The sequence below is a fragment of the Saimiri boliviensis genome, chromosome 1 (assembly GCF_048565385.1).
Source record: "Saimiri boliviensis isolate mSaiBol1 chromosome 1, mSaiBol1.pri, whole genome shotgun sequence".
NCBI lineage: Eukaryota > Metazoa > Chordata > Mammalia > Primates > Cebidae > Saimiri > Saimiri boliviensis.
Window position 1 is genome coordinate 8,318,472 of NC_133449.1, and position 243,793 is coordinate 8,562,264.

The 243,793-nt window shown below is 44.0% G+C and overlaps 2 protein-coding genes across 15 annotated transcripts; one reads left to right on the plus strand and one right to left on the minus strand.

Annotated features, from left to right (window-relative positions):
* The first annotated feature begins 85,683 nt into the window (after positions 1–85,683).
* ID2 (inhibitor of DNA binding 2) lies at positions 85,684–88,086 on the plus strand. Its single transcript, XM_003927231.3, has 3 exons — positions 85,684–86,153; positions 86,478–86,541; positions 87,320–88,086. Exons 1-2 carry the CDS (start codon positions 85,806–85,808, stop codon positions 86,532–86,534), a joined length of 405 nt encoding a protein of 134 aa, XP_003927280.2. The 5' UTR covers positions 85,684–85,805; the 3' UTR covers positions 86,535–86,541; positions 87,320–88,086.
* A 33,974-nt stretch (positions 88,087–122,060) lies between these two features.
* KIDINS220 (kinase D interacting substrate 220) lies at positions 122,061–236,630 on the minus strand. 14 transcript variants are annotated; one of them, XM_074393683.1, is made up of 33 exons: positions 236,470–236,630; positions 226,218–226,356; positions 219,582–219,680; positions 218,488–218,586; positions 211,622–211,720; positions 210,786–210,887; positions 207,352–207,450; positions 202,215–202,412; positions 199,845–199,943; positions 197,656–197,754; positions 196,193–196,291; positions 193,282–193,459; positions 190,537–190,701; positions 189,355–189,534; positions 188,468–188,633; positions 186,016–186,167; positions 185,549–185,838; positions 180,567–180,707; positions 179,586–179,829; positions 179,352–179,440; positions 177,457–177,601; positions 171,765–171,927; positions 152,377–152,555; positions 151,067–151,290; positions 148,839–148,952; positions 147,945–148,001; positions 141,389–141,421; positions 137,907–138,038; positions 135,692–135,790; positions 134,493–134,729; positions 132,927–133,007; positions 127,845–127,901; positions 122,061–126,557 (listed from the first exon to the last, which is right to left on the minus strand). In XM_074393683.1, exons 2-32 carry the CDS (start codon positions 226,323–226,325, stop codon positions 127,851–127,853), a joined length of 4,221 nt encoding a protein of 1,406 aa, XP_074249784.1. In that variant the 5' UTR covers positions 226,326–226,356; positions 236,470–236,630; the 3' UTR covers positions 122,061–126,557; positions 127,845–127,850. The 14 variants fall into 14 exon arrangements, with proteins under 14 accessions (XP_074249784.1, XP_074249785.1, XP_074249790.1 ...); XM_074393684.1 differs by lacking the exon at positions 132,927–133,007; XM_074393653.1 differs by lacking the exons at positions 122,061–126,557; positions 127,845–127,901 and adding an exon at positions 230,418–230,520 and having other exon boundaries at positions 129,932–133,007.
* Between the last annotated feature and the right edge of the window lie 7,163 nt (positions 236,631–243,793).

Consider the following 243,793-nt stretch of genomic DNA (forward strand, 5'->3'; position numbering starts at 1 on the left):
TCATATGCCTGTAATCCCAGCTACTCAGGAGGCTGAAGCAGGAGAATCACTTGAACCCGGGAGGCAGTGGTCGCAATGAGCAGAGATCGCATCACTGTACTCCAGCCTGGGCAACACAGCAAGCCTCTTTCTCAAAAAAAAAAAAAAAAAAAAAAAAAAAAAGTCCATGGGGATCTGAAGGCCCAAAAAAGTGCATCCTCAGTTGGCAGCTCATCACCCAGACTCTGCTGAAAGAGCAATCAGCAACAATTCCATGAGAGGATCTCCAAAAACATGGGAAATCAGCTCCACGCAAAACCTCACAGGCTGGAGTGGAGGAATTCCAAACCCATGCAGAATCTGAGCTCTATTCAGAATCAGACCACGTGGCTTCCCAGGGTAAGAATCACCCAGAGATGCAGCAGAGGGGATGGAAGAGAGAGCCATAGAACCATCCTGCAGGCGTCTAACTCCGGCCAGGTGCCATGCCCATTCCCACATCTGTGATTCTACTGTAAATTCACAGGTTTACAGGCATTGTTATGGGTCGCATTGTATCTCTGTAAAAGTCCTGTCTTGAAATTCTAACCTCCAGTACCCCCAAATGCGACTGTATTGGGAGATATGAAGTTCAGAGAGGTAAAGCAGGTAAAATGAAGTCGTATGAGGGGGCCCCAATCCAATGTGACTGTTATCCTTATAAGAAGACAAGATTCGGACACAGGCACAGAGCATGTGAGGACACAGGTGAGCATGTGAGGACACGCCCACAAGAGAGCCATCTGCAAGCCAAGAAGAGAGGACTGGGGAGAAACCAACCCTGCAGATACCTTGATCTTGGACTTCTAGACTCCAGGACTGTGAGAAAGTAGATTTGCTGTTTCAGCTCCCCAGTCCTGTGGCGTTTTATTATCACAGTCCTAGAAAACGGATACCATCATTATTTATCCCTTTGGTGTTTTTAATCTTTCTTGTTTTCTGAGCCATTTGTGGTTTTCTTCTCTGTAAGAGTAGATTCCAAGTCCTTAAAAAAGGAAGCCAGAGACTGTGTCTCCCACTCACATGAGAAAACCCATACTTGCAAATATGCACGTGTGCATTCACACACACACGCATGCACGTGCGCGCGCGCACACACACACACACACACACACACCCCATCTTGCCTCTCCATCCAATAATCTCCCAATCAAGAAACGGTCTCCCAACCAAATGAAGCATTAGTTATAGTCCACAGGTAAGTCTTGATTTATGAGCAACCTTAAAATGGAAGAGCCTCTCTCCAACGTGACAACAGGGGCTCATGTGTCGGCTGACCTGTGCGGTTAAACAATCTTGATATGTGTCTCCTTTGCCTCCTCCCTGCCTACTTCTGGCGTGCTTGCCCCGCCCATCCCAGCTGATCCTCCCGCCTCCCCAAGTCATGGCATCTTGCCTGCGGTATCCACAGCCATGCATTTGAGGGAGAGGATAAATCGTTCCCTTCCTCTTCAATAAATAATGATGCAGATATGATTTTAAAAGCACACTCATCCCATCCACCGGAATGAGTCCATAGGGAGCAGGAGGGAGGCGTCTACTTCCTGGCGGCTGCGTGTGTACCACCTGGCCTGTGGTGGCTGAGCAGGGCCTGAGCCTGCTGGGAGCTGTTGAAGGAAGAGTCGCTCAACAACCCCAAAATGCGCTCATTCACTCAGTCTTCCTCGCTGGATGACACGTCAGCCGCCCAGCACTCAGAAGTGTCACCAGGGACGTGGATGCCATTTTAGTTCATTGCTAAAAGCTGGTCTGTTTTGAAGGCAGAGGCTGCCCTGGACCTGAGGATGAGGGCTCGGCCAGCAGGAAATCTACCCACGAAATACAGGGCACCATGGTGGGATGGCGGCTTCTCCCGATCAGCTTTCCAAAAACAGCATTACGTCCAATGCGTAGAAGCTGTAATAGGGGCTTCTCCCTTTCTGTCTCACTCTACCTAATGAAAACTGTTTCTCTATCATGAAAAAATTATTTTTATTTTTATAATATTATTTTATGGAAAAAACCCATGAGATTAAAAGGAGAATCCAAGCCCAAAATCATCAAGTCTATCCCCTAAGAAAAGTTCATGTTTCTCTTTATCTGAATTATTCTCGTCCATTTACAGATGTAGTCTTCACAAAAGTCATTTTTAAATCAAGTAAATAACAAGTAGGTTGTTTTTTCTTTCTGAGCAATGTGATTTCCTTGGAAGGTCACAAGGGTCATAGCATGAAAATGAGTGAAAAGTGCCCAGAGAGTGAGTCATGGGCTGTGATCTGGCAGCCGGGTCCGAGGGAGAAGGCACTGGCCTCCCACACTGTACGCCAGGACCAGACCCAGATAAGGCAGCGAGCACCCTGCCACGGGACAGCGCTTCCCCTTCCAGAAGGTGCTCTGCACACACACACCCCCACGCACACGCGATTCCACACTCGCTCTCAGCCTGTAAGTGTGCTGCCGATGGGAGGAATCCACCTGTTCACATCTGAATGTGTCCCCTCCGGGTGCCCCTCCTCTCCTTATCCCAGTTTGCTACAGATGGGCCCTTCAGCCAGCAAGCCGCCTCAAGAGAGCAAAGGGTTCACTTAATCCCTTCCCAGACAAGTTGTTCCAAAATATTCTTTTCAAACAAATCCTCATCAACGGCAGGAAAATGTCCTAGAAACGGAGTGCCCTCTTCCCTCTTTGCAGCTTGCCCTCTGTGCCCACTGGGGGGTGAGGGGCTGAATTCCCCGTGAGCAGCTTCCCCGAGGGTCCCCACCCTGCCGCTCAGGTCCTCTGCTGTAGTGTAGACGGCAGTGGGCAGCAAGGACGCTGCACAGAACTCACTTCCCGCTCTTCCTGTCCCCCTCAGGCTGGGACAGAGTCCCGACCCACCTCTGGGCTCCTGACTCCTGGGAAGCTCCTCCTCTGTGGCTGCATCCCAGAAGCCAGCTGCAGGCCTCACTTCCATATGCTCATCCTGCCCGTGGGTTGACCAACAGCCACTCATGTCCTCTGCCAGCCGGTCTTCAGCTGGGCCTGTCTCTACCCGATTCCCCCAGGCAGAAGCAGCAGCGCAGGCCCCCTGAGCCGGGGAGGAAGAGCGGAAAGGAGAGGACGGGCTCCCTAACGAGTTCTGTGCCCCTCGGCCAGTGCCAGGGCGCTACGGACCAGGCCAGAGCATGAGGAATGAGCCACCAAAGTAAGAAAGCAGGCACATGGCAGCCCAAAGGCTCGTGGGTTCCAGAGAATTCTCCGGGAACTTTCTCACTCATCCCTCCACACCATCCTCTTTTCAAAATAATGCTGGCACAGGGCCAGACACACAGGTGTGCCACACGCACGCACACATGCTGCACGCACACACTAGACTCCCCACAGGCCCACAGACACACAGCTGCCCACACACTGCGCGTTGTTCTCTGCTGACATCGGAGCGGGGCAGGTTCAAATGCAGCCAGCAGCCACCCACACCCACCCCAGTGGCAGAGGCATCAGCCCTCTCCCCCTTCGCACTTTCAAAGGCCCCTTCGATCACCGACGTGTGGGCCTGTGGCCAGAGCTGCAGTATTCACGCGAGAAAAGGAATCAAATGCTTGGTTTTACCACAGGAGGCGTGGGATGGGCGCTTGCCCAGCGATCAGACACCAAGCCACAGCCACACCTGTTCCGCCCAGCGGACCCTGGCACCCACCCATGTCAGTGTTTTCCATGTGACTGGCATCCTTTTTGCTTCTTTCCTTGTTTTCTTTGCCCACTCAGATGACACAGATGTTCTGGCCACATGGTCATCGGTCTGCTAGGAAGTGACCTGGGTATCTTGAGACCTGGCTGCTGGTGCTAATGGGAGCCTTGGAGCCTGACAGGGCCGGGGCTGTCTAAGAGACCCCCACAGGTTTCCTGTTTCCTGGGCCAATGTGTGACCACAGGAATGCAAGTGTGTGTGAACATGCAGACCGTTTGCATATGTATGCGCTTAGGGGTGTGTGTGTATGTGTGTGTGTGTGAAGGTATGTGTGGTGTGGGGTGTGTGAGTTTGTGTGTGTGATATATGTATGTGGTGTGGGGAGGGTATGTATGAGTGTGGTGGTGTACACAGTGTGTGTGGTGTGGTGTGTATGTGTGGGGTGTGTGTGCTGTGTGTGTGGTAGGTGTATGTAACGTGTGTGGTATGGCGTGTGTATATGTGTGGTGTGTGTGTATATATGTGGCATGTGTGGTGTGATATGTGTGGTGTGTGCATGTGGTAGGTGTATGTAACATATGTGTAGTGTGGTGTGTGTGTATATGTGTGGTGTATGTGTATATATGTGGCATGTGTGGTGTGGTATGTGTGGGGTGTGTGTGGTAGGTGTATGTAACATGTGTGTGGTGTGGTGTGTGTGTATATGTGTGATGTGTGTGTATATATGTGGCATGTGTGGTGTGGTATGTGGGGGGTGTGTGTGGTAGGTGTATTTAAGGTGTATGTAGGTGCGGTGTGGGGTGTGTGAGTGTGTATGTGTGTGTGTGATGTATGTATGTGGTGTGGGGAGGGTATGTACGAGTGTGGTGTACACAGTGTGTGTGGTGTGGTGTGTATGTGTGGGGTGTGTGTGCTGTGTGTGTGGTAGGTGTATGTAACGTGTGTGGTGTGGTGTGTGTATATGTGTGGTGTGTGTGTATATATGTGGCATGTGTGGTGTGATGTGTGTGGTGTGTGCATGTGGTAGGTGTATGTAATGTATGTGTAGTGTGGTGTGTGTGTATATGTGTGGTGTATGTGTATATATGTGGCATGTGTGGTGTGGTATGTGTGGGGTGTGTGTGGTAGGTGTATGTAAGGTGTGTGTGGTGTGGTGTGTGTGTGTATATGTGTGATGTGTGTGCATATACATGGCGTGTGTAGTGTGGTATGTGTGGGTTGTGTGGGGTAGGTGTATGTAACATGTGTGTGGTGTGGTGTGCGTGTATATGTGTGGTGTGTGTGTATATATGTGGCGTGTGTGGTGTGGGATGTGTGGGGTGTGTGTGGTAGGTGTATGTAACGTGTGTGTGGTGTGGTGTGTGTGTATATATGTGGCGTGTGTGGTGTGGGATGTGTGGGGTGTGTGTGGTAGGTGTATGTAACATGTGTGTGGTGTGGTGTGTGTGTATATGTGTGGTGTGTGTGTATATATGTGGCGTGTGTGGTGTGTTATGTGTGGGGTGTGTGTGGTAGGTGTATGTAACGTGTGTGTGGTGTGGTGTGTGTGTATATGTGTGGTGTGTGTGTATATATGTGGCGTGTGTGGTGTGGTATGTGTGGGGTGTGTGTGGTAGGTGTATGTAAGGCGTGTGTGGTGTGGTGTGTGTGTATATGTGTGGTGTGTGTGTATATATGTGGCGTGCGTGGTGTGGTATGTGTGGGGTGTGTGTGGTAGGTGTATGTAACGTGTGTGTGGTGTGGTGTGTGTGTATATGTGCGGTGTGTGTGCACACATGCGCATGTACACAGTGTCTGTGTAAGCATGGTGGCCCTGCATGGCTCTTTGCCTGTGAGTGTGTGCGTGTGTATGAGCATGTGTGTGAAAGGCTGAGGCAGTCGTGGGCATGTGAGTGTGTGAGCTGCTGCCATTGTGTGTGTGAGATGATGAGAAAGTCTGCAGAACGCAGGACTGGGGCGTGGATCCCAAGCCTTGGCGGGCACACAGCAGGACAGAGACCGGGGCACACACCCTGAGCCTGTACCCTCTGGAGCACAGGGGCAGGTTCACAAGAACCAGAAAGGATCTGCCTCCCACCCGCCACCGCCCCAGCCACCTGAGAAAGGAAGAGCTGAAGCGAGGTCAGTTGGGTTAGGGCTGCACAGAAAATCAGGTAAGTCCCGGTGACCACAGTCCAACCAAGGCCGAGAGCAGTTCGCTGATCAGTGAGGGGCGGAGGGCAAATCCAGTTCCACAGCCAAGGACCAGGAATGCAGGACGGTCGGTGGATCCCACAGGGTGGCGCAGGGGCACGGAAACGCCCTGGCTCAGGACACAGAGGAGCCCGGTCAGGGCCCAGCTGGCCTCTCAGGAGCTGTGTGACCCCAGGCTGGTCACCCACCCTCTCTTGGCCTCAGTACACTCACACACTCAGATGCTATTACAAGTGCTCCCTGGACAGCAGCCGGGTCCACAGAGGGGCCCTGCATGCCACAACACACTGCTCAAAGGCTAGCTTCCAAAAAGCACCTGGGGGCTGATCCAAAACGCGGGAATGGCAGGTCCCAGCAGACAGAAAAGCACTTGTAAAGTCGGGACAGTGCGGCTGCCAGGCATCACCAAGAGTCACACGAACTGGGGAGGAGTGACCGACGGAGGAGAGGAAGCTGGGGGACAAGGCCCAGCACAGGAGCCTTAGGAAGAGCTGAAGCGAGGTCAGTTGGGTTAGGGCTGCAGAACTGAAGGGCGCAGTTAAACAGATCAGGAGATGGGACAGTCTGCACTGTGGCGAGACATGGAGGCTGACTTGGAGACAGTGAGACCTGATAGGAGGACATCACTTAGGAGTCCCGCTACATCGACGTGAGGCAGTACAGGAGAAGGATGCCACGTAGGATTAGTGTGCGGGCGCGGTGGCTCACACCTGTAATCCCAGCGCTTTGGGAGGCCAAGGCAGGTGGATCACTTGAGGCCAGGAGTTCGAGACCAGCCTGGCCAACATGGTGAAACCCCATCTCTACCCAAAATACAAAAATTAGCTGGGCATGGTGGTGTACATCTGTAATCCCAGCTACCTGGGAGGCTAAGGCAGGAGAATCGCTTGAACCCAGGAGGCAGAGGTTGCGGTGAACCAAGATCATGCCACTGCACTCTATCCTGAGTGACAGAGCAAGACTTCATCTTAAAAAAAAAAAAAAAAGAAAGAAAAGAAAAAAAAGAGAATACGCAATATACAGTGAGTACACAATATACAATAAGCATGCACCATATGATGAATATGCATGTGAACATATACAATGAGTCTTCAATTATGATGGATGCAACATAAGATAAATATGCTGTAACATGCAAAAATACAATATATGATGAGTCTACAATATACAAGGAATATGCCATATATGATGAATATGCAATAGGTGAGTATACAGCATATGATTAGCATACAATGTAACAACAAACAAAATGCCATGATATACAACACAAAATGTGTATACAACACACAATGAAAATACAACATGCAGTGACTCTACAATATAGAACAAATGTAAAATACATGGCGAATATACAATATACAACCAACTACCATACACGGTGAAAGCCTGAGCCCAGGCGGGGGAAGCGGGAGCGGAGGAGAGGCTGGAGAGGTCACTGGGGACACGCAGCCAGGGCTGGGCTGCAGGAGCATATTGGGCTTAAGTGGCAGTGACTGGAAGCAGGGCTCTCCCGTCTCGAGTTTGGGAGACGGCCAGGGCTGTGGCGCCATCTCCAAGACGAGGAAGATGTGACCTCTAAGAACAATTCAACCCTCTGGAAATGTTTCTACCGCTTCCTGGAAGCCTTTGAGAGCCCCCTCAAGTCTTTCGGCCGCCACTCCGTCACTGGGCTAGAGGAGGGTTTGACGGGCCCCACCTGCACTCAGCTCAGCTGCTTTGTAGGAAACAACTTGCCCGGTCCCCTCTGGAGGATTAACCAGGAAAGGACATGTCTGCTGCCCCTTCGGTGGGCACTGGGTCAGGTTGGCGGGGAGGGTTGGGCTCAGAGGGCAAAAAATGGGCCACAGGTGCTCCCAGAGGCCACCACATGGGAGAAGCCAGACCCAAGTCCACTGGGGCAGGGGGAGGGCCTGGGTACAGACAGACACAACATCAGAAGTCAAAGGCAGGGGCTCAGGGTCCGAGCCCCGGTGAGAAGGCCGAGTGGTCAGAGAGGGAAGGGTCTGGAGCAGGCGACACACACCTGTCCCTCCCCAGGGAGATGCCACCCAGAGGGGCGGGGCTCGCTCTGGTGTCCCAGGTAGAAAGCTGAAGTTAGGGCTGCAGGAATCCCATCGGGGTGCTCCACCTTCATCGCGGCAGCTCCTCGGCCAGCGCTCTCCACAGGGAAGCCCAGGACCGGGCCCTTCCACAGCCGGGTGCAGCCTCAGCCCAGGAGGATGCTGTGCGTCCTGGCAAGGGGGAGCTGCTCCAGGCATTGAATAACTTGCCCAAAAGCCCCTTGCCCACCCACCAAACACATTTCCTGTCAAGGGTCTCCCGGCGGTGCTGGGAGGGCTGGGTCCCACTCTTCTGAGGAATCGGGTGCAAACACCCTCCTGGGCCTCACCTGCCTAAGGCCTGCGTCACTGGAAATGGCTGACAGAACATTCCAGGCCCCTCAAGTGCTCCAACGCAGTGGATTCTTGAAGGTCTTGGAGAGTGGGTCCCCAGAGCCGAGGGCACCGTCTCCGAGGCGGGCCCCACTCATCCCACACTGGGCTTGGAAACCTTCCCTCAGACGGTGCTGCCCAGCCTCGAACCCAGAAAACCAAAGCCATTAGGTGAGAACTGTGGGCCTGGGCCCAGAGTCCACATGGTGAAGTCCACAGAGCCATGGCCGTGGTGATGAGCAGCCACCCAAAGACACCTCAAGGACAGGAGCAGTTACGGGCTGGTTACAACTTGAGGTCTCAAAAAATAAAACTGGGAGATGTCCAGCCCCAGATGGAAAAGCCCCATCTTTTTAAACCTGGAAACTGCCATGCATATTAAACATTTCCCAATTCAGAAGTCACTGAACACCAATCCTCCTAATAGAGCCTCAGATAAATAGTTTGTTTTCTTAAAGATCAATTTTGAACCTTCACTCTCTGGGGAAAAGGACAGGATAAACATGAAATCCACAGAAAGATGAAGAATCATCCTTTAATGTAAACTTAAAAGTTACATCACAGAAGTAAAATCGGAAGTTTTCCGTCCCTTCCCTCAGCCACCACCCACCTGAAATCCTTGCTGAAACACTTCAAAGTGTGTGGGGCTGGAGGCAAGATTCCCAGATGCCAGACCCTCACGCACCATGAAAGGAGTGCAAATTGCTACCGTCCCTTCTAGAGCAACATAGCAATATGTATATTCTCTAAAACTTCTGGCCATTTCACCCCCAGATCCCTCTGCTGGGAACCTAAGGAAGCAATTCAAAAAATCAAAATAGTATGCACAAAATATGTTCACTGTGGTTTTCCCTATCAATTAAAAGTCAAATGCTACAGCCATAAAAAGGAATGAGAGGCGGGGCGTGGTGACTCACACCTGTAATCCCAGCACTTTGAGAGTCCAAGGTGAGCAGATCATGAGATCAAGAGATTGAGATCATCCTGGCCAACATGGGGAGACCCCATCTCTGCTAAAAATACAAAAATTAGCCAGGCGTGGTGGCGCGTGCCCATAGTCCCAGCTACTTGGGAGGCTGAGGCAGGAGAATCACTTGAACCTGGGAGGCGGAGGTTGCAGTGAGTCAAGATTGCGCCACTGCACTCTAGCCTGGTGACAGAGTGAGGCTTCGTCTCAAAAACAAACAAACAAAAAAAGGAACAAGATTATGTCCTCTGCAGGGACATGGGTGAAGCTGGACGCCATCATCCTTAGCAAACTAACACAGGAACAGAAAACCCAACATAGCGTGTTCTCACTCATAACTGGGAGTTGAATAATGAGAACACATGGACACAGGGAGGGGAACAACACACATGAGGGGGTGCCAGGAGTAGGGGGAGAGAGGGCTTTAGGACAAAGAGCTAATGCACATGGGGCTTAAAAGCTAGCTGATGGGTTGACAGGCGTGGCACACCGCCATAGCACGTGTTTTCCTACGTAACAAACCTGCACATTCTGCACTTGTATCCCAGAACTTAAAGCAAAAAATAAATAAATAAATAAAGTCAAATGCAACTTGAGTATTTAGCATCTGGGCATCATAAGTAAATTATCTTCTATCAAATCAATATATTATGGAGTATTTAAAATTGGCATTATAATAACTATAGTTAACAAAGAAAATAGCCTACAGAAAATATCTGAATATTAGCCAAGGTCAAGAAGGCACTCCTCCAAAACGCAAGTCATTTATTTACCTTTGCATCTAACTGTCCTTCACTTTATTCTAGAAAATTCTCAGGGAACCCTTGTACCCTTGCTTTACCAGGATGCTGAGAATGGGGTTTACTCTTTTAAAAACAGTTCTGATGATTTATTCTGAGAAAATTATTATGAGCTCATTGCTGTATTGTTACTATTTTCTAAATGAGAATAGCATAAATGTCCAATAATAAGGGATTTTAAAAATAATAGATATCCAAACAATGGAATATTGTGCTGCCAATCAAAGTTAGGATGTAGGAGAGTAATGACATCAGAAATGTTTCTCATATATCAAATGAATGAAGTAAAGTACAAAATTGATTTTAAAGACAAGTTCCTGTTTTGTAAAAGGTGTATATTTTTCTTTAATTTTAATTCCTTAATATTTTTCTTTTATACAATAAAAATTATTTCAAAATAGAAAAAGTGTTCCCAGAGCTGAGTCTGATAATTTAAGAATAAAAATATCCAAGGGTTAAGAGCTAAAACTATAAAACTTTTGAAAGAAAGAAAACATAGCTGTAAATCTTTATGACCTTGGATTAGGCAACAACAGACATGCGACAACTAAAGAGAAACTAGTAGATAAACTGGACTTCATCAAAATCTAAAACTTTTGTTTGACAGAGGACACCATAAAGAGAAAAGACAACCCACAGAATAGAAAAAAGGTTTTTCAAATCAGATTTCCGATAAGCATCTAATATCAAGAATATATAAAGAACTCTTACAAGTCAACAATAAAAAGACAACAAATCCAATTCAAAAATGGGCAAAGATTTGAAAAGACATGGCTCCAAAGTTGTACGAACGATCAGTAAGTGCATGAATAAATACTCACTATCATTCGTTATTAAAGGAATACAAAGCCAAAACTACAAGGAAATACTCCTTTACAGCCACTAGGACGACTTAACATTTTAAAAAATATGTGTGATCCGTCTTGTTATTGTCTAACAAGTGTTAAGGAAGTTGTGGAGAAACTAGATCCCGCCTGCATTTCTAGTGAGAATGTGAAACGATGCAGCTACTTAGCCAGCCAGTTTGACAGTTCCTCAAAAAGTGAAACATGATGTTATCACTTGACCCAGCAATTCCACTGCTAGGTATGTACACAAGAGAACTGAAAACATATGTCCTCGCAAAAATTTGTACAAGAATGTTTATGACAGCATGATTTCTAATAGTCAAAAAGGGAAACAGGGCTGGGTGCAGTGGCTCACGCTTGTAATCCCAGCACCTTGGGAGGCCAAGTAAGATGGATCACTTGAGGTCAGGGATTCAAGACCAGCCTGGCCAACATAGTGAACCCCCATCTCTACTAAAAATACAAAAATTAGCCGGGCATGGTGGCGGACGCCTGTAATCCCAGATGCTTGGGAGGCTGAGGCAGGAGAATCACTTGAACCTGGGAAGCAGAGGTTGCAGTAAGCCAAGATGGTGCCGCCTCTGCGCTCCAGCCTGGGCGACAGAGTGAGACTCCATCTGAAAAGAAATAATAATAAAAAAAGGAAGAAAGCCAAAAGTCCACTAACTGACAATAAATAAAACATGGCATACCCATATCTATACAATAGAATATTCTTTGCCAACAAAAAGAATAATTAATGCATGCTACAACATAAACAAACCATGGAAACATGCTCAGTGCAAGAAGCCACACACAAAAGGCACGCGTTATATTATTTCATTTATAAGAAATATGGCAAATCCACAAAGACAGACAGTAGACGATTAGCGGTTGCCAGAGGCTGGGGGAAGAGGGCATGGGAAGTGAATGCTAATGGTGCCGGGTTTCTTTCTGAGGTAGTGAAATGTCCTCGAATGAGACAGCGGTGATGACTGCACACCTTTGTGAATATACTAAACACCACTGTGTGGTACTCTTTAAAAGGGGTGATTTTTATGGCGTATGACTCATATCTCAATCATTAAAGTGTGGTAATACGCGTGTCAGCTGAGCACCCCACAGGCAGCTCTCAGGGCCTGCGCTCTCTCTTGAGACAGGCTGAGGCTTGTCCCGCTGTCACTTTGCACACAGGTCCAAGCTTTTTACACGAAGCAGCATGTAGACCAAGCCTGCCTCGAGTTCACATGGACGTCCTTCAGATTCATGAATGCATCATCCCTGGCTAGGCCATGGCTTCGGGGACATTGAGAACAGATGAAACCAGGGAGCAGAGATTAAAAGACGTCAGATTCTAACCTTCATCTCCTGCGTCACTTGGGCCCAGACAGTTGAAGTCTCTGTTGCCCACAAACAAAATACTGACTACTTCCTCCCCAGGATGAGGATGAGAAATACTTTAAGGGAATCCCCGTAAAGCACAAAGCAAACCTATTTTATTTTAAGAGAGAAATTCCTAGCTGGGTGAGTCCAGGTTTTTGAGCCTCACGGTGACAAAGGCGCATGGCACTCGCTTTCCCCACGGTTCCCCTCCCACCTGGCAGATGCTAAGCGTGGGCTCTTCTCTCTCCCCGTTTAGCCCTTCCACGCGTTTCCTGAGGAAGGACCTGCTCGAGCCCCACCTTGCATAGGAGTCTTCTGGAAGGGCTTTGACGAGGGACTCAGGAGGCGATGATGAACAGAGCACAGGGCTGAGCCTCACCTCAGACACCCTCGCGGGGACCGCCAGCAAGTTCCTCTCCCAGGGGACCTCCGTGTCCTCCCCTGTGAAAGGAAAAGGCTGGAGACCGTGATGCCCGAGATCCCATCGGTCCTGATCTCTTCTGCCCAGCTCTGCCTACTGTTTGCGAACCCCTCAACCAGGCCTTTGAAGTGCTGAGTACTTTAAATGGTAAATCATCTTGATGGCTATAAAAAATGGGTTTGGCCGAGATGAAGCTCGTTACTGGTCAATGAGGAATTGCCTGGCCAAAGGAACAGTGATACAGCAGCTTTGTTCATTTAGCAAGATATTCTTTTTCTTTATTTCTTGTAAAGAAAAAAAATGCCATCATAAATTAAACTCCTCTGACTCTGCCAGCCACAAACCACTCATTCCACTGCTCATTGAAACTGCTCATTGAAACTATGGGGTCGTGTAATTCTGGAGGGAAGCTGAGGACATTGCTGGCTACGGATAAGGCCCCACATCTTGTGGGTGTGACCACATGATACCTCATGGCTGAAGGTCTAGGAGCCTGGGACCTCAAGACTGGACTGAGAGTTGTAGCAGGAAGATATCAGGGAGGGCTGACAGCCCAGTGTCGGGGAAACACCAGATATTAAAGCCAGAAGGACCCAGCCTCCAACCTCGATCCTTTGATGGCCAGTAGTGGGCCCTCAGTGTTCAGGGCACAGAAACAGGAACTGCCGCCAGGAGCTCCAGGACAGGCAGGACAGAAGCCACTCCATCCTAGTGTCCTATTTCAAAAGAAATTTTTTTAAAACCCCAAAGCCAGTATCGTGATTGGCTGAAATTAATCACGTCACTCCAAAGGCGTCTTCCACCAACATTCATCCTGTGTCCTGGTCTGAGAGTGGACAGCGGTACAGTGATCAAATGACTCAGGTTGGAAGTTGAGGAAAAGCCCGCTGAGTGAGCAGCGTGGTGCCCAGAGCAGAGGCTGTGCACACTTACCCATCCATCGTTTATCATTTGTTCCTTCAGCCACTACTCGCTGAGAACTTCCTCTGTGCCAGGCATTGGAGGAACTAAAATGAATACAGTGTGGCTTTGGTGGTTGAAACTCACAGATGACTGGAAAACAGAATGTTGGTGCATCTACAAGGAGCCGATCCTGTTGCAGATATTGTTTCATTGAATTTTATCATCTCTTTGAGGTCAGTGTTATAATCTCCATTTCACATCAAGAGGCTGTTGGGAAGCATTTGAGGTTGAACAATTTAAGTCACTCTTAGTCAACCTGGGCTGCCCTCACAAAATATCACAGCCTGGGTGCCCCGAACAGCACAAACTCATTTCCTCTCAGTTCCAGTGCCAGGAAATTCTGTGTCTGGTGAGGGCTCTCTTCCTGGCTTGCAGACGCCCCTTTCTTACCCTGTCCTCATGTGGCAAGAGAAATAGCAAATCTCCCTCTTCTTAGGAAGCCACCAATCCCACTGGATCAGCATCTCTCCCTATGATTTCATTTGACTCCACCTACCTCTCAGAAACCCCGTCTCCAAATTCCATCACATTTGGAGTTCGGACTTCATAGAAATCCAGGGGCAGGGACACAATTCAATCCCTGACAGTCACTCAGTCAGTTTCAGAACAAGATTTAAAACTGGATGCATCTGCTTCCAAAGCTATTGTCCTCTCTACCTTACTCTACTTGCCCACCACCTTCTCCGCCCTTACCCCTTGCAGGTTATAGGCCCCTCGAGAACAATTTGGGGGGATGTTCTTGGCCCCCCGCCTTGTGCTGGGTATCACCAGCTTTTTGGGCGGTGCCAGCATTTCAGGATCAGTGGGCGCCGCCTTCTCACCTGTTGATGAGGCTGATGTCTTACATTCATTTTAATAATTTTTCACATTCATCTCCAATCGTCACCATTTAAGCAAGAGCCCTAAACAGGTGTTTGCAAGGTCATACAAATTTTAGAGTGTCTGTTTCCCTGCCCTTTGTCCTGGGAAGATATCCACCTCTGCGGGGGAAGATCAAAGTACAAATTCCTGACTGCCTCTCCTCATGACAAAAACCACATGCCGAATGCCCTGCTGATAGGACAACTGTGGTATGCAGCTGGAGAGGCGAGTCCGTTGGAAAAGGAGATACCTCTCCTACCGCTTCAAGGCCCAGCCTGAAGCCATAAAGATCTTAGGTACTTTAATAGGATTAAGAAAATTCCAGGCGGAAACCAACAGTTGACTCCTTTGGACTTTCTCTTGGTTAACTCCACGTAAACCGACGTTCTATGCCTCATAGAATTCCAACTCTAGATGTTCTCAATCCATCTACTGTTTCCCATGACAGGAGCAGGTCTGGGTCCTTTGTAAACATTGAAAATAGGCCAAACAGAGCCTTGAACAATTTGGCCTCACGGGGCCGCAGTCCATCTCAGTTTTTAGTGCATGTTTCTCTTCAGCAGATTGTGCATGAATGATTCTACTAATGAGGTAAGGAGGACGCACCTCAATAAAGCCAAATAACCACTCTAGCTTGAAATGCTTGCACAGCCCTCCAATATGGACTAGAAACTAGCATGCTCAGATAAACTGAAGCCCACTCAGCTTCTGTGCTGGGTGTGGAAATCCTCCAGCATACAGCATGGGTGTGCACAGAGACAGACAAAGGGTTTTTTGCAAGAAAATCGTGAGACACGAAGACTGTAAAACAAGCCTAGTTTCTGGGATATGGAAGTACAGACCATCAGTCTGTGCTTATCCTCAGGTCTTTCCTTGTCCTCTTAGAACTGAGGGGCCTTGGACAGGTGATCCACATGAGCCCCCGTCTCATTCAGGATATTCCTCATGTAAAACAGAAGTGACAAGATGGATCTCACAGTACAATGGAGGGAGTAAGAGGAGATGAGGCATGCAACTGTGCTGTGAAATCTGTAAAACCCTACACACATGTTGATTACAGAGATGACCGTGCTAAGCTCAAGAAGAGCTACGTGTGGTATTCCCAATAGGAAATTCCTCTCAATGTCCAGACATGTCCAATTTGACCCAAATCAATGGAGACTCCAGGAAAATGTAACACTAGCTGCTGTGTATTGCACACCTAACTCTGTGCACATAAGACCCTGTTTATCCCTCCCAGCTGCCTCTTGGGTGCCAATATTGCAATTTCGTGGATATAGGACACTCGGAATCTGGAAAGTTCAGCTATCTGCATGAATTAGTCCATTTTCATACTGCTGTGAACACATACTCAAACTGGGTAATTTACAAAGAAAAAGAGGTTTAATGGACTCACAGTTCCACATGGCTGGGGAGGATTCACTGTCACAGCGGAAGGTGAAGCAGAAGCAAAGGCACGTCCTACACGGCAGTGGGCAAGAGAGCATGTGCAGGGGAACCACCCTTTCTAAAACCGTCAGAGTTCCTGAGACTTATTCGCTCTCCCGAGAACAGCATGGAAAAAACCCATCCCCATGATTCCATTACGTTCCCCCAGGTCCCCCTACAACACATGGGAATTAAGGCAGATACAATGAAAGACGAGTTTTGGGTAGAGACACAGCCAAACATGTCTCTGCACAAAGACATGGTGCTGGTTTGAAGACCAGCCTCAAGAAGGAAGGAAAAGGATAAAGCAACTCATCCAAGGCGAGACGATGAGAGGGACTCTTGGTCCCCCTGGGTGCCCTGCCTTTCCTCTTCGTCCACGCCTGTGGAAGGAAACCAGCCAGGTCTAATACAGCTACTGCGTGGCAAAGCAGAAGGCAGAGCTCTGGGGAGAATACCAACCCTGCCGCACCGCTGCCCAATGGAGGATGGGCTGAGGGCCTCTGCTTTGGGCTTGTTTTTGAAGCCCCCACAGCCCTGTGTGACTCTTGGAATCCTGGAAGTCACAGATGGGCTCCTGGCTGGCCATGCAGTGCCAGGTCATAGCCAGCCCACCTTTGTGCCCACAAGAAGAGGGCTGTGCTGTCTTTGCTGACCCTTTCTCATTCCCCGGTAGGTTTATTTGGGCTTTGATCTTTAATCGTGTGTGTATAGAGAAGCACCCACCCTGAAAAGAAAATGCCTTTGTTTGATTTAAAAGCATCAGACACCTCCCTTCCCTCAATGAATGGTTGGGGGCTTCCACCTCGAAACCAAACACACGAGAAAAAAACAAACATTTCTCTGAGGATGTTTTCCACTGAGACCACACTGCTATTGCTTTCAAGCTGAGGAGAAATGTCTCACCTGCCAACAGGGATCATAAAATGTGTCGTCAAATATTGAGAAACATCAGAGCACTGTGGATGCCTGGCCTTGAACGCTGAAAGCCCTCGTGGTGTTGTTGCCTGGGTCACAAAAGCAATATATCTTCCTGGAGTGATGCTTTTATAGGTCACTGTGGAGTTTTCAAGCTGTAAAGGCCCTGGACAAGCTTGTCTGATCACCCCCCAATCATGTTGGTGATAAGAAAACTAAAACCCAGTGAGCGAGGACTCATCCAGGGTCACAGAGCTGCTGGACGCAGTGGCCAGAGCCTCCATTAGGGCCTGTCTGGAGCCGAATTAGGACCTTCAAAATTCGTATGTTGAAGTCTTTCCCCGCAGTACTTCAGAAAGTCACTGCATTTGGAGAAAGATTCATTAAAGAGGAGATTAAGTTAAAATAGGGCCATTAGGATGGGTTCCAATCCAATTTGACTAGTGTCCTTTTAAAAAGAGGAAATTAAGGCCAGGCATGGTGGCTCACATCTGTAATCTCAGCGCTTGAGGCCAAGGCAGGCAGATTGCTTGAGCCTAGGAGTTGAAGACCAACCTGGACAACATGGTTAGACCCTGCCTCTAAAGAAAAAAAATACAAAAGTTAGCCAAGTGTGGCGGCATGCACCTGTAGTCCCAGCTACTCAGGAGGCTGAGGCGGGAGAATCACTTGACCCCGGGAGGTCAAGGCTGCAGTGAGTTGTGATTGTGCCACTGTATGCCAACCTGGGCAACATAGTAAGATCCTGTCTCCAAAATAATAAAAATAAAGAATTAGGATGCAGATACACACAGAGAGACCACCGCGGGAAGACCCGGGGGAAAGGCAGCCACCTCCGTGCCACACCCAGAGACCTCAGAAGCAGCACACCGGCCAACACCTAGATCTCAGACTTCCAGCCTCCAGGCCTCCGAGAAACCAGACCTCTGTTGTTGATGGCCCCAGTCTGCAGCCCTTTGTGAGGGCAGCCCTGAGCAGCAACACTGGCCCCCTCTGCATACCCATGTCACGGCAGCCGCTTGCAGAACAGGGACTTTAAAGGACATCATTTCTGCACGCTTACTCAAAGAGATGTTGGCAAAGGCTTTTTCACGAGTAGACACAGTGTGGGAGAGACCCTTTGACGTTGTTTGCGTTGTGCAGATAGTGACAGAAGGTCATGGCAGTCATTTTCCTGTGTGACCAGAATAGTTGAGGCGTGGAGAGCTCTCTGGAGTGACTCTCTTCCAAGCATGGTGCTTACTTCCAGGGATAAGATCAAGTTACTTTGTTTCAAAAAGTCTAATGAGAATCTCATGGATTTATTTTCTTGCTTCCTGAAATGAACTGAGAAGGAAAAGGTAGGGGGAACTTTTTTTTTTTTTTTTTTTTTTTTTTTTTTTTTGAGACAGAATTTTGCTCTTGTTGCCCAGGCTAGAGTGCCGTGGTGTGATCTCAGCTCACTGCAACCTCTGCCTCCTTGGTTCAATTCCCTGCCTCAGCTTCCCAGGTAGCTGGGTTTACAGGTACCCACCACCATGCCCAGCTAATCTTTTTTTCTTAAGTAGAGACAGAGCTTCGTCATGCTGGCCAGGCTGGTCTTGAACTCCTGACCTCAGGTGATACACTCACTTCAGTCTCCCAAAGTGCTCGGATTACAGGTGTGAGGCACCCCACCCAGCCCATACTGGGGTTTTCTAAGGGAAACATGGATGCAAGTAGGAAGAGGAGAGAGTAAAAGAAAGCTGTAAAATGGAACTGCTCACATGTGTTCCACTGGCCATGAGTGGCCATGCACTCTAGACCAGCATGCTGGGTCGCAGAGACGGAGATGCAGGTGCCATGTGGCTGAGGGCTGTGGTCACAGGTTGTGTAGCACAGCAGTCCCACGTGTGGATTTAGAGCCAACCTGCCTCCCCCACTTGGCTATGTGAGCTTGGGCAAGTTCCTTGATGTCTCTGTGCCTTGGTTCCCCATGATGTTAAATGGAAGCCCCAGCAGTGCCTCTCACAGGGTGACGCTAAGGCTCCAGTGAGTGAAGTCTCAGCATGGTGGAGGCTGCACAGTAAGCCTTTAGCCTCTGTCTGACGGGTGAAGTCAGACAGTCTGAAAAGCAGTAACTAACAATACCAAGAGCATCCTAATGAGGGCACATGAAGGGCTTCGGAAACCCTGCACAGGGAGCCCAAGACTTGGCCTGTGGTGGGTGGGCACAGATGAACCCAGGGGGCCTGGTGAGCCGACTCCGGCAGGCTGATCCGAGCCTGTTCTGGAAGGGAGATCCCCTGTCAGCGAAGGGGGGATGAGGGGAGCCCTGTGAAATACGGCCGGTTTGGGGAAAAGTGAGGAGTTTGCGGCAGCTGCGGAGAAGGCCGTGTTGGGAGCGTGGTGAGAAGAGCGTCTGGAGAGGTTGACAGGGTCCAGTGTGACACTATTCCAAGAGCAAGGAGTTTAGCAGGAGGTGATGTGGCCAGAGCCACGGCGTAGAACGATCGGCTGCTCCTGCAGCTGGGAGGAAGCTACACTGGAAGCACAGAGGCTGCAGGCAGGGAGACTCGTTAGTCCAGTCGGAGAAGATCAGGGCCCTGACAGCAGTACTGTGGAGGCATCAAGTCCCTTCCCCTCCCTGAGCACGTGGGGGAGACCATCTCCAGTCTGCAATTTCCAGCCTCCTTCACAGTCAGCTGAGGGGCTGCAGGAAGGGCACAGAAACGAGATGACCCATTTCAGGCGGGGCCTTAAGATCTCGCAGGACCGTCTTGTCTGCTCTTACCTCCTGCAGGCAGTTCGGAGACACTGGCTCCAGATGGCAGAGCTGCAGCTCGAACAAGACGAGATTCCTGAGGGGTGACCTAGAGGCCAGCACGGCCATCCAGATGCTGTGTTTGGCCACTGATGCTGCAGGGATATTTGTGATCACAGCATGGCCTGGCCCACCTGACTACAGCAGGGGGACTCAGAGCACTTGGAGAATGGGCAGGACTGGGGTCACTTCCTGGATGACCAGGTGAATGGTGACGCCATTACCTGTGGCGGGAGATGCTGAGTGCTAAGTCGGTACTTTTATCTTAGATAAGTGTGTTCGACGAGAGGGCCATCAGCAGGTGCCCCCTGCAACACATGTACGATGCAGCATCGGGGAAAAGGCTGAAGCCAGAGCTGTGGACTTGGGGTTGTCGGCCTCCAGGTGGTTGTTGATGTCTCTGGAAGGAAAGAGAGTGTCTAGGAGTGCCATGGAGTGTGCAGGGCAAAGGACACTAATGGATACAGGAAAGAAGAGGAGAAGGAGCGGTGGAGGAGCCAGAAAGACTCTGCTATTCAGGAAGAGGAAGAACGAGAAGAGGGTGATCAACAGCAAGATGGTGATGGGCAGGCGGGTCTGATGCAGACCAAATGCACACTCTGGATGTGGCTCACAGCAGGCCCCCGAGGGACAGGCAGAGCCAAGCCGGGTCAGGGGACAGAGGTTGGGCACAGGTCTCATGGCATGAGAAGTAAGAGGTGCAGTGGGTGTCCCTGGAGAAACTTGGCCCAGAAAGGAAGGAGGGAGGTGAGGAAGACGCCCGGTTGAGAGAGGCTCGTGCCAGAGAGAGATGGCAAAAAAGCGCAGCGGAGGGGAGGTGGGAGAAGATCTAGCAGAGAGAGGCGGTGCTTGGTGGAGACATCTAACCCCAAGAAGTAGAGGGCATGGTGGGAGATGGAGAAGGGAACGTCCCCCTGCCAAGACCTTCCCAGAGCAGCGGCTCCCCTGTCCCCTCCAAGACTTCCAATCCCCTAAGACAGAGGCCAACTAGAGCTGCCCAGCCTCTCCACTGTGCCAGCTGCTGTTGTCACAAACTGTTCAGCCCCATGGCCCAGAGACCAGGCGCTTGTGCCCTCCCCACATGGCCCTTGTGCAAGGCCCTTGCTGGGCCCCGAAGAAGATAGCCAAGTGTTTATGACAGTCATGACCCTTCAAGAGCTAAAGCGGTCCAGGAGGCAAGATAAGGCAAGTTCAGAAATAACTCATCTGTAGCAGACAGATAGGTGATAAGAGCCAGGGAGAGGCACAGATCATGTGTGAGGGAGCTCACAGGGAGATTCTCATCTGCTGGAAAAGATCAGGCAAGAAACATTTGAGGCAGAGCCTCGGGACTCAGGCCTACCCTATGCATGCCAGTGTCTCTGCCAGGTTCTGGAGTAAACTGTGTCTCTCCTCCTCGCCAGGGCTCCCTTCTCTGTCCCATTAGCTCTGGCTCCTGCTCCCACTGTGGTCAGTGAGCTCTTGCTGGATGACCCTCCTGGTCCTCCGATCACCAGCAGGGTCAGAAATCTGATGTGGGAACAAGAGCAAAGTCACAGGGCTTCACAGACACATCCTGGGATGGGGGCACAGACGGAACTTGAGCGGGACTTTAAAAATGAGCAAGTATGGGCCGGGCGCGGTGGCTCACGCCTGTAATCCCAGCACTTTGGGAGGCTGCGGCGAGCGGATCACAAGGTCAAGAGATCAAGACCATCCTGACCAACATGGTGAAACACAGTCTCTACTAAAAATACAAAAATGAGTGGGGCGTGGTGGCATGTGCCTGTAATCCCAGCTACTCGGGAGGCTGAGGCAGGAGAATTGCTTGAACCCGGGAGGCAGAGGTTGCGGTGAGCCGAAATCGTACCACTGCACTCTAGCCAGGCAACACAGCAAGACTCCATCTCAAAAAAAAAAAAAAAAAAAGCAAATATTGACAGCTTATGGCAGTCGGCAAGCCAGCTGAGACCACCCCTCCTGCTCTGACAAATGCAGACCATCCTCTTTTAGCAAGTCCTTCCTGTTGGATAACAAAAATCCCAAGAGGTAAAGTTTGCTTCTCAGGTCTTCTGAAAAGTCATTGAATTCCAGCCATCCAATAATGTCAAACCCTGAACAGAGGGACGGGAACGAGGCATCTTGTGTACCGCCCAGAGCAAACTGAAAACGCAGATTTATTTCTATAATGTGAATTTTTAAATATCATACTGAAATGGGCACAAAAGTCAACAACCTTATTAAAATGATTTTGCATTTCTTAACTTGATCTTTTCTGACACTACCCTTTGGAGTCACAGATGAGAAAAGCAAGACAGGCTGCCTGTGGCTCTACCTAAGTTTGCAAGATGAGTTGCGGAAAGACAGGCTTGTTCCAGAAACATCATGGTGGGGAGGGGTGTCTGTGGTTCTCAATAGCTCCAGCTGACTCTGGGGAGAGGATACAGGGAGAAGAAAAACTCCTCTCGGGATGGTCATTTTTCTGTGTGTACATGAGCTTCAGAGGGACGGTGATCGTCTCCAAGGTGAAACTTGTGAGACACACACTCAAAAAGGCCTGTGGGCCAGGAGGGGAGGCGCCTGCACACACAGACGTGGAGCTGTGCTTGCTTTAGGTCATGAGGACGCCAGAGCGGCTTCCTATGATTATTCAAGCTGGATGGAATTTCACAGCCGGTGTGAGATGAGGGCAAGGGGCTTAGACCCAGCAGCTTGCGAGAGCTGGAATGCCCGTCTCCAGGAGAGGTGGGAGTGTCTCCTCCAAAATTCAAACCCCCAAACAAGCCCGACTTTCGGCAGACAGAACCTTCGCCATTCAGTAGGGGCCTCTCCCCCAACACCAGACCCGCCCCTCAACTTGAAAATCTTACGTGGCTGCCCTTAATTACCCCAAACACATCGGAGTCACAAGTCACAAAGCCCCTTTCCAAGCCCCCACGCCTGAGTCTCCAGGAACCGCTTCCCTCGCCTCACCTCAGACGCATCATTTGGAAGCAGAATGTGGCTTCGTTTCTTTTTATTTTAGAGTTGATCTGCTAGAAAAAGGTATTTTGCGAGGCGCAACCGAGGTAGGACGTCTTGTCGGCTAGCCACTTCGCAGACATATGGCCTGCTATCCCACCAGTTAGGAAGTGATTATTGGAGCCGCACAAACAGATTTTTTTGTCAAAGTGGAGATGTGATTTTCTCAGGTTCTGTGAGAACACACACACATATTTTTACCAACCCAATCTGTCTTCCAGCAGCCGGGTGGCCGCGGGGCCTGGACGTCCGCTCCGGGGTTTAGGAGCCTGGTCAGGTCCCTGCAGGCTGCAAACCTGCCTGGCGGGAGCCAGAGACCCCAAGTTCACCCTGTGACCACGGACAGCACCTCTGCCCGCCCTTGCCTGTGACAAGAGGGATGGCCACGAAAGCTGCCTCCTCACGCACAGAACCACTCACCAGGGCTCACCCTACTCCACATCCTAGAGCCAGGACTTTTCTTAAACTCACCACTGCCAGTTTAGTTCTAAGATCTCTTTGAAATAAAAATTGAGACACCCAAAACATACTAGGGTGAAGATGGCAGATGGAACACGTTCCTTTACTTCCTTCCATTATCTCTCTAAATCCACCAAAGACAAAACTTTTGTTTTATTTGACTGCAGATTTGTGTTCTCCAATATGGCAGCCTCTAGCTATGCGGGCTACATTTATATTTCATTCAATCAATGCTAAACTTCAGTTTCCAGGTCACGCTAGCCACATCTCAAGTGCTCAGCAGCCTCACAGGGTTGCTGGCTGCCATAGTGAAGAGCACAGATAAAGAATGTTTCCATCATCATCACAGAAAATCCTTCTGAACAGCACTGGGACAGACCCTCAAGAAGCAAAATCTGGGAGAGAGCACAGTGGGAAAATGCTGGAGGCTAGGAAGGGAAGGGTGCACGGGGGCTGGCTGAGCACGCAGGATAAAGATAAGCCCTCCACCAGCACTGAGGGCAGCCAAGAAGCCAACTCACCCTTTGCACTCAAGAGGCCTGAGCAGGAGCAGCAGAAGGAGCCCACGTGCACTCGCTCATAAAAAGAAAAGTCTAAACTAAGGTCATAGACTTTATTTAAAGGTTAAAAATCTGTCCTTCTATTCGCTGCCTTGACAAATACACCTTCTTGGTGATATAAAAGGCCCGTGTATTAGTTTCCTAGGGTGCCATGGCAAAGTGCACGCACTGGGTGGCTGAGGACCACAGACGTTTATTCTCTTACTTCTGGAAACTGCAAGTCCAAGATTAAGGTGTCTGCAGGGTTGGTTCCTTCAGAGGCTGTGGGGGATCTGATCCTGGATTGCCTGTTAGTATCTGGCGATGACCCATACTCACTGGCCGCTCCCCGGCCTAGAGATGCATTTCCGCCTCCATCTTCACATGGCTGTCTTATAAGGATGCCAGTCATTTCAGATTAGGACCTATCCCACCCCAGCATGACTTCATCTTAACTAATTATCTCTCCAGTGAACCTACTGCCAAATAACGTCATGTCCTGAGGAACTGGAGGTTAGGACTGCAATGGATGTTTTTGAGGGGACGCGATCCTTAAGAGCAGGTTCAGATGGATAGTCCTCCTTGGACTTCTCTGTTCTGCACCAGCACACAGCAACATGGGCAGGTCCCTGATCATGGCCTGTTCCCCTCCTTCCTTCCCAGCCCAGCTCCATCCTACACCTGAGGGCTTGCATGACTCCATCCAGACCTCCCACAAGCCCCTGCTCCCAGCCTCTCCTCGGCCTAGGTGGCTCACACTGGCAGCACGGTGCACTCTGGAAGAAGGGCCCCTGGGGCCCTGGAAGCAGGGTCGGGATCCTTTGGACAGGAAATTCCAAGGCCTCATTTCCCTGAAGAAAGTTCTAGAAGGAAGAATGGGGGCGAGCTCTGAGTGGACATGTCCTCCTGGCCCCTAGGAAGGGGCACAGCTAGAAAGGGAGCACGGGACAGTGGCCCGGGTCTAAGGACCTTCCTGCCAAGAAGCAGCCAGGTTTCCCAGCAGAACCCAAAGATGGCTTGGGATTTGGGATGTCTAGAACTTCTGAAAATGAGAAGAAAAGAAAAGCCAAGAACAGAATTACTTGAAAATCCGTTCACAAAGTAGTGAGGTGCACAAATCCCCTTTCCGACCCCAGCAGAACACTAAAGGCTGATTCTCTGGCGAGGGTAGACCAGGTCTCTGGCTGGGGAGATCCGAGGCACAGCTGAAGGCCAGGGGACCACGGAAGAAGGGAAGGTTTGTATACTGAATACTGACCCACCACACCCCTGCTCCAACCCTCTTCTCTCTCTCTCGTCTTTCAGAACATCTAGGTTGTCACTTACAAGAGAGTTAATTAAAGGCCTTTTGTAAGCCAGCCCAAGAGGAAAGACCTAAACACGCCAATGTTGGTAGTTTCCCAGGAAAACAGTCCAACCAGATTCTTTTACAAGGAAGCCCTCAATCAACAATCTCACACATTTAGTGCTTCTAATCAACTTTTCATGTCCCACCCATAAATACAAGCCATTAACTATCTCAGCTGAAGAAAGCCCCTGGCATGAGAAGACATGACCAAAACAAAGAGAAGAATGGTAACTTGGAGGAAACAGAGATTATGTATAGAGAAGAAAGAGTTTCAAACGGGGAGCTATTATCAATATCCTCAGATAGACAATCCGATATGGCATCCAGGCATAATCATGTGTTTGGTTTTTTTTTTTTTTTTTTTTTTCTTAAAAAAAAAAAAAGAATATTTGGAGAACAGAAAGAATTGTTGTAAACTTTAAATGTCCTGTTATAAATGGAAAGTTCATTAGAAAACTTAGAAGATAAAGCAGAGGAAATAGAGAAAATAGAGCAAGAAATGAAAAATTCGTTCAAGAGCTTCAACAGATGAAGATAGAGTTCCAGAGAGAGAGAGAAGCCAAGGAAAAGGCGGGAAAGGAAAGCATCAAGATACAGTTAAGGTTATTTCCGAGAACGGCAAGACATGAATTTCTGGCCTGAAGGACCCAGTGAGCACCCACCTGTATGACAGATGAAAAGATACCCAGTCCAAGCTATCTTCATAAAATTTAAAAATACTAAAAACAAGACCATCCTACAAGCTTTCAGAGAGATAAAAATAGGTCTTCTACAAAGGATCAAGAATCAGAATAATTTTCATTCTCAAGACAAATCTTAGATGCTAGACTACAATGCAGCAAAAATCTGGGGGAAAATGATTTCCAACCCAGAATGCTGTACCAAACACAATTATCAACCCAGTGTGAGGGTAATATGAAGATGGTGTCAGACGTTCAAGGTGTCAAAGTATTTGCCTTCCACATCACAGGAACTATCAGGAAATTTGTTCCACCAAAATAGGAGAAAACCATGTAAAACCGAGCCCTGCGTCCCTTAACTTTCTAGCCACCAGTGAAATGGGGGTCCAAAGCATCTAAAATATTGGGTTTTTATCTTTTTGATTTTTTTGTGGGGGTTGGAAGTTTCTGCCGTATCATCCCTTCATGGTTCACCAGGAAGATGTTACCAGAAAGGGGTCCCGATCCAGACCCCAAAAGAGGGTTCTTGGACCTTGTGCAAGAAAGAAGTCAGGGTAAGTCCATAGAGTAAAGTGAAAGCAAGTTTATTAGGAGAGTAAATGAATAAAAGCTGGCCACCCCTCAGCAGAGCAGCCGGGTCTTATCTCTATTGTGCTTCCTTTCATGAGGATACATCCCACTTTGTCATCTGACTTACTGGTACTTGTGTCATGAGAGAAAATGACCCTATTCCAAGATCTCAATTTTTTTTTTAATCAATGTCAGTTCCAAACTCAGTGCAGGAACTGAGCCAAATGCATTTATACCCCACTTGTTTTCTCTTTATATATCTTCCTTCATGGATCTTGCAAACAGCTTATTTGCCACTTCCATAATTTTTCATTAGCATAGGACGAGCCAGGAGAGCAGAGATAAATGAAATTGCTAAATGATCTCTTCAGACCCTTTCTTTAGCCCAACATTTATCCATGGACTCATCTTCTAGCCAAAGGTATATTTAAGAGTGAAGAAACAAACACGTGAGGGAATCAATGATTTCATCAGTGCTACCAGCAGGCAACAAAACTGACCCCCTTCACCCTCTTCATTCACATTTCCACTGCCAGCTCTTGCAGAATCAGGACAGAAGGGAAATGAGGCAAGGGAACTCAAAGCCTAGGGAGATTAAGGCAGGGCGCAGTGGCTCATGCCTGTAATCCCAGCATTTTGGGAGGCAAAGGCGGGCGGATCACCTGAGGTCAGGAGTTCAAGAGCACCCTGGCCAACGTGGTGAAACCCCATCTCTACTAAAAACCCAAAAATTAGCCAGGTGTGGGAGGCTGGGGCAAGAGAATCACTTCAACCTGGGAGGCGGAGGTTGCAGTGAGCCAAGATGGTGCCACTGTACCCAAGCCTGGATGACAGAGTGAGACTCTGTCTCAAAAAATAAATAAACAAATAAAACAGGCTAGAGAGATGAACCAGGAACGTTCTCATAATCTTTTCATAATTAACCTACAAACCTAAATTCTGTGCAAAATCCCAAAGTGGCGATAAAATTCCTACTTCTTAGGTTCACTTTTCAGCCGTGTTCGCCCCCCCCCCCCATTTCCTTCTCTCCTGCACTAATATGCAATGAAATAAAGACTCAATCCTCAACCTGTGGCCTTCGGCTGGATCCCAGGTCTCCAGGGTCCCTCACTGCTTGTCGAGCCCAGCCTCCCTGCCATATGGACAAGCAAACTGGGAGGCCTAGGAAGATGACCAGCCTCTCCAAAGTCATCGTGGGCCAGAGGTGCAGCTGGGACCGGAGCCTCGCCCTGCTCCTGCCTCCCCCTGCATCGCCTCCAAGGAGAGAAAATCAGCCCCTAAAGGCCCCCGTCGTCTTGCAGCCCACAGGGGGCCCGGCACCTCCAGTGGGTGGTCCCGCCTCCCCAGCCAGCTCTAAGGTGGCCACTGCAGCCCTCTTCACACTCCTCAGAGCTCAGAACCACCGCCTCCCCCAGCTCTCAGCAGAGGGGACCTCCAGCCCTGCCAGCACAGACCCTTGAACCCCAGCCCTGTGCCCAGCCCAGCTCCTCCCCTGTCTCATCCCTGGCCCTTCCCAAGGCCAATCCCTCAGCCCTCAGGCTCTGCACATGAGCTGGTTCCCCTCTGGTCTCTTCCTTCTCTCCCAGCTACTTGCACTGACTTTAAAACATGCTCATGTCCCTCCCTTCTTACACACACACACACACACACACACACACACACACACACACGCACATACAGCCCTCAGTGCTCCCACCTCCTCCCCTCCCACACAGCCTCCACCCACCTCCTTCCTTAAATCCTGGCCGTCTTCTCTTTGCACGTGGCCTCTTCCTGGGCGCGTGTCTCCTCTGTGACTTCGCTTATCATCCACTCACCTACAGCCGAACTCCAGGCTGAGTACCACCTGCTAGATGGCCGCAGGGACCTCAGATGCAGCATTCCGAGAGCCATGCTCCCCAGGCCCCATGGACCCGCAAGCTTTCTCTGCTTCCTGCACAATCTCCCTTCACCTCCCTTTGGAGGGCTCTCCTCGCCCTCCCTTGCCCTGCACCCTCCAGTCTCACTGACGTGACTCTCGTCCCAATTGTCTTGCTCAGGGCTTCACACATGCTATTCTCTCTGTTGGAAACCCTCTTCTACCACTCCCCATTCCCTCCCTACCCCTAACCCTTAAATGACTAAGTCCTAACTCTCAGGTCTCGGATCAGACACCACTTCTTCCAGGGTGGCCTCCTCTGACTCCCCAAGTCGCATCGGGAACCCCTCCCCTGGGCTCATCTCTCTGGACACCCCCTTCAGAGCTGCTGTTGTGGGTCTCATTGCACAAGAACGGCGGCCTGCGTTTACCTTGCACCGCTAACCTCTCAGCTACAGGTACGTGGCTGGCGCTCACTGGGTGTGCCATAGGTCCACATTTGTGGAACTTCACCCGTGTTCTAGTTTTGTGTCCCTGAGTCTGGCACGGAGTGGCCCCTTCCAGAGCGTTCATTGCTTCTGCTGCTGCTGCTGCATGTGAAAGAACCCACTCATGCTCACAGACCGGCGACGAGGAGCAGCTGGTCTGGGGGACAGGGACTGGGGCCACACGAACCCCCAAGCCCCAGGGAAATGAGCTCAAGCTGATGGCCTCAGCCCTGCTCTGCAGGAGAGGCATAGCTCACTGGCTGCAGTGGCATCTGAAGACAGGTAAAGACCTGCCGAGGGTCAACGGGAACTGGGCCTCCTGTCCCAGGACCTGAGCTGCCTGTGACAGGCCACTGGGGAATGCCCGCTGCCTCCCTGGGCACAGGTGAGCTGAGGAGGCCCTGACTGGTCATGTGACTGGACCGCAGCGCTCCTGCCAGCCCTGCAGCTGGGCGGCACCCTGGCCTCCAACTCAGCTGCACAACGCTGCGATGCAACCACCTGGGCAAAGCCAGGGCTCCGAGGCACAGGCACCCGTGATGTCCTGGCCACCAAGGCTGCCCTAGCAGGGACCCATCTTCAGCAAGCTGCCCTAATCTAACCAGTGTCTGAGAACGCAGCAGGCAGCGCCCCTCTGCCCCCCGAGGGACTAGAACAGAGGAAACCCTTGAAAACTGGCCCGGGATGCGTCTCCGGGCCTCTCCCTAGACATCCCAGGGCATCGAGCTGGTGATGTACACAACCCTGGGGATGGCTCCCTGCCTCCAGGGCTCACCTCCTCCTTCCTCCCTTCCCTCTCACTGTGCCTCCCAGGAGAATTAGACAATACTGGTTAGTGCCAGGAGAACGTCCTGCCATTTTCCTGGGGACTAGGCTCTCAAACTTTCCAAATGAGCAAGCAGTGCTGACCAGGAGAAGCCAGGCAGGGGCGACGCCTGGGCCGCTGGAGCAGAGGAGGCTCCACTCCCTCATCTCCAAAATGGGCCACACATGGCACTTCTGCTGCTACGAGATGATCCCTCAAAGCAAACTGCACCTGGGACGTTCGCCTCAGCTGCTTCGCAGCCAGGGTCACACCTGGTCAGCCTGCATGATGCTTTTCTCATCCAGCCTCCAGTAGGGTCCATGCCGCCCGCCTGGCCAGGTCCAGGAGCGTGTCCCACTGCCATCACTCCTGCCCAGGCCCCACTTCTCCCCAAAGGCTGGAGGGGCTGGGGCCACCTCCTGGGGGGTACATCGGGACACACAACAGAAGGTGGGAGCTGCACAGTTCTTCTGCTGAGCGACGGTGCTTTTCCCTCCTCTGTGGATAAATGGGCCAGTTTTTCATTGTCACAGAACAAAGAATGTGGCTGAAAGGTCTGGCGTTGCTGGGCTCATGTCGTGATCTTTTGATAGTTGTATTCTATTTGTCTCGAATGGCATTTCCCTCCCTGCAGCAGACGGTTGGGGAGGGAAGGGTCCCACCCCCAAAAGTGAAGCGAAGGGTCTGGAGATTTCCTCACTAATTCCCTGAACAGATCCTGATTGAGGGTCTACCTTCTAGAAAGAAGAGAGAGATTGTAAATGATAAGCTTGGTACATAAATAAGTTATGTAGTAGGTTAAAGATCACAATACCCAGAAAAAAGAAGACCGGGGAAGGTGGACTGGGCGGTGAGGGAAGCTGGAGGCAGGTTGTACATTAAATAGGTTGGTCAACATGGAGCTCATTGAGAGATGGGATTACAGCCAAAGCCAGGGTCAGCCAAGAGGGACTCCGGGTAAAGACCATTCCCGGTAGAGGGAAGAGCTGGAAGAGGCTCCCAGGGGAGAGTCCTCCCCAGCCCAGACATCTGGTCCACCCCAACCCCAGATTCCGATCTGGGCATCTGCTGGCAACAAGATGGGTGTCAGGCCTTGCCCGCAGGAGTCTGAGCCCGGCCAGGTCTAGCAGCTGAGGCCCTGTGTCCCTGACCTGCCCAGATGCCCACATGTGACCCGCTCCCGCAGAAGTGCTCTGGGATGACCCTCAAAGCAAACTGCACCCGGGACGTCCGCCTTGGCTGCTTCGGACCCTGAGGTCACACCTGGGAAGCCTGCAGGACTGGCCTTTCTCATCCAGCCTCAGCATAGCCCGTGCCACCCACCTGGCCGGGTCCAGTGTGGGTCCCACTGCCATCACTCAGGCCAGGCCCAGCTTCTCCCCAGAAGCTGGAGTTTAGCAGGCCACGCGCTGACCACACTGCCACGTCACTGCAGTCACCACTCAGCCGCCAGGAGCACTGGGTGGGACAGGAGGACACCCTAGAATGTGGGGCTGTCTGGAGGTGAGGAACGCAGGTCAGATGCGGGGACCACAGAGGAGCTGCTGTGAGGACAGAAAGCAGTTGGAGGTGTCCCTGCCAGCGTTCCAAAGAGGGAGGCCCTCTTATCCCTGGAGCATGGTTTCCAGGCCCACACCCCACAGGGACACCCCTCTGTGCCCAGCCTTAAATCCCACTCACACCCCCCCGAAGCGTTAGCTGGGGGCATGCAGGGGGTTTAAATCTACTCAAATGTGCCTTAGACCTGGGTGACGGGGACAGGAATTTCCAGAGGCGTTTTAGACTGTTTCAGATTCTTTTTAGCAATTGAGTCATTTCTTCAAATAAAATGGGGCTCATCGGGAGCCCCAGGAGACAGAGTGGGACATGAAGCAGGTCTGAGGAAGCAGGAGGACCCTCGCTGGAGCACCCATACTCACCCACCCCAGCTTACCTCTCCACCTCCATCCCCTACACACCCCCCCCAGGAGAACACACCCCCAAGAGCAGGGGTAGCTGCGGCTCCTCACAGCTCACGGCTTACAGCGAGCTTCAGGCCCAGCTGAGAGGAGGCGGCAGCGTGGAGTGGATAAGCGGGGTGTGTGTGTGAGTGTAAGTGTGGGCGAGAGTGCATCTGTGAGCGTGTGGGGGGAGTGTGTGTGTGACAGTGTGACTGTGTGTGTGTGGAATGAGAGCGTGTGGGAGTGTGCGTGGGAGTGTGTAAGTGTGGAGTGTGAGAGTGAGTGTGGAGTGTGTGTGTGAGACTGTGTGGGAGTGTCTGCGATAGTGTGTGCAATTGTGTGTGTGTTGAGAAAGTGTGTGAGTGTGCGTGAGAAAGTGTGTGAGTGTGTATGTGGGTAGGTGAGTGTATGGAATGTGAGAGCGTGTGTGGAAGTGTGTGTCTGTGATAGTGTGTGCGATTATGTGTCTGTGGTGTGAGAAAGAGTGCGTGTGTGTGAGAATGTGTGTATGTGGGTCTGTGTGTGTGTGTGTGGAATGTGAAAGTGTGTGTGAGTGTGTGGAATGTGAGAGTGTGTGTGTGGGGAAGTATGTGTCTGTGATAGTGTGATTATGTGTCAGTGCGTGTGTGTGTGGTGTGAGAAATGTGTGAGTGTGTGAGAGAATGTGTGTGTGAGACAGGGTGTATGTGGGTGTGTGTGAGACAGGGAGAAAGGGAGGGGGAGGAATAGAGAGGGGAAAGGCCTGTCAATGTCATTTGCATGTTCAGCTGCACACACAGGCCGTCATCATGGCCACTTCACCAAACACGCATAAAACTAAAAAATCAGTAGGAAACCTCCAGATTCCAGGGCCTTCTCTGAGCAGGGAGTGACTCAACAAAGCGCGACCCGCGCTGAGTTCAGCTTGCAGTGAGTGACAGGTGGCGTGGGCAGACAGAGAGGACCCTGGTCCCGTCCACCCGCCGCCCCAGCAAACCTCCAGGGCTGAGCCCGGGCTCCGGCCGAGGAAACACGCGGCCTCCTGGGAACGCAGGCCCTCTGCGTGAGGGTCCTCGGCTCCCCTGCGTGAGCCTCACGTCAGTGTCACGCGGAACAGGGCCACAGCCCCAGCCCCACAGCGGGAGTGGAGCCCAGGGCTCTGGTGCGAAGCCCCTCAGAACCCTGCCTGCAAGCGAACCCCAGACTGAGGGGAACAGCCTGGCGCAGACGTCATTTCTCCCTCGCAGCCCGTGGACTTCACAGGCAAAAGAAAAGGAGCGTTTCGGCAAGCCGCCCCGACGCCCCCCTAGAAAGCAGGAAGAAGGGATGCGACCCCAGGTTTTACTCTAGGGTCTCCCCTCGGCCACACTCCCCACCTCAATAGAATCTCAAGTGCCAGAATCACCAAGGAACGTTCTGTGTCATTCGACCCTGAGTGTCGGAAATGCCGCTGCAATGGGTACTCACGTCCTCAGTGGCCTCCGCTGATGCAAGGAAGGGTCATTGGGAGGAGGCCGCCCCACAGAGGGTCCCCAGCACAGCGACACGGGGTCCCACCACGCAGGGCATGGGAGGGAGCGGTGGGAGCCGGGGCACAGTCTGCAGAGATCCAAGCAGATCCTGCCCCACCCCGGTTCACCCCCACTTCTCGATGCTTGCCTTCCAAAGACCTGGGGACTTACTCGTCCCCTGCAAGATACATTTACCAGGTCACAGCATCTTCCCAACCCCCACGAACCGCACTCCAGGCTGTGTGCGCCTCAGATCCCTGTGGAAGTGGTGTCTACTATTGAAAACTTTTTTTTTTTTTTTTTTTTTTTGCAAAAAAAGAAACCTCTTTAAGAGACTGTTGCTGGCACTGCAGGCTCCAAGCCCACCCAGAGTCAGACCCAACCAGACCCTTCAGGTGGCCCTCCCAGCCCCGCACTCCCTCTCAGCAGGGCGTCCCCCCACTTCACCCTCATGGGTGCCCCATCCGTCCGATGACAGCCCCTCCTTGGTTCTGGCTACTTCCTCAGCACAAAGGCCTGGGAGGGAGCTTAGGAGGTCAAGAGGAAGGAGCGGCAGGGATGCCCCCAAGGGAGACGCCGGAAGTCACGTGCTAGGGCCTCCCAGGGCTGACTAGGCCAGGCACCTGCTCAACCCTGACCGACATGGAGGGGAGAAGGCATCGGCGGCTCTTGGTGGCCTCCATTCTTCATGCCCTGGGCTCCTCTTACAGTGGGGTCAGCCTCCCTCCCCTGGCTGGCATCGGGCCGGCCTCAGCCCAGGGGCCCCTGTGTCCCTGCCAACTACGTCAGTCAGTCCCCTGTGAGAAGGAGTGACTCAGGCACTTGTAATGCCAGATCATTTGCTTCAAGGCGCAGGAGGCTGAACCTGCCCACCCCACCTGGCCCGGAGCCCCCTTGAAGAAGAGAAAGTGGAGGCGCGTGGGGGTGGGCCCGCAGGCCTCCTGCAAACAGTGTGAGCTGACTTGACCTGCCACAAAACTATCAGATATCTGGGGTAAAAGGATCATGAGTGGTGTCACCCTCTTCTTTTTAAATTCTGGGGCCAATGGTTTTCATGTGATTTGAGAGAAAGAAATGCGCCCTGGCTGGGTACAGTGGTGCACACCTGTGGTCCCAGCTGCTCAGGAGGCTGAAGTGGGGGGATCACTTGAGCCCAGGGAGGTCAAGGCTGCAGTGAGCTGTGACCACACCACTGCACTCCAGTCTGGGCAACAGAGTGAGACCCTGTCCCCCCACCAAAAAAGATAGAAATATTCCCGTTTCTTAAGTAGAGGCAAGACCAGCACCTTCCCTTTGTCTCATGACACTCTTTGTGCCTTTAAGACACCCAGTGGGCACACAGACCCCTGAGAGGTTAGGAAGTATTGTCACCTCCAGATTTTTTTAGGTGTGCAGACATCCAGAAATCAGCATGGTTCTAATTTCTGTTTGACAAGTCCCTGTAGTAGCGAATTTTCAAAGGAAAAATGTGTCCATTTCAGACTTCTCTTTCCTCTCCTTCACACTCCGTGCTGACAGCCCTGGTGCTAGACTCTCGAGTCTCTCTGTAGGGCCAACATCGGGAGTTAGGATGGGACCTTCGCCCCCACCTCACCTGGCAGGCTGTGCCTTCCCAGCCAGTGCCTGGGACAGGAGAGCCACTTGATAGCTGTCCACGGAAGTAACGCCTGCTCTGGCCTGGTCTGAACACACTGCCCAGGACCTCCAGGCCACGAGCCACGTGCAGGAAGAGAGGGTGCAGCCCCTCCCTGCTAACCAGAGAGCAGAGAATCCAGCCCTGGGGACTGCTTAGGGCTGGACTATGGCCCCACCACCCCACCTGCTGTGTGACTCTTGGCAAACTACCCAATTCCCCTGTGCCTCAGTTTCCTCATCCTGTGAATTGGAGAGTTCCAGAAGCCACCAAATAAAGCCCTTGTAAGGCTTAAATGAACAAATGCACGTGAAGCGTGACATGTAGCCGGGTCGCACGGACTGACTCTCCAGCAACTCCGATTCATAGAAAACGTAATGGGAAAGCATTTTGCCACCTATCATAAAATTCTGATTGGATTTATTTTACCCTAAAGTCATTTTACAGAAAATCAGAGGCAGCAGACATCATCATTCACTGAACAATACACATATAATTAGTGAATGGCTCTGTGTGTACATTATACTTTCACCCGAAGTTGATTTTATAGGGCATTGGGCTATCATTATTATGTGTGAATAATCTCACAGGCGGGACATACTCACCTTGAAGAATTCAGGGAACAGTATTTTTACTCATAAAGTCATAGGGGAAGGGCTCATGAATGTGCTTTATAATGGGATATTGTAATTGGTTTCACTGATTTCTCAACTTAACAGTCCTAAAATTTTATTTTCCAAAAACATTCACTTAAAAGTTCCTATTCTGGCTAAACCTATGTATGATTGCCTTTGTCGAAAATGGATTATTCATCATTCTAAAACTTAGAGGTGCTTAGGGGTTCAAGGTAAAGGACATGGAATAAGGTTCCCAAGAACACTCGAAGCTAAAACACACACTTGAAACAGGGTGCGGGGATGGCTGGGGGGGAGTTCTTCGAACCCTTTCATTTGGAAGCAAGTTAAGAGTTTCTCCCACGTGGTGTTTGCCCCTCCGTGGCCACCGCCCCACACGGCTCTGCCCTGGTGGTCACCGTAGGATCCTGACTACCACCTGCCATTGTGGCCCGGGTCTCCCCACCTCCCATAAACACTAACTCACAGTGCTTTTGTGTTTTCCAGCCCCACACAATGCATCCTTCCCAAGACCATGGGGGGATTTCTAAGCCTAGTTAATCCTCCTCAAGAGGCTGATGGAGCTGGGATAAGAAGTTGCCCAGGATTCTCTGTGGCTGAACAAATCCAGGCCGCTCTGTCCCATGCCATGTGTCCCCACAGGCTGAGGGCCGGGGTGCATGGGGGCTGCACTGTGGTGGGACCCAGACTCATGGGCACGTGGCTTCCAGTCTTCTGGGGCAGGGCAGGAGAGCTGGGGTCGAGTCAGCACAGCTCACAGCCCACTGGCCAGAGCACGCCCCTCACCTCACCTGGAGCTGGGGGAACGCAGGAAACCAGGAAGAAAACACCAGCAGGAGCACCAGAAACCTGGGTCAACCTCTCCGGTCATGCCTCTGTACCCACGACCTTTCTCCGAGTCTGAAAAGCACCCCCTGGCCCCTCCTCTTGGCCGCCATAGCACCCTCTGGTCAGGCCCGGCCCCTCCCGCAGCTGGCCCCTGCTCCCAGGCACTCTTCCCCTGCTCCACCTGCTCCTCCCAAGGGCGTTCTCCCCAGCAGGACTTCCCGCTGCCCCAGGCAAAAACAATCTCCCTCTCGAGAGCGCCTCCAGTGCCCTGTGCCCGTGTCCCAGCACTGCCTTGTCTTAGGGTCCCCTGTGCACGCACCTGCCCCAGCTGATAAGAAAGCTCTGGAGGCAGGTGCAAGGCCTCACTCCTCCCTCCGCAGCCTCATGCTCTGCCTGCCGGCAGCTCCAGGCACATTTGTTCAACTCAACAGAGCAGCTTCCGGAGCCCAGACGAAGTCACCTGCACGGTCCCCTCACGGGGCTTAGGAGAAAATGCTCTGAGCCAGGGCACGGCAGGTCAGCTAAAGGATGGGGGTAAAGAAATGTATTTCTCTGACTTGGCACGGATGAGGCATCGCCATGCTGGCAGTTCGAGGAGAAGGTTCCAGAACCTCCTGGCTCCTGCATCCCTCACTTCCTATGGCCTAGTTTCCACCCCTGAACTTGGGTTTCACTGGGCTACTATCAAAGTATAATGTAATAAGCAGGGCTGGTTCCTTCTGGACACTCAGGGACAATCTGTTTCCTTTTCTTTCCTTCCACGTTCAAAGCCAGCCATGGCCAGTCAGTCTCACGTTTCACTGAGCCACTGACGCGCCTGCCTCCCTCGTCCACATTTAAGGACGCTCGGGATTCCACCAAGCCCACCTGGCTAACCCAGGATAATCTCCACATCTCCACAGCCTCCACTTCATCACATCGGCAGTCCCTTCGCCACGCAAAGCACCATATTCATGGGATCCAGGGCTTAGGACGTGGCCAACTCTGGGGGCCATTATTCTGCCCAGCACAGTCCAAGGAAGGTGCTCTCAGCAGGACGCTATGAATATGGAGGCACCCGAGGGTCCAAGGCAGAGCCTGGGAGGAGACAGCAGCCTCCGGGATCCCCGCGTCATCTCTGTAATCAGGGAGCAATACCCACCAGTCACCCAGTGGGCTCATAGCACTAGGGAACAGCCCCCACCCCCAGGATGGGCAGTCACCGAAGGTCCCGTTTGAGCAGGCAGAAGGATGGGGGTGTGTCGTGCTTCTGTAGGATGACTTCCTCGAGGAGGCGGCATTTCTGCTGCTTTGTAAGTCATGGAAGGGAAACAGCTGCAAGGCCTGAGTTTTGAGAATACTCTCAACATCTGGCTACAGCTCCCCACAGGGCCAGCGGCCTGGAGCAGCTCCAGCTAGGGGAATCCTGAGGCGGTGAGGACATCCCAGGGACCCCAGTGAAGGGCCTGAACCAGGGAGATATTCACTGTGAGGTGCACACCTGGAGGAGCCCAGGTCGCGGCCCCTGATACACAAGCGCCTTTGTCAGAGGCGGCACCTCTCATTGCAGACCCCGGAGAGAGGGTGGCAGGGTGAGGCACTGCCAGGCGAGCAGTGGAGCAGCGCAGACCGGAGCCGGAGGCCCTCAGGATCCGTGGGAAAGCAGCCGGGCGGGAGAGCAGCACCCCGAGAGGGAGGAAGCTTGCTGGGCGTGAGACACCGATACCCGACATCCGTCGCGAGGGACTTCCCGACCAGACCCCAGCTTGTTCAACCACAGCCTTTGAGCTTCTCCAGCAGCCAGAGAATCTGCCACCCCGGGGCAGGGCAGCATCCTAAATCATCATCTGCTCTGTCCCGCCTGCCAGAGGAAGGCACAAGTTACACTGTCATCACGGCACAGAGCAGGTAATGGCAGCCTTCCCCAGAAAGTCCCCTGAGCCACAGATGGGATCCGGGCCTCCCATTTCCTGTCCAGGGGTGCCGAGCCTCCTCTCTCGCAGCTTTAGAAGCCTGGAGGAGACCTGCAGCTGTGAGGACTCCGCTGGGGGTGCTGGGGTCACAGGCCATCCCCCTCATTCCTGCCCAGACACCCTTCCAGCTGCAGAGTCTTCTGCCAACCGCTTCACCTCTCTGAGCCTCAGTTTCCCCGGTGGAAAAGAGGAGCTGAGAATTCCCACTCACCAAGGAGCCAAGGACTTCCGTTTGGACCCATCAACCCCCAGTTCCTGCCCTCATCCTGTTCCCTCCTTCCTCCCTCTCCTTACTTAATTCAAGTCCAGCTACACTGATTTTTCTAATCAGCCTCCCTAATCTCCGGTCCTGGCAGCTTCCGCACTGAAAATGCCCTGTCCAGAGCCTGCCGCCTGAGCCTCCTGTGGCCTTCTCGTGTGGACCACCTACCAGCGGGGCAGCTGAGGAGTGGGGTCAGCCCCAGGGAGCCCGCAGCAGCCTGGGCCCCACAGTGATGGCGCAACCGGTTTAATTATTAACTCTTTCTCCGGAGCCAGTCAGCCGCCCACACACATTCACGAGATACTAACCCCTTCATCTGCCTCCGCGTCACTTGGCCGCCCACACGGACCAGAGCACCGGCATGCCTGGGTTCTGAGTCACTCTCCGACACGGTGTTTCACTCCCTTCCAAGGTTATTCATCCTCAGGAACCACGTACGAGTTATATGTCAACAACGCATTCGGCGGCTGGCATCCCTCACTTCCCCCGGGCTGCTGTGCCCTGCTCAGCTGTCTCTCTGTTCCTTCCATCGTTCTGTGCTCACCTTTCTCCAGGTCTCCCCGGGTCACCGGAGCTTCTCAGGCCCCTAGCCCTTTCCTGGACAGCACCCCACTTCACAGGCCCTGGCCAACACAGATCACTTTTCTTTTCGTTTCGTTTTTGTATTTTTTATATACTTTAAGTTGTGGGGCACACGTGCAGAACGCGCAGGCTTGCAGCACAGGCATACGGGTGCCACGGCGGTCCGCTGCATGCTGCACCCATCCACCCGTCATCCACACCAGGCAGTCCCCAGCAGGCCCCAGTGTGCGATGTTCTCCTCCCTGTGTCCATGAATTCCCACGGTCCAACTTCCATCTGTGAGTGAGAACATGCGGTGTTTGGTTTTCTGCTCCTGTGTTAGTTTGCTGAGAATGATGGTTTCCAGCTTCATCCATGTCCCTGCAAAGAACATGAACTCATCCTTTTTTCTGGCTGCATAGGATTCCACGGTGTATCTGTACTACATTTTCTTTATCCAGTCTGTCCGTGATGGGCATTTGGGTTGGTTCCAGGTCTTTGCTATTGTGAGCAGTGCCACAATAAACATACATATACATGTGTCTTTAGAGTGATTTATAATCCTTCGGCTGTATACTCAGTAATGGGATTTCTGCAGCCCAGATCCCTTTCCTTCCCCGACTTCACCTGTAAGCACACCTGTTTCCTAAAGAAACTTGACTTTCTTCCTTCTTCTGGGCCCACAGCTGGTGCAGCAAGGGAAGCCATTTCCTTCCCCACCACCTGCCCGGCGATGGACACAGATCTCCTAAGCATTCTCATCACACGTGCACTTTTGCCTTCTCCTGCACTTCCAAAGCTCCTACTGTGTGGGACCCCAAGCGCCATTCCCCTTCATGGTGTTCAAGACCTTCTGGCATCTGGCTCCAGCAACTGGCTCCATCCTGCAGACCCGATCAGTATCCGAGTTCCAGCCCCTGGTCCTCCCTGCTCACCAGCAAATGGCTAGTGCCTGTCTTCCTCCCTGCCTTTGCTCAGCCACTCCCTCCATCCTTAGTGCCCTGTCCTCCTGCCCCCACCTAACCCATGAGCTCAGGGCCGGCAGCATCTCACCCTCAGCAACCCCACACTACCTAACGCAGCCCTGTTCAAGCACACCATCAAAGCCAGGCCAACACTTCGTGTTTTTTCCCTGGGGCTACCCTCACCAATTACTGACGGCTCCAAACAGCAGAAATTTATTTCTTCACAGTTCTGGTCACCAGAAGTCCAAAATCAAGGTGTGGGCAAGGTCATGCCCCATCTGAGGACCCGCCTGTGCCTCTTCTCAGCTCCGGGCTCACCAGCCATCTCTGCCATTCCTTGGCTTGCAGATGTGCCCCTCCAGTCTCTGCCATCACCCCACGGTGCGCTGTGTACATGCCCAGATCTCTCTCTTAAGGAATCCATCATTACATCTACAAAAATCCTCTTTCCAAATAAGTCACAGTCACCTGGGTCAGGACTTGGACATACCTTATTGGGGATGCAATTCTACTCACAGCATTAGCCACAAACCTCAGTGATGCATCTGCCTGAGTCAAGGTTTCCTTAACTCTAAGACAGGACTCCCATCTCAAGGAAGTTACGAAGATATGAAGTTGGCAGGTAAAGCCCACCCACTTCTTGGCACAGATTTCTCCACCTTTTTCTGTCAAGGCCCACAAGACACCCTTGCAGGCAGAGCTGCGGGCCCAGCAACTGTGACAACAGTATAAACAGATCCTAGACTCTGTGCTAATGTTTTTTAAGAGACAGGGTCTCTTTCTGTCACTCAGGCTGGAGTGCAGCGGCAGGATCACAGCTCACCGTAACCTCCAGCCCTTGGACTCAAGCAATTTTCCTGCCTCAGTCTCCAGGTAGCTGGGACTACAGATAAGTGCCACCACAACTGGCTACTTTTCATTTTTTGTAGAAACAGGGTCTCACTATATCATCCAGGCTGGTCTCAAACTCCCAGCCTCAAGTGATCCTCCCACCTCAGCCTCCCAAAGTGCTAGGATTACAGGCATGAACCACCTCTTCCAACCCCAGCCTGTTTTTTATAATTAAAGAATAACTGGCAAACTCTGCCACCTTAAAATGATTGACATTATTATTTGACATTATTATATGATTATATAATATATAATATAAAATAAATATTTTCTTGAAGTATATCCATTGTTATCCATTGTTCTTAAACAATTAAGAACTAGTGGTTTCAAGCAAAAGAAAAAAAAATTGTTTCTGAAGCCTTTGTCCTCTTCCAGCTCCACAGAGCACAGGGTGGCAGAGCTGGGCTTTGAGCTCAGGCTCTGGGCTTTCACGGGGCCAGGTCCCAGCTCACCATTAACTGTCTACACAACCACAGGTAAGCCGTTTCCGCTCCCTGGGCCTCAGTCTCTCATCTGTGAACGGAGGCATCCACCTCTTGGGCTGCTGTGGGGTGAGATGGAACATACCTGTGAGGCTGAAAAGGCGCGGGTAGACCCCAAGCGCCCAGGGCGGGGTGGCTGCTGTCACCCCGTGCATGCACCCAGGCGGGAGAGCCAGCATGAACGCAGGAGTCAAGGCCAGTGGGAATTCTCTTCCATGGGCTCCACAAGAGGCTATTTGCTGAGCGTGATCAGAGACCTCTCAGGCTCTGCAAAGCCCCTGCTGCCCCAGCCCTCTCTTCTGAGCCCATGAGCAATCAGGGCAGCTTTTGGAGGGCTAATTACTCAGAAGGCCCAAGGAGTACACCCAGCCAACGTGGAGTGACACAAAGAAAGGTTTCCCCACAAGCCCCCACGAGCCCCCACAACTGATGATTCCTATCATCAATTATGTATTTTTAGTCTGAGCTTAACCCTAATCCTAACTCTCCCCTGAAACCTGGCCCCATGCAATGCCCACAAGTTCCAGTCAGGCCACCGACAGCAAACGTACTTCTAAAGAAAGGGAATTTGAGCGGATTCTGTTCTGACAATGTAGCCGGAGGCTCTGAGAGTCTGGAGACCCTGGGCTGTTGGATTCTGTGCTGGGCGCTTCCCACACCCCCTCCCCTCTGGCTCCACCTCACCCTCCTCTCCTGGCCTCTCTCTGCCTCAAGTTTGCTGGAACTGCTCCAGCCCCCAGGCCCCAGAACTCCTCTGCCCAGAATCTCTGTCTCCTAAAGCAGAAAGACATAAAGCTGTGAAAGTCTCTCTTCCCTCCCTGCCTTTTCCTCCCTCGCATTCCTAAGATGCTCTCCTCCCCCTGCCGGCCCAAGTGACGCCCTCTGCTCCTTCTGTTTACGTTGTACAGAGCTGGAGACTTTGCCCCAGACCCGATGGGAGGAAGCACCAGGAGGAAGCACCCAGAGGAAATCGGGGCCAACGTCTTAAAGAGACGGCCACACTTGGCCTGGGTAACGGTCCTGAAGTGCCAGGCGAGCTTCCCAGTTGCTGCCTCCCTGTTATTGGCCGTTCTCCTTCATTACCATCCATCCCACATCATTCGTGTGACAGTTTCTCATGTTTGTTCCTAGTCCACTTTATAGCAATGCGTCCTTTTCCCCCAGGTGAGCATGCTGGGTTTCTTTTGTTGATGAGAGAGGTTTTTTGCTCTTGCTGCTGTTGCTTTTCTTATTGCATAGATGGGGAAAGTGAAAGGGCAAAATAAAGAGATTTCTTGCCAGGAGTGACTCCAGAGCTGTTCAGAGGAATGCTGGCCTGGAGTGGAACCTGGCGGGGGTGTGTGCAGGACCCAGAGGGTCCTCCCAGGAGGGGTGATTGGCACCTCTCTGTGCCTGGGAATATCAGGGCCCGCCCCGCCCCGGGGTCCTCCCAGCTGAAAGCTCTCCCCAGTGAGCAGCTGCCCAATCCTGAAGTCCCCGAATACAGAGACCTCTCCTCCAGGACGTGGGAGCCCCCTAAGTGTGGGTGTGGGGCCTGGCTGGGTGCATGTCCCATGGGTAATGGGACGTCCTCCAGAGGCCACGGCACACTCTGGAAACTGATCACTGAGTGAGTAGCAGAAGATGGCTGGGGCTTCCACTCTCACCCCTCCCACCCGGATTCTCCCTGCCAGGTATGATGGAAATTACATTCATATATAGACAATAATATATATATAATAAGCTTAAAATACACTAGAAAGTGTATATATGAATATACATATAATACATTACATTTATATATGGAGAGAGAGGGATGGAGGAGAGAGACAGAGGAAAGGGAAAGAGACAAATGGAAAGAGAGGGAAGACAGGAAGAGAGGAGACAGTTGGGGGAAGAGAGAGAGGAGCAGAGAGAGAAAGAGGGAGAGAAGGGGCGGGGGGAGAGAGAGCTCTCCTCCACCAGCAAATAAATATTATTATGATGTCAGTCCTGTTGTTTTGAATTGGAGCAGTTGGTGTTTATTCCCATTCGCCTGGACTTAGAATCAAAGACCTGACGAGATCCAGTGCCTTTGAGATCCACCCAGACAACAGCACTGTCAGCCCCTGCTGTCGCACGGACTTACTTTTCTGTAGCCATCCCCCCATCCTACACCCTCTGCCCCCCCAAAGCCATTCATGCTCCTCAACAATATTGACTGTCACAAGACTCAAGCACTCAGTGGGATAACTGTGCTCCCAAACTCCCAGGAGCACCAGGCTGTCTCGCACGGGCACAGACCCGCACATCCAGCCCATACACCCCTTCAGAGGGGAACCCCTGGAAACCATCGTCAGGGAAACAGACTCGGCGGCTCCCTCAAGGAGCACCAAAGGCTCCTTTTTAAAACTCTGCAGAAAACAGAGGAGGTAATTGAACACTCCTTTCTGATAAGCTCCCTCACTGTCTTTTGCCCCAACACAAAGGTCCTCATTAGCTTTCACTAGGGGCTTTGAACTCCACACAAAACCTTCCTTCCCTAACTGCCCACTGGAGCTGGCGCTGGGGCCTCGGCCAGCGTACGTATCAGCATTTCCTTTGTTGTCTATTTTTAAGGTGTTTATAATGGAGCCTTTTTCTGCTCCAAGCTCACCCCCAGTAGGTACAATCTCAGTCTAAGAAGATATTCTTCAACTTTCCAAATACCAGCAGACTCTTTTTGTAAAAGCCTGACAGTAAACTGAGTTACTTTTGAGCACGACCTGTTTCTAGCACTTTGGGTGGGATAGGCCCACTGGGAATGATGCTCACGCCTCTGTGTGTTGACCGGGCGGTTACCTCCCCAGAAATGGTGACGTCCGTTTCTCCCACTGGCCCCAACCTACTTGCAAGCTGTGGTCCAAAAAATTACTGGGCAGTTCAACAACTACAAGGTAAGATGCATTTGCCCCTCAGAAGCAATCCGTTCGGTGTCCTGCAGATCCCAGCCTCGCCCATAGACCCTGACTCGGTCCCTGGAGCTGCTGTCTCCCACACTAACAGCAGTCTCAGAACAGGCCCAGTTCCAGGAGGAAGGAGAGCCAGAGAGGGCGTTCCCTCCTCCTCTGCAGATAAGTGGGCATCGGGGGCCTGCAGGAGGCTGACATCTGTCCCCAGTCAGTGTTCTCCCCTCGCCATCTCTGTGCCCCTGTCTCGGTGGGTGCCAGATCCTGAACCCTGACTCCAAAGCCCACTCAAAACCACCCTATCCTGAGGGGCTGGGGCCAGCCCACCCTCCCTTCCAAGTCCTGCACTCTCAGCCCAGGCTAATCTCTGCTCCCCGGGCCCAAGCCCAGGGCCCTGTCTGCTTAGTGCAGGTGAGGAATCGAGTCCCCTGGCTGGGCACCCTTGCAGAGAGAAAGTCACAGAAACGAAGGCTACGGCTTGCTTTCGGCCTGGTCCTACCACACCGAGCTAGACAACAGCAGACAGGTCACTGTGCCTCCCTGGCCACTGCCTCCTTTAGCAAATGAAGGCATCAGGGCCCTCACCTGTTTCATGAGGTCCCCTGTGCCGGCATGTGCATTGGTTTAAGAACAAGTTTTTTGACTCAAATGAATATCCATCTACCTGAAAGAGTTTCAAGCAGGAACCTAAGGCCTGATGAAACCGCAGGGGCAGTAGAAGCAGCTTCTTTGAGGTCAGGTTCCCCGAGATCATCTCTTCTAAGCTGTCCCTGATTACACAGGGTCTTTCCTTCCCCTACCCCACATATCCTAAAAGTGCCAAGTTTCTCCTGATGGCTCTGTACCAGCAGCTCCTCAACAGACAAAGTGAAATGAGAGTGGCCATTTACAGACCCAAGTGCTGGTGAGGCTGGGACTTCCTGCTCTGGGAGACTCCACATCATTAAGCCCCATGTCTCCACACGGCTAAGGCAGCCTGCATCCCCGTGGCCATCTGCGATGGCGCCTGCCCATATGATCGACACCTCGCATAGGTAAGGACTCCATGAATCTCTGCTCGGCCACTACCCGAAAATGCCCTTGAACTCCTCAGTGTGACATTATCTTGAGTCTCCCGTGGAACTTGTGTGTAAAGTTATCACGATATTTCTACGGGACCTCCAAGCAACCACTGGAATTCTCAGTTTCTCTAGAGTTTGACCTACTGTATTTTAAGTCTGCTCAGGATGGTAAGGAAGATGACGGTCCAGGAAACAAATGTTTTACCTTATAACAGATCTGCTCTAGGTTCACTTTTAATAGAAAGGTATAGACAATGTACGCTCAATACATACACTTATCACCCTCTATCCAGGCAACATTCCCATAATTCACTCTTTCATATAGCAAGGTGTTTCTACAAGCACAATGGAGTATCATTTGAAGAGGAGCACAGGCTCACTTAAAATTCTTGCCAGAGATTAGAACAGGCACCCAATGGGAGTCCCACATTAGCACGTCAGTCGCCTGTGGAGCTAAGCATATGCAAACCTGGAATGCTGTCGACTGCATCAGTATCTAAGACAGAGGCTTTGAGTGTGACCTGCAGGTGATCCTCCAAGCTGTGGACTGCTTTGGCTTCTCACTTTCTTCTGCTGCTGTCCCTCCCCCAGCCCAGCTGCCGCTGGAAGAAAAGGGAGCACACGACAGCATTGGAGTTATGGAGAAAGAGACTGAAACTGGAAGTTGGAATGGACTTGCCCACAGCAGGCTCTCGGTAACTCCCTCCACCGGCGTGTGGTCACCACGTGACTCTGGGCCCAACACCACCAGGCTGGACACTGGGGCGTTAGAATGTTTCAAGTGTGGTTTCCATCACCCTATGGCAGGTAATTGATCTAGTTCAGCGGTTCTCAACCAGGAGCAATTTTGGCCTGCAAGGGATACTTGGCAATGTCTGTAGGAGCGTGGTGGTTCAAGCCTGTAATCTCAGCACTTTGGGAGGCTGAGATGGGTAGATCACCTAAGGACAGGAGTTCAAGACCACCCTGACCAATGAGGTGAAATCTCATCTCTACTAAAAAAAAAAAAATACAAAAATTAGCCAGGCATGGTGGCATGCATCTGTTGTCCCAGCTACTCAGGAGGCTGAGGCACCCAGGAGGCGGAGGTTGCAGTGAGCCGGCAGCGCGCCATTGCACTCCAGCCTAGGGGACAGAGCGACACTCCATCTTACCAAAAAAAAAAAAAAAAGAAGAAGAAGAAAGAACCTCTCCAGCAAATCGGACTCACCTGGAAACCACAGGTACAATGTTACACACCCTGTAATTAGTTGTTGATTCTGAGAGCCATGAAAGCTCAGAGGAAAGGAAGCAGCTCGGGTGGCTGCAGCTACACACCTCATTCCAGGGCCTCAATTTCCCCTTCTTTAAAATAAGAGTATTGAAGGTTGTGCTTATTCACTAGCATGGGTGGGGCTGTTTTTGCCCCTTCCTCTCTTAGACATAAAAATCTCTTTCTACTCTCAAGAGTTTTAAATTAGGAATATTTGGTGGTGTGATCGTGTATGTTTAAAGCCAAACAGAAATTTCCTGTTTCCCAGCACAAAATAAAATTCAAGTTTATAAAAGGGCCTGTAAAATCTCATAATCAAGCCCATTAGCCAAGCAAAATGCTCCACTTTGATTTCGTGGTGTTTAGCTTTCTTTTCTTAGCACCACTTCATTAGCGCGCTTTTAATGGATGTTCTCCAGCCTGCTTCTTGAAATTGCTGAAAAAGAAAACACACGATTCTAAAGCTCAAGATACAAGAGAAATATTCCTTCCCCCTTAAATATGGAGGCTGGGAGACCACAGCGCGCAGGGAGCCGCCACCCGGATCCAGCCCAGCCCGACCCGACCACCAGGTCTTCCAGGCGCGTCGGAATCCTCGGCTGCATTTTCACTCACTGGCCTCATTGCTAGTGGGCTCACTCAGCTCTTTGCTGCTTCAGCAGACCAGATTTTCTTGATTAATAACAAAAGGTTTTGTTGGGATCAGAGCTGTTTCCCACCATCTCTATGCAAACCCGGCAACACAAACTGTGTACATTAACATTTCAAGGCGCTTCCTATTAAGGATGGCAAGAAAAGCCTCTCTTGGTGGGTAAAAGTCCATTTTGTCCTCTCTTGTGACATCTGTTCTAACTTTTAAAGCAGAAAGGAAACGAGCTAATGCCAGCGAGTCCTTTGATTTACAGTACTTGCCCTTCAGACACCACCCTGCTCTCTAAAAGCACGTAACCTTTCTTTTCTGGATGTAGGCAGGCACTGACGTGAGAATCTGCAAATTCCCTTCACACTGAAGAACTCCAGAAGTAATTCAGAACTTGCCTTTCAAACTTTTCATTGTCTTTTTCATGATTTCTTAATTACATTTTCAATTACGTCTAAACCTCACAAAACTGAGTCTTTGAAACTCCAATTTTTAACAGCACAAAATTTTAATGTTTATTGCTACATATGTTATTGTGTTTCATTTCTAATTCCCCTCAAAGCTAATTTTGCTTTAGTAGAATGAGAAATCAAAGCAAATTTTGTTAGGCAACTGAAATATGTACACAAATACAGAGGAAACCCCGCAAGTGATAGAATAAAAAGGAAAAGAACAGAAGCCCAGCGGAGTCCCGTCCCTTCCTACCATCTGCACAGCAAGCTCTGGGGTCCCTTACATTGGTCATCCTGAAACAAAGCTGGAGGCAGATTCCAGCCGGTTTTCCATTCACTATTCATTCAGAGGTCCACCCGCTCCATATGCATTCAGCCAACTGCTGTGTTAAATCAGGGCCTTCTCCCAGAATTGACATGGTAATGAAGTCATGGTGTTCCTCAGTGAAAAGACCGCTGTAGGTATGCACCTCTCTGACAAATCCACCCTTTCACCCCATTGAGGCCTGAAAATTATCTCATAACATCACAACATCTGTGCACAGAGGCCTGCCTTTTGGAGCTGGCCATGTTTATTCCTCGGTTGAGCCTCCTGCACCAGCTCTCTCGGGGTGGGGCAGGCTGCCACTCACTTGGTCGAGCCACTCCTGGGCATTAGCCCAGCAGCCCCAGGCCTCCCTCCTGCTCTTCCCACAGCCTCTGTGCTCCCAAAGCCGGAGACCAGAAATGCTGACGTCTGGATACTGCACGCCAGCAATTTTTGTGTGATCATTTTCAGGTGTAAGAGGTGGCCTACGGAGCTAAACGATTTCAGGGCCACCTGCTGTCAGAAAACCTTATATTTCGTCTGGAAAAGAAAGCTAGACAAAAAGTGTGAGGTTCGGGGGTGGGAGGAGCTGAAAGTCAGGAGAAGGTAGCTAACGAATTTTGGTCAGACTCTAGCAAATGACATTTGCTCAACTAATAAGTGTATATGAACTTTATTTAACTGGCCCAGGTCAATAAAATGCTTCTATGGGGAGCAGCGAGGTTGGGGGAACGTATAGAGAGTCCGCACAGTCTGCAAGCTATATGTGCTCTGCCCTAATACAATGATTCCGTTTCATTTGATTTGACATTTCAGAGCCCTTTTTGGAAGGAAAATGAATATTTCTATATTCTATTTGCTATAACCTCACCTGACTCTGCACATAGCTGAGAATAAATGTCACATTCATTGCCTTGCAAACAGCTATGGGCTATCCTGGAGAGAGGTCACACGGTGTGGCGGGGGTGTGACTGGGCCCCGCGATGAGGACTCACAGGGGGTGTCTAAGGCCCATAAGGGCTCTGGGCGCCCAGGCTTGTTTTGATTTCTTCCCTGTGTCCACATCCGAGCAAGGATTTGGATAAAATGTTCCTGACTGCAGATGAGATGCATTTTTGGCTGACAACCAGGATGCACAGAGCGTCTCTTTCATTCAGGTGTCCAGCAGGGCCTGCTTCCACCACAGGGGAACAGAGAGACATGCCAGGTTGACCTGGGCTTTCCAGCACACCTTTCCCTCTTCCAGCACTTTGCCAAAGCTTGAAGGAAGGTCAAGACTGAGCCATCTTGATCATTTCCTGGTCATAGAACTAGGAAACGCCTCACTAATGGATATTTTCCCTTCAGTTGTCCTTAAAAGAAGTACTCTGTCTGCTGACCTCCAAGAGAAGCAGAAACTCCTCAGGGTCACTCCCAGAAATAATACCTTGCCAGCTACCTGGGCATCCTTTAGCCCAGGCAAGTTGTCATGAAATTAACCATCACATGTTCAGCTAGACTTCTAAAGCGGCACTTCACAGATGTGGCTACACATCCATTACTGACAGGGTCCCACCTCAGTCTAGGGTGCAGCCTGAATCAAGAGTCAGGGTTTGGGGGTGCAGATCTGGTAACTGTGCTGCCGTTTCCAAAGCCCTTCAGAGACTTCCTGCTGTACCACCGCCTACGTACCAGTCCAGTCATCAGGGTCCCAGCTCTCTGGGCTCATCTCCCATCACATCACAACCCTCCCCACCGCCCACCACCTTTAGGGGCCTTTAGGAAAAGGACTCTGTCCTGAGCCCAGAGCTTTCGAGGGCCTCACTTCAGCCAACATCTGGCTGAGCCCTTCCCCACAGGGCTACAGACTGAATCAGTTATGGATTGTTTTCCCCAAAAATGCGTATGTTGATGTCCTGACCCCCAGAATCTCACAGTATGGCCTTATTTGGGGACCAGGAAACCTTTGTGAAAGTAGCAAGTATTTGAATAAATGTCCCTGACCACATATGAGATGCATTTTTGGCTGACAACTGGGATGCACAGAGCGTCTCTGTCATTCAGAATCAAGTGAAAGTGAGGCCATTACGGTGGGCCCTATCCAATATGACAGATGTCCTTAAGGAAAAAGGAAAGTTGGACGCAGACACACATAAAAGGAAGGCAATGTGAAGAGACACAGGGAGAAGACGGCCACCTCCAAGCCCAGGAGACGGCGCTCTGAAAAGCGAACATTGCCAGACTGCAGCCTCCAGAGCTGTGAGGCAAGGCTTCCTGTTGCTGAAGCCACACACACGGTCTGTGTCCTAGCAAATGCAGCCGGGATCTGCAGCGGCGCCCGCAGGGAGCCTGTGCCCAACTTCTACCCCATGCCCTAGGCCCCTGGGAGCCCAGAAATCTCTGACCAAAGGGCCTGGCCCCACTACCAGGACCTGGGCAGGCTCCTTGCCGGAAGCTCAGCCCAGGGGGGCCACACCCCAAGGCCGAGGACCAGCTCTTGGAGGAGGGTGGGGCGGGAGGTTGGATTTGAGAGCTGGGAACTGGCAGGCCCCTCACAGAACCTGCGCCATGGCAGAAAGACAAGACCCAGAGGCGGACAGGGGATGATGGGACAGACCAGGGACCTCGCTGGCCCGGTGCCCTCAGCCCCATGAACACCAGCAGGGCTCCCTCCACCCCGAGCTCCCGGGTGGCCGCGTCATTCCTCCTGACGGCAAGTGAGCGGGGCAGGGAACATCACACTGGCTGCTGCCCCCATCTCGTCCCACGAGGAGGAACAGCCGTGGGTCTAGAATCGCATCTTCACTCCTCGACTTGCCCAAAGCTCTCCCTCTCCAGCTTCACCGCTCATCCCCAACCTGGCTTTCTGCCCCATCGCTGCTGCGCCCTGGGACCACAGCCCCGCCACAAGCACCAACGCTCCACCCCCCACCGAGGCTGTGGGGCGAGCACCACGCGGGTGCTCAGCAGGGTGGGGCGGCGGCCCCTTGACGCCCGGGGCAAAGGAGCCTCAGGCGGGGCCTCCGCAAAGTACGACTGGGGCAGAGGCGCCAGGAAGCCACGCGGGCTAGGGCGGAGAAGGCGCCCGTCCCCAGACCGTACCACCGGAGCGAGGCCACCGAGTCACCACGACCCCCAGGCCCACCTAGCCCACGGGTGACTCCTGGGGGCTGCCCCCGGCCCGCCCGCCTCGGGAGGAACCGAGAGGAGCCCCAGGGGCCACGTGCCAGTTCCCAAACCGCGATCGGCGACTGGCTCCGCGGGGACCTCCTTGGGCCACTGGGCACGGTGACCACCTAGCCTCACCCGGAGCCGCCAGCGGGGCCAGGGCCTCCGAGAGGGCGGCTGCAGAGACACGGTGGCTGAGACTCTGCCACGCACCCTGCTCTGCCCTTGCCCCCCTCGGGAGGCTCAGCGCAGCCGCGGCCCTGCAAGGCCCCAGTGAAGTCCGGAGGCGCCGGCGGCCCGGGTAAATGCTATAGGTTCTTTGAAGGCGCAGCCTTCAAAGGCGCCCAGGTTTCTCCCTGTTCGGGCCACATAGTGATTTTGAAAGAAAAAAACAACAGCCCCCCAACTGTCGAAATAATGTGTTTACGTTTTAGTGAGTCAGGTTAATCTGTGTTCCAAACGGTAAGGGCCTCCTCAAATCATGCCGACTCCTGCGCGTTCCCATTCGTAATTAGGGTTACTGGTAGGTTCTTGGTGACGACAGAGACGACCACACTTCTTTATCCATCGTGTTTTCTGACTGTGACTACGCCAGGACATTTTCACGTTCAGACAAGCGTTGCCTTGTTGGGACCGCCTTCAAAGGCCCCGCTTCCGTCCTGAGTGCAGGTATCTGATAACCGCGGATTCTGCACAGGAGCTGACCTGGTGAACTAACCGCTGGAAGACTGAAATCATCCTCCTTTGACCTTTTGCTTGGCACGTGGTTGATCCTTTGTTTTGTTTTCCGGAATCAAAGGATGCGTTTCGTTTGAGCTGTTTGCAGCTTTTGGCCATTGCGGGGAGTGAACCTGTGATCTTTGACAGCACCTCAGAAGAAACAAAAGACTCCACATGGCTCTGCAAATGGCGCCTCTGACCAGGGCTCCCTACACCGGGAACCCTTACATAGGCCTCTAAGTGAAGAGCGATCATCACCCCTACCCTAAGTGACGTGAGAGGTACCTCTTCAGAGCCGGGATTGATGGCAGCAACAAGCATCTGGTGTGGCACTACCATCACACCAGCCACTGCAGGGAGGGGTAGGGGACAGGTGGACACCCCCCCCCCCACAGCCCTTGGCCCTGGGGGTGGCTGCAATGGGGCCAGGCCCAGTCCCTTTCAGGAGGGGGAGCAGCAGACCAGGGAAGCAGCATGGCCGGGCAGAAAGGGGCCTCAGTGCAGAGCTGAAGCTGCTCTTTGGGGGTCCGGGACAGGAAGTGAAAGTGGCAGCCACTTCTGGGACCCAGCCAGTGGCACAACCACTGTGCCCACACCGACAGGATGCTGGATCCCTGCACTTCAGAAGAAGGTTCTGCATGGGCTGTCCAGGGCTGGGCCCCTGGGGTTTGCCCCGAGTCAGGATAATCGCCAAGCCTGCCACTTCCGATGACCAAGCCCAGGGACCAACATCCATTCCACTTCAGGCCATCCCGGAGCACCAGGGCAATGGGGAGAGTTCATGGTGGTGTTGCCCCTGCACCAGACACTGGCCTGGGGCCCAGCAAGGATCAGGAGCCCCCACCCCAGGCTGCAAGGGTGCACAGCTGGGGCTGCATGCTCCATGGAGCCAGTGGGAGCCAGGAGCAGGCAGCAGCCCCTCCCACACAGGCATGGCTGTAGCCGCCCAAGGCAGACAGTAGACCTGGGCCTCTGTGCTCTTGGAGAGCCAGGAGCAGGCAGGAGCCCTGCCCTCCTACATGCCACCATAGTCACATCAGCCTCAGGCATCTCTGCACTCTTGGGGAACTAGAAAGGCCCCCCTCACCCTTGCAGGCCCAGAAGCGCCTGCTCCTACTGCCTGGATTCTCCCTGCTGTTGATACCTGCTCCAATCCTGGAGCAAAGTCTGGTCCAAGCTGAGGCTCCAGGAACAGCAGCAGGAGGCAGACAGATTCCTGGGTGGAAGGAGGCAGGTCCCTGGTAAGTCCCTATCTTCAGGCCAGGGAGGTCCTGAAGGCTGGGGACCTGGCTGCCAGACCCCTGCACCAGAGCAGGGAAATGTGGTGCCTCTTTTGGGCCCACCCATGGCCGCGCATGAACCAATCGGCATGCACCTCCTGCCCTCTGAGGTCCATAAAAGCCCCAGGCTGAGCCAGAGCAGGACAGAGAACAGAGAGGAAGGAGAGATGACTGGGTGCTGGAGGACCGACTGCAGAGACATCTCCCCTTTCTGCCGAGAGCTGAGAAGTCAGCGGGGACCTGCCTGCAGAAGGAACCACCCTCTCCCGGGCCTCCTCTCTGCTGAGAGCTGAGCACAGGACAAGACCACCTGCCCACAGAGAGGAGCTGCCCCCTGCAGCCTCCTCAGAGGTGCTGTGCCACTCAGTAAAGCTTCTTTGTCTTTCTCTTTGAACTCCGGCAAAGGCGCCACCAGCCACAAAGTTTTCTGGCCAGAAAAGCCACACCCTAAAGGTCCTGCAACACAGTGAGGACCCTGCCTAGACTTCAGAGCCACTGCCTCTTAAGTGGCCTAGAAGCTTCTCAGGGACACATTTCCCTCCAGTGGGTGAGACTCTCTGATACCTGTTCTGGGTCTCTCCTCTCATGGGCCACATGTCTCTCCACCTTTACCCCGTGTATCCTTCCGGCCCCAGGAACCACGTCCTGCAGTCACTCTCGTCCTGCATGGCCAAGGTGGCAGTAGGCTCGTAAGTGAAAGATGGTACACAGCACCCTTGTGCCCCTGTGAGGGGTGTTTGCTGGGGGACATGGCCCCATGCGACTCCACGACTCCCTGGTTCCCCATGAAAAACACAATGTTGACCCTCATCTCAGACCTCCCCTTAGGACCCCAAATTCTCTCCAGTGAAACTGTCAGCCTCTTTCCTCCAGAAATCCCCTTTCCAAAGATCCCCTTTGTGGGCTCAGCTGTGGAAAGTGTAGCTTTTCCCCTGCTCCCATCCCAGGGGAATCCACATACCCTGAATCTGGGCTGGCCTGTGGCTGCTGCAGCTGCTGGAATCGAGCAAAGTGAGGCAGTGGGGTGACGGCAGTCTCCGCCTCTGCCCTCTTCGAAGGCAGGCGTCAGGTACAGAAACCCAGCACGGACTCAGGATGATGAAAGTTCACAGAGAGCGCCCCCTCCGTGGCCCAGCTCCCCATCAGCAGCCTTGAAGCTCCCACAGGCCTCTTGGTCTCAAGCAGGTCCAGTTGTCTGAAATTGCTGACCCACACCCCAGCCCCTGAAGCGGCTCTTGTGCCAGGCTGTTAGGTTTTGGGGGGTGCTCTGCCATACAGTCACAGATAACCCGACCATCTTTAGCAGGCCCCCATCATCTCTTGGATTCTAATTTGCCAGTGTTCGTGTTTTGGTTTTTGCTTTCCACATTTTATGACCTTCCTAAATCATTGCTCACTGCTTCTTGAAGTCCAGCATATAATAGCCAATCTGTGCACTGGAGTCTCAGAATAAAACCCATTTATCTTCCTTAAGCATTCCAGAGCAGTAAAACTAAAAATATTAGCAAGTTACTCTGGCTGGAGTTACCAATAGTCTTCCCATAACATTTAACTTCCTATTTCTTTGACCTGAGTTTAAAGAGAAAAAAAATATATATGTGTGTATATATAAATTTATAGATTTATATAAATTATTTAAAAATTATAATCTGTATATCTACATATCATATATCATATCATATATTTTATATATGATATATTTTTATATGTAACAAACTACAGGTATTGATCGACTTACGACCTATGCAACTGACGACCATTCGACTTTACGACCACAATCACTAGCCACGACTGCTCCGCGTCTGGCAGCACAAACGTTGCCCAGCTGGGTATACGACAGTGCGGACCAGCTTCTGGCAGCACTACCATCTCCGCATGCACCATTTCAACTGTACATGTAGCCTACTCAACTTACGACCAAATCGTGTTATGACCGTTCTGCAGTCCCAACTGTGGTCGTAAGGCGAGCACTGCCTGTATGTTATATATACTATATATCTATGTGTATATATGTGTGTGTATATATATGCATATATAACGTGTGTGTATATAAGCATAGGTATAATATATGTACATATATATGTATATATTATGTATGCATGTGTGTATATATATGAGTATGTTTATATATCTGTGTATATAACATATATGCATGTATGTATAACATGTATGCATGTATTATATATGCATGTGTGTATATATGTATGAGTGTATTACATGTGTATATTATATCTGAGTATACATATATATGTATAATGTGTGTATGTGTATATATATGCATGTGTGTATATATGTATGAGTTTATATGTGTATATTATATGTGTGTATATATGTGTATCTGTATAAATTATGTGTGTATGTTATATATGCATGTGTGTATGAGTATATATGAGTATATGCATAACATATGTGTATATATTATATAGATGCATGTGTATGGGTATATAACATGTATATATATATTAGTATACATGTTATATATAAAATATGTATATATGTGTATGTATGTATGAGTATATTACATGTATATATATTAAATATGTGTATATATTAAATATATGCATGTGTATGAGTATATAATGTGTATATATGTGTGTATATATTAAATGTGTATATATGTGTGTATATATTGTATATACACGTGTGTATGTGTATATAACATGTGTATATGTGTGTCTATATTAAATATGTGTATAAGTGTGTATATATTATATATGTGCATGCACACACACAGAGATCACTCTAAAGATGTACTTTTTAGGGAACTGTCACATAGTCACCACTTTCCTTCTTTCCGTCAAGGTCTCCCCCATCCAGGCACTGGGCGTCTTGAGACGCCGCCCCTCACTCACTCACCCGCCTCGGTGCCCTGCTCCCCGCAGGCCCCAGCTTTCCCTGGCGGTTCCTCCTTCCCGTCCCATGTCACCGCTCGCTTGACAAGAACTCCTTTACCTCCGATTCAGTTAACCCCAGCAACTGGCTACCAATATTTGTTGAATAAGCTCTGCAGGGTGTGGGGAAGCGGGGTGCCCTCCAGGAACCTCCCCTAGCCCCTTCCCCTGCTCCCTGTCCAGCCAAAAGACGTCCTGTTTTGACGTTGGTTTTCCAAATTTCCTGCACTCTCTATTGTAACCTTTCTACTTTCTCTGGCCCCACCATAAGCAGCCAACCAGAGACTGGCAATTGGTGGACCCGTGGGAGGGACTCATGGGAGGGACCCAGGGGAGGGACCCATGGAAGGTCTCAGGATACACAGGAATAGAGGAGAGGACGCACCCACCTGTGGCCAGTTCCTTTTTCCAAACTCATGGTATAATAATACTTAGCAAAACATTTTAAGCCTCCAATAACACTATTTTAATCATTCAATGGATGCCCCTCATGACCAACATACCCACACACACACTAAGAAAATCATACATGGCATAAATAAAGCATGGGACCTTGAAGAGCTCACCTTCTGGTGAGGAAAGTGGCTGCAGATGAGCCGTGAGGAATGGTACCAAGCTGAGCCACTGGGGCTGGGCAGAGGGGCACACAGGTGCAGTGAGAGCATGGGGGGTACTTGGAGGGGCAATTAGAAGGCACGTTTGAGCAGGCCCTTGAAGGAAAAGGGGATCTGCCAGACAGAGACGGGGCAGAGGGGCCAGAGGCTGCAGGACCCAGGGACCCAGAGGCAGGAATCCTTCATCTGGAGGAAAGCGGAAAAGCCAGGAAACGTGTACTAAGGGCGAGCCGTGTGGGTCCCATTTCCCAAGTGAGTCTATCTTTGACTTCAGTGCTGGACCTGCGCTAAGTGATGCTACACTGAAGGCCACAGTGGAGCAGCCGCAGGGCCAGGATCAGGGCGATGACTTGAGAGCAGTGAGGCCTTGAATGCAGAATTTATGAGGTGTCAAAAAAAAACTCAGCGATCAAGAGAAATAATCTTTCAATGCAATATTTCAGAAATCAGAATCATGCAAAAATCCATGGTCAACTATTCACTATAGTAAAGACATGGACTCAACCCAGGTCACCATCAATGGTGGACTGGATAAAGAAAATGTAGTTCAGGTTCACCGTGAAATACAATCACGTCCTTTGCAGGAACGTGAGCGCAGCTGGGGGGCCATAACTCTAAGCAAATTCACATAGGAACAGAAATCCAAATACCACATTCTCTTTAAGTGGGAGCTAATTATTGAGTACATATGGACCCAAAGATGGGAACAGTAAATCCTGGGGATACGAAAAGAGGAGAGGGAGGGGTGACAGGGGTTGAAAAAACTCTCTGTCAGGTACTGTGTTTACTACTTGGGTGATTGCATCATTAGAAGCCCAAGCCTCAGCATCATGCAGTATACCCATGTAACAAACCTGCACAGGGACCCTCTGAATCCAAAGCTTTTAAAAATCATTCATGATGAAGAAAGTACCAGAGCTTTAAATAAAGGCAGGATCATACATATACAGAAACAGAGTAGAGTGGTGGTTACAGTGTAGGGGGGTAGGGAGCTGCACATGAACGGGTTCTAACAAGCCTAGGGAGCCAGTGGACAGCATGAGGACTGTCTTCGCTCATTTCTGTTGCTATAAAGAAACACCTGAGACTGGGTAATTTTTTTTTTTAAGTATATTTGATTCAGGGTTCTGCTGGCTGGAAGATCGGGCATCTGCATGTGATGAGGGCCTCAGGCTGCTTCTCCTCATGGTGGAAAGTGAAGGGGAGCTGGTGTGTGCAGAGACCACATAGTGAGGGAGGAAGCAAGAGAGCAAGAGGGGGCCGGGAGCGGTGGCTCACGCCGGGAATCCCAGCACTTTGGGAGCCTGAGGTGGGCAGATTGCTTGAGCCCAGGAGTTCGAGAACAGCCTGTGTAACATGGGGAGACCCCGTCTCTACAAAAAATACAAAAATTCGCCAGGCATGGTGGCATGCACTTGTTGTCCCAGCTGCTTGGGAGGCTGAGCTGGGAGGATGGCTTGAGCCCAGGAGGCAGAGGTTGCAGTGAGCCAAGAGGGTGCCACTGCATTCCAGTCTGAGCCATAGAGCCAAACCCTGTGTCAAAAATGAAAAATAAAAAAACGAGAGCAAGAGGGGCAGTGCCAGGCTCTTTTCCACAAGCAGCTCTTAAAGGAACTAAGAGAGAAAGAAGCCGTTCACTACTGCAGGATGGCACCAAGCCATTCACGAGGGAGCCATTCCCGTGACCCAGACGCCTTCCACTAGGCTCCTCCTGCAGCGCTGGGGCCAAGTTCAACAGGAAGGTGGTGGTTTCCACCCAAAGCTCATTCACTCCCATCTTGGTCTCCAGCAAACTCTTCTGCCTACACATCCCTTCCACCCTTTGGAAAGCTAAAACATTTTAAACTTAAAACTCTCAAACTTTTAAACTCTTGATGTTCAGCTCAAGAGCTGAAAGCCTGCCTTCTCATCGAGAACTGCTCAACACCCTCTGTCTCTGTTACCTAAGAACGAGCCATGCGTGTGGGCCAGGGTGGGCAGGCCACGGATGCCCATGCAGCCCGCCGGAAGCTCGCGCTGGGCCTCTACGGTGGCCCAACAGTGCTGGCCAGAATAACCTGGATTTATTGAAAGAAGGTGTGTGGGGATGAATCTGATTGTTAATGTCATCAGAGTACGTTTCAAGGGAAAAGGAGGAGGCAAGCTGAGCACTCCCAGGACTTTCTTTTTTTTTATTATTATTATACTTTAAGTTCTGGGATACATGTGCAGATTACGCAGCTTTGTTTCATAGGCATACACGTGCCACGGTGTTTGCTGCATTAGGCACTTCTCTGAATGCTATTTCACCCGAGCCCCCCATCCCCAGACAGGCCCCAGTGTGTGATGTTCCCCTCCCTGTGTCCACGTGTTCTCATTGTTCAACTCCCGCTTCTGAGAACATGCGGTGTTTGGTTTTCTGTTCTTGTGTCAGTTTGCTGAGAATGGGCAATGACTTCAAGACTAAAACACCAAAAGCAAAGGCAACAAAAGCCAAAATAGGCAAATGAGGTCTAATTAAACTTAAGAGCTTCTGCACAGCAAAAGAAACTATCATTACAGTGAACCAGCAACTAACAGAATGGGAAACAATTTCTGCAATCTACGCATCTGACAAACGGCTAACACCCAGGACTTTCTTTAAAGGTGCAGAGCAAAACAAGCCAAGCAGCCACTGGGCAGGTCCGAGCAGTCAAGGCAGCCGGGCCCGGAGCCCAGGTCCCCCTGGAGAACTGCCTGTCATTGACCTGTGAGCAAGGTGCCCTCTCACCCATCGCGACTGACTCCTTCTTCACTTTCCAAGATATCGATGGTTTTGGAGGAAATTTTTTACTCTCGGATCCTAGCCAAGTCGTGAACTTATTTTCAGAGTTTAAGATCTTCAAGCATCTCTAACTTGAAAGGTTCCGATTTCCAGTAATTTTAAACAAAACTCTTGATGAGCAACTAAATATTTAAAACAACGTGTATTTCCATAAAAGCAAATCAGCTCAGTTCTGCAGGCTGAAAATGCAACGAGGAGGATTGCAGAGAGCAGAGGCCACCTCGACCTTGTCTGAGAGACGGGGAGAAAGCGGCCGTCTGCTGTGAACCAGAGACCTCTAGGGACCCCGGCAGCAGCCCCCGTGGCGAGCCACACTTGGGAGCGGATTTGTTTTCAGAACCACCAGCTAAGCCACGTGAGCCAGGAGCCCGGTTATCCATTCAAAGCCCACAAATGCCTACTGAGGCGGAACTTAAAGGGAAAAGTTCAGAGGGAAGGGTTTCCCTCTTCTCTGACCCTGAAAGAGACCCAATTGTAGCCTGAGGGGCTGGATGGAAAGATTTAGACAAAAACCACAAAACGGAGAGGACAAAAGGTCACTCTCAGTTTCTACGCCACGGTAGAATGCCGGCTTGCCTCGGAGTCCGGAAAGCTGCGCTGGAATCCTGCAACATACCTGCTGGAGTTCTGAGGTCTACTCGGAGGCTCAGTGTCTTCATCAGGACAAGGTTGGGGCTCATGGAGGGCCCCGACATGCCCTCCCTTCCAACTTCTGCACACTGATTCTAGTTTCTGACTGTTCCTCCTCCTCCCTCCCAACAAGGTACTCTCCACACAGGCTCAGAATAAATCCTGCCTTGTTCCCACTCACTCCAAATTCACTACCGAGCACCCCCTTCAGGAGCTTACCCCACCAGAAGCACCCCTGCCGAAAGGGTCGGCTCCACGCTCCCCAGTCCTTTGGGACGTGGCGCTGCCCGAGGTCCTGGCCTTAATGCTTAATGCTCACAGCAGCCAGACCAGGTGGGTGCAGCCCTTCAATGCCCCTGCCTGTGCCTGCCTTGCCCTTCCTCTCTGCTTGAACACCCTACATGGGCTCAAACTGCCAAGTCAGAACAACCACTTCCAAAGGCTGTTGTGAGTAAGAAGTGCATAAGGGAAACCATCTGAGGCATTAACCACAGTCCCTGGCATGGCCAGTATTATCTGCTTACCTGTCATCATTGTTAGAATTATTAGAATTGCCCATTGCTGCCAGGCACAGTGGCTCACACCTGTAATCCCAGCACTTTGGAAGGCTGAGAAAGACAGATCACTTGAGCCCAAGAATCAGAGACCAACCTGGACAACATAGCAAGACCCTGTGTCTACAAAAAAATGTAAAAATTAGATGAGTATGGCAGTACATGCCTGTAGCCCCAGCTACTGGGGAGGCTGAGGCAGGAGGACTGCTTTAGCCCAGAAGATCAAGGCTGCAGTGAGTTGTGATCACATCAGTACACTGCAGCCTGGGCAACAGAGTGAGACCCCATCTCAAAACAAAAAAGAGAATGCCCACCACACCTACTACCATTTCCTAAGATTCATCTCCCCAGGAAGTCTTAGCTCATTGACCATTCCCAGTGCTCCCCAGGTTGGGTTAGGCCCAGGCCTGAGGCTGCCCGGCACCCAAGCCTGCCTCTAATCTTAGGACTCACCATATTACATTGCAATGTACATGTGTCATCTGCCTCACTGACAGATTGATATCTTTTATCTTTGTTTCCCATACTATCCCGGTAGCTGTCACTGCACTAATGTCCAAATCGAATGAATGAATAAATGAACACAGCTATCCCATAGTGGGCACACAGATGTTCGTTTACTGTCAAGCCTTTTCTTGAAGATGTTTGGTGATGACATTAACTCAGCAGCCTGTCCCACAGGCTTGGAGGCTCTGATCATCAGAACAGTTACTCTTTATCCAACCTGTGTCCTCTCTGCTACAGCCTGCACTCACACCGTCTGCCTTCAACCTAAAGCAGAGCCCACAGTTGCTGTTACCTGCATCCACGCCACCTGGTTGAGCCGGCTCTCCAGCTCTCCATCCACCCCAGAACACTCACTGACTTGCTGCAGCTTGATCCTAATGATTCCCACCAATTTGTTCTGAAATCAGGAGGGTTTGGTTTTCTCTGCAAATAATGTCTCATGCATATGCTTCAGAAAAGAGGCTGAGATCTGAATTTCCTGGCTGTGGTTCAGCTGTGCCCCTTTGCTTCATCCCTTTGTTTTCTTTCAATCTATTAAGACAGTGGCACGGGCCAAAACTGCCTCAACGCGCTCCTGGAGAGTACCGCCTGCCACTTTGCTTTTCTGGGGTGGACTGATCACTGGAATGGACAGAGTACTGGGGCAGTTTCATGTACAGAAGGACATGAGCAGCCTAACACCATTCCTAACCCTTGATAACCCCTTGAGGATGTTCGTCCATCACCCCGACCTCTCCCTTAATTAACCCTATTTCCTTAATCTTTCTCCAAAAGGATCATTAACTCAGCAAGTGGAAAGAAATGTTCACAGCATTGGAGAAGGCAAAGAAGGGGCTGCCTCCATCTTAAATGGAGGAAAATGCAGCAGGATTTGTGTGTGGGGTTATTTTCTAGGTGGAAGGAGGGGCTAAACATCAAGATTTTCATTTACGTGTAAATTTCAGTGATATATCCCTCCCAGAGAAAATGCTCAACTTCCTGATCAATCATGAAGTAGCACTGAAAACACTGATTTTCATCACATGATACATCAGAAATTTCAGGGCCTCCTAGGAGTGCTCCCCAGGAACAAACTTCTCAAGGAGTGACATTCAAACTCATGAAAAAGAAAATGTGTTTCTCCCTCCCTTTTGAAATGGCAGCAATAACACTGAAAGTTAAGAACAGCCATGATAGGAGATTTCTGAAAGCAACGTACCTTTGGGCGATACAACAGCAAAAGATAATCTATAGGAGCTCAGTCATTCCAACAATTCGCACAGTACCTTCATGCCTCGAAGGTTGTGCTTCTGTCTTGCTTTGGCAAATGAGACACTCAGGAGCCAGAAAGAAAAGCTGACTTCTACACCCAGCAGTCTTTCCAAGCCAATCAACTAAATCAACAAGGGCTAGCCAATGTTTGTACTTCTCTCAAATTGCTTTTTTGGGCGCCACAAATTCAGAGCAGCTGTGTGCTTCTCCCATTCAACCTTTGGCCTATTGGCCAAAGCACACGTAACCAGCAAACCCGGTGGCTGAGATTTTCTCAAGCCCAACTTAGAGGCCTCTAGAGGTAGGAAATGTGTGCCAATTAAATAGGGCTATCGAGGCCAGGCGTGATGGCTCACACATGTAATCCCAGCACTTTGGGAGGCTGAGGTTACAGCCTTGTGAGGTAGGAGGATTGCTTGGGCCCAGGAGTTCAAGACCAGCTTGGACAACATAGTGAGGCACTGTCTCTACAAAAAAGTAGGAAAGTCAGCTGGGTGTCTTGGCACATACCTGTAGTCCCAGCTTCTCTGGAGGTTGAAGCAGGAAGATCGTTTGAGCCTAGGGGTTCAACACTGCAGTGAGCTATGATGATGCCACTGCACTCCAGCCTGGGTGACAGCGAGACCCTGACCCTAAAATAATAATAATAATAAATAAACCAAAAGGTGATGTCAGCCTTCATTCCAGACAAAGAGGCCTTCTGTTTGTCATGATGTCATGGCTACCTATGAATTGCTTAAGTGTCTTTACACATTTTCCTTTCATTTCTGATGAGAGTAAAATAACTTCATTTATTCATTCAAAGAATTTTAACTAGAACTTCTATGTGCTTGTCCCATAGATGCTGGGAAACAATACAGTGAACAAGAGACATCGGGCAGGTGGAGGAAGCAGAAATAGCCACAGAAATAGCCAGACACTCCCGAGTGTTCTTCCTGCCTCAGTGGGAATCTGCATGGGGCAGGGTAGGAAGACGGAGGAGAAAACCGCCTCTTCTAACTGAAGGGCTCAACCACAAAGGCTTGTATAGTGAAGTCTTCAGTGAGAGAACTTCCAGGCTAGACCGGGTCACAGGGCTCCGGGTCTGTGGAAAGGCAATGGCTGTGAGGTGAGGCAGCTCTAGCAGGTTGGAGGATGATGAGCTGGGAGGTCAGGCTGCAGAGGCGAGGGCTGAGCTGGCACTGGAACCGCTATCCTGAAGAGCTGGGGAAAGCATGGAGAGCAGAAGCCCAGATCTGAGTTTCTGAAAACCTGCTCTAGCGGTGGATGAAGAAGACAGGGGCAGGGTTGGGTACGCACTGCTCACTGTTCAGGATGAGCGCCGTGGCGCCAGGCACTGCAGGGAAATGCCGCAGGCAAAACTGCCTCTGAAACCCTCGCGGAGGCAGAGACTATGGTCAGCCCCAGGGACACACTGGACGCTCCAGAGCAGATCATCTCACCCAGAATGAACACATCTATCCCCGATGTGCCCAAGACTCTTCAGGCGCCAGCTCCCGTCCCTGGAAGACCATGGGAGGTGGCACCAGGGAAAGGAAAGGCCCGCCTTCCTTGGAGATAGAGAGGAAGAGGAAATTCAAGCAATTCACAGCTACTCACAAATCAGCTACTCTGTGTGCTCACTGTGGGGAGAAGAGATGAGTAAGAAGCACGTGTGATTCGAAGGCGCTGCTACAGCAGAGCCAGGAGGAGGTGGCTCCATAGAACGCTCTGACATTGACAAAAATGTAGCAGCAATGGAGGGATGGGCTGCACCTGCCTGAGGGCAGCCAGAAGACCTTGGGAAGAGGGGAGTGGACACCCCAAGGAAATCCCAGGGGTGGCAAGTGGAAAGAGGCGGGGGGTGGGGGGGCAGAGCACAGCAGGGCTGTCAGAAAACAGATGGGACCTGCGAGGGGAATCCCTGGCAACCTGGGTGAGAATCCTGCCCTCTGCCGCCAACTGTGGCCCAGAACAGTGGCAGGAGCCCCGTTGACCAAAAGGACATCCCTCTGGCCTCATTTGTGTGGAACAGACTGGCTATGAGGACACCAGAAGCTCCCAAACACCCAACTGTGGCCCTGATGGCACAGCTGACAGCTGCCCCAGTGTCAAAGTGTCTCTTAAGTCCGATTCTGCTTATCCGTAACCGCAGGGCCAGAAGTCACTCTATAAATGGTGCCCCACAGTGGCCAGGCATCAGGCGTGGCTCATACCTTGTATTCCCAGCACTTTGGGAGGCTAACGTGGGGGGATCACTTGAAGCCAGGAATCCGAGGCTACAGTAAGCCATGATCACAACTGCACTCCAGCCTGGGCAACACAGCAAGATCTCCAAAAAGTTTTTTAAATGGCATACACAGTGTTGAGAAAACAGGGCACGGTCAGCTCTATTCACTGATAAGATGGCATTGTATGATATTCACACTTGGTTGGAACACATCAGGAGGAATTCCTCAATTGTGGATTGGGCATGGGGCCACTCACCCATGGGACCTTGCTCCCAGGCTCTCGGAGGGGTGCCAGGCCGGGGGCCCTGCCCAGTTCTGTATCTCTCGGCGTGGCACAGGCCTCAGGGAGAGGACATGGGTGCACACACTTCCCCTTCATCCAAGAACTAAGCAAAAACTGAAGGAACCACATACCCCAAAATTCTAAGAAAGCCTCTAATGATTGCAGGCATTTTCCAACCCTCTTCCCCACTTCCCAATGCCCCCCTCCCCCGTCCACCTGGAAGAAGAGGAAGGGGCAGTTCAACCCTGGGGGCTGTGGTGCTCCTGGGGGCCCTCCTGCCGCAGGGCTGAGAGGGGCTTTGAGGGCACTGCTCCTGGAGACCAGGGCCGCCCCGGGGTGGGGGCGGGGCAGAGCACCACACTCATCAGCAGTCTGTGGCCTTGGCCCGTCCCGTCATCACTCCAGCCCTCTATTTCTCAACTGCCATTTTAAAAACCAGGACACAGTGGCCTAAATAACAATAGGCAATAACATTACAGAGTCTGTGAACATGACAAACTCAATGTCCTGATCTGATAAAACAGCAAGCACCATCCCCCAAATTCTGGGCCACGCCCTCCCCCCAGCCCTGGCCTTCCACCTGTACTCTGGCTGCTCGGCAGGCCTCTGGCATCACCTCCCGACCCAGTCATGTGCGGCCCCAGGCCCCTGAGCCCAGGCAGGATCAGCACCGTTAGCTGAAGCCCCCAACAGACGCACAGTCCCCTCTTCTGCAGGCTGGCCCCAGCCTCATCCCACTGGTTGGTCGACATTGGTTTTAAGCTATGGGTGATGAACTCTATTTCCTCTGAGTGTCCCTTCAGGACACCATGTCACCCTCGTTGAAATCTGAATGCCCAGGGAAGGCTGCCCGAGGGGCTGGACTGGATCTTCGCCCACCTGCCCATCTGCAGAGCTGCCAGGGCTGCTTGGCTTGGGCAGGAGCACAGTCCCTGGAGAGCTGGTGGGAGCAGACCACAGGCTGTCCCCAGAGGCTTGGATTCCACAGCTCAGGCTGGGGCTAGAGAGTACGCACTGCTGACAGGTTCCCCAGTGGTTGCAGACATCCTGGACCACACTCAAGAACCACTGCCCTCAAGCGTCCGGGAGACAGGTGGTTCTGGCTCCTGGGCCCTGCTCCACCTGCCACATCTGAGATAAAAGCCCCATGCTCCAGACCACCACAGTCCTCCTGTTGAAGGAACTCACAGAAAGTGGCCAGCTCAGCCCCTGCAGGCCAGGCTCTAGGGAATAAGCATAGCCAGGGGCATCCAGCCCTGCGGGAGCAGGGACAGTCTCAAAGGAAATGGCTCAAGGACAGAGAAGGGTCAGCCAGGTAGTGAGAGGGAGGATAACGGTGTTCCCAGGAGAAGAACCGGCAGGAGTAAACATCTACCCAGTGGCATCCCGGGAACAGCAGGTGTGTGTGCCTGGAGCATCACGGGAGGGGACCAGGGCATGGACGCTGAGGCTGGACAGTGGGCTGGGCGGACCCTGCGGGCTTCAGGCCAGTCAAGGAGTCTGGACATCAGAATGCAGCTGCTGTTAGCAGAGGGGGCTGGCAGGGCTCACAGGGCCAGGGCTGACATCCAGTCTCAGGCCAGGGCATGAGTGACCGTTTACAGGGACAGTGGGCAGCCCCAGCTATCCGGGATGGAAGGAGGAGGTCAACAGGGCAAGAAAAACAAGAACTCACATTTTTTTTTTTCTGAAACAAACTCAAAAAAGGTACTATCCATTGAAAAGCAAACAACAAAATAAAACTCTGACCCAGTGGGTATCACACTTTTAAAGCAGCAATTGATCACAGATGTTTTCTTGCTCCCTACAGCATCAAATGTTTGGTGTCACTCGTGGTGCTGCAGACCCACCTGTAGGTGGCTCCAGGCTGTGCGCGCCTCTGGGGGTCCGTGTCCACACCACACGCTTCCTCTCTTACTCCTGCTTGGGCTTCCTCGCCCAGCTCGGTTCCAGTGCACTAGGGTACACTCGGACCTCCTCAGTCCCCATGCTCACTGACTTGGGGTGCACTGGAGACACAGATCTCTTATTTTAAAGTGAGAATCAGGGAACAGATGGATGTGGGGATTTTCCGTTCGCCTTGCAGGTGCGTCTTCTGCCTTCATTCCTTCAGTGCTCTGGGCCACGCGCTCTTGCGTTAGGGGAACAGCGTTGCAAAGGGCACACGACGGAGGCCTTTCTTCCAGGGAGCTTATTCTGTGACAGCATTCCAGTGCTCGTCGGTGCCGTACAGAGAACCAGAGCAGGCTGGCAGGGGAGAGCATGACCCAGGAAGGGCACCCACGCCATCCGCCTTCACGGCCAAGCCTGACCCTGAGGTTAGATCTCCACTCACACATCTCCCCCTTTCACTCCTGACTCTCAGACCCTTAAAATAATCAGCACAGAGCCAGGACATTGACCAACAAAATAACAAAAACCCAAACCTTCCAACCTTCAAACTCCATTTTAGGAACTAAAAAGCCGCATCTTCCAAAGCAGAGCAAACGACTTCAGCAGAAAAAAGTCCGGACTCTGAAAGCAGGGAACGCGGTGTGTGTTCTTCATCACGTGGACACCAGCAAACCATCCCAGACGAGGAAGCCGGCCCACACCAGCGGCCTCTAAAGAGGCTGCCCTTTCCCAGAGGATAACCAGGACCCCAGGAACGCAGAGGGAAGAGGGGCTCCCAGCAGCTACATTCCAAAGAGCCAGGCCAGGACGGCCCCACCACAGGATGCCCAGCATTAAAATCCCATCCGTGGAGGCTGCCAGGTGTCAGCCCTGGCCTTTCTCAACTGCCATGCCTCCATGCAGCTGAGAAGCAAAGAGAAGGGGAAAGTCCACCAAACTTAAAATCGTGAATAACCGTGCCGCTGTCTGCAAACACAGAAAGCTGATCCAACCATGGCGGCAAGTACTTCAAACAAGCAAAGCCGCTTCCTTCTTAGCACCCTGTTTCACCTCATTTGTTTGTTTGTTTTTGTCACTCTGTCACTCGGGCTGGAGTGCAGTGGCACAGTCTTGGCTGACTGCAACCTTCACTTCCTGGGCTCAAACCATCCTCCTGCCTCAGCCTCTGGAGTAGCTGGGACAACATCTATTTTATCTTTAGACTGAGAAGAAACGTCCCTTCGCCCCTCAACTACATAGACCCTGGCGTCCTGTGTCTTCTCCGCTCTCTCAGGGACCCCTTCTGAGACCCAGATCCTCACGGCAGCCCCAGGGAGCAAGGGTGGGGGGATGGCTTTGTCAACTTGTTCCCATTCTTGAGCTGATGACCTCTCCATTTGAGTGGGAGGAGATCTGGGCCTTTCTTTTCCCCGGCATGTTTAATTTATAAGTATTGTGCTCAGACAGTGTGAATGTTTACCATGTGTTGGTTGTGTGGCAAAATATTCTGGCTCCCAGAAAAAGTCTGGTTGCTGAGTCACTCACCTAGAGAAGTCCTGGGGGAGGTCATTAGAGGTGGCTGGGACAGGCACGGTGCCTCCCCGCCTCCCAGAGGAGAAGACAGAGCTGGGAGTCAGACCCAGATGGGTGCCCAACTGGCTGGAGCACAGAGGCTCTTACAGAACGGCACAATCGTGTTGGGATTGTATGCACTAGAACTCTGCCTACAGGAGAGAAAAAGCAGAGACCGAGCCAGGGCAGCGAACAGGACCAGGGAAACTCAAGGATGGAAACAGCAACAAAACGCAAAGTAGAACTCACCATCAAAACACAAGGATCGCTTCGATTTCATATTTTTTTAATTGTGCCCTTCATTCTCTCTAATCTATGGTTTCATTCAAAAGTGAAAGAACTTACTCATTTTGATGATGAATCATCATGTTTTTCAATGAAACACGTGACAGGTTAATTCCTGCAGTTCCTTCAATGTTCCCAACAGTTAGGACCTTCCTTCTATCATAAAATGGCCACTTTTCACCACCATATGGCCGTGACTAGCGAAAGCACAAAATGCCAGGAAAACGAAACTGCTGCCGCTGAGTGCCTGGTGAGTGCCTGAAGGACAGTGGCTTGCACATGGCGTGTGCTTAAGAATCAGCTGAGGAATCCTGTCTAAAACGCAGGTCCCAAAGCCACACTTTGACCTGTATTAGGCTGTTCTCACACTTCTGCAAAGAACTGCCCGAGACTGGGTTATTTAGAAAGGAAAGAGGTTTCACTGACTCACAGTTTCACATGGCTGGGCGGCCTCAGGAAACTTACGATCATGGCAGAAGGGGAAGCAAGGCACCCCCTTCGCAGGGTGGCAGGAGGGAGAATGAATGCAGGAGAAAATGCCAAACACATAAAACCATCAGACCTCGTGAGAACTCACTTGCTATCATGAGAAGAGCATGGGGGAACCACCCCCATGATTCAATTACGCCCACCTAGTCTCTCCCTTGACACGTGGGGATGACGGGGCTGATGGGGATTCCAATTCAAGAAGAGATTTGGGGTGGAGACACGGCCAAACCAAATCATCACCTCCATTAAGAAGCTGAGGGTCTGCAGAGTGTTCCTCCAAGCATGATTCGAGGAGTGTTGAGGAATCTTGTGAAAATTGTAAGTTCCTTGGCCTACTCCCCACCTTACCACAGATTCTCATAGGATAGACGGGGTAGGGGGCACCACAAATCTATATTTTCCAGAAGCTTCCAGGTCATTCTAGTGGGGTTTTCCTGGCAGAGGTTTCAAAAACACAAGAGTAAAATCCCATTACCGTCCAGATGACAGTCAATTCTGAGCCCACCTGGAAGGTGGTTTACGGGCTTTTGTTGTCCTGCTCCACATAAGAATAACTTTCCTCACTATTTTCCTCGTACTTGACTGAAAAAGGGGAGCAGGATGGGCGCCATGGCTTTGATCCCTGGTCTCTTGGCGGCTCTGCGGCCTCAGATGTGTTGCTCGCCTCTGCTTCTCAGCCTCTTCCTCACCTCACATGGGACCCGAAATGCAGCTGCTCCCTCGGGGCACACTCAGGGCTCAGTGCACACCTCGCGCCAGCCCAGCCAGCACCTGACACCCTCCTCCTCACTGCTATCAAGTTCTAATCCCCGTGAGCAGAGGCATGAACAGCAAACTCCATGAAGGGGCCTTGGCATCATTACTCGAGGGGAGAGTGAAAAACTACTCACACTGCCGAGAAAACCTCCAGGTTAGCTGATCACCAGCCGTGCGCTGGCAGAGACTTCAAAGACCCAGGAGAGGCTGGCATAATCCCAGCACTTTGGGAGGTCGAGGCAGGAGGATCACTTGAACCAGGGAAGCCAAGGCTGCAGTGAGCTATGATTGCACCACTGCACTCCTGCCTGGGTGACACAGCAAGGTCCTGTCTCAAAAAAAAAAAAAAAAACAAGGCTTAAACGGTAAATTTTATGTTATGTTATACACATATTTAAGCACAAGTTTTTTGAAAAAAAACGCAGATCTGTAAAATGCCACTCCCAGGTCTTGTGGCTTTGTTCACACACTGACGAGTGTGCCAGCTTGTCTTTGCCAGGCAGTTCATCCACCCTCAGGGTTCCCTTGCTTCCAGCAGTGCAGAGGCCCAAGCTGCGTCTCAGACACCAGCTCACAGCTCCCCGAGGCTGACCCAGTTCATGACCCTGGGTGGGCCACACAGGGTAAGGACGACTGGGCTTTCTACCTGAAGCTCTCAAACTGTACTCATGTTCCAGCAAGAACCTCATCTCATCTTCCAACGGGGACGGGATAGTTTCTGCTGGCATTTGGTGCCAGGATCCCAGGTCGACTCCAGTTGTCACAAGTCCAAGGTCTTCTCGACTCTGACGGAGCAGCCCAAGCGAAGGGGTACTCCCAGACACCGCAGAGCCTCTCCCTCCACCCCTCCATTGGTTTTCTTGGATTCTCTGCTTAGAAACCTATGATGTGAAATCCAGGCATGGAAGCTGCCACAAAACAGTTGGTTATTTGGGTCAAATGTATTTCATAATAAACTAGTATACTGTTATACAATCATTTCAGTACAGACTGTATAACACCATGCACGTCCCTGTTCCCCAGCCTGAGAAACAGCACATTCAGCACGTGCCACCAAAGCTCCTGGAGTAAACCTCCAGCCCTGGTCCTCGGCCCCCGCCTGGAGGAGCAAGCATCCGGATTCAGCACTCCCAGCCTCATTGCGCCATACTTTCATACCTGTGTTGGAAACCATGAGTAGTGTTGTGTTGTGTGTGTGAACACTCTGGATACACCAGCATCATACTGTACACACGTTTCTGTGGCCAGGTGTTCTTCTCCCATCCTTCTGTCTTTTATCTTCCTTCCTTTTGACATGTGCAGGTCTCATGCCTTTATTTTTCCTGCTCCCTAGAGCTCCACTGTAGGGCACTCCCACGTTATACCCTCTCCAACAGATGGATACTTAGACGTTTTCATAATTACAAACAAATGCTGCAGTCAACACATATGCACATTCATTCACATGCCCATGGCCGGAACTGTGGGGTCAAGGAGGGGCACATCTTCAACTCGACTCAGAATGCCCCTTTGCGTTCCAGTGTGGTGGAACCGATGCGCATGCCCACAGGCAGTACTGGAGAATTCCCACTGCTCCACATCCTTACTGGATATCCAGATTTGCTGTTGTCAGACTTTTTAATTTTTGCCAATCTTATGGGTGTGTTGCGCCATGGTAAACCAAATCCTAACAAGGGCCAAGAGGCCTTACGCCAACACTATCTGGCTGCCGCAATTCCGCCCCCATGCCACCTCACTGTACACCACTACCTTCCTACATTTATTTCCTATTCCCTTCCTGGGCTCACCATGTTTCTGCCACCCTGGCCTCCCTGATGTTCCGTGTATGCACCAGGAACTCATGCCTCGGAACTTTTGCACTGGCTGTTTCCTCTTCCACAAATGCTGCTCTCAGGTATGGGCATGTCCTCTCCTTGCTTTCTTTCTCTGTGCAAGTGTCACCTACTCAGTGCAACTTACTGGGGCCACCTTATTCACAACTGCACCCGATCCTTGTTCCTGGCACTTCCCTTTATCACCTACACCTTTATCACCTAATAACCTATGTGATCCACTCACCAACTTTGTCTCTTCTCATCAAAATGTAAATGTCCAGGTGGTGAGGGATTGTTGTTGGTTTTGTTTACTGGTATTTCCTAAGTTCTGAGGCGAGTGTTTGGCACATAATAAGTGTTCAGTAAGTATTTACTGAACACACGGATGGATGGATGGATGGATGGATGGATGGATGGATGGATGGAAGGATGGATGGAGAGATGAATGGATGGAAGAATAGATGAAGGGATGAATAGATGAATGGATGGAAGAATAGATGAAGGGATAATGGAACGGATAGATGGATAAAATGATGGTTAAAGGGATGAATGGGTAGATGGATGGATAAAGGGATGGATGGATGGATGGATGGATGAAGGGATGGATGGATAGATGGACAGATGAAGGTGTGAATGGATGGATGGATGAAGGGATGGATGAAGTGATGGATGGATGGATGAAAGGATGGATGAATGGATGAAGGGATGAATGGGTGGATGAAGGGATTGCTGAAGGGATGGATAGATGATGGATGGATGGATGAAGGGACAGATGGGTAGATGGATGGAGTGACGGATGAAGGGATGAATGGATGGATAAGGGGATGAACAGATGGGTGGATGGTTGCCTTCAAGCTCAAAGTCGTTTGTGCTACTACGCACACGGGCTGCAATTTGTGAGCTTGGAAAACCTGTTCTTTTTTTCCAGCCTGAGGTAAGATCTGATTCTTCACAAGGCTGTTCCACTACTGACATGTTTTCATCAGATATGTTTGCATGTTCATTAACTCATGTAAACATTATTAAAAGGACTATGTAAACAGCTTCCTACACATTTCCTCTTGCTTTCGTTCATGTATAATTATATGAAAATACAATGTACCATATATGCCAATGAGCCATCCTCCCTTTCTTGTGCTTCCAAATGACAATTCCCCTCTGCAAACACACTCAGATAGCAGATTTTTACATTTCTCCTTCTACTCCGAATCCATTCTGCCTTTTTAAAACAAAGATCTCAAAGCCCCCCCCCAACAATGATATGGCAGCCAACAATGTCCATTCTCACCCCAATGATCTAGGAACTCATTCTTACCTTTAAAAGTGCTTTGCAAATTGTAAAAGGGTATTCAGAAATGGTTATTTCCTCCTTCACTGTTCCCTTGTCACAACTATTCAAATGGTCATAAACATTCAATGCTGCCAAACATGATGGTGGTTTCCAATCCTCTTCACCCCACCCACATCCAGCATGTCACCCCTCCCATTCTCACTATGTCACCTCACACAGGAAACAGCTCAGAAACAGGCTGCAGAAGAATCAGTATGCTGAAGGTCACTGTGAAAGGGACTGGCCAGCAGCCTCTAAATCAGTTTTCTTTTCTTCCTGGCATACTACTAGTCTAGATCTTCCAGCCTCCCTTGCGGTTAGGTGTGGCCATGTGACCAAGTTCTAACACAGTGGTTCTCAACCAGGACAATTTTGCCTCCCAGGGGACATCTAGCAATGTCTGAAGAGGAGACATACATCTGTGGTTGTCATAACTGGAGGAGAGAAGAGAGTTATATTAGAATCTAGTGAGTCTGCTGAACATTCCACAGTGCACAGGACAGCCCCTCACAACAATAAACATTCACAGCCTTTGTGGCTTTGTTCTAACCCTGATTAGCCTTTGGCCAGCTCAAATGCTCATGGTGCTGAAACCATACACTAACCCTGTACTAATAGTTGAGAAACCTGATTCTAACCAATGGAATGTGAGCTAATGTGTTGAAGTCAATTCCATGCCTGATCCATAAAAACCACCTAAGTGCAGTTCTACAAGCTCTTTCCTCTTCCTTAGTCTTGATGGAGATGATCCCAGTCACCTTGGAAGCCACACCCTGAATACAATGGAACTACTAAAACAAACGGCAAGAGTTTGCATCTCTAAGTCACTGCTTGAATGAGAGCTGTCTGTCAATCAGTAACACAAGTTTCAGACTAAGAAATAAACTAGCAGCTTAGAGATCTGGATTTGTTCAAGATACCAGCTGGCATTAGCTAACTCAGTCACAAATACTTTTGCTTGTTTTCTTGAATAGATTCTCCGATTTATGGAGCTATATACTTGAGCCAACATCACCTGGGGCACATCTGGATTGGCTAGTCCTATTTCAAGTGGGAGAGGGCCTCCAGGGTACATTTCTCTGGAAATGAATTTATAACTGATACAATGAGCTGGCTTATGCTAAGGCACAGGAGGGGTGTGTGGGCCCATTTAAGTCTCTGAGGAACTTCTGAAATTGGGACTCTTCAGATAAGCTCTCTACAGTTCACCCCTGGCCATTCTAGTTCTATAGTACTTCCAATTAGAATTTCTATACTCTACATTCTGCAGGTTTAGTCAAAGATATCTTCTCTTGCCCAGTTATCTTAACCAGTCAGAGCTTAGTAAAAATAAATGCAAGTTCCTATTTCTTTACAGATTTACTATATCTGTCATAAGGAGTTGTTGCAATTGTAGTGATCATTTACTGAGGAGGTTGCTAAATTTAGCAGATAAAATATAAAGACATACTCATACTAAAAAAAATTATTCTATTCATTGTCCAGCCAAAACTTAAATTTAAATAGGTTTCCTGCATTTTATCTGGCAACCGTATTTACTAAGCACTTACATTTTTTCAGGTACTATATCCGAGATACATCAAATGCTCAAAATAACACTGAGGAGGGCACTACTATCATCTCCATTTTCAAACAGGGCAACGCTAGTTCTCTCCCTAGATCATAGCCCAACTCCCATTAGCCGTGCTCGGATCCCAAAGCAAACAATGCCATGGGCTCCTCGCCTGGCCCAATGCTCAGAGGAGTGCCCACAGGCAGGCTGTGCTCAGGGAATGATCCCTACCTCACCACCACTCCTTTCAAATCTACAGAAAGCATAGTCTCTTTTTCCCATAGGCAGTCATCAAAACATAGTAGCTATAAGGGAACCTGAAGATGTGGTGAGGATGTTAAGAATATTCTATTTAAAACTTTCATGTTTTGGAACCACTGTAAAATATCCATAGTAAATATTTCCTTTTTTAAAGCTTGGATTTCTCTCAGAGACAGTTAAATGGATATGATCCAGTTTCAGAAAGTCTTAGGAGGTGACTCTGTGCAAACATCAGGAGCACAGACTTTGAAGTCAGACGGGCATGGGCTTAGATTTTGGTTCCATCATCTCCTGGCTGTTCTGACATGGCAGGTTACCTGGGCATCCTTCACACTGGTAGTTTGCTAGCCTGTAAGATATGAAAGCAGCAGTCTCCATCTGAGGGCTTTGTAAGGGCTTAGTGAAGAAACAGATGAAGAAACGCTACCCATCCTTTACAGATGGGAACCTGGGGCTTACAGTGACTCACCCAAGGACAGACTGCAAACCAGGGGCTCAGGTATTCCCTGAGACAAAAGAGGCAAAAGGGCTGCATAAGAACCAAGAACTCAGGCTCAGGAAGGGACAGACTGGGGGAGCCTTCAGCCTCAACCCCGAGGCCCCAACATGCACCCCACTCCACACTGCAGCAACCAAAGAACTTCATCCCTCCTTTCTGCAAGGATTTTCTTTCCTCTTCTGCATTTCTTTAGTGGTTACTCCCTGGGAATTCAGGGCTCTTGACTTGAACTAGCAGGACTTGATGAACTGTAGCTGCATCCACCCACTCCTGACTGCTTTCTTGGGATCAGAAATGGCCACACTGGGATTGTGTCACTGGGCAATACCCATTCCAGGAGTCCCTGCACATTAAATCAACAAGAAATGGGATAAAGAGCCTGATCCTAACCTGGAAGCATGATCATCACTCCACACTCAAATTCTTTATGTTGCATTTTTAAAATGTTGAAATCACTTTAGAATCTTGATAAAGAGAAGTGATGCCTCTGAGATGTTTCTATGACACTGTTTCTGCAGTGTCTGGAGACACCAGATGCTCTCACTGCCTTTCTGGGAAATCATGCGGTCCACAGGCAGCTACCTCTCACCAGTGTGGTGGCTTTGTTCTCTCCAGGGCCTCTGAGCTGGTAGCCATTCATCAAACTTGGTTTTGTTCAAAACATCTAGTCATCACATAGGGTTATAAATTCTATATCTTGGGGGATAGTTGGTAGGGCTTCTTATCAGTTAAAAAATAATTCTGAGGATATACTAGACACATGTCAAATAAACTGTATTTCTTTTCAAATTAAGGTACTTTTAGGCCGGGTGCAGTAATGCCTGTAATCCCAGAACTTTGAGAGGCTAACACAGGCAGATTACTTGAGCCCATTAGTTAAAGACCAGCCTGGGTAACATGGTGAAAATCCAACTCTACCAAAAAAAAAAAAAAAAAAAAAAAAAAAAAAAAAAAAAAAAAAATTAGCCATATGCAGTGGCTCATACCTGTAATCCCAACACTTTGGGAGGTCAAGGCCGGCAGACTACTGGACCTCAGGAGTTCAAGACCAGCGAAGGCAACATGATGCAGCCCCATCTCTAAAAAAAAAAACAAACAAACAAAAATTAGCCAGGCACAGTGGTGCATGCCTATAGTCCCAGCTACTCTGGGGACTAAGGCACCAGAATTGCTTGAGCCTGGGAGGTAGAGGTTGCAGTGAGCTATTGCACCACTGTACTCCAGCCTGGGTGACAGGAGTACAACCCTGTCTCCCAAAAACAACAACAAAAAAATTAGCTGGGTGCACTGGCACATGCCTGTAGTCCCAGCTACTTGGGAGGCTGAGGTGGGAGGACTGCTTGAGCCCAAAAGGTTGAAGCTGCAGTGAGCTGTGATCATGTCACTGTACTCTAGCCTGGGCAACAGAGTGAGACCTTGTCTCCGGAGGAAAAAAAAAAAAAAAAAAAGGTTGCTTTGTTGTATTTAGGGATATGTTTATTTTATGAACTATAAATCATTTGCTGTTATAAAACTTTTAGAAAAACGCATAAATTTTCATGATTACAATGACAATGAATGCACAAGATTGTACCTAGAAACTCTATACCTCCAGTTTCTCTTTTGGAGGCCACTTTATGAAGCAAATCACCCCAAAACGTATTGGCTTATGACAACAAGTTACTCTACAGTCCCACAGGCTGGGATCCAGTGGGCAGCCTCACTCATGATGTCTTGTGTGCATGGTCAGTTGGTAGTTGGGGCTGAGGTCATCTTACTGGGCTGGACATCCATGGGGTCCTCTTTTACTCCCAGTTGGGTGCTCAGCTGGGATGACTGAGGCTGGCCCCTCCTTCAGCCCTTTCCATGTGGCCTCTTCATGCCACCAGCTTGGACTTCCTCACTGCATGGTGATCTCAGAGACGTCTGGATTTGTTACATGGTGACTGTAAGAGTGAAGCCAAGAAACCAAAACCCTCTGGACCATAACTGTCCCGCTATAAGCAAACACCACAGAAAAGACTGTGGCCCCAACTCTACCCCACCAACGAAGGCCAAGTGGAGAGCTAGATGTCCACCCTCAGCCTGCTGTCAGGAAAGCGCCACCCTGAACAACAGGATGGTATCAGAGAAGGTGCAGTGGGGAGCAGACAGTCATCCCTCCAGGTCAGCAATGAGCCCTCTCACACAGCATCAGCAGAGGCCACCTGGGAACCTGAGCACCTCCTGTCCTATCCACCACCCAGGGGATAATCAGGCAATGCTCTCTCCCAGTTGGGGTTGTCAATGTTGAGTAAGAACTGGGACATTCACCACCTTCCAGTGGTAAGATGCCTCCACCCTACAGTGTCAGTGGAGGCCACATGAGGAGCCCCCCTCCCAAGCCAGGTCACTACAATAGAAGATTTAAATAAGCTCCAGATCATAACATAACCCCCAAAATGCCCAGGTTTCAATTTTTTAAAATTCCTCATTCCAAGAACCAGGAAAAGTTCAACGTGAACAAGAAAAGACAATCAACAGTTGCCAACACTGAGGTGACACAGATATTGGAATTATCTGACAAGGATTCTTCAGGGACCATCAGAAAAATCTTCCAATGAGCAATTATGAACAGACAAAAAAATACGAAAAAATAGAAAACTCAGCAAAGAAGCAGATGTAAAGAAGAATGAAAGGGAAATATTAAAACTAAACAAGACAATAACCAAAGTAAAAACTCATTGAATGGGCTCAAAAGCACAATGGAAAGAGCAGAGGAAACCATCTGTGAACCAGAAGATAGAACAACAGAAATTACCCAACTGAACAACAGAGAGAAAACATATTTTAAAAAAATATATTAACAAAGTCTCAGGGACCTATGGGATTATAATAAAAGAGCTAACATTAGCGTCATTGGAGTTCTGGAAAGGCAGGAGAAAGGTGGCAGGGATGAAAAAGTAAGTGAAGAAATAATGGCTGAAAATTTCCTTGGCTTAACAAAAGAAGCTGAGAGAACCTCAAACAGAATAGACCTAAAGAAATCCATGCCAAGATAGATCACAGGCAAACTTCAAAAATGAAAGACAAAGAAATCAAGGAGAGAGAAACCACACCTTACTTACAGTGGGGAAAAAGCAATTCAAATAGCAGATTTCATATGAGAAACCTTGATGGAAGGAATAAAATACCACAGTATGTCAGGTGCTTCAAGGAGAAAACACTGTCAACCCCAAATTCTATATCCAGCAAAAACATCCTGCAGGACTGAAGATGGGAATAAGACTTCACATGCAGGAAAACTAAGGGAACATGTAACCAACATACGTACCCTAAAAGACCGTCCAAAAAAATGCTCTTGAAACAGAAGGAATTAATCAAAGGAAGAATGGAGTATCAGAAAGGAAAAAGAGAAAATGTGGGTAAGTATAACAGATTTTCCTTCTCTTGACTTCTAAAAGCAAGTGTACACTTCCTTAAAGCAGGGGCCCCCAAATCCCAGGTAGTAGGCTGTTAGGAATTCCATGCAGAGCAGGTGTGCAGTGGGTGAGCATTACTGTCTGAGCTCTGCCTCCTGTCAGATCAGCCACAGCATTAGTCCTCACAGAAGGGCAAACCCTATTGTGAACTGAACATGCTAGGGATCTAGGCTGCGGGCTCCTTAGGAGAATCTAATGCCTGATCGATCTGAGGTGAAAGTTTCATCCCAAAACCATGCCCCTAGTCCCCATCACCCATCCTCCAGCTCCACTCCCTCAACTTCCCAATCCCCCATTGGAAAAATTGTCTTCCACAAAACCTGTTCCTGGTGTCAGAATGGTTGGGGGTCGCTGCCTTAAAGGGTCCAAGTGGCTGATTCTCACCCAGTAGTCTGCCTGCTGCAGGGCGCACTTAAGAGGCCAGTTATTCATCTGAAACTTCTCAAATCGTGGTCCTCTCACCACCTGCATCAGCATCACCATGCTTGCTTAAAATGCTATATTCTGGGCTGCTCACCAAACCTACTGAATCGGAATTTGCACAGGTGGCCCCAGAACTCTGGGTGTAAACAGGGGTTTCTTACATACACTAAGGTTCGAAAAGTCCTTAAATGTCAGTTGACCTTTAGTTCACAAAGGGTCAAGCTCAGTCACTCAGGGTTAACTTTGGAAGAAAGTGGGAACAAACTGTTTTCACAGATTCCTAGCTCTGGGCAATCCAGTTGCCCAGGATGAATGCATTTCAAGGTTAAAAGAGTAATCAATACCCCACCAGGAGTCAAGGTTACACACCCCTGCACGATGGCAGGTTGTCCTAGGAAGTGTGGCCGGAGTCTAGGCCACCACTGAGGAATGTGTCATTCATGGGTGCCAGCACTTTTTCCTCTCTAAAACGGGGCCATCTGCCTTTCCAAACTATTAGGGTCAAGGTGAACAGCAAAAGAGGTGCGCTGTGCACAGGCTTGTAAGAGATTAGCCGTATTGCCCTAACGCGAATGTTTACTCTCTTCTTAAAGAGAGCTGTTGTGTCATCCTTTTTTCTTTGAAATGGAAAGTCTCTATATTCTTCACCCAGAATCCTAGAAAGGCAGGCAAGATGGTTAAAATTAAATGTAGACCTTAATGTACCCAGTCTTTTCTGCGGAGTCCTGAAGCGCAGTCCTAGGATTCAACAGAGGGGGCCCTGGTGTCAGCAGCAGTGGAAAGAGGCGGGAAAGAGCCCAGGACCCCCCGCAGAGCTAACCAGGACGTTTTGCCCTCTGAGAGCTGGAGGCCTTCCCCTGCACGTCGCCTCCGCCCGCGGGGTCTCCAGGATCCCTCCTGGAGATGCGGCCCTAGGTCTTGCCCCTCCCGCGGAATGGTTCGAGGCGACAGGCGCGCCGCTGGGGTCTTGCAGGACCTGTGCACGCACTCCCTCTAACTGGAAAGGAGAAGTCTGCAAACTGTCATGATGAGGAGAGGGTTGAATCTGGGAGTGAAAGCCTTAAAGATACAGCAAGGGAAGGAACTACTGTTCCTTCAGTAGTTCAGGGTTCGAACTACTGAAAAAAACAACTCTGTCCACCAGCCACCTTGCGCTGGTGACGCCTGGGTGCCTCCAGTGCCCGGGCGATGGGCTCGCCTGCCTCCGGGGGACGAGAAAGATTCATGCTCCAAAGCGCCGCAGGCGCAGGACAAGCGTGTCCCGGCCAGGCCCTAGCCTGTCCCAGCGACCGGGACAGGGTGCACGGGGCGCAGCAGGGTGGCTGCCCCAGCTGGGAGCGCACGTGGTGCAGGGCAGGCGGGTTCCTCCTCACTTAAGTCATGGACTTGGCTCGCTGCGGCGGAGCCGGCGCGCGAACGTGGCTTGAGCCAAAAAAGAAAAAGCGCACACAATGTGTTTCTTGTTAGGGACTGCAAGCCGGGGCCTCGGGTTTTGCTTTTGGTGCCGCATTATAATATTAAGATGCAGTTTGATTCCGGACAAGCCCGCCCTTGTCGCTGGCTAGGGCGGATTCCCACGGACGCCTGTGGGCAGAGGGGGGCGGCCTGGGCGCTGCACTCTGCAGGGGGCGGGGAGCGCACAGCGGATGGAGGGGGGTCCCTGCATGACCCGGGCTCCTGCGGTGGCCGGACCCCAAGACGCGCGCCTCCAGGCGGCGCAGACTCGGCGACGCCAGCCCTGCTCCCGCCAGCTCGCGGGCGGCCCAAGATTGTTTTCCAAGACCTTATCTCTTGCTGAAGTTAATTTTCTTTTTTAATTTGCTGACCGGAACAAAAGTCACAGGAAAATCCTTTGTGAAAGCTAAACGCAGCCACAAATCGGGACACTTCACAGCATTTGTAACAAAATACTTGCAGTGCCCGTGGTTAAATCGGCCCCTCCGCCAAACTTCCCAAACTTTGCTTTCTTTGAGCCAAGCTGAAAAATGATCTCCCTAAAAGGGAATCAGAAGGTTGCAAGCAATTGGATGTAGCACGGAGTTCTACCTGGCACTCGCGCTCTGGGCACACAGGACCGCGCGGGAATCCTGGAAGGAATGACGGCCCGGATGGTGGCAGCGAGGGGGAGGAGCCACTGTTAAGCGGTTGTAGTCTGTGAAACGCTTTGTTAATGCCATTTACTAGCTGTGTGCAACAAGAAGTGTAAGAGGTTAGGCAGGTCTTCAAAAAATACCCAAAAAGAGAAAAATAAACATCCCCTTGTTTGCTATTTGTGGCTTTGCTCATTTTCTTCCCCTCGCGTTGTCCCTCATCTAAAGCTGTTTTAAACCCAAAATCGGTTATCTGGTTTCAGGGTAAGGGCTCCCTCTTGCCAAGGTATTAAATAAACAAGTAAAGCAAAAACTTGAATCCTTATGTAATCCAGATGCCGTTTCCTCGAAAACCACAACAAACGTTGCTAAACCAGATAACAGGACTGGGAACATTCGTTTCCCCCCCCCCCCGCCCCCCACTCCACAACGCACAGCCTCCGCCCCCGGCTTTAGGACCAGTAGAGACCATTTATGTCCAGGAACTCCTGTCCGGGACAGACGATAAATAACTGCTACTAACGCTCTCAACTGCAGATGAGCACCCTTGAGGGATCCGGATGCCATAAACTGTCCGGGAATGTTGGCATCTGGTTCTTAAAATGGAACTTTCCCTGGAGATAAAGCCAGGACCCAGGAGGCGTCTGCATTTGCAGGCTGACTTGGAAGTTATTTGCCAAGACGTTCTCAGTCGAAAACGGTGCATTAGAAAGGAGCTTGGTCTGGCCCCCGCTTTGTAGTGGTAATGAGAGCGCGAATCGCGCTAGGCTCTGCGCGGGAGGCTCCATCGAGCTGGAGGACTGGGACTGCACATCCTCCCGGCTCCCCCAGGGCGGAGAAGGGGGCTGTTCTAGAAAAATATCTAATGGTTTGTGAGCAACCTCGAGAGTTTCGAAGAGTTAGGCAGTAGGACGATGAGGGGCGGAGTGGCGGGGGGGGGGGGGGTCTTTCAAAAACATTTTTAGGAGTCCAGGATCAAAGCTATGCGGCGAGAAACCGAAATGATCCAAAGGAATAAATAAATCTCGCCATGCGCTAACACAGTGACCTCCCCATCCACCCTTCCCTCGAGCCAGCCCCACCCCGAACGCCTCGGTTGCAAAAACAAAATAAAGCAAAACCTTTTGCTTTGGCAACCTCTAAGCCACATTATGCCCCCTTTTGCAAAAGGAAGATTTCTTTTCTCCCTCTCCGGCTTTTTTTTCCCGTCATCCTGCCCTCCGCCCCTCGCCCCCCTCCCCACTTTTCTTTTCTTCTTCGTCCTCCTTCCTTCCCCAAATCACTCGAAACTTAAGACGCGCAGAGGCTGCAGGTGCGCGCGGGCCGGCGACTGGGCCGGGGCGAGCCTGGGACTGCCGGGCCTCGCAGGCATTGATCAGCTGGACGCGCGCGCTGAGTGACGGCGCGGTTGCCATGGCAGCCGCCTGAGCGGCGCCGGGAGGACAAGGCTGCCGGGCGGCGTGAATGGGCGGCGTCACGCGCCTGGCGCCAGAGAGTCTGCTCCGGGGCTCCGGCTCCGGCCCCGCCGCGGCCTGGCCCGCGCGCCGCCGCCGCCGCTGCCAATTCATCACCTGTCAGGGATCACTCGCGGGGTCACGGGCGGAATGGACACAGCTGTGAGAACAAAACCGGGGGAAGAAAGGCGAGCGCTCCCCATTGCGCCAGATGTGCAGGGAGGACCTTGAGACGCACCCCCCGCCCCCGCAGGCTCCTCCCGTCCCCCCACCCGCGGCGCATCACGCGGGGGTGACCAAGGCGGCCGGGCCAGTGGCGAGCTCAGGGCCCAGAGCTGCTTCTGATTACCGCAAGGGGCCCGGACGCGGGAGCTGCGGCGGGGCCGGCCCTAGAGGCGGCGTGATCGAGCCTTGGAGCCAGGCTGGGGGACCGGACAGGCAGGTCTGTGGCTGCCACGGGGTGGGGGCGTCCCGGTGGGGAGTCGAGGGGGACCGCACCAACACCCACCAGCGGAAGCTCTGCACACCTTCCCACCGCCCGCGGATCTGGCGCTCCAGCAGCAGCCCTTTGAACTTTGGAGGCCTCAAATGCAAACCCACAAATGGACAGATTTTGACGTGCCTTAAACCCACCCTGAAAATGCTCCACGATTTTCCCCCGCGAAAACAATTTTTAAGCTTATTTCATATTGGGCGTGCTGAAACAGACACGCTAGTAACTGAGGCCTTGTTTAAATCATTAACTTATACAGCTTCGTAATCCCCTTTAAATGATCTTTAAATGAATGTAAAACTGGGTAGCGTGCCAATAGAATCTTCAACACAGCCAGGCAGACTGGACTCTGACATGGCAGCTAAAGAAAGAAACACCAGAAAACTTTCACCATATTTAGCCATTTTTCTACATCAGGGTACAGAAATGATCATCGGAGAAGGCACTGCCTTAATCAACTTTGCAAAGTGTAAAGTGAAACCGCACAATGCTCATTACCGCCCAGCCCAGAGCCTGGCTGTGGGGATAATGAGGCTGGCACGGATGTTAACATACGGTGTCCTTGGAAAAAGCTAGGAATGCGTCAGTATCGAAGAGCTGCAATGTCCAAGAATCATAAGTAATAATTTGAGAATCCCAAAGATGTTTGTTTACATTGGCTATTATTGTAAAATAGTCAAAGTATAACATCATGAACCAAAATAGTGTCAAAACAAAATCTGTTCCACTGTGGCACGTATGTGACAGAAACACATGCACACAAAGTACATCAGAAGGCTCGAACTGTGGGAGGACTCGGATAGTAAATCACTTCCAGACTTAATATCAGAAGAGATGCGGTGCATCCATCGCTGTCAGGGACGGAGTCGCAGGCAGCATCGTGAGCCTTGGGAAGGCCCTAGGCAAATTTCTGGGTGGACAGGAAACCACTCACCTTCTCCAAACTGAGGGGGCTGAAAGTCATGAAGGTGATCTCCTCCACCTCAACGCCACCCACTCTGCCTCCCTGGAGAGGCGTCCTGGGGGGCATGGCTGTCACGTGAAGGTCAGAGGCCGCGGGCCCACCAGCTGAGAAATTAATCATTAATTGAAGGAAGAAACACTGTTTCCCCGTTATTGAGCTTTCCTTTCAGCCTCTAGGGCAGCCCCTTCCTCTTTCTTAAATGCAGAGGAGGTAGAGATTGAGGCAGAAAGTAAGATTTGAATATAGCCTTTCCTGGGGTTGTCTCATTTATTGTTTTTTAGAGAAAATATGATTTTCAAAACACGAAACTGACAGTGTGCTCAAGACAGAATTCTAGATAAGCTAGAATTATGTGAGAATTAACAAGGTATTTAAGTAAATAGCTGCAAACTTTTAAAAAATTTAGACTAAAAGAATGAGTTCTTAAAGATTTTAAGCCAAAAAACAAAAAACAAAAAAAAACCTGAACCTATATTCAGTACTAGTGCTGAAAAGATTCCAAACCTCATACATGACAGAATTTTTTTTTTTTCGTAAATAGTGCGAAGATGTCAATGGCTAGGGCCACCTATCAGTCACAAAGCTTTGGAACGCCTCTAGGTGTTGGAATGTGACACCAGAAATCACAATTCGTACATAATTAATCACATTACTTTGCCATCTACTCTGAAGGGCACAGACCGGCAGCCTTTCAAGGGCAGTGTATGTAAATGTAGTTTCAATATGCAAATTCTCCTAATGGTTTCCGATTAATACGATCATTAGAGTAGCCCTGCCTCCTTTTTGAAAAGGAACCCTGAAAGCGCCCTGCCTGGGAGAGCTCCTTAGCGACCGACCAGCGAGGCTGGGCATGGTTTCCAATAAGTACTCATTCTCCTGAGTTTACAGTAATGCCTCCCGCGCTGCTCGGGGTTGCAAGAGCCCACACTAAACCTGTCGTCGAATGCGTGCGTGGGTGGTTTGTTTGTGTTAACATAACTTTTCCTTATCTGAAGAGACGAACTCACTCTACAAACGTGACTCTTCAGTGGCAACCTAATTTGCGTTTTCACTTTCTTCTGAAATGCTTTCTATCTTTCCTCAACGCTCTCTCCGAGGGGTTGCAGCGAACTGAGGCTTCCCCCCTGCGGTGCTGAACTCGCCCCTGTCGCTGTGATTTTCAGGGCTGCAGACAGCTCCAAGGTGCGCAAGGCTTGGTCTGGCGACACCCCCAGGGCGAAAGTCTTGTCTCTGCCCTTGGAATTAGAATTAAGAATGTACATTTAGGCTCCCTCGGTGTGCCCCCTCCCCCCTCCTCCTCCCCCCTCCCCCCCCTCCCCCTCCTCCCCCCTCCTCCCCCCTCCTCCCCCCTCCTCCCCCCTCCCCTCCCCTCCTCCCCCTCCTCCCCTCCTCCCCCTCCTCCTCCCCCCTCCCCTTCTCCCCCTCCTCCCCCCTCCACCTCCTCCACCTCCTCCTCCCCCTCCTCCTCCCTCCTCCTCCCCACTTCTCCTCCGCCTGTCCCTTTCTCTCCCTCCTCCCTTCCCCCTCCCCTCCCACTCCCTCCTCCCTTCCCCTCCTCCCCTCCCCTCCTCCCCTCCCCTCCTCCCCGCTCCCCGCCCCTCGCCCGCCGCCCGCCGCCCACCGCCCACCCCGCGCTTTCTGTACTGTACTCTATTTACCACCCCAGCTGGGCTCGCGCCCCGCCCACCCCACGGGGATTGGCTGCTAACGCGGAAGAACCGAGCCCTCGCCCCGCGCCCGCGCCCGCCAATGGAAGCGCCCGCTCGGCTTGATGGACACGCCGCCTTCCGCCAATGGGGACGAAGGGAAGCCCGAGCGTGTGGCCCCGGCGAGTGCTGATAAAAGCCGCCCCGCCGGGCTCGGGCTTCATTCTGAGCCGAGCCCGGTGCCCAGCGCAGCTAGCTCAGCAGGCGGCGGCGGCGGCCTGAGCTTCAGGGCAGCCAGCTCCCTCCCGGTCTCGCCTTCCCTTGCGATCAGCATGAAAGCCTTCAGTCCCGTGAGGTCCGTGAGGAAAAGCAGCCTGTCGGACCACAGCCTGGGCATCTCCCGGAGCAAAACCCCGGTGGACGACCCGATGAGCCTGCTGTACAACATGAACGACTGCTACTCCAAGCTCAAGGAGCTGGTGCCCAGCATCCCCCAGAACAAGAAGGTGAGCAAGATGGAAATCCTGCAGCACGTCATCGACTACATCTTGGACCTGCAGATCGCCCTGGACTCGCATCCCACTATTGTCAGCCTGCATCACCAGAGACCCGGGCAGAACCAGGCGTCCCGGACGCCGCTGACCACCCTCAACACGGACATCAGCATCCTGTCCCTGCAGGTAAGCCCTGTCCGGGGCTCCCGCCCCGCCGCCGCCGCACACTCCCGCGGTCGCCTGGGCTGTCACTAGGAGATCGTAGCCCAGACGGTGACTTTCGCATGAGCGATTTAACTTTATTTTCTTAAAACGCTGCTGTAGACTGAGCCGTGCGTGAAATTGCTAGTAAGTTCTGACATGTGAATGCATCTGTCTTTGAATCTGAATTGTTACCATAAACGTGTTTAATGGAATTTGCTGGTCTGTGGACTACTTCCACAGCAACAAAAAAGCCCTTTCTACTTAACATTGTCTTAACCTCGTACCCTTTATCCTCTTTCTCTCCAGGCTTCTGAATTCCCTTCTGAGTTAATGTCAAATGACGGCAAGGCACTGTGTGGCTGAATATGCGGTGAGTGTCTGCCTGTGCCACCCGTGGGCAAACTGCCCCTCCGTGTGTGTGCGTGTGTTCCTTGTGTGAGGGTGCTTGTGTATCCGCGAAATGTCTGACTTGGTAAGTGCATGCTTACTTCTTGGTGTTGTCCGTACTACATTCTCACTAGACGTTAAGGAGCTTGTAGCTCTGGGTACTCGAGATCACAGAACGTTTCCTTTAAAAGGAAATGATGCCAATAACTTACTACGAAGGCGGCCGAGGAACGTGTGTATCGGCTTTGCAGCAAATTCAGTGCCCTGGCTCTTGCTACGATTCCTCTGGTACTATGAGGTACTAACCTCCACTGTAATTAACCTTATCGCCACAAATTCCACAGTGATCCTCCTTCCCTAAAACTAAGAGTCCTCTGGGATTCTCTGGGCTAGCACGGGATTGCCACCCTGTGCCTTAGAGCCTGTGATGTGGGATCCCAGACTTCCCTATCTGTTAACTAAAGGGCTGTTTTCAATCAAATAATTGTTACAAGCAGCAGACTGGCGCCTGTAGCACTGCTGTTGGAGATCCAAATAGGCGATTGAGTTGGGAAGTTTTTCCCTTGAGTCTCTGCTATTTTAATGTTTAATTTGCGCTGTCGAGGCGAGTGTGTGTGTTGCATCTGGACGCCAGGGTTTGCCCAATCTTTGAGTGTTTGGTTAAATGTTCAAACTGTGGCTTCCTCCCGGCGCCAGTCTGCCCGCCTCTGCCCTTAGGTTACATTCTCTTAAACATGCCTTTCTCTCCCAATCTTTTGCAGGTGTTCATGACTTTTTTTTTCCTTTGCACAACAACAACAACAACAAATCCACAGAATCTTTTAAGTGCTGAACTTATTTTTCAACCATTTCGCAAGGAGGACAACTTGAATGGACCTTTTTAAAAAGAAAAAAAAAAAATGGAGGAAAACTAAGAATGATCATCTTCCCAGGGTGTTCTCTGACCTGGACTGTGATATTCGTTATTTATGAAAAAGACTTTTAAATGCCCTTTCTGCAGTTGGAAGGTTTTCTTTATATACTATTCCCACCATGGGAGCGAAAACGTTAAAATCACAAGGAATTGCCCAATCTAAGCAGACTTTGCCTTTTTTCAAAGGTGGAGCGTGAATACCAGAAGGATCCAGTATTCAGTCACTTAAATGAAGTCTTTTGGTCAGAAATTACCTTTTTGACACAAGCCTACTGAATGCTGTGTATATATTTATATATAAATATATCTATTGAGTGAAACCTTGTGAACTCTTTAATTAGAGTTTTCTTGTATAGTGGCAGAGATGTCTATTTCTGCATTAAAAAGTGTAATGATGTACTTATTCATGCTAAACTTTTTATAAAAGTTTAGTTGTAAACTTAACCCTTTTATACAAAATAAATCAAGTGTGTTTATTGAATGGTGATTGCCTGCTTCATTTCAGAGGACCAGTGCTTTGATTTTTATTATGCTATGTTATAACTGAACCCAAATAAATACAAGTTCAAATTTATGTAGACTGTATACGATTATAATAAAACATGTCTGAAGTCAGTACCTGAATTCCGAGTGGTTTTTCAGATCTGTCTGGCTCGCACGCTCTCTCTCTCACACACACACACATACACACACACACACGTTTTCTTTATCGCCTTCTCCCTCATGCCTCCCGCCCACCACCACCCCTGCAGCCTTTGCTTGTGTACAGAGAATCTCCTTATCAGATGTGTGGTGAGGCAGAGGGCTGAGGTGACGGGGACTGGGGAGGCTTTGGGCACAGAAGTGCCTCTGAGTCCTGAAGGGAAAGCTTGGTTCTGTGCTTTAAGGCTGAGTTTAAAGCCAAGAATGAGTTGTGGCTGTGAGTTTGGGAGTGTCGCCGGACTACCTGTCTGAATGGGCGTTAAAACGCTTCTCTGGAGTAAATGAAAGTAAATCGGGAGAAGAGGCTGCACAGAATTCAGAACACCTGAATTTAAGGGTGTTTAGATTTAAGGGAAGGCAGAAACACCTGAGGGTTACTGTTTGCTCAGGGAGCTAAGCTGTCACCTGGCCCCGGCTCCTGACGCCTGCTTGGCTTCGTTTACCTCCGCACCTGGAGCCTCCCAACCCCACTCACCCCCAGGCCTCCCGAGAAAGGGCTGGGCCGGGCGCGCTTTCCCGGACTTCTTAATCGTCCCCAGTCTTGACTGCCACCCTGGACAGGAAGGAAGAGGCAGAGGGCAGAAGCCCGTCCACGCCAGAGACCGCGGGCGGCCACGTGCTCGGGACTGAGCCGCGCTTCTCCGTCCCGGGGCGCGAGGTGGGCTGGGAGGCTCTGGAAGCGGGTCCCAGGTGGACGCGAACCGGGGGAGGAACGGGCCCGGGCCGGGCAGCGGCTCACCTGGGGCTCACCTGGGGCTCACCTGGGGCCGGGCAGGTGAGAAGTCCGCGCGTCCCCCCGCCCTGACCCCGGTCGGTCTGCTCCGGCGCGACGCTGGAGGGCGGGTCCGTGGAGCCGGGATGGCCCAGAGGACCCGCGCGGGGACGGGGCTCTGCGGGGCCAGCGCGGGGCCGTCGCTGTCGTCGGTCATCGCACGCCAAGGACGCTCCGGGGGCCGAGGGGGCGGCTCCCCCTGCGCAGGCTCCCCGCGGACGTGGCTCCGAGGTCCCCGGCCGACCCCGGCCTCGCCTCCCGCAGGGTCGCAGGCACCAGCCGCTCGGTCGCCCCCCAGCCGCGGGGACCGCTCGAAGGCCCTGGGGATCGTCCCCGGACGGAAGCAGTGCGGGCGGGACCGAGGAGCGGGCCGGTCCCTTTCGAGCCCCTGCCGGGCACGTGGGCGACGTGGGCCCCGGGACCCCGGGCAGCCGCCTGCGGGGCGCGGCGGCCCCACTCGGAGGCGACTTCCCGCGGCGCCGGCCGCGCTGCCCGACTGCGGCCGTGGAGCCCGGGCGCCACCTGCTGGCCGGCGCGAGGACGGCGGCTCGCGCGTGGGGCCTGGTGGGCCTGGGGCCTGGGCCCGGCGCTGGGACCCCGAGAGCAATCCGTGGGGTGGAGGGGGTCCCGGAAGAGAACGCCAGGGAGTGCGGCCTTTCCAAGTGAGTGCTGCTCCAGCATGTGTACAGCTGTTCTCCGTGTGGATCTCGTGTCATCTTTACGACTGCATAGCATAGACAGGATCCCCTTTTGCAAAGTAGTACCTGCCACCAACCCATACGCTAGGTGCTGTCCCGTAGATTTTTAAAAAGATCAGACAGCATCCTGGCCTCAAAGAGACTATGCTTGGATTGTGGGGATAAATGAATTGTGAAGTCACATAAAAGCCAGAATGCTTTTCCTTGTCGTTCCTGGAGGTTTTCTTTAATTTTGTTTTAATTTTTTGGAACTCCTTGGTAACTATTAACCCAGACCACCAGTGTTAAGGTAGTGGGAGGTGGGAACTGGCCTCCTTTTCTTATTCCAGATCCTAATGAGAATCAATCACATTCTTTTCCATTGGGTGTGATGTGACTGTAGGCTTCTGTTATAATCGATATTGTTTCTCAATTTTCGGAAGACCCCTTCAATTGCTAGGCTTGTTGGAAGGTGGTGTTTTGAGAATTTTAAATCATAATTTGTGAGTCAACTTGGTAAAATACTTTGACTGCATTTACTGATACTATTTTTCTCTGGTAGAGTACACTGATATTTCTGACGCTGAACTAGCCATGCATTGCTGAAATAGCTCCTACGTGAACATAATGTATTATTACTTTTTATTTCCACTGTGAATTCTGTTAGCCAACATTTTATTTGGAATTTTTGAGAGCGAAATGGAACTGTGATTTATTTTCTTGCATTGTCCTTAGCTGGTTTTTGAATCAAGATCACACTAACCTCAAACAATAAATGTGCAGGTCAGTTTACATTTAATTTTAGCTTTCAAAGCCATGGCTACATCCTTGAAGGTAGGCTAACATGTGGTCTGTGTACTTTAAGGAAACAGGACTCAGAGGTGCTCAGTGAGCTGCCAAAAGCACACAACCAGGCAGTGGGTGGAGGAACTGAGCACAGTGCTTTTTCAGGAACATAACAGGGGCTTCCAATAGAGGGAGAAGATGCAGACTCCAATAGATAATGATATTCTTGTCAATAAGGAGATGCTTTATAGAGCTTTTAAAATCCACAGCTAATAATTTATGTGGCTCTCTGCAGGCAGGTGCAGAGATATCCCAATTCCCTTCAGCTTGACACCCCACACATCCTTCCAATTTTTGATGCATTTTGCTGCTGGAAAATGGGCTTCAGACTTTGAATGTCTCTCTGGATGCTGATTCTAAGTGTTAGATGTTTTTCTATTTCATCGTAAAGATCATTTGAAGGCCCCTGGCCCTCCCTTTAAGAGGCCGAGGTGGGGGTATGGCTTAAGCCCTGAAGTTCAAGACCCGCCTGGGCAACATGGCAAAACCCCATCTCTACTAAAAATACAAAACTTAGTTGGGGGTGGTAGTGCACGCCTGTAGTCCAAACTACTCAGGAGGCTGAGAGGGGAGGATCTCTTGAAACCAGGAGGTCAAGGCTGCAGTGAGCCATGATTGTGCCACTGTACTCCAGCCTGAGTAACAGAGCAAGAACCTGTCTCAGAAAATCAATTAATTAATTAAAGTTAATTTGAGCCAGAGGCAGTGTAAGTTGAGAAGCTCAACAACCTGTTTTGTTTAGTGCTGACTAAAGTAGGCGCTATGATGAGCACCGCCTGAGACCGTCAGGAATGAAGGAGGGAGCTTTCCAGAGGCCCTGCAGGAAGATGCAACAGAAAGACAATGGGAAGAGTGTGCACACATTTGTGGCAGTCCTGAGTAAGGGCACCAATCCCAGTAAACTAGGGCACTGGCCAAACAGGAATTACAGACAGGGTTTTGCAACCCTGTAAAGCAGGGCATCAGAATAGAGACTACCATCCAGAACCATGGAAGGCCTACGATCTCAGTTACAGATTAGAAAAAATAATACTTATTAGCTCAGGAAGATCATAAGGAAGCTTGTGTGTGAGCCTGAGCTCAACAGGGAAATGAAAATCTCCTCTGAAAATTTTTACCCATATATATGCCCTTATGGGCGATGGAGATTCACATATGTACTACCCACTTGGTTTCAGAAATTCTAAGAAATTAACACAAAAATTGGTTTCTAGCTGGTGATACTCCTGGAGTGCTTGGAAATGGCACATGCGAAGCTTCTCTGGAGAGAAATTTTCTCAATACAGATGACAGAATTCTCACATTTTCATGGTTGAGTGAAAGTCGGCTTATAATTCAAAAATTTTAAAAACACTGAAAACAATTTACCATGAGAGAATCAGTAGATAAAGAGAAAGACTAGAAACAAAAGAATTTAAATGGCTATAAAGTAAGGACAACTAAGATGTTTAAAGAAATTAAAAGAATTAAGCAAAAACAAAAATTCACAACATGCAGTACTATACATAAAAGAATAGGCAGATTTGAAAATGAACAACATCAAAGTGCTTATGGTTATTGAAATTGAAAACTAAATGAAAATGTTAAAATGCAGATTCAAAACTACTGAAGAGAGAATCAGTGAGCTGGAAGATGAACCTGAAGAAATTATCTAGAATGAGCACAGAGAGATAAACATAAGATAAATAGGAACTCAAGATAAGAGACAGAAAAGATAGAGAAGCTGCAACACATCCGGCAGACTGTGTAACTGGTTGTGGCAGTGGAAGGAAATATGTCACAGTAAACGTTCAAGCAACTTGAATGTAGACATATCTTGTCTTACAGGATTTTAGCCAAGCTAATATTCTGCACATAAACATGTTTTATTTTGTTTCAGACAGGGTTTTACTCTGTCACCCAAGCTGGAGTGCAGTGGCATTGATCATGGCTCACCATGGCCTCAACCTCCCTGGGCTCAGGCTATCCTCCCAACTCAGCCTCCCAAGTAGCTGGGAATACAGGTGTGCACTACCACACCTGGCTAATTTTTTTTCTTTCTTTCTTTCTCTCTCTCTTTCTTTCTTTCTTTTTCTTTCTTTCTTTCTTTCCTTCCTTCCTCCCTTCTTTCTTTCTTTCTTTTTCTTTCTTTCTTTCTTTTGTAGAGATAGGGTCTCACTATGTTACCCAGGTGGTCTCAAACTCCTGGGCTCAAGCAATCCTCCTGCCTTGGCCTCTCAAAATGCTGGGATTACAGGTATGAGTCACTGCACCCAGCCCATATATACATGTTTTAAAAATTAAGAAGAAAAAATCCAACACAATTAGAAATAGGAAAATAGTAGCAACAGAGTTAACAGATAAAGTAGTCAACAGCCTGTAAGCATACAAATAGATGGTCAGTTTCACTCATAAGACAAGTGCAAATGAAAAACTGTATAACAATTCTCACCCAACAAATGGGCAAAAATCCAAAAGTTTGACAATATACCCTGTTGACAAGGCCATGGGGAAAACGATCTTGTATATTGTTGATAATAAAATACTCTGACCCTGTTCAGAGGAATGTGGTGATATCTAGCAAATTTGCATATGCATTTACTCTTTAACCTAGCTTTCTCATTCCTAGAGATCTATCCCAAAGTTACATTGCAAAAATATGTAATAGTCTATGCACCAGGTTAATAGACCTGGCATTGTCTTTAATAGCAAGTGACTAGAAACAACCCAAATGTTGGGACTGTTTGGAAAAGCTCTAGTATACGAATACATGGTGATGTGCTGTAAAGAGGAGATCTTTATACACTGATACGGGCTTTCCAGGACATAATGTCAAGTCAAGAATGCCTAATGCAGAGCAGTGTATAGGTGTGCTAGCTTTGTATGAGAAGGAAGGTGGAATAGTAACTCATAGATTCATATTTGTTTATATTTTCAGAGAAATAAAATGAACGAAAGTGGCAATTGATGAGAGAGGCTAGAATAGAGGAAAAAATGTTAGAAATGGAGTGCTGTATTGTGTATTTCTGAATGTATACTCCCTGTCAGCCTTTCATTCCACGAGTTTACTCAACTTTGACGATCATTGTCTGATCAACTACTCCTTCAGTGATCACATTACAGTGAATACATTCGTCATTAGAAATTGCAACATGATGGCCAGGCGCAGTGGCTCAGCCTGTAATCCTAACTCTTTGGGAGGCTAAGGCGAGTGATTGCCTGAGCTCAGGAGTTCAAGAGTAGCCTGGACAACACAATGAAACCCTGTCTCTAGTAAAATACAAAAAAAAAAAAAAAAAAAAAAAAAAAAAAAAAATTAGCCAGGCATGGCAGCATGTGCCTGTAATCCCAGCTACTCGGGAGGCTGAACCAGGGAGGTGGAGATTGCAGTGAGCTGAGATCGCACCATTGCACTCCAGCCTGGGAAACAGAGGGAGACTCCATCTCAAAAAAAAAGAAAAAAAAAGAAAAAGAAAGAATGAAAGAAAGAAAAAGAAAGAAAGAAAGAGAGAAAAGAAATTGCAACATGGTGACTTTCTAACTATTTCAATTACGGTTATCTGAAATCAAATTGGCTCATACTGTAAAGTCAGGAAAATGCTTAATTATTTCTCTTTAATTCTCCGTTTTTACAATTATATTGTATTAAATGTCGTATTTCTGAATGCACATTGTCATATGGTTTTGGCTTTGAGATATGTAAAGGCTTTTTACAAATTAAATTTAAAAAAACAATATGTAAGTAGAAAAAATAATGGCAACAAATGGACCTAATTATTTCTCAAGTTGGTTAGTAACATACCCACACAGAGGAAAAATGACTCCGACTGACCTTTGACGGTTTTACTGCACGCTCACAGCAGATCTATTCTAAGGACAAAAAGAACTGAAAGAAATCATAAACTTCATTTAGTAGTCACATGGCTAGTGATAAAATTGGTATTGTTATTTTTGAACTATTATGTGTATATTGTAGAATAAGCAAAGAAGTAATTATACTAATGTCATTAGGAACCAAGATTTTCAATGCAAGAGAAATAAAACATAAGCATAACGTTCAAGAAGGAAAAACTCTAAAGTCTTAATATTTGAACTGAAAATGTCAATTTAAATTTATTTTTCTTCTTTTTAAAAACATTTTTCATAGCTGTGCACTGAAAATGCCAGAAGCAATGACAACCAGGTGATAATAATAAGCACCCGCTTACACCAGTTTGTATGATCCAACACCATTCACCACTGAAAGGAACCAGCGTTTCTTGGAGAAATGGCTGATTCCCGATCTAGGACAGGAAGCAAAACTAAAAATAAAGCAAAAACACTTTGGATACCAATGGAGGTTTCTAGGGCACCAGCACATTCTAAAAATGGAGAATTAAAGAGAAATAATTAAGCATTTTCCTGCCTTTCCAGTATGAGCTGGATTTCAGATAACCACAGCTGAAAGAGTTCGAAAGTCACCATGTTGAATCCCTAATGATGAGGGTCCAGTCACCATTACGCGGTAACTGAAGTAGTAACTGATTTAGCCCATGATCATCAAAGTTTAGCAAACTCATAAAGTGTAAGGTTGATGGGAAGTTTTGTCATGACACAGGCTGTTAATAAAGAAATGATTACCTGAATCCACTGATCAATATCCAAAAACCAGACAGCTGGCCATGAGGTGCCTCCTGACGGGACATTGTTGACATCAGCAGCACTCCCTGTGAAGTATTCTTAGGGAAAAGAAAAGAATAAAAATTCAATCTGGAGTAACATCAATCCCCAAGACTTAACTTCTTGTCTGTGGGAACAAGAGAGGAGTGAAATGGGGTCACAGGAAGCTTTAGACAAACCCGGAATAGGACATCCCTGGACGACCAGCCCAACCTTCCCAGCAAGCTGGTGATGAAGAAGCAGAGACCAAGCACTGAAGAGACTTGGCAATACCATCCCCACATGCAATGAATGGGCCTTGCCTGCATCCTGAAACTCTAAAGGGACTTTTTTTTAGCTTGCTGGGGAAATTTGAGTGAGGGTGGGTATGACATAATATTGAATATTTTGTTTCGTTAGGAGTGAAATTGGTATTTTCAGATGCATACTGAAGTTTGTAAGGAGAAATTACATAATATATAATATTTGCTTTAAAATACTCCAGAAAAAGAAAAAGGGGGTAGGGATGGATGAGATAGATACAGCGAAATGCTGCCCCCGTCACTGCTGAGTGACAGGCACACGGGCATCCTCCGTTCACTCCTTTTGCATATGTTTGGGAATGTTCGTGATTGGTAAGTTAGAAAAGTAACCCAGTCCTCTATCTACTGGAGCCCAGGAATGCCCCCTGCCTACCTCTCTGAAAAGGCCCCAGCCCATGACACACTGCTTGGCACCCTCATTCACTCCCTCAAGACTGACCTTGACTGAGACAGCAATTAGAACTCTCCACCCACACCTACTGAGAAGCTGCATTGCTATGACAGGGGCACCTAGCATGGATCTTAGCATTTGGCAGCAAAGAAAAGGGGCTGAGGCCTAGAAACGCCCTGGCTTCCCTCCCTCTTCTGCCGGCTGCCATTATAAGTAGAACGCCATGTGTATTTCCACATGCGATTATACCACCTCTTGGAATGTGGTCTTAGTTTTAAGTAATTCTCCACCTAGGGACAACGCTGTTTTATTTTACAAACATCATCTTCTCAATAAGCTCCAAATAAGTTTCATCTGCTCTGGGAGAAAGTTCTTAAACACACAATTCTTCAGTATTTGATGTTTCAAAATCTTATGGAGGCAAGTCAGGCAGAGAAAAGGGCAAGGCCATTCTTCATGTTCTAATTTTACCAGAGTCCGCCAAAGCCTACCAGGGGAGTGGAAAAAAAGACTCCTAAAAAATGTCAACTGAAACTTTAATTGCCTAAAGTATTTTAAAGAGTGAAAATTTCAAGTTTAAATTTAATCCAAACCAGTTAAGTTGGTCCAATTTTAAAATGTCCTGACTGGGAAGGAAATTTGTGGGCAAGTTTGTCAAGCCCTGGCTTTGTACCTGACAATGACTTTTAGAGAATCATCCCCAGACAAGTAGACACCCTTGAGTGCTCTCCCTGCAAACTGCGTTTGCGGCAGAACAATTCCGACCCACACAGGCCAAGGGGTAAAAGTAGGACTCTACCTGCTAATGATGTTTGTTCTATAATCTATTGTCTACAGGAACAAAACATTCACCTTAGCAAGCTGCTCCTGCAAAATCCAGGGAATACCTCTTCCCGCGGAACGTCTCTGATGTACCGATGGAGTTTATTAATGTATTCAGCAAACACGTATGGGACTGTGCCAGGCGTGGCTCTAGGTGCTACAGCCACTAGGATGAAACAGCCGGGATCTTGCATCCCAGCCTTGGGAGACAGACCGTGAGCATCTGAAGTATGTCTCATATGCATGCGAAGACGAATCAAGCAGGGAAAGAGGAGAGACCCCCAGGTGGCCAGTTATGAAGGATGTTGTCTCTTCCGACCTCAACCCCCCGGGGACCCTGCGGAGCTCAGCCGACTCCGGGTTAGCATGGCCGGAGTGGGGCGCCAGACGGCAGCCGCAGGGGGCGCGGGAGGACCAGAGCGGCGGCAGCCCGAGGGCTTCCCAGGGCTTCCCACGCACTCGGGGGTCCCAGCAGCCCAACCCAGCACTCCTCCACCCTGGCCTCCCTGTGGCTGCGCCTGAATCCGGACTGCGCCTTTCCCACACTCAAAAGACCAGCCTGGAGGCCGGGCGCGGTGGCTCAAGCCTGTAATCCCAGCACTTTGGGAGGCCGAGGCGGGTGGATCACGAGGTCGAGAGATCGAGACCATCCTGGTCAACATGGTGAAACCCCGTCTCTACTAAAAATACAAAAAATTAGCTGGGCATGGTGGCGCGTGCTTGTAGTCCCAGCTACTCAGGAGGCTGAGGCAGGAGAATTGCTTGAACCCAGGAGGCGGAGGTTGCGGTGAGCCGAGATCGCGCCATTGCACTCCAGCCTGGGTAACAAGAGCGACACTCCGTCTCAAAAAAAAATAAAATAAAATAAAATAAATTAAAAAAAAAAAAGACCAGCCTGATGGTCCTCCCTGAGCCTGCGGCCCCTGCTTCCAGGCGCTGCGTCCCAGGCCCGGGACCCTCCTCCGGCTTCCGGGCTTCAGGAATTCGCGCTTTCCCCGCTGCTCCCCAGCCCTAGGGGGCGTGAGGCCTGCGCGCTGCCCCGCTGACACCTTGAGAGCAAACAGCTCTCCAAAGTAACACAGTCCAGCTGGGGAGCAAGGTTACTCCCTCTGAGAGCTGGGGGGATTCTGCCTCCTGACGGGGTCCGGACGGGTACCCCAGGCTCCATGACAGCACCATGGACAACAGGAGCAGCCGAAAGCACGCAATCTGTTGGACGGGGAATCGGGCAGTGGGTGCGCGGGTGCAAAGGCCCCTCGGCAGCAGCCGGGGAAGTCCCACCTGAGAAGCAGTGGGGGGCGGTGGGCGTGGTGGGGGGGCGGAGGGCGATGGGGGTTGGTGGGGGGTTGGTTGAAGGGAGTGGGGGCCGGTGGAGGTCGGTGGGGGCAGTGGGGGCTGGTGGAGAGTGGGAGAGGGCTGGTAGGTAAGTGGTGGGGGTGATGGAGGGGCCTGGGTGGGCGGTGGGGGGTGGAGGAAGGTCGGGGGGGGGCTGGTGGAGCCACCACGCCTAGCCTGACCACATGTTTCTGTTGTCATCCTAGGGACACAAAAATAATTCATCTTTCTCTTTCTCAAAACTTTTTCGCCGGGCGCGGTGGCTCACGCCTGTAATCCCAGCACTTTGGGAGGCCGAGGCGGGTGGATCACAAGGTCAAGAGATTGAGACCATCCTGGTCAACATGGTGAAAACCCGTCTCTACTGAAAATACAAAAAATTAGTTGGGCGTGGTGGCGCGTGCCTGTAATCCCAGCTACTCGGGAGGCTGAGGCAGGAGAATTGCCTGAACCCAGGAGGCGGAGGTTGCGGTGAGCCGAGATCGCGCCGTTGCACTCCAGCCTGGGTAACAAGAGCGAAACTCCATCTCAAAAAAAAAAAAAAAAACTTTTTCCCCTTTGCAAAATACACATTTTCAGTTTTAAAATCTCTTGCAATAGCACTGTCTTATACATTATTCCACCTTTCTTTAATTACCCCTGAAATAGTCTAATTCTATTATTGTTAAATAAATGCACATTTTTTTCTGTGTATAGTACAAAGAGGTTAACCGGAGCAAGATGTGACTGCAGGAAAACGTTTTAAAAAACTAATAGTGGTCCCTTTGGTGCGACTATGGTTGATTTTAAGTTTGAATCTTAATGTTTACTAAAAGTTCTTGGTCAGGCACAGTGGTTCACACCTATAATCCTAGCACTTTGAGAGGCCAAGGCAGGAGGATCACTTGAACCCAAGAGTTGGAGACCAGCCTGGCCAACAAAATGAGACCACATCTCTAAAAAAAAGAAAGGAAGAAAAAGAAATCTAGGCATGGTGGCATGCCTGTAGTCCCAGCTACATGGGAGGCTGAGATGGGAGAATCACTTGAGCCCTGGGAGGTGAAGGCTGCAGTGAGCCATGATTGTGCCACTGCACTCCAGCCTGTGCGACAAAGTAAAACCCTGTCTCAAAAAAAAAGTTATTTAACTTGTGTTATTTTATAATCTACCAGTGTTTTTTGTACTAAAATTAACCACAAGCACCAATTGACTGCATGAGAAATGAACATTAAGGCAACCCCTACATAACCTGATTCCTGGTCCTCAGAATCTCCACCCCAGGCCTTTTAGTTCCTTCTCATAATTTGTTGTTGTTGTTGTTGTTGTTGTTAGTCAAAAAGTAGCTATCAAGGATTGACGTGCCCCGCCCTATGTCGAGAGAGAGAAAGAGAAAGGGAGAGAGAGAGAGAGAGAGGGAGAGGGAGAGGGAGAGGGAGAGAGGATGTAAGTTCTTGGCCTTGAAACCCATGATTACAAGGCAGGAAGCAAGAATTGCCTCAGTGGAGCCATTGGGAGTGGACAGAATGAAACACACAATGCCAGGTGACTGGGATCAAAACACCAAGCTAGGGGAACGGAGCCCAGGGAGTAGCTCTGGCATCTGGCTGATCATTAGGAGCTGGACAAGGAAAAGGTGGTAACTGCAGGAGCAGAAGCCTGAGGAGGCAACAAAATGATGATAGAAGAGGAGGGAGACCAGCGTGGGCTCGCAGGACGTACAGGAGCAGAGTGACCATGCTGTGCAGGGACAGTGATGTTTAGAAACTTCCTGAATTGGATTCTGGAATACAACCTGAACAGCGAAGCTGCAGAGACCAGTGAGAGAGGAGGTGAGAAAGCAATCATGTGTGGTGGGCAGAAGTATCCTCCCAAAGATGCCCACACCCTCATCTGCAGAACCTCTGAGTGTTTCCCTCACATGACAAAGGGACTTTGCAACCGAGGCTAAGGGTACAGATTTGGGATGGGACGATTCTCTTGGGTTATCAGATAGGCTGAGTCTAATCACAGGAGTCTTTAAAAACAGACGACTTTTTTGTCCATGGTTAGAGGAGGCCACAGAGGAAGGGTGAGAGACTGCAACACCACTGGCTGTGCAGATGGAAGGAGACGGCCTCTAGAAGTCGGAAAAGTCAAGGAAACGTTTTCTCTCCCAGAGCCTCCAGGAGGACCACAGCCCTGCCCACACCCTGCAAGACCTGTGTCAGGCTCCCAGTCTACAGAATTGTAAGACACTCAATTTTTGTCATTTGAAGCTGCTCAGTCTGTGATGATTTATAATGGCAGTGAAAGAAAATTAGTGCAGTCTGTGTTCTTCCTGAGAGCCGATGCAGATGACTGGCCCTGCTTATAGGGAAATACAACCAAACATGCAGAGTCAATCAGTGAGGACTTTGAAAGTGGCTTCTCACTTATGAAGATCTCTGAGTAGCGGGAAAGACCTGGCCTGACATCTATATACAGTGCAGTGTGACTCTTAAATCTTGAATGTTTCTGTAGATTGTGACATTTTGGGGCTTTCATTAGAGGAAGGTGGGCAGTTCCCCATGCCTCAGGCATTGTAGGTTCTGATGTGGGTGGCCCAAGGACCTGCCACTTTTTAAAGTGAGGATCAGGAATGTGATGGGCTAATGGGAGGCTGTCTTCCACTGCCATGAGGAGGAGTAGTATGGAAGCTGGGAGTTCCCTCAACTACAGATGGCATTCCTCTCCCAAATTAAGCCTTCGTAATGAGCATCTTGTCCACTTTATGTTGCTGCAAGAGAATATCACAGATGGCGTAACTTAGAATGAACAGAAGTTTATTTGGCTTATGGTTCTGAAGACTGGGAAGTCCAAGACCATGGCAACTGCACCTGGTGAGGGTGGTGTCCTCCCATGCAGAAGGTGGATAATATGGTTTGGATGTGTGTCCCCACCCAAATCTCATGTTGAATTGTAATCGTCAATGTTGGGGGAGGGGTCAGGTGGGAGGTGATTGGGTCATGGGGGTGGATTTCCTCTTTGCTCTTCTCACAATAGTGAGTTCTCACAAGATCTGGTTATGTAGCAGTGTGTAGCACCTCCCACTTCACTCTCTTCCTCCTGCTCCAGCCATAAAGGACGTGCCAGCTTCCCCTTCCCCTCCTGCCATGATTATAAGCTTCCTGAGGCCTCCCCAGCTGGCTTCCTGTGGAACCATGTGCCCATTAAACATCTTTTCTTTATAAATTACCCAGTCTCAGGTAGTTCTTTATAGCAATGTGAGAATGCACTAATACAGTAGGAGAGCAAGAGAGGGTGAATTCAAGTCAAACTTGCTTGGATAACAAACCCACTCTCCATGAAGCCCCCTCCCACAATAATGACATTAATCCATTCGTGAGGGCAGAGCCCCCATGACCTAATCAGCTCTTAAAAGTCCCATCTCTCAACACTGCTTCACTGGGGATTAAATTTTCAACACATGAGTGCTGGGGGACACAGTTGAGCCACAGCAATGAAGTTCCATGCCTGACTTGGGGTTAACAGGTGACAGCAGTTAACAGGCGACAGCCCAACAGGCTGCTGTATCCAGGGTCTAGCACAGTGCCTGGTAAGGAGGCACCGTGGTGAGCAGGCAACACATATGTCTTACGTGTGGGAATAAATGTGCTGGACTGGATCACACCTTCATGAGCACCAAGTTCCTGCTCTAGACAGGCTCAAGCAGGGGCCATGGGGTCCTGCATCAGGGCTGCTGCAGAGGAAGCTGAAGCTCCAACTCACTCCTCATGGCTCTTCCCATCCCAACTCTAGCTGCAAGGCACACCTGAGATTTTTGCCATGACCTGAGGTGACAGTCAAATGAGCCCTGGAGCCCAGAAAACACTGAGCACCCAGGGTGCAGGTGTAAGATGAGCTTAAGGCGCCCAGGCGCAGGGACAGACGCCACCACAACTGAGCAGCGTGCAAGTCAGCGTGCGTGCACGCAGGAGCAAAGACTGCTGCAAGAATGTGAACTGTGGCAACTCGTCCTGAGTTTGGGTTCGACCTTGCCTCAGGCACGTAACAGTTGGCACCGTGGCTAACTGAGGTTCTCACGTGAGTGTTCTAGGCATTAGAGGTCCAGGGGAATCTGGGCTCAGGCTTTCAAGACTGACCCGTGGCCACAAGCCTGTCCCCAGACCACAATAGAGTTGATTCATGCAGCTTCCTTGAGGAAACATGCCTGGTGTGTGTGTGTGTGTGTGTGTGTGTGTGTGTGCTGTGAAAGCAAAGAGCAAACAATTTTTTTTTAAAGTTCACCCGTCCTTTTTTTTTTTTTTTTTTTTTTTTTTTTTTTTTTTTTTTTGCAACAGGGTCTCACTCTGTCGCCCTTGACAAGACGCAGCGGTGCAGTCTCAGCTCACTGCAGCCTCAGCTCCCCCAGCCCAGTGATCCTCCCACCTCATCTTCCCAGGTAGCTGGTAGCTGGGACTACAGGCATGTACCACCTGTAGTCCCATTTTTGCTTTTTTTTTTTTTTTTTTTTGTAGAGATGGGGTTTCACCACCATGTTGCCAAGGCTGGTGTCAAACTCCTGGGCTCAAGCAATCCACTCACGTCAGCCTCCCAAAGTGCTAGGATTACAGACATGAGCCACCCTGCCCAGCCTCACTCACCCTTAATTGTGAGAATAACTGGACCCAGTGACTTGTGTGATCTCACTGGCCCTGGCTGCAGCGCTATAGGTGGTCTCAGCGGCATTGAAACCTAAGGTTTGGGAAGGCGAAGCAGCTTCCCAGGGTCACGGCAGGAGCAGGTGGAGGAGGCAGGACGCCCCTCTCTCTCCCCTGCTCCACCCCTCGTGGTGTCACCTGTCCCCGCACAGGATGCACTTACGGAAGTTGCCCTAACAGGACATCGGAGGAGGGCGGGACAGGAACTCACAGTCAGCAACCCTGAATTTCACTCCTGACTGGACCGCTGACTAGGGATGAGACTTTGGGCCAATGTCTTATTCCTGCTGTGCCAGTTTTGACATCTGTAAAATGGGTGCCTCCTGCCTTGAGCAGATATTGTAAAAACCAAATACGACAAAGCCAGCAAGGTGCCTGGCTCACCGCGGGGCCAACACAAGGACCTCACGTTGATGCTAAAGCGTGGGTCCTGCCCTTCCCTCCAGACTGGCTGCAGCTGCACCAAGTACCCAAGTATGTGGAGGGGCGGTCGGGCCTCAAGTGCTTCCTGCCTCCCCACGTGGGATCTTTACTCGCCTAACCTCTCCTGCGCATGTGCAGTCCACAGGCTCACTGAGCATCGGACTGAAACTGGAGTCATAGTAGTTGCTGCGTCACGGGTTCCCACACGTGCAGTTGCTCCAAACAACACATGTTTCTCATCTCGCAGAGTTTCTGCAGGTCAGTAATCTAGGAGTAGCTTAGATGGATGGTTCTGCTCTGGGTCTCTCAAGAGGCCAAGGCCATCTCAAGGTTCCCCTCAGCAGGAGAATCTGCCTTCAAGCCTGCTCATGTGGCTGCTAGCAGGGCCTCTGCTCCTGAATGGCCAAGGGCCAAAGGTTTCACATTCCACGATGTATGGGCCTTTCCCTAGGGCTGCTCACATCACAGCAGCTGGCATCCCCCAGAGTGAAGCAGAGAGAGAGAGAAAGTCATTCTCACTCTGTCACAGGCTGGAGTGCAGGGGTGCAATCACCACTCACTACACCCTCGACTTCCAGGTCTCAAGCAATTTTCCTCCTTTCCAGAGGAGCTGGGACCACAGATACATGCCACCAGACCTGGCTCATTTTTCAAATTTTTTTTGTAGAGACAACTTCTCACCATGTTGCCTAGGCTGGTCTTGAATTCCTGGGCTCAAGCGATCCTCCCAACTCAGCCTCCCAAAGTGCTGGGATTACAGGCATGAGCCACTGTGCCCAACCTGTAAATCTTAGAAGTGACCTCACAGAGACGAACCTGGTACATAGGGTGTGGGCTGTGAACAGCAGGAGACAGGGATACCATCTTGGAGGCTGGCCACCACAGGTAATTTTAATTTTTTTTATATATTTCTTTTTTTAAGATGGAGTCTCACTCTATGGCCCAGAGTGATGTGCAGTGGCAAAATCTCTGCTCACTGCAACCTCTGCCTCCTAGGTTCAAGTGATTCTCCTGCCTCAGCCTCACTGGGACTAGTAGCTGGGACTATAGGCGTGCACCACTAAGCCCGGCTAATGTTTTGTATTTTTAGCAGAGAAGACGGGGTTTCACCATGTTAGCCAGGATGATCTCGATCTCCCGATCTGGTGATCCGCCCACCTCGGCCTCCCGAAGTGCTGGGATTTTCCACAGGTATTTCTATGAAAAACTTTGGACAAAGGAGTCGAATGGAATCAGGACCAGGCCAGGTGTCCTGGATTCCTTCTCTGCTGATGGAAATCTGCCTAGACACCCCATAATCATGAGCAAGTGCTATATCCCATAGGTCTCGCAAGTAGGAAATGCCTCTTTAAGAAATGGCTAACTTCCTCCTGCAGACACCATTTTAAAGACTCTGCAGAACATGTGGTGGAAATGGCAGAGATAATTTTGGCCATGCAGCTCCTCCAGCATCTCTTGCTTTGTCACTAAAACTCTCGATTTAGGAATTATCCTGGCATTTCCTCCAGCTGCTGAAATGTCTAGATGTCAATGGCTTCTATGTGTCTTTTTTAGTTATAGCCAAGATATTTCAAAGTTATCTACTAGGTCGCAATTAACTTGGTCTTTTAACCCAAGAAAACAGCGTGTTAAGTGATCACATATTGTGGAGTCTCATAACTCATTACAGCCTTTTACTTCTTCCAAGTATCACCCCCAGCTGATTGAAATACCTACTCATGGGAACTTGAGCTGAAGTAGATAATCATATGATATTTCTGCTTCTACAATGGCAGGGAGAATTTTGGCATGTCTAAAAAATAAGTATTTTTATTCTGTTTATATTATATATAATTTATATTATTAAATGATAAATATTATTTGGTCATATATATCCTTCAGACAGGCTAAAATTTTCCTTGCCATTATAAAATGTATATACATATGTAAATAGAATGTATATATTTCCATGTAGAAAACCATACTATTAAACGTTTTGTGCCAGGCCTGGTGGCTCATGCCTGTATTCCCAGCACTTCAGGAGGCTGAGGTGGGAGGATTGCTTGAGTCAATCCTGGGCGAGTTTGAGAACAGCGCAGAGAACATGGTAAAACCCTGTCTCTACAAAAAAAAAAAAAAAAAAAAAAAAAAATTAGCCAGGCATGGTGGTGTGTGTCTGGAGTCCCCGCTACTCAAGAGGCTGAGGTCGGAGGATCACCTGAGCCCAGGGAGGTTGAGGCTGCAGTGAACCCTGATTGCTCCACTCCTCTCCAGTCTGGCCATGGAGTGAGGACCCTGTCCCACCCAAAACAAAACAAAAAAAACAAAGTTCTGCACTTGAAACAATCATCCTAAGAATACGTGAAATGGGTTTCCAGGTATAACAGCCAAGGATAAAATTCAGGAGTTCTGTACCCCACCCCACCTTACACGTGAAGCTTCTCTGTGGGGAAATCTGTTCATTACTGGACACATACACACAGCTGACAGTTGAAGGTGACACCTTCAAGTCCTACAGCTTGGTCAACAGGGACAAAAGGGCCCACGTTCTAGAAACGTCGAAGATGCCCGCGGGCCACTTCCACACGTTTCAGCCTAGGAAGGTGGTCTTATTTTGGTAACATCTAGATAGAGAAAGCGAGGCACTTGAATTCTAAATCTTATGTTGATACGCAATCCAAAAATAGCATCTATTGAAGATTTTTATACACTTCAACATTTTCCGTGGAAGGCCTTTATATTCTTAGTTATAGGCAAGAGCCCAAGATTTCTGAGATTCCACAGCCAAATCATCAGTGAAATAGAAAAAAAAAAACACTCTTACTGGAAGCCACATGCAAGAGACGGTGACAGTGTCGGGAAAGAACGCCATTTCTATTTTTTACATCTCTTTCACTATAGTAAGGGTGTGAATTTTAACTGACATTTTCCAACTAAGTGAAAATCACTGGGGGCTGGGGGAGGTGAATGGAGGCAATTAGATACCAGAAGAAGCTGCAGGCCTCAGTGTTGAAGGAAAATGCCTGCTTGATTTCAAATATTTTCCACCAAAACCGCTTCCTGCCCTATGCTAACCCCACAGAAGCAACGTTAGACACAAAGCTTGTGGCAGCGGTGGTAGTGATCGTGGCTGTTGGCATCTTACCCCTTTCTCTGCTATTCCCTGTGAAGTGCAATATTTTCCACCAAAACCGTTTCCTGCCCTATGCTAACCCCACAGAAGCAACGTTAGACACAAAGCTTGTGGCAGCGATGGTAGCGATCGCGGCTGTTGGCATCTTACCCCTTTCTCTGCTATTCCCTGTGAGGTGCGAGCGAGCATTTGCGCAACCTGGCGCTCAGTCTTGCTGGAAACAAAAGAAGGGATCCTTTCAGCTCCGTTCCGCGATCTATAGCTCCTTCTCCTGCCCTAGATGAGCAGCTCTTGAAAATCAAGCTGAGACCCATCTAGCAGGGAGCAGGGCTCTTTTCCATTTCATTTTCCACCTCAGTCTGGAGGAGGCATTTGTTTCCCTTCTCCCTGCAGTGATCTGTGGCCGTTTGGTTATCTGTGGCTGCAAAAATATTTCTGGCCCCACATGCTCTTCTAGAACCTTCCCACCACTCCCGCAACAGGACAGAGGCAGCTCTGTCTTCTGCCGCTGAAGCCGAGCTGGAGTCCGTGATTGCCTCAACTAGGACATGCGAACCCAGAACATTGGAGACAGGTGTCAGTTAATTTAGAAAGTTTATTGTGCCCAGGTTGAGGACGGGTGCCCGTCACACAGCCTCAGGAGGTCCTGACGTGTGCCCAAGGTGGTCAGAGCACAGTCTGGTTTTATACATTTTAGGGAGACATGAGACATCAATCAACTTACGTAAGATGAACATTGGTTCCGTCCAGAAACGCAGGATGACTCGAAGCGGGGAGGGGGCTCCCAGGTCTAGGTAGGTAAGAGACAAATGGTTGCACTCTTTTGAGTTTCTGATGAGCCCCTCCAAAGAGGCAATTAGATATGCACTTACCCCGCAAGCAGAGGGGTGATGTTGAGTAGAAAGGGAGGCAGGTTTGCTCAAGGCAGTTTCCAGCTTGAATTTTCCCTTTAGTGATTTTGGGGCCCCAAGATTTATTTTCCTTTCACAGATGCAACGGAAGGAAGTGACTCTCTGTGCCTTCCAAGACTAGGTCACCAAAGGTAACGTGACTTCTGTCTGGTTCTCTTTCTTGGGATGTTCCATAGTTTATTTGGTATATGGCCACCATTTTTTGCTGTAGAGAGAGACCACGTGTCCCTACATTGCCACCAATAGCTGCCATCCCCGCTGACAGCCACTGCCACCCATCAGATGCCTGTGTGAGGAAGCCTTGGAGATTTCCAGCCCTGGCCACCACCTGACACACCTGCCTAAAAGACCTGAGCAAGAACACCCAGCTGAGGCCAGTGACCCCAGAACTGTAGAACTATAAGAAAAAAATACTTATAATAAGTATCTACAATAAAATATGTGCTTGTTTTATGCCATTCTATATTTCTTACACAGCAACTGATAACCTGAACATGATCTGAAAGGTAAAAGATCAAACATTTTTGAATCATACTCTTCAAACATTTTTGTTTATGTCATCCCCTTCCAGAATTTTTTAAACCATCTATCTGCTCACATACTTTTAAGTTTGTTCCAGGACCAAACCAAAGGTCAGGCTGCTTAATCCTGCAACCCAGCAACGAGAGGCAGATAAAATGGGAGAGAAAGGAGTTTTAGTTTTTGTAACCAGTTACAGGGAGCAGGCCTGGAAATTATCACCAGACCAACTCAAAATACGATACAGAGTTTTCCAGAGCTTATATACCTTCTAAGCTCTATGTATACATGTAAGTGTGCATTTTATCCAAAGACAGGAGTGATTAACTTCTTTTAATCTATAGCTAAGGACCTTCCTCTGGAGCCTCAGTAAACTTACTTCATCTGAATCGGTCCAGGTGGTGGGGTGATTACCCTTATCTAGTCTGCTAAATCACGGAGGTTTGGGGAGTTTCTTCAAACCCCCAATAAACTTGTTTGTGGAGGCCTGGGGAGTTTTTTCAGACCTGTAGTAAAACTTGTTTAATCCTAAACAGGTCCTGTTAAGAATTCCTTTGCTATTTTGTCATGCTTCGAGGCCCAGGAAAGGCCTAGGTAAAACCTTGGCGGGCTTTTGTGACATTCCAGCCTTTGTATGAGGGCGCTGGCTCTCTCAGCTTTTAGTGTTTGACTGAATCACTCAGTCAGTGCTGAAGCACTTGCCACGGACACCCGCGTTAGTGAGCCCTGGACTGCCGTAAATTCTCATCTCAAAATTTGGTTACACATTTTAAATGTATGCGAAAGGGAATTTTGTGCAAAATCATTACATTATTGTCTTAAATGCACTAACCATTTAACATCAGCGCCATTTGATAGCTACGATCACCCACATTTAAAATACAAGAACCATTTCTTTTTTAAGAGTCAAATTTCATATTGTATACCTTTCTTTTCAAGGAGTAATCATAAAGAAATGCAACTTGGGAAGCTTTAGATGCATGTGTCTTCATTTTTATTTTTATTTTCATTTCTAAACACGTCACACATGAGCATAATTTAAAAATCCAAAGAACACTAAAGGTGCAGAAAGAAAAACAGCCATCTCTGCACCCATCAGTCTGGCTTCCCAAAGGCAACCAACTTCAGAGCTGTGGCCATTCCCTGGATTTCTCTGCGAGCATCTAAATCAATGGCATCCACTGCTCTTGCTCTACACGTCGCCCTTTCTCGTTCTACACTTACCTCCCACCACAGTGAAGAGCGCTTAGCCCTCCCCATCATCAGACATGTACACATCCCTTCTCTCACCTTCCCAGGGTTATAATCACAGCTGCTGTCAGACATTAGCATTTATCTCATTAAAACTATATTGAACCACGGTGGCAAACCAAGTCCATACCTCTTTTCTTCCATGTACCTTCAGTTTTTCTAATCAGTTTTTCTAAAGCTGATTGTCATAGTTTCTCAATTGTCTTTTTTCCTGTAACCTTTAAAAAAAAAACATTTCCCCAGTTCTCCAATCTATATGTCACCTGTTTTTCAATACATTTCCATGCACTCAGACACGCGAGTTTCCTGTTTTTTCATAAAGATTTCCACCCTCCTGCTTCAGCCTGGATTCCTGGCTGTTGGTATGAGAAGTCCCCTTGCTATAATCTGATGTACTTGACTCTCCTGTCTTTGGGATCCATTTCCTGGGTCATTTGTCCTACTCTTTCTTGGTTTATTCTCCTGTTTTGCTAGCGTGTACCCTTCAGTAGCTTCCTAGGAAAGGGCCACGTAAGGTAACCTATTAAAGTTGTGCACATGAGAAATACCTTTATTCTACCCTTTCACTTGACTGATGCTTTTTCCTGGGTCTGAACCACACTCAATTGTCTCAGAGAACTGATGTTTACTCTCTTTTTAAAATAAACATAGAAACCCATACTCACAGTCAATCACACTTATAATTGACAACTTCCATCCATCTTATCTGAGTTTCTTCCTCAGAAAGCCATCTCTCAGGCCTCCCAGATAGTATCAACGAACTGAAACTCACCAGCTCACCAGCTCACCAGGTCTCCAGACAATGAAAAGCCAGACGCCTATCCTTTTTCTTCGCCTTTCCTCTCCCTAATTCCTATTTAGCTGCTTGTAGTTACATTCTTTTCCTACTATGTGAGCCCTCAATTTTAGTCAGGCAGGCAGATGGCTTTGAGACTGAGCTCGGATCTTCTCAGCAGCAGCACCCAGAGAAAGGCTTCTTCCCTGGCAATACGTGTTTTCTCAGTGATTGGCTTTTTGTGCTGTGGGCAGCAGGACCCAGACCAAACCCCTGGTGTTTTGTTAACAAGCAGAATATTTTAGGTTGAATGGCTCTTTTCCTTTCAAAGTTTAAAGGCTTGTTCTAGTATCTTCCAGCTTCCAGTGTTGCTCAGAGAAGATTCTTATGGTTCCTTTTATTTGTGTGTAAATTATTTCTATGTGATCCATTTTTTTTTCTGGATGCTTTTAGAGTCCTCTCTTTATCCCTGAGATTCTGAAATTTCTTAATCATGTGCATTGGTGTAGCTGTTTTGATTCACCATGTGGGGCATTCAGCAGGCCTTTTCCATATGGAGGCTCACACTCTTCAGTCTGGGGACTTTTTCTTGTAACTTTCCAGAATAAACCTCCTCTTGGTTTACTGTTTCTGGAACTGCAGTTTGTTGGGTGTTGGATCTCCTAGATTGCCTCACTTAAAAAAAAGAGTTTCCTTCCTGTTTGCCTTTTGTGGTTTAATTCTGCATTCTGGGAGATTTTCTGAACATCATCTTTCATCCTTTCTATTAAATTTTAAATTCTGTCTACTTTATTTGATTTCCAAAATTTATTTTTAGTCTCTAATTGTTCCTTTTTTATATATAGTATTCTGTTTTGGGGGTGTAGCATTTTCTCTTAGCCCTGAAAATATTTACTGGAGATTTTTTTTTAAGTTTGCTTCTGCTCCTTGCATTGCCTCTGTTTCCTTCAAGTGTCTTTTCTTTATCTTCCCCTGTTTGTTTGTTTTAGGCATTCCACTTTATATTAGAAGCTTTCCTAGAATTTTTGATGACCCCTGGATATATTCAATCATGTAGCCAAAACACCTCCATAGAAAACACAGCAGTGTTGACAAGATGGACTTGTCAGCTGGTGGGCCTCACTGAGGCCTGGGGAGAAACACCCTGAAACCCAGGCCCATTCTTATCCAGGACTATTCCATTTTCCTTGCATAGATCACTCTAGTCTTCTGCCTGAGGAATGAAGCCTGGCTGTCAGCTTTCTGATGGCAGGGCAGGGGAGCAGGACTCCCACCTAGTCAGTATTGCAGAATTTTACTTTATTCTTTTGTTTTAAAACTCATGCCTCACTAACCAGTCACATTACCAAGTCCTCAGTTCTCCAAAGGATCACCATCCTCACTCCTCCATTCAGTGGGGGCTGAAAGAGATCATAGGACCAACAGTATGGCCACCAGCTATGCAGACAGGAGCAGGGGCTCTCTCTGGTCAGATGAAGACATTCAGTCACCCTCCCTTGTCTCATCCCCATTTTCCTCTCTGCCTCAAGGGGACACCCTTGGGTTCCAGATCCTTTGTAGGCCTTAGAGGGCCTGGACATTCTCTGAAGAACCCTTCTGCAAGCCTCCAAGATGTTGCTGCCTTCTTTGCTGAGACACTAGCCATGCCTCATCTCCTTTCTAGACTGTTGAGCCAGCATTATTGAACCCTCTCGCCTGCTGTCCCCGCCTTTGCTATGCCCTTTGTCCTTGTAGGTTGACACCTATGTCAGCAGAAAGAGGAAAGAGATGCAGGTGATCATTCTCCGGTCCTTACGTGGCAGATGGATATGTATTTAGATTGGCCCAGATGAGTGTCCTATGTTCTGAAGAACCTTGGTGGCTCCTCCTTTAGAATGGATTTAAGCAGTGACAGCACAGTGTTTTGAATGGGCTCAGTGGTGGGTTGGATTTATTGGAATTGCCCAAGGTGTTTGGATGAAGGCCTTCATTAAGCAAAGCCTTTTGCAGGACATTCTATGGAACCCACTCTAAAGAATGCTCAGGGGAATAGGCTCTGGGGTTGAATCTGTTTGCAGAAGACTGCACGCTTTCTCTTCCTGGGGTTTCAGATTTTACAATAAAAGTTTGAATAAATTATGTAACAAAGCAATCTATGTGGTTGGATTTTCTAAAGTCATGAGACCACAATCCAGTTTCTGTTTAAAACACCTGCTAACATCTTCATGAGCTAAGTGATAAATCTGCTAATAGATTTTAGCCAAAAGTAGTTGCTCAGAAACCCTCATCCACCAGCCCCCACCCCCACCATGGGGAGCACGGCAGCTAGCCGGCCATGCTCAGCTGTGTGTAGTGAAGCATCGTTCATGCCCTTCAGGACGTGAGCATGTTAACAGGGATGGACTTTTCTACCTCCTGGATCCAGCAATACACAGATGTCAGAGGAACAAAGCCATGTGCTCTTTATTTGGGATTTTGACACGTGCAGTTCTGGGGATCTTGGTAATGTTGTAATTTTCCAGGGCAAACTTTGACACTTTGTTTCTGGGTCACAGAGAAAACACCACCTTTCATTGCCAATTACTGTTTTCCTCAAACCCAGGCTACTTTTGTCCAGTTTCCTCTGAAAGACTAGAACAAATGCTAGGCCTTATGACCTCTCCACTGTCACTCAGATTCACCGCACAAAACTTAGACAGTCTCACTTTGTGTTCAAGGTGTCCTTCAACACACGCCATGCACTCTCCCAAATTCACCCTTCCGTCCTTCTCCCAGCACTTAGCAATTCGCGGAATTCACAGCTCTTACCTTTTTCAGGATTCTGAAAGTTGACTAACTTTTCACTTGGATTGTCTCTGATCGTTCATACCTTAATTTTAATTTCATGCCACACTCAAGTTTGATGTCATTTTATTCCAAAATCTCTTTTTTATGTATTTAAACTTGACATGAACATTAGACTTCCCATAAACTTGATACTAATTCTTTGCTTCAAGTAATGGTTACTTCCTTTCCAGCCAATGCCTATTAATACATTCTTCTATTTTTTTAGCCTTCTAGAACAAGATTAGTTTAGACAATGTTAAGATTAATGCTGCTGCACATTGAAACAAGTTGTGACTTGCTGGGGAACACTTTGAGCCTAGATTTTTTTAATTTGCAAATTAAGACTGTTGGACTCCATGCTTCTGAATATTACTAAGCTCAAGGGTTCTTCTGCTTCCGTAAGTCACACAAGAACATTCTTCTTAACATCATTCATTACATTTCTCAAAAACTTTGGAGATTCAATTATGTTTTGGCCTATTGCAGCTCTTTCAGGAATAAATTCTGTTAACAAGTTAAGGTTTGCCCCTTGGCCCAGTGACTTGATGACCACAATGGCTGCCTGAATAAACACTTCCTTGAATTGTGGTAAGTTTTTAAGTTTCAAGGGTTACCCCCAAGATAATTGCATTTCAGGGGAAGATGCTGTGTCCAGAGGCACAGCATTTCAGCAAGACAGAATAAATGAGGGGGTGTTCTGGACACAGGAAGGAATGCGGACAAGCTCACAGTGATAAGGACTATCTGTTCCTCGAGTTTCCTGAAGATCTTCCTAATATTCAGGAAAAACTCAGTAAGTGGACAACTCCAGCTGAGAAATGGAGTTTGCGCAGGAGTGAGTTGGGGTCAGAGATCACAGGGCCTTGGCTGTCCACCTGACATCATTAGAATCGGGTTCGGCAAGGGACAGGGAGTCACTGAACACCGCTGGCCTATAAGCGAGCACCACCACGCCCAGCTAATTTTTGTATTTTTAGTAGAGATGGGGTTTCATCATGTTGGCCAGGATGATCTTGATCTCTTGACCTTGTGATCCGCTCACTGGCCTTGGCCTCCCAAAGTGCTGGGATCACCGGCGTGAGCCACTGCGCCCAGCCAGCAATTTTGGTTTCTTTTTTTTTTTTTTTTTTTTTTTTTTTGAGACGGAGTTTCGCTCTTGTTACCCAGCCTGGAGTGCAATGGCGCGATCTCGGCTCACCGCAACCTCCGCCTCCTGGGTTCAGGCAATTCTCCTGTCTCAGCCTCCTGAGTAGCTGGGATTACAGGCACGCGCGACCATGCCCAGCTAGTTTTTTGTATTTTTAGTAGAGACGGGGTTTCACCTTGTTAACCAAGGTTGGTCTCGATCTCTTGACCTTGTGATCCACCCGCCTCGGCCTCCCAAAGTGCTGGGATTACAGGCTTGAGCCACCGCGCCCGGCCCAATTTTGGTTTCTTAACTTTGCTCTGGTTACATGGATGCTGGCTCTATGATTGTGACGTAAGAAAATATAGATTTGGTCCAGCATTTCCAGTCTGCTAGCTGTGGATCATCTTTTGGTCCCTGTTTCAGCCCATCAACCAACCATACTGTGAGAGCCTTTCCAAGTTGCTGAGCTATAGCATCAAATGCAGAAGCTCTGCAAGCCGGACTCACAATGAACTCAGTCTGCTCCGGCCTTAGGCTCCTCCCAGCATCATCTCACACTCTTGCCATCCACACCCATTTCCCAGGTTTCTTGGTTTCTTTCTGTATACATTAGGAAACGCAGGCGTTCTCTGGGAGTGCGGCACACCCCCTCCTGGCTCTCACCATGCCTAACCTTTAGGGACCTGCTGGCACCAGGGTCTAGGTTTAGGTCTAGAAGCAAAGGGGTTGGTAGGAGTGGAAATACAGAAACCTCAGGACCAATTCAGAAGTTTATTCTTAAAGCCCTGTCCTTCAGCCACTCACAGTAGTGAAATCTATATTAAAGTTCTCCACAGAAGTCTCAGTGTCTGCAGCCAGCAAGCTGGGCCCCAGGGGAGCTGATGTGGAGTTCCAGCCAGACTTGAAAGCCTGAGAACCAGGACCCCCTATGGTGTCTCCTCCAGTCTGAAAGCTGGCAGGCTTGAGACCCAAGAAGAGCCAATATTTTAATCCAAGTCCAAAGACCAGAAGAGCCAATATCCCAGCTCAGCAGGCAGGCAGGAGTTCCCTCTTATTCCGCATGTATGCTCCAGTCAGGTCTGCCATCGATTGGATCAGGCCCACCTCTGCAAGGGAAGGCAATCGACTTTAGCCCCTGATTCCAATGTTAACATCCAGAAACCCCTCACAGACACACCCAGCATAATGTCTGAATCAATGTCTGGGCACCCGATGCCCCAGTCAAACTGACATGTAAAATCAACCACCACACTGAGTTGCAAGTCATGTTTATGTTCATGCTCACTGCTGGTAAAGGAGGGGAATAATGGCAGAAATCACTGAAAAGCTGGCCAGGCCCAGTGGCTCATGCCTGTAATCCCAGCACTTTGGGAGGCCAATCTGAGATGATTGCTTGAGTCCAGGAGTTCAAGACCAGCCTGAGTAACAAAGTGAGACCTTGGTCTCTACAAAAATTTAAAAATTAGGTGGGTGTGGTGGCACACACCTGTGGTCTCAGCTACTTGGGAGGGGCTGAGGTAGGAACCCAGGAGTGTGAAGCTGCAGTGAGCTGTGATTGTGCCACCACAATCCAACCTGAGAGACAGAGCAAGATCCTGTTTAAAAAAAAAAAAAAAGGAATCTAAAAGTCATTTATAAATGATTAGAGTTTTGATTTTTTTTAAATTTTTGTGATGAGTATGTAATCTGTTCTAGAATGTCACAATACATTCAAGAAAGCCCCAAGGTAAAATGACACTATGGGGGCCTTCTTGGGCAGAGCTATAAGGTGATTCCTGTATTTCTAACCAACTTTCTACTCTCTCCTTGCTATGATATTCTCTCCTCTCAGTTCAGACTTACGTGAATTTTCTCCCTACCCCAAACCTATTAATTGATTTATTGATTTATTTTGTACTTCTAAAACATAACAGGGGTTATAAAATAATTTCAAAGCAAAAAATATTAAGTACTTCTTTCCACCTGTGCTTTAAAATTGACTCCTGGCTACAGAGAAGAACTTATAAATAACCTGATTTTGTTAAAAATATTTTCATTTAAAGAATGTATTAAAGAAAGCTAGGTGTCCTCTTATGACTGTCTCTCCTGCTTTCTAAAAGGGATTCATTTAGGAATTAACAGATAGGCCACACAGTACTGGCACTTCATCTCACAAAAGGCAGCTCTGCAGATGGGAAGCCTGTAGCCTTATGGAAGGGCTTCTTCAATGGCACAAGAGCCCGGAGATCTTTTCCTTCCTTGCCCATCTCCTATCCTAGGTCCCTTTCTATTCAGTTTTCTTTCTTCCTGAGAGGGTTTGGCTGTGTCCCTACCCAAATCTTATCCTGAATTGTAGTTCCCATAATCCCCATGTGTCATGGGAGGGACTCAGTGGGAGACAATTGAATCACAGGATTGGTTCCCCCAGGGTGTTCTCATAACAGTGAGTGAGTTCTCAGGAGGTCTGATGGTTTTATAAGGGGCTTTCCCCTTCACTGGGCACTCATTCTTCTCTTTCCTGCTGCCTTGTAAAGAAGGACATGTTTGCTTCCCCTTCTGTCATGATGTATGTTTCCTGAGGCCTCCCCAGCCCTGCAGAACTGTGAGTCAATTAAACCTCTTTCCTTTATAAATTACCTGGTCTTGGCTACGTCCTTATAGCAGAGTGAGAACAGACTAATACACTTCTTTTTTAAAATCGTGTATTTCCCTTTTAGGAGGCTGAGTGCAGAGCTTTGCACTTTGGGTGATTAAAAACAATGGAAACATAAATCCTAAATAAAAGTGTTTCAAAGTTTCTGGCAAACGACACTTGTGTAAAATTAGAAGCTAATACAAGAGGGCAGAGTATAATCAAGTGTGAGATTATGTATTAGTGACTTTAATTGCAGCAGAATTTTCTTTTTTATTGCATTTTAGGTTTGGGGGTACATGTGAAGAACATGCAAGATTGTTGCATAGGTACACATGTGGCAGTGTGATTTGCTGCCTTCCTCCCCCTCACCTATATCTGACATTTCTCCCCATGCCATCCCCCCAACTCCTCACTCCCCGCTGTCCCTCCCCTATTTCCCCCCAACAGACCCCAGTGTGTGATGCCCCCCTCCCTGTGTCCATGTGTTCTCGTTGTTCAGCATCCACCTATGAGTGAGAACACGCAGCAGAATTTTTTAAATTAAGTAGTAAAACAGGTTCAAAGTAGCCTGAAAGGGTCTCATGAGGCTGGGTTTGCAGGAAGCCAAGGATTTGGCTTGCTTGGATGGAAGTCATTCTCAGTTTGATGGGAAAGCAGGCTTCTAGAGGCTGCTCCCCTTCTCAGTTGTTGACCTTCATCATTCCCTTTTCTCTTTCTCTCCATTCATCTTTGTGCTTCTCTCTCAGGTTCACTGAGTATCCTAGGATTTACAGCAGAGATGTTTGCCCATGATCCTGGTTTATGGATTGTGCTTTTGGTATCGCAGGTAAAACTTTCCATGAAACCTAAGGTCGTGTAGATTTTCTCTGATGTTTTCTTCTTGGCATTTCATAGTTTTGCATTTTACGTGTACATCTATGATCCCTTTTTGAGTTAATTTTCGTGTAAGGCTTAAGATCTGTGTCTAGGTTATTTGGGGATGGGGGAACATATAAACACCCAATTGTTCTCGCATCATTTATCCATAAAAAGGATAGCGGAAAATGCTATGCTTTATCCATGTAATTGCTTTGTGCTTTTGTCAAAATATATTTGAGGGTTGACATTTTGAATCTCTTTTCTGTTCTGTGGATCTGCGTGTCTACTCTTAAACCAGTCCCACACCATCCTGGGTACTGTCCTTTGATGTTCAGTTTAGCTCAGAAGGACAATGGCCTTCTCACCCTGGTCACTCTCCTGTATTTGCCTATCTCCCTATTTTACGGGTTTATGTGGAACATTTTTCCTCCTCTCCTTCATGTAAAATAAGGCTTGTAAAATTTTCAGTAATACAAAATAAAATAATATTTTAAATCTTTTTAAACAGTTGTGTTGAGGTATGATGTGCACCCCCCAAAGCTCACTCATTTTGTGTTACACTTAAAGGAGTTTTGGGTGTGGACAGTGTTGCTTTCCTCTGACATCTGTGCCCATGTATTCGGTCTCTCTCCCATTGCGATGGATTCCATGTCTGTATTCCTGGGCAATGCCAGCCCTCCACCTGGTCTTTTTGTTTAGTTGAATTATGTCTGCCTTTGTCTCAGAAAACACTAGTACACTTTCCTCATCTATGAATAGATACCGTGAGTATGAATTTTATGTGTCAAATTGACTGGGCAAGGTATGCTCAAACAGCTGGTAAAACAGTATTTCTGGGAATCTCTGCGGGAGTGTTTCCAGAAGAGGTCAGAGTTTTCATGAGTGGACTCGGTGAGGAGGATTCACGTTCGCCAGCGTGGGTGAGTATCACCCAATCTGCTGAGGCTCAAAGAGAACAAAAAGATGGAGGAAAGGCGAATTCTCTCTTCTTGATCTGGGACTGTCATCTCCTGCCCTTAGACCTTGGACTCCTGTGGTTCTCAGGGCTTCAGACTTCAGGACTCACACACCGGCACCCCCCACTCATTTCCTTCACCCTCCATTTCTCAGGGCTACAGACTTGGTATGAGTGACATCACCAGCTTTCCTGGCTCTCCAGCTTGCAGAGAGTAGATTGTGGGACCTCTCAGCTTCCATAATTGCATAAGCCAGTTCTCATAATAAATCTCTTAGGCATCTGTCTGTCTACATTTTATTGTTTCTGTGTCTCTGGAAAACCTTAATACCACTACTAACAAGGTAGATTTTATGAAAAAATATATATATATATATATATATATATATATATATATATGGCAGAACAGCTAAAATAGGATAAATCTTAATCTAACGATTTTTTAATAATAGAAAAATAAACTTAATTATGGTATTTACAACAGTTTTTGTTTTTGTTTGAGACAGAGTCTCACTCTGTCACACCGGCTGAAGTGCAGAGATGTGATCACAGCTCACTGCAGCATCAACTCCTGGTCTCAAGTGACCCTCCCACCTCAGCCTCCCAAGTAGCTGGGACTTCAGGTGTGTGCCACCATGTCCAGCTAATTTTTTTTAAACTTTTTACTTTTTTGTAGAGGCAGAGTCTCACCATGTTGCCCAGGCTGGACCCAAACTCCTGGCCTCAAGCAATCCTCCAACCTTGACCTCCCAAAGTTCTGGAGTTATAGGCCTGAGCTGCCCTCCCAGCCTAGAACAGTGTTTTTAATGACCAACTCCAAGGCTCAAAAAAGAGTTGCCTTTCACACATAATTTCTGAAATTACAATGTTCTAATTCAGTTTGTAACCAAATTTATACTATCCAGAAAAGCTAAACAATTCAGAACCAATGGGTTTGAATTATATTTGAAATATCACCTTGTAACTTCCAGTCAATAAAATCTTTAAAAGAAAATTAATCTCCTAAAAAAAAAGGTTAAAAATAAACTAATTGGAAAATGTTAAAGAAGTACTTCCATAAAACATGGGATACAAATTTCTGACATGCTATTTGTGATAATGTTAATTTGCTAACCCTAGAAACTGTTTATTAATGGAAATATTTCTGCTGAGATATCTGCAATGCAGCTTTGATATCTTGTTAAACTATCAAAAATACAAGATGCAAATGCTATATTCCCAAAGCAACTTAAAATTTTACAACACACACCCATGGTATTTCAAATATTTTGTTATAAGAATGAATTACCTGTGCTCTCAATTTAAAAATGTGTACTTTTAAATGATTTTATACTTTTAGAGATCATCAATTCTTTTTAAGTAATAGAATAGTTTCCCTATGAGAAATGCAAACATTTTTGGAAAATGGGTCAGGGCACTTAGCATTTTTGGCATCCTGGGACTCTTTTTTTTTTTTTTTTTTTTTTTTTTTTGAGGCGGAGTTTCACTCTTGTTACCCAGGCTGGAGTGCAATGGCACGATCTCGGCTCACCTCAACCTCCGCCTCCTGGGTTCAGGCAATTCTCCTGCCTCAGCCTCCTGAGTAGCTTGGATTACAGGCACACGCCACCATGCCCAGCTAATTTTTTTTTTGTATTTTTAGTAGAGACGGGGTTTCACCATGTTGACCAGGATGGTCTCGATCTCTTGACCTCGTGATCCACCTGCCTCAGCCTCCCAAAGTGCTGGGATTACAGGCTTGAGCCACTGCGCCCGGCCCATCCTGGGACTCTTTAGGGAAAAGAATGTGTTCTGAAAAATTGGTATAGTGCCCTTCCAGATACACAGTTAAACTTGATAACTCACATCAAATTTCATAAGAAATGAGGGCTGTGCATGATGACTCCCACCTGTAATCCCAGCACTTTTGGAGTCCAAGGCAGGCAGATCATTTGAGGTCAGAAGTTCGAGACCAGCCTGGCCAACATGGTGAAACGCTGTTTCTACTAAAAATATTAACATTAGCTGGGTGTGGTGGAGCACACCTGTAATCCCAACTACTTGGGAGGCTAAGGCAAGATAATCACTTGAATCTGGGAGACGGAGGTTGCAGTGAGCAGAGATGGTGCCACTGCACTCCAGCCTGGGCAAAAGAGTGAGACTTGTAAAAGAAAATAAATGAAAGAGAAATGAGGTTAGGTGTCTAAACCCAGGGAATATTAGCACCCAAGAAGTCGGATTCTAATGACAAGAAGCTGTATTCTGCTAGCCAGAAGGAGACCCAGAAGAAGCGATCAAACACAGCTAAAAGTGGAATGAAAGCGAACCCTCCTGTGTATCACTTGTAATTATACAACCACTTTATGATTTCCTGATTGGCAAGCATGAGGAAGCTGGATGAAATGACCACAGCATGTTCTCCTCACTCCACATGCTTGTGACTGTCTCTTTAATACCCCCTGGAGCCTGGAAACTGAGTTCACCTACATTGCTGGAGAGGCAGAAGGCACAGCAGAGGTGTGTATCGATTGGTTTTGATATCAGATGTGAGTTCAAATCCCTGTTCTAAGGTGTACCAGCAGAGAGACATTAGGGAAGGTTTTGAAGCCTTAGATTCCTACAGATTAGGGAGCTGATATTTGCAAAGTGACTAGCATCCAATAAGCCAGGGGAGGCAGTACCAATTGTCAAAAGGATAATTCCTTTTTTTTGAGACGGAGTCTTGCTCTGTCACCGAGGCTGGAATGCAATGGCATGATCTCAGCTCACCACAACCTCGAACTTTCTGGTTCAAGCGATTCTCCTGCCTCAGCCTCCCAAGTAACTCAGATTACAGGCACGTGCCACCACGCCCAGCTAATTTTTGTGTTAGTAGAGACGGGGTTTCACCATGTTGGCCAGAATGGTCTCAATCTCCTGACCTTGTAATCTGCCCACCTCAGCCTCCCAAAGTGCTGGGATTACAGGCATGAGCCACTGCACCTGACCCAAAAGGATAATTCTCATTCCTTCATCATTGTTTTTCAAAATACAAACTGAGGCTGAAAATCAATAACCATTTCATAAATTAATAACAGAGCCAGGCCCGTAACTCAAGCCTTGTGACTCAGCTGTTCTTTCAACTTACAATTTATTAACCAAGGAACTAACCAATTCAGTGATAGGTTTGGTCAAATTTTGTGTGCACACACACACACACAGATGCACACAGCACCAGTTTAAATCCATTTCAAATTAGTTATGTTTATATTAAAGGGCAGAGTTCAGTTTACAAGATCCCATCAGTGAAGATGCTGTAGCCAGACAGGAATTTTGAGGGAGATGAGGATTCAAAGATCCAATGAGTTCCTGGTCCAGGATCACCTGCAGATCTGGACTCAGGTCCTGTCTAGCAGTTAGGCTGCTTTGATGAAAAGGAAGAGCCAAGAGGAAGGCGCTGGGGAAGCCTGGGGCTGCCTCGGCTGAGCATGTGTTCAATGCTCTCCGTCAACCTTTTCTACAAGGAAAGATGGAAGCAGATGCCGCACAGGCCTGCACAGCCGAGAGTGGTAGACGCTGCAGGGGGTGCCGGTACCACGGTGTGTGTGAAAAATGCATCAAATCTGGACTTAGACAATTGGAGCTGGTGTTTTGGTTCTGTCACTAGCTGGTGGCCTTGGGGAAGGCAGAAGTCTCCAATTCCTGAATTTTCAGTTTTCTCAAAAATCAAGATAAAAATAATGTCAATGTTTTAGAGGACAGTTATAAAAATCGAATGTGCTATTGTTAAAAAGTTCCACCTTTTCTGCATCTTAGTCTCCTTATTTGTAAACTAGGGAAAGCAACAGCATTCACTGTGTAGGGTTATTAGGATTTAAGGAGTTAATCCATGTGAAACGCTGATAGAGTGTCTGGCTGGGAGGGAGCACTCCAGTCGGTAGGCGGCTGGTTACATAACATGGAAGTGCCACCAGGCCATTTCAACCCACTGTCCACTGCTATTGCTGCGCTTACTGGCTTTTGGCTTTGGTGACTGACTTGTCATTATGGAAGGGAAAAGGGCTCCTGTTTTGCCTATTTTCTTTTCTTTTTTCCTTATGAGACCACAATCATTAAAAAACACTCTACAGCAGTAGTAATTTTTTAAATATGCATATATTACTTATATATTAACATTTATTAAGCATTAATACTGTTTAATAATGAAGTATGAAGAAAAATACATATTGTGGTATTTGGGATTATAATCTTACATGGAATACTGACAAGAGACATAGGAAACGGCAAATATATCTAAGCCAGATGACAACAGGACTGCAAATAAGATTAATATATTCAACACTATGCACAAACTTTAAGGTAGTGGTCTAATCCATGCACAATAACTGGATGGGTGATGTCCATCGATTCCTAGCCTGTTACTGAACATTGTTCCAAAGTCATTAGTGGGAACAAAGATGTCTGATGTTAATAAAACAAGACTATTTTTCTCTATAAATATAATTCACATGACCATAGATAATTTTCAGTTTTATTTTTCTAAAACAGAAACCCTTGAAGACACTCCAAACCCTATTTGAAAACAAGAAAACACAATGATGATGATGATGATGATGATGATGATGATGATGATGATGATACAGCGAATAAAGCTAAACTGAAAATGTGTCCTGGAAAAATGTGAGAATCGGCCCATCTCTCACCGGCAAGGAGAAGTAACAGTAAGTGCCATGTGGAGAGTGGGTGGCATCAGGAGCCACACTGCCGGGCTCTGGAGCCAGACCCTGGCTCTGCCACTCAGTGGCTGTGTGACTTTGGGGAATTCCCTAACATCTCTGTCTCTAACTTTCTCATTTGTGAATTGAGGATAATAATAACTATTTTATGAAGTGATCATGAAGATCAAATTAGGTCTAGAACATTGTCAGATACAGTGTGTTCAAACACAGTAAGCTGTTTTATTATAACAAACACACAATACTTTACGTATTCAAAATGAATACAGGATAAAGAACACTGACAAAATAAATATTCAACACAAAATGTTGAATTTGGGGGGTCAGTTGAATATAAATCATCCCCAGTCCATCAATACTGATAGAGACACAACTCAACATAATGATGCCATCTATTAAAATATCTTTCATTAAACCTAAGCAAGACATCATCAACTACAGGAGTTTTAGGAACCATTAAGTAAAAAAAATGTTGCCATAGATTTTACTGACTGCAAGACATATTCTAATTTCTGACAAGTTAGAAGAAAATGTGCATCTCAGAACCAAAGACATTCTGATATGAGCAAACTGGAAAGTGGTCAACAGAGTCAGACTGCAGGAGAGTGTGTCTATGAACAAACATGCAGACACAACGTCTAGCTTTCCCACTGGCTTCTGAGGTGGAAGGTGTGTTTCTGGGACATGAGCGCTCACTTCAGGACGGTTTAGTGTCTCACTACCTGCCAATCCCTGCTTATACCACAGAGGGTGTGGGCTGGCGTGGGAGCCCCCAGGATCACATCCTGACACATCTGCAAGAACAGGGAGAAGCTCCCAAGAGTTCCTGTTGCCAGTGTTCCGGGAGGGAGAGAAGAACCTAAAGAACTGATAGTAATCCGATGTTTATATTACAAAAACTTATAAGCAAATCTTGAAAATTGAGCTGATTCTGGTTGGGTCTAATGGTCTGAGAGTCCCTTGAATAAAAAGAATTCTAGAAAAGCTGTGAAACTTCACCTTTCCCCTCTTCTTAACCTTACCTGCCTTTGGGAGGCTGAGGCAGGAGGATGACTTACTGCCAGGAGTTCGAGAATGTAGTGAGCTCTGATCACACCACTTGCACTCCAGCCTGGCCAAAACCAAAACAAAAACCTTGCCTGCAAACTGCTCCACACTGGAAATTCATTTGCCTTCTTGGACTATGGAAAGAACTGGCTTACTGAAAACCACCCTTCTCTAAAACCCTTCTTCCAGTTAGGTGTTAAGATTCTAACAGCCTTTCCTACCTGTATAAAACTCGCACACAAAGTAAACATGAGATGTTGACAACTCATCTGTTTGATACAAGATAAGTCTCCATGCTTAATCGGCTGTGGATAATCCTCATCATCATCTAGTGGCAAAGACTCCTGTGTGCTCACCAAAACGCTCCCCTTCCTCCAGTGCACACAGTCACATGGATTTCCCAGGCACCCTTGCAGCTCAGCAGGAGTCCATGACTTAAGAAGGCCAATGGACTATGGGTGAAAGCACCAAATGCGTCACTTCCAGGCCTGGGCGCATGCGTCCTCCAGCCTCTTCCCCTGCGGGTGCAGAAGGTGGGGCAGAGCCCTGGGCCTCTCAGTCTTCACGTGAATTTAGGTAACACTGAACTGTCACGTGAACAAGAAATGAATGTCAAATGTATTCAGTCGATTAGATTTGGTGATGGTTGTTACAGCAGTTACCCTCCCTCAACATCATAAATTTTTCAGTAACACATAATGGATCACTCAAGTATAAAATTCTCAATATGGAATCGCAGGATAAAGTGTTTATTCTAGCTCAAGCTTAATCAGAGTAGTCTATCTGAGGGAGGAAATAGTAGAGGGCAGTGAGGGGTGGTCAGTGAAGATAACTGGCTTTGCTAAAAGAACGGTTGAAGAGTTGAGCTATAGATAGGGTAAACCGACATCCCATTCTGTGATGGTCCCGATATTACCCTAAAGTAAAATGTAGAGTTGAACCATTTTAATTAGATTCTAGAATTCTATTAATTTATGAAATGGGCATCTCCACAAAGGACTAAATGAAATGGGCATCTCCACAAAGGACTAAACAAAGTACGAGAGGATTAAAAATACATCCGTGTGGGAGCACGGCCTCACACCCCAAGACGATGGAGCTTATCAAGACCGGCTGTGGATGTCTATCCCTGGGAGGCTTTCCTCCATTTTTTCCCTTTTTATGAGACAGGCTCTCGCTATGTTGCCCAGGTTGGTCTTGAACTCCTGGGCTCAAGTGATCCCCCTGCCTCAGCTTCCCCAAGTAGCTGGGATTCCAAGTGCATGCCACCATGCCTGGCTTCACTCCCTGGGAGTTTGCAACAAAGCATGTTGTTATGGTTTAAAGATTTCCAAAATCACAAACAGAAAAGCTTACGGGGCCAGGCAGGTAACAGGGTGGGTAGAAAGTGAGAGCGAAGGTGGAGCCTGTAAGGAACTGTGGTGCAGCAGCACAATGTTGAGGGATTTACATTAAGTATTTTGTTTATTATTTATTTTCTTTTGAGACAGTGTCTCACTCTGTCGCCCAGGCTGGAGCGCAGTGGTGCAATCGTGGCTCACTGCAACCTCTGTCCCCCAGGTTAAAGTGATTCTCCTGCCTCAGCCCCCTGAGTAGCTGGGACCACAGGCGCCCGCCACCACACCCAGCTAATTTTTGTATTTTAGTAGAGACAGGGTTTCACCATGTTGGCTAGTTTGGTCTCGAACTCCTGACTTCAGATGATCAGCCCACCTCAAAGACTCCCAGAGTGCTAGGATTACAGGAATGAGTCATCGTGCCTGGCCTAAAGTCAGTGTTTTGAAGGCACTGTGTAGGATTTGTGGGCAGACTCTATCAGAGTTGGCCCCTAGTTTATTCATTCACTTAACAAGTCTTATCTATTTATTTATCATTTATTTATTTGAGACAGGACCTAACACTGTCACCCAGGCTGGAGTGCTGTGTTGTGATCACCACTCACTGCATCCTCAGTCTCCCAGGCTCAGGCAATCCTCCTACCTCAGCCTCCCGAGTAGCTGGAACTACAGGTGCACACCAGCATTCCTGGCTAATTTTTTTATTTTTATTTTTATAGAGCTGGAATCCCACCATGTTGCCTAGGCTGGCAGTGAACTCCTGGCCTCAAGCCAGCTTCCCACCTTGGCCCCCTTCAAGTGCTGGGATTATAGGCATGAGCCACAGCACCTGGCCAACAAGCATTTGTTGAACGTCCACTGGCTTTTCTGAAATCCAGGATTTGATCTAAACAATGTCTTGAGGTTCCTTCCCAATCTACTGCTCTAAGGAATGTTTTACAGTAAAATAGGATGACAACCTGAAAAAGGAAAATACATGATAACGTAAAAAAACTTACAACACAAAACAACTGAAAAGAACTCAGGTAAAAGACAGAAGGAGAAAAACACAAATAACTCAAAATATAAATTAACTTATTTGAAAATAAAAATAGTTTAATTTGCATCAAGTACAACAACATGCAGTGTATAAATTCTTATAAACACAGCTTTAAGAAGTTAAAGTATCAGGGACTATGATAAATTTGAAAATAACAATCTAACTTTTTATTAGACATCTGACCAAGAAGATGCTGTAAGATTTGAAGTGGCAGGTTATATAGAGCTCATTCACATGCTTCTTGCTATACTAAATATATACTAAATGGCTTTTACTTAAAATTTCATAAAAGGAACATTCCACTAAAACCAATTTAAATTCTACAACTACTAAGAACAAATCACACTAGTAGAGGTGAACAAATCTCTCTTCTCCAGTCGACTGGACAGCAGGATTACTGAGTGGTAGGTAGGCCGAGTCTTCTTCACCCCCTTATTATTTGGTGAGGAAGTCAACTGTGAGAAGTGACTCGAACTGTCAGAAGAAATGAGAAAAGTGCTTGGGTCTATGGGCAGGGGACTAGATCTATAGGTCTTGTTGCCTTGAAAGACAATGAGGTAAATATGTACAAAATGTTAAAATTAGAAAATGATCACGGATAATCAAGATGGTCTTATTATTTCAAAAGCTTCTTAATTTGAATAATATGGAGCATGTAATTCTACATTGTTTCTAAAAGAAAAGCTTCATTTACTCAAGTTCTAAGAATTCAGTGTGATATATTATTCCATGTTCTGTTAAATCTCAGAAAAACTATGAAAGGGTTCCTGGCACGTATCACTAGTGTAAATAACACTACAAAAATCACATTTCATCCAAGAAAATGGACTTACATGCAATCTTGGTAAAAAAGATGACTGCTGCTGATGCTCTGTGGGCAGATTCAGAGTATTCGTGTGCTTTGAAACAGGAACACTTGTCTTTATTTTCTATATGTAATCCATGCTATTGCTCATTTAGGTTGGTCTTTCACTCCAGATAGGTTTTTATGATTTTTAAAGGGTCATCCTATGAATAGTTTGGAAATAATTGCTCCTCCTTCTTGACCGACCCTTTTATTCTTACACATTCTTTATTTTTCAGAATGCCTCATTGTACTGGGAATTCAGATCCTGCCCATTCTACAGCTACCCAGGCCCCACTCAAAGAGGGTTTCAGTTCTGAGTTCCAGAAAGTCCTTGTCATGAAACATTCCACCCACAGCACGTGTGCATGGCACACACCAGACTCTGATGCCAGTGTAAGCCAAGGCTGTGAGTTGGCTAGTCACCTTGCTTAAAAGGCTTTGACCAGGTAGGCGACAGTATTTGATTTCTAGTAACCATGTTAGATGCTTCTTGACTCTGTTTTTTAAAGTGGCAAGAATAAAAATTCTCTAATTGGCAAGAACTGGACAGCTGGCTTAAAACTACAGCCATGCATCATTTGACGACAGGGATGCATTCTGAGAAATGCGCTGTTGGACAATTTTGTCGTGGTTACATCATAGGATGCATCTAGGTACGATGCTACCACCGACTACACACCTAGGCTGTGTGGCATGACCCACTGCTCCTAGCTACACACCTGTACAGCATGGTACTGAATACTGCAGGCAACTGTCACCATGCTATCTGTGTGTCTAAACATAGAAAAGGTACAGGAAAAATACAGTATTAGAATCTTATGTGCCCACTGTCACAGATACGGTCCATTGTTGACCAAAATGTCCCAACGTGGCATATGACTGTAGCTGACTTTGAAGACTAATTGTTTACATACCTTAGTTTAATCTGGATCCTCTGAAGAGCTATCTATCTCAAGGCCAGCATTTTCTTCCTAGGCATGAAAGGGTTTAAAATTATGTAAGATTGTAAATTCTCTTTCTGTTTAATCAGTCTCAACCAGGGATTCTCAACCTTTGTGATAAGCCATTAAAAAAACTTTCCAGTGCTGGCTCTTATCTATACGCTTCCATTTTTCAATTCGGTTGCATAATTATGGCCTATGCTTAAAATTCTGAGGTAGGGAAGGGTAGGGAGTCCCCACAGCCTGGAAATTAAAAATGCAATCGATTCTGAGCCCACCTGGGTCTACTCATGCTGCCCCCTACAAAGGAACAGTATCCCCACTGGTTTCTTCCCTTCAGCCCAGTGTCGGCGTGTGTCTGGAAGAGAAGGTGGGAATAAAGGAGCCTAGATGCTCGGTCATGAGTGCTGGCCACAGAAGTTAATTTACAGCACCTTCCCTTTTACCCATTTATTCCCCCAAGTCACTGGCTCATAAAATAAAGGGGAACAAGTACTTTTCCTGGTAGATAGGTTGATTTTACTCAGGAGTTAGCCAGGAATTCAGAGATTTCTGGACTTTTAAACTATGGGATACTTCTAAATAGGCTGAGAATTCCGGGTATAACTAAAAATCAACTTTTAAATTTTTTATCTTACCCGTAAGAAGATTTATTTTCATTCATAAAACATCTTCTAATGGTTAGTATTTGTAAGAAAAAAAAAATTACAAACATGTTTTACTGCAGCATTCTCACATGCAAATAGTCTAAAGAGTTCTCAAAATGAGCATTTTTGCAAGTAAGTTTCATCTAAAATTACCTGGCTAAGCAATTAAAATTATTCCGACCACTATGTAAACCCATATAAGTAAAATATAACATGAAGACACATTTTCCTTTTAATATTAAAAATGTTTGTGGTTATGAAAACTTAAATTTCCCAGTGTTGGAGAGTTGATCCTTAAATACCCTGCACTGTGGAAGTGATTTCAACTGAAAGAGATCAACAGCTTTTTATTTCCAATCTTCTCCTGCAGGAAGCCTGTACTAACAGGTAGCGCTCCGTAAGACCACAGTGAATTAATCTGGCTTAATACTTGCTACATTATCAGAACTATCTGTGGCTTACGGTGAAGGCAAAACGGTACCTAAAACACAGGACTCCACTGGGCATGGTGGCTCATGTCTATAATCCCAGGCTTTTGGGAGGCTAAGAAGGGAGGATTGCTTGTATCCAAGTTCGAGACCAACCTGGGCAACACAGCAAGACCCCATCTCCTCAAAAAATAAAAATTAGCCAGGTGTGGTGGCACATGCATATAGTCCCAGCTACGTGGAAGGCTGAGCTGGGAGACTGCTTGAGCCCAGGAAGTCAAGGCTGCAGTGAGCTGTGATGGCACCACTGCATTCAGCCTGGATGACAGAGTGAGATCCTGTCTCAAACAAACAAATAACAAACCACAAAAACACTCCACAGGACTCTAAATGAGACAGAATCTAAGGGATTATAAAGATTAGAGCACCAATTTCTTTTTCTATCATTTTTCACCCAGTTAAAGCAGAGTTTTGCATATGTGAGAATCAGACTGAGCTGTACATTATAAACAGATACAGACACACAGACACACACACACACACACACACACACACACACACACACACACAGTTTCGAGGGAGATGATGTGTGACTCAATCACTCATCTGGTTTGTCAATTTTGGTATTACTATGAAAAAGCAAACTTTTCCAGTAAGTTCATGAAATAAATTGATGTCCTCTAGGATCTGGATAACCTCCCTCTTCTAGCTACAGGAATGCACTGCACAGCACTGCTGGGTGCTAGCGTGCTGTGGAACAAACGCTTTATAAAGCACCACTGAGGCACTGGGACTTATGAGCCACATTCTCTTAAAAAGACTAGTTGGGAGCAGTTCAGAACACTTCTGCCAACTACATGACTGTACATGAACCTAAAAGTCTTTAACAAATTTCAGACATGGGACAAAACAAACACACTAGCTAATTTATTTTTAATCAAAACGTGAATCATTATTAAAGTGAATAAAAATTCATGAGTCAGAATAGCATGCAACTTTTTTATTGTTTTCTAAATCTATTTGTACACTTAATATGCTAGTATTAATTTCACAAACAGTATAAAGAATGTACTCCAATGATATTACGTGGCAACTACTCACCTGAAAAAGAACAAAACATCGTCTCTGAAATAATTCCTAATTATACAATTTTGCAAACTAATAAGCACTATAAATAGTAAAATGTTCTGACTTCAGTGTATGTCAGTAACATCCTGCCTTTTTAAAACTGCTTAAAACATTTGTTAAAGATCATGCAAAATAAACACTGTATTAAAATGCTAGATTATACTCAAACATCAAGACAATGAAACACAATAGAGCAACTATTTAGCACAATGACTGGCCAAGTAAATAACTTTATCAGCATATTAATAAAAATCCACTGAAAGATAAACATCGCAAATGTAACACTGACTCTAGAGACTCGCACATCTGCGATCTCACCATCTACCATCCTAACTGCGACTTGGGGTAAACCACCAGAATTCATTCTACATAAATAAGCTGTGTTAAAATGACAACGAAATGTCATTGCATGATGATGGGGAACATTTCCAGTCCACACAGTATTTCAAGGTCATCATTCTCTTAACTCGGCTAACAATTCACGGAAAGTACAGTTTTACAGTCACACCGCTTATATATATTATATATATATATTTTTACTCGTGCTTTGCTACATGTTTTTAAACTTTTTTTTAAAAGTATTTCCTTCCTCATGATCCTCCCCCAGAATTAACTTGCTGACTTAGGAAGAGACGAAGTAGATGAAGATATCTATCCTAGCATAGAAAGCAATGATTTAGTTTTACCTAATTAAATATTTCCTTGTCATTTATTAATTGTCACTGACCTTTTTGATGTAATTATTTCCTCATTCACTCATCTATAAATATTTATTAGTGCCTATTATTACCCATGTCTCCCTGATTCTCCAGAAAAAGAATTCCTCTTTTTCTTTCTTCTCATTGCTAACCTCACTTAGAATTGGGCACCATTTAAAAGAATGAGAGAACAGACCAGGGTGGCTTCTTGGGCACAGCTGGATGGTGCTGGAAGCCAGGCCAGGGCTTTGGAGAGAAGAGCCTCTGACAGATAAACCTATGGAGGTCACTGGCCCCTGCCCACACCTACTCTCCTGACAGCTCATGATGGCCCGGTTACACTACTGCGAGCCCTGGTGACTGGCTTTCCTAGCAATCTTTAAAGCCCTCTTCATTACATACTTCCTAGTTAAAATTCAGAACCTCTGTGATAAGCAACGCCTCTACCATATAGAACGCTGGATCTCAGTTTACTGAGCATCTCCCTAGTGTCACAGGCTGTGTGCTCTCACCTCCATGAGCCCCTAAGGGCAGAGTTTGCTTCTGCTTCACCTATGCCACATCTTCCCTCAAATGTGTGGTTGCCAAATGTTCTGCAAAAAGGTACTCCAGTTTTTTACTTTTTTTGTGGGTGGGGGGAGCAAATTAAGCCCTTTAAAATACTTCTGACCTATCTTTATACTCAGATCTCACCTCATCTCAAAAAGTTTTATGGGGTAATGCGCCAAGGAAAGGTACAGTAGCATTAGTGAGTTTTCAAGCTTCTAATTACAAAGGCAATAGAGGCTTGCTGGTGAGCCATGACTTCTCATGCTCCCCTCTGTCGTACTGTGGGTGTCTCTTTTACCACGGCCTCTTCATCTGTTAGTTATCTGTCAGTGAAATGTAGAAAGACGATGGGCATGGATGGAGTCAAAATCCAGGTCAATTCTGTCATAAGGGTACAGCAATACTCTTCGCCTTTGCTTATTTTTCTCAAAGAATGCTTTCTCTTTCTTCTCCAAAGCCTGTGCTCTCAGGAGAGGCCGCTGCATGGAGCTCTGAAGACTCTCTGGAGAGCCTTGTGTAACTTGAACGCTGGCTTCGCTTATGTGTCATGCTTTTTAGATTCTCATTCTGAATAGTGGTTGGGTTGGGACTGGAACTAGGCCTCAGAATGACTTGAGAGGTCTCCCTAATTCCCTCCATCTCATCGAAATTTTGATTGGCTCTATTAGCTGGAGCACTGTTGTTGTTCAGAGTCACAGTGCTGGGTGTTCGGTTCAGATTGTAGGCTTTCTGGCATGCAGGCCAGTTTTCTTCAGGGCTGCTGGCTATCAGGCTGCATTCGGAAGGGCTTTTCTTGTCTTCTGAACAAATGGACATCCGAGCTATAATTGGATCTTGCAGGCCACTCAAGCTATGTGGGATTCCCCGCTTTCCACTGTGACTGTCATCTTCCAGCTCTATGAGATTTGCCTTTTCAAGCTGGGAGTCATCCGCCACTTCATTATGCAGAGAGTGATTGGGAGAACTTTCACTGGATCTCACTCCTGAATCCGATGAATCCTTTTTGTCAAGGAGGGCATCTGATAAATACTCTTTGGCTTTAATGAAGGTTCTAATCGGCTCAGCACTGTGCTCTGGAGACTTTGGCACTCTCTCTACTTTCCCTTCGGCTTTTCTGTCTTTGTCATCTTTGAGCAGTGGAGTGTTATCTGATTCTTCTGTGCCAGATTCATCCTCATCACTTGGGAGTTTCTGGTAGCGCAGCCCACCTCCCTTAAGCTTCAAATCTGTCTGGAAGAGACTTGACCTTTCAGAAGATTTCTTGCCTGGGAGAAGCTTACTGCCTGACTGATCTGATTTTTCATCTTCTTCAGTGATAGGATCCAGAGGAGAGGCATCATTGGTGGAAACCCCTGACGAATAATCGATAACATCTCCCCTCTTCATTAAAAAGGACTTTCTCCCATCATCGGGCTTTGGCTCACTATCCTTCCCCTTTTCTTGTTCTAGGTTTGAATGAATAGAGCCCCCTGATGAACTCTGCCCCATGTAATAAGTGCTGTGTGGAGAAGATCTGCCACTAATGGTTGTAGACCCCGGGCCCCCTTCTAGCTGGGACATCTGAGCAATGTATTCTCTATAGGCATCTCTATACTCAGCCTGCACCTTATCAGTAAGTTTTGAAATTTCAATACTGGAATCCTGGGAATTGAGACTCGAAAGACTTGGGGTTCTGCGAGTTTGTGACTGTGAAGACAGAAAAAAAAAATTTAAAAATTCAAATAAGAAAAAAATGCATAAACATCAGCTTAGGAAATACACATGTAAACTAACCATTTTACAAGTCACCAAAATATCAAATTCTTTCAAAAGACTTCCACATAACACAGTTTAACAAAAGCTGTGCCTTATAAATAATGCTGTTATTAGAAAGCTTTCTATAAATTTTAATAAAATCAGTTTACTGTTACTATTTAAAAATATAACTCAACACTATATTAACAAACAACCTTAGCACTTGTTTCTGTTTTTTATTTTATTTTTAAGAGACAGGATCTTGCTGTGTTGCCCAGGCTAGATTCAAACTACTGGGCTCGAGCGCTCCTCCTGCCTCAGCCTCCTGAGCAGCTGCGACTATGGGCACACACCGCATGCTTGGCCACAGCACGTGTTTTTATAACTTCAAACGTTTCCCTTTTATTTAAGGCCAAAGTCAACTTCATTATTAAAGTATAAAAAGCAGTGAGGCCAATAGTTGGGCCTTAGTAAACAGAAAAAGAAAATAGTTTTACAAGTTGATTTTCAATATGAGTTTTAAAGTCAGAATTGCTTCAGATCCCAGAATAGCTCAGAAATAGAAGCAAAAAGTACAGATTAGGAAAAAGAAAAGGGAAGCGGAGAAGAATCGAGAAAGCTTAAGAAGGGTCAAGAGTAAAGGCTGAGACAAAAAAAGAAGGAGCAAAGTGAACTTGCTGGAGACCTTCTCACGGAAACAGGACGTCTCCTCCTCCTCGGTGCTGCCCTGCCTTGCCCTGCCTTGCCCTGCCTTGCCCTGCCTTGCCCTGCCTTGCCCTGCCGCCTGCCGCCGGCCGCCTGCTGTGGTGCCGCCATTGTTCTCTGCGCCCTGCTCCTGCGCCCTGCTCTGCTTTCCTCCTGCGCTCTCCTGGCTGCTCCTACTCCTCCTGCATCTCTCACTTGGCTCGGTCCCTGACTCTATCTCTCACCTGGCCTCCCTCTTCCAAGAATCTCCAAAGAACACGCCTACATCTAATGCCAGATGAGAAGAGACCAATATCCATGAAGGGTGTGCAGGCATCCTGGAAACCAAAGGATGAAACTCAAAGGGACACTATGTGGCCAGTGTTCCAATGAAGATGTACTTCAACCAACGGTTACTGAATGCAACAGAAAAATCACCTGGGAAAGGCTGAATTTGCTGACCACCCTAGCTCAAGCAGCCCAGTCCCTACTGACTCAGCACGCCGTGACCCTTATGGATTTCCCAGCTCTCGTCAAGGTCTACATGAGCTAACTTTTTCTTTGTTTCACTCACTGCTCCTCTCCAGGTGAACGTAGCTCCTTGAGTACAGGGAGCCCTCCGTCTTGTCTCTTGTTCACTTAGGTATTCAGTAAACATTTTCTGAATGACTGTATAAATGCCCATATAATCTCAGTGAACTGAATGGCGCCCTTATTCTTCAATAATATGAAAAAATGCCATTCAATAAATACCTGCCAACTTAGATTACTGTGACGCGGGGCACCTTCGTCCAGGCCAAGCGTGTTCAGCTCTTCGAAGCTGAAGTTGAGCGTGTAGGGCGTCTGGCTGGAGAGCTCCGTGTGAGGCAGCTCGCTGTGGGCAGCCCGGCGAGCAGGTTCACCGTGCGGGGCTGGACCACTGCTGCTCTCCCCGAGGAAACGTGGGTCTTCAGGGACCACCTGGCTTTCTGCATTTCTCATTTCTAGCACCTTAACAGAAGAAACACATACATATTTACACTAACAAATCATATTTTAGAAGCTTTATAAATGGTTTAGAAAAATAAAACATTATAAAGCTACTACAACAGAAATGAGAAAGCATACTTCTGGTAAGTGAATTTCCAGTGAATTTGTACTTCTTTCACGTTAATTAATACTAAAGGAAGCAACAGTAAAAACCACCATACATATACTACACTACAATTTGTCCATTAAATTATTACTTCAGTTTAAAATTTAACTTGAGGGCAAAGCAAAATGCAGCTGGCACGTGTCAAAACCAGAGCTGGCCAGGCTAACTACTGGAGCAGTAGATCCAGATTGTATTCAGAAAGATGGCAACAGGGAAAGCAGTCTCACTAAGAAGGGAGTTCAGCTCCGAATACAGCAGGGATGAGTGGGGGGATCTACCACCAAGGGACAGGGTGGGGGCCGTGGATGGAACATCACTAAGGGGAGGCAGCAGGGGTGGGAGACTCTGGGTATGCTGATGGCCGGGGTGAGCAGACATCACCTGGGGTTGGGGGGACAAGGCATTTGATCCAATACCAAGGGCAATCACACATGTAAACTGACTTGACAGGATTCCTGCTAAAATGGGGCAATGCAAGCTCTATAAGGACAAATGCTCAAGGTCAAGGCCTCAAAGGCTTCAAGGAGTCTGATGAGAGGGCAGCTGAAAGCATGAAGAACTGGCAGGTCAGTAAAATGGTGTCTTCCCCAAATCTCTAAGTGAAATGCCCAAAAAGGCAAAGGCTGCCAAGTGCTGCTGTGTGTATTTCCACAACACAGAGTTGCACATAAGTGTAAAAGGCAGTTTTTAAGTTTAAAAAGTATATGAAAAAATACCAGTTTAGGCCGGTACTTATTGATACTGTTTTTCTACAATGTCATGAATAATTCTGAGTGTTAAAATAACGTAAATATCACAATGTTATAAATTATCTTACTGTGCTTCTGAAAAGGTGCCAGTCTCCAAAATTCATATTCATCTCTTTCTTCAGTTCATCGATGTTACACTGAGCTAACACACGGCCATTTATGTTTGCCTGAGTAAAAATTAAAACAATTATGGGTAGAAACACAAAATGTGAAATATTGTGAATTACTAGTGATTGAAAAGTATGCTTACGTTTAGTTTTAAGAAAGTGTCTAGAGACCAGAATGGTTGACCAAAGAAAGGTGATCATCCCATATAATAATATAATAAACAAGCTGAATTTGAACACCATAAGCCACTCCATATTTTCTCCAATGTCTTGGGCATTCAAGTAAAACAAATCACTCTTCTGGGATCAACTAAAGAGCTAACACTCCCAACTATTTCCAAAACTACCTATGCTGTCATGAGCAACAACAAAACTGTTAGTTTTTCTTTTCTTAGAAAATATGAACATGAACACGAGCTGCTGGGAAGGGACAAGGACATCTGCCCTTATAAGCGTGTTGGTCACTAACAAAGTTCTAAATGAAGTAGGCCTCACAAACTTGTTTATTGTTATGTTAGATACAGATATGAAGAATACCCACTCACTAATTTCTCAGTCTATTAAATTCACAAGGCGGGGTGTGGTAGCTCACGCATGTAATCCCAGCACTTTGGGATGCTGAGGTGGGTGGATCACATATGGTCAAGAATTTGAAACCAGCCTGGCCAACTTGGTGAAATTCCGTCTCTACTAAAATTACAAAAATTAGCTGGGCATGGTGGCACACGCCTGTAGTTGCAGCTACTTGGGAGGCTGAGACAGGAGAATTGCCTGAACCCAGGAGGTGGAGGTTGCAGTGAGCCATGACCATGCCACCACACTCCAGCCTGGGTGACAAAGCAGGACTCTATCTCAGAGAAAAAAAAAATCATAAAAAAGGAAGTTATCACTTTTGGTTTTCTGTAATTCTAGTTTCCCCTAAATGAAACAACAGCATTTTCTTTATTAATAACAGGTAACTCACTGCTTTTATAAAATATAAAACCTGACTTTATTAACTGGGGCAATATTATGAAATAGCTAGCTATGTTTATAATCAATAGAATGTTCTGTTTCCAAGTTAATCCTGAAGAAAACAGTGGACACAAGTATGTGACAGAGGTCCTGCTGCAACAACGCCACGGAGCCCTCAGCATGGAGGAGGCCATCGGCTCTGAGTGGCTTCCAAAAGCCAGGGCCTGGGAGCAAAGAGCTGAGTGGGAGAAAACCACTACCCTGATGGGATCGAACTCGTCAAAAAGGACCTATGTGGGAGACCCTGCTCTTTCCTGACACCAACCAGATGCCTGGAGGAGAGAGTGGGGCTTGTCCACGGAAAAGCCAGTGTTTGACTCATGCAAACGGACCAGCACCAGCCAGCTCTGTAAGGAAACTGACATTATCTGAAACCTTTCTGAAACTGGCTAAGATTAGTAAAATGGTGTCTACATATGCTCATAATTCTTTTAAAAACTTCTCTCAGAATGTCATTCTTTAAAGTATATATATTAGAGGCTAGTTATTAATCTTCTACTTTAATGTACTCTGATATAAAAAGTATACCTTGGTGAAATATCTATTATAATGACTTGTTAACGCCTTCCCCAAAATCTCAAACATCTTTATCCAACCTCCTGGTAGCTGCTAGAATTGAAATAGGATCTTAGAAGAAAAAAAAAATTACGCAAATGCATTAACCTTGCAAACCCAAACCTATGCAGTTTCATCAAATGTGACATGATCCTAAGTCCTACATGACATAAAAGAGAATCAGGAGAAAATGAAGTAAGTGTGGCTTACTTTGATAATTACTAAGTCACAGTAATAAATATTACAATTAGAAAAAAAATGTAACACAAAAGGTTTTCTGTTCCACATTGGAAAAATGAGTTCTATTTATCTCAATGGGAAATCCCTAGAGCTTTTTCTCTCTCATCAAGGCACTCTTTACTTATATTAGGTCATTTTAAAAAGAACATGGTAAGACAGCTACTTTATTTTCTTTTATCCATTTATAAAATAAGAGAAAACAGGGCAATTTTAAAATACAAAATATTAAGAATTAGGTTTTCCATTTTGAGCTTTCTCATTTTAACTGAGAATACACCTTTGGAAAGCTGTAAGTGTACACGACCCACCGAGCCCCGTCTTCCACCCCGAGCGCTGTCTCTGGTCTGTGTGTAAATGGCTACCTCACCTTTTTGATCGTGGCACAATACTGAGGCAGCATACTCTGGTCCAACCCTTCTATTTGTTTCAGCTTCTCACACACTGCATCCACATTCAGTGAATTCAGTAATACCACTGGGCCTGGGGCCGGGCCTGACCCCTAGAGAAGTCAAGGAAAAATACAGGTATGAATAGGATTTAATGCCATCTATAATGAGGTCACAGAAAAACTCATTGAGTTATACCATGAAGTAAGGTAAAAACTACAAATGTGTGTAGCGTGGTAAGGAAATACCATTAGGGAACAGATTTAGTTACTGCTGTAACCTAATGAGTAGCTTTTATTACAGCTGATACAGCCTGGTCAAAACCATTTTTTGTAAGAAAACAGACCATTCCATGAACTAAGCTTAGGCCAACTTCTCAAATGTTTACTGCCTAACCTCAACAGAGAAGGGTGCTGTGCTTAGTAAGAGGAAGAACAGACGGGGAAAAAACACACACACACACACAAAAAGATGGAAAACTACATATGCCAGTATTATAATGAATACAAAAAATAAACATATAAAATAATTTTAAAGTACTTATACTAAACAAGCAACTTTGAGTGTTTCTACAGACTACCTTAATGGTTTACAAGAGCTGAAGTTTTCAGATCTTGATTATGTTTTATCCACGGGATCTAAAACTTTCTTTAGAATCTGTTCAATCATCATGTAAATATAAAACAACAGTATTAGTTTTTAACATGTGAAAGTAAATACCATCTACTAAATTTGTTCTCATTTAAAAGGAAAGTCAAAGTAATAAATAAGTCTAGTATTTACTTAGAAAAAAACATTTTCAGAATGTGGATACTAATGAACCATTTGCCTGTGGTCAATAATAAATGCATCTCCCCAGCATAGATGTACCCACTGTGGTCTAGAGGGTGCATCAGCCTGGTCAAAGTTAGGACTTAAGGTCACAGAACAATAGCTAGTTAGTGGTAGACTTGAACCAGAATTCTAACTCGTCAGGTCTTACAAATTCCTATTTTCCTTTTTCTAGCTTCTTCACTTAGCATAATATTTTCAAGGTCTCTGATATTGTAACATGTCAGTCCTTCATTTCTTCTTATTGTGAGTAATATTTAACTTTTTTATCTTTCAAACGTTTTTATTCCTCAACCAGTCTCCTTGCTCTGGATACAGTTAAACTTGTTTACATTTTTCTTGTTAAAAAAAAAAATCACCAAAAAAATCTAATCAACAAAATAATGATTTTACTGGATTATGCCTCATAGATAAAATAAATATCCCTAAGTCCCTACTAATATAACTAAATAACTGAAAAAGAGTGAATTAATTAGGAAGCAGAGACAGCTTTTCCTTACAGAATTCCAATTAATAAATGTAGAAGAGAAAAGCAGAAAAAGACCATTAGGCAAACACAGTAACAGTGATTGCACACATATCCACAGATGGATGATAAAATTAATGGGCAAAAGTATAAGCAGCAAAAGGATATTTGCAGAGTTTCAAAGTATCTCCTCCAAGATATTTACTAGTTACAACGAAGGAACAATAAAACTTCACAGTACTGAAACCTGGCAGATGCCACCTTAACCAAGTGACCAAGGTTAGCATTAGCAGTGGTGAGGCTTGTGGACATCATACACGTTCTACCATGGTGCACAGGGAAGGGCACAGCATCATTCCTGCAGTTTTCTAGCCACATACATTCCCCTTCTAATCACGAGGAAACATCAGACAAACCCAAACTGAGGGACATTCTACAAAATAACCAGTATTCCTTAAAAGCATTAGTTAAGGTCATGAAAGATAAGGAAAGTCCAAGAAACTGTCACAGATTAGAAGAGACTAAGGAGAAATAAAATGCAACTGAACTGGATCCTGGAGCAGAAAAATGACATTTGTGGGAAAGCTGGTAAAATTCATCTCAAGTCTGTAGTTGAGTCAGTAGTATTATACCAACTGTTATACTAAGTTATGAAAGATGTTTACACTGAAGGAACAGCATTTTTTGCATCTTTTCTTTCGGGTTAAAATTATTTTAAAGTAAAAAATTTATTTCAAAACTCCCCAAATCTCTCTACTTCTGATTGTGCTAAAAACAACAAATATAATAGACATGGATCAAATTAACTCTGTCAGCTTTGGAGGGAAAATGTAAAATACTGAAGAGAATTTTGTGTCTATGGAAAAGCTGAGAATTCAGCAACAGAGACATGTTAACAGAGATACTACCCTTTTCCTTTAAAGCAAAAAACTACCCAATGTTACTTTCATAATCTTCTTACAACTTTTACAATTTATCAATACTTTAAAGCATATTTTATTCTCCACTGGGGATTATGTAGAATATATATGTTACCTCTGAATGAAAGTCAGATACATATGGACACTAAAATCTTTGTAATTCCATCAAAACTATAGTCTCTTATTAGAATTTGGGCTTCATACAAGAGCTAAATTATCAAAAAAATATGTTATAACATGCTTTTTTGAAGAAGAAATGGTAATCACTTGCTAGGCCTTTTCTAAAATAATCATATATAATAAAATTATATTGAAACTAAATGAATCTTATAACCATAATAATTTGGGGGGTGAAAATCTCATAAAAGGGAGGAGAAAGAGTGCAAAAATGAAAAGGAAAAAGCAAAAAGCATATTCAATGATTCAGTAGGTAAATTCTTATTAGAAACTAAGCATATTACTTTGAGAATACACAGAATAGTTAAAATGATAATACTTTAATGTTTATCATGCATTCTTACTTAAAATTATCTGTTATGTCAAAAACAGACCATTTTAGCCTGTTGATTTTAACATCAGAATTTGTTTAAAAATTTTTCTAATTTAGAAAGCTGAATGCAGAAGATGTTAGTGTGTTTAAACTGTAAAAAATAAACTTCAAAATTTACACAGTCACAGTTTCTCCAGGTAAAAGTAAAGCTACCAAAATGCTGAAATTACCTTGAGGTAACTGTATCATTGTTAATTGCAAGTAGATTAAAAATACACTCTATGTAACCCAGCACTTTGGGAGGCCGAGGCGGGTGGATCACAAGGTCAAGAGATCGAGACCATCCTGGTCAATATGGTGAAACCCCGTCTCTAATAAAAATACAAAAAATTAGCTGGGCATGGTGGCATGTGCCTGTAATCCCAACTACTCAGGAGGCTGAGGCAGGAGAATTGCCTGAACCCAGGAGGCGGAGGTTGCGGTGAGCCGAGATCGTGCCATTGCACTCCAGCCTGGGTAACAAGAGCGAAACTCTGTCTCAAAAAAAAAAAAAAAAAATACACTCTAGAATGTTATCATCTTTGGTAAATTTATTAAATAAGCACAGAACTGAGGGCCATGCAATGGCTGGAAGCAACTCATACATTGAAGGCACCTGAATGAGCATAGATTTCTAAACAGCCCAGCAGAAAGCTGCCAATGATTGCTTCTAGTAGTCTAATAAGAAAAGTAAGATTTCACTGAGAGTTTCTGTACCTGTCTCTGTTTGTTAAACCCAGAGTCACATGGCTTTAAGGAAGGAATAAAACAGAGTGAAGGACAAGAGCATAAAGTAACACATCCGATGCACATCTATAAATGTCTAACACACACAGGCAGAGCGGGTCATTCCTCCTATTTCCCCTACGCTCTGAACAGACGACAGCAGCACACAGCAGGGAGCACACATGCATGCGCACATGCCCCACCCACAGTAGCCGCATTCCATTCACATGTGCCTGGTCATTTTACATTTATACTCTAAAAAGTTATATTTTTTGTGTTAGAAGAATAAATCATAAGCCATACTTAATAAGAAAATAAGGTACATCCAATTGGCTATGAAAAGTCAATATTCCTACTATATGCAAGTTTAACATTAATTTTAAAACACTGAATAAGAAGGCTTAATTAGACTATCACATAATCATAAAATATCTAGCCACACTATAGGTCATGTTCAGAAACATACTTCCAAATTTAGGTTTCGTTTCTTTGGATATGTGGCACATAATAGATGCACTAAATATTACCATTAAATAAGAATGATCCCAAGAGGCTTATAGCTTGAGAAATCATAAGCATACAGACAAATCCTGCAAACTGTGATGAACATAACCTGATTTCAGTGAGGTGGATTTTTAAAGTCTAATCCAAAGCAAAGAATCACTGCTGTCAATTCTTTTTCGGTACTTAGACTGATAGTAAATATTTTTAAAATATTTTTTTAATGATCTAGAGATGACTGGCAATTTGTACCAAAGTTAATTTACAACAGTTTTAGTACATTAAATGGCAGGGTTCTGCTAGCCTAACATCCAATGTCTTTCTTTTAACATATTCAGTATCTGGAGTACTTCATGGAAACCCTGTTTTCTAGTTTACACGATCGACCTTATTATAAATAGGTTATAGGAGTGCTAATGAAATTAGTTTACTACAAGACATCCAAAACACAAGAGAAAGCTATTATTAACCTGTGTGGAAAATGTAACTTACTCTTACGATGTAACAAACTACTTAAGAAATACCAGGTCAAAGATGACAGATTAGGCATAACACTACATTCTAAGAACAATCTTTTAAAAAGCACAAGTACTGGCAGGGTGTGGTGGCTCACACCTATAATCCCAACACTTTGGGAGGCTGAGGTGGGTGGTTGACTTGAGGTCAGGAGTTCGAGACCAGCCTTGCCAACATGGATAAACTCTGTCTCTGCTAAAAATACAAAAATTAGCTGGGCGTGGTGGAGCACACCTGGGTCCTAGCTACTCAGGAAGCTGAGGCAGGAGAATCACTTGAATCCAGGAGGTGGAAGTTGCAATGAGCCAAGATTGTGCCACTGCATTGCAGCCCGGGTGACAGAGCAAGACTCTGTTTCAGAAAAACAAAACAAAAACACAAGCACTAACCCACTGCAATAGACATAATTTTGTTATTTTTAAACTTTTAACTGTACCTCTAGGATTTTATAACATTACTATAATATTATTTCTGTGAAAATATCCCAATCAATTTAGTTGAAAATTGTTTAGGAAAAAAGTTTTCTTGAGTTGAGGTCTGGCACAAAGACTGTCAAGCGGGAAGTGAAGACAACTTTTCACTATACTTTAATAAGAGGAAAAAAATGGGCAAATACTTTTCCAAATTCAAACCGAATAGTACAAATCCACTTCTAAGATACTTTACAGAATGGTGTTCCAACTGGTCAAGGCTACTGTGCGAAGTCTCTGAGAGCTGACAGGCAGTACCTGTCCCGAGCCTAAAGCCTGAACACAACCTAAAATGCCTTCCACTCCCTGCCCTCAGCACCTTTGACTTTCTTGGCCACGTCTCCTGAACAATGAGAAACAGCTTAGCTTGCAGACATACTTGTTTGAAAATAGGCTGTAAGTTCTAAACCAGTGGTAAAAATAAAAATTCTCTACAGGTGAACCTTTGTTTTGTTTGTTTGTTTTGAGACAGGGTCTGCTCTGTCACCAGACTGGGGTGAAGTGGTGTGATCCTGACACTCAGCTGATCCTCTCTCTTCAGACTCTCAAGTAGGGGGACTACAGATGTGCACTACCATGCCCTGCTGGCTAATTTTTTTTTTTTTTTTTTTTTTTAGAGACAGGGTCTTGCTATGTTGCCCAGGCTGGTCTTGAACTTCTGGGCTCAAGTGATCTTCCAACCTAAGCCTTCCTAACTGCTGGGATTACTACATGAGCCATCACATGGGGACTTGTTTTTTACTTTTTACTTGGTCCCTAGACTGGATCCTGTTTAATGAAAACCAAGACTTTCATTTTTAATATCTTTATTAATTCAGTTTTCATTAATATCTAACGGTAAACATAACAGCACACTAGAAATCATGATACTGTGCTAACAATGCCTTTGCAGTTCTGAAATTCCTTATGATTAAACTTTGTGCTAATTACTGTCATGCTTTTTCAACAAGGTATAAAAGTGATCTAAATAAAGCTGTCTAAAGGTAATGAGTAAACCTTGTTGCTGGTCAAGAAAGAATGCCTTCATAGTGCTGATAATCCCTGAGTGGCCTTCAGGTCCACACTCGACACGGCAGGACTTCGTCAGTTTTGTTCACTGCTGTATCCCACTAGAACAGCACCTCTTACACTCCATAAATGTTTGTGCAACTAACTGCTGATCATGCAAACATCTGTGAAATAATTCAGAGAAAAATGAAAGGATGAAGAAATGTTTTATTGCTCCTTTGAAAATGTGCTTTTCAATGAAACACAGTTACCACCAGGAGCAATATACCTTAAATTAAACCATACCACAGAGCTTCTAGAGCAACTCTTTGAGATGACAGAACAATGTGCCACTGAGGAGACCTGGCTGGACACAGGCCCTCAATACTGGGTCCTTCCCTTCACTAGGGTCACAGAATGATGTGAATGCTGCCATTTCCTAGCGGGGACTTCCCTAGAAGATAAAGACACCAGTGAAAATATCCCTGGAAAGCTTTCAACATTTTAAAGTATCTCAAGTATTCAAATAACCTAGAAATTCTTCTAAATTCTAAGAAAACAAACCGATTAACACCTTTGGGCCTAAGAAGCATCAACAGATAAAAAGGCTGCGTGAATCTAAACTGATTGGAGCATCTGTACTCCACTTCTGTGACTGAGACAAAGATGATTTAACCAAAAACAGTTTGAGTTCTGTGTCTTTAATGCTCCATGGATTCTGGTCTTTGGGTAGCAGTAGGAGTAGGAAGAATAATAATGAAGTGTTTAAAGTATGCTAAAGCTGACTAATTCTTAAATCAAACCTATGAAGCAAGTCTGCTTTTCCTGGTGAGAACGCTGAGAATCAGAGGGTGAAGTAATCTGTCCAAGGCAAAGAGCTCATCACCAGGGTCTGTTTAACTTAAAAGACCAAATACCTGACTAAGTCATGCTCAGGACGAAGCCGGCAACATGGTGGTGAGCACCATGATCTGTGAGACAGGACTCGAATTCTACTTCCAAATCTGGCACCCCTGCCTGTGTCCCTCTGGTAAGTCTCACACGTTCCATCTGTGCCACATGGGGACTAGTACGCCCTGGGGGACCCTCAATAGGGAAGGTAAGTGTAATGTGGGTGCCAGGACTCTGCTTTTATTGGTTTTATAAACTGAATTTTTGATTAACAGTTCATTTCTAAAAACGGCTTCTGTGCTTTCGAAGTCTAGCCCTAATACTCTGGGGAGCATATCTTGCATATAGTACTAATTTTTAAATCTGGTTTCAAAATATTTGGTATATAATTTTTCTCTATTATACAATTATTTTTTGAAAGCTAGCATGGAGGCTTATAGATATATCCAGGTGTTTCACAGAAGTGATGATTTATATTAATATATTTTATATTGATATTAATATATTTTATATTGATATTAATATATTTTATACTAATATGTTAACATATTTTATAATAGAAATATATTACTTATATATTATATAATATAATGTATTGTTATTATTTTATAATATATACTATTTATATTATTATACATATTATTAATAATATAAGTCCTCACTTCTGTGAAACAGTTGAATATATCTATAATTTCATCTAATAAGTCCATGCCTGGACTTCACAAGCTATAAGCACTACAATGTTCCTTAATGTAAGAAAACTCAATTACTTTTATAAAGATCTAATTTATGAAGGTGATTCAGATGTTCCTCATGGTAAAAAAAAATAAAAATATGGGATCACCTCTATTTTGAAAAGACCACGGCTGGTTAACCCTTTATGGTCTGGCTTTTTAAACACACCACCTTGTGACGCGACAATCTGTCCAAAAACTGTTGCATAGCTCTTGATTCCTCTTGTCAAGCGTTATACAAGGGACAGCCGACTGAGCAGAGATGAGACCAAAGGGAAGTCCTTTGTCCAGAAACATAAGAGTTTTCTATGACAAGGCTTGAGGGCTACATACTTTTCTGTTGGGTACTCTCTGCGGGTCCAGTTACAAAGTCCCGGCAATACTCCCACGTACTGATTCTTTCCATTTCCACCACGGCTTTCAATTTAACATTGAACTAAGTGACTACTTACTTTTTCTAGACTTCAACAAAATGAATTTTACATGCTATTATTATTAATTTCAAAAAAGCAAAGGAAGCTTAGTAAGCATCTATTATTTGCTATGCTAATCATAAAATGATCTTTTCGTAGTAAAACAAAAGCAAATGGTATGGTTATTTTACTAGAGAAAGTCACTAATATATGCAGAGCACCTTCATTGAGCTTCTAAACTAAGGTTTCAGGAATTACATGATTTCCCCTTCTCCAAAGACTCATTTCAAAATTTGCCTAATGCTCCTTTACTGGTCCCTGAAAAAAACTACAGTCACCTTGTAATGGCATGTATTTGTCTACATTCTTGAGCATGGGAATAGCTACTACGTCAATGTGTCTGTGTCATCAAGGCCATCAAATTCTTCATAGTATCTGATTTTCTTCAAACATTTGCTGAGGAATTTTAGCTCAGAGAATTGAATTGCATGCATGAATCTATATGTTAAAGGCTCTCTGACTAAACTAAAGGTCTGACTAAACTAAAGGTCATTCTTGCATACGGTGGTGATGACCCATGGCTTAAAGATTCCCTAAACACTAAAGAGAATTATGGTAATTTACTGTGGATAACTGAGGTCACTTAAACACTTCAGCTGAAATGTTAATGACTTTAAAAGAATCATCAACAATGAAAGCCCCACAATGGTTCTCTTTTTCACTGTTACTAATATTAACTCAAAGAAAATTAAAGTCAAAAAAATTCTACCTGCCCAAATGCATGTTTTAAGTTAAAAATTATGGATAAACTTAGGATGCAATATTTCACCATGTTAACTCCAACTGCTATGCCACATTTCAGCACAGCTCTAGGCTAAACTGACCATATTTACAAGGGTGTAACACAGTCTGTAAATAAAACAACTGAAGTTAAAATACAAACTGGGTCGTTAGATTACACATTCTAAATGAAGATATTTTAATGCTCATCACAACTTACTTCTTATTAAGTATGAAGTCTTATTTAGTAATTTTTTTTTTTTTTTTTTTTTTTTGAGACAGTCTCTCTCTTTCTCTCTCACCAGGCTGGTGTGAAGTGGCATGATCTCGGCTCACTGCAACCTCCACCTCCCGGGTACAAGTGATTCTCCTGCCTCACCCTCCCAAGTAGCTCGGATTATAGGCGCATGCCACCACACTTGGCTGATTTTTTTAGTAGAGACGGGTTTCAGCATGTTGGCAGGCCGGTCTCGAACTCCTGACCTCAAGTGATCCACTAGCCTCAGCCTTCCAAAGTGCTGGGATTACAGGCATGAGTCATTGCGCCCAGCCACTTACATCGTAATTTATGAAGCGATTCCCTCTACAAGTTGTTTTTTTGTTTTTTTTTTAAGAAACCTATTTTAAGGTGTTGGCAAAATAAATAATTTCTTTTACATGTTGAACAATCTTCTGTGTTTATCTGGAAAATTTATTTTAACAAATATGTAGGTAAAGAGAAGTATTATATAATACTGCACTAAAACTTAGACTAAGACTTAACTAAATGTAGACACTGAGAGGGAGTTACTAAAGATGCATTTTTGGTCTACACCATCTAGCTCATGTGTCTTTTTGCAGTCTCAAAGATGATACTGGATACTTTTCTAAAATATTCCACATGTGTAATACCTACTACAGGCTTAATAAAAACAGTCAAAGGCAAAGCTAGAGCTCACACTAAGGAGCAAATACTACCAACTGAACACCCCTGATGGCTGCTAGAAAAAGCCCTTCCTTACTGGAGAATCAAAAAGACCCCCATCCCATGTATTGAAAAAGGGGAAAAGCAGGAGGAAATAATGGGTGAAGTTAAACATCCGCTTTTTAATTAATTCATGAACCATGATTATTAGCATTCAGCTACTCTACACTAGCTGCTCATCACACCACGAACGCAGAGTTAGTGAGCTGCTATCATCACAATTAAGACGGTCATTACTGAGGCAGAAGCAATGAGACGCCAGCGATCCACACCACAGGACTACTCCATTACCCTCAAGGAGTCTGTGGGTGAAGAAAGCCCCTCAGCAGCGTCCTCCTTGATAACTTCCTAACAACACAAAACAGGAGAGTATGGGTGAAAGGGGGAAGGAAGAAGCCAAACTGCGAGGACAAATGAACATGATGGTAGAATAATACACCACACTGAAACTAAACACTTTACATGAACAGATCTTCCCCGAACAGCATTCTAAAAAATAAACAGCAGTGTAAGTGATAGAGCTTTTTGCATCCTGATTTATAAAGATATATTAATAGAGAGTTTCTTTTTTTAAACTCTCTATTACTTTTATCAACAGGAATCCCTAATACTTTGGGCACAAATGTCTTTTGTTTTAGATTAATTAGATTCAATAGTTCATTGGAAGAATTTCCCTTATCTTGTTTAATTCCTGCCATTTGACTGAAATGTTCTTCTTTCAATACATCCTCTATTTTTTATATCATGGTGCCATATTACCTTTGTAAGATATAATAATTATTGTTCTATCTTATAAAGGTATTATAATATATATTAATAAATACATATATATACATATATATGTATATATATAAAATAAAGGTAATATGTACATATGTCCTTTAAGAAGATACTAGAAATTAGCAAATGTAAAGTTTTGGTAGCAAACACCATATTACAAGCCAGAAATCTCTGGCTATAAACAAGTTCAACATTTATTCACTGAGCCTGCCAGTCATTTTCCTTTCATAGATATTTATCAGAAATGAAAACAAATACATTTTACATTAGTAATAGGTTATGTTTATTAAATCTATGTATAAAGTAAGTTGTACTCTTTTACTATGTAAAGGAAATCATCAAACCTCTAATGCTATCTATGTTTATTATTAAATTAATACTTTCATTACCCTTTTATATACTTACTAGGCCATTGTTCTGATCTCTGGGCAAATTCGTTTTTACTGATGGACGTGAGATGAGATGTTGGGAGGCGCCAGGGTAATACCTTGGCGTGTAAAGGTATGGGGCAAAGAATGGCTATGGAAAAACATGTAACAAAAAAGGGGTAAACAATTACAGAAATGAAAATGTAATGAGATTTCTTCAAATGAAACCAATAACATACAACACCAAAATTTTAATGCAAATGACAAAACAAAAGAAAAAAAAAGCCTCAATATTCTATAAGATACGAGACTCAAACTTAGGACATATTATTTACATTTTTATATCAGTCATTTCATGTAAGCCTTTTGAAGAAAAAAGAGCAACTAAAGTTTTGCACTTTACAATTTGACACGAGTTTCTCTCTATATTTAATATGTTCACAAGCTTACCGTCTGTCAGGTTCTAAGTGATTTAACCAATATTAACTCATAATCTTTATAAAAGAAGCAAACGGCATCCTAATCCTATTCCTTACCAATAAAAAAGATTAGCCTAAATAAGACCAAACAAAGTCTGGAATATATGAGAATACCCTGGCACAAATTCCAAGAATAATGTTACTACAAGTTCCTGGAGCTTACCTCTAGTTGACACCCCAGAGTTTACTCTATATCCTAAATAAGCAAGCATATTTAAAAAAAAAAAAAAAAAAAAACCGGTGGGGAATCCACAGTTTATGTGAGATTTAAAACAACAGCATGCATTTGTAATCAGCTCCATATAAATAGGAGATAGCAAATTATAAAGGCTAAACATAAAGACTGCAGTGCAAGAGGTTTTGTGAAACTGAGGTGAAACCTTTCCCACCCTTTTTACTCCTGTCAGCTTAGAAGAATTATTCTGCTTTTAACTTAAGACTAAAAAAATCTCAAATAACTACAGTGAGAAGTAGCTAGATTTAAAAACAAGAGAAAACTGTAAATGTTTAAAAAATAATAAAATACTATTAAAGCATGATTACATTATTGTTATTCATACAATTAGTGAACATAGTATCTCAGGCTAGATGGTAAGGTAATCGTTCATTTTTTAAAATAAACTTCTTGGTTTCAAATTTTCATCTGGCATCAACGGACCTATTTTTTGTAAACTTACAGTAGATTTTAAGACTGGTAAGTAAAAACCTGCATTTCACACTGCCTACCACACAGTTAAATTGTACAAAGATGGAATACATGATAAAATGCTATTATTCCACCTTTGTCTCCTTTTCTAAATAGAAAAACGGAGTAACATTTCCAGGGCCTTTTTAAACAGCATCTAATTACTTACACAGCCAACATTTTTCAAAGACTGAAAGTTTAAATTCTGGAATCCTTTTTCACATTTATTCTAAATTCTCTTTCTTCCCAGCTCAAATGAAATTTATTTAGGCAGGCAGTTTAGGCACTAGGCTTCTATGATTAACTAGGTCCTAAGTTTTCTCAAATTAGACTAAAGAGGGAGACAGTAAAAAAAAGAAATTGCAATGCATCGTAAGAGAACAGTTCCAGAAAGTGTAACCCCAGGTTCATGCTCCATTTTCCTACAGGAAATGTTATTGTTTGAGGTCATTAAAGTGAGAATATAGCTTGGGCCTACTAAACTTGACAGGGCCTGAATACTACTGATAATTAGTTGTGTTTCATCTTTTTATCTAGGAAATTATCATATTTATATTCAGTAAAAAATTATAGATGACTGAAGATAACTTGACATAAAAATCTAAAAATGGGCTATGGTGCTATTATTTGGCAAAACCATCTGAGTTCCATAAGCAGCACTTCCCCATTATTAACTCACATTTAAAAGACAAAAGCATATTAAGTACAGGTTTACTAAACTACTGTAGGAATTTAAGTTTATCATTGTTTTAAAAGCCAATCTAAACTATTATACAAGATATAACAAATAAAACATCTGTTTATAAACAAAAAATCAGATTCCTCTGAAGTATAGGATAGTCACTGCTGACCCTGTGGAATCTGTTTACTTATCAAGAAACTAAATAAAAGAAAAAAACTCTAACATTCAGACTCTAGAACACATTAAAATTCTAAATTATTTTGATTTTTAAAAAATCATATATTTTACATTCAAATTTTACATTTTTCCTACTTTAAAGCCAAAGTACAGTTTTAAAATAATAATAGTAACCACGAGCAGAAAACTGAAGTTTCCCTGGAACGAATTCTTACAAATAGAGCTGCCTCCACCTTCCTTACCCTGTTGTAGAAGGGATGCTGAGGGCCCGTCATGCCGCTGTAATAGCTGCTGTGAGGCTGTGGCGACACCACTCCACCTGCAAAGGGCCCATTGAAGGATGTGGAGGAGCACACTGATGGCGGCTGGCTGTACCCTGATGGTGCCCTTGGAGGACCCTCATGTAGAGGGAGAGGGGGGTACGCCAGTCCTCCTATACTGATTTGCTCTCTGGCAGCGCGAACATCTGAAAGATTCAATCAGACCCCAGAAGTCAAGAGAAAACACGACATTAGGAATTAGTCAAATTATCATTCCTCTTTAGTTACTAGGCAGAAACATGACTTTATCACTCTTGCCAGGGATTCCAACTAGATTAAACAAGAAGACAGAAAATCTTGAAAACTCATAGGCCTTTTAGTGAGAAATGACCAACTACTAGGCATAAAAACTTTTTAACCGTTTGAAAAGTCACCAATATCTGGATTCTTCTCTTCAGTTATCGGAACTACTGATTTTTCTCTGACTCTTAAAGGATTTAAGATATTTTAGCAGTCTTTTGATTCCTAATGTTATCAATGATTAATAACTCATATTTGTTGAGTATTAACACATATAATGTTAGCAAAGACTGTGGGTTTGCAAATTATGAGACTCATCCACCTCTGAACAACAACAAATTCCACAGCCATGTAACACCCTTTTGACATCACCCTTTTAACAGGTACCTAGAAAACAGAATGCAGAAGTAGCTTAAGGCAATCTCTTTACAGTTCCTGGAAAACTCAAAGGCACGTCAGCAGAGCCATGTCATACAAAGGACTGTTTCAATAAAAGTTTTATGTGTGTGCACAGAGTGGGACCTCCAGAACTTAATTTATTCAAAAACCTTAACGTCTCTGCTCTCAGGTTCTAGTCCCCAGATTTAAGTTAATATCTGAAAAGTAATATAAAGATTCTCTTACTTCTCTGGATAGAGAGCTCTATTAAGAACTGAAGACCGGTGACAGGCAAATTACAATGGATGGACATCATAAAGTCATGACTGTATGTTAAAAGAAATCCAATTCCAAGGACATGGGTGGTTGCAGGCGGAGGGGGCAGGCAGAGGGATTATAATAAGGTGAGTTCCACAAATATTAACAGGATTTTCTTAACAATACCAAAAGGATGCCAAGACTCCTAATCTTTAATTTCATTAACTTTTCTGTGTAGTGCTTAGTTCAATACTTCTTGGTTTTCATAGAGTAGGAGAAATGTATGCAGGTAAGTTAGAAACATGAAAAATTTTTAGAACTTTAGATGAAAAATTTAATTTGCTACTAATACTCACCTGCAATAATTTCCCGTAGTTTGGGATCTAGGTTTACAGTGCAGGGCAGAAAGACTTTTACATCTCGAGCCACAAGAACTGGGGTCCTTGAAGATAAAAACACTTCAAAATTTCTTATATCTCCATCAATTTCAAGCAATGGCTCAACATCCTTAGTTGTTGGAATATTCTTTGATATTCTTCAAATAAGAAATCAATGAAAAAGGTTGTTAATGTCACTATTAGAAAGGTAAATTCTGCAAGTCATCTGAAGTTACTTATACAACAATTACACATCTTGGTCTGATTAAAAATCTACTTTTTTTTTTTTTTTTGAGATGGAGTCTCGCTCTGTTGCCCAGACTAGAGTACAATGGCACGATCTCGGCTCATTGCAACCTCTGCCTCTGGGTTCAAGTGATTCTCCTGAGTCAGCCTCCCAAGTAGCTGGGATTACATGTGTGCACTCCCACGCCTGGCTACTTTTTATATTATTAGCAGAGATGGGGTTTCACCATGTTGGCCAGGCTGGTCTCTAACTCCTGACCTCAGGTGATCCACCCACCTCAGCCTCCCAACGTGCTGGGGTTACAGCTGTGAGCCACTGGGCCCAACCAAAAATCTATTTTAATTTTTAGTTTTTAGGTTTTTTAAAATTATTTATTTTTGAGACAGAGTCTTGTTCTGCCACCCAGGCTGTAGTACAGTGGTGTAATCTTGGCTCACTGCAACCTCTGCCTCCCCAGCTCAGGTGATCCTCCCACCTCAGCCTCCGGAGTAGCTAAGACTACATGCTCACACAACCACGCCTGGCTAATTTTCGTATTTTTCTATAGAGACAAGATTTCATCATGTTGCCCAGGAGGCTCTTGAACTCCTGGGCTCAAACAATTCATTCACCTCACACTCCCTGTTGTGATTACAGGCACAAGTCACCTCATCCAGTCAAAAAATTTTTTTTAATAAAAGAGAAACAAAAACTAAAAAAAGTAGTATGGTTACAAAAAAATAAAAGGTAACAGTGAGTGCAGTCAGAATTATACTGCCTTTGGCCATGGCAGGACTCAGGCTGGGGAAACGGAGGAGAGCAGCATATGCACAGGTGTGTCACATGCTCAAAGGTGGCTAAGGGTCACCGCTCGATGAAGATTTATTGAGTTATCGCTTTACAGTTGAGGACAGTGGCCGCAGAGAGATTAAACAGACTGCCCAAAGTCGCACAGCTAGAAAAGAGAATCTGACTGGTTCTGAAACCCATCATTTTTAAATAGAATACCACGGTTCTTCCTTTGCAAAGAAAATAAGAAATGAAGAACTTTTAAATAAATTACACAAATAAGAAAAATAGCATAAGTTTTCCTTTTTAAAAAGGGTTTTGTTTTCTACTGTAAAAGTAATATATGCTTACTATATACAGAAAACAGGAAAAAACACATACTTTTACCAATCAGACACAATACCTGCTAATGTAGTATGTCACTTAGTCTTTTATTATGCAGAATTTTTTGCATAACTGAGTTCAAGCAATATGTAAACAATTCTGTACAACTCACACTCTTGAATGTAAAAATTAGTAATATTCTTTTTTTTTTTTGAGACGGAGTTTCGCTCTTGTTACCCAGGCTGGAGTGCAATGGTGCGATCTCGGCTCACCGCAACCTCCGCCTCCTGGGTTCAGGCAATTCTCCTGCCTCAGCCTCCTGAGTAGCTGGGATTACAGGCACGTGCCACCATTCCCAGCTAATTTTTTGTATTTTTGGTAGAGACGGGGTTTCACCATGTTGACCAGGATGGTCTCGATCTCTCGACCTCGTGATCCACCCGCCTCGGCCTCCCAAAGTGCTGGGATTACAGGCTTGAGCCACCGTGCCCGGCTAGTAATATTCATTTTAAAAACACTTATTAAACATTACTATATGAAACTGTAGTTTTTGTAGGTCGAAAATGGTCAAATGTTGACAATTCTTGATCTGAGGCAGTAAGCAAGAACATATCACAGGGGGATAAAGGGAAGAAAAACAAGAAAGAGAAGTTAAAAGAAAAGACATAGATGAGAAAACTGGAAACAACCCAAATGTCCACTAACAGGTGGAAGGGTAAATAAATGGTGGTATATCCAGACAAAGGAATACTACTCAGCAAAAAAAAGAATGAACTACTGATACAAAAAACATGGATGAATCTCTTACTAAATTAATCCAGCCAATAAAGAGTGTATAGGAGTATGTTTTCATTTCTATAAAACTAGAAAATATAAACCATTCTAAAATAACACTGCACACCGGAGTTTTCTGTGAAGTTAGCAATGTGGGGCAGGACGAAGACGAGGGAGGGTATCAAAGGAACAGGTAGAAAATTTGGAACTGACGGAAACATTCACTCTCTTGATTGTGGTGATGACTTTGTGGGTATATACATTTATCAAACTTGTGAGACTGTACAATTTAAATATGGCAGTTTATTATATGTCAGCTACACCTCAAAAATTGTTTAAAAATTACTGGATACCTCTTCAAAATACTCGCTTCCCAATTAAACAAGTATATTCACTGTTAGATAATACTGAGTGAGCATAGTTGCAGAGGAGCAGTAAGATTTTCATGCCCTTCAAAAAGTGAAATGGGAATCTTATTCTAATGTTAGTAACAGTTACAATATTTCTTTGGGACTAGCACTTTACTCAGACCCAATACTTGGCTACTAGCCAAATATTAAAAGTCATCTAAGGGAAAAATCCAGAGAACACAATTAGCAAACAAGAAGAGAATAGGGTGCTGGTGAGAAAATAAGGGTAGCAATTTTACCTTAATTAATTTCAGAAAGTCTCTTTTACAGACGCATACACATGCACAAGACAGAAAAGCCCTCTGAGATGGGGTTACTCAATAAATTAAAAGCATGTTCAAACTGATTATTAAATATATGTAAAATGAAATGGAAAACCTGTAGAATTGTTGCAAGGGGCGATAAAATCAGAACTTAAACAGTTAAATAGGTAGTTCATTTATTTCAGGAGTCGAACACAAAATACTAAAAAGAGAAGCTAGAAAGATTTAGATAAAAACACACAGCTGACAAGTCACATGAAACAAATTAACTGCATTTTAATGCCAGCTCTGCTTCTGCCTGAATGCAACAGTGTTCTCAGTATGATGAACAATGCTGCTGTTCACAAGCCAACAGGCTACTGCTGGCTTCCAGATTGAAGTCTCTATTCTAACCTTCTGAGCTCAATACATTAAACTCTTCTGCTGAAAGAGATATTTATGTAAATGATAATCTTTTGGCAGTAGGCCATCAAAATCATATGTGCCTTTATTTTTCAGATATTTTTCCAAAGGTTAGCATTTAAAGAATTTAAGTAACTTCACTTTTCAATTAAGAGTGAATTCAAATTTCCAGTATTATGAATCATGTGAATTAAAGTTGCCAACAGTTAAATGGCCCAAAGAAAGCATTATAAAACCTCAGGCATCAAGGAGCTCCTAGTAAGTCTAAATGCAATTTCTTTCTATGCTACCAATCTAGCGATACTTGTTAAAGCCAACACCAATGTAAGTTAAAGGCATTCTGATTATAAATGACAGTGGTTTATACAAAGTACATATTAATTCCTTGGCAGAAATTATATAAACTATTCATATCACTTCCATTCAAAATCAGGTTTTAAATTACAGAAAAGACTTCTATTCTAAATCAAAATATAAACAGATTCTTAGAGCAGAATTTATGAAGAAGGTATTATTGATCACATTTTATCTAAAAGTAGCTGCCTAATAATGTCATTATTTAGTAGGACGTTAAAAATTAAGACACATTTTCTTTAAAAATTTAAACAGAGAAAATTCTTAAATGCTTTAGAATTTTATTGCCTTGAAACAAATTAACTTCTAATAGATTCTCAAATACTTTCTATCAGTGAATGCCCATTTATTAAATACTGTCCATGCACAGAACACTTTGGAGATTGAGAGGGACAGAAAATAGCCGCTCGGCATTGCAGCCGAAACGTCAGAAACAAAGATAAAATGGAGTCCATTTATACGCCCATGGCTGTCTGAGAAAACACAAAAACCCTAGATACCCCAGGGGATAGCCACACCCTCCATCTTCACCCTGTTAATTCCTACCCATCCTTTGTGCTCGGTGCAATTTCCACCTCCTCAGGGAGCCTCCTGGAGACCAGCTCATTTTCCTCCATCGCAAGCCCCCACAGCACATACTGTATATCTTTTTGCATAACACATATCATAAGTGAAATTCTACACTAATGAAATTACTTTCTTAATATTTATCTCCGTCTCTAGACTGGAAATTCCATTAAAACTGGGAATAAGTTTAGTTTTTTTTCCACCACTGTAGCTCCAATGGTTTGTACAGAATACTGTCACAACACTATTGTCCAATAAATATTTGTAGAGTGAATAAACTACACACACACAAAAAGGTGTTCTTCCTCAAGAACTCCATTCCTTTAAAACGGAATAATTTTCACCTTAATTATCCTTTCTGATATTGACAAAACCTTGTGTTTGGGAAAGCATACATTGATCCATTTGGAGTCAATTTTTGTACATGGTGTGGGGTCGGGGTCCAACTTCATTCTTTTGGATGTGAAAATCTAGTTGTCCCATCCCCATTTGTTGAAGAGTCTGTTCTTTTCCCATTAAATGGACTTGGCACCCTTGTCAAAACCCAACTGGCCATAAATGTAAGGGTTTTTCTAGACTCTCATTGTATTCCATTGCTCTATATGTCCATCTATGCCTGTGTCACATTGTTTTGATTACTGTAGCTTTGCAGTATGTTTGAAATTGAGAGGTGTCAGTCTTCCAACTTTGTTCTTCTTTTTAAGGCTGTTTGGTTATTTGAGGTATCCTGAAACTTCATACGAACTTAAGGATCAGTTTCTATTTCTGCAAAAAAGGCTACTGGAATTTGGCAAGTGTTTTGTTGAATCTATAGATCACTTCAGGTAGTACTGACACCCTAATATTTAGTCTTCCCACCCATGACCACAGGATGTCTTCCCAATTATTTAGGTCTTCTTTAATTTCTTTTGGTAAGGTTTTTTAGTTGTCAGTGTATGAGTCTAACTTTCTTGGTTAAAGTTAGTTCAAGGTGTTTTACTCTTTTAGATGCTACTGTAAAATGAACTGCCTTCTTAATTCCCTTTAATATGGTTCACTGAAGGTGTACAGAAACACAACTTTTTGTGTGTTGATCTGTACCCTGCAAACTTTGCTGATTTGTTAGCTCTAATAGCTTTCTTGTGGGCTCTTTGGAATTTTTCTATGCATAGAAGAATCATGTCATCTGTGATTAGAGATGGTTTACTTCTTCCCTCCCAATTTTGATTCTTTTATTTATTTATTTTTTGCTTGTCCAGTTACAAAGGCTACAGCTTCTAATGCAATGTTGAATAGCAGTGGTGAAAATGGGTATCTTAGTTAGCTCTGGCTGCTGTAACAGAATACCATAGGCTGGATGGCTTAAACAGCACACATTTATTTCTTGAAATTCTGGAGGCTAGAAGTCAGAGTTCAAAGTGCCAGATGGTCAGATTCTGGTAAGGGCCTTCTTTCCGGTTTGTAGATGATCTTATTCCTGTGTCCTCACATCAAGGACACTATAGAAAGAGAGAGAGAGAAGCTCTCTGGTTTCTTCATAGGAGGGCACTAACCCCATACAAAGATTACACCCTCATGACCTCATCTAAACTAATTATCTCCGAAAGGCACCAACTCTAAATAACATCACATTGGGGGTTTGGGCTTCAACATAAAAATGTTGGTAGGACACAAGCATTCAGTTCACAGCAGCAGGCATCCTTGTCTTGTTCCTATAACTTAGGAAGGATAATTTCAGTGTTTCATCACTGCGTATGATATTAACTGCAGATAAGTCAGTAAAGTTAACCACTAAAATAATGATCTCAACGTCAGGACAATATCCAAAAGCTTTTAAAAAACACAGCTTAATACAAAGTGGTCAATTAAGAAAATGAGGACTATGCTACCCACACTATTTCCTAGCCTACCCTATTTAGTACAATCTTTGGAAATTCATTTTAGGAAAAAAAAAAAAAAAAAAGAGTTAAGATATTTACTAATGTTTATACAAAAAAGATGCAACCATTAGTTCAAAAAATAGGGTTTGTTTTTTCCCAACAAAAGTGCATTCTTTAATATAACTATTTGAATAAAAATCCCATACAAATAGAATGTGTATTTAATGTTAAGAAAGCAGGGAAGCAACATTTCCTACAACACAGAACATTCAACTGGCTCAATCAAAATGAATTACCCTTTCAACCAAATATCTATTTTTTTATATTTATTACAAATGTCACAGTCAGTTCTGTAAATGCCAACAGTCATACAGCTTTAACCTTTAGTCATGAGAAGCACACTTGACTGTTTCCCAAGGGATGAAGCCATCTTCATTTCAGAGAAGCAGAGTGACTGTACTGTTATTTGCTCTTTAATGTTTCAACTAACCATTCCATTGTCTCATGAAGGCCAGTGCCTCTGGCTGCTGAAGTTTTGAATATTTGCGATTCTCAGTCCTTCTAGGCAGATAACCCAAGTGAATGTACATCTCTGAGGGAGTCATGGCCTGTTCCATGTCCTTCTTATTTGCAAATGCCACTAAAATGGCTTTTTTCAGCTCTCCTCCATCAACATGGCAACTAACTCTGACTTGGAAATGCCAATTCGGTCTTGGTCACAACTGTCTGCTCTACAGCATCTGTGTTTGAATAACAACATCTGCAGCATGGCTCTATCCTCCCAAATCCCAGTCTTGGAATTCTTTATGTTTTCTTTGTTGTTTTTGTGTTCATTTTAAGACAGTTTTGCGCCTGTTGCCCAGGCTGTAGTGCAGTGGCACGATCTCAGCTCACTGCAACCTCCACCTCCTGGGTTCAAGCAATTCTCCTGCCTCAGATTCCTGAGTAGCTGGGAGTGCAGGCACCAGCCACCATGCCTGGCTAATTTTTGTATTTTTAGTAGAGACGAGATTTCCTCATGCTGGCCAGGCTGGTCTCGAACTCTTGACCTCAAGTGATCTGCCTGCCTCGGCCTCCCAAACTGCTGGGACTAGAGGCATGAGCCACTGTGCCCAGACCACTGTATGGTTTTTATTTATAAGTTACCATCTCAACATTAAATCTGATAATAGGAATGTTAGTAATGACTTTTCCAACCTGTAATCTGCACAAAATTGTGGTTTTTTCCTGTCTACGTAATCCCCAAATTAAAATCCTTACTTCCCAGGTTCCAAACACTCTGGAAAAATACTTGAGAAAAATCTACCGTGATTAAGCCCTGTTCACCCTCACCAATCCTCAGGAACAGTCCTGGCCTCAGCAGCAACTCCAAAACTCAAGGCACTTCTGCTCACCTTGGCCCCTGGCTCTGCCTCTGCCCCTAGGCCTAGACTTCCACATTGGACCTGTCAATTTTGTTGATACTTTCAAGGAAAATACTTCTGGTTTCATTACTTTTCTCTATTGTTATTCTATTCTCTATTTCTCTCCACTGTAACCTTTGTTTCTTTCCTTCTGCTAGCTTTGAGTTTAATTTGCTCTTCTTTTTCTAGTTCCTCAAGGTGTAAAGTTAGGCTATTAATTTAATATCTTTTTTCTTTTTTAATGTAGGCATTTACAGCCATAAATTTCCCTCTGAGCACGGCCTTTGCTGCATCCCGTAAGTTTTAATCATTCCTAATATTTTTATAAAAGTATATTCATAACTATTCCATGAGTCACCTTTCCCACCATGTTGGAAATAACATTAGCTTAGGGGATCAGAAAGTAGACACTTTGTCTGCCACAGCCAAAGTAATAAGAGTATTAAGAGCTGAAACTGTCCACATACAGAAGACTGTGTTAAGTACACAACAACTCTCGATAGAGAAAATAACGTATTGGAAGAGAAAAGAGGCATCTATGCTCATGTGGTGGTCAGATAAGATTCTCAAGACCACATGCAAACAGTGCCACGTGTTCTCACTGACCCTCATTTTTTTAAGGTCTACAAAAGTAAGTTTGCATTTTATAGGTATCCTACTCAGTAACTACACTAGGAAATAACAAAGCACTTACATACTCTGCTGGCCAAATAGATCATCATGGTATACTTTCTTCAAGTGTGTTTGTCTGTTTATTTCTGGTTTAAAAGAAGCCACTTGCAAGTATTTAATGTGTTTGACCTATGTGTTTAAGGATGGTGTGATTAGGGTTAAATAGTGCAAACCATAAAAGCACTTGTATAAGTTGCCATGGAAGCCACTGGCAGAGCTAAACAAAGTTAATTTCATTTACTAGAAGCGATTATTCTACACTAAACAAAAATTATTTCCCACTGAGAGTGTATATCTCCAGGATAATCTATTTGGTGAGAACATCACGGTCCAAGATTTTGTTTTTATATGAAGGAAGGAAACATGTAGGCATGTAATTTAAAGGATTTAAAGAACACTTAAACTCAGTAGAAAGTCATCATATGCACAACCTGTCTTTGGCTTTAAGGCTGCAATTTTAGAAAATAGAGGGATGAAAAAGGAATCCACAAGCAGGGAGCGTAAAAGATAAAAACTCAAAGGGGTGTCTGCCTAGGGTCAACTATGAAACTGGTAAGGCATTGTCTTCATTCATGTCTATTATGTAAAGTGTTCTGAGTAAGGTACATTTAGGGGTTCTCTATCCCTCTTATATAAACTCTAACAGGAAAAACATATTTAAAAGTTATGAAGAATTGAGAGGAAAACTTGAACTAATTGGCTGAATACTTACTGTCTGCCATTCTCTGAGGCAGGTGCTTTACCTAGTTTAACTAATTTCTCTCTCAGCATCCCATGAGGTTATTTATTATTTCCATTTTTACAATGAGGAATCTGAGGCTCAGAGAGGTAAGCAACTGATGCAACACCACCACAGATATAAGCGGCAGAGGGGGTGCCTGCTCCTGATTGCTTCAAAAGCTGTTGCCCTGCTCACTGCACCAGTTCAAACAGGAGCCACACACATGGCTCAAAATCCCTCAGGTAATCTTACATGTTTTTAATGCCTTAAAAATGTAATAGGAAAGAACGCTGTTACATATTACATTTTAACACACTGAAGAAGATCAATAAATAAGCTAAGCTGATAAGTCATCTTGAGTTTTTCTTTTAGTTTCCATTTTTTTGTACTTTGAAATAAAGCTTCTCCATCATCTTTATGCACACAGTGAATTTCCTTCATCATTTTTTCAGAATCCAGATCAGCACTTTTGTTTATAAAATTATGCAAACAAGTACATTACACTACAGCCTAGAAGCCTCAGCAAAGACTGTAAAAATCATTAGAAAATTGCATGACATGACTTTCACCTAGTCAGAGAAACAGATAACACTTCAAATAATTACAAGAAATGTGAACCACTCCAAGAAACTACTGGTGATTCACCTATAAAACAATATTCCCAATTCATCTTTCAAGTTTCTGGATGAGATTAACTGAAAACATTCTATCATCACAAAGAAAGTTTAAAAACTGGTAACATTTGCATCTACTCATGATTTATGATTTTCTTCATGTTACAGTCCCAAAACTAATTAGAGAAACAAACAGATGTTTCAACCAATTTAAGACTGTAACAGTCATCCAAAATTCTGCAATTTTAATATTCTTCAGAATAGCTCATTTTTCTCACTGAATGTTACGAAATCTTATAATTTGAATCAATAAACTTATATTAATTCCGCTTTATTTATTGGAATTCTGCATAAGATTTGGAAAAAGGTTTCCACTGGGAGTAACAGTCTAAAAAACAGTGTATGACTGCATGATGCCTACCCAGTTATGACCATGCAAGTAATCATTTATTAGTAATTCACAGAACAAAGTGATATTTCCAGTTAGCGTAATGAGAGGCTTTAGTAAAAAGGTAAGAGAGGCAAAATAATTCATAACTGACTCTATGTGAAAATAGTGTCTATCAATATTAAAAAGCAAAGCCTGTTTTATGGCATCAAGAGTTTATACTTGATATTTTAAAATGTTCAGACAAAAACATGAGATCAAATTTTCATAGCTGTTTTAGGTACCACTAATAATATTGTAAGTTGCTGCCAAGTGATGAATTCTCTATGCAATTGTTGCCTTTAAGAAATCTAAAATTGTATTACATTAATCATATATAGAATGCAAATGTTCTGTAATAAAACTGAATGACAGGCATAGAGAAAGGAGGCTCTGAACTTAAGAAAGTAGATCTATGAATATGTTTCTGATTAAGGCAAAATCTTTATTATACAAGTTCTCTTAAAAGATTTAATGTTTTAAAAGTATTGGACCAAAGTTCTACAATGTTTAGGATTTAATATTTTTATATCTAAATGCCAATTTGTAAGCAGATCAATTTTTTAAGCTCCTCTTTTTTCATAGCCACTATTTTCCCAAAAGTTAAAGTAATTTGAGGAGACAAAAGTAGTACTACACTTAAAAACTACGTCATATGAATAGATAACCATTCATTTGCCTTTGATCATGATTCTCAGTGCTGAAAAAATGTCCTGAAGTCATTTTTTTTAAAACAACAACAGAAAAGAAAATTCAACCTTTCATTAAACTCTCACTTGTTTTTCTGCTATGGAAGGGGAAAGCAAAATGTATTACATCTTATTTTTGGCTGAACATGCTAATAATGTTTCTAGTGAAATGCTCCCATCTTGTGGACTTCTTGAATATTGCTAACAGAAGCCACTTCTGCAGCGTGGTCTTAAACCAGCAGCTCAACATTATCTTAGCATTTGAATTAGCTAGCATTTTTGTTATATATCACTTTTATTTATTCTTGTATTTTAAAAAGTCTTTAAATATTTTGATTTAAAATTCTGAAATCACAAACCTCTTGAAAAAATCAACTTCAGGAAAAAAGTTGGCTACCCAATCTGTCAAGGCATATGTAATCTTTTTTTGGTAAATTTGAGTTCTTTAATAATCAGACTTGTTTAGAAAATATAAATATATACAAATGCTCTTACTATATTAACTGTAAACCTGCACAGGTAATGTTCTTTTACACATTAAACTTACATTTCTTACATATCAAAACATATATTTCAAGAAACTATCTGCTATTTGTTTTCAACAATTCCAAATATTGTTAGAATACTGTATACTTTTTAAACATTAAATCTTTTAAGATAACTTGTACAATAAGGGTTTTGAATAATCAAGACCTTGGTTAATATCCCTGAATTTTTCATGTTGACATTAGAAACACATGACTTTGAAACACTTAGCATTTTTTCTTCATTCTACTTTGGAATATTTAGCATTTTTTCTTCCTTCTACATTTGCATTAAACACGAAAATGGCATTATAACAGTAAAGGCTGAGAAAATATATTAAAAAGCAAAAGTAAAAGAAAACCTACTGAAAAAGTTACCTAAAAAAGTTATAGCCACACGGTAGATATAAAAATGGTATAAAGGCTTAAACGAACAGATGTACCAGATGTTTAAGTGCTAAATATCAGAAGTGATTTTTTAAAGCTTTCCACCCAAAACCTAGCACAGTGACTAGACACAATTAGAAATAAATAAAGCATTTCTTTGAGATTTTATATGTTGGTAAGTTGTTTGCATTTTTAACAGAAAAGATCAATTCAACACCAAAGAAAAATTTCTACCTGTTACAACATTCACACTCATACATAATAAATTATTCTAAATACTCATAGGTACATCAATGAAAAGTTAAATAAAATCTATCTGGAAATAAAAATATTAATTTAGTTCTATATTTCTGGTATCTCAGACCCACTGCCTAGCTGGCAGCTACAGAGAACAGGCTCCTGGCCCCCAGAAACAGACTTGGGAAGCGCCACAGTCACAGCTGTGAGGTCTTAGATAACTCCTGCTCTCTGCCTCTTAGGGTTATAAGTACTGGTTGAGTATTCCTTACCTGAAATGCTTGGGATCAGAAGTGTTTCAGATTTGGGAGTATCTGCAGTACCAGCTGAGCACCTGCAACCCAAAAATCCCAAATCCCAAATGCCCCAGTAAGCGTTTCCTTTGAACATCGTCGGCACTCAGTTTCAGATTTAGAGGCATTTCAGATTTCAGATTTTCAGATTAGGGATATGCAACCTGCATTAGTTGTGATAATCTAGGTAAAGTGCTTAATCCACTGCATGGCACAGAATGAGGGCTCACATTATGTATTAGCTACTACTTTTATTAGACTGTGGCAAGCATATAATTAATTTTGTTTAATGAATGAACACAATTAAAATGTTTAGCACAACAGAACTGGAGTCATCTATGTTACATGGCCTTTAAAACAATTCTGACAAGTCTGTAAGAAGAAACTGAGTCTGTAAGAAGAATCTGAAATGAGAGGAATCAATTGGCTATCTAGAAGTAGCCAATCCAAAGCAACTCCATCAGAATGTAAATGAGTACAACCTCTATGGAAAACCGTATGAAGATTCCTCAAAGAGCTAAATGTAGATCCACCATTTGATCCAGCAGTCCCACTAATGGACATCTACCCAAAGGGAAAAATGTCATTATATGAAAATGACACTTGCACACATGTTTACAGCAGTACAATTCACAATTGCAAAGATGTGGAACCAACCTAAGTGCCCACTGCCTAAGGAGTGGATAAAGAAAATATGATTTATATACACCATGGAATACTACTCAGCCATTAAAAGGAATAAAATAACGTATTTTGCAGTAACTTGCATGGAGCTAGAGGCCATTATTCTAAGTGAAGTAACACAAGAGTGGAAAACAACAACCGTATGTTCTCACTTATAAGTGGGAGCAAAGTCATGAATAAGCAAAGGCATACGGAGTGAAATAATAGACTTTAGAGACTCAGAAGGGACAGGGAGGAAGGCTAGGGATAAAAAACTACACAGTAGGTACAACACACACACTACTTGGATAATGGGTGCCCTAAAATCTCAGATTTCACTACTGTATAGTTCATCCATGCAACAAAAAGCCACTTGTACCCCAAAAGCTACTGAAATAAAAATTTAAAAAAAAACACGAAGCAACTTCAGCAGACCATGGCATTGATAAATGGATTATGAATGTAAGAAATCTTAGAAATGCCGCTGAACTCAAAGTTACAGGGAATGCTTTCAAAAACACTGCTGTGATTCTAGCACCACCTGACATAAGGCAGAAACCACCAAGTTTTAGGTGAAATACAGAGTCATCGCTCAGCCTATGTGTACTGAGACATTCCTATGCATCCGGCCCAGGGATATGCTCATATATATAACAAAAGAAACATTTTACCCATATTTAAGCCTAAAGAATGAAGTACCTGGATGGACAGTACTCTTTTCAAGATAAAGTGAGGCTGCTCAGGTACCACCTGCCCAGTCCATGTCTTCCTCGATCCAATGTTATCAGATTTCCTTACTCTTTGAGAAATATCCACTACTACCTAAATCAATCACCGTCTTGAAGCAAAAAAACTCAGCAATGTTTAATAAAGTTACAGTTCATGAAGTATATAGCGTCATTCAGGAGACAAATATTAAAGAAATAGCAATGCAAATATTTTTAAGAAGGTAACTACGGCCAGTGCTATGAAAGAACATACCAGTACATACAGGACTCATCTAACAAAACCTCGAAGGGGTGGGGGGGAGGGGACTTGGTAACGAAAGGCTTCCTGAGGTAGTAACATTTAAGATGAGACCAGAAGGAGGTGGAAGGGGCCAGAGAAGAGCATGTAAACGGTAAACAGTAAGAGGGAGAAGGAGCCAGAGCCAGGCTGATGACACTGGAGACTCCAGCAGAAACCTGGTACCTGCATACAGATTTTGACCAATTATATCCTTTTGTCTTTAGAGCCCAATTTGATATGCACAGACCATCACTTGTACTTTATACTATCTATAAGTCAAACTCAGTATTATTCTAAAAGCAACTCATTAGTTGCTCTTCTGCCCCTGATATCTTTCCTACACCTAGCAGTCTTCAATGCCACAAAAATTACCTTTCACTCCCTCTCAACCAGAGGTTTATATATCAGACAGTGATACCATGTAGTTGTCAAGAAAAGGGAAAGAAGGCAATTTTTTAAATAATACAAAAAAATGTCTACAAACCCATCACTTCATTAAAAAATAAAGACTAAAATGATTCTAAGAAACAAGTATTCCAACAGGGGAGATGAAAGGGAAATCAGGCTTATAAATTCTTGCAGATGTTTAGAATAACTAATTTTCTTTAAATACCCTGCAACAGGACTGTACATGAGGTTATTTACTTCCTCGCTTACACAGAAAAGGCCACAATCTGCTATTTCTATAACTCATCTTTCATTATTTTTAAAAGACAAGGTTTCGTTATGTCACCCAGGCTGGAGTGGGGTGGCTATTCATAGGCACAGCCATGGCACACTACAGCCTCCAACTCCCAGGCTCAAGTGATCCTCCTACCTCAGCCTCCCAAGTAGCTGGGATTAGAGGCACAGTCTACCATGCCTGGCTCTATAATCATTTCATCTTTACTGTGGGATAGCCAATTACTTTCTGAACTTTTCACTGACCTTAACTTTTCTGTCCAAGTTCATTCCTATTCCCTTCCCACCATGAAAGTCTCAAAATATGCTCCCTTAAATCAAGAGAATTCCCTAACTCAGGCCAAGCTGCACTGACACAGCAAATAGGCTCTGGAGCACTAGGGTAATAGCTACAAAATTTTCAAGACCCTGTGATGAATCCCCATCTTAGGGTAAAAGCCAAAGTCCTTACCATGGTCCTCCAAAAGGGGTCCATGAACCCCACTGGTGACTCCAATCTGACCTCCTACTCCCTTGCTTCACTGCACCCCATCTCATCACATCAGCTCCCTCGTTGCTGTTCCTTCAGCATTCATTCCAAGTGCTCTCTGGCCCCAAACCATTCCCTCTGCTTGGAAATGCTTTCTCAGATACCTGCCTGGCAAACTCCCCTGACTCCTTCAACCCTTGCTCAACTCGTCCCTTCTCCATGAGGACAATCCTGACTCCCTTACTTAAGGTAGAACCTACACTACTCTTTATCTCCCTAACTCTCTTCTACCTTTGATCCTTTCCACAGCACTTGCTGCCTTTTAACATGCTAATTATGGATTATATACATTGTGTATTATCCATCACTCTCTGACAGAGTGCAAGCTCCTGGGGCAGGAATCTTTGCTGGTTTTGTTCCTGGATACATGCAAGCTCCTAGAACTGTGCTTGGCCCATAATAGGATTCAATACCTGTTTTCTGAATAAATGAATGAATTTTAAGCTTTATCCCCTTAATTTCTTTCATACCTTTGGATGTTGCTAGAAGTCTGGTAACAACAACAAAACAAATCAGTAGCCAAAAAATACATAAATACATAAAATACATAAAAAACAAAAAATACATAAATAAGTAAACTAAGAAAAAGTCAAACACGTCTAGTTTAATGCATTTCACTTTTTTCTCCAAATAACAAAAGTAGGCATGATTTACAGGTACATCAAAATAAGCTAAAAAATTCTGCCCTTTATCTTTATCTTTAGAAATATGAATTGTCCAATTTTCATAAAGACATGGATAAAAATAATTCAAAGCCAGAAATGCACACTGAATGGTCAACATTACATCTGATTACGGGTATCTTTATCCAAGGTTTGCAGGCTCACTCTTCACACTGAACTTGGCAAATACACAAACGTCATTTATTTCTGTCCAGATAAAATATGATTTCTATTAGAGACTACAAAATCTTTATTTCAGTATAAACCTGCTTAGTTTTCTCTACTATACGAGGAATTATCATGTAATTTTGCAATTAGATCAGGCTTCTCTTTAAAAAGATAAAGATATTGATAAAATATTGAACATCTGCAGTCAAAGTGAGTGTGCCTTGAGAAAAAGATAGAAACAATAATTATATAAAAGATAGTAATTTAATAAATTTTGAATGATGACAACACCAATATCTACAGATAAGTCATATATCACAAAATTTCGGTAAAATTCTAAGCTATATATGAAAAACACCATAATAGCATGCAAGAAACAATGTTTGGAATAAATACTGCTAGTATCTCAAAAATTAAAGGGAAAAATTCTCAGTACAAAGGATGGACTTTGTACTACAAAGGAGATGAAGCAACAACTTCCTCTAAACTAACATTAAATTTTTCATGCTATCCACGTTCCTAACTTAAGTCCACATGCAAAAGAAACAAGTCTGTGCATAATCTAGGCCAAATGATAGTGGAGAAGAGAGGGAGGTAGAGCTGATCATCACCCAGAAAAGAATGGAGAGAGCAAGGAGGTTAGTGTGAGCTACAAGAGATATGAGATAACTAGATGTGATAAAATGAAGCTTATAAAAGCCTTGGATGAGTATCAGGAGGGGTTATCATAAAATACAATGTTTTACTATGAGATTGCACTAAATAATGTATAGAAATACCATTACTTGAGTAATTTAAAAAGAACAGATAGGTCTATTAAAGTCATAAATTAGATGTCCATAGTGTCTGTACGGCAAATTGCTACTTCAATGAAATGGAAAATGGCTACTCTCAGAATTTATTCAACTGTTCTTTAAACATCAAAATAAAGTATCAAAATAAAGAATGTTGTTATCCTTATCACAAAATAATTCTGACCATATCATCTTGGGTAAAAAATTGAGCAGTGTCAAAACAGAAATTTAAAACATTATCATCATGAAAACTACTTAAATTCATTTTTAAAAAAAACCACTATCATTCTGCTTTAAATGGCAGAAATAAAGTTTTAGACTAAAATATTTCAATGGTTGTCTAAAATGCTACAATAAAAAGTAGACAGAAAATTTTTAGTTTTTATTTTACTCCCTTTCTTCTTACTAAATGTATGTTTAAAAAAAAAAAAAAACTCTCAAATGATCCAGACAAAAGCTTTTAGCTCAACACATAATTGCAAGAAAATTACAATAATTGTACCAATTAAAACCATCTTGAATGAACAGTGTGTCATCTTAATGTTCCTGTGGTTTACAGAGGGATCTACTTAATTCGCTGAAATTGCTTTCTAGTGTTAGTATCAAATGTCATTTGTTAAAAGTTGAACAATTTAGAAAATAATTTAACAACGCAATTTCACCAAACACCAAGAACCAACATTTTCTTTTTCACCTGAATAAAGCAAGCAGATGTGTCATCAAATCGCTATAAAAATAAATGAGGCTTTTTATGCATTAAAAAAAATAAATTTTACTACTAGCGTCAAAAACACTATTTTGTGATTGTTTTTACCAAATCAGATTTCTTTAATAAAATAAATGAATATCAATTACACACTGCTGCATTTTGTCTGCTGTAAATAAAACTTTCTATTATTCAAATTACAAGCAATAGCATCAAAGAACTCAAAGTTAACTTGAAATATAATAATCTAGATTATTCTCACATACTTTAATATCTGGCTTTTCATTATGTTGATCAAAGTGTCTCCCTATAGTTTTTCATTCCAAATCATCTTATTATATATAATTATTTTAAGTCAATTCCCATGAATTATCAAAGATTACTTACTATACTTTTTCTCTTAGACTAGCTACAAAATATTCTTTGTAAGTAGTTGTAGGCATTTAAGACATATATATTTATCTCACCAAAAAGAGAAGAAAAGCACCTCAAAATCATCCAAAATCCGACCCAGCCATGGATGGTAAACCCACCAAATGCCAAAGTTCAAAGTAATGAGTTGGTTTAACGGCAAAGCAAAGTTCCCATCCCTCGTTATATCCCCACCAAACACCTCTGCGCTTTCCAAAGCTTCAACAATACATAAGGCACCTAGCAGAGTGCTGACGTGAATGAAGGAGGTCAGGAACACTAAGTGACTCGACTTCCTTAAGTAAGGATCCACGTGAGGCAACTAGTTCTCCTGTGCCCAAGTTTACAAATCTCTTGAAATACAGAGATCTATTCCTGGAGTAACAGACTACTCCTGAACAACACCCATTCAGACAGTCTACGAATCTCAAGCAGCCACAAATTCCTTCCACTACTGTTTCTTAAGCTATCGCTCCACAGTTCCTAAAGGAAGGCTTATTGTTTTTTCTGACCTTTTTATTTACACACAAATGATAACAACAATCTCAAGGACAGAATAGAGTGTCAAGGAATTATCTCTTTATATTAAATGGGGCTTTATGTATACATATAACATGCAAAAAATAAAACTCATTGTATTGGTATGAATTATTATGAAGCAGTTAAAACTTTTTTTTAAAGTTAAGTCTTAACCGCTTAGTAATTACTGTCATTAGCAAGCATTCATCATTATACAGCACCTGGTTTATAAAACAAATGTTTATTCACGAAATAAAACCTAATATTGTACTACAGAATCAAGAGAAAAACTAATCCTGTATCTCACAATAAGATGATTTGCAAACCTCAAAGACCAGAGGCAATTCAGTACCACTTCTTAATAGGCCAGGGTAATTACGTATCACTGCATCTACTAGAACACCTACTTAATATAGCACACAGGGTTTAAACCACTGACTAATGTCACATAAATTAAACAGCAAAACCCAGAAGAGTTCAAATCTGTAGACTAATACAACAACCTCTATAATGCTAATTCTAAAATGAGTTATTTACTTGGAAAACATTAAATGTGTATATGAAAAACAGGAACTAAAAAAATAGGAAAACCATATACTCTAAGGAAATAAATTATTCTAAGGAAATACTCTAACGAAATAAAATACTAAGGAATAAAATGACAACACTCTAAAGAAATAAAAGTTATTTAAAATCTTAGAAGTTTTAATATATAAACCATATAGTAAGGCTGGGCACAGTGGTTCATGCCTGTAATCCCAGCATTTTGAGAGGCCAAGACGAGAATTGCTTTAGCCCACGAGCTTAAGACCAGTCTGGGCAACTCTGCAAGTCCCTGTCTCTACAAAAAATTAGAAAAAGAGCCAGGAGTCTTGGTGTACACCTGCAGTTCCAGCTACTTGGGAGGCTGAGGTGGAAGGATGGCTTGAGCCCAGGAGTCTGAGGCTACCGTGAGCTGGTGATTGTGCCACTGTGCTCCAACCCAAGTGACAGAGAGAGAGATCCTGTTTCTAAAAAATTTAAAAATAAATTTAAAATATTTTAAAATAAAATTTACATACCCGAAAAAGGAAAAACATGTCCAAATAAAGTCATAGATTTTACATGATGGGATATATACCACTGCTAATACAACTCCAAAATTATAATGGAATTAATAAGAATGATTAGTTAAATCCAGCAGTATACATCTTATACATTTTATTTTGTATTGTCTGCTTTATATGAGTTTTTGTCTTTTTTTTAACTCAACCTAAAATAAAGTAAAATACAAACAGGTCAAAAAAGGTACCTTTCATAGATGGTTTTTAATGTCATTTGATCTGGAATACCTTCAGTCTCTTCCAAATATAATATGAGCCATGAAGTCCGGTATGGCCACTGCTCAGTAAGGTTGATCCAGCTAGCAAGCCTGTCCCAGTTGAAACTAATCTGATTGGCTCTCAGCAATCTCCCTTTTAAAGAATACAAAAACATGTTAAAATTAGTAGATGTGTAATTATATGTTAGGTAAAACGTTTAGTATATTCAAAAATATTTAAAATTTCTAAAATTTACCATTTAATTTATACTACAAATTCAAATCATAGTACTACCATGGCTTCTAAAATCCAAAGAGCTGCACTAAGTAAAGCTTTTGGGGCTTAAACACAATTTTAATTCTAAAGTAATGTTCAGTTGTTTGATTTGCCACTGGTGAAATACACTTCTTTCAACACATACATGCAGGCAAGCATCTTTTGGAACTGCGTCACACAGCTCAACGCCACCACAATCACTCAACAGAACATCCACTCACCTCCAACGGACCCAACCTTCTAAAGGGCTATCTGCTGAGATCCTATTGATGGACTATAACCAGATCCAAATATGCCAGTCCATTCTTGTTTTATTATGGATGAATGGGCAATCCCGCACACTTTTGTTTTCAGATACTCAGAGTCACCTATGTAAGCAACCCACCACCTGAGTTGTAATGCTTTTCATATTTGTTATTTATGTATTTTAAAACAACCCTGCCTATTGCTGGGATTTTCTGAGGACTGAGTCACTGTTCTATCACTAGGCATGTGTACATGTAGACAGTGGCAATCCTCAAACTTTCAGAACGGATGCCTTGTTTTGTTGTATCGTGCTTCACCATGATTTGGTAGAAATTCTAAGCTGCCGATACTGTTGTTTTTTTAATTTTCAAATAATGTCAATTCATCATCATCAATTTTGTTTGTAGGTAGACTAAGATACCAATTTAGGTCCAATGTGAATTATTCCTTACCCTACTACTAATATAGTTATATAAGCCCCAATACAATTCTTCCTGTATCACCAGGCCCTCACTCCCTCAGCAAATCTGCTCAGACACAGAAATTATGTTTCCATGACTGGATTCCTTTTCCCTGGAAGGTAGGATCTGAGCATATGATGGAGATATGGCTATGTTGGAGATACACACATGTTGCTGTGTGAAAAGAGAAAATGAGCACCAAATCCAGAAGCGGCAGTTAAGGGAAGGTTTCCTTAAGAATATAACCACTAAAGAGAAAAAGACAAAAAAGAAAGAAAGAAAAAGAATGTAACCAACCACTAGAATTAAGCTACAAAGGATGAACCCAAGTTAGTTTGGTGGGAAGGCACGAGGTGGCGAGGATAAGGGAAGCAGAGTGAGGACATGTGGACAAAAGGAACAGCAACTGGACGACGCATGCATGCAAAGTCATGAAGGAACTGGTAGACACAGAGAACTGGAAAACTATTTTCGAAGTACGAGTAAATAGGCCGGGTGCGGTGGCTTATACCCATAATCCCAGAGCTTTGGGAAGCCAAGGTGGGTGGATCATTTGAAGTCAGGACTTCAAGACCAGCCTGGTCAATATGGTGAAACTCCACCTCTACTGAAAATACAAAAATTAGCCAGGTGTGGTGGCAGGTGCCTGTAGTCCCAGCTACTCGGGAGGCTGAGGCAGAAGAATCACCTGAACCTGGGAGGTGGAGGTTGCAGTGAGCAAAGATCACACCACTGCACTCCAGCCTGGGGGACAGAGCGAGACTCTGTCTTTTAAAAAAAAAAAATGTATGAATGAATAAAAATAAATATTCTATCTTTAGAACATATCTAGCCTACAATTAGCTAAAAAATAAAGCAATGTCAAAAGAAAATTCTGAACAATGAATATGTCTAAGATAATTTTTTAGTTTTATCTTTCCAAATAGTCCAATAAAACAAATTTGAAATAAAGTATATTTGGTAAAATAAAGCACAATTTTTAATTAGGAAACCACTCAACTAAATACTTATCAATATTTACCTACTAAAATCTCAAATTCTTTCCTGACATTAATCTCTGTATTGCATGACTTTCCTACAGCAACAACTATTTGCATGGTGTTCAGCGGATAACACACACTTTTGCATACATGGGAACTGGGGACTCAAGAGGCTAAATAACATGCCCAGGACTCAAACCTACGTCTTTTGCCTTCAAATTCTATGCTTTCCAATAAAATATATTTTCCTATACACTTCTAACTAATGTTACCGAAATAAATAGAAAACGTCACAAAAAAATGAAATCAAAATTTCACTAAAATACACAGATTTAAATCTGTAAGGTATTTTTCAACAGAGCACTTTTAAGCACTGAAACTAACAGGTGCTTTTAAAAATGGAAATTTTACTTAGAAATGTTTCATGGGCTGAGCTATATTTGATGAGACATAAAAGACAAATATCTCTGATTTAACAAATAGAAAGTCTACGGTATGGTCAAAGACTAATATTAGAGAAATTCTTACATTTGAAATGTGGCTTTAGGAAGATATTTTGTTTTTATTCTGAAATGTGTAAACATCATTATTTTTAAAATGTATATCTCAGTATCAACTATTAAATGATGTTACCTTGGTCCTCTTTAGAGTGTCTGAAAATGTCTAAATATAATTCAAAATTTGGGGCCTATAAAGCTCAAAGTGAACTACCGAGGCGCTAGCTGTTTTTTGTTTTGTTTTGTTTTGTTTTGTTTTTTGAGATGGAGTCTCACTCTGTTGCTCAGGCTGGAGTGCAGTGGAGCAATCCCAGCTCACTGCAAACTCTGCCTCCTGTGTTCAAGCAATTCTTCTGCCTCAGCCTCTCAAGTAGCTGGGATTACAGGTGTGTACCACCACGCCCAGCTAATTTTTGTATTTTCAGTAGAGACGGGGTTTCATCATGTTGGCCAGGCTGGTCTCAAACTCCTGACCTCAGGTGATCCACTCACCTCAGCCTCCCAAAGTGCTGAGATAATAGGCGTGACCCAGCCAGTGGTTGGTTCATTGACATCACTTCCCAACACTCTCTTTTAAGCCCCAAAGTGCAACCACACTGGCCTCTAGCTGTTCCTGGAATTCCACCCCAGAGGGTGGAATTCACACTTGCTTCACACTTGCTCTTCCTCCTGTTAAGATGCTTTTCTCAAGACAGATATAAAATTCAGTTCCCACTTCATTCAGGTCTCTTAGTCATTCAACAACAGTGTCCCAGACATTGTTCTGGGTCCTGAGAAAACAGCAATAAGAAAGATAGATAGAAAACCTTTGCCAGATGGATTTTAAATTCTACCGAGGGGAGACAGACAAAAACCAAAGAAACAAACAAACCAAAAAGTAAATGATGTAGTGAATTAGAGGTGATTTTTTTCTGTTGAGTAAAATAAAGTAGGGAAGGGGTAATGCAAGGCATACCAAAGATGTCATTTTATGAGATGGAGAGGGAAGAGCTTGTAGAAAAGCTGACATTTAAGCAAAGACTTGAAAGGAAGTGAGAAACCCCATTATGCATATATCCAAAGAACAATCTGTACAGGCAGAAGAAATAGCAATTGCAGGAGCCTTCTGATGGGAGCATGTCTGACATTTTCAAGGAACAGCAAAGAAGTCCGTAAGGGATGGAGGGGAGAATGGTGGGACATGAGGTCAGAAGGAGGAGGAGATGCAGAAAGGCAGATCATAAAGGGCTTTGTAGGAAACTGTAAGGGCTTAGATTTTTATTTTCAGTGAAATGAGGACAAATTACAGAGTTTTGAGCAGAGAAATAACACGACTGGCTTCTAGTTTAAAAGAATCACTGCGGCTGCCGTATGGAGAATAGGCTTTAGAGAGAAAAAGACAGGAGTAGAGACCAATTAGACTATTTCCATAATTAATAAAGGTGAGACACAGTGACGTATCTGATGAGGGTAGTACACTAGAAATGGTGAACAGTGCTCATATTCTGGAAACAGACTGAAGACAGTGCTACAGAATTTACTAGCAGATTGGTGGTGATATATAAAAGAAAAAGATCAAGATTTTCTTACTTAAGGAACAGGAAAAGAGTTGGATTAATAGACAGGAAAGACATGGATGGATGAAGTTTGAGTCAGAGAATCAAAAGTTCAGCTGTGGACACATTATGTGTCCGATATATACTGACACCATTAAATGTCAAACAAGCAACTGAAGAGCTACAGGGCTGAAGATACAAATTTGACAGTTGCTGGCATATTGATGGTATTTAAGCCTTTCAGAGTAAATGCAATCACCAAGGAAGCAGATCTAGATAGAAAAGGAGAACGCCAAGAAATGTACATTCCAATGCTAAATGGTAAAGGGATATGAAGACTACCTACCAGTGCAGAAAGAGGAAATCCAGTCGGTGTGGCATTGTGGAAGCCAAAGGAAGAAAAATTTTTTCAAGGAGGAAGAGTGATCAACACATTGTCAAACACCACTAATGGGGTCAAATAAGATGAGCATTGGCCTGGCCACTGAATTTTATAACATGGAAGCCATTGGTGACCTTGAAAATGCAATTTTACTGAACAGATAGCAAGAGATTATTGGAATCGATCAGAGAAAACAGAGGGCGATGAATATGAGACACAGGGACACACAAGTCTTTCAAGGAGCTTTGCTGAGAAATAGGGTAGTAGCTGGAGACAGAGGTACAGTCAAAAGAAGTTTCTCTTGGGAAGGAAGAAACAATCTGTGTTTTGATGGGAGTAATTTTTGAGTGAGAGGGAGGGCCATCTCCTGTTCACAATCTTGTTTTTATGGCACACATCATTCTGTGACATTATATCATTTGGTTTTCTCCACTGGGAAAGAGACCTTATCTTGTTCACTGCTTATCTCCACAATGCCCAGAAACGTTACCTGGCATAATGTAGACACTTGCTACACATTTGTTAAATGAATACATATATGTTGATAACATACTAAAACATTCCCACTGTTGAACATAAATACAGCAAGGCTTGAGAAATCACTTAAAGGAATTTAAGTACAAAACATAAATACTAGATACAACTTCACTTGGAATACAGTTCACAGCATGAACCCCAATAACCTAAAGCATAATTTTAGTATAACTATCATAACAGAGTTAACATAGCAAATATTACAAAGTACCAATCAATACCCTGCAAAGAGACATATATTTTACAAACTAAATTACAAGTATCTGTGTGGTTGCCCTGAAGCTATGAGCAAGCAGGAATTCACAAGGCAGGGAGCAGAATTCCATGCAAGGACTTCAGGCACAAGGCAATAATCCTCAATTTTATTGTCAATATTTGTATTCAAAATATCATATGAAAATTAAAACAATAATAGCACATAACATCTGAATTTCAACATTTTAAATTAAAAGTTAATTTATACTCAGTTAAAAAATTAGAATAAAATTATCTTTATAGCAAAAGAAAAATTAAACTTGAGATGAAGAATAAGATTTTTTAAGTTATAAAGTTTTAAAATAATGGTATACAGCTGACGGTTGACAATATCAGTTTTGACTTTTCATTGTTGAAACTAAAACTGACTTCATTAAGTGTACACAACACAAACAAAGGCAGTATTCAGCAATGTAAACATATATACACAATATATACCTTTGGTTACTGAAATTAAACTGTTTTGTTAATGTTAAAGTTTCTTATCCATCAGAGACAATAAGAGACAAAAGTCACCTGTCACAGAAACAATATTAAGTAATCTTCTCATGGTCTGAGGGCTGATGTCACTGAACCAGTCCTCGGTAACCAACAGCTTTGTAAGATCAAAGGACATCTGGCGGGTGATGGTCCTCTGCATCTGCCTTCTTCGGTAAGTGTCCTGAAACAGCACATCGGCAATGAGAAGGAACCCACACTTCCAGTCCAGGAACTTAGGAGTTTTTGAGATGTTAATAAATGTTTATAACAACAAAAAATCCAAAGTTTTAGTCAAAGAGGAATATTATACAGTAATAAATTATTATCCATGAAGCAGAATGTTTACAAAGCAATTGTAAAGTAATATTCACAGCAACTGTATCAACTGCTATAGTGTACCTTCAGATACAGTTTAAGTTACAGTTATACAGTTAGAGGAAGTTCAATGCCTTTAAGATTATAAGTAAGCAGAATTGTGTAAAGAGAATGATATTCAAACTCCATGAAGTCTAACTATTTATAGGAACCCTTAAATAATTAAAGTAAATAACCCCTTGTCTGATTTTAAGGATTCAGCATTTTGGTTTTTAGGTTATTATTATTAGACAGGGTCTCTCTCTGTCACCCAGGCTGGAGTACAGTAGGGCAATCATAGCTCATTGCAGCCTGGATGTTCTGGGCTGGGGCAATCCTCCCACCTTGGCCTTCTGAATAGCTTGGACTACAGGCATCCACACCCAGCTAATTTTTTTATTTCTATTTTATGTAGAGGGTGTCACTATGTTGCCCAGACTGGTCTCGAACTCCTGATCTCAAGCGATCCTTCCACTTCAGCCTCCCAAAGTGCTAGGATTCCAGGCATGAGCATTGTACCTGGCCTGATGTTTAGGTTATTTTAAAGTATGTGAAAACTATGTCAAAGAGACAACCTCTTTATCCTCACATCTCCATATGAATGAAAGGCACTCTACAGCGTGGGTGGGCCAAAGGAATTCCATCTCATAAGAGAAGGAACAGGTACAACCAAGGTGTATTCTTGTTTAAGGTCCTGATGCATGGGAAGGATGGATGCAACCATGGGGCACCCAGGAGTCCTTGCCAACTGCCAGGCAGGAAGTTCAGAATGATCAGTTATATGCTCCTCTGAATTTAATGCTATCAGCTGTCACTCATCCTATTAATTTTGCATCCATACCTATACAGGATAGAGGCATAAAATCAAAATGTCATTGAAGACTTTTTTTTTAAAGTAAAATCTCCAACTTAATGGTAGCAAACCAGAAAAAAATAAAATGCTGATACTAGCCCAACTTAACTGAGCATGAGTGACACTGTCACAACTGCCCTGCAAATGAGTATCTTCCTGTCATATGCATATAGACACATACACAGAACATGCCCCTGTTCCATACAAACAAGATGGGGAGGTCAGGAACAACCAGCGTGTTGAAGGAGAAACCCCCAGTGGCTGGGAATAACACAAATCACTATGTGATACGGAAAAGAGTGCACATCCCACAAGCACTAGGGAAGGACAGCCAGCAGGAAGACAAAGCCGGGAATTTTCTCACACTACAAACCTTTCTCTCCTATTGCTATGGCAACAGGCATAGGTCAACCTGACCACGAATGAATACAGTGGTTCTCAACCCTGGATGAAATCATTTGGCAAGCTTTAAGATCTCAGGGATCAGGAGAATCACCTGGGCTAAGAACAGATTGGGACCCCTACACTAAGTACAGTTGTTAGGGTTCTAGGTGCAAACATTCCCTGAAACATGCGAAGATGAAAAAAAATGCACTGATCATGTTTATTTGAAGAGCTTAATGCAATATTTACAAAAGAGTATTTACGTGGCATCATCTTAATTTTATTTGTATTCAAATAAACAGCAATACAAGCATATAGCTCAAAACCAACGGCACCTTACCCGCCTATTGAGGGCCGTCTTGCTACCAAGTTTTGTCATCTCCCCAAGGCTGTTCTGTGAAACTCTTCTGTCAGCATCTTCCTGTATCCCTTAAATAATTTATCAAGAGAGCATCACTTACACTGAAATTCTGTTTGTGAAATAACAACATTTTTCAAGGTAAAAAGGAGAGTCACTATAAAGGAACTACAAAACGATTTCAAACTCAAAGTACTTTAGAAGCCCGAGCTTTACCTGTAGTATCTGAGCATGGAACATCCCCATTTGTTGTTGAAGTTACAAGAAATTTCCTTGCATTGCTTAGACCACGACTATTGAGGAACACAGGCAAATGCACGATGTTGCGCATGTAGTCATGGCCATTTATATTCGAATCCCGAAGCACACTATTGAGGTTCTGGTTAATTGCCTTGATGATAATATGTGGATCACTTGCAAAAATGGCAATGAACGGGCCTTTTGAAAACAGAACTCGGACCTGTGGTAGAAGAAATGTACAGTTGTGACATAAATTTTCAATTGTCCAAAATAATAAGGCATCTCTTCAAAATATGTGCTATCTTTTGGTGACTGCATTTCTAAACTACTATCTCTTTTTCATCAAAACTTATTCTATACAAAAGCAAATTTTACTGACAGCTCAATCTAGGTTTGTCGCCATCTGACACAGATAAAACCTGCAGAGAAAATTAATACTGTCCTTTTTCAGACATTTACAGTCTGCTAAAGAGGTAAATCAAACCACATGAGAAACATTCATGAATACGCATGAGTTACTGGGCACACTGGTCTCTGTCCAAAGTTAAATCACTATTGCTTGTAACATACTTTACAGAGAGCCGCTGATATAATTGCTTTAACAGCAGCAACAAAAACTTACAAATTCTGTGGGTTCCTGTGTTATCTTGGATTCTAACCATAACTATCTACAAAGAAAAGCTGGAGCCACACTGCAGACTTAAGAGATGCTCTATTCATTTTTTTCTCACAGTGCCATTAAGCTAAAATTATTTAAATCTCTTTGTGACTAAACATTTATTCTTTCTATGTTTCTGCATAAAGAATGGTTGTTTTTACAAAAGAAAAATCACAAAAGGAATAGGAACTACTCAAACAAAAACCAACTCCATTCTATTTTTAGATATTTGTGAAGTCACACATTCTCTCAAATTCTGCAACATAACAATGGTGAGTTCTGAGGTGGCGCAAACGTACAGTGTCCAGCATCTGAAGAACTCTGTCTTGCTCACAGGCATCTAATCCATCAATGATGACCACCAGCCTTGTCTGATTCTGAGTGAAGCTGTCAATGGTTTTTGCCATCCTGGCCATCAATTCCACTTCACATTTAAGAACCTGATACAAGAGATGGGAGAAAGGAATTAGGATTATTTTGCTATTATAAGATAAACTACCTGAGAAGTGATATAGTATTACTTGAAAGTGGGCTTGGATTAGTTGTAAATGCATGTTGCAAACTCTAAAGCAACCATTCAAAAAAAAAAAAGTACAACTGATATGTTAAGAAAAGTGAGAAAATTGAATCATATAATATGCTCAATAAAAGATAAAAAAGAGAAGACAAAAATAGGAACAAAAAACAGGCCACAAATAGAAAACAGTAACAAATGTGATACATATTAATCCATCTAAATCAACTGTTCTTTGAATGTCAGTGCTCTAAAGATAGCAATGAAAAGAAAGAGATGTCACAGATGATCAAAAACAAGAGCTAACTGTATGTTATTTACAAGAAACCCAACTTTCAGAAAAAGACACATGTAGATTAAAAGTAAATGAATGAAGAAAGGTATACCAAGACCAATCAAAAGATAGTGGGAGTAACTATTAATTTCAGAAAGGTAGGGTAGACTTCAAAGCAAGGAAAGTTACTAGGATTAAAGAGGGGTATTACATAACAATAAAGGAGTTGATTCTCTAAGGAGACACAGCAATCTTAAACATTTATATATCTAAGAATGGAGAATCAAAATATATAAGACAAAGGCTGACAAAACTGCAAGAAAAAATAGATAAATCCACTATCACAGCTGGAGACCTCAACACTATTCTACGAAGACAGGTGCAGCAGTCAGAAAACCAGTAAGGACACAGTTCAACTCAACAATACCATCAGTTAACTGGATGTAACTGACATCTATAGGTACTTCAACAACAACAACAACAAAAAAAAAAAAAAAAAAAAAAAAGCAGAATACACATTCTTTTCAAACTCACATAAACCATTCACCAAGATGGACAACATTCTGGGCCATAAAACACACCATAGCAAATTTAAAATAGAAATCATACATACAATGTCTTCCCTCAATGGAATTAAACTAAAAATCAAAAACAGAAAGATAATCGGAAAATCCCAAAATATTTAGAGATTTTAAAACACACTTCCAAATAACACATGGGTCAAAGACAGTATTTTGAACTAAATAAAAATGAAAACAAAACTTATCAACATTTGTAGGATGCAGCAAAAGAACTGCTTAGAAGAAAATTTATAGCACTCAATGTATATATTAGAAAAGAATAAAGATATAAAATCAACAATCTGGCTGGGTGCAGTGGCTCACATTTGTAATCCCAGCACTTTGGGAGGCCCAGGTGGGTGGATCACTTGAATTCAGGAGTTCGAGACCAGCCTGGGCAATGTGGTGAAATCCCATCTCTACAAAAATTAGCCAGGTGTGGTGGTGCGCTGCCTCTGGTCCCAGCTAGTCAGCAGGCTGAGGTGGGAGGATCCCTTGAGCCCAGCAGGCAGAGGTTGCAGTGAGCTGGGGTCACACCACTGCACTCCAGCCTGGGCAACATAGTGAGACTCCATCTCAAAAAATAAATAAATAAAAATAAAATAAAATCAATAAGCTTCCACCTTAGGAAATTAGAAAAAGAAGAGCAAGTTAAATCCAAAGTAATCAGAAAAAAAGAAATAATAAAAACTGAAACAAAAATAAAACAATGAAACCAAAAGCTAGTTAGTTAAAAAGATAAACACAATGAATAAGCCTTGGAATAAGATGAAAGAAGGAACACAAATTCAGAATAATAACAAATAAAAGGCTAACACTTTAGACCTCATGGACACAAACAGGATAACGAAGGAACACTATGAACAACTCTATGCCCACAAATTTGATAATTTAGATAAACAGACCTTAGATAAACAGTTCTTTGGAAGACATAATTTGCCAAAATTCACAAGAACAGGCCTATATCTACTGAAGAAATTGAATCAATAATAATCTTTCAAAACAGAAAGCACCAGGCCCAGAAGGGTTCACTAGTGAAGTCTATCAAGCATTTATAGAAGAAATAATACCAACTCTTTATAGTATCTTTCACAAGCTAGAAGCAAAGGGAATGCTTCCTAACTCATTCTATGAAGTCAGCATCACCCTAATACCCAAACCATACAAAGTCATGACAAGAAAAGCAAACTACAGACCAATAAGTATCTCATGAGCATAGATGCAAAAATCCTCAACAAAATATTAGCAAATCATATGCAAAATATATAAAAAGAATTATATACCACAATCAAGTGAGATTTATGCCAGGTAGGTAAGGCTGGTTCCACCTTCAAAAATCAATTAATGTAATCCATCATATTAACAGACTAAAGAAGAAGATCACATGATTAGATAAATAGATAGAGAAAAAGCATTTGAAAAATCCAACACCCATTCATGGTAGAAACTCTCAGTAAACTGGAAACGGAGAGGAACTTCCTCAACTTGATAAAGAATATCTGCAGTTAACATCATACTTAATGCGGAGAACATCTACTAAGATCAGGAACGACACAAGGATGTCCCTTTTCTTATCACTCCTTTTCAACATAGTACTGGAAGTCCTAACTAATGCAATAAAATTTTTAAAAAAGGAAATAAAAGGTATGAAGATTGGGAAGAAAGAAAGCTGTCTTAATTCACAGATGACTTGACTCTACATAGAAAATACGAAAGAATCAACAACAAAAAACCTGGGACTGACAATTACAGCAAGATTTCAGATTAACATACAAAAGTTGATCACTTTCTTATACATCCTCAATGAGTAAATCAAGCATGAAATTAAAAACACAATTACTATCTACGAAATTAAAAACACAATTACTATCTACATTAGCACTGCAAAAACTGAAATTGGTATAAATCTAACAAAATATGTATAAGATCTATACGAGAAAAACTATAAAACTCTTGAAAGAAATCAAGGAAGAACTAAATAAACGGGAAGATATTTCATGTTCATGGATAGGAAGACTCAATACCTGATGTACAGATTCCATGCAATCTCAATGAAAATCCCAGCAAGTTATTTTGTAGTTATCTGTAAGTTGAATCAATAGTCCACACGAGGAGAAAAAGACCCAGAATAGCCAACACAATATTGAAGGAGAAGAACAAAATAGGAGGATTGTCACTACCCAACTTCAGGAAAAAAAAAGCTAGAGTGATCAAAGAGTGTGGTTTTGACAAATGAACAGACATAGAGCAAAGAGCCTGGAAACAGACCTACACGAATACAGTCAATCGATCTTTGACAAGCAGCAAAGGCAATACGATGGAAGAAATGGTCTTTTTAACAAATGCTGCTGGAACAACTGAACATTGACACATCAAAAGAAAAAGAAAAAGAAAAGGAAAGGGAAGGAAGAAAGAAGAGAGAGAAAAAGAAAGAAAAGACTCTAGACTTAGTTCACACTTCACAAAAATTAACTCAAAATAGCTCACGGACCTAAACGTAAAAGTATAAAACTCCAGAAAATAAGAGGATAAAATCTAGAGAACCTTATGTTTGGTGCTAACTTTTTAGATAGGACACCAAAAGCAAGACCCATGAAAAAAAGAATAAGCTAGATTTCATCAAAAACATGTGCTCTGCAAAAGACACTGTCAAGAGAATGAAAAGACAACCCACAGAATGGGACAAAATATTTGTAAAAAGCATATCTGATAAAAGACCATTATCCAAAATATACAAAGAACTCTTAAAACTCAACAATAAGAAAACGAACAACCTGATTAAAAATGAGCCAAAGACCTTAACAGCCAACTCACCAAAGGAGACATACAGCTAGCAAATAAGCACATGAAAATATGCTCTACAACATGGGTAATCAGGGAAATGCAAATTCAAACAATAAGATGCCCCAGCACACCTATGAGAATGGCCAAAATCCAGAACACCAATAATACCAAACACTAGTGAGGATGTGATGTAGAGCAACAGGTAGCCCTCATTCGTTTCTGGTGGGAATGCAAAATAGTACAGCCACCTTGGAAGACAGTTCGGTTGTTTCTAACAAAATAAAACACCATACAATCTAGCAATAGCACTCTTTTGGTATTTGCCCAAAGGAGTTGAAAACTTAAGTTCCACAAAAGCCTGAACATGAACGTTTATAGCAGCTTTATTCATACTTGCCAAAACCTGGAAGCAATAAAGATGTCCTTCAGTAGGTAAATGTATAAATGAACTGTGATATATCCGGACAATGGAATATTAGCCATGCTAAAAAGAAATGTGCTAGCAGCCCATGAAAAGACATGAAGAGAAATTAAATGCATATGACTATGTGAAAGAAAACAATCTGAAAAGACTACACTTGTATGATTCAACCGTATGACATTCTAGAAAAGGCAAAACTATGGAGAAAGTAAAAAGAACCATGGTAGCCAGGGGTTAGGGAGAAGGGAGAGGGAGGGGTGAACAGGTGTGAATGGGTGAAGCACAGAAGATTTTGAGGGCAATAAATCTACTCTGTGTAAGAGTACAACGGTGGATGCGTTATACATTTGTCCAAGCCCATAGAATGTACAACAGAGAGAACCCTAACATAAACTATGGATGCTGGGTGATTATGATGTGTCAACCTAAGTTTGTCAATTGTAACAAATATACTGCTTTGGTGGATAATGGTGCTAAATGGGAAGGCTGTGTATGTGTGGGGGAAGTGGGTATATGGAGTATCTTTGCACCTTCCTCTAAAGTTTGCTGTGAACCTAAAACTACCCTAAATTATAGTCTTGAATGAACAAAGGAATGAACAAATTAACTAAACTAAAATAAATGCAACACTTTAACATTTAGAGAGTATACTCCCTAAAGCCCACATGAGCATGGCAATGGTAGCATACTCACATTACAATTTTTTCTAATAACCAGTGAGTGCTTACTTTCATGAATCCTTCACTTTTCAATTTGTGCAGTTTGGAGGCTGCATTATGGAGGCGTTTTCTTTGGGAATTCAGGAGGGAGTCCAGCACTTGCCACCATGTACGACAGTTCAACACGAAGGCCAATCCCACTATAGATGCAATTGATATGAGGACAGCATTTACAGTCAGATGTTTTGGGTCAACTCTAAATATAGCCAGAAGGGTAATTCCAGATACAATGCAGCCAACGATAAAAAGGAAGATGACAAAAGATGGGAGACAACATGTTTTTTTCCACTTCTTTTTACCTGTAATGCAACAAATGGTTTTAGTAATTATTAACATATCAAATATCTAGAAAATCCTAACATTATAGTCACAGTACCTGATGAGTCTAATGTTGAAGGTGTGTTTTCATGAAAATAAACTGAACATTCATCCCACCCCCACCCCTATACACAAAGAAGGAAGGAAGGAAATCCTACCCTGAGTATCTTCAGTCTTGAATACTCGAAAAAGCCTGGTTGCCAAAAAGCCAAACTCTCTTTCACAAGCATCCGAGAGGGTTGCAATCATTTCAGCCAGAGAAGTTTCTCCACCTACACTGGACAGTCTGTTGTAATCTGTAAATAAAAACCTTTAAGAAGAGAATAAATAAAATATTACTCTGGTATCAAAAGTAACAAATAACTTCAATGTATGTCATCTTTGCATCATTCACCCTTTATTTTCTTTATGTCTCCGTCAAAAGACTGTTTTTTAAATTCCAAGGAGGGAAAATAATCAGTAATTAGGTAGCTTCCACTTCTAAAATCCTACATACTTTTCTTAGGAAAAAACAGTAACAAAAGTGAAATGTACAGAACCATATGAAGTACCTCTGACTAAGGACAGTTGGGGGGAAGTTATGCCAGAATTTAGATGTGGAATATCAGACACCCCAACAGATCTCATAACACAGTGGTTAAAAGGTGACACCTGCGTGTTGCAGTCACAAGAGTTTTGCGGCACAAATAAGTTTTCTAATACCAACTAAAGAGACTATAACCCTGAAAAAATATTACTTATAGTCATTAAAGAATTTCAAGCCCAGTAATACCATTTAAAAACTCAAGTTTTAAAATGGCTTCTTTTATTTATAGCTTCAACATCTACCAGGGATTGAGAAATAGTTGTAAAATATTCTCTTAACAATTGTTCTTCAAAATTAAATGAATTATTTGTATTTTCAGTCTCTGAGTCATCATGATTTCTGTATTAGTTCCTTTCTCCCTTCCATCTCTAAATTAAACTCTCATCTCAGTCCAGTAGATAAGCATTGTTCTCAGAATAAAATCTGTATTATACTGTGTGGTCTTAACGATGCTATTTTAATTGTTCTAACTGGAAAAAAAGAAACGATCTCATTAATTTAGCCTGGTTTTCTTATTTTCTGTAAAAATATTCCCCCGATTATTTTATTCTGTTTTCCTCTTAACTTTTTCACTTTTAAATCATTTTCTTAATACTTAATTCTATATGATAGTTACTTAAAAGTTTTCACCTTTATTTTTCTCTCACATTCAGTTTTAATATTTTATCTGGTTTGGTCTATTTATTTTCATCTTAAATCACACTTATTTTTTTCTTATAATTTAAAATGTTTTCATCTTTTAATGCATTTTTTTTTTTTTGAGACAGGGTCTCACTTTGTCATCCAGGCTGGAGTGCAGTGACATGATTTTGGCTCACCATACCCTCAACCTGCCAAGTTTAAGCAATCCTCCCACCTCAGCCTCCCAAGTAGCTAGGACTACAGGCATATGCCACCATGCCCAGCTAATTTTTCTATTTTTTTGTAGAGATGGAGTTTCCCTGTTACCCAGGTTTTGAACTCCTGAGCTCAAGCAATTGCCCACTTTGGCCTCCCACAGTGCTGGGATTACAAGGGTGAGCCGTAACACCTGGCCTTAATACATTTTACATTCTTCTTTTGCTTACTTTTATTGAATTTCTTTTGCTTTTAATTTTTTAATCTCTTTTTTTTCCATTTTCCTTTTTTCTGGAGCCTTCTACATTTCCTTTATTCCTGGACTTAAACATTTTTCATCTTTTCTGTTTTCTCATAAATTTCCTACTTAGTATGAATAATAATTTTAGATAGACATGTGAATATATTTCCTGAGCTGAGAAAAGCACAGCTCAGAGAGGGGAGCTGGGTTTCCCAAAGTTAACCGCTCACAGAAGCAGGGGCCAGGTCTCCCACCAGGAGCTCTGTGGGACCAAAGCCAGTGGCTCAACCCCGCCACCATCCAGTGCTCTCTTCAAAGTGTGTTCCAAAGGATGGTAACTGGTGACTTAAGGGAGAAAAATGGTTTATGCTCAAATAAACTTTGGTAAAGGTTAAACAGGTTTCTTTATGGAAAGATGCCTCTGATCCTTTAACATACAAGAGGGATATATAATCTGAAGTGTTTCCCACAGTATTTGACAAGGGCATGTTTTTATTTTCGTATGTAAAAGGTTCCAGGTACCAACGTTTTTTGGAATAGACGTGGAGAAGCTATACCCTATAAACTTTTTTTTTTTTTTTTGAGACAGAGTTTCGTTCTTGTCACCCAGACTGCAGTGCAATGGCACCATCTCGGCTCACTGCAACCTCTGCTTCCTGAGTTCAAACGATTCTCCTGCTTCATCCTCCCAATTACATCCTCCCTGATTATAGGCAGGCGCCATGACACCTGGCTAATTTCGTATTTTTAGTAAAGATGGGGTTTCACCATGTTGGCCAGGCTAATCTCAACTCCTAACCTCAGGTGATCCATCCACCTTCGCCTCCCAAAGTGTTGGTATTGCAAGCGTGAGCCACTGTGCCTGGCCCCTATAAACTTTTTTAAGTGAGAAAGATTTTTTTCTTAATCTTATTAAAGATTTCTTCTGTCAAATGGAACAACTCACCTCACAGGTAAAGCTTTAGTAGTCTGCTCTGGCAATTCAGGTGGATTCACAAACATCAATTTAAGGAGGAGTTCCAAATATCCAATATGTCTTGCCAATCTAGTGCTGAGGACCCAGGCCCAATTCCAACTTTCTCCTTCTCTTCGTCCACCAAAGTAAATAACAACTGAAATTCCAGTTTAAAAAAGTTATCCAAAGCAGTCATTAGTCAAGCAGATCTTTTCTCCAAAGATCAAGTATCAAGTAATGACAGCTAGGCTTACGTCCCATACTATTTCTTAAATACTCCTCAAAGAATTCCTTAACCTCCCCTAAGATACAAAAGATATGAAAAGCAAAAAGTAAACTAAAATATGCCTTAAACAGAAACATAACTGCAGTTCTGATTCAAATGCAAATCACCTTGGATTTATCAGTATTTGCAAGTGATAAAATTGGTTATCAGTTCCTCTAACAGTCAATCTATTTCCTTTCTTGGAATTGAAGACACTCCCAAGAATAGGGATTGTATTATATATTTTTACTTTGGTTTTAGGTAAAATTGAAAGTGCAGATATGATCAAAATGCTCAAGAGCACTCCAGTGATGGCTCGGAAGCCTTCTTTTCAGAAAAAGATTTAAATACAAATCATTAATTAACAAAAAGGGTAAGTATCATAATCTAGAATCTTGCTTCAAGATTATCAAGCAGCACATTAGTTTATTAGCTACTTCGGCGAGTTGTGAGCAATGTTTCTTTAGGAAAATCTGTGAAGCAGCAAAAAGATCAATTTTCTCACCCAATTATGAAAATCACATACAGGTTTTAAAAGACAGATAATGTTTTTTCTTTATCTATGAATCAACATTTTCTCCATTTTTGAAAAAGATAAAGAGCAAAGACTTACTAAAGAATATATATAAGAGAGCCAAGAAGCTCAATGACACTGCTATTCCAAGATTCAGGTCGACCGTGAAGGCAAACAATAAACCAAGCCCTCCACAAAGTAGCAGGGTAAGAAAAACTATAAGCCATGAGAACTGAAAGAGAGGCTCAATCTGTTGTCCAGCGAAGGTTTTCATTTCATCTGAAAGAGAATTTAATATGAAACCTTATTCCTGTTTACTTTAAGAAATATAATTTTTAACTCAATTTGCAGTTTTCACATTTTCAATGTAAACACTTATTGGGCACTTTACTAGGTCCCTAGACAGAATAACCGCTACTTAACCATTTTAACCAGTGTTCTCTTGCCAAAGATGAACATCTCACCCCCAGAAGCACAGCTAGGCCTGACTCAAGCATCCTCTCCTGCTTCACATGGAGGATGTACAAAATCACTTCTCATATACTCCCATCCGTCAAGATTTTCTTGAGATTTATTTTTTTTGTGTGGTTTGCATTAATACAAACAACGAACATTATGCATACGCATATCGTTTCCACATGCAAAAATAAAAACAATACTCTATGTCTTTAAACTACGTATCACTACCATTCCACTGTGATCCTCCTCATCCCTTCTCCCTCCAATCACATTTGAGAATACTGTTCTTAAAGGTCCATGTTGAGCCCAAAGGAGCCCCACACAAGTCATTCTTCGTACAAAATGTGGGGAAATTTTTACTGGTAATACTGAAACCTATCCTTGAAGAATGAGTAAGATTTTTCCAAGCAAAAGGCATGCGTGTTGGGTGGGTGGTAGTGAGGCCAGCTAAGAAGCTGCTAATGGAGGACCCTGGGAATCGCACCTGGTCTGTTCTTGCGAGAGCAGACAGTCCTCTGTGAATGAAGCTGGGGCACATGCCAGAGGTGGTGCTGGCACGTGGAACCATGCAAACTGACAAGTCTATGAAGAAGCCAAAAAACATGCCAGCAAGGGTTTTTTGTGGGGTTATCACACAACTGGATCTGCTTTAGAAACAGAACTCAAATGACCATGTAAAGGACCAACGAGAGGGGAGTTCATCTCAGTAAACCGTGTAACACACATGCTTACACAGAAAGTGGTCCTCCTCTTTATTTCAGAAAAATCCCCAGAGAAAATCTTGTTTTATATACACAGACTTTGTACAAGCAAGCCCTTTACCTTCTAGCTTCTTGAGTAAGAAAGATTTCCCACTTCCCCACTGTGCATATAACCCCACACAAATGGGTGGCTGCATGGTAGGCTCACTGAGAATATCTGCCAGGGCACTGCTATATAAATCATATCCAAGCATGTCACCGTCTGTTTCAGTAGGAGACAAGTGCCCTGTAATTAAAGCACATCATATCTTACATTAAACAGTGGCATCATTATTAGAAAGAAACATCTATTTATTGTTCATTTGATTAAAGAGAAAAAAATTATTTCAAATGTTTATACCCATATAAAGACCATTTCAGGAAGTCTCCAAGCCTACTCTGACTTGGAAAGCTTGATTTACTTTTAAAAATTTTAAATCTACTTGATTTAAAATTTTTTTAAAAAAGTTTAAGATTCTTAAATTACTATGATATTTCATAGAACTGAAGATATCTATTGATTATATGATACATCATTTTTATGTAAAACTAAGAAAGTACAAAATGCTGCCAGATTGTGACACCATGCTTTCCCACCCATCACTTAAAAGACACATTCCAATTTCAGAGATGTTAAATTGTGGGAATGGTGTGCATTTTAGAATCAATAAAATATTATGATTAACACAAATGAGTATATAAAATTAAATGTAATATGTGTAATATCTATAAAAAGAAAGATATAAAATGTTACCGAAGAACATAACAGATAATAAGAAAAAAAGAAACAATCTATGAGTCCAGACTGAAAGTTTCAACAATTCTACCACTTTAAGGCAGTTCTAATTAAAACCCATGAAAATTTTGTTTTAACTGAAAGAAGAATGGTAAGAATAGGAAAAAAAGACTACTGAAGGGTAGTTGTCACTAGAGAAGAATAAAAATATAAAACTACAATAATTTGAACATTCTGGAACTCATATAGGCTATTAACATAAGAGGCATTTCAAACAAGGCAAGAAATGATGAATTAATAAGTGGTATAAGGAAAGTTAAATCATTCATGAAAAAAATTGAATTAAAATGCTACATATCTTGTAGCCTTAACAAAATTTTCTGAAACATTAAAAAATTAAGTAGAAAAAAGTAAAACCATAGAACTACTAGAAGAAAACATAGCAGAAACTTTTAAAACCTGTTTAAAAGGGCCTTTCTTTCTCCGTGTAATACCAAGGCCAGAACCTCAGGAAAAGACTCATAAGTGAGCTACAAAAACGTGTGACTTTTGAATGGGGAATAAAAAACCAGGTGCATCGACTGAGAGTTTGCTGATGGGAGGGAAACACAGCACATAGGACAGAACCAGGATCAATATCCATAAGTCAGAAAGACTCTTAGATCAACTTTTTTAAAATATTAAAAACTAAAAAGTGGGTAAAGGATACAAAAAGGAAACTGGCAAGAACACAAAGAGGCGATGAATATATTACACATTATCTAGGCCAAAAGGCTAAGAAGCAATAGTCTTTGAATATATTAAAAGATCTCAATTTCACTAATAATTTTAAAACACAAATTGAAATTAGTTTTTTTCTCATTTATCTGATTACCAAAGAGTAAGAGGCTGGAAACACCCAGTGCCAGCAAGCTTGTGGGGAACTGTAGCATCTTACATTGCCAGAGGGAGAAGAAAGTTTTACAACCATTTTGGAAAGTCTATCAAAACCGTGGGCCTCCATTGACTTGGCAGTTCTACTGCTGGGAATTTACTCTAAGAAAATAATCCTAATTGTACCCCCTGAATCTATAATAACAATTTTAAAAAGAAAGAAAAAAAATCCTAAAAATAAGAGTCAATGGATACATGCACAAAAGGCGTTCACTGCAGCACTAGCTGTTAGCAAAACAAACTAAATATTAACCAATAGAGAAACCCCATGATGAAAGACTGTGCAATAATTAAAGTATGACACTTGAGATTTTTGTAACATAGTATAACTCAATTTTCCTTTTTTAAAACTATATACATAATATGTAACATTTTTATAAGCATAAAGAAAAGCCTGGAGGGTCATTAGACAATTACAAGCTGAGAGATAGGGGAAAACGGGGAATTTTCACCTTCTGCTATACTCATGTTTTCATTCTTGAAATGTAATTAGTGCACATTACTATTACAAGAAAACATATTTTAAAAGACAAAAAATCATTAAAAAAAAAAAAAAAAAAGGAATTATGGCCAGGCACAGTGGCTCATGTCTGTAATCCCAGCACTTTGGGAGGCCAAAGTGGGAGGATAACCTGGGCCCAGACCAGGGAACATGGCAAGACCTCATCTCTACAAAAAAAAAAAAAAAAAAAAAATTAGCAGAGCATGGGAGCATGGGCCTGTAGTTCCAAGTACTCAGTAGGCTGAGGTGGGAGGATGGCTTGAGCCCAGGAATTTGAGGTTGCAATGAGCTATGATTGTACCACTGTACTCCAGCCTGGGCAACAGAGTGAGACCCAGTGCAGTGGTGTGATCCTGGTTCACCGCAACCTCCATCTCCCTGGCTCAAGAGATCCTCCCACCTCCGCCTCCCAAGAAACTAGGATTACAGGCACACTACCATGCTCGGCTAATTTTTAAATTTTTTTGTAGAGACAAGGTCTCACTATATTGCTCAGGCTGGTCTCCAACTCCTGGGCTCAAGCAATCCTCCCACCTTGGCCTCCTCAAGTGATGGGATTACAGGCATGGCCACCATGCCTGGCCTTATTTTCCATATTTTTTTAATGGAACATTCATTATTTAAAAGTTCAGTTAGGAACAAAACTCAATACTTACTGGCTCCAAATATTTGAGTTAAGATACTCTTCTGATGGCTACAGTCAATATTATAAGGAGTCTCTCCTGCTTTGTTGGGCCTATAAAGTAACCGTCCATCTTTGGGGTTTCTTAAAAGTAGTTCAGCCAGTTTCCTACTCCTTCCACGAATAGCAATATGCAAGGGAGTATCTCCTTTCTGAAATATAATAGGAGGAAACTTGAACTTTCATAGCTTGATATATAGTATGCAGAGAGTAACAATTTTTATGTTTCTGTAAAATAACAAAATCTGAACTTTTCTTATTTTTCATATAAAGCACATAATATGAATTTGTATCTCTATCTTCCCCATAATTTCTTTCTGTAGATCCTCACCCAGCTTTGCTCAGATATTATTTCTCCCAAAGCCCTCTAGAATGAAGGTCATTTTTTTTCTCCTTCCCTTAACTCAGTGAAAGAAGAGAAGCAACAGGCTTTCTCACTGCAGCTCCTCCTAGGCCATGGGTCCACTTCATTAGCATCCCTCCATCATCCAAATATTTATTGTATAAGGATATCAATGACCTTCCTCAACTAATTTAAATTCTGTTTCACAGCTTTCTTCATTTGTCTAGAAAGCTTTACAATTCATGCTGATAGCCATCCAAGACAAGTGATCTTGTCAGCTCCAATGACCTTTGTCAGCCATTTGCACAGGGAACCCTTTTAAATCTCATCACTCTACATTCTCCACAGGTGTCCTCTATGTACAGCTATCCCCTTCTGACTCTCTCCTCACCTCTTCCTTTCTCCTCAACTTTCCCTTTTCCCTATCAACCCACCTTCTCTCCTTATTAGCATCTCCAATCATTAGTGTTCACATCCAACAGTAATGAAAGCTAACATGTAAATTTCAAAAGCCCTCTTTGGGCTGCAAAGTGCTCTCCTACTGATTACTTCACAAACACCTTAACAAATTAAATTCTCAGTTCTCAGCCACACTGATCTCTAGGACACTAAATGAAAATAACCTACACTGTTCTTCCTGTGGCTTCCAAGGTACGACCTTATCTTGAACTTTTCATCTTCTAGACTTTCCTCCCATGTCCTAAAAAATGTGTCATCATAACTATGCACCAAGCTCACTATCTGTAAGGCTCTTTGCTTGTTACTTTGGAGGATACAAAGATGAAAGACAAAATAGTTGCTGGCCTTAAGTGGCTTATGTCGTAATAGAAAGAGACTGGATAAACATGCACAATTTTAAAACTGCAGTATGACACACTGCATAAGAGAAGTCCATTTTGACTTGAGCTTTTCTCTTTCTTCAACTGATCATCTTAGTCACTCCCAGGTAACTCTTGTTTCCTAGTAACTGTCAAATTTCCATCACAAGCCTTGATTTCTTGCCTAGATTCCAGTACTAGACTTCCCAATGTCTATTGACCACAGACTCCTGAATGTCTTATCAGCCCTCAAACTAAACGTATCCAAATCTAATTTCATCTTATTTTCCCATCTCAATTCCAATTCTCATCCCCAAATCTGTGAGACGACAAAACATCAGCAGCAGCATTTCTACCAGATACAAAATTTCTATAAATGTGGGAGGATATTAGCACACTTTGCTGACAGGCTGAAGATTATCAGAGAGCAGTGACGGGCGAGGTAAAAATAACATTAATCATCATTCTTAAAATTGTTTTTCTAAATTATCTATGAAGATCAAGTTCAAGACTTTTATAAGTTTGTATCCCAAATTCTAGCAGGTTAGCACTTTACCCATTCTCAGGAGGAATGTGTTCATGAACAACTGTTCCCACTATCATGTGTATTGTCAGCAAGTATCATGTGCTAACTCTGGGGACAGCAACACACAAAAGAATCCCAAGGCAGAGTCCTTCAAGAAACTTATTAATGAGTATGAAACAATTACTTACAATAGCACATTATACAATTAACAGGCTATTTGGAACCCTGAAGGGTACAGTCCAGTGGATCTGTATCGCAAATTGGGGGACCAGTGTCAGATGGGTCAGTGGCAGATTGGAAAAAACAGGCGTTATAAAAAGTTTTCTTGAAAGCTACATATATTCAATTCTGAAAACTCTTCTTTGACTTTATGTCTTCTAATTAATATTAAATTTTCCTTTGATATGACATTATGTTGATATAATGACAGGTGGGGAGGTGCTTTGTTTTAAAATGATGTTGTAACTTGGCAAAATGAAACGCAAACACACATTGACTCTTGACTCCCTGTTTTTGTTTTAACTGCCTTAAAATAACAGAAAAATCAACTTCAACCTACTGTTAATTAGAAAAGCCCAAATCTTATCATTCATCAGAGGAGAAAATTTACAATATTATTTCTACTTCATACATCAATCAGTTCATTTCTTTTCTGGGGTAAAATCAAATTAAAGTACAAAAAGAAGTAAGCTTGTTTAAAATAAAAAGAAACGAAAATGAAAAATCAAATCTATATGAAGTGCTCAGCCATTCAGAGCTAAACTTATTATAGAAAATATGAAAATTTCTCTAAAAGGATTATAGCAAGAACATGCAACAGAACACATTATCTGCCATCAGTGAACACTGACACCGTCTGCTTTGAGAGTCAGCCTCCTCCAGCCCCTGTAAATTCTTTCCTCCTGTTTATCTGCAACAAGCTCTGCCCTGATGAAAGTAGTGCCTCCTCCTCATGTGGTTGTCAATGGCTGTGCCCCACAGCTGCTGTGAGCCATAGAAGGAAATAGGAAGCAGCTGCATGCTGAGACACCCACTCCTCAGCGTGCTCCTGCGTGGGATCCAAATCCCACACAGACATCCCCAGCAAGTAATCTCTCCCCACACAACCTGAAATCAGATCCCCATTAAATCCACTCCATATAGAGGTCAGTGTACTAACAGCTCTCCGCGCAGTGTTCTCTCCCCACAGATGTTTTACCTTATCTACAGCAGACACTTTAGCCCCTTTATCTAGCAACAGCTCCACCACTTCAATATTTCTCATCTTGGTAGCCTTTATAAGTGGTGTTTCACCATCCTGTGGGCATAAATAAGAATGTTTACCAGATTAATAGCTTCACTCCTAAGTGTTTATGTCATACAAATGCACATGTCAAGAAATATCTGACTCTGGTAACAGTCTATATTTAAAACCCTCTCAAGAAAACATAAAAGCTAAAAACAACAAAAAATGCTTTTCCTTTACAACCACTCATTTGTATCAAAGTGACTTTAAATCACGTAGCCAGGTGTGGGACCTCCCCCACCTGCTCGTAAGCTACAGCTGGCAGCAGTGGCTGCTTCTGCCCTTCCCCAAGTTCTACCACTGACCTGGGGCAGCCCCTCCAGAGGCTACTTCCCATTCTCCCCACCAACCAACCCATAGCCCAGCCTGTCAACATCCAGGTAACCCAGTGTCCAGGGTTTTTCAGAAATGTACACCAACATCGCCTCAGTTCGCAGTGAAACCATTTGATACAAGCGGTATGCCTTCAGAAAACCTCAAAAGAGTTCATGATTGCTTTTAAAAACCAAAGGAAAGAAAACAAGGAGGGACCACAATTCAGCACTGAGTTAGACAAAAATCTGGTCAGAAGCTGCAGGTAGTCATACTGGATGACACCAAGGTCCAAAAGAAAAAAAAAAAAGAGCATCACGGAGCCACCTGCAAACCAGAAGGAATCCCAGAAATTTTCTACCCTGGGATACTGGAAGTACCATCACTGATTTAGAAATTGGCTGGTCCTGATCTACGGCACATGAAATAGGATTCTTATGGGTGACTTTATAATTTTGGCTTATTCATTAAGAATTCCTGCTGTATCAACCCAGAATTCCAAATATATTTTCCCTACAGAAAACGATTACACATAGGCTAAATACAAGACCACAATATTAGATAATTTTGTATTTTTTATATGATTTGAGTAAAATAGATGAAAGTAATGAGTCTGGAGAACCAACCACCAGTCACAGTGGTTATTTATTTATTCATTTAAAGAGAATAAATGGGTTTCACTCTAGGCAGGGTCTCACTCTACTGCCTAAGCTGGCTCGGAACTCCTGCACACACACAGTCTCCACACAGAGAAACGTATTCTGCATCCCAGATAGCAGGAGCACAAGTGAATTTCGGGGGAAAGGATCCGTCCAAATAATAACAATTTATGGATGGCTGATACTGTACTTTCTGAAAAGCATTTAATTGAAGTAACAAATAGCACACTGTATTTTGCTATGAATACACAAATCCTGAAAGGATATAAATTTACTTCTCAATTTGATATAGAATATTACCAGTAAAATCAGTGTAACACTAACATCCAAGATGACTGAACTAAAATGAGCACTACTAACATTCAGCAGGAGGTGTTGTTAACAGAACAGAAATGCCATGCATACCTTTGTGCATATTTCAGTGTCAGGATTGCACTGTAAGATATCTCTCACCATCGTTGCATTTCCTTTCTCAACAGCCCAATACAAAGCAGTTTTATTGTCCTGTATAATTTTTAAAAACATCAAGAATCACTTCATGTAAGATACAATATTTAAAACTGCGGCCTGTAAATACAAAACATCATTTCTGTCAGAAAGCATACCAACAGGCAGTATGGTAGGAAATACCATTAATCCTTGTGCTATCTTGCAGATACTTTTGAGAAATTCTTTATGAAAGAAGCCTAGAAAAACTGCATATTACTTGACCTAAAAAGTAGCAATCCCACATACTTAATCAAGTAAACTGTAGTTTTGTAATGTAATCAGATTTCAGGAACATGCACTGGGTTAGGAGTCATCAATACCTGAACTCTGTAAACTAGCACAACTCACTTGACTATTCTGACCCTTGGATTTTCATCTGTAACATGCTATAAATACTTCCCATTTTTTCAAAAGATAATGCATGAAAATGTACTTCACAAATATAAGGCATTATCATTTTTAGCTTTCTTAATTTCATCCATCCTATACCCTGATACTGCCTTGATCAGATCCTTTAAAATCTTTCTTATCTAGCTCAAAAACCAAAATCAATCCACACAGACCTTGAAAGTAGAGCTAGAGAACAACAACAAAAAAGGAATTCAAACATAGAAGAGGATGAAAAGACCCAAGGTAGTCAGCTGAAAGTCCAAATAGATGACCTAGAACCCTTCTTTCAGTGGCAATGTTTTTAACCCAGGAGATAATGAATGACTTTTTGCAGCAGCCACATTAAGTTCCCAATACCAAAATTTCCCCAACAGAGTTTCTCTTCTAAAAAATGAACACTAACCACTCAACTCAAACTTCTCAGGCCCCATCTCCCTTGCCATTTCATTTCTCCACCTCTCACCCCACCATCCCCACCATCATGCCTAACACCCCACTGCCCAATGCCAAATGATGTACTCATTAGGTATGGAATGCATCTTTCACTTTCTAATTCTCTCAAATTTTCTCATCCTACTACCACTGCCCTTGTCTGAAATACAAGAAAGACAGCCTTCTTTTTCTCTATTTTTTTTTTAAGATCCAGGGTCTTACCTGTCACCTAGGCTGGAGTGCAGTGGCACAGTCACAGCTCACCATAACCTCAAACTCCTGGGCTCAAGAGATCTTCCCACCTCAGCCTCCCAAAGAGCTGGGATTACAGGCACCAGCCACCCGCCAGGGTCTCCACCTATTTAAATCCAACTCATCTTCAAATTTGGCTTGAGTTCTACCTTCCTCTAAAAGCCCCCAACATAAGCCCTACTTTCCCCACCTCAAGACTCATATTTGAACCTTTTGCCAAGCAATCAATCATATACCATCTTGTGGCTTCACTTTTTACGTTAAATAAAAGCATACAAATAAACTAAAAGCTTTCAAATTAAAATACATGTGTCTTAAAGACAAGAGGCCCATGTTAATTCTGCCCATAACACTGGCATAATATTTATAGTTTGATTCAAAAATGGATTTGGACACGAGATTTTTGGTCAAATACAAGAAAAAAAATGAGCAGAAATGCAGACTGTCCAACAACAAAATGAGACACCAAGAACTTTTTCTAAAGTCTGAAGTTCCTGAAGTATTTGATAAATTCACAACTGTGGGCAAGGCTTTTATCTAAAATTAATAACCTCTGTGGTTCTGTGAACTATGATTGCCTTAAGCAATGTCCACAGGCACTACCAAGCAGTCCCAGCAAAGTCAAGCACAGTGGGGAAAAAGGAGAAGAAAATAAAACAATAACAACAGAAGAACAGCATATGAAGAAGAAGACAAAATGGGAGAAAACACTAAAGAAAATAAGTACCAGATACTCAAAGTGCTACCAACTCTCTGTAACTACTCATTATAGTTTTGAGAATTGAATCTATATAGACACAGTAGTCACGATAGTATATTCTAAAAACATGAGCTTTTTGATTTACTTCCATCTACATTTAACTCAACATTAATATAGAAAGTTTACAATAATGGCAGTGAAACTTACTGTTAAATGTACTAGGGTTTACAAGTTTATCTCCATAGGGAAGTAGGATGAATAACATTATGATCAGTCAACATTTACAACCAATTATACTCTAAGATAGCAACTGCACTGTAATCATACATACCTGTCCTCTAATGTCTATATCAGCATATTTTTGGAGAAGCGCTCGAACAATTTCAACATGACCACCTCTGACGGCGCCAATCAACACAGTATCCCCACTCTAGGAAGATAAAAAAAAAAAAAAAAAAAAAAAAAAAAGGTGAATTGATAAGAAGCACTCTTTTGATGTTAATCGTTTTTTTTTTTTCCTAAAAATTTCTTGGAAAAAGTCTATTTCTAAATAAGAGAAAAATTTATTACTTAACTAATATGAATACCTGATGTTAACAGACATCAGAGTAAGGAACAGAGGACTTTATGCCCCAAAATGAGGACTCTGAAATTCCTAAAGAAAGTCTAGAAAGACCAGTTACTCAGAACAATAATCTATTCTCTTTGAAGGTAACTGCCATTACAAATGTAAATTAAATACAATGATGCTGTGGCTGTCAATGAACCAGATGAACATTTTAAAATCATACAGTAAAAATCTTGTGGAATAATGCTATATGATAAAAGCCATGAATTCTCAAAAAAAAAAAAAAAAAAAAAAAAGGAGCTGTAAAACTATCAGTCAATCTACAGCCACATTTAATTAAGGGAGAAAGTTAGATCCCCAACCAGCATCCATGAAAATCTAGCTGATTTGGCAGTTACAGGCCGGTACTGCATTAAGATTCATTCCCTAGAATAAAACTAAGACAAAGTTCATGACCTCATGAGGACATCACTTTCCCTGAAACTATATTCACCAAGCAACAATCATTTTCAGTTCATATCTTCCTATACTTAAAATATTGGACAAATTTTAGTTGTGAACATTAGCATTAACATGGGTGCAGACTAGTAAACTTATAAAAGGTTACAAATATTTCACTGCTTACAATGTGCCATTCACCATTCTAGGTACTAGGAAAAAAGACAGACAGGGTCCTACATCTGGAAGAATTTACAGCCTGGCAGAGAACACAATATATAATAAACAAAAAACCACACAAACACTATGCAAATAAAATAAAGTAATGTTTTAGAAAGTGACCACTAGTTAGGCTAGGCATGATGGCTTATGCCTGTAATCCCACCACTTTGAGAGGCCAAAGCAGGAGAATCACTTGAGGCTAGGAGTTCAAGACCAGTCTGTCAATATAGAGAGACCCTATCTCTTAAGGGAAAAAAAAAAAAAAAAAAAAAAAAACCTAAAAAGAATTAGCCAGGCATGATGGCATGCACCTGTAGTCCCAGCTACTTGGGAGGCTAAGGCAAGAAAGATTGCTTGAGTCTAGGAAGTCGAGGCCACAGGGAGCTGTGATCACGCCACTGCACTCCAGCCTGGGTAACAGCACAAGACCATGTCTCAAAAAAAAAAAGGTGATCAGGTAGCTACTTTGGATTGGGTAGCTGACGACCTTTCCAAGGAGGTAACATTGAAGCTGAAGTGGGACAACAAGAAGCCAACCACAAGATCAGCATTCCAGACTAAGAGCACAGTTGCCGCAAAGGCTCCACAGTGGAACAAGCTGAGTGTGTTCAAGAAGGGAAAGAGGCAAACACAGCTGCAGGCTATGAAAACTGGCAGAAGAGGGGTACAAAGTGGGGACAGAGGTTAGACAAAGATGATGTGTCATGTCTATCAACTAAAAAGATAACATTCATCCTCAGTGCAAGAGGAAGTCTTGGATGGCTTTAAACAAAGAAGTACACATGAGATTTATTGTTTTAAAGATCACTCCAAGATCAGAGTGGAGAATCCAGTTGCAATGCTACTTCTGTAACAGCAGCACCACCACAGATAGTGGCTTCAGCTAGGAGGTGATAGTGGAATGAAAACAGGTGGACAGATAAAGGATTTGTTTTGGAGTAAAGTCAACAGAACCGGCTGGAGGGTAGGTGAGGAAGAGAGAAATCAAGGCTAATGCACAGGATTTGGGGCTTTAAAAGCAGGGTGAATGGTGGTGCCACTTGCTGAGATAGAGAATGAGGGAAAAGCAGGTTTGGGGTGAAAAAAACAAGGCATTTGTTTTACTATAAGTTGAAGAAAGACAATTAGACATTCAAGTGGAGAGTTAAGGTAGAAGTCAATCAGCAACTGTGAGCTCAGAGAAAGAGTTAGGGCACAAAAAAAGCACCCCTACAGTGACACATCAAGGCCAGTTAGAGAGTAATAGCATATGTTACATTTTCAATAACAACATTATTTGACAAAAATTAGAAAGGACATTCTTTCAGAAAGATTGAACTATTTTTTAACGTATTAGTTTCAAAGGCAAAAATAAAACTTATCCTAAAACAAGTTTATGTTATGCATGAGAATCTTGAAAGTTAGTAAGAAGACACTAAGGTCATCTTTCATCCACTTCACCACCAGGACACAAATGTAAAATAGGCGACCTACCCTGTCAGGAATGTTCACGTATGTTCCAGCATCGAGCAGATCCTGCACAATCTCTGTATGTCCCTCCTTTGATGCAATCATCAAAGCTGTATTTCCATCTTTATCTGTTAAATTTACATTTGGATTCCTCTTCAGAATTTCTTTTACTGACTGTGTGTAGCCTCCTTTCACTGCCACAATAAGTGCAGTCATTGAATTCTAAAAACAACAACAAAAACAAAACAAAACACAAGCCCAAGAAATTAGTGTATTCTAGAAAATACATGGTTTATGCCATAATCATAAAACTAATGTCTTTGAACAGGTGGTCTACTACTGTCACTTCCAATAGTAAAATACCAAAATAAATAGCAAGAAATATACCAAAAATGACTAGGAGGCATCTTTCATTTTTGAAAATATATTAATTATCTTCAGTCATTAGAGCTGTTATGAAGTTGAGTTCTTTAAATGATAATTTCAAACTGGACTCATTTGCAATGAACAAATTCACTAATGTAACGAAGGATAAAATAGTTGACAGGGTCCTTAAACACATTCTAAATTAAATAATCCAAAGTCAGCTAAATTAGACTTCAAGAATTGTTTATAATAAAACCCATAAAAACCACTAAACAATGAATGAATAGCCATGAGCTATTTCCAAAAAAGTGTAATATATTCTTTGTCTTTCACAGTGATCTAGAAACCACATTTTCAAAAACTCTTAGTAATTCTTTTAAAAACTGCATATCTATTTTGTAACAATAAATCAGGCCAGGTGTGGTGGCCCACACCTATAACCCCAAACCTTTAGGAGGCCAAGGCAGGAGGACTGTTTGAGGCCAGGAGTTCAAGACTAACCTAGGCAACATGAGACCCTGTCTCTAAATAAACAAACAATAAATCAAGAGAAGACTGTGTCTCTTTACCAGAAGTGTATTAAAATTGCTTCTTCAGGTGTTCAACTACTTCAAGCTGTCATATAATTTCCTTACAGAAATATTTTAGATCAGCCCCCAAAATTAAGCTGTCACTCTCTCACATATTAAAATAAAATAACACAGCCTTTTCAAATTCTTGAGCCATCAGTCATCATACAAACAAGCCACCCATTGATTTGACCGACTGTCTAGAAAGGAGGCAGGTGGAAGGTATTGCATCTGCAGTTGCCTACAGACCATGCTGCCTCCACCAGCACAAAAACAGGACCTACGCCTTGAAGACTGGAAATGAGCAGCTCCTGCCAGTGTGCAAACAGGAGGAACTGGTTGATAGTGTGCCAAAAGTATGATATAAAGAGTTTACTCTTGTTTCACTGCAACCTGAGATCTGGTAATATCTCTTCTCAGAATCCTTTATGATCCACTCACATAATGTAATAATTTTGCAGGGGCCGGGCGCGGTGGCTCACGACTGTAATCCCAGCACTTTGAAAGGCCGAGGTGGGCAGATCACAAGGTCAAGAGATCAAGACCATCCTGGTCAACATGGTGAAACCCCATCTCTACTAAAAATACAAAAAATTAGCTGGGCATGGTGGCGCGTGCCTGTAATCCCAGCTACTCAGGAGGCTGAGGCAGGAGAATTGCCTGAACCCAGGAGGCGGAGGTTGCAGTGAGCCGAGATCGCGCCATTGCACTCCAGCCTGGGTAACAAGAGCGAAACTCCGTCTCAAAAAAAAAAAAAAAAATTTGTAAGTAAGCAGTCTTGTATTATGTTAACTGTTTCTTGTGCATAAAAATTGTTTCCTTTAACCATATACTTATAGGCTTAAGGGAAAAGAGATATTAGGCTTCTTCCTCTCCCCAACACGACTGGGTCAGGCTGGGGAATGAGGAATTAATAATTGCTAATCGGTAAGATGTAGCTAACCAGTTTTTAAGCTTTCTGAGTTCTGACTGAACCCAGAAAAAATCAGCTGAGTTCTGATTTTTTAAAATCTGTTCATTGAAAAAGGAAAATAAGGCATAGCTAAAAATATACCAAAATTGCAATATTACTTTAAAATTTTTAAGAAAAAGTATTTTATTGCAGCACAATGTTTTTCCACAATTAATGTTAAAAACTATTTAATTTGAACAGTTTATTAATCAATTTGTACTGGGGTAGGAAAAAACAAACTCCATTTCACCTACATTCTGACAACACTAAATACTTCTCTGGTGAGATGTGTGGGGTTTTTCCCCATCCATCAAGCAAGCAATCAATTCTACAGCGGACACCAGCTGGGTATTCTCCAACTCAATTCTGACACTACTTACCTGGAGATAGCACCAGACCCCACAGGCGACTGCTCTGCGCCCAAGTCTGCCCCTGCTTCCCATGCCAATGAAAGCTCCGGTTGTTTGACTGACTGGCTATAAACTGGAGCTCCCACAACCCCCTCGAGTTCGATGAATTTGCTAGAGCAGCTCACACAGTTCAAGGAAGCAACATTTACCAGTTTCCATAAGGGATATTTTAAAGGATAGAAATGATCAGGCAAATGAAGACATACATAGGATGAGGTCTAAAAGGGTCCTGAGCACAGGAGCTTCTGTCCCCATGGAGTTGCAGTATGCCACCCTCCTGGCATGGGGATGTGTTCTTGGTCTGGTTCCTGGAAGCCCCCTGAACTCAGTCCTTTTGGGTTTTTATGTAGGCTTCATTATGAAGGGATGATTTATTAAATCATTGGTCAATGATGATCAATGCAATCTTCAGCTCCTCTCCCCTCCCCAGAGGTGGTGGGTTAGAGCTGTGAGTTCCAACCCTCTGAGCATATGGTTGGTGTCCCTGGCAACCAGAGCCTCAACCAATGGGGTTATCTAGAAACTTTCCAAAAATTACCTCATTAACATAAGCTCAAGTGTGCTTAAAAGGGGCTTATGATAAGAAACAAAAGAATGTCTTTTATCTTTATCTCTCTAGAACTGTTCCAGAGCGGTTTCAAGAACCAAGGACAAAAGGCCAAATATAACCAAAGATACTCTTATTACTGTAGTCACTTATGAAATTACATAGGCTATAGGAGCAGTCAGCTGGGAACCATGGACAAAAACCAAAATAGTCATGCACAGCACACTTTCATCAATGACAGATGGCACATACAACAGAAGTTCCATAAGATTATGATACTAGATTTTCACTGCATGTTTTCTGTGTTTAGTTACGTTTAGATACAGAAATATCATTGTCTTACAACTGCCTATAGTATTCAGCACAGTAAGATACTGTACAGGATGCAGCCTAGAAGCAATGGGCCATACCATATAGCCTAGGTACATAGTAGGCTATACCATTCAGATGGTGTAAGTGCACTCTATGATGTTCCCACAATGGTGAAATCACCTAATGCCACATTTCTCAGAATGTATTCCCGTCATTAAGCAACACATAACTCTCTATATATCATACTAAGATCACTGACGGCTATTCTTCATACTTTTAGCCACCCCAAATGTAAGTGCATTAGCAACAGATCCTTAAAAGCATTTATTTATAGTATATATGTTTATAATATAATGTACTTAGGGTAACAGAAAATGTTTGTTTTTCTGTTACTATCATTTTAGAACTAGTGGGAAATTTTTCTAAGCATATACTAAAGAAATAAATTCTCTCTCTTGAGCCCGCACAGCCAAGACAATCCTAAGCAGAAAGAACAAAGCCAGAGGCAACACGCTACCTGATTTCAAACCATACTACAAGGCTACAGTAATCAAAACAGCACAGTACTGGTACCAAAATAGAGATACAGACCAATGAAACAGAACAGAGGCCCTGGAGGCAACGCTACACATCTACAACCATCTGATCTTTGACAAACCTCACAAAAACAAAAAATGGGGAAAGGATTCCCTGTTTAAAAAATGGTGTTGGGAAACCTGGCTAGCAGTATGCAGAAAGCAGAAACTGGACCCCTTCCTGACACCTTACACTAAAATTAACTCCAGATGGATTAAAGACTTAAACATAAGACTTAACACCATAAAAACCCTAGAAGAAAACCTAGGCAAAAGCCATTCAGGACATAGGCATAGGCAAGGACTTCATGACTAAAATACCAAAAGTATTGGCAACAAAAGCCAGAATAGACAAATGAGACCTAATTAAACTCCAGAGCTTCTGTACAGCAAAAGGAACAATTATTAGAGTGAACTGGCAACCAACAGAATGGGAAAAAATTTTTGCAATCTACCCATCTGACAAAGGGCTAATATCCAGAATCTACAAAGAACTAAAACAGATTTACAAGGAAAAAGCAAACAAACCCATCCAAAAGTGGGCAAAGGATATGAACGGACACTTTTCAAAAGACACATATATGAGGCTAACAAACATATGAAAAAATGCGCATCATCACTGATTATTAGAGAAATGCAAATCAAAACCACATTGAGATACCACCTCACGCCAGTTAGAATGACAATCATTAAAAAACCTGGAGACAACAGATGCTGGAGAGGATGTGGAGAAATAGAAACACTTTTACACTGTTGGTGGGAGGGTAAACTAATTCAAAGATTGTGGAAGACAGTATGGTGCTTCCTCAACGACCTAGAAATAGAAATTCCATTTGACCCAGCAATCCCACTACTAGGTATATACCCAAAGGATTATAAATCGTTCTATTATAAAGACACATGCACACATATGTTCACTGCAGCACTGTTTACAATAGCAAAGACCTGAAACCAACCCAAACGTCCATCAACAATAGACTGGACAAGGAACATGTGGCACATATACACCATGGAATACTACGCGGCCATAAAAAATGATGAGTTTGTGTCCTTTGTTGGGACATGGATCAATCTGGAAACCATAATTCTCAGCAAACTGACACAAGAACAGAAAATCAAACGCCGCATGTTCTCACTCATAGGCGGGTGTTGAACAATGAGAAGATATGGACACAAGGAGGGGATAATCACACACTGAGGTCTGTTGGGGGGGGCCAAGGGAGGGACAGCGGGGAGTTGGGGAGGTCGGGGAGGGATAACATGGGGAGAAATGCCAGATGTAGGTGATGAGGGGATGGAGGCAGCAAACCACATTGCCGTGTGTGTACGTATGCAACAATCCTGCATGATCTGCACATGTACCCCCAGAACCTAAAGTACACTTAAAAAAAAAGTTTCCATTGCCAAGCATTAAAATATAAGATACTTACAGCTCCTTCTTGATCAACATCAGCTCCCATGGCCAATAAATGTTTCACGCATTCCAAATGACCCTTTCGTGCAGCCCAAACTAAAGGAGTAGTTCCATACTATTAAAACAAACAAGAAATTTAAAATGATTATAAGAGGGACACTCAAAGAAACTTGTTCTTAAAATGAATTCTAATAAAATCTTATCTTTTTTGGAAACTGTATACATTTATCATCATTTTAATCTTAGATAAATCCTATTTCTCCCGTTTTATTTCTCCTGAGTAAATGATTAACCAGTGCATGAAATGTCTTTTAACCAACCTTATTTAACCTTTTTTTGAGACAGTCTTGCTCTGTCACCCAGGCTGGAATGCAGTAGGGCAATCTTGGCTCACTGCAATCTCTGCCTCCTGGCTCAAGCAATTCTTGTGCCTGTGCCTCCTGAGTAACTGGAATTACAGATATGTACCATCGCAACCAGCTAATTTTTTTGTATTTTTAGTACAGACGGGTTTTGCCTGTCTTGAACAGGCCAGGCCGGTCTTGAACTCCTGACCTCAAGTTATCTGCCCACCTCAGCCTCCCCAAGTGCTGGGATTACAGACATGAGCCACTGCGCCAGGCCCTTATTTAACTTTTATAATGAGTGACAATTTTTCCACCATAAGGTAATACAGCCCCAAATTTTCAACAAGCTTTCATTGCTTCCCATATCTTGTGAAACAAAATTTAAAGTCCAACAGATTGACTGTAGCATAACCAAGTGTCAAAAAAACTATAGTAGTCTAACCACTTTCCACAGGTCAGTGTGTGTGATCCTTATCATAAGAACAACTCACAGTATCACATTTTCACAGATGAAAACACTGAGGACCGGAGAGGTTAATTAATAGGCTAAGGTCACAAACCTATCAAGAGGTGGAAGAAGACCCATAAGCCCTTGAAACTGCACTCAAAAGCACCTTTCCCTGAAACATGATTCAAAAGGCATCCAGGAATATAAATCATGCTTTAAGGCAATGCCTGTCTTCAGGGAGGCTCGCAATCAGCGGACACATGAATGCCCAGAGTGACCTTTCGGTATATGCAGCCCATAGATGAAAATTAAATTAACATTTAATTTAATTTAATCTACTCTCTGTGACAGCCCTGTCCAGTAGAACTTCCTCTGTTGAAAATCCTCTATAATGCTGTGCTGTGAGATAGAGTAGTCACTAGTCATCACTATTAAACACTTGAATGCTATGTGGCTACTGAAACTGATGAACCCAGTTCTATTTTTTTCATTTCATTTTAATTAATGTAAGTCTAAGTAGCCCTGTGCTAGTGGCTACTGTACTGAGCAGTCACTCTATAAATCACATCAGGAACCACAGCAACCGCACTGTTGAAGGCTGGAGGCCTGGACAGGCTTCCCGGATGGATGAAGACTCCATGGACAGCCAGAATCCCAAGGCTGCCAATTCAGCACATGGGAGCCAGCACCTCACAAAACGAGGAAGAGAATGGAGGGGAAGCAGCTGCCACAACCATGGCCTCAAAGCAGGCTTAGAGAGAATGAATAAGAAATACAGGAGGAGGCGGGCATGATGGCTCACACCTGTAATCCCAGCACTTTGGGAAGTGGGTAGATCACCTGAGCTCAGTTCAAGACTGGTCTGGCCAACATGGTGAAACCTCGTCTCTACTAAAAATACAAAAATTAGCCAGGCATAGTGGCCAGTAGTCATGGAGTCCCAGCTACTTGGGAGGCTAAGTACGAGAATTGCTTGAACCCAGGAAGCAGAGGTCACAGTGAGCCGAGATTGTGGGCAACAGAGCTAGACTCTGTCTAAAAAACATATATATATATATATATATATATATATATATATATATAATCAACAGACATTTTAGACATACCTCAAACCTCAGATAATCTGAATCAGCCAATAGTACACATGCAATATTCTTAAATATATTATAATATAAATATTTATAACAGCTTCCCTATACTCCTCATTAAGCTATTATTTGTGTAGTGTTTTTAAATGAGGCATAACATGCACAAAGTGAAAGAAGAAAACTAATTCTCACTGTACTAATTGATGATTTTTTACATATATATACACTGGTATGACTACTATCCAGATCAAGATACGAATCATTTTCCAATACCCCCATAAGGTTAAACGATACTATTTTACTTAAAGAAATTTATGCACAAAATCTATTTTAATGAAAAAAAAATCTTAAAGTAATAGCTATTTTCCTATATTTAGCTACACTGTTATAAATGTGAGAAGATTATGACTATCCCCACAATGCGCCAAACTCTAAGCTAGACAGCTAATGGAAATAATAGAGGTACAAAATAAGAAAAAGAAAAAAAGCATTCCTTATCTTTATGAACCTTATACTCTAGTGGTAAGAAGGACGTGGAAATCAGTCATGACAAGGTGGCAGCTTATGTGCCCTAATGGAGATGTGCAGAGTACCCAGGAAGGGGCACCTAGGGTAGGACACTTAACATGGAAGGTAACACCTCAAATAGGCCTGGAAAAATAAACAGGAGCCCATCAGGCAGAGGAGGTCATAACATTCCTAGCAGAGGGAAAAGAATAAAAACAGAAATAACGTTCACAGAACGTTAAACAATCTGTTGTATCTAAAACACAGGGTATATGGATAGAAATGGCAAAAAGTGAGCCTGAAAGACAGGCTGAAGCCAAACTGAGAAGCCTGGGCTTTAGCCTCAAATAGTGAAAGCTAACAAAGCTTTCCAAAAGCAAGGAAGAAAAAACATAACTAGGTAAGTATTTATGAGATGACTGAGGTACGTGTTAAGGATTAAAAAAAAAGGAATAGCACATCATTCTGGGGAACTTTCTGGAGGTGATGGCAAATGGGCAGAGCCTCAGAGATGAACAGAAGCTGAGGAGGAGGAGGCAAGCGCACTGTGAAGGAGCACTGGACTCAGGAGTGTGGGTCATTCAGTGGCTGGCATGCAAGGAAGCGCAGGGGACAAGCAGCAGGAGAAGGGAAAAAAGGAAGGCAAGGCCATCTTCCCCCATCATTCCAGAGACGGTCTTCAGGATTTTAAGTACAAAAGAAAGATAACCTTCAATTTTAGAAAGAGCTCTCTCACAACAATACAGGGAAAGCAGATAGGAATGAAGGTAGCAAGGAGAGTTACAATAGAAAACTTCAAACGATGAAGACAGGGACTCTGTTATCCTGGTCAGTTTTCTTGAAAACAATGAATGTGATATAAGAAAACATCAGAAGGATACTTAGCATATAAAATACATGGGGAATCTATCTATAAGATGTATATCTATATAAAATACCTTAATATACAAAAATATGAAACACATTAGAGCAGCCTCACAAATCATATAAAAATGTTTATAACTTAGACACTGAGTAGACATAACATGGACTGGACCCTGAAAAGACGCTGCTGACCTACCTTATCAGAGCAGTTGACTTTAGCACCATTCTGTAGTAAAAGATGCACTATATCTGCATGGCCTCTCCCTGCTGCCCAAATGATTGGGTAAACACTGTACTGCTAGGATAGATTGGTAGGGAGGTAGGTAGGTAGATAAGTAGGAAGAAAGGAGGGAGGGAGGGAAAGAGAAATTAAATATTTTAGGTACATATCTGCAACACACATTTGCTAAGTAAAGTAAATATCAAAGGAAGTAACACAAAGTAATTTTTAAAAAATCAGATTACAAATCATTCTCCACTTTAAAAACAGATACAATACTGATAATACATAATTGGCAACTAAGATATAATGAAGCTTAAATAAATATATATTATGAACACATTTAAATATTTGTATAAATTCAATACATTAAAATGTGATTATCCAGCCAACAGGCAATATTAAAAAGAAGAAAGTAAAACAAGAGAAATGTAAACATATATAACAGAATGTATAGAAAAATAGTATGGTTATTTGGTAAATGTCTTCTTTAAATAAGTTCAGATTAAGCATTCACAATCACAGAAAACAGGAAGCTGAGGAAAGATTTCAAAATCTCCTTTTGCAATGTTATATAGTTATAATTAACATTTAAGCTCTAAGAGCTGCCTTTTTGCTGACAAGAATTGAGAAATAAACTTAGCTTTAGAAAAAATATTCTTATTACTGTGTTTTGAAATCATATTCTACATTATGTTTAATAAGATAAGTAATATTTCTATTGACCATGAAACCAAGAATAATCAACCCTAAGTATTCCCTAAGAAAACTTACCACTTACAATACAAACAAATTTTTTTGTTAATGCTTACCAGACCAGTGACACTTGGATTGGCACCATGAGAAAGAAGCAATTCTACTACATCAGTACGGCCTTTGTAACATGCCCACATGAGAGCTGTCCATCCTCCCTAAAGAATAAAAAAGTGGCGGGAAAGGGAATCAAACTTTAGATCGTCTCCGAGTATAAAAATGTCACTAATGAAATTTCTTCAGTGAATATCTTCATAAACCATTGGTTCAGGAAGGTAATATGATATCGTTTTAAATTCCCAAGCTCCCCAAATACAATAGGACATGAAATAAGTCAAACCTCTTGCATCCACAAATGGTTACTCCAAAGTTTACACTATATAATGAAACCCGAATTCAAGAACATTCATCATGAACTCTGCCAAATTTCTAAGATTTACTTTGGCTGTCTAAAAATATTTCTTCAGAAAACTTTCTAACTTCCTAGACAGTCACTTCTTTGTATGAGTTTAAACCTTATCCAGAGAGAGATCTAACAATCATATGCAACTCCTGCATTTAAATACATCCTTTAAGTCCCAGATCATTATAGTACCTCTTGCTAAAAGAGAGAGAATGCTAAGGCATCTCATCTGTGATCAGGATTTCCAGAGGTAAGTAAGGTCATCAGGTATGAATTAATATCACACTTGACAATGTTCTACTTACTAAGCTACAGGAGCAATCTTCTCAACTACAATACAATTCAATAAAAAAGACCAATGTAATCAAAAGTTACTAAGGAATTAATGTTTTGTTTTTTAAAAATCACTATTTGGACCAATCCACATTTAGTTCTGAGACTATAAATCACTGAATCCTTACCATCCTGTTTCAACATCACTAAAAGGGATAAAAAATATTTGTCCCCATGGGAAAAGACAGTCTCTTCAATAAAGGGTGCTGGGAAAATTGGATAGCCACAGGTGAAAGAATAAAACTAGACCCCTTCTCTCGCCATATACAAAAATCAAAATGGATTAAAGACTTAAATCTAAGAGCTTAAACTATGAAACTAGTACAAGGAAACATCAGGGAAACTCTCCAGGACACTGGTCTGGACAAAAATTTCTTTTTTTTTTTTTTTTTTTTTTTTTTTGAGATGGAGTCTTTCTCTCTCACCAGGCTGGAATGCGGTGGTGCAATCTTTCTTGGCTCACAGCAACCTCCACCTCCCGGGTTCAAGTGATTCTCCTGCCTCAGTCTGCCAAGTAGGTGGGACTACAGGCATGCACCACCATGCCCAGCTAGTTTTTTTGTATTTTTAGTAAAGACAGGGTTTCACCATGTTGGCCAGGATGGTCTCAATCTCTTAACCTTCAGATCCGCCCACCTTGGCCTCCCAAAGTGCTGGGATTACAGGCGTGAGCCACCGCGCCTGGGCAAAAATTTCTTAACTGATACCCTACAAGCACAGGCAACCAAAGCAAACACAGATAAATGGAATCATATCAAGTATAAAAGCTTCAGCACAGCAAAGGAAACAACCAACGAAACAAAAAGACAACCCCCAGTATGGGAGACGATATTTGCAAACCAACCATCTGACAAGGGATTAAAAACCAAAATATATAAGGAGCTCAAACAACTCTACAGGAAAAAAACTAATAACTCAATCAAAAAATGAACAAAAATTTGAATAGACACTTCTCAAAAGACATACAAATGGCAAAAAGGCATATGAAAAAGGGCTCAACATTGAAATAGGAATCACAACTACAATGAGATATCATCTCACCCCAGTTAAAATGGCTTTTATCCAAAAGACATGCAATCACAAATGCTGGCAAGGATGTGAAGAAAGGGAACCCTCATACACTGTCGGTGGGAATGTAACTTAGTACAATCAAAATGGAGGACAGTTTGGAGGCTTTTCAAAAAACTAAAAATTGAGCTACCATATTATCTCACAAAACTACTGCTGGTCACATATCCAAAAGAAAGGAAATCAGTACATCAAAGAGATACTGGCACTTCCATGTTTATTGCAGCACTATTCACAATAGCCAGGACTTGGAAGCAACCTAAGTGTCCATCAACAGATAAATGGATAAAGAAAACGCAGCACCTACACAAAATGGAGTACTGCTCAGCCATTAAAAAAAGAATGAGATCCTGTCATCTCCAACAGCACGGATGTAACTGAAGATCATTATGTTAAATGAAATAAGCCAGGCACAGAAAGACAAACATCACATGTTCTCACTTATTTGTGAGATCTAAAAATCAAAACAATTGAACTCATAGTGATAGAGCATAGAAAGACGGTTCCAGAGGCTAGGAAGAATAGTGGGAGGGTTAGGGAGGAGGTGGGGATAGTTAATGGGTACAAAAAAAATAGAAAGGATAAGATGCAGTACTTGTTAGTACAATAGGGTGACTACAGTCAATAATAATTTAATCATGCATTTAAAAATAACTAAAAAAGTATAACTGGATTGTTTATAACACACAGGATAAATGCTTGAGGGGACAGATCCCCATTTTACATGATGTGATTAGTACGTATTACATGCCTATATCAAAACCTCTCATGTACCCCATAAATATATATATACCTACTATATACCCATAAAAATTAAAATATCTTTTTAAAAAATAGAATATTTAGCCAGGCACGGTGGCTCACACCTATAACCCCAGCAATCTGGGAGGCCAAGGCAGGCGGATCACTGAGGTCAGGAGTTCAAAACCAGCCTGGCCAACATGGCAAAACCCCGTCTCTACTAATAATACAAAAATTAGCTGGGCGTGGTGGCACATGCCTGTAGTACCAGCTACTCAAGAGGTCAAGGCAGGAGAATCACTTGAACCCTGGAGGCAGAGGTCGCAGTGAGCCAAGATCCAGCCAGTGCACTCCAGTCTAGACGACAGACCAAGACCCTGTCTCCAAGAAAGAAAAAAGAAAAGGGACTATTTAGCCAGGTGTGATGGCACACTTTTGGAGGCCCAGGTAGATGGATTGCTTAAACTCCAGAGTTCAAGACCAGCTCGAGCAACATGGTGAAACCCCATCTCTACAAAAGATTTAGAAATTAGCTGGGCATGATGGCACATGCCTGTAGTCCCAGTTACTTGGGGCTGAGGTGGGAGGGTTACTTGAGCCCCAGAGGTCAAGGCTGCAGTGAGCCAAAAATCACATCACTGCACTGTAGCCTGGGTGAGAGACTGAGACACTGTCTCAAAAAAAAAAAATTTAAGGGGTGTGTGTGTGTGTTTGCCCTAACCTGGAAGACAAAACTATAGAAAAGGAAAACAGATCAGTGGTGTCCAGGGATTGGGGATGGCCAAAGTGACGGGGCTGTTGCGTATGGAACTGTGGTGGAATATGTGTCACTGCACATGTCAGAGTGAATTTTACTGTATGTGAATTTTTCTAAAAATTAATCAGAATATAAAGGATATGGAAAGGTATCAACATGGGCTTATTTTAAAAAATATAGATAGCTACAGAAATAGACATATGTGTATTAATGAGTTGCATGTACTTCTTACCTCCATCCACTGAGGACTAGAAGCAGTGACACCCCACTAGCAACAAGCACTCCTAACACCTAGATATTGGTTTCCAAACATGGTCCAATAAAAAAAAGCAAGATTTCCTTGGGAAACTACTTGATTCCAGTACTAGCACAGGAAAAAAACAAGATGAGCATGACCCTGAACCATTCTGAAGTACTAGAAAGTAAGGAAGTACTAAAGGGTTGGAATAACTTGAACAGTAATATTAGTACTGGGCTATAACCCAAGGAATAAATGTTCATGAGTCCATACTGAAACAGAAAGATATAGATAGATAAATGGATCGATGGATGGATGGATGGACAGACAGACAGATGGCAGATAGACAGATAGAGCAGGATGTGGGGAAGGGAAACAGGGAACCCTTCCTTACAGAAGAATTCTAATGAATTAATGTAAGATGAATGAGGGAGATAGAAAATCATCATCACACCACCACAGTAATGGTAATAACTCAGGTAAGAGTCACTGATGAATGCTAAATCAAGTAGGTGAAAGTTTAGTCAGAAGAAATATTTTGTTTAGTCTCAAAAGTATCTTCCCCCAAATATTTAGTAATGACAAAAAGAAAAATAGTGCCCTTACAGTGGCAGTCACCACCCTAATCAAGAGATGAAGGTTGACATCACCAGTGACACAAACTGAAATCATGTTTCCCCTAGCGGGTGCACCAAAAAAAGCACATCACCTCTGGGACATCCTTCCCTCTAAAGCACATCTGAATCTGAACATGAGAAACACCCACAAATCCAAATTGAGGAACCTTCTAAAATTACTGATGAGTACTCTTCAAAAGTGTCAAGGCCATGAAAGACACAACGTATTTAGGTCAAATTACAGAGCTGGGCATTTGATCAAGTCAAGTCTTACATATACATTTTAACTTGTAAAATACTTGCCCAGAACTTTTTAACATCATGCCCTCAATTCAATTTAAATAATGTCCCAGCCGGGCATGGTGGCTCACGTCTATAATGCCAGTACTTTGGGAGGCCAAGGAGGGCGGATCATTTGAGCTCAGCAGTTCAAGACCAGCCTGCAAAACACGGTGAAACCCCATCTCTACAAAAAATACAAAAATTAGCCGGCCATGTGGTGTATATCTGTAGTCTCAGCTAGGAGAGGGGCTGAGGTGGGAGGATCACTTAAGCCTGGGAGGCAGAGGTTGCAGTGAGCCAAGATTGCACCATTGTACTCCAGCCTGGGTGACAGAGTGAGACCCTGTATCAAAAAATTTAAAAAAAAAAAAAAAAAAAAAAACAGGAGGCCTAGGCAGGAAGGTCACTTGAGGTCAGGAGTTTGTAGCCAGCCTGGCCAACATGGTGAAATCCTGCCTCTACTAAAAATACAAAAAGTTAGCCAGGCATGGTGGTGCATGCCTGTAATCCCAGCTCTTCAGGAGGCTGAGGCAGGAGAATCACTTGAACCTGGGAGGCAGAGGTTGCAATGAGCCAAGATTGTGCCACTGTGCTCCAGCCTGGGCAACAGAGCAAGACTCTGACTCAGGGGGAAAAAAAAATAATGTCCCTCTGACCCCCTTTGTAAGAACCTACGAGATAAAAATATTAACCTCGAGAAAATGAAGTTAAACTGGCAAAATGAAAGATTGAGACAAATGAACTATAGTATAGCTTTATAGCTATTTCATGAACTCTTTCTTCAGTTTGGTGCCAGTAAAGGCTTCCTCACATGAAGACTCCTCACTAGACTTTTGATATCATATCCTGGAATTCTCCCAGGGACTCTGTCTTCCCTCACCTTGGTAGGTACTACCACCCACCCACCCAATCCTCTGAGGTTAAGGTCCCGCAATACTACGAGAGACACTGTCCTCAGTTTCCCCAACTTTCAGTGTTTTTAAGCCTAATAAAGACCCTTTAAAAGTTAAAGGTTTTGTGGTCATCTGAAGAAACAGGGAGAGCCAAAGAAGTTTAAAAAATCAGTTTTTATGAATCTTAACGCATTTTTGCACATTCATAATGTATATTTTATTGTTCCTAATTCCCTTGCTGACATATGTAAAACAATGATAGAGGAGAAAGCCTTTGGAGCAGGGAGACCTGGTTCAAAACCCAGCCCAAATGCTTACTAGCTGTGTGACTTAGGATAAAGAGTCACTTCTTCCAGTCTCAATTTCCTCAACTGCACATTGAGAACAAAATCAATTCTTAGTCCCTAGGATTGTTCTGAGAAGTCAGTTAAATGACACAGCAGCTATAAAGTACCTAAAGAGGCCAGGCATGGAATAGCTACCTACTGGTATGGCACCTATTGGTATGGTACTATTCCATGCCTGGCCTCCTCATGTGCTTTACCATAGCTGTGTCATTATTAACCCATCTGATAATCTGGTAAGGTACCTTTAAGAAAATATTGAGAACTGGATAACTCCCTGCATTTCCCTTCTACCTTTCGTACCAACAAGGCAAGAACCACATTTCACTCTCAGCTGTTACATCCACCTTTGCTTAGGTTACTGACATAATTTTCTTCTCTTCCTAAACTTTCACTGCAATTTACTTAAATTCTTTTCAGAAATATGTAAGATACTAATGGTTCCCTATATCTTCCTATGATACCACCTATTTAACTTAATTTTGAGAATAAATATAAGACTATACAGGTAAAATCACTGTGTAAATTATAACGTGCTATTAAGTACAAAATGGTGGAATGCTGTGGCTTCTTCAAAACTCAGACCATCTGTACTTCAAAAAGCATCATCAGCTAAGTAATAAATATTTTATATATCACAGCAGGTCATCTTCTTCCTTTCTTCTACTGTTAAAGTCAACTTTTTAAAAGGCTGAACATTTTACAGAATTAGCCAAAAATGATCTCTCTCTTCACCTTATGCTTTAATCAGATGCCAAGCTCAAATAAGAGCTAAGTAATAATTAAGGATCACATCTTGTTAAACTTCTGTCATGCACAGATAGCATGTCTGAAAATAATCACATTTTTAAAATAAATCTAAACATATTATTCTGAAAAGCACAACTTCAAACACCTGATAATAGTTTTAAAAGCATACGCTGTCCCTCCTAAAGTCCTATCTAAAGGAAACAACTGTCTCAGAAGTTTCAAAACATTGATATATTAAAGGGTAATGAGTTATTTGTAACAATATTTCAGAATTTTAAACTCTGAAATAAACGAAAAATGACTAAGAATATTCTAAGAGGTATATTATGACACCTGGGTTTTAAAACATTCTTGAGGGTCATTTCAAATGCCCAACCCCAAATTCTAAAAACATTATTATAATATCATTTCACACATAAAACCACAAGATTTCACACATATCTGTTATTATGAATACGATTTCAGCTAATGAAGAACATATCATAAAAAGCGTACACACCACGTCACGGTGCTCCGAGTTAGCCCCACATTTCAGCAGCTCTTCTACAATGTGGACGTGCCCTTCTTTTGATGCGGATATAAGTGCTGTCCAATTATCCTTGAACACATATTTTAAAAGTTACCATTTTAAAACCAAAAATATTTCAAAGTAAGAAACACTAAAATTAAATTTACATACCAAATGATCATACCAAACTGACATGATTTGACCGATGCTGAAAACTACTCTAAAGTGATACTGAAGCTCTCTTAAGAATCAGTCTGTCCATTTGCATCACTAATAATGGTGAAAACATGATTTTATAACTGCTTGTTCAGTCTTCTCACTGGACTTCTAATCATATACTATGTTTTTTAAAAAGGAGAAAAGATGATCATCAAAACCTCAAAGCTAATCCTCATGGCTAGCAGCCATTACTATAATATAAATTAGAATCAAAGAGACTGTAATCAGATTTAAAAGCACATTCACAGGCTACCAAACTACAGAGATCTCATATGATATGTTAAGAAACTTTGTGATAAGGAAAAAGAACTATTCTCCTTTTGTAAATAAAGGATGCAAGCATCCTATGTTAAATTTTATTTCTAACTGTAATTTAATTCAAATGATCATTCAATTAAGAAACAAAACAGATGTAGCTATGTGACCCTCAAATGCAATTCCCAAAATACAGGAAGAATTAGAGTAAATGTAACTTTGTGGAATGTTGATTTATCCCTCAGAAGTGATACCAGAAGGGAACATATCTTCCTGGCCATTATCATGGAATGACAGTTATAATACGTTACCATTATGGGGTGTTACTTAACATGACTCATATGTGGATATCTTCAAGGCAAACATTTAACCGCATGTACACAGGCTCTCTATTCAGCCAGTCCCATCCATATACAAAAACCAAAGAGCTGAGATCCTTCACTGATAGTAAAAATTTCCCTCCTGTATTACTCTTTAAAAAAAGAAAACTGACAGCCCACTAGGCAAAGTTGAGATATATGTAAAAGTTTTAATCATTACTTTTGAATCACTTCTGAAAAAAAAAAAACAGCAAAGAGAGTAAATAATGAGTTGATTATTTTAATATATACCAAATCTTCCAGATTGCAGTTAGCTCCATTCTTAATTAATTCTTTCACTATTTCCAGATTGCCTTGTTCTGCAGCTATCATCAGTGGAGTCTGGCCACACTAGAGAATATAAAAGACACAGGGAACTTATCAAGATACTGTACTTTTATTAAAACATCACAGTTAAATATAGCACACATTTTCACAAATGCATATTAAGCATTAGTTAGTTGTGTTTACTGTATTTAATTTAGAAACAGCTAAGTTTCAGTTTACTAATAATTTAAAAGTCAAAGAAAAAATAAAATATAACTTTCTTCCCACAGTATTAATAATCTGACACAAACCCTGAGTGACGGTGGGGCAGGACATGCCTGGCTCTCGACCCAGCCTGTGCCACTCCCAGCCTTAACGTGCCCTCCTGCTCATTCCCACCTCTTCACTCATCCCCTATCATTTACTTTTCCTATACTAATCCTTGTTTGTAACCACATTTTTATTGTGTGATTAACAACTGATTATTGTCTGTCTCACCTAAAGGCTGGGAAACATGTCAGTTTTGTTTACAGGTTTAAAACGACATACCCAGTGTGAGGGACAATGACTGCCACACACGTTCCCAAATATTTGCTGGGTAAACGAGTGAGCAAAGTCTCAAAGAATTTAAAAATCTTTAAGGCACAACATCCAAATAAGCAAATAATTATAATGATTAGTGAAATACAACAGATGCTATTGTAAGAATAATACAAGTAAGGATTTAAACACAAACACTGGTTTAAAGTTCAAAAATCGATCACATTAAATACAGACATTCCTATGTAAGAACAGATACTAAATTATATGTGGTAGCCACATATCATCCAACCAGGCTCATTAGGGAATGACGTATTACACATAGATTTTCTGGGTGAAACAATTTATCCTCTCAACATTAAAGCTGATTATAACTTTTAAGATAATCATCATTCCAAAAAGCTATGCACATACTGCTACCTGTTAAACAGATTACCTTAAACGTTATGTTTATAATTCTGAGTCATAACTACTAACATTAATTATTATGCCATGCATGTCTCTGTCAGCTCTAGATTCTTTGTTATAAATTCTATAGAATTGTTCTCCCTTCTAATCTACTGGGATAAAAAGTGAGATATCAAAGTTATTGATTAGTACAATATAAAAATCAAAGCAACAAACTCTAAATCCACAGTCTTGCGGATACGTCAATTTTACAACATAGTTTTCAAAATTGTAATTCCAAAGACTTGGGGAAGTTTTCTGTTTACTCTCTGGGGTCACAGTTACATTTCAGATCTTCACATAGAAAAGTGTTTCTAGATAATGAGATAAAAACATAATATAAATGTTTTAATAATATAAATGTTTTAAATATATAACATAATACAAAGGTTATAAATACCTGTAACACAAGTAGGAAAGATGGTATAAATTTGATAGCCTAGAAACATGCCAAATGAAAGACGTGAATGGTCATTATTTTGTCTTGCAGAAACTATTAGTTGTGTACCCACTACCTAAAAAGACAGGGCTTGTTGGAGGTGGCAATGAGCTCAGCTGAAAAAAACACCCCGTGTTCAGCCTCACCTCCAGCTGGAAATAATCCCACAACAATGCCCTGGCTAGCTCTTCCAGGAAAGCTCCGCCAGGGACTAGCTCAGCTGCTCTGTGCCTTTTCCTTCTTGCCTTATACTGAGACACAATGCGGCAGCTTCTGCAACATGACTGGAGGCAGGAGGCACACACTGAGGAGTGGCCAGAAAGAAAGGAGCCTGGGTCCTTGAGGACATCCTGAAGCCATCATATCAGCCTCGGAATGGCTCCTCTAGCTTGTCATTATGTGAGAAAAACAAAACTTTAATTTGTCTAAATCACTGTTTTGAGAGAAATTCTTAACTGAAACACCTTTTGTAGCTACACTATCCAAAAAGATAATGACCCTCACGAAAGGCTGCCATAAAGTTTTACTGGATCCCCAAAGACAATGATTGTTACTTTAAAAATTGGGCCTGGAAACAAAGCCTACTTGGATTTTCCTAGTTCTTAACCAGTCCAGTAACTACAGTTGTAGAGATAGAGTAACTTATGTCATGACAACTTCATTCTTCTACTTGAAAATAAATCAATAAAGATCCTTTCCATACCTGACCCCACAATCCCAGCAAATTCCATGTCTATCTCCTTCCAGAGAACACAGGATTACATAACCCACATAACCCCTGCCCTACTACTCACAGTGACCTCAAGCCAAAACACACCAAAACAAAACAGAACACTATGCACTCACTGAAATACCAGGCTTTATTTCAGCTTTCCAGAAGACTACAGTGAAAAAGTAGCTATTATTGAAGCATCTTTTTGCTCTTCCCAATTTCTAGTTTCTCATTTCTATTTATTTAAGGGTATGAGACCTAAATAACTACTGTTTTTTTAAAGCAGTCCTTCTGGAGGGTTTATACTTCTTCAAGTAATTATGGTGAAACTAAAACATTTTGAAATCCTCCTTTGAAATTTCCCTTAAAGTCTATTTATAGGCCAGGCACAGTGATTCTCACGCCTGTAATTCTAGCACTTTGGGAAGCTGAGGCAGGAGGATCACTTGAGCCCAGGAGTTGGAGACTAGCCTGGGCAACATAGTGAGACTTCATCTCTACAAAAAAAAAAAAAATTAAAAGAGCCAGTCATGGTAGCAAACACCTGTAATCCTAGCTACTCAGGAGGCTGAGGTGGGAGGATTGCTTAAGCCCAGCAGGTCAAGGCTGCAGTGAGATGGATCATGCCACTACACTCCAGCCTGGGCAACAGAGCAAGACCCTGTCTCAACAAAATAAAGTTTACTCATATACATACAGCAAAATCCACTGCTTAAAGTCTCAGTTCATTTTCTTAAACAGGAGATAAATGACTAGCCTCAACCTTATACCAATGAGAGGCGAGAGTGACTTTTTGCTCCTTTCAAAAATAAGAATAAAAACCCCTCGCTACTCTACAAAGGACAAAGATTTGCCATCATTGAGAAGACTGGCATCATAGGCCAAGGATTTATCTAGTTTACAAATAAAGCAACAAAAAAAAAGGAAACTAGAATTCACTGTTTGTGACCAATTATGTGCTAATAAGCATAGTACCAGGCAATTTTACCCTTTTTTTATTTGTTTATTTTACATTTTTTAGAGATAGGATCTCAGTCTGTTGCCCAGGCTGCAGTGTAGTGGTACAATTGTAGTTCACTGCAGTCTTGAATTCCCAGGGTCAAGTGATTCTCCCACCTAAGCCTTCCAGGTAGCTAGGTCTAAAAGGTGCCACACCTGGATAATTTTTTTTAGTAGAAGTAGGGTCTCACTACAGTGCCCAGGCTGGTCTCAAACTCCCAGACTCAAGAGATCCACCTACCTCAGCCTCCCAAAGTGCTGAGATTATAGGCATGAGCCAATGCATCCAGCCTATCCACATTTTTTTTTTTTTAAGACAAAGTCTCGCTCTGTCACCCAGACTGGAGTGCAGTGGCACAATCTTGGCTCACTGCAACCTTCGCCTCCTGGGTTATTTTAATTGATCTGATACTTAAGAATCTTTCTCAAAACTCATAACCAAAACACATTAACATAAAGTTACATAAATACTTTTTAAAACAAAAAAGAAGGGAAAAAATCCAAACAACTTTTTATAATTCTATAAAAATTAACGTCTTATCAGAAGAATGCTAAAAAAAAAAAAAAAAAAAAAAAAATACCAACTTTTACACTGAGCCATAACTGAACAAGCCCAGGTAGTTTCAAATTATCACTTTAAAACTCCGATTTAAGTTGATGCAGTATTAAACTGGACATAATGTTAATTAATATCCACTAAATGCTTATCTCGCATGATGCTGAATCAAGCTCTTCGCCACTGTGCCTTACTCCTTGTAGCAGGAAGATTCATAAAATTTGACACTTAATGGTGTGCTATTTTTTTACTTCTAAGTGAACCTATTTTCTCGGTGTTCCCTGAAGTAAAACTTAATGTTTTCAAACTATCATATGGTTATTCCAAACATGCTAACATTTACTAACAAAATGACTACTACTGTAATTCTTCTATAACAATTACTCATCTCCAATTATAAATGTTATATCTTATCTATGTACAACAAATTTTAACTATTCATAATCATAGAAGGGGTAACGATGTTAACTAATGAAAATATATTTTGGTCAATATAGAAACATTGAAAATATAGGCATTATCTATCATTAAACTTTATTCCAAAGACTCAAAACTCATAAGGCTTAAACAGATTATAATTTGTTTAGAATCAAATAAAGCAGAGTTCAAATATGGACTCTACCAAACAATATCTTGAATAGGAAACTGAGGAATTAAGTCATTTATCCATAAATAATGATAAATAACAGTAATATTCTTCATATAGCTGCTATGCAAGTTAAATGAGTTAAGATATAGAAAATATATATCAGAATATTTGCGTAAGTACTCAATAAAAACATTAGCTGCATAATATTGTTGTTATAACATTTTTATATCACGATTTCCTTAACAACTGAGTTAACATTAAATGAAATTAGGTACTCCACGTCAAAAAAAGTAATAATAAAGTAGTTACTAAGTCAGTTCAGCAGCTTTAAGAACATGTATACGTCAGGCATGATGGCTCATGCCTGTAATCCCAGCACTTTGGGAGGTTGAGGCGGGCAGACAGATTGAGTCCAGGAGTTCGAGACCAGCCTGGGCAATAAGGCAAAACTCCATCTCTACTAAAAATACAAAAAATTAGCCAGGCATGGTGCTGCACACCTGTGTCCCAGGTGGAGGAGGGGCACAGGTGGGAGCCTGGGCCTGGGAGGTCGAGGCTGCAGTGACCCCTGATTCTGCCACTGCACTCCAGCCTGGGTGACAGAGTGAGACGCTGTCTAAAACCAAAAAACAAAAGCAAAACCATTTATAATATTTAAACACCCATGTTTATAGCAGCATTATTCACAACAGCCAAGGGATGGAAGCAACCCAAATTTCTAGCTACAGATGAACAGATCAAGAAAATGTGCTACATACAATGAAATATTATTCAGCCTTAAAATGGAAGGAAATCCTGTTACATGCTATAACATGGATGAACCTTGAGGCTATTATGCTAACTGAAATAAGTCAGTCACAAAAAGACAAACAGTATATAAGTCCAATTACATGAGGTGTCTAAATCGTCAAATTCATACAAATAGAAAGTAAAATGGTCACAGCCAGGGGTTAGGGAGAGGGGCAAAGGGAGAGCCATTATTTAATATTGTTTTGATTTTGCAGGATGAAAGAGTGCTGGTAGGCCATCGACAGTAGTCACACCTGTAATCCCAGCACTTTGGGAGGTGACATGGGTGAATCACTTGAGGTCAGGAGTTCGAGACCAGCCTGACCTATGTGTTGAAACCCCATCTCTACTAAAAATACAAAAAAATTAGCCAGGGGTAGTGGCAAGTGACTGTAGTCCCAGCTACTTGGGAGGCTGAGGTACGAGAACCACTTGAACGCAGAGGGCAGAGGATTCAGTGAGCCGAGATTATACCACTTTACTCCAGCCTGGGGGACAGAGTGAGACTTCATCTCAAAAAAAAAAAAAAAAAAGAAAGAAAGAAACAGTTCTGGAATCTATTGCCCAACAATGCAGAAATACTTAATACTCCTAAACTGTATCCTTAAAAATGGTGAAGATGGTAAAGACAGTAAATTTTATAGTATGTGTTTATCACAACAAAAATTTATAAATAAAACTTTTTATATGTCTACACACATATATATGTAAGCAAATATATACAAACATCTAAGTATATATACATACACATATAGCGTAAAAAAAAACTCACTCCTTATTCATCTTATCTACTGGCAAGAAATATTATACTCTTGAAAATACATATAGTTCTAAGAGACAGGGTTATTTTCCTTAAGTTTTATAAAACAAACACATACCCTGACACTTACAAAATTTACACAAAACTGTATTAGCACCTAAAATATCATGCCAAATAATAATAGCTTGGCTCTTCATAATGAACTAAGATACACATTTTTAAACTCATAACACTGAGTAGAAATATTTGAGTTAATGTTTATTACTGTGTTACTAAATATAACACATAACCTATTTAACTCTCTAATAAAGTGAAATGTGTTTCACAGGTAGAGCCAAAATAAATAATACATAAATTGTTTTATATATTATTTAAAGATGTAGGGGTTTTATAATCCCAAAGTGTGTGGGACAAACAATGGAGAAAAATAGTCGGGGTTCATTAAATTAAGTATTTCAACAATCCTTGGTTTCTTGTCTGGTTAATCAAGATCAGGTCCAGATGATCTCCAAAGTTTCATAAAAAAACTTGATTTCAGTAATCAAGCTTCCTGAATATTAAGTCAGGGGGAAAAATTAATAAAGCTAAATTCAATAGTCAATCATTTATATAAGTTAAAATGTATTCCAAAAACATGGAATTTGAAGTACTTTTAAGACATTATATCGTAAGTATAGTCCAATATCACTAAGGCTTAGAACTGCCTATTTCTTACATACTTTTATCCTGTACATAGTAGGTAGTCAACAAATCTTTGTGAAAGAATTCAATTTTACAAACTTGGTCTTACCTCATTTCTCTCATCTACATCTTTGCATTTTTCAAGAAGAGCTTTCAGAGCAGGAATGTTTTCTTCCTCTACATAATTGATTACACTCTGTGATATCAAAACTGACATTTTCACAGAAAGCTGCAGTTCACTTCAATACCTGTTAATTAGACAAAATACACATAATTTATAGTTAGAAAAGAATTAAGTTACTATTAAATACAGTATCCTTCTTAACATTAACCTCATGCGAGGACGCCTCCAGTGGCAGAAGTGAAGACCTGGCTTCTGACGGCTTCAACAGCTCAGCTGGCAAAAAGCCACCAAGATGTCGCTTCCCTAGGTTTCACGCTCACCTCCATCTTATCCAAACACCAAACTCCAGATCCATCCCCGTGCTTCCCTGCTCCTCCTGCTGTCACTATCCCAGTAAACGGCAGCCACAGGTCCATTCTTCCAAGGCCAAAAACCTTGGAATTGACCTCTTCCTCTTGCACACTACACTCAATCTATTAGCAAATCCTTTTGACTCTACCTGTAAAACACATTTCACATCTGACTACCACTCACCACTGCCATCACTGCCACCCAGGATGAGCCACAGTGACTCTCACCTGGATCACTGTCATCACTTCCTAACTGGCCTCCCAGCCTCCACTTTACCTCGAAAAGTGGATTTTAAATGGTCTCACTGCAAATAAATAGTAAGTATGTGAGGTGATTAATATGTTAATTGGCCTGATTTGATTGATCACTGCACAATGGATACATGTATCAAAACATCACACTGGACCCCATAAATACATATAATTTGTCAATTAAAATTACATTAAAAAAATTTTTTTAACTTTAACATACATCAGAATCACCTGAAGAGCTTTTAAAGCAAGTTCCTGGGCCCGAACCCAGAAAGTTTGACTCAGCAGGTCTGGGTGGGGCCCCTTACTCCGCATCTTTACCCAGCTCCCTGTGACGCTGACGCCACTGAGGAAGAACCGCAGTGTGGGAAGTGCTAAGTCAGAGCACGGCCTCTTTTATTCAAAGCCGTCTAAGGGCTTCTCAGAGTGCTCAAAGTAAAATCAAAGGTTTTAACCTTGGCCTAGATGACTCTAAGTGGCAAGCCTCTCACCTGTGTCACACCTGTCACCATAGCTCCTATCGCTCCCTCTCACCCTCCTGGCTGCCTGTCCATGCTGCGCACTGTCCCACCTCACCAGGCCTCTGTGCTACTTTTCTGTCTGCTTAGAATTCTCTTCCATAGGACATACATGTGGCTCACCCCCCCGACCTCCTTCAGGTCACCTGGTTAGAAAGTCTCACCTGATGTGGGAGGTAAGAGTACCAAGCTCACACAGGCTTCACTGTAGCCCTGCACTCCGAACGCTTTGTTCTGCTCTCACTGCTCTCCATAGCACTTGCCACCATCAGAAAATTGACATATTGTTTGCTTATTGTCTGTCTACCGTAACTACACTTTAAGTTCCAAAAAAGTAGGAATTTTGTTATATTCACATGGACTTCCAAATGCAAATAAACAAACAAACCTCAATCTATACTTTGTACCACATATAGAAAGTACAAAACTTCTAGAAGAAAACATAAATGACCTTAGTGACCTTAGATTAAGAAGGATTTGATACAAGCATGGTGCATAGAAAAAGAAAACTGATCAACGAGAGTTCATCAAAGTTGAAAACTTCTGCTGTTATGAAAATAAAATTGCTTGGGACTAAAGAATCCTTTTTCCTTCCTTTTACTCTACTCTTGAACAGGACCGTCTATAACTGACATCCCATGCCCATTCCCCAACTCTGTGTTGGAGCAGATAACTTGTTTCTTGTGTTTCACAGGCAGAAAGGAATCATGCCTCTGGATGGACTACACCCACAGCCTCTCATATCTGATTTAGATGATGAGATTTAAATGAGACTGTGGACTTTGGGTTGATGCTGAAATGAACTGAGACTTTGAGGGAGGCCTTGGGATGGAGTGAATATGTTTTGCACGTGGGAAAGAAGTGTATCTCTGGGGGCCAGAGGGTGGAAACCATTGTGCTATATGATTCTATTTATATAGCATTCTGGAAAAGGAAAACTACAGGGGCAGAAAACAGATCAGGGGCTGCCAGGGTCTAAGGCAGGGGAATGAGATGACTACAAAAGAGTGCAAAAGAATTTGGCGAGTTAATGGCTGTTGTATAACTTGACTGTGGCGGCAGTTACACAGTCATTCATTTGTCGAAATTCAAAACCATCCAATAAAAAGGGTGAAGCCTATTATATGTAAATTATACATCCATATACCTTACTTTTAGGGAGCATATATTCACAGGAACTTAAATCTATACTCTTGGGTTGAATTATTTTTAAAAATGATGTAATTTGGCCGGGCGCGGTGGCTCAAGCCTGTAATCCCAGCACTTTGGGAGGCCGAGGCGGGTGGATCACAAGGTCAAGAGATCGAGACCAGCCTGGTCAACATAGTGAAACCCCATCTCTACTAAAAATACAAAAAATTAGCTGGGCATGGTGGCACGTGCCTGTAATCCCAGCTACTCAGGAGGCTGAGGCAGGAGAATTGCCTGAACCCAGGAGACGGAGGTTGCGGTGAGCCGAGATCGCGCCATTGCACTCCAGCCTGGGTAACGAGAGCGAAACTCCGTCTCAAAAAAAAAAAAAAAAAATGATGTAATTTGATCGAATAGTTTCACGTCTAGGAATTATTCTAAAAACATGGGAAACATGGACAAAATTTTGAGATTTCAAGTAAAACAATTTTATCCATAAGAACAAAAATCTTAGAAATGGATATTATATAAATTACAAAAATTCACAAAGTAGGATAATATACAGTCATCAATATGTCTCAAAAATGCATTACAGAAAAATGCTCATAATAGAAGTGGGGTAAAAGATTAAGAGCTATCTCAGCTATTTTAAATATATACAGCATCTCAGCTATTTTAAATATATACATTTTTTAATATTGGAAATTAAAAAAGAACAAATGGTAATGGGCATTAGTGTAATTTTGTTTTCTTTAGAACCTTTACTTCCTACTTGTTCCGGAATGTGATACTTCTATCATTAGAAAGCAGTGAGGGATTTTTATTAGTGGTCATCACCAACACCCACCTTCATTTGTTCCCATTCCTCAGCAAGACTTTCGGGATCTGGCTCTCCCTCTATAGCGGCCCCAGCTCACCCAAAGCCCAGCCAAGCAGAAACACTCAGATTCACCCCACTCCCCAAGTGCTGTTCCACACCCCTGCCTATGCTCAATTTGCTCCTTCCAAGTAGAACACCATTCTCATCTCTACTCTACCAAGGCATCCATCTCTGTCTGAGTCACACAGCTACCATCTGTCATCCAGTTTATCCCGAAAAGCGTGAGATCAGCCAACTCCATGCTCAGTGCCTTAGTTTAGGCCTTCCCCATCTATACTAATCAGACCCCTAAGGTTGCAAGAGACTAATTTAAACTAGCTTAAGCAAAACAGAAAAATGTATGTGAAGGATGCTGGTTTTAATCCCATAAACACACTATGGGGAGAGTGGGTGCCACTGGACCTCAAATGCCAGGAGGATTCTCTTTCTCTACTCGCTCAATCTACTTTCATCCTAGACCAACTTCTTCTACACAAAAAGAAATATGGCTTCCCACAGCTCTCCAGCCTCAAATCAGATAATTCATTTATTTCATTTATTTATTTCGAGACAGGGTCTCACTCTGTCATTCAGACTGAAGCACAGTAGCACAATCACAGCTCACTGCAGCCTTGACTTCTCAGGCTCAAGCAATCCTCCCACCTCCTGAGTAGTTGGGACTACAGGCGTGCACCACATGCCCAGCTAATTTTTGTAGAAATGAGGTTTCACCATGTTGCCCAGGCTGGTCTCAAACTCCTAGGCTCAAGTGATCTACCCATCTCAGCCTCCCAAAGTGCTGGGATTACAGGCGTGAGCCACTGCACCTGGCCCAAATCAGATAGTTTCTAACAGCAGAGAAAGCAGGCTATTATTTGTTCCCAGATCCAAAAGTTCCAGAAAAGGGCTCTGACTGACCAGGCTGGATCTGTTGCACACTCAGAGGCAATCAACTAGAGACACAAAGTTGGGAGGGGGTTACAAGGTCACACAGTATTGGCACTGTTTCCAGAAAAGAGTAAACAGTTGTGATGTAGACGTCAAGTCTAAAGATGTCTACTACACCATCTCTCACCTGGGTCAACGGCACAGGCTATCAATCTTTGCCTCCTGTCTCCAGTCCTGCCGCTCCAATCCATTTGCCACACTGAAGCAAGAGTGATCCATGACACATTCCTCTAGAAACCAAGGTTGGGAGGACAGATGACAGCCTTACTACTTACAAGTTATTCAAGGAACTTATGTCCTCTAAGGCTTTTAAGCCATCGTAAAGATGCAAATATGCAATTCCTATGGAAAGCTTTGCTCTCCGCTAAGCAGAGTGAAGACTCAGTAAGTTCAACACTTGATTTTGCTGAGGACATGCAGATCCTTCACAGTCTGGCCCCATCTTACCATTCCAGCCTCATCTCTTCCTCCCTTCCCCGCCCCCCAACAAAGTCACATCTACACTTCCAGCACCAGCCAGACTGATGTACCTGTGGCTCCTTCACTGTCCCACGCTTTGTTCTTTCCAGACCTTTGCACTTAATGCCCCCTCTGCTTAGGAAGTCCATTGTCCACGATATATATGCCTGGGCAGCTCCTACCCATCCTTAAGAACATGGCGCTAACAGATCTGGAAGCCTTCACCGACTGGCTGCTTACCCCAAGCTGGGCCAGGCCCTGAGCTCCTCCACCCCTGTGTATACATCTAGTTGTAGACTGCTCACATCACACTCAACTCTCCTCTCCATTTTACTTACTCTCTCCACACCTCCCTTAGACTACAAGTTCTGGTGGCAGAATCTGCTTTTTATCTAGCATAATGCCTACACAACAGGAGTGAGAGAGAAAAGCAGCCCCTGACTGTCAGGAACTGACCTGGCAGGCACAACCAGACTTGGTGTTCTAAAGTAAATGCAATAATTTCAAAGAACGCCAACATCAAACAAGGTCACTCTGTCACCAGGATATGAAGACAAAAATAAAACTACTCTGGAATCATATCTGAACACAGACCAAAACATGAACATTATCGAAACCACTAAATGCTCACACATCCTCCTATCCTGGCAAATAGGAAGGAATGCTGCTCTTTATCAAGCACAGCCTGAGCCTTACTCCACACCTCGCTCCTTTTCGTTAAGATTTTAAATCTCCAATTGCAGAATGCACACTCCCCCTGCTTCCTATAGCACCCAAGACTGAGCAAAGCTTTTCTTCCTTGAACTCTTCCCCAAATCACCTAACATCAGCTCGAATCTTCTAAGTCTTTTCTAACAACCTCTTACTCTTTTCTTTTTTTTTTTTTTTTGAGACGGAGTTTCGCTCTTGTTACCCAGGCTGGAGTGCAATGGCGCGATCTTGGCTCACCACAACCTCCGCCCCCTGGGTTCAGGCGATTCTCCTGCCTCAGCCTCCTGAGTAGCTGGGATTACAGGCATGTGCCACCATGCCCAGCTAATTTTTTGTATTTTTAGTAGAAACGGGGTTTCACCATGTTGACCAGGATGGTCTCGATCTCTTGACCTTGTGATCCGCCCGCCTCGGCCTCCCAAAGTGCTGGGATTGCAGGCTTGAGCCACCGCGCCCGGCCACCTCTTACTCTTTTCTACAACCTCTTACAGAACCATCTCCCATAGTTCCCTACGATAGGCATTCTCCTTCATTGCAGGGAGTTAATAAGACCAACTTTGTTTAACTATAAGTATGGTCCTATCAGTCTTTGACTAGAGGGCATTGGCAGTGTTTGATAAATTTCACTGAGCAATCAATTATTAAATGTCATGTTTGTAGGCACATATATAAGTACCCAGAAATTATAAAACAAAATTAGAACATTAAATCCACATCTGTTGTTATATACAATAGTAAAACTCATGACACACTGTCATGTTAAAGAGTATGTATACAGTATAATTCTATTTGAGAAAATAAATAAGAGCCCTATATATGTATCTACTCAATGTGTACAGATGAACAAAAAGTGTGGAAGGACACATACCTGGCTGTAAAACTTACACACAATGGGATTAAAATAATGCCTAACCCATACGAAACCAACAAATATTAGATGTTTTACATAATAACAGAATATGATCATTTCTTAACCACCCTTTCTTGGTAGATTCTCCTAACCTGGATTGTTCTCTATTATGGAATCCTTTTTATTCCTCCATAACATTTTACTAAACTTGTAATTTACATATTTACCTGTTTATCTTTTTTTTTTTTTTTTTTTTTTTAGCTACACCTGCTAGAATGGGACATAATTACCCATTTAATAGCTGTCTCTCCCACTAGGATATAAGCTTTTAAGAAGAATGGATTATTTTCTTTTATTCTGTACCAAATACCCAACACTTAGCATAATAGCTGTCCCATACAAGACACTATATTTCTTGAATAAATGAACATCAGTTGAATCTATTGTCCACAGCATTTTCTGTGTAATGGGAATATAAGGCTATATATTCTTTCACGCAATTGGCAAAAAAAATTAATGTCTCGACACTAGTTTTGAAGATGGCAGATGTAGCCAATAGCAATGTCAGAACAAAAAATTTATGTTGTAGTAAGCTCATTTTTAGAACTTGCCGATTTAATAGGCAAAATTTTTAAATGTATTCAAATTCTTTCACTAAAAAGTCAATCAGTTAATAGATGCACCCTATAACTTTTCTCCCATCACAGACACAGCAGAGGAAAGCAATAGTGGCCGTGCTGCCCAATGCTTACTTATTTCATATCCTCCAGATATGACACAGTAAGTTCCTGAATGTGGCCCCTCCCATGGTTCTTCTATCTCCAGCCCCTCTTCTCCTCCTCCCACTTAAGTCTCCAGCAACAATACCCTTATGCAGTCCCCAGAGCCTACCCTAATGCTGACATTCCTGGGCCTGGGTGGCAGCCCTTGCCCCCTTCACACAGAAGCCTAAGTGGTCCTCCTGAATCATGTCTTCTTATGACCATTCTGTGCTCAAAACACCCCAAAAGCTGTCCTCTCACTCAAAATAAAATCCCAGATCCCTACCATGGGCAACAAGGCCTTGCTTGACGTATTCCACCCCTTCCCCACCTCCCTGAGCTCAACTCTTCCTGCTCCTTCTCCTTGACCCTGCTCAGGCCACAATGAGTTTCTGTATATGTCACCTGATCAGAGCTTCCCTGACCAATGTGTATAAACAGCCCTCTCCCCTCTCCCCATTACTATCTCCCTCTTCCACAGCCCGACTTTACAGGTCTTCTTCATAGCACCTAGCATCACTCCACATACCACATACTTTGGTTTTGGTCTGCTTTCCCCAGCCAAACAAATGCAGCTCAGTGAGAATAAAGACTATCTCTGTTTTCTTCACTGCTGAATCTCCAGCACTTAAGAGAAGTGCCTGGTACACCACAGAACCCAGTATCAGTCGAATGAATGGGCATGTCCAAGCTGACCTAACTACCTGGAATGCCTGACCCAACTTTAACATTCTTAACAAGCCAAAACATATCCTTCAAAACCCCACTCACAGGTCACCTTTAATCTAACTCGTGTGTGTGTGTGTGTGTGTGTGTGTGAGAGTCTGTATTGATTTCTATTGCTCAGGATGGAGTGCAGTGGCACATTCATAGCTCAATGCAGCCTCAAACTTCCGGACTTAAGTGCTCCTCTTGCCTCAGCCTCCCTGAGTACCTGGGACTACAGGTGCACGCCAACACACTCAGGTAATTGTTTATATTTTTAATATTTGTAGAGACAGGTCTTACTATATTGCCGAAGCTGCTCTTGAACTCCCAGCCTTAACTGATCCTTCTGCTTTGGCCTCCCAAAACACTGAGATTACAGGTGTGAGCCAGCATGCCTGGCCTTGAACTAATTTACAAAGGGCTTTCTCTCTCCTTCGTTCTTATATCCCCAGAACCTATTACAAATCTAGAACAAGTAGAAACGTAATAGATAACTGTCAAATTGAGTGACTGCATAGGTATACTAAAGATGCCTCTTCTGGAGGACTTTGCCCACCCACAGCTCCTGTTCCCTCAATGGCCATGTTCTCTACCATCAGCCATCCCCAGGGATCCATGGCATTAAACTGTTGAAAAAGATAAGCTGGGCCAGTCAGACTTCTCTCTCTAGAACTGGGAATTAGAAACCAGAAACTGAGCCAGCCAATATGGGTCACCTATAAAATGATACGGTTCTGAGACAGCCAGTCGCAAAGAGAGAACACAACAGATATGAACAGAAAAGGGACTCTGCCAAAGAGAACAAATACAGCCCTTAAGAGGAGGTCAGGGCTGCAATGAACCAAGATCACACCACGGCACTCCAGCCTGGGCAACAGTGCCAGACCCAGTCTCAAAAAAAAAAAAAAAAAAAAAGCTGCCCCAGGAAGATGTAGAAAACGGAGCCACTTGGGATCCTGACTTCTTTCTGACCCTCATTCAATCCTATAATCTCCTTTTCCTTGAAGTAAAAGATTAAGTTCCTGTTCTTTGTAAACAGCCCTGACTAATACATTAGCACATGAAATGGAGAAACTGACAGCTCTTGAGCAAAAGCAGGAAGAAGGGGATGGCACATTCATACATGATCCTATAAAAATTAGTCTCCCGGCAGTGTACGTGACCCAGACTGGAAAAACAAAGAATCAGGGCCCTGGATATCAGCTGAAGAACCACCAAAACAGAGAGCACACAGGAGAGGCAGTGAGAATGGAGAAGAAACTAGAGATACTAACTCGAAAATATAAAATCCCCAATATTTGAACTTTCTGACTTAACAAAATATCCAGAAGAGAGATTCTGGATATAAAAACTAACCATGTGACAGGTTGGAAAAGAAAACAGGTGGACCTGCTGGACCAGATGACCAGCAGAGGTGACTGAAGAATGGAGCTGCTCTTAACAACAACAACAAAAAGAGCAGGAGACCTTTCCCTACTTTAGTTATGCCTCCCCCTCCCACCACCAGCCCAGCTTGGTGAACGGGGCTATAGGGTGCTTTGGCCAGGCTGAATTTGAAATGCCCCAGAAGAGCTAGGTGGGAAAAAAAAAACCCAATACTTGGAAAAAAATATCGTTCACGCTGTGTGTGAAAGATCTGGAAATCATTCACATCAAGAGTGTAGAACAAGGATTCTCAAACTTGCGTGCATCAAAATTAATAGGGAAGCTTGTCAAACACACATATCCCTTCAGCTCCTCCCCGAGAGACTCCCATTCCCCAGATTTGGGGCGGTGCTCAGAAACTGACATTTTAACAAGCACCCCAAAATGATTATGATGAAAGTAGTCCATGCTAGTAAAGCCAGAAGAGAACAAAGAACACACCTGGCCGCAGCATTTCCCAACCTGGGCTCTGCACTCAATATCCCACGGTGGTTTAAAACGGTGTAGATGTGGACAGGAATGAACCTCAAGGGGTGATTCCCGAGCCACACCTCTAGCCGAAAAAATGAGAATCTCTCAAACGCTAAGAAATCTACATTTTTAACAAGTACCCATAGGGAGCAGAGATGGCTGCATAGTTATTAATAAAAAATTCTTCATCGGTTTAAACCTACCAACTTGAAAGAATAAAAATTCCAACATTACAGAGTGAGGGAGAAACGACTGTCCTATAAATCAATCTTGAAAGCACGGAAATCAGTGGCCTGCACTATGTTGTCAAGGCGTTTAAAAGCCTGCACAGGACAATGGGGCAATGGAGTCCACGATGACCGCGAGGGAGAAAACAATACCTCCCGGCCCAGGGAAGCCTAGGAAGAGAAACCCGTAACGACTAGCGGTACCAGCTGAGGGGACTCTCGAGGTGGTGGATGCACTAGAGGCTGCCTAGCAAAAGAAAAAAAAAAAGATTTTACCAACACCCTTCACCCCAGCCCACCCGAGGGGTCCCTGAGGAGGCAGACCCCCTGAGATTCCAAAGCCGAAGACCTTCCCGGCACTCCAGCAAACGCGGACTCGCCCCGAAAGCCGGGGCCCGAGCGTCCGGCGCCCGCGCCAGGCCCGTCCCGAGGCCCGCAGCCGCAGCTCGCCCCTCCCGCGCGCTCCCCGGCGGTCCCACCTACCCGCCCGGCTCCCCCAGCCCGGCCTCGCCCCCGTCTCCTCCCCCATCCCGCGGCAAAGCCCCGCGGGCCGGCCTCCACACTGACCGTCTCACAACCCGGTTCTCAGCTCGGGCGGAACCGGCCCCCTCGGCTGCAGGCGGCGTCAGAGCACGGGAAAGCCAAAGACGGCGACTGCAAGCGCCTCGCCCTCACCACACCCGGCAGCCATATTCGTCCCTCTCCGCGAACTGACAGATCACGTGGCCTGGGGCAGGGGCGGGGCTCCGGGTAGCCACGCCCCCCGGGCGAGGAGAGGATGGGCGTAGAGCAGGCGGGGCAGGCGGGGCAGGCGGGGCAGGCGGGGCAGGCGGGGCAGGCGGGGCAGGCGGGGCAGGCGGGGGGCGGGGACACCCGGGACAAGCGCCCCAGGCAACGTTTCTCACTGAGTGTCACCTTTATTACAGTTAATGTATGATCCCTATTTGCTATTACAATCAAGCTTCTTCAGAGAAATAAACTTCAAGTATAACTTCAGAAGACCCTGCACACTCATGAGAAATGAAAGCCTGCTTTAGCTGCCTTCTTCCGGACGAGGCCTCCGCCTTCCACAGGGCCTGTGGTTCACATTCCCGACCTTCCAAGGCTCCCACCTCCTCCCCTCCTTCAGCCTCCGCATTCCTAGGCCTTGCTGCCAGCAAGCGTCAATCTGGATTTTTTAAAAGGTCCACGGATGACTACGACGTGCATCGGTTGGGAACCATCGAAAAGCACCCACCAATGTGTCAACCTGGCAACTCAGGAAAAAGCCAGTAAGGAGCCTGGCTTCATCAGAAGTTGGTGTGGGCTGGGTACAAGGGCTTACACCTGTAACCCCAGCACTTTGGGAGGCCAAGACAGGAGGATCCCTTGTGCTCAGGAGTTTGAAAACAACCTGGACAACATGGAGATACCGTGTCTCTTAATATATATATATACAAAAAAAAAAAAATACAAAACTTAGCCGGGCGTCGTGTTGCACACCCGTAGTCCCAGCTACTTAGGAAGCAGAGGTGAGAGGATTTCTTGAGCCCAGGAGTTCAAGGCTGCAGTGAGCTGAGAGCACACCACTGCACTCCAGCCAGGGCAACAGAGATCCTGTCTAAAAAAAAAAAAAAAAAAGAAGTTGGTGTGTTCCTCATGAAACAAGGAGTGAATACCTCACCGGGTACAGTGAAGTCCTAAATGGTGTGAGTTCTTGCTAAGGTCAGCCACTGTTGTAAACAGGGGAGGGTGGGTCAGGGGTGGGGAGTTGGAAGCGTGGTAGGGGTATTAGTCCATTTTCACACTGCTATAAAGAACTGCCTGAGACAGGGTAACTTATAAAGAAAAGTGGTTTAATTGACTGATAGTTCTGCATGGCTGGGGAAGTCTCAGGAAACTCACAATTATAGCAGAAAGGGGAGCAAATATATCCTTCTTTACATGGCTGCAGGAAGACAGGTGCCGAGCGAAAGGGGGGAAAGCCCCTTATACATCTAACAGGTCTCATGAGAATTCACTATCACGAGAACAGCATGGGGAAACCGATGCCATGATCCAATCACCACCCACCAAGTGCCTCCCTTGACACATGGGGATTATGGGGAATACAATTCGAGATGAGATTTGGGTGGGGAGACAGAGCCAAACCCTATCAGTAGGATATAAGAATGAAGTCATCCTTAGAGTAGAGGACAAGGAAACAGGTTAAATGTGCCTTATTATTATTATTATTTTTTTTTTCGAGACGGAGTTTCGCTCTTGTTACCCAGGCTGGAGTGCAATGGCGCGATCTTGGCTCACCGCAACCTCCGCCTCCCGGGTTCAAGCAATTCTCCTGCCTCAGCCTCCTGAGTAGCTGGGATTACAGGCATGCGCCACCATGCCCAGCTAATTTTTGTATTTTTAGTAGAGACGGGGTTTCACCATGTTGACCAGGATGGTCTCGATCTCTTGACCTCGTGATCCACCCGCCTCGGCCTCCCAAAGTGCTAGGATTACAGGCGTGAGCCACTGCGCCCGGCCTAAATGTACCTTATTTAACACAGCCTGAGTCCTGACCATGTCCTAGGCGCTGTGCAGTAAGAAGGTAAGCATGGAGGATGGAATGACCAACGCTACTTGGAGTCCACTAGGAAGATGCACAAAAGATGGCCCCCCACCCACAAGCTGTGACTGAAGTAGAGTTTATCCATCACAGTCAGCTGGATGGGGCTGGGAAGAATGTCCAGGTGGGGGAACAACACTACTTTGGGCAAGAAGAGAGATGAGAAGGAGGTTGGCCCAAAGTTCCAGGAAGTGTAAATATTTGCCAGCCTTGGGGCTGGGGTGGCAGCATGGGAGGGGGCGGTAGATGGCGCAGGGGCCAGCCTCTGAAGAGCCTTGAGTGTTAAGTATCATTTGGGAATTAGTTCTAGGGAAACGGAAGACCACTGAAGGGGTTAAAAGAGTACAGAATTTGTCCTATGGAAATGCAAGGCTGCCTCCCCCAGCAACCCCTACCCTTCCCGCCCCAGCAACCCCATCTTTCCTCAGCCTCCAGCTGTTTCCCTCAATCCCTTCCGTCCTCCTATCCTCCCACCACCCCCTCCACATTCTGTCCCCATATCTTCCCCCGACTCCCCCCACCCCCTCTTCCTCCCACACTTCCCTCTGTCCTGGTCTTCCTCCAGCCACCCACACCACCCTAATCCTTCCACCACTTTCCCCAGACAAAAGGACTCCCTCATCCCCTTCCCTCCCTCTCTTGGTAGCACAGTTTAGGACTCCCTTCTGGAAATGTTCCTTCTCCTGGGCTTCTATTGCATTTTTCTGGTGGCTCCTTCTCAGAGTCCCATGAATTGTTGAGGTTGCAGTTTGGTCCCCATTGGACTCCCCCATGCCCCTCCCGCCACCCTTCCTCCTGCATCACTAGTTTCAGAGCCCTGGCCCCACCCCTAACCAAAACAGTCATCTTCCCCCTGATTAAATGGTCATTAATCAGCCCATCAACTGACTGCAGCCACTTCCATCCCTGTGATCTGTTTAAAGGCCTCAGAGCTCCCAACGAGGACTATCCCATTAGCTCCCAGCAACTCTCCCTGCCCGCTTCCAGCGGCCCTGCTAACCATTTCTCCATGGGCTTGCCAGCTCATGCCACTTCTTTCATTAAACTCTTCAGTGCCCTTCAGTTTCCCTAAAACAAATTCCCAAGTGGTACTTAACACGCAAGGACCTTCAGAGGCTGGACCCTGCTCTGACTCCTGTCTCCTCCCATGCTGCCACGCCCACCCCAAGGCTGACAAATATTTACAGTTCCCGGAACTTTGGGCCGTCTCATCTCCATTCTTTTCCAAAGGGTTGTTCCCCAACCTGGACATTCCTTCTGGCCCCATCCAACCGATTGTGATGGACAAATTCTATTTAAGATACAGCTCAGGGAGTTCCCCTCTTTTGTGAACCTTCCTAGGGGACCCCAACAGAGTTGGCCATTCCGTCCTCCATGCTTACCTTCTCACTGCACAATGGTTCGGACAGCATCAGAACTCAGAAACGCAGTGTTAAATAAGGCACATTTAACCTGTTTCCCTGTCCTTTACCCCACTCTAAGGTCATCCTTATAACCCACCAAACCTCCAACCCCCACTCCCACACCCTGCCCTATTTACAACAGTGGCTGCCCTTAGCAAATCCATTACCAAAGAAATCCCGCCATTTAGGGCTTCATTGTATGCGTTGGGGTATTTTCTCCTTGTTTCATCAGGGTATGAACCCAAAATATCTGAAACAGGTCTCAGTCAATTAAAGTTTATTTTGCCAAAGCTAAGAAGTACCCACGACACACTCTCAGGAGGTCCTGAGGATGTGTTGCCAAGCTGGTTAGGGTACAGTTTGCTTTTAAACATTTTAGGGCTGCATAATACATTAGTCAATACATGGAAGATTGACATTGGTTCCACCTGGAAGGGCAGGGGGCTCGAAGGAGAGAGGGTGCTTCCAGGTGATGGGTAGATTTAAAATTTTTCTGATTGGCAATTGGTTGAAAGAGTTATTATCAGTAGAAAGAGGTTTACTTTCCACGTTTTAAGACCAAGGTTTTATTACGCATGTGAAGCCTCCAAGTAGCAGGCTTCAGAGAGAATAGACTGTAATGTTTCTATCAGACTTTAGGTCTGAGCTGATGCTAATTCTGGAGGGGTGTACTGAGGTCTGACTCCCTCTTCCATCATGGCCTCAATTAGAGGTTAACTCTGGAATGCCCCTGGCAGAGAGTAGGTGTCCATTCTGATGGTTGGGAGGCCTTAGAATTTTATTTTTGGCTTACAAGGGGCACATGAACTTCTGCTGAACCCATCCAGGCTCCTTGTTGGCTTTGGCCTGAGTTGCCAGGTCACCACATCGTGGGTGCTTTTCAATGGTTCCCAACCTATGCACATCGCAATCATCTTTTTAAAATCACCTTTTAAAAAATCAACATTGATGCTTACTGGCAGTGAGAGAAGTAAAACAGTTCCTTTTTAAAGTTTCCTTTCTTGTTAGATAAATCACAAGTGTGCTAATAACTCTTTGTTAAGCACTATCCTATGTAACTGTTAGACATGCCATGCTTACAGGCACATAGTACATTCTATGTCCTTGTACTTTAATCAAAATATCTGTGCTGGGCATGCTCACAGGCATGTCCCAGCTCCCCACTGCTTTTAACTATTTAGAAAAGTTTTATTAGCCAATCAGGTTTTAGTTTAAATTGTGAAGTCTGGCTCCAGCCAACAGAGATCAGACACAGCAGTAAGAACAACCCCAAATGTGTAAGGGATAAATTTGTGTGTTTTCCTTTGTTCATTGTACTCTCGTGACACCATGGTTAGCGAGGGTACCCTTCCTGCAGTTCAGGAAGTAAAAATTGTGTTGCTGAAAAGAACCTTTCAGTGCTAATTTTTCTTTGCAGCACCGAGCTTCTATTTCCAACAGCAGCAAGGCCTAGGAATGTAGATTTTAAAAGATGTCTCCAGCTGATTCTAATGAAACACCACTCTCAGACTTAGTTTCTGTTCCATTGTGTCCAAATCAGTGATTTCAAATACGAACATCTCTTTTTAAGGCCAAGCAGTGTTTGGAGGACCCACAAAGGACAGCAGGTGTCCGCCTAGTTTCCACTGATTGTGGAAACAACACAGGAATTGCAGTTTGTGTTCTCACAGGGATCTGTAGCCACAAAATGGGAGCCTGTGCTCCAAACATAAGGAACTATGTGAATAGTCAACGAGGTATTTGACAGGTTTTCTTAGTGGGTTTGTGGACATGGGAAATATGGGTTCTCTATCAGAAGTTGGCCACTGCAAAGGCTCACTGCAGGTGCTAGTTAGTGAAATAACAACCCAGGGAGAAGGGGCTCCTGAAGCCTCTGCTTCCCCCATTAAGCTCCATTTTGAGAAGGGCCACCCTCATTCTAACCCCCACCCCACCTCTCTACCCCACCTCATCCTCCAATTCCCCTAGTGCCTCTGCCCTCGTAATTTCTGTAACTCCATCCCTCTACAACAAGCCCAGGAGACAGGCTTTAAGCAGGTCCAGGCTCATGTCTAGGCCAAGCCCCGCCCACCGGGTGTGAGCTATACTGGGTGTGCGTGAACCTGCCGACTGAAACACATCTCTTTGAGGAACCTGGAACACAACAGGGAGCAAGGCAAGAGGGGAGCGAGGGGTGCTGGCCTCTCTGGCTTGGGTGGTCCAAGCACTGCTGAACTATCCTGGGGGGTTCTTAGTGAAGAACTCTGCAAATGTCCATTTCAGAAGACATGGCAGGTTTAGTCCCATGCCACCTGAACCCCCGGCTCCTCTCCCCAGCAAATAAAAATCCCTGAGGATACACAGCATGCAACTTGTTCTTTCTCAGGAATGTTTGGAAAGCAATCCAGATAACAGCCTGGAAAGCGGTTACTGGAAACAGGCTCCACTGTAGCCACATTTTGATGGAGGAGGAGAGGGGGGTCAGGTGCCAGGTGTCTCAACTGTGGAGGGGAGACACCCTGGGTTCACTATTTTTGTTATTATACTGGGGCAGGCATTTAATTACTAAAAATGATAATTTGCAGTGACCAAACAAGTGGCAAGATAACATTTTATGATGTCAAAATGATACAAAAAATTATGAAAATTATGAGATCTACTCAAAATTCCTCCAGGGATGGGAGGCAAGAGGTCTATAGGCCAGGCTTTCACAGGAGTGGTCCTGAGGAAAAGGCAAGTTGCTTTGCAGTCCTGCTGTGCTGCATTCACCTGTCTCAAATGATGGTGACTTTAGGCCAGGCGTGGTGGTTCATGCCTATAATCCCAGCACTTTGGGAGGCCAAGCCAGGCCGATTACCTGAGGTCAGGTAAAGACCAGCCTACATGGTGTAACCCCTTCTCTACTAAAAAATATAAAAATTAGCTGGGCGTGGTGGCAAACACCTGTAATTCCAGCTACTTGGGAGGCTGAGGCAGGAGAATCACTTGAACCCGGGAAGTGGCGGTTACAGTGAGCTGAGATTGTACCACTGCACTCCAGCCTGGGTGACAGAGCGAGACTCTGTCTCAAAACACACACACACACACACACACACACACAAATTCAAATTATGGTAACATTTAGTAAATTATATCTATTTTGATACCAATATTTCCTTGCTCATGCCAAGTGGTTTCTTTCTTTCATACTTACTAGCTCTAAAACTCGTATTTTGCAAAGATGTAACTATTGCAAAATATAACAAAAATTATTTCTCCTCAGTTTTGTTTCAAATATATCCCTCCTTCTATCTTCCTTGGTTTTTCTCATGGTTCTTGGAGCCTAAATCTTTCTGGCAAATGTATCCCCAGGGTTTTGATTGATTCCAGCAGAATCAATCAAATCAGTTTCAGGGTCTGCTTCTCAACTTGCTATGTGGTTTTTAAGTAGAGGGAAAAATATAAGTTGTATTTTCATTCCTCACCACTCTCCCCATCAAAACTGTAATTTAAACAGCCTTTCAACTTTTTTTTAACAGTATCAGCATGCTGCAATAATGATTTTAGCAGTCCAGCCTTTTTACATGGTTTCAAGTTCAAGGTAATTACATTTTGCATAGAAATCTCAAGATGTTTTGCATAACATACTGCTTTAAAAATTGTTCTTTTCTGATTACAAAAGGAGTATGTGTTCATTATAAAGAATTTGTAAAATATATAAAAATTTGAAGAGATAGCTGCCCTAATCTTATCACTCTGACTTCTTAAACAGAGATTTAAAAAATAATCTTTATCGGCTGGGCCCAGTGGCTCACGTCTGTAATCCCAGCACTTAGGGAGGCTGACGTGGGTGGATCACTTGAGGTAAGGAGTTTGAGACCAGCCTGTATAACATGTCAAAACCCCTTCTCTACTAAAAATATAAAAATTAGTCAGGTGTGGT

Coding starts and splice junctions, on each gene's coding strand:
- ID2 (XM_003927231.3), top strand. CDS start 85,806: ATGAAAGCCTTCAGTCCCGTGAGGTCCGTGAGGAAAAGCAGCCTGTCG. Junction 86,154..86,477: donor TCAGCATCCTGTCCCTGCAG/GTAAGCCCTGTC, acceptor CTTTCTCTCCAG/GCTTCTGAATTCCCTTCTGA.
- KIDINS220 (XM_039477700.2), bottom strand. CDS start 226,325: ATGTCAGTTTTGATATCACAGAGTGTAATCAATTATGTAGAGGAAGAA. Junction 218,587..219,581: donor ACTGCAATCTGGAAGATTTG/GTATATATTAAA, acceptor TATGTGTTCAAG/GATAATTGGACAGCACTTAT. Junction 186,168..188,467: donor ACTAAAGCTTTACCTGTGAG/GTGAGTTGTTCC, acceptor CTCTTCTTAAAG/GTTTTTATTTACAGATTACA.